Source organism: Theropithecus gelada, chromosome 1, assembly GCF_003255815.1.
Source record: "Theropithecus gelada isolate Dixy chromosome 1, Tgel_1.0, whole genome shotgun sequence".
Taxonomy (NCBI): Eukaryota; Metazoa; Chordata; class Mammalia; order Primates; family Cercopithecidae; genus Theropithecus; species Theropithecus gelada.
In genome coordinates, this window is record NC_037668.1 from 120352174 (window position 1) to 120640531 (window position 288358).

At 39.4% G+C, this 288358-nt stretch overlaps 4 protein-coding genes across 5 annotated transcripts; 3 read left to right on the forward strand and 1 right to left on the reverse strand.

Moving 5' to 3' along the window:
* The first annotated feature begins 3112 nt into the window (after positions 1-3112).
* KIAA1107 (KIAA1107 ortholog) lies at positions 3113-21396 on the forward strand. Its single transcript, XM_025369460.1, has 9 exons — positions 3113-3287; positions 3900-4037; positions 4904-5033; positions 7458-7519; positions 13511-14225; positions 14493-14580; positions 14989-15128; positions 16914-19244; positions 20531-21396. The coding sequence occupies exons 1-9, from the start codon at positions 3132-3134 to the stop codon at positions 20998-21000; spliced, it is 4230 nt and encodes a 1409-aa protein (XP_025225245.1). The 5' UTR covers positions 3113-3131; the 3' UTR covers positions 21001-21396.
* Positions 21397-58087: 36691 nt separating this feature from the next.
* C1H1orf146 (chromosome 1 C1orf146 homolog) lies at positions 58088-81763 on the forward strand. Its single transcript, XM_025354320.1, has 6 exons — positions 58088-58196; positions 72768-72876; positions 77990-78083; positions 80233-80401; positions 80796-80874; positions 81559-81763. The coding sequence occupies exons 2-6, from the start codon at positions 72811-72813 to the stop codon at positions 81691-81693; spliced, it is 543 nt and encodes a 180-aa protein (XP_025210105.1). The 5' UTR covers positions 58088-58196; positions 72768-72810; the 3' UTR covers positions 81694-81763.
* Positions 81764-82447: 684 nt separating this feature from the next.
* On the reverse strand, positions 82448-141716 carry GLMN (glomulin, FKBP associated protein). Of its 2 annotated transcripts, XM_025405813.1 has the most exons (19): positions 141643-141716; positions 140691-140759; positions 140145-140270; positions 128191-128310; positions 126832-126940; positions 125553-125790; positions 122814-122916; positions 108175-108362; positions 106432-106485; positions 104815-104845; positions 104623-104712; positions 103392-103433; positions 103107-103180; positions 101255-101339; positions 100329-100438; positions 99559-99622; positions 83922-84033; positions 83113-83195; positions 82448-82705 (listed from the first exon to the last, which is right to left on the reverse strand). In XM_025405813.1, exons 2-19 carry the CDS (start codon positions 140727-140729, stop codon positions 82589-82591), a joined length of 1785 nt encoding a protein of 594 aa, XP_025261598.1. In that variant the 5' UTR covers positions 140730-140759; positions 141643-141716; the 3' UTR covers positions 82448-82588. The 2 variants fall into 2 exon arrangements, with proteins under 2 accessions (XP_025261598.1, XP_025261608.1); XM_025405823.1 differs by lacking the exon at positions 103392-103433.
* On the forward strand, positions 141683-230994 carry RPAP2 (RNA polymerase II associated protein 2). The gene is made up of 13 exons (XM_025405802.1): positions 141683-141884; positions 142929-142974; positions 144476-144590; positions 146952-147050; positions 147259-147324; positions 150211-150299; positions 164200-164235; positions 167028-167958; positions 177120-177202; positions 180088-180168; positions 190223-190291; positions 225690-225839; positions 229827-230994. Coding segments are annotated over exons 1-13 (1839 nt in total). The 5' UTR covers positions 141683-141811; the 3' UTR covers positions 229828-230994.
* Positions 230995-288358: the final 57364 nt, after the last annotated feature.

Here is a 288358-nt window from a genome sequence, read left to right on the forward strand (position 1 = left end):
GTCCATATAGTAGTTTTCCAAGCTAAATTATGACGGTTATACTCTATATCTGTGGTTTTTTTAAAAATGCTACTGTCAGAGCACATCACATTATGTATATAGTAAGCACTTTGTAGATACCTGCCAAATTTATTTAAATACCTTACATTTGACTTCCTTACCAGAGCAGTGCCTGCAGTAGAACTGATTGAGCTTATTGTCTAAAACTTAGTAATTGCACAGTTACTCAGGAAGTCACTGGAAGAGGAAACGACAATGGTTCTAAAAATGAGACGAATTATAGCAAAGTATGACTTTTTTTTCTTTTACTCAAAGCAGTGGAAGAATATAATACATTTTTTAAGGATTATTGGCTGGGTGCAGTGGCTCACACTTATAATCCCAGCACTTTAGGAGGCTGAGGTGGGAGGATCACTTGAAGCCAAGAGTTCAAGACCAGCCTGGACAGCATGGCAAGACTCCAGCCCTACAAAAATTTTTTTAGAGCTGGGCATGGTAGCTCACACCTGTAATCCCAGCATTTTGGGAGGCTGAGGCGGGTGGATCACTTGAAGCCAGGAGTTTCAGACCAACCTGACCAATGTGGTGAAACCCCGTCTCTACTAAAAATACAAAAAATTAGCTGGACATGGTGGCATGCACCTGTAATCCAAGCTATTCACATGACTGAGGCACAAAAATTGCTTGAACTGGGGAGGTGGAGGTTGCAGTGAGCTGCGATCGCACCACTGCACTCCAGCCTGGGTGACACAGCAAGACCTCGTTGCAGTGAGCCGAGATCGCACTACTGCATTCCAGCTGCGGGGTCTCGCTCTGTCGCCCAGGCTGGAGTGTAGTGGTGCAATATCGGTTCACTGCAAGCTCTGCCTCCCAGGTTCACGCCATTCTTCTCCCTCAGCCTCCCAAGTAGCTGGGACTACAGGTGCTTGCCACCACACCCAGCTAATTTTTTTTGTATTTTTAGTAAGGATACCAATGTTAGCCAGGATGGTCACAATCTCCTGACCTCGTCATCTGCCCGCCTCGGCCTCCCAAAGTGCTGGAGTTACAGGTGTGAGCCACCGCGCCTGGCCAATACTTTTTTAAAAAATAAACATGCACCTATGGTTTCAGCTACTTGAAAGGCTGAGGCAGGAGGATCACTTGATCTCAGGAGTTTGAGGCTGCAGTGAGCCATGTTCAAGCCACTACATTCCAACCTGGGTGACAGAGCAAGACTTGTGTCAAAGAAAAAAAAGAATTATTAATAAATGGTTAAAATTTTTAGTTTTGAAGTTGAAAGATTAAACTTGTTATCTTAGAGATTGATTGATAGACTCTGTCTCCAATCACGTTAAAAGATCAGCAAATAAATTTTAGTCTCTACTATAACCCAGTTTTATACTAGGCCCTGAGGATACATTGGTGAGCTAAAACAGAGGTAGTTTTACACTCATTGAACATACAGCCTAGTGAGGGAGACAGACATTAATCATATAGTAATGTTCATGTTTGATTAATTACAAATGAACTAAGTGCTCTAACAGAAAACGACAGATTTTCTTATAGTGTGTATAAAAGGAATCTGATGTAGATGTATGGTATCAGGGAAGACGTAGTGCTTCTGGACCTAAAAAAAAAAAAAAAAAAAACAGAAGCTGTGTAAAGTCCACATCATGCTGTCTGTGTTAGGTATTTCAGTCATTTCCAGATTTATCAATGATAATCTATTGCTGTGTAACAAACCACGCCCGAACTAAGCGGCTTGAAAAGACTTCTCACAATTCTGTGAGTTCACTGGGTGATTCTTCTGCTGGTCTTGTCTATGGCGGCTGCATTCAGCTGGGGACTGAGCTGGGGGTCTGGTCCTCCTGCACCAAATGTTCTTCCTTACCAGGCTTCTTTTGGCATTCTCAGAAGGTAAAGACTGAAGCTGCAAGCCTTCTTGAGGCCTACGCTCTAGAACTTGCACATCAACCCTGTTGGTTAAGGCAAGTGAAAAGGCTAGTAGTCTAGATTCAAGACTGAGGAAATAGATTCCACCTCTTGGTGGATGGAATTTGTGGCCATGTTTTTCAATTACCAGTCTATCAAGTAACTAATTAATAAATAGTTATTTACTAAGTATTGCTTTAAGAACTGGAAATAAAACATGAATAAGATACAGTAATCTATAAGTTGCCTTTTTTTCCTTTTCCTTGGAGTACATGGTATTTGTGCATTGTCATTCCACTTTCCATAGAGATCAATATTTGTGAATGTTTTTTTCCATGGTATAATAATGAATCATGAAATGAATAAAATATAAACAGCAGAGTCTTACCTAATTAGAGAAGAGGAGGAAAATCCCTGGGAATTATAAGTAATTTTTAACCTTTCCAAATTTGCGTAAAGAACACATATTTTGTAGTCAGAAAAGAGTGAATGCTATGCTGGTGGAGCCATGCAGTTATGAATGGTATCTGTAAGCACAGAAATTACCTTAGTAGTGATAATCTTAGGGAACTCAAATTTTTCTTTCTAGTTATTATCACTTTGCTGTCAGGTTTATTTTAGCTACTTTTTTTTTCTTTCTTTCTTTTTTTTTTTTTTTTCTTTTTTTTTTGAGGCAGAGTCTTGCTCTGTCACCCAGGCCAGAGTGCAGTGGTCTGATCTCGGCTCACTGCAACCTCTGCCTCCCGGGTTCAAGCAACTCTCCTGCCTCAGCCTCCTGAGTAGCTGGGATTACAGCTGTGCACCACCATGCCTGGCTAATTTTTGTATTTTTAGTAGAAGTGGGGTTTCACCATGTTGGCCAGGCTGATCTTGAACTCCTGACCTCAAGTGATCCACCCTCCTCAGCCTCCCAAAGTTCTGGGATTATAGGAATGAGCCACCGTGCCCCACCTGTTTTAGCTACCTTTTAAAGCTGGTTTCTTCCTAGCCCAAACTTTACCCTTTTGAATAATTCTGAATGATGAGTAAATAAACATTATATGTAAAACTAATGACAAAGACATTAGCTACCTGGAATTTTGTTTTTGCAGGAAACATCCCACAACAACAAAAGTATTTGATTTGCTTAGAGAGTTACTTTATGAGCAGTAATACCATCTAACTTTTTCAATTTTTTTTTAAAATCTAAGAATGATAAGAATGCTGCTTTTCTTCTGATGGAAAGTGACAGGCTAATCATCAGTTTACCCAGAGTGAAGTGGACAGAAGTGGCACTGACCATGGCGTCTCAGCTTCAAGAAAAATGTATTGCATTTATTGTAGAAAACTTCTCCAAGATTATTCAGAGTGAAAATTTTGCTCTTCTCTTACAGGTACTATGTCTAAAATTATATCCTATATTTAGTTCCATCTTTGTGTTCTGATTTCAATTATATAAGAGCTTTTAAATGCAGGTTGCTTTTGATTAAATTAATGTGATTTAAATAAACTCCATGGCAGATGGCATGTTTACATAGGATTTAAGGCAGTGATGGACAGGATTTTTGGCTCACAAGATGAGAAAGGCGAGAGGGACAGGTTTGAGTGCCCTGGCAAGGCACAGTGTAATTCTGGCCAAGTCTAGCCCTCCCTCAGCAAGCCACGTTTTAGAAACCAAAGTCATAAAGATACTGTTTTGGCCAGTAATACAATTATGGTCCATGCAGAATTCTCTGTCTTATTGGGAAGCTACTTTCTCTAAAATTATTCACGGAATAAATAACTCCTATTGTTTATTTCTAGATTCTGTATTTAGGGCTATGTTGGCTTTTAAAAACTGTGTGTATATGCATATATGTGGATTTTTTAACAAAAGAAAGGGAAAAGACAAATATTTCTGGTTGACTTCATACAGCTAGTTATAATGATCTGTTAACGCCAGACTTTCACATTTCTTATGCATTTTATATGTATTCCTCTTAAATATTAATTTATGTGTTTTATAGTCACAAGCAATGAGTAGCACAGCTGATCTGTTGGACACAATTTTCAAAGCAATTGAAGAAAATATCACCACTGAAAATAGTTGCTCTCTTCTTATGGCTCTGGACACATTGCTGAACTCTGACAGTACAAAGGAAATGGTACTGAATGTAATGAAATTTATTAAAATAATGCAATATTTGAACTAAGATTTTTAAATGAATGTGCAGTTTAAATGTTGCATGGGTCATTGAAGCCAGGCAGTGGATACCTAGGGGTGGATTAAGATCTCTACTTTTGTATATGTTTGGAATTTTTTATAATACTAAATTTTAAAAATTCCATTTGTCTCCAAATGGACTTTTTATAAAAGTTTAGAAATTGGCACTTTGGCTGGGTAATTTTAAATGTAGTGTGACACTTAGCAATATTATTTGGCACAGCATAACTCTAGTATTTCTCCCTGGTCCTACAGTAAATTTTTTAGATATAAAATGTGTATTTTAGAGTTTTTAATCATCAGTGTCTTTTATTTTTATAATCTTAATTTTTCTTTTCAAAAAATCATATTTTAAAATTAGGCGGTGAAGCAAAATTAAAATATTTATTTTTAAGTACAATTAATCAGTGGCCATTAATTAGGTAATTACAAATTATTGGCATTCTGTATTTGTTCAACAAAAATGGTTTTTAAAATATATCATATTTATTACTATTCCATAGAGCATTTGACCTTGTAATGTCATAGTTGATATGAAAAGGCTGCAGAAGGTGTTCATATCAAGGGCATTGGTGTTTTAAAATAACGTTTGGTTGAAAAGATGAGATTTTTTAGCTTTGTGTTCATTTATAAAATTTTGTTATTAATGAGTAAGCCTTCATAAATAACATGTACCCAACGATCTTAAAAATCTAAATGATGACATCATTGATCTAGCTTAGGAGTAAGTAGATTCTGAAAGGAATAATGACTGGTTGCTATGACAATGTGGCTCTCACCAGCTGCTGATTTGTTGCTTGAACACAGGGTTTTACGTGCAAGATCCAGGCTCTGCGTGATAAGCTGTGGATCTTCCTGGTTCAGTCTTTCTATGCTGTTCGTCACACAGAAAGCTGGAAGCTGATGAGCACAGATGATCAACAGAAAATCCAAGCAGGTACGTTAGCCTTGAGATATTTCAATTCTTATGTAATGATTGTTGTGACAGCAGATATTTTGAGGGCATTCTGATAAGTGGAAAGGTTAACATTTGTGTGCTTCTGTTGGATAATAGGATGCTAACTGAAACTGGTGCTCATATGTTTAGGCAGTTTTAATAAATCATGCTTTTTAGCTGTTCTTAGAAAATGAAACTAATTTCCTTTACATATATATATATATATCAATTTTTAATCTTCCTATACATTAGCAACAATGTTCTAGGCAAATTTGCTTGCAAGCATTCTTGTGAAGAGATTAAAAGTGTAAGAAAATGTAGCCCACATAGAACAGAGTATCAAACATACTTTTTCCTCCTTTTTAAATATGTTTTGTCATAAAGCTTTTCCATCTTTTTCGTAAGACACGCTTTCTTGTGGTTTTGCTTGGAATAGATGGCTTTATTTCACAACTGATTGGTTCAGTGATGTGCAGTGTGCTATTGCGGACTGTCCCTCAGGAGCTGCACAGTGGTCCGTGACATTTAATAGGTATCATCTGAAACATTAGCATTAAACAAAAGATGTATATTTTTCAGAACATGTGTTTAAAAATATATATCGAAATAAAAATTCGAGGGTGTGGAACTAAAAATGGCTTCATGAGTATTTTTGGGTTAAAGCAGGTGCCTTAGAAAAAATATTGACATATCCAGTGTGTACAGTTTTTACAACGTTTTAAGAGACTAAATTTTATGAAGCAAACATTTTAGTACTGTAAAAAATGGAAGCCATATCTGTTAAAATATATTTTGAGAATGCATAAATATGTTAAATTCTTTAGTGGTATCATCAGCATAGGATCTGCTTTTACATTATAAGCATTACATGATAGTGTAGCTAGATGTGATATGAAGAGCACTTTTCAAAAAAATTCCATTATTTTAAACAAAAATTATGAGAAGAAGGTCTTAGAAATTGGACATTTTTTTCCTTGTGACTCTTTCTCTGCTGATTTTTAAATGTTTTATTTTTACAAAATGTATGTAATGTGAAGTAACAAGATAAGATCAGCATTCCTTCAGTAGGTGTCTTTCAGCGCTCTCCTGATTAGTAGGAAACTTTGTTTTTCTCTATTTTAGAGGATTTCATAGTTAAGTTGAGCTTCAGTGTTCTTTAATTCTTCAAAGTGCTAATTAAAAATACATGTAAATACCCATATTTAAATAAAATGTTATTGGTAATCCAACTATCCAGCTAATCCAACAATCCTTTTTGAATTGTCAAAAAGGACTTTTCATTCTATTACGTTGAGTCAGTGTAATAATAATGTTTTAATCTTAAATAAGTTGAATTATGAGTCCTGACTTATGCATAACTACTTCCTCGGGAAACCCAGATAAAGGAGTGGTTCTGGGTTGTCTGTTACTACATTTCGTATGTCATAGTTGAGTTACTGACTTTGGGGTGAAATTTTTTATTTTAATTTCTTCCTGTGTATTATTGTGCAGAGTCATTTGCTTACTGCAAATCAGTCCTATAGTGCCATTTTCAGGATCCTGCTTTGTCTTATAGCACATATCCTATAGAATAGAGATCATGGAAGATGCATGGTAGTTACAGATAATTTAATGTATTTTTTATTAGCTGATTTAATAAAAATCAAATAATTTTTGGAGATTACATATATTTCTTCAAAATAATCTTAAAGCCCAGTAACCGTTAAAAGAAAGAAATACATTTGCTAAACTATATTTGTAGCTCTCATATCATTATTTCAGCCTACATATTTTCCTGACATCTTTCAAATTCTTATTTGAATAGCATAGACATGAGTTCTGCAATAAATTCCCATATAAACCTAACTTATAAAATGAATTTTTATTTAATTATAAAAAGAATGATATTTTGAAGATTGTTTCTTGTTTTATTTTCAGTAGAACCTTATTTTTTCTTTTCTCTTTCCTCCTTCCTCATTATATATATCTGCAAAACCAGAAAATATTTTTAACTTCAGAGTATTTTTACATTTAGTATAAACATTTTCTCATATTTAATAGCTTATAGAATGTTACATTTGCCATAATCTGTAATTTTTTGTAATTTGGAAAACTAAATGAAACCAATTATCTAAAATGTCATGGTTTGAGAAAATTCTCGTGTTTTTGTAAATGTATGAATCTTCTCTGTGAGATTGTACAGTTCTTATTTATTAATTTTAATAACATAAAACCTAGGGGCCAGAGAGTCAGATAGAAAATGAGGTTCTTTTAAAAAAAATCTAAAATATAATAGGGAGTTGTTTTGTATACTAGATTGGTTTCAGGTTTATTAAGTTATTTCCATTAAAATATGACTTTTTTTCTGCTGACATACTATTTTTCCTTTACTTCTAAGGTATAATAATGTTCCCTATAAAAATAAATTGCTGTTTCTTTCTACAGCTGCATTTGACAAAGGTGATGATCGAAGACTTGGCAAAAAGCCTATATTCAGTAGCTCACAGGTAAACTTTCTAAATTTTATAGGTACAAATGAAAAACATAACAAATTATTTGAAGTTTATTTTATATTTCAGAAAAAGTTTTAAAAATCTGTTCATTAATTGAAGCTATTTCTTAATGGAAAATTTTTCTTTTTCTAAATCAAGTGAACATTTAATAAATGTTTTAAAGTGAATTTTTTATATCCAACTGGCATTGGAAGTATCTACCTTTTTCATTTCCTTGAAAACCTTTTTGGCAGCTAACAGAGCTATTTCAGTCTATTGGCAGTTGTTTAGAACTATAGACCTAATTCAATGTCTATTTTTCTAATTAGCCTACTTCTTAAAAAAGAAGATTTTAGGCCAGGCGTGGTTGCTCACGCCTGTAATTCCAACACTTTGGGAGGCCAAGGCGGGTAGATCACCTGAGGTCAGGAGGTCGAGACCAGCCTGGCCAACATGGTGAAACCCCATCTCTACTAAATATACAAAACTTAGCTGGGCATGGCGGCGCACACCTGTAATCTCAGCTGCTCAGGAGGCCGAGGAAGGAGAATCGCTTGAACCTGGGAGGCAGAGGTTGCAGTGAGCCGATATTGTGCCATTGCACTCCAGCCTGAGTGACGAGCAAAACTCCGTCTCGAAAATAAAGTTTTTAATTCACATAATGTATTTTTGGTGTTTTTGAAAAAAGCAATTAGTACTAAGAGTACAACTGTGTTTTACTTTAAAAGTTACTTGTTATATGAGGTATCTAAAGTAGTTGAACTCTTAGAAGGTAGTATTGTGGTTGCTGAAAACTAGGGGGAGGGAGAAAGGGGGAGTTGTTCAATGAGTACAGAGTTTCCATTTTGCAAGTTGAAAAGTTATCTGTTGTGCAACAAAGTGCATGCAGCTAACATTACTACACTGTTACTGAAGTGTTTTAAAGAGTACTTAAGTATGTTAAATGGTTAAGATGGTAGATGTCATGTTTTATGTGTTTTTTGTTTGTTTGTTTTACCATCCACAAAGTTATTTGTTGTTTTCCTTATAACCTGAAATAAATTTTTCTTCCCAAAAATGTTATTAATGATGGTTAGGGTTCCAAACTAACTTACAGATGTTCACTTAAACAATAATATATTCAAAGTACAAAATTATTCTAACCTTCTCTGTGTGGTACAATGATAGACATACATTGAGAGTTCCAGTTTGGAATGCAATGAACATATTGCCCTAGCAGAGTGGAATAGGAAATCCTTTTTTCTTCCTCATCAGCCAGTTGATAGGAACTAATGCAGCTCCAAGCCACAACCGAGAGTTCTCATGGCTTGAGGAAGAAGTCAAGCTCCAAATGTCTTGAGTGAGAAACCAGGAAACTGGGTTTTTGCCAGTTAACCTCTTAGGATTGTTTCCAAAGTGCATTTCACAAGATATGAGCTCCATCTAGCATCAACTATAAGTTGGAGAGTTGCTACACACACCATAGTTCCTCTTTTTTTTTTTTTTTGAGACAGAGTTTTGCTCTTGTTGCCCAGGCTGGAGTGCAATGGCACGTTCTTGGCTCACCGCAGCCTCAGCCTCCTGGGTTCAAGCAGCTCTCCTCCCTCAGCCTTCTGAGTAGCTGGGATTACAGGCATGTGCCACCACACCAGGCTAATTTTGTATTTTTAGTAGAGACGGGGTTTCTCCATATTGGTCAGGCTGGTCTCGAACACCCGACCTCAGGTGATCTGCCCGTCTTGGCCTCCCAAAGTTCTGGGATTACAGGCGTGAGCCACCACGCCCAGCCCCATAGCTCCTCTTATAGACTGATGATGCATATTACACCTTGAAAGTGCTGAGAAACACTAAAGAACTACTTTTGAATTATTGCATCCAAAATTTCCCCCAATGTTATAGCTATGGAATAAGACTAGGGTTCCCTCATCCCTTTTTTTTTTTTTTTTTTTTGGAGACAGTCTCGCTCTGTCACCCAGGCTGAAGTGCAGTGGCGTGATCTCGGCTCACTGCAAGCTCCACTTCCCGGGTTCGTGCCATTCTCCTGCCTCAGCCTCCCGAGCAGCTGGGACTACAGGCACCCCCCACGACGCCTGGCTAATTTTTTGTATTTTTAGTAGAGATGGGGTTTCACCGTATTAGCCAGGATGGTTTTGATTTCCTAACCTTGTGATCCACCAGCCTCAGCCTCCTAAAGTGCTGGGATTACAGGTGTAAGCCACTGCGCCCAGCCCCCTCAACCCTTTTAAAACATATTATATGATTCCACAGAACATACTCTAGGAAATGGTGCACTAGGACATTTTTTTCTGTGTTCCCTATTATCCCCGTGTTTTTTAAAGGCCCCGAGGAATTAACCTACTTGCCTTCCTTTCCCCTGCTACCAACCAGGCTTTTCCTCCTTCCTTGCCTTGTTGCAAAATAGAACAAGGTTTCATTATTTTTCCTCATCCTCCTGACTTTGTGGTTGTCTAAGTCTTTTTTCTGTTAAGAACAGTTGGAAGGAAACAGTTTCTTTCCCAATGGGAAGGAAGTAAGTTTCCCCCAGAAAGACAGTGATATGCTGAAATGGATGCTGGACATAAAATAAAGAGTTCAAATTTTGGCTTTACATTTATTATGTGTCATCTGTGAGTCTCAGTTTGCTTATTTATAAAATGGAGTAATAAAACCTCACAGGATTATTGTGAAAATTACGTGAAATAATTTATGTGCAATTACCTGGTATGTAGTAAGTGCTCAATAAATGTGGAGCAAATAAATGTGTTTTCCAAACAGGGATGAGCTATCTAGGAGGTGGGAGAAAGTTTATCAGATAAGGCAGGGAAGAGGTTTTTTATTTGTTTTGTTGTGGTGGTGGTTGTTGCCTGCTTCATTTTTCCATCATAGAGCAATTTAAGAAGAATGCTTAGTACCAAAGTACTTAAGAATAAAATATATGATATCTGGGATTTGCTTGAAAATAAAATAGGAGTAAATGTGTATGAAACAAAATGGGAATTAATAATTAATAATTTTTAGAGCTGGCTATTAGGTATGTGAGGATTCATTATACTCTCCTGTCTTCTTTTGATTATGTTTAATTTTTCCCATTTTTTGAGACAGGGTCTCACTCTGTCACCCAGGCTGGAGTGGTCATGGCATAATCACGGCTCACTGCAGCCTTGACCTTCTGGGCTCAAGGGATCCTTCCACCTCAGCTTCCTTAATAGCTGGCATAGGCCCAAATTACCATGCCTGGCTAATGTTTGTGTTTTTTTTTGTAGAGGCAGAGTTTTGCCATGTTGCCTAGGCTGGTCTCAGACTCCTGGGCTCAAGCAATCCACACCTGGCCTATTGTGAAATTTTTCAAGGCATACAGCTATACCGTATACTATATAGATTTCACCCATAGCATAATACTTCAAGATGCATAAATTCAAGGATAGAATAAATTAAGTAGAGTTAGTGTTAAGGGTGGGAAGGAGTTCTAAAAGCAGAAGTCAGCCTGGCTTTAGGTATTAAAAATAGAGAAATGTTATGTTTTGAGCTAAGATTTGAGCAAGAAAACAAAAAATGACGACTAAGTCTATTTGAACTTTTTAATGGAATCCTGGAAGACTGCTGTGAATAGGACCAGTCTCTGCCTTGTGAATAGGACCAGTCTCTGCCTTGTGGACAGGCATAAGCTGAGACCCAAAGCTGTTAATAATTTCTGAAATGTCCCAGGTTGGTTAGAGGCAAAACTAGGACAAGAATCTAGTGTTTGCTTTATCACCATGCTTTCCTTTTTTCTAAATTTAACCAAGTTATTTATTATATATTTTTGTGTGTGCACACACATTCACATATGTTATTTTATCTTTGACAACTTTTAATGTAATTGGAAGCTTTTCGTATTTAAAAATAGACCTTAAACTGCATATCAAAATATACAATATATGCCCAGTGTTAACATGACGTTTTTTTTGTTTGTTTGTTTGTTTGTTTGAGTATCCAATATGTGATATGGTGCTGAGGGATATGAAAGATGAAGAGAGCACAGGCTCTGCCTCAGACCTCTACAATCTCATACAGCTTCCAAAGGGAAAAAAAAAACCATTTGCATACTTACATAAAGAATGACAATAGGACGGGCACGGTGGCTCATGCCTATAATCCCAGCACTTTGGGAGGCCCAGGTGGGCGGATCACGAGGTCAAGAGATCAAGACCATCCTGGCCAACATGGTGAAACCCCGTCTATACTAAAAATACAAAAATTAACTGGGCGTGGTGGCGCATGCCTGTAGTCTCAGCTACTCGGGAGGCTGAGGCAGGAGAATTGCTTGAACCTGGGAAGCGGAGGTTGCAGTGAGCCAAGATCACGCCACTGTACTCCAGCCTGGTGACAGAGCAAGACTCCATCTCAAAAAAAAAAGAATGACAATATTGGCTGGGCACAGTGGCTCATACCTGTAATCCTAGCACTTTGGGAGGCCAAGGCAGGCGGATTGCCTGAGCTCAGGTGTTCAAGATCAGCCTGGGCAACACGGTGAAACCCTATCTCTACTGAAATACAAAAAAAATTAGCCGAGTGTGGCGGCGTAGTCCCAGCTACTCGGGAGGCTGAGGCAGGAGAATTGCTTGAACCTGGGAGGCGGAGGTTGCAGTGAGCTGAGATTGGGCCACTGCACTCCAGCCTGGGTGACAGAGCAAGACTCTGTCTCAAAGAAAAAAAAAAAAAAGAATGACAATATGAACTTAAAATATTATTCTAGAATTTCTACCAACTTAAAAATTTTCTTTGTTCCCTTTCATATCAAGGTTGGGTCTAAGGAAAATGATGAAATAGGTACATTTATCTTCAGTGCCATTTTATTTGTCCCTTTTTAGGCTATTTCAACTATTTTTAGGATCCCTTTTCCTTCACTTCCTATAGCCAGCCAGTGCTGTACTAGTATCTTATTTGTCCAAAAACCAAGCTTTGCAGATGTAGTGTATTGATGTGCTGTGCTTCCTAGGAGCTTTAAAAAAATTTTTTTTTTTTTAAATAAGGACTCCAAGAAGTAAAGTATTCTTCCCACAGAGGATTAAGTCTTTTTTTTTTTTTTTTTTTTTTTTTTTTGAGACGGAGTCTCGCTCTGTCTCCCGGGCTGGAGTTGCAGTGGCCGGATCTCAGCTCACTGCAAGCTCCGCCTCCCGGGTTCACGCCATTCTCCTGCCTCAGCCTCCCGAGTAGCTGGGACTACAGGCGCCGCCACCTCACCCAGCTAGTTTTTTGTATTTTTTAGTAGAGACGGGGTTTCACCATGTTCACCAGGATGGTCTCGATCTCCTGACCTCGTGATCCACCCGTCTCGGCCTCCCAAAGTGCTGGGATTACAGGCTTGAGCCACCGCGCCCGGCCGGATTAAGTCTTTAATGATAAAATTTCTGGCACTTGGGATAAGGTTGAAGAGAGAATTTTTATTGAAAATCTTTATAATGTTCCCTCAAATTATGCCATATAGATGACTTCGGTGTGAGGTTAAATCATGAGTTCAAGTCCTGGTTCTATCCCTCACCAACCTGAGACCTGGGGTAAATCACATTCCTACTTTAATCCTCAATTTATTGTCTAAGAAATAGAAACAGCCACAGGAGCTATTTCATGGGACTGTTGTGAGGTTTAAGTGGGATGATGTATACAAAAGATGTAGTATAAAACATGGGAGTAAGTCTTCTAAAAATCTTGGATATTATCATTCCTCAAGGCATCCTGAATCTTTATAGACATTAATTTATACCAAAACTTCATACATTAAAAAGGCATTCCTGTTATTTATTTATTTAATTTAATAGACTAGCATGCCTTTAAAATAAACACTTATGCTGTATTTCAGATTTGATTAAGGTAGTCTGAGACAAAGTTTTGATCCAAATGATCAAAGACAGTTCAAGCTTTGACCTTAAATCAAAAATTGAACTTTTCTATTTCTTTCTTCTTTGAAAGACTGGTTTTTGGAAACACATAATATTATATGTTAAAGATTTCAGTCAAATTACAAAGTATTTTTTTTCTTCTTTATAGCAAAGGAAACAAGTTTCTGACTCTGGTGATATAAAAATCAAATCTTGGAGGGAAAATAACAAGAAAGAGTGTTGGAGTTATCTCTCTACTAATAAAAAGATGAAATCCGATGGATTAGGAGCATCTGGACATTCATCAAGTACCAATAGAAATAGTATAAATAAAACTCTGAAGCAAGATGATGTAAAGGAAAAAGATGGTACAAAAATAGCATCTAAAATTACAAAACAACTAAAAACTGGGGGAAAAAATGTTTCTGGAAAGCCCAAAACTATAATAAAATCCAAAACAGGAAATGGTGATAATGCACGGTTGGAAAACATGTCACCTAGACAAGTTGTAGAAAGATCAGCAACAGCAGCAGCAGCAACTGGACAGAAGAATTTACTAAATGGAAAAGGAGTGAGAAATCAGGAAGGGCAAATTACAGGTGCCAGACCCAAGGTACTCACAGGAAACTTAAATGTGCAAGCCAAAGCAAAGCCTTTGAAGAAAGCGACAGGGAAGGATTCTCCATGCCTCAGCATCGCAGGACCCTCCAGCAGATCCACAGATTCAAGTATGGAATTCTCAATTTCCACTGAATGTCTGGATGAACCAAAAGAAAATGGATCAATAGGAGAAGAAAAGCCTTCTGGACATAAACTATCCTTTTGTGATTCTCCAGCACAGATGGTGAAAAACAGTGTAGATAGTGTCAAAAATTCCACTGTAGGTGGGTTTTAGCACTGTAATTTTTAATATCTCCTGACAGTTAAAGTTCCTTAAAAAAACAAAAACCTAAACCTGTATTTGGGCTTTTATTTAGTTTCAAATGCCAACAGAATACTTATTTATATGTACTTATGCAAACTGAGAAAAAATGTAGTCCTTCCCACTTTAATATTTCATTTTGTTTATAGTGTCTAACCAGTAAACTTATACATATTTGTTACATATTTAATGTATTCTATCTTATGACTCACTTTTTCTTAATTTTTAGCCATAAAATCTCGACCTGTTTCAAAAGTTACCAATGGAACTTCCAATAAAAAAAGTATTCATGAACAAGACACTAATATAAATAACAGGTAGGTCTTCATTCAGTGTTTTAACCTATCTGTTAGCTTTCTCTCAAAGTTAATTATATACTAACTGCTAGCTAAATATTTTTAAAATATCTTTTATTTTTTGTTAAAAAATTTAGTGTATTTACATAATGTAACACAGTTTATTAAAAGAAATTAGTATATGCAAAATGAGGCACAATATTTAAAAGAATATCTTAATGTGTACTATGGTATATGATTATGCATTGCTTTATTATACTTGATCTACAGTTTTACAAACTTAAGGACTTATGAGCATATGATTTTTCTATTTTCAGGAGAGATGTATTTTTTATTTCTTGAAAAAAAAACTGTTTCAGGTATCGGTCTTTTAAAAAGTTCATGTTTTGGAATCTCAGTGTAATACTGAATGCAAATAATTTTTCTTAGTGTACTAAAGAAGGTCAGTGGCAAAGGATATAGTGAGCCAGTACCACAGGCAATTTTGAAGAAAAGAGGAACTAGCAATGGATATGGCGCAGCTCAGCAGAGGACAAAGAGTACCCCATCTAATCTTACTAAAACTCAAGGTAAAGCTGAAATAGTACTGGATATCTTGAAATTATTTCCTTGTGTAAACTGGATAAGCCAAACTCTGATTTGGAACTTCAGGAGCAAATAAGCAAAATATGGTTTTACTCATTTTGTGTTTGTTTCACACCATAGAGATGAGATTGTATACTTTTCAGACAGGTGTTTTGGGATGTAGGTTTGGTTTTGATGTTTTGTTGTTGTTATTGTTGAGACAGGGTCTTGCTCTGTCACCCAGGCTGGAGTACAGTGGCATGATCACACTGCAATCCTCCTTTGTCTGCCTCCCAAAGTGTTGGGATTACAGGCATGAGTCAACACACCTGGCCTGTTTGGTTTTATTGTCTCTTGTGAGAGAAATAATTAAGGGAGTCACTAGTTTAGCTGCATTTCTGGTCCTTTTAAATATTATGCCCATGTTTCTTGAAAGTTCCATTGTTAATTATAGGAATTTCATTTGTAAAACTGGCACTGAAGAACTCTTTAAAAAGTAATAGTGTAGGCTGGGTGCAGTGGCTCACGCTTGTAATCCAAGCACTCTGGGAGGCCAAGGCAGGTGGATCACCTGAGGTCAGGAGTTCAAGACCAGCCTGACCAATATAGTGAAACCCCATCTCTACTAAAAACACAAAAATTAGCCAGGTGTGATGGTGTGTGCCTGTTGTCCCAGCTACTTGGGAGTCTGAGACAGGAGAATTGCTTGAACCTAGGAGGCGGAGGTTGCAGGGAGCCGAGATCGTGCCTCTGCATTCCAGGCTGGGTGACAGAGCGACACTCTTATCTCAAAAAAAAAGATAATAATAATGCAGTCTAAACAACTATGATACATAAGGAGGAAGAATTTCCCTTCCAGAATCTGTGTGAGTCCATTGGTTTTCAGTGTTCTGAAAAGGAAAAGAGTACTGATCAGATTGCATAATTTTCTAACATAATAACTGATTTTCAAAATTGCTTTTATGTATCAAGCATTCACATATGTAAAAGCAGTTTGTAAAATCCTAAAAACAGTTTTGATTTGGATTATGAATTATTACTGAAAATCAATTAAAAATAAGGCAGAGAAAATATTTTCATATCCTAGTAATAGCTAAATATTAAACATTTAAAAATATTTGATAATTCTGTTTGACAGATTTGAATGTCCAAAATATCATCTCTAAGACTTTCACCAGTGTAAACAAATGGATTCCCCAAATTAATCCCCTTCTTTCCAGTCAGCAGTTCTAGTTTCCACTGGAGATCTAAGTTGTTAACCCTAATGAGCTACAGTAGTAATAATCTGGTTATGACAAGTAAATTGGTTTTATTCATGTTTGAAGAAAACAACTGTAACAATTTTAACAGTTCTATTTATTTTATATTTAGCTTGATTCTGCTTTTCAGCTATGTAGAACACACTTTTTTTTCTCTGAAAACTTCAAAGGGAAGACCTTTCTTGCTCCTTTGATAAAAGAAAATCTGATTTTTTTACCCTCATACATTTTTGCAAATCCAGTTTTGGCATAAAAATCAAGTCTCTTTACTTGAGGAAGAGAGATCCTATTTTAGTAATTTTTACTGGGACCCTGGAGTAGTCCCTCTATATTTCTTACTGAAATTTTTTTTAAATTTTATCATGTAACTGATTCCTAATCTGTGCTTGTCCATTTGATCATAGATATGTTACCCTTCCATTGTGGTCTTGATTTTATTTTTTCTGAAGTAATTTTAAAACAAATACTAAATTTTACTCACAAATTGGAGGCGATAATACATTTCTGAATATACCCTCTTACTTTTCTTAGGATCCCAAGGAGAGTCACCAAACTCAGTAAAATCTTCAGTCTCTTCAAGGCAGTCTGATGAAAATGTGGCAAAGTTGGACCATAATATGCCTACAGAGAAACAAGCACCTAAGAGAAAAATCGTCAAGCAAGTACACACAGCTTTGCCTAAGGTTAATGCAAAAATAGTGGCAATGCCTAAAAATCTAAATCAGTCAAAGAAAGGTGAAACTTTGAATAATAAAGATTCAAAACAGAAAATGCTTCCTGGACAGGTTATGTCAAAAACTCATCCTTCCTCCCAAAGACCTTTAAAAAGTGAAACATCTATTGTCCAAAAAAGTATGTTTCATGATGTGCGTGAAAATAACAACAAGGACAGTGTTTCTGAACAGAAGCCTCACAAACCTCTCGTTAATCTTGCATCTGAAATCAGTGATGCAGAAGCACTCCAGTCATCCTGCAGGCTTGACCCACAAAAGCCATTACATGATCAAGAAAAAGAGAAGTTGGTGTTAGAATGCCAAAATATTTCAAAGCTGGATAAATCATTAAAACACAAACTGGAATCCAAACAGATTTGTTTAGATAAAAGTGAAACAAAATTTCCCAATCACAAAGAAACAGATCATTGCAATGCAGCTAACATATGTTGTCATTCTGATGGGAGTGATAATGTAAATTCAAAACTGTATAGCATCACAGCCCTAAAATACATGGTTCCAAATCCAAATGAAAATTCCTTGAACTCTAATCCAGTTTGTGATTTAGACTCAACAAGTGCAGGGCAAATCCATTTGATATCAGATAGGGAGAACCAAGTAGGGAGAAAAGATACAAACAAACAATCAAGTATTAAATGTGTGGAAGATGTTTCACTGTGTATTCCTGAAAGGGCAAATGGTACCTTAAATTCTGCTCAAGAAGACAAAAAATTGAAAGTTCCTTTGGAAGGACTGACAATTTCTAGTAAGTTGTCTGATGCCTCTGCTATGGATGAAGACAAACATGCTACAGCAGACTCAGATGTTTCCTCCAAGTGTTTTTCAGGACAGCTGTCAGAAAAAAATTCTCCTAAAAATATGGAAACATCAGAATCTCCAGAGAGCCGTGAAACTCCAGAAACTCCATTTGTGGGTCACTGGAATTTGAGTACTGGTGTTCTGCATCAGAGAGAGAGTCCTGAATCTGATACTGGCAGTGCTACCACATCCTCCGATGACATAAAGCCCAGATCTGAAGACTATGATGCCGGAGGGTCTCAGGATGATGATGGGTCAAATGACAGAGGTATCTCTAAATGTGGCACTATGCTGTGCCATGATTTTCTTGGAAGAAGTAGCAGTGATACCAGTACTCCTGAAGAATTAAAAATTTATGATAGTAATTTAAGAATTGAAGTAAAAATGAAAAAGCAAAGTAGTAATGATCTTTTCCAAGTTAATTCAACAAGTGATGATGAAATCCCTAGGAAAAGGCCAGAAATTTGGTCTCGATCTACAATAGTTCACCCTAGGGAAAAAGAAAATATTCCACGAGGCAGTGTCCAGTTTGCTCAGGAAATAGATCAAGTATCTTCTTCAGCAGATGAAACAGAGGATGAAAGATCTGAAGCTGAAAATGTTGCAGAAAATTTCTCTGTATCTAACCCAGCTCCTCAGCAGTTTCAGGGAATAATTAATTTAGCTTTTGAAGATGCAACTGAAAATGAAAGTCGTGAATTTTCTGCAAATAAAAAGTTTAAAAGGTCAGTTTTACTTTCAGTTGATGAATGTGAAGAGCTGGGATCAGATGAAGGAGAAGTCCATACTCCCTTTCAGCCTTCTGTAGATTCTTTTTCACCTTCTGATGTTTTTGATGGCATTTCTCATGAACATCATGGAAGGACCTGCTATTCCAGATTCTCACGAGAAAGTGAAAATAATATTTTAGAATGTAAACAAAATAAAGGCAATGGTGTATGTAAAAATGAAAGCACTCTCTTGGATCTTAGTAGCATTGACTGTTCAAGAAAAAATAAACAGAGTGTTTCAGCCGCAGGAAAAAAGAACACAATAGATGTCCTATCCAGTAGAGGCAGACAGCTTCTTCCAGAAGATAAAACAGTAAACAATGGAAGCAGTGTAGATAATGACATTCGGCAACGCAGCAAATTCTTGGATAGTGATGTAAAATCTCAAGAAAGACCATGTCACTTGGAGCTTCATCAAAGAGAACCCAATTCTGACATACCAAAGAACAGCTCTACAAAATCTCTAGACTCCTTTCGGAGTCAAGTTCTGCCTCAGGAAGGTCCAGTGAAAGAGAGCCATTCTACAGCTACTGAAAAAGCTAATATTGCTTTATCTGCAGGTAATGTACAGAAATAGAAATGCTAAATGTATAAGAAAATAAGTTTATAAAATTTTAAAGTTGTATGAAGCCCTGAATGTTATATTTTAGTCAGATAGAATAATTACTTAAGCAACAGATTAAAATTTTAAATGAAAACTTTCTTAATATGAAAATTAGCTAGTTACTCATTCTTTATTGTTCACTTAAAATCCTAATGAAGAAGTAATATATAGTAAACATTTTGATTGTTATATAGAGCTAACCTACTAAGAGATTTTACATGAAAGAATAAATAGAAAACCTTAGTTTGCTGCTATTTAGTTATTTATGTATAATTTAACACAAGAATTCTTGACTCTTAGAAATTTTATTATACATTGGATATGATTTATAGACTTGATAGTATATTAAAGGCCTGTGCAATAACTCTAGTAATATGTAACTAAAAGCACTGAACTATTTTGACAACTAGATTGATTTACAATTTATATACATTTTACAGAGATTAAAATTTTCAGGATCTCTCTATTCTAAAATTTTCAAATAAAAAGATAAATTTCCTAAAAGAGATTATATTTAGAAGCAATGATAATATATGAAAAAAGCCCAGGCTTATTTCATATTGTTTAGATGATTTTCTGTCTAATTGTTTTGTGTTTTTTGTCTTCCTTATTATAGTAATTCAGACTAATGACCCACATTTAAAATACGCAATAGTGGCTAACTGAGTAGCTATTGTGTATTATAACTAAGAAAAATACTGATCAGTAGTTTCCTGTTCAGCAAAATCGGAAGAATAAGGAGGTCTTTGAAGTTGTACTCTTTTGTTTGTTTGTCTTTGCTTGCATCTTCCTTTGCATGTGCAATATACAAATAAGCCTTTAGGTGAAATGTATTTATCCCCCCCCGCTTTTGCAACGGACTTACCCTAAGTCATCATCAAAACACTATGTCTTTTTTTTTCTCTTTTTCTATTGTAGTGAATTAGATATATGTGCACATTCTATGTTTATGTTTAAATAATTTGTTTTCTGTATCACAAGTTTTCAAATTAAACTATGGAGAATTATTGTTAGTTGCCTATGTTGATTTTGCTTCTAAACATTACCCTTGAATTTTTAACACAGAAAAATGCCTCAAAAATCTTGTCAATTTTGTATAGATGTTATTTTTCCCATTGTGGTGGTGTTTTTTTTGTTTTTTTTTTTTGGACTATCACTGTTATATTGTGTTAATATTCTACAAAACTCTGAAGGGTACCAACATGCAATTTTTACATTGTGTAGTATTATGAATTATTTCAGGAGACATAGATGATTGTGACACACTGGCACTAACCTGCATGTATGACCATCGGCCTTCAAAAACCCTGTCTCCAATATATGAGATGGATGTAATAGAAGCATTTGAGCAGAAAGTGGAATCAGAAACACATGTTACAGATATGGATTTTGAAGATGACCAACATTTTGCAAAACAAGATTGGACACTACTAAAGCAACTGCTCTCTGAACAGGATTCAAACTTAGATGTTACAAATTCCGTTCCCGAAGACTTAAATTTAGCACAGTATCTAATCAATCAGACACTACTTTTAGCGCGAGATAGCTCAAAACCTCAGGGTATAGCACATATTGACACTTTGAACAGATGGAGTGAACTAACATCTCCACTTGATGATTCCTCAGCGAGCATCACCATGGCTAGTTTTTCCTCTGAAGATTGTTCGCCTCAAGGGGAGTGGACAATTCTGGAACTGGAAACTCAGCATTAAGTGTTAACATTTTGGAAAAATGTATGCCACTCCTTTATTTTTTGATGCCTATATTATATCCAAATGATAATTGCATTAGCCAGATATAAACTTTCCTTAATATTGAGTCTTTCCAATTTAATGAGGTAAACATAGTTTATTTATTAATATATCACATACAGAAAAATGTTTTTCTAAAGTTTTTGAGCATGTTTTCTATAATTATTAGAAAAATTAGAAGACTTGTAAGGAAACCCTTGCTTCAGTTTTCCTTTCCTAACTGATCATTTGTTCACTTGTTCATTATTCAAGAATTTAAAATGTGAATGCACAAGTAGATCAGTCCCTTTACTTTTTGCTCTGCATATGGTAACATAGTAATTTAACAATAAAAAACTTACTGTGCTTGTGTCCATTCATGTAGAGTTTTCTGTGAATAACATTCAAACTCACATTTAGGTGATTGAGGCTGATAGCTGAGTGTTGGGGAAAATCTTAGCTTTCCCAACAATTCAGGCCCAGGAAATTCTGAAGCAAGTACATCTCAAATTTCAACCACATCATTGCTAAAACAAGAGAAATGGAATTTCCTGTCTCTCTCTTTTGGGGATATATCCAGAGAAGAGAATCTGCCCTTGTTCAAAAGCATAAACTTCCTTTACAGGTAGTCGCTCATTCTCCATTTTCTATTCCATGTTAGGGATATGTTGGAACTGCACCTGCAATAAGCCAGCACTAAATATAAACTTGAAAATGAGTATATGAGGCAACTGAGTTATGGAGTTTAAATTGTGTGTATGTGTATGTATGTGCACACACACACTCATGTTTGCTTTCTTGGTGTGTCAGTATACGCCAGTTCCTTATTTCCTCAGTCAGATTGTCTTTCAGTCTGTAATTCTGGTAGTAAGTCAAAGATAAAAACCTTTGCTACAAAATGCTTCCTGTTAGCGAGTACTTGGGTATTCCTGATATTGGAATTTTGATATTGCCTGTAAGATTATGGGATTTCATAAATAAGCCTCTCTCAAAGCTTTGTGACTCATAATTCTCTGAAATATGTCAGAAGTAAGGAAATAGTTTAGAATCCCTTTTCTAAATTAGTGAAGTCTTCAAAAAATAATATGATCTATAACTGTATTGAATACCAAGTCATTAATGCACAATTATTTGTTCTAATAACATAGTTATGTTAGGGTTAGCTGCTCATCTATTATACCATAAATTTACTATGCCTTTTTTAAAACTAGCCCTGTGAAGAGGAGCACTTGTTCAAGAAACAGTTACTAACTCATTCATTCAAAGTCAAGAAACAGGCTCTGGATTTAGGCACTTGGGTATAAAGAAAGTAAGACTTGATTCCTGCCCTAAAAATAAATAAATAAATAAATAAATAAATAAATAAATAAATAAATAAATAAAAAGTTTCTAATAAGGGGACATGGGAGGAATAAGAGAAAGCTCAAAATATGGTATTACAAAAACTTTGTACCTTAGAGCTGGATGGGAATTTAGAGATTATTTCGTCTTATCTCTTCAAATTCCAAAGAAGGGCTCTGATGCCCAGAGGAATGAAGAGCTTGCCCAAGATCCCACAGCTAATTTGTGGGCTAGGATTCAATATCTGTAGCCCACAATAATACCACTTTGTTATTGTTTCTACCACACAACACACTTTATTTTTCTCACAAACCTGAGATCAAATACACTTACAGGTAGTTTGCAGTACAAATAGTTTGCAGTGTAAAGAAGTATTATATGATAGAGTCTAAAGACAGCACAAATTCCCAAGACACTGTTTTCTTTTTCTTCAAATGTGAAACTTTTAAGGGTTATTTTCAGTAAACTTCCTCAGAAGTTCACAAATTTATAATTGAAAATTTCTTTTCCCAGTTTTAAGGTCTTAAAATCTTCTTAAACTGCTAAACATTAAAATCTACTGAGTTTTGCATCACATCTACAAGTAGATAACTGACTAGGAAGGCATTTTGCTTATGTAGTAACCACCCAGAGAATTTCAGGACATACTGTGTTTTCATAGCATGCTCTTTGTGAACCACACAACATGTTAGATTCTATGCTAAGTGCTTTAAATATGCATTAACACATCTAATTCTATGAGATATGTCTTCTTATCTTTATTTTACACATGAGGAAACTAGTGCAGAATACTTACCCTGGATGAACTACCATTGTGGAAGAAACCAAAGGAGAAAATAACATACTATACTATTGTTTGTATGGGAGTCCAGAAGGACAGCTTGTCAGGAAGAGGTTAGAGAAAACTTTTTAGGGCAAGTAATAGTCTGTGACTGCTTCAGAATTTCTACGGCAGAGTTTTATTAGCTGCAGTCTAGTTGGAAGTTAAGCCAAGGGACTTGGCTTGAAGAAGCACTTGTATAGCGAGTACTTTGCTTTTACTTAGATAGTATGCAGATAATAAAAATATAAATCTTTTTAAAGATGCTTTTTGTACATAGTTTACATGAGATTGCAAAACACTAATCATCCATATGAAATTTTTTTTTTATTTTGATTTGGGTTGCTTAGGGAGGAATGATGAGGTTTATGGAAAGGGTTTAAAGCCCCCAGTATACCATTTTTTGGTGAAACCAGGTAACATCTGATGCTGGCCCAAGGATGAGTAGGAATTTGGTGGCACGGAAGTCTAGATAGGGCACTACATTAAGGAATAGTGACCAGGGTGGGTATTGAGTATAGGGAGGAAGAATAGTAGGAGATAGGGCTAAAGAGTTGAGCTGGTGGGCCGGGCGCGGTGGCTCACGCCTGTAATCCCAGCACTGTGGGAGGCCTAGGTGGGCGGATCACAAGGTCAGAAAATCGAGACCATCGTGGCTAAGACGGTGAAACCCCGTCTCTACTAAAAATATAAAAGATTAGCTGGGCATGGTGGCATGCGCCTGTAGTCCCAGCTACTTGGAAGGCTGAGGTAGGAGAATCGCTTGAACCTGGGAGGCAGAGGTTGCTGTGAGCCGAGATTTCGCCACTGCACTCCAGCCTGGCGACAGAGCAAGACTCTATCTCAAAAAAACAAAAAAGGAAAATAATAATAATAATAAAAACAGTTGAGCTAGTGCTGGGTTCCCAAAGTTGTTGTTATAAATGCAGTCTTCAAAGTGTTTAAGCCTTGGATTTGGTGGGTATTATGTCTCCTTTATTATGCATTCATTTATTTAGTTTAACACAATGTATTTCCATGTTCTTGGGAAATAACCACCTACAACTCACAATGAGTAATGACCAAAGTTGTTTTTTAAGTAGTTAGGTAACATAACCAGGTGTGTTTTAGAAAGATAACCAGCAGTAATGAAGATGGCCAAGTATGGAGAAGTGCCCAAACCTGTCAGGATGCAATTATGATAGTTTTGTTGACCTTAGAAATAGGGAATTGAGAAGGATTTGGTAATAGAGACATTAGGTGAGTTGAGACTTATAGAACTTGGTGAATGATTACATAGTGTCAGAAGATGGAAAGAAATTTTTAAATTGTTGTCAGAGGCTGGACACGGTGGCTCACACCTGTAATCCCAGCACTGTGGGAGGCTAAGGCAGACTGATTGCTTTGAGCCCAGGAGTTCAAGACCAACCTGGGCAACATGACAAAACCCCATCTTTAAAACACATTTTTTTGGCCAGGCGCGGTGGCTCAAGCCTGTAATCCCAGCACTTTGGGAGGCCGAGGCGGGTGGATCACAAGGTCAGGAGATCAAGACTATCCTGGCTAACATGGTGAAACCCCGTCTCTACTAAAAATACAAAAAAAAAAACTAGCCGGGCGCAGTAGCGGGCGCCTATAGTCCCAGCTACTTGGGAGGCTGAGGCGGGAGAATGGCGTGAACCTGGGGGGCGGAGATTGCAGTGAGCCGAGATCGCGCCACTGCACTCCAGCCTGGGAGACACAGTGAGACTCCGTCTCAAAAAAAAAAAAAAAAAAAAAAAAAAACAAATTTTTTTTTTTAACTAGCTGGCCATGGTAACACGCATCTATAGTCCTAGCTACTCAGGAGGCTAAGGCAGGAGGATCACTTGAGCCCAGGAGTTAGAGACTGCAGTGAGCTGTGATTGCACCACTGCACTCCAACCTGAACAATAGAGTGAGACCCCATCTCAAAGAAATAAATTGCTATCAGAAATAACATTCATTCCACATACCGAGGGCCTACTATGTTCCCAAAACTTTGCTAGTGCTGGGAATGAAAAGATGAATGACATAGCCTTGAGCATCTCCATCTAGTAAGGGAGATTGTTAAATAAAAATTGCAAAATTGCAATGTTAAGTGTTATAATAAAGCTGAGTATAAGTGTAATTTGGAGTGCTTGGATGGGCTGCTTTGCTCTCTAAGGATTAGTAGGAATTCATAAGGCAAAAAGCCACACTCTTGGCAGAAAAAGTTCAAAGGCAGTGGGGAATTCTGTTGTTTCGTATGGCTAGAGAGAGAAGGAAATGGATGGGAAGGGCAGGGGATGAAGTTGGACAGGAAAGTAGAATCCAGAGATTAACAGGATCAGGTTTGCATTTTAGATGACTCTGGTAGCAGGATGTCGGATGGAATGGAGCAGGGTGACAAGGCCAGGAGACTAATGAGTCCGTTGCAATAATAAAAGCTTGAATAGGGCAGTGGCAGTGGAGACAGAGGAGTGGACATGTTTGAGGGATTTAAGAGGTGGAATTGAAAACTTTAGTGAGTCTTTGGATGTGGGAAATGAGAGATGGGAATCATCTTAAAAGACTCAGTTTTCTGACTAGGGTGCCTGGGTGGTTGATGATGTCATTAACCAAAAACAGGAGCAAGTGTAGGAGTGAAGATCAGTTTAATTTGGGACACACTGAGTTTGAGATGCCTAGGGGGACATTAAAGAGGCTGAGGACAAAATGCTGTGGAATAGTCAGAAAAGCATGAGACAGACACTGAACTGGTGCATTCAGAAGTAGAAGTAGGAGACCAAGGTGAGGAGAGATTAATGTTTTGTTTGTTTTGTTTTGTCGAAACAGGGTCTCACTCTGTCCCCCAGGCTGGAGTGCAGTGGCACAATCATCACTGCAGCCTCAACCTCTCAGGCTCAGGTGATCCCCCCACCTCGGCCTCCTGAGTAGCTGGGCCTACAGACATGACAGGCTAATTTTTGTATTTTTTGTAGAGACAGAGTTTCGCCATGTTGCCCAGGCTGGTCTCAAATTTGTGGGCTCAAGTGATCCTCCCATCTCAGCCTCTCAAAGTGGTGGGATTACAGAAGGTTTTTTTTTTTTTCGTTTTTGTTTTTGTTTTTGTTTTTGCTTTTTTAAAAAATTCAATGTTAGCAAGAGAATGATAAGTTTGGGAGCCTCATATGATGCTTTAGAAGTGTAAATTGCCTTTCTGATAAGCAACTAGGCAAGCTATATCAGAAATGTAGTGTTTTCTTTTTTCTTTTTCTTTTTCTTTTTTTTTTTTTTGAGATGGTCTTGCATTGTTGCTCAGGCTTTGAGTGCAGTGGCATGATCATGGCTCACTACAGCCTCAACCTCCCTGGCTCAAGCAATCCTCCCACCTCAGCCTCCCAGGTAGCTGGGACAACAGGCACGCACCACTCCGCTTGGCTAATTTTTTATTTTTTATTTTTGTAGAGACAGGGTCTCCCTGTGTTGCCCAGGCCAGTCTCTGAACTCCTGGGCTCAAGCGATCCTCCTGCCTTGGCCACCCAAAGTGCTGGGATTATGGGTGTGAGCCACCATGCCAGGCCTATAGCTTTGTATCTTCAAGCCCTTTCTCCTCTTGGGATCTACCATTAAGGAACAAGGCCTGTTTACTGCCATACCACCCTGAACACATCCGATCTCTTGTGATCTTGAAAGAAATAAGGCCAGACATGGTGTTTCATACCTATAATCCCAGCCTCCCAAGTAGCTGGGACTACAAGGCGCCTACTGCTGCACTTAGCTTTATCTTTTAACTCATATTTTTAATGTCTTCTACAAGGCACAGAAAAATAGTTGTGTTCATTTTTAAGTAAATAGTAGTAAACAGTTTCAAATGCTGATTAAGGCATACACTTAGACTAGTCCATTTGATTTGAAAATTAGGATTTTATTTGTGCTTTTTGTTAATTACTGGCTTTTAAAAGATCAGTAGTAGGGGCAGAAACTAGTGGGTTGAAGGGTGAACAGGAAATAAGTAATACTTATTCTTTCAAGGAGCTTGACTGAAAAGGAGACAGTGGTAGTTTGAAGATACTGCTGTTTTTAAGATAAAAATGATTTCAGCACTTTGAAAATAAGTTGGAAATGATCAATGAATCAAGGATCATCAAGAAAGAGGCAAGAAGAGGTAAGATTAAGCACAAAGAGTATCAACTGATATGTGGCATTTCAAGGAACTTCAGGTGTTGAATATAACTAAAGCACCAAATGCGTGTGGACAGCAGTGAAGATAAAGCTGGAAATGCGCCGGCAGACCAACACATGATGAGCCCTGTAGACGGTGGACAAAGACTATGAGCAAGCCATTTAGGCAAACATCTGAAGAACTTAAAAATCAAACGCAAACACACAGGACTGTTTCATTAAGATCACTTGCATTCTAACAGGTTATGGTGAATGGAAAGCTGATGGTTCCTGGTGGGAAAAAAGATAATTTTGAATTTGGACATGTCACATTTGAGATGCAGTTGACACACCCAAGATACATAATATATTGTCTTTCAAAATTCAGAAACCTAATAAACCATGATCTTAATATCCCCCACTCCATCTCCTGCTAGTTTTGGCGGGGGGTGGGGTACTTTATTTGGCTCGGTTTTGAGCTATTGCAAGGCGCCATTTTGGAGTTCTGATTATATATTCTTCTCCAGTTGTATTTATATACTTTTTATTTTGTAAATTCAAATATCAAGACTTTTGAATCTGGCTTAGCTAGATATGAGAAGTGTACATTTCTATCATGTTAATATTGTACAGATTTTAGTGTTTAGTGTTTGTGATTCACCTCTCATACAGTGGTTTCTTAATTACTTCCAAACTTAACCAATATTAGTATAAGAATTTTCTAATTTTGAGAATTTCAATTCTACTCTGATGCTGTATTTTTAGTTTTTTATTTTTATTTTTATTTTTGAGACACGGACTTGCCCTGTTGCCCAGGCTGGAGTGCAGTGGCACAATCACAGCTCACTGCAGCCTTTATCTCCTGGGCTCAAGAAATCCTCCCACCTTAGCCTCCTTGTAGCTAGGACAGCAGGCATGCACCACCATGCCTGGCTTTTTTTTTTTTTTTTTTTTTAGAGATGGGTTCTCGTCCTCATACCTCAGCTTCCCAGAGTGCTGGGATCACAGGTGTGGCCCAGCCTTGCCCAGCCCCTGATGCTGTATTTTCATAACACCATCCCAATCCATTAAACATTGAATTTCCAAATCAGGAATACATTAGGAAAAACAATCTTTTTATTCAGAGACATAACATTTTTCCAGATGAGGGCTGTCATGAATATAAAGTATACTGAAGTTTACCTCTTTTCTTTCAATTCCATGCTTAATTTTAGCCTGGCAAATGAGCTTAATTTTAAAAATGCAACTGAAATACACCTGCTTTTAAACAATTACATGCTTAGGAAAGAAAATGTCTAATACTCCACAAAATTGTTCTTTTACATCCATGCAGCTCTGAAAAATATAACCTAGTCAACTGGAGAGATGAAATATATACATACATACATATGTGTGTATATATACATGCACAATCTACTTTGTTAAATAATCAGGAGACCATTGGCCTGAGGTTGTCTCCATAATTTGAGTTTCTACTTAAGGAACTGCAACTTAACTTAGTACATAACGCACTGAAAACTAATTTAAGAGTATAATATACAACTGAGTCTCAGCCAATCCTAAACAACTGAGCTTCTGCTATCACAGGCTACCAAATGATCAGACCATGTCTAAATAAGGCAAACTCACAGCTGTAACCAGTCAAGCTATTTCTGTACAATGGTACCTTGGTATTTCCCCGGGATTGATTCCAGAACCCCTACAGATACCAAAATCTTCAAGGTCATTTTATAAAATGGTGTATGGCCGGGCATGGTAGCTCATGCCTGTAATCCTAGCACTTTGGGAGACTGAGGCGAGCAGATCACTTGAGGTCAGGAGTTGAGACCAAAGGGGAGAGTTGCTTGATTCCCCTTGCAGGAGGCAGGATGTGCGAGAGGGGTGTGGCTTCCTTGAGAAAGGGGTAGCATGCAGATGGGCAGGTGCAGAGGTGGGGCCAGTACTTCGGGCTCCAGCTCCACGGTAGTGTCTAGGGGTGGGTGCCTGCAACCCTAGTGTTACGAAGCTCTTTCAGCTTTGCATCTGCAGATGGCTTGAGTGTTAATAGCTCAGTGGACCCTCTGCCTTATCACAAGGGCAGAGGGCCAGCGTGACAGCTTTCTGTATCCCGAGATCATGCCCAGTGTCCTGGAAGAATCGGATCACACTCGTGTTTGAAGGATGGATGCAAGGTTTTGTTGAGTGGTGGAGGCGGCTCTCAGCAAGATGGATGGGGAACCAGAAAGAGAGATGGAGTGAGAAGGTGATCTTCCCCTGAAGCCAGGCTGCCCAGCCGCCAGATTTTTCTTGGACCACCCCCATCTGAATTCCTTTTGACATCCAGACTTCCTCTTCTTCTCTCTTTCTCCTCCACGTTGTTTCACTATCTGTCTGCTTGCCTCCTCGTCTCCTCACTTGCTAATCTGCTCTGGAGTTTGAGGTTCAGGGGATTATATGGGGACAGGATAGGGGCGTGGTGGGCCAAAAGGCAAAACAGGGTGCAAAAACAGAAATGCCTGTTCTTATTTAGGGCTGTGCAGGTATCTGGGCTTAAAGGTGGGGATTTTGCCGGGGAACCACCCTCTTCTACCCAGTATTTCCCTGTCTCCTGTTCATATCAACAGCCTGGCTAACATGGCAAAACCCCATCTCTATTAAAAATACAAAAAATTTAGCTGGGTGTGGTGGCAGGCACCTGTAGTCCCAGCTACTCAAGAGGCTGAGACAGGAGAATCACTTGAACCTGGGAGGCAGAGGTTGCAGTGAGCCGAGATCCTGCCCCTGCACTCCAGCCTGGGCAACAAAGTGAGACTCCGTCTCAAAAAAAAAAAAAGGCCAGGCATGGCAGCTCACACCTGTAATCCCAGCACTTTGGGAGGCTGAGGCAGGTGGATCACCTGAGGTCAGGAGTTTGAAACCAGGCTGGCCAACACAATGAAACCCCATCTCTATGAAAAATCCAAAAATTAGCCAGGCATGGTGGCACGTGCCTGTAATCCTAGCTACTTGGGAGGCTGAGGCAGGAGAATCGCTTGAGCACGGGAGGCAGAGGTTGCAGTGAGCCGAGATCATACCACTGCACTCTAGCTTGGGCAGCAGAGTGAGCCTCCGTAGCCACCCCCGACCAAAAAAAGAATAAATTTAACCAAGGAAGTAAAAAATACGTACACTGGAGACTATAAAACATTGGTGAAATAAATTGAGGACAAGTAAATAGAAAGATATTCTGTGTTTATGGATTCGAAAAATTAATACTGTTAAAATGTCCATTCTATCCAAGGCAATCAACAGATTCAATGTAATCCCTATGAAAATTCCAATGATATTTTTCACAGATATAGAAAAAAAATTCTAAAAATTTTTAATTATATATATATATATTTTGAGATAGAGTCTCCCTCTGCCACCCAGGCTGGAGTGCAGTGGTGTGATCTCGGCTCACTGCAACCTCCACCACCCTGGGTTCAAGTGATTCTCCTGCCTCAGCCTCTCGAGTAACTGGGACTACAGGCGGCCACCACCATACCTGGCTAATTTTTTGTATTTTTAGTAGAGACAGGTTTTTGCCATGTTGCCCAGGCTGGTTTTGAACTCTTGAGCTCAGGCAATCCACCCGCCTCGGCCTCCCAAAGTACTGGGATTACAGGAGTGAGCCACCACACCCAGCCAGTTTTATTTTTTAATAAAAATAAAATTTTTATTTTAAAAACTAAAAAAAATAAATGAAATGATGTAGTATTTGCATAACATCTATGCACAATCCTCCTACTTTAAATAATCTCTAGATTACTTATAATACCTAATACAATCTAAGTGCTATATAAATAGTTGTTAGACTGTATTTTTTACTTGTATAATAATATTCTTTATTGATATTCTTATTGGGTTTAAAAAAATTTTTTTTTTGGTTGGACCTGGTGGCTTATGCCTGTAATCCCAGCACTTTGGGAGGCCGAGGTGGGAGGATCACTTGAGGTCAGGAGCTCAAGACCAGCCTGGTGAACATGGTAAAACCCTGTCTCTACTAAAAATACAAAACTTAGCCAGGCGTGGTGGCGCATGCCTGTAATCCTAGCTGAGGGCGAGGCTGAGGCAGGAGAATCGCTTGAACCTGGGAGACGGAGGTTGCAGTGAGCCGAGACTGTGCTACTGCCCTCCAGCCTGGGTGACAGAGTGAGACAACATCTCAAAAAAAAACAAGACAAAACAAAACCGACAACAACAACAACAACAAAATATATATATGTGTATTTCATGGTTAGTTAAATCTCTGGATACAGAAGTCACACACACAGAGGGCCAACTGTACTTCCCATTTCTGTCTATAAATATTCACTGCCCAAGTTGCAGATTGGAGCTCTCTGAGCCATTTCTGCTTCTGAGTACTGCCCAATTCATGAATCATTTTTTGCTCAAATAAACTGTGCTAAATTTAAATTGTCCAAAATTGTTCCTTTGACAACTTTTAAGAAAGTAAATATCTTTCTACAGTTTTCTGATTTAGAGTAAATTATAGAGAAAATTCAAGAAATTTAGAAAATTCTAAATTCAAGAAATCAGAAAATAACATCAAATGGAATCAAATAGAAGAAAGGAATTATTATAGAACTTAGTGGAACTTAATTAGAAATCAGAAAAAGTAGAACTAATAAATCTGAAAGCTGTTTTTTGTTTTGTTTTGTTTTGTTTTTTGGTAGAGACAGAGGTAACCAGGCAGCTCTCAAATTCCTGACCTTAAGGGATCCTCCTGCCTTGGCCTCTCAGAGTACTGGGATTACAGGTATGAGCCATTGCACCCCACCTAAGTGTTGATTCTTTTTTTTTTTTTTTTTTTGAGAAAGAGTCTTGCTCTGTCACCCAGGCTGGAATGCAGTGGCACGATCTCAGCTCACTGCAATCTCTGCCTCCCAGGTTCAAGTGATTCTCCTGCCTCAGCCTCCCCAGTAGCTGGGATTACAGGCACCTGCCACCATACCCGGGTATTTTTTTTGTATTTTTAGTAGAGATGGAGTTTTGCCATGTTGGCCAGGCTAGTCTCCTGACCTGGTGATCTGCCTGCCTTGGCCTCCCAAAGTGCTGAGATTACAGGCATGAGCCACCATGCCTGGCCAAGAGCTGATTCTTAAAACAATCCACACACTAGCTTAATGGAGAGAAAAGCCTAAGTATACAATATTAGAGAGTATGTATGGAAATTAAGGAAATAAGTATTTGGCACAGCTACATACAAATATAGTTGAAAACCTGATTGAAATGGATGACTTCTAGGGAAATACGTATTACCAAAATGGAGTAAAGAGAAAACTTAACACAGATTATTAACCTTGGAAGAAACTGAGAAAGTGTTCAAGACCTAACCCTCAAAATAGTGCTAACTAGTGTCACTATTTAAGTCATTTTAGAATATGGAGAAAGAAGAAAAGCCAACAGATGCGATTTAAGAAGCTATCATAATATGATCAGCACAATCTGACTAAAGATAGCATAAAAGAGAAATTTATAGAGTAATATCATGTATGTCAACAAATGCAAAATTCCTAAAAGATAAAGCGGCATATTAAAATAATAATACATGGCAATTTATTTAAGAAAAGCAAGGTAATTTTATAGGAAAACTACTCATATAGTACACCCATATTAATAGGTCAAATAAGAAAAATATCTCAATATATGACAAAATTGAACTTGAAACAACAAAATTAACAGAGTACTATAAGAAAACAGCAGTGGTATTTTAATATAATCTTTCAGTGAGAATGCACATGAAACCCAGAAAAACACATGAAACTCAAATCATAAAATAGAAGATTGAAATTTGGCTGTTTAAAATTTAGAACTAAGATATGACTAAAATATCATAAACAGAATGAAAAGACAAAAGATAAATTGAGAAATTTTTGCTTTTTAACAAAAATTAAAATGCATGTAGTTGGAAACAAATAAAAGATTTTAAACCAGACTCATAATTTAAAAAGCATTAGAAAAAGACCCATACAAGAAAAACTTTTAGGCATGGTGCAGTGGCTCACGCCTGTAATCCCAGCACTTTGAGAGGCCAAGGCAGGTGGAGTGCTTGATCCTAGGAGTTCAAGACCAGCCTGGGCAGCATGGCAAAACCCTGCCTTTATTAAAGGAAAAAAAAAAAAAACCCATGTTTGAAAATAAAAATAGATTCAATAAACAATAATAAATTTGATAAGTGGGGATATTATAGGTAAATAAGTGAATATGTACTAGCCCTTTTTTTTTGAGATGGATCTCCCTACATTGCCCAGCTGGAGCGCAGTGGCACCATCTCAACTCACTGCAAGCTCCGCCTCCCGGGTTCACGCCATTCTCCTGCCTCAGTCTCTCGAGTAGCTGGGACTACAGGCGCCCGCAACCACTCCCGGCTTATTTTTTCGTATTTTTAGCAGAGACGGGGTTTCACCATGTTAGCCAGGATAGTCTCAATCTCCTGTCCTCGTGATCTTTCTGCCTCGGCCTCCCAAACTGCTGGGATTACAGGCGTGAGCCACCGCGCCTGGCAACTAGCCCATTTTTTCACTTAGGAATTACAAATGAAAACAAGTTGGTTGCTTTGCTGACAATATAAAAAATTATTGGAGATAATCACAGACTCACCACCAATTTGAAGGAAGTAGAAAAACAGTTCCAAGTACTGTTACACTGTACAAGTTTAATTATTGGTCAAGTCAGATAACTTGCTTAGAATTCAGTTTCACTTCTAATTTTCAATATCAAGCTAAAATTCTGTGCAGATTACATTAAAACTCAATGCAAGAACTGTGTGTGGGATGATTGTGCTTTTCATAGTAAATGAGATAACATCTAAAAATTACCAAGGAGAAAAGGAAAACACGCTGGGGTGTCATATGTGGCACAAATGGCTGAGTCCATTTAAATTACCACAAGGATTTATTTACAGCACATCAGCGTCATGCAGCTATTACTGCCATCACAGATTTAACACCCTTTTCTGCTGCTTTTTAATTTTTTTATTTCCTTAGAAGTAGGAAAGAATTCATAAGATCATTGTTTAGTTGATTCTCCCATAAATTTTTTCTTAAAAAATTGTTGATCAGCGACTGGGAGTGGTGGCTCACGCCTGTAATCCCAGCACTTTGGGAGGCTGAGGCGGGCAGATCTCGAGGTTAGGAGATCGAGACCATCCTGGCTGACATGGTGAAACCCCGTCACTACTAAAAATGCAAAAAATTAGCTGGGCGTGGTGGCGGGCGCCTGTAGTCCCAGCTACTCGGGAGGCTGAGGCAGGAGAACAGCGTGAACCCGGGAGGCGGAGCTTGCAGTGAGCCAAGATTGCACCACTGCACTTCAGCCTGGGCGACAGAGCAAGACTCCGTCTCAAAAAAAAAAAAAAATTATTGATCATCTTAAAATTCAAACACAGTATTAACATCTTCTAGGCTGGACGAGGTGGCTCATGCCTGTATTCCCAGCACTTTGGGAGGCCAAAGCAGGAGGATCTCTTAAGGACAGGAGTTCAAGACCAGCCTGGGCAACATGGTGAAACCCAATCTCTACTAAAAATACAAAAGTTAGTCGGCTGTGGCTGAATGCGCCTGTAATCCCAGCTACTCGGTAAACTGAGGCGCAAGAATCTCATGGGAGGCAGAGGTTGCAGTGAGCCAAGATTGCGCCATTGCACTCCAGCCTGGGCAACAGAGTGAGACTCTGTCTCAAAAAATAAAATAAAAAACAAACCAAAAAAGAGGAAATGAAATCTTCTTGGAAATGACAATTCAATCAATAGATTTTTAAGTTGGTGATACTACTAAGGGAAGAAAACATTACATACGTAAGAATTTTTAGAAAAAAAAATTGAGTTTTCCCAAGTACTTTTTTTGGAAAGATATAACTGGTTACCTGAGTCATCCATTGGAATGATGTTTATCTATGAAAATAGTCTCATTTTCGTGTTTCAGTTCCCTTTATTTTTGTTACCAGTAATATATCTTCATTAATTTTCATTGCCGTAGTGAAAAGTTGAAGAGTGTATAGTTTCTTTGAATGATTTACATACTAAAAACTTTGTAATAAGAAAAAAGGCCAGGCACCAGTAGCTCATGCCTGTAATTCCAGCACTTTGTGAGGCCAAGGCAGGCAAATCACTTGAGGTCAGGAGTTCAAGACCAGCCTGGGCAACATGGTGAAACATGGTGAAACTAAAAATACAAAAATTATCCAGACATGGTGGCACACTCCTGTAGTCCCAGCTACTTTGGAGGCTGAGGTGGGAGAATCATTTGAACCTGGAATGCAGAGGTTGTGGTGAGCCAAGATCGTACCACTGCATTCCAGCCAGGGCAATAGAGCGACACTACATCTCAAAAAAATAAAAAATAATAAAATAAAAGAGAAAAAGTAGGAAAGCAAATTAAGAATATTATTTGCAAAAAAGGAGAGAAAGATTTATATTCTTAATATGTAAATATCTCATATATCAATCAGAAGAATGCTAACAGCCTAACAGAAAAACTAGGCAAAAAATAACAAGAGAAGAAATAGAAATGGTCAATAAAAACACAGCGAATGATAAAATTGTTTATATACTAGTTAATAAAGAAGTACAAAACAAAACATGTTTGTCTATTTAATTGATAAGAAACAAAATTATAAAACCTAATGTTGGATGGAGTACAGCAAGATTGGCATTGAATTCATATATTATTAATGTAATAAATACATTGTCAGTTGGTACAAACTTTCAGGAAAGCACTTTAACAATAGGAATAAGGGACTTAAAAATAAATTATGATTGTTAACTCGATAATCTCATTTTTAGAAATTTAATGAATAATCTGAAATTGCTAAGATGTATACATATATGTATATATAACATTGTAAATGTTTTGGAATGTGGAAATTATTAAATATTACTTTATTTTGATATGTTGGGATATTAAGCTACTTTGATAAATATTATGTTTAATGAGAATATGTGATGGTATTGGGACTGCCCACAATCAAGTGAAGAAGTCTGATGCCAATGTATATGTGTCGCATAATCTATGAGAAAGACTGCTGTTGTAGTCTTACGTGTCAACTTGGCTAAGCTAAAGTACCCAAGGATTTAATCAAACACTAATCTAGGTGTTACTGTGAAGGTATTTTGTAGATGTGTTAAACCTAGACAATCATTTGACTTTCAGTAAAAGAGATTCTCCTCAAGAATATAGGTGGGCCTCGTCCAATCAGTTGAAGGCCTTAAGAGCAAAAACTGAGGTTTCCTGGATATGAGGAAAACCTACTTCAAGACCAAAGCATCAACTCCTGCCTGACTTTCCAGCCTGCTGGCCTGCTCTACAAACTTTAGACTTGCCAGCACTCACAATCGTATGAGCCAATTCCTTAAACTTTTTTTTTTTTTTTTTTTTTTTTTTGAGACTAGCTCTGTTGCCCAGGCTGGAGTGCAATGGCATGATCATGGCTCACTGCAGCCTTGACCTCCCTGGGCTCAAGTGATCTCCCACCTCAGCCTCCTGAGTAGCTGAGACTACAGGCCTGTACCACCACATGCGGCTAATTTTTGTATTTTTTTGTAGAGACCAGATTTCACCACGTTGCCCAGGCTGGTCTCAAATTCTTGGGCTCAAGTGATCTTCCCACCTCAACCTCCCAAAGTGCAGGGATTACAGGCATGAGCCACTGAGCCTGGCCTAAGTCACTTTCTTTCTTTCTTACTTTTTTTTTTTTTTTTTGAGACAGGGTCTTGCTTTGTTGCCCTGGCTAGATGGAGTACAGTGTTGCAATCTTGCCTCACTGCAATCTCCACCTCCTGGGTTCAAGCGATCTCCTGCCTCAGCCTCCCAAGTAGCTGGGATTACAGGTATATACCACACCGCCTGGCTAATTTATGTATTTTTAGTAGGGACAAAAAAAGTTATATTTTTATACCAATTTATAATGTATTTATTACATTAATAATATATGAGTTCAATGCCAATTTTACTGCACTCCATCCAACATTAGGTTTTATAATTTTGTTTCTTATCAATGAAATAGATGAACATGTTTTATTTTGTACTTCTTTATGTCATGGGGTTTCACCATGTGGGCCAGGCTGGTCTCGAACTCCTGGCCTCAAGTGATGCACCCGCTTCAGCCTCCCCAAGTGCGTAAGGCACTGTGGCCTGGCCCTGGCTTAAATTTCTTAATATGTATAAAGAAAAGTAGAGTGGTACTTCCTAAAATTTCCTTAAAGACATCTCATCTTTCCTCTATCGAGTTCCCTGGAGCACAGACATGATGATAGCTGGAGCTCTGTCAGTGTTCGTGAGGGTGACAGCCAGACCCCAGGGATGGTGGAGTAGAAAGCTGAGAGGAGGCTAGGTCCCTGAATACCTCATGAAACTACTACTATAGCAACTCTAGATACCCATGTCTGGACTGCTATTACATGAGGGAACAGAACTTTGTGTGTTTAAATGACTATCGATTTGGATTTTCTCTTACATGTAGCCAAACCTAGTCCTAATTGATAAAGTATATACAAATATATTACTATCAAGAGTTAGTTCTGGGTTTTGGGAGCCAATCTTGTTATACTATTCTTTCTAAGAGTTTTTCTTTTAACAATAAACATGGCCGGGCGCGGTGGCTCAAGCCTGTAATCCCAGCACTTTGGGAGGCCGAGATGGGCGGATCACGAGGTCAGGAGATCGAGACCATCCTGGCTAACATAATGAAACCCCGTCTCTACTAAAAATACAAAAAAATTAGCCGGGCGTGGTGGCGGCGCCTGTAGTCCCAGCTACTTGGGAGGCTGAGGCAGGAGAATGGCGCGAACCCGGGAGGCGGAGCTTGCAGTGAGCCGAGATCGGGCCACTGCACTCCAGCCTGGGCCACAGAGCGAGACTCCGCCTCAAAAAAAACAAACAAACAAAAAAAAAAACAATAAACATGTAGTCATTACTCATAATAAAAACTTAATAAAAATTACTTAAAACAATGGGGTTATTTCTCCTGACAACTTTTATTATAATTGTAAATATTGTAATTGGAACACAAAGGGTGGATCTCATTGTGTCTTCAAAAGACACATGATAACTTTTACAATTAACATTAAATTTTGTAGCACACCAAGCAAGTTAAGTGGGTTTATTATTGTTATTATTTATAGACAGGGTCTCTCTCTGTTGCCCAGGCTGGAATGTAGTGGTGCTATCATAGCTCACTGCAGCCTCCACCTTCTGGGCTTAAGCCATCACCCTGCCTCAGCCTCACAAGTAGCTGAGACTACAGGCATGTGTCTCAGCATCTGGCTAAAAATGAGTTTAAACTAAAGAATTAGCTAGAAAAAAGACCCATTAGTTTTAGTTTTTATTTTCATCAAAGTTATATGTAAATATAGAATCAGGCCATGTGCAGTGGCTTATGCCTATAATCCCAGCACTTTTGGAGGCCGAGCCAGGGGGTCACTTGAGGTCAGGAGTTCGAGACAAGCCTAGACAATGTGGTGAAACCCTGTCTTTACAAAAATACAAAAATTAGCCGGTGTGGTAGCACATGCCTATAATCCAAGCTACTCAGGAGGCTGATACACGAGAATCACTTGAACCTAGGAGGCGGAGGTTGCAGTGTACCGAGACTGCGCCACTGCACTCCAGCCTGGGTGACAGAGCGAGACTCTATCTCAAAAAAAAAGTAAATAAATTAATTTAATTTAATTTTAAAAAGTATCAAATCACTCTGCAAGTCTTACTGAAAAAGCGGACAAAAATCAGTCCCCTGTCTGGCTCCATCCATCCCCAAATCCCACTTTCTACAACAACCACTTTCAAGCCTTCCAGCTATTTCTTCTTTGTTGCCATTTCTCTAAATAACATGAACTCCCTGTGACAGAATCTGTCACGACATGCTTTTCAGTTTTAGGCATTACATATTGTCATCTCACTTTGGAGGAGGAGAATTTGGTTTTCATTTCCTCACCTCCATGACCCAGCATACTTGTATCATAATTTTAGTTACTCCGGAATTTAGAATTTACATTTTTATAGTTATGAAAACTGCTAAGCCAGTAAGTAACAATGATTGCTTTTTCTTCCTTTCTTCTCTTTGGAGTTAGTAACTGTTCTTTTTGCCTGCTTTCTTAGCTTTCTATGTAAACATCATTTATTCACACCTAAACTCTTCCTCAGTTATCTAAATATGATCCAGTATGTTCAAACATACCAGGTATGCATTTCAATTTCTCTTACTGGAACTCTCTCTCCTGGAGCCTCCGAACCTGTTTCAATCTGAATAGTTTATTCTTCAGGAGTACTGCAGTGCTGTCTTCCTGGATCTCCCTTCACTTTCAACATGAAGATTACTTCACCTCTCTCCTTATTAAGCTCCCTGTGTCCTGTCTCACATCTTCCTCTTTGCTTTATATCTTGTTTTGTTGGAGTGCTTCCTGCAACAGCATTCTGAGGAGTGCATGGGTGGTACAATCCTTGAGAACTTGAAACTCAGAAAAGGCTGAGTACACTGGCTCATGCCTATAATCCTGGCACTTTGGGAGTTCAAGGCGGGAGGATGGCTTGAGCTCAGGAGTTCGACGCCAGCCTGGGCAATATAGTAAGACCTCTCTCTCTAAAAAAAAAATTAAAAAAAAAAAGAAAATCAGAAAACCTATTTAACCCATACATATACAGAAGAGCTTAACCATATATAAAATTCTTAATCAGAAATAACTTGATTCTTTGTAAGTCGTCTGGAGAATGTTAGGATTTTCTCTTTGGCCTTAATGTTGTAAGGCAGTATAATCATGTGCCTTAATGTAGGTATATTTTCATCCATTGTGCTAAGCACTTGCTGGATCTTGTTAATCTAGAAACTCATGTCCTTCAGTTCTAGAAAATTCTCTTAAATATTCCTTTGAGGATTTCTTCCCCCTCTATTTTCTCTGATCTGTCTTTTTGAAACTCCTGCTATTTAGGTATAGGACTGCTAATACCTTTTCTCTCCTATTAGTCTCTTTGTCTTTGTACTTTACTCCTTGAGACATTTCCTCAAATTTATCTCTCAGCCCTTCCATTCAAGTTCTCATTTTCATTACTGCTATTGTATTTTTAAATTTTAAGAGCTGTTGATTTTGTTCTTTGAAATTTTCCTTCTTAAGAGTATCTTGTTCTTGTTCCTTGGATGCAATGTTTTCCTTATCTATCTGAAGATAGAGGGTTTTTTTTTTAAGTTTTAAACTTTCTGCACACTGTATTTCCTCCAATTTGCTTTTTTCTATATGTTTGTTTCAGTCTGTTTTAAATTACAGGCATTCCTTGGCTGTTTGCTCATATTTGAGGGACTCAGTCTATTAAAATTCAGCTTGGATTAAGCTCTCAGTCACATCTGCTTGAACTGCAGCTATTTCAAACTGCAGGGAAAAATCTATGACTGTAATCAAGCTGAGAAGTCTATCAACCATGGCTCCTCAGTTTCACCTCACCGAAGAATCCCTTCTAGTGTCAAAACTCACATTTCTGAAACTATGGACTGATTGTATCTATTCTCTATTACTCACACCAGAGCAGAAAGCACACATTAGGGCAAAATGAAACTTTACAAATATAATGAGATTGTTTCATATATTCACATCTTTCAATTCAGAGAAATCACATTGAAGTAAAACCTTACAAATGTAATGGGTGTAGCAAAGCCTTTAGTTTGTGTTCAAGCCTTCTAGTCACCACAGAATTCATACTTAAGAGAAACCTTACAAATGCAATGAGTGTGGCAAACCCTTCATCAAGAGTTCAAGCCTTAGTTGACATCAGAAAGACCATTCTAAAGGGAAATCATATAACTGTAACATATGTGGGAGAGGCTTTTTCCAGGTGTCAGAACTCACTCACCAGCCATCAAAATATATGTCTTTGGTGAAACCACACAAATGTAATGTACATGCTAAAGTTTTGACCCATGGATCAAAACTATGGATCATGAGAGGATTTATACTGGAGAGAAACCTCACAAATGTAATGAATGTATAAGGTTTTGGGTCAAACATTCATGATTTTGGTGTCATGAGAGGGTTTATATTGGAGGGAAATCAGACAAATACAGTATAGGCAGAAAAATCTTTAATCAAAGATATCTTCTCAGGATTTACAAAAAAAATCACATTGAAAAGAACACTTACAAATGATATGATAAATGTTTTAAGCAATTCTCACAATATACTCTACAGAACTAGGTCTCCAGTTCTCCAAGCTTAACCTTAGATTTTATACACTGCAGAATACTTACAAGTGAAAAATAAGTTAAAACATGTGACATGATGGCCGGGCGCGGTGGCTCAAGCCTGTAATCCCAGCACTTTGGGAGGCCGAGATGGGCGGATCACGAGGTCAGGAGATCGAGACCATCCTGGCTAACACGGTGAAACCCTGTCTCTACTAAAAAATACAAAAAAACTAGCCGGGTGAGGTGGCGAGTGCCTGTAGTCCCAGCTGCTCGGGAGGCTGAGGCAGGAGAATGGCGTGAACCCGGGAGGCGGAGCTTGCAGTGAGCTGAGATCCGGCCACTGCACTCCAGCCTGGGCGACAGAGCAAGACTCTGTCTCAAAAAAAAAAAAAAAAACAAAAACAAAAACATGTGACATGATATATATCAAAGGCAGAAGGATGTCTAAAAACGGCCAGTTACCTTCAAGTTATAAAATATTTTATTCAATTATTTGAGGTTTCTTGAAAAGGCTACTTTACTATCTATAACTTTCCATCTGAACTTTGAAGTCTGTTGATATGCCTTTCTTAGAGGCCTTTTACGGTATCTCTGGGAAATAATCAATAGGATAAAAGGTGATGTCATTAGGTAATGTTTATTTCAATCCATGTTCTGGGAAGAACAAGGAAACTGCCTTTTGAAATTAAATATTGTCTGAATTCGCATTTGTGAGGGGCAGAGAGTAATGTAAAACTGTGTTAGTCATCATGCTGATTGCATTCTGGGGACCCTTCTCCAGACAGAGGGCCACTGTGGGATACAGGAAAGGAATGCTTTACCAACTAACTGTGAAATAGAGCAGACCAGGACCTTAGGAGACTGGGATTTTTATGGGAGGAGAGTAATACATTACTATGGACTGATTATGGTAGAAATAATGTGGGAAAAATGGTGGCTACCCTCTCCAGTCAATGGTGATAGCTGTTGTATAGCAAAGATTGACCAAAAAAAAAAAAAAAAAAAAAAAAAAAATTCTTGAAATTGAGGACAGAACAGGTATCAAAAAGGAGGTTTTAATCAAAAGAACCAGAACGGCATGTCTTGAATAGGAATCAAATTTAACTGCTGGTGTTAAATTTTGCTTCTGTTTTATTCAGAATGTATCACAGTTCTCATGTTTTAATTAATAAAATTGAATATTTTTCGATAACTATGAATGAATTCCATTCCTTTTACCAACAAGGTCTTATCTCACCCCAGTAGGATACTTCATAATAGACACTAACAAAGCACTATTAGGCTCTTAAGATCGAAGGATCTATTTACTATAACAATTTTTTTATTGTAGAATCAAACAACATACAATTTTGGGAACAGATAATCGTGCTTTGCACTGGAGTTATTCTCTCTGCACTCTGCCCTAAGATACTTACGTAGGTATAATGAAAATCCCATAGAAGTGGATTTTCAGACTGACACCCTAAAACATGTATCACAGTTGATGAATAGGCACCATATTGTATTTCCACATGCCTTTTTCTTTTGCGCTATATGAGACCCACGGCATGCACCTTGATTTACAAAAAGTTAAAATCAAATATATTAGGAATATGAAAAAGACTATGAAATGAAAGAAAATTTGCAAATAAAAAAATAAATGTCTCTTCTTTATGCTTGTAGAGCTCTGTGAAATAATTTGAAAACATCAATGTTGATGAATTTCCTCTTAAGAATGAACACATACAATATTTTGTTTGTTTGTTGTGGTAGGTAACTAGAAACTTTATATATTCACCCAAAGCATTTTTGTTAATTTGTACTTACAACCACTCCACTGGAACTGGAGTTGAACTCCACTTAAAGTTCGGTTTGGATGTTAAGAATGACGATGTCATACACTGGAGTGTTTTGAGAATGCTTATTGTAGAGTAGGGAAAGGTAACTGGCTTAGGATATTATGCTGGTTACTGGGTGGGGCTGGTGTGAGGGTACTTAGACAAGGTTTAAACTTCCAGCTGGTACCAAGGAAGAAAACACTCAGGCTTTATTATCAGCTTTCTCAGATGGGCAGAATAGGAAGAGGGAGTGATGAGGTATGTAAGGTGTTAGCAGTCAAACATCAAAAAATGGAGTCAGACTCTTTAGTACACCCTGAATTACTGCTTTTGAAACTCCTTACTTTTGGGTTGGGAAAGACTCCAATTTTCTGTATGACAATCGCTTACTGCATTCCTTTCCCTGCTGCACACATAGGTCCCATTGCACAATATGATTGTGAATATGTTTGTGAAATACTGTTTACAGAAAATGTCTAAGATATCTTTACACTAGTTCAATGAAAGTTGATCTGTGGAAATGTTTTTTAGATAATACATATATATGATTAAACAAAATTTTAAAAGACATTCTAACAGGTATAAGGTGAGCTCATTGTGGTTTTGATTAGCATTCCACTGGTAATTAGTGATGTTGAGCACCTTTTCATATACCTGTTAACCATTTGTATGTCTTCTTTTCAGAAATGTCTCTTCAGGATCTTTGCCATTTTTCAATCAAATTATTTGTTTTCTTGCTATTGAGTTATGCTCCTTATAGATCTTGACTATTAACCCCTTATCTGACGTATGGTTTACAAATATTTTCCCCAATTCCATATGTGTCTCATTGCTGTGTTGACTGTTTCTCTTGCTGTGCAGAAGCTTTTTACTTTGATAAAATCCCATTTGTCTATTTATGCTTTTGTTGCCTGTGTTTGTGGGACTAAGGCCATAAAATCATCACCCAGATCAATGTCAAGAAGCTTTTTCCCTATATTTTCTTCTAGGAGTTTTACAGTTTCAGTCTCATGTTATAGTCCTTAATCCATTTTGACTTGATTTTTGTACTTGAGATAAGGGTCTAATTTCATTCCTCTGCATGTGGATATCATTTTCCTGGTACCATTTATTGAAGAGACTGCCTTTTCTCCATTGTGTGTTCTTGGCACCTTTGTCAAAGATCAGTTGACCATAAATGTATTTATTCTGTGCCATTTCGTTCCACTGGTCTTTATGTCATTTTTTTGTTGATACCATGCTGTTTTGGTTACCATAGCTTTGTAGTATATTTTTGAGATCAGGTAGCGTGATGCTTCTAGCCTGTTCCTTTTGCTCAAGATTGCGTTGGCTATTCAGGGTCTTTTGAGGTTCCACACAAATTTTAGAATTTTGTTTCTATTTCTGTGAAAAATGTCATTGGAATTTTGATAGGGATTATATTGAATCTGTTGATTGCTTTGAGTGGTATGGACATTTTAACAATATTAATTATTCCAGTTTATAAACACAGAATGTCTTTCTGTTTACATATGTCTTTAATTTATTTCACCAATATTTTATAGTTGTCAGTGTACATATCTTTTACCTCATTGGTTAAATTTATTCTTAAGTATTGTTGATACTATTGTAAATGAGATTATGTTCTTGACTTCTTTTTGGACATTCTGTTGTTAGTGTATAGAAATGCTACTGATTTTTTATGTTATTTTTGTTACTATAAATTTACTGAATTCATTTATTAGTTCTAACAGTTTTTTGGTAGCATTTTTCAGGTTTTCTGTATAATAAGGTCAGGTCATCTATAAATAGAGACAAAAAGACATTTGGATAGCTTTTATTTCTTTTTCTTGGCTAATTGCTCTGGCTAGAGCTTTCAGTCCTATTTTGAATAGAAGTGGTGAGAGTGGGGATTCTTGTCTTGTTCCTGATGTTAAATTAAAGGAAAAGCTTTCAGTTTTCCACCATTGAGTATAATGCTAGCTGTGGGTTTCTGATATACAGCCTTTATTATGTTGAAGTAATTTACTTCTATTTTAAGTTTGTTGAGTTTTTTTTTTTTTTAATTGGGAAAGGATGTTGAATTTTGTCAAATGCTTTTACTGGATCTTTAAAGATGATCATAAGGCTTTTGTTCTTCATTCTTTTAATGTGGTGTATTACATTTCCTGATTTGTGTATGTTGAATTATCCTTGCATCCCAGAGATAAATCTCACTTGGTCATGGTAAATGATATTGTTGAATTCAGTTTACTAATATTTTGTTGAGGACTTTTGCATCTATATTCATCAGGGACATTGGCCTATAATTGTCTTTCTTTGTAGTGTCCTTGTCTGGCTTTGGTGTCAAAGTAATGCTGGCCTCATAAAATGAGTTTAGAGGTATTCCCTCCTCTTCAGTTTTTTGGATGAATTTGAGGATTGGTATTAATTCTTTGTTTGCTATAATTCAGTAGTGAAGCCATCAGTTCCTTTGATGAGAGACTTTTTATTACCAATCTAATCTTCCTGTTCATCATTGGTCTGTTCAAATTTTCTATTTCTTCATGATTTAGCTTTGGTAGGTTGTATGTGTCTAGAAATTCATCCATTTCTTCAAGGTTATCCAGTGTATTGGTGTATAGTTGTTCATAGTAGTCTTTTATGATGTTTTATATTTCTGTAGTATCAATTGTAATGCTTTCTCTTTCACTTCTGATTCCTTTCTTTTCTGAGATAGGATCTCACCCTGTCACTTAGGTTGGAGTGCAGTGACATGATCATAGCTCATTGCAGCCTTGAACCCTTGGGTTCAAGTGATCCTCCTGCCTCAGCCTCCCCAGTATCTGGGAATACAGATGCATGCCACTATGCTGGGTTAATTTTATTCATTTATTTATTTTTTGTAGAGACAGGATCTTACTATATTGTCCAGGCTAGTCTCAAACTCCTGGTATGAAGTAATTCTCCTGCCTTGGACTCCCAAAATGCTGGAATTACACGAGTGAGCCACTACACCTGGCCCACTTCTGACTTTATTAATTTGAGTCTTCTCTTCTTTTTTTTTAAGTCTAGCTAAAGGCTTGTCAATTTTGTTTATATTTTCAAAAAACCAACTCTTAATTTCATTGCTCTTTTCTTTTTTTTCTTTCTTTTTTTGGGGGCAGAGTCTCACTCAGTCACCCAGGGTGGAGTGCAGTAGTGCAATCTGGGCTCACTGCAACCTCTGCCTCTGCCTGGGTTCAAGTAATTCTTGTGCCTCAGCCTCCCAAGTAACTAGGATTACAGGCACCCACCACCATACCTGGCTAATTTTTGTATTTTTAGTAGAGACGGGATTTCACCATATTGGCCAGGCTGGTCTCGAGCTCCTGACTTCAAGTGATCTAGCTGCCTCGGCCTCCCAAAATGCTGGGATTACAGGCATGAGCTACCGAACTTGGCCTCATTGCTGTTTCCAGTTGTTTTATTGGTTTGTATTACATTTATTTCTGCTCTGATCTTTATTATTTCCTTCCTTCTACTAACTTTGGGTTTAGTTTGCTCTTCCTTGAGATGTTAATGTTAGGTTGTTTATTTGAGATCTTACTGTTTTTTATGTGTTTATTGCTATAAACTTCCATTGTACAACTGCTTTTGCTGATGTCCTATAAATTTTGGTATGTTGTGTTTCCATTTTTGTTTGTATGTGTGTTCTCTTTTGTGAGTCATTTTGACTTTTGTTTTAGCCTGGTTCCCCAGAAAACAGAGCCCACGGCCAAGTTTGTGGAAGTAATGCTTTATTGGAGGGTTCACACCCAGGGAAGCAACAATGAGGGGAAAGTAACATAAAATGGAGAAGGAGGGAAGCAAATACAAGGTTCGTTGCCCTCAGCTCCACTATAAATAGCTGGTTGCTTGGCCACACAGGATATCTCTGGAGATGCCAATGGAACCTTTGAATCTCGGAACAGTCTCTCAGAAAGGGGAATGGTAAAAAATTTATCTGTTCGCTCTTCCTTATGTGCATTTTCTCATTATTCAAAATTTTGTCCCACAGAAGTTAACTTTCCCACATTTCCAGAGTGTGGCATGGGCCACTTTATGGCAGCTGCTGGAGAATCTAGGGCCTCCATGGATCCCACTGGACCATGGTATTTCCCACTGTAGCATGTATGATGGAGGCCATGCCAAAGGCTCATGCTTTAACACCCACCTGGAAAGGCTGAGCCTGCTGGTGGTGTCAGGAGGTAAAATAGCAATTGAGGCAGGAATTATTATTGCAGGAATGGCATGAGCCTTTGATAGGGCTACTTAGGCTGGGAAGCAGAGCAAGTGCTTAGACTAGGGGGATGAGGGATCAACAGGATATGAAGAGATGCATAAATAAATGCAGTATACTTGAACTTGGCTTTGTAGCCATATTTATACTTTAGATTTATGTCTTTGATTAACTTGTTTTAGTGCTCACTGCCAGTTCCTTTTTTCTCTTAGTTACTGAAAAAATAGCTTTGAATAATTATCTCCTGTAATTTAATGTGGCAGCAAAGAGGTCCAAGACTGACATGATGTTTTTGTTCTTTCTAGGTAACATATTTTATTTCCTTCTTGGATGTTTGTAAGTCATCTTCCATAGCCTTGTAATCTAAAAACATTGTCAGGCCACATCTAGATGTAGGTCTTCATCATTTATTTTGCAGGAAAAATGGTTATTCCTTTCTACTTCCATCTATGGGCCAATTTTTTTTTTTTTTTTTTTTTTTGCTCATCAAGAAACTGTTCTTCCCATCACATATTTGATTTTTTTCCATTTGTTTTGGTCTCTTCTTCATGAACACCAATTACCTTTTTTCTCTTTTTTTACCTTTATCTCGACCACATACCTCTGATCTTTCTCTCACCATTCTGGAGTGCTCAAATAGTCCTCATTACTGATTCAATATTCTCCTAGAATCAAGTCTTTATTGCCATTATAGTTGTGTTCTTGTATTATTTCAGTCCTTCCTTATTTCGTTCATAACATTGTATTGGCTTTCCATTTCAACCTCTTTCTTCTTCCACTTTATAGATGCATGTTTGTAGAACATGCATAGCTTTTTGAGCTCTATTGCAGATGCAAGTAGTCTCTTGAGGATTTTTTTTTTTTTTTTGGTCTTGCAGTAGATCATTTTTATGCTTTTCCTTTGGTTCTTTATGTGGTTATTTCCTTTCCCTTGTTCTGAGGTATTTTTTTCACAGGCTCCATGTTGGCTTTTTTGTCATTGTTGTTCTTTTACTTATCTTTACATAAATAAGAGTCTTCAAACTTAGTGTTTATCAACAGATAAAATGTGTATATCTCTCTTGGTCCTGCTACTTATCCACTTGTATCTATGCCAGTTCTCATTTCAATTTCCACGTCTACTAGGCATTCACCTATTGTGGTTTCCCTCTACTGGCTTTTCCCACCCCATTGTCTGATCATTTGTAACTCTAAAATGATAGAACACACAAAAAACTACAGTTCCCATCTTGCACTGTTGTTAGGTTCATCCTCTCTCTGCCCCTAACTGTGGTGCTGTATATTGGGGCACTACATTTCTCAACATGTCATCTGCTCCTTACTTCCTGCTCAGCTGTTTCCTCTGAGCTCTTCTCTCTATGGATGTAGAACAACAGGAGAGGTTTCATGGAGGTAGAGGGAGGAAGAGAAAAAGAGGTGATTCATCCATCTCTGGCTGTCTCAAAACCGCAGTGCCTACCAGGTAAAGTGATAACGACGAAGTTCCTAGCTGGTGTAGACCCCCGATCTGAGGCAGGTGGCAAATAGGTAATTATGTACCTCTATCCTTTTTCAGACAGTGTCTGATTCATATGATAAAACCTGACTAGCTTTGAAGAGAAGCCTAGGTAGGCCTTTCTTTATGTAGCTCAATAAGCTTTAAATTTAGGAATTTTTATTCTTAGATTTAGTTGTTTTTTGGTGCATTGAGTTTTCATCTTAGTTGTTTTTACAGTATGACGGAGGACTGTTGGCAGTTCCTCTTGCTAAAACCAAGAATCTGTCAAAATGTCTAAACTTTCAGGAATTCACCACTGAATCATAGCTATGCCCAGTAGTCACATTACACCAACAGCAGCTGAAGCACAAGGCATTATCATGAGAGTCAGCTAAGAAGGGGGTGGGGGGGGGGTAGGGATTTAGTCAAAGAGGGTGAATGGAACCAGTGACGTGGGAAAGTGCAATCTAGAAAACTAAACATGTTTTGCTTTGATTATCTGAGCCATATACATACATATTTGAACCTATTTGAAAATAGTAAAACATTTTGAAGCCAAAAAACCAGTTTTGTTTTGTTTTTTTTTTGGAGACGGAGTCTCGCTGTCACCCAGGCTGGAGTGCAGTGAGGTGATCTCGGCTCACTGCAACCTCCACCTCCCGGGTTCAAGTGATTCTCGTGCTCAGCCTCTTGAGTACCCAGGACTACAGGCATGCGCCACCACACCCAGCTAATTTTTTTTTTTTTGAGACTGAGTCTCGCTCTGTCGCCCAGGCTGGAGTGCAGTGGCGCGATCTCGGCTCACTGCAAGCTCCGCTTCCCGGGTTCACGCCATTCTCCTGCCTCAGCCTCCTGAGTAGCTGGGACTACAGGCGCCCGCCACCTCGCCCGGCTAATTTTTTGTATTTTTAGTAGAGACAGGGTTTCACCGTGTTAGCCAGGATGGTCTCGATTTCCTGACCTTGTGATCCGCCCGTCTCGGCCTCCCAAAGTGCTGGGATTACAGGCGTGAGCCACCGTGCCCGGCCTACACCCAGCTAATTTTTTATATTTTTAGCAGAGACAGAGTTTCACTATGTTGGCCAGTCTGGTCAGGAACTCCTGACCTCAGGTAATCCACCCGCTTCCGCCTCCCCAAGTGCTGGGATTACATGCGTGAACCACCACACCCAGCCTATTATTATTATTATTATTATTATTATTATTATGACAGAGTCTTGCTCTGTCATCAAGGCCGGAGTGCAGCGGCACAATCTTGACTCACTGCAACTTCTGCCTCCTGGGTTCAAGCAATTCTCCTGCCTCAGCCACCCAAATATCTGGGATTACAGGTGTGCACCACCACACCTGGCTAATTTTTGTATTTCTAGTAGAGACAGTGTTTCACCATGTTGTCCAGGCTGGTCTTGAATTCCTGACCTCAAGTGATCTGCTCACCTCGGCCTCCCAAAATGCTGGGATTATAGGCACGAGGCACCGCGCTTGGCCAAACCAGCTATTTTAAAAATAACTTATGGTTTAATTGAACTAAGCTTGTTGTTTTCAAAATAATAAATTGTTTAAATCCAACCATTTGAAAATAAGAATTTATATACATAGGATCTAAGGATATAGTATTGTGTCCATTTCCCATATCAAAGAAAACTGGTGAAGGGCTAGCCTTGAAAACAGCTACTTCTCTTTCATCAGATTTCCTCTAAAATTCCCTTATTCTCTCTCTCTCTCTCTCTCTCTCTCTCTCTGTGTGTGTGTGTGTGTATGTGTTTGACAGGTTACAACGTCAAGGTCAAAAACATCAAAGATGAAACAGAAAACGAAAACAGAGGTAGTGGAGTCTCAAAAGAAAATTCTTGTTAATGTTTGCTATTGACTAAAAGGGAAAATACTGAAGTTCATTCATTATCATAGATACATGCATTCAGACTAGGAAGATTAGAGAGCTTGCTGCTGCTTGTGAAACTGAGGCATCTCACACAGAAAACTAAGCTATTCTTTGCACGGTCTCCTAACAGCTTGTCATTTTGCAACTAATGTGGAAATATGGCATTGCAAGGTTTATGAAATATATATTTTTTATTGATTCTACGCTTTCAAGTTGAGGTATACATTTTCAATCCAAGAATCAATAATTTATGGAGTTAATTTTTCATTATAACTTTCTTGCAGCTGTTGAATTAGGAATGTTCTGACTGTAAGCAGGAATGTAAATTGAACATATTCCTGTGCAGAAATTCTAGGGAGTAGTGAATCAGGGAGTTGCGCTGTTGTAGAGTTGCCAAATATATTTGTGTATTCAATTTCAGTATATTTGGACTTGAATCGCGTAGGCACCTTTGAAAGTACAACTCAAACAGCTTTATTTGTTCTAGTAACAAATGATTAGTAGTAATACATGAGCTCCTGAATGAAAACTTGTTAGCAAACTTAGCTGCGAAACTTCTATTTCTAGCAAATACTTCTCAGACAAACTAATTAGCTTGGACCCAGAAAACCAAAGCTTGAAATAAATTAGTTCAAGCCTAAAAGTAATAAGGCTAAGAATTTTAATCAAAATAGAAGCCCCCATTGGTACAATGTATCTTATGGCGGATAACATTCAATGAAGTCTGATTATGTTATCACTAAGACATAAGCCAGAAGGGGCTTTATAGATGAGGATGAACGACACTTCAATGTTTGTCTGTATTTATTAGTGCTTAATAGGTACTAGACACCGTTCTGTAATAGGTGCTAAAGATTCATCAGTGAACCAAACAGACAAAAATCTCTGCTCTTGCGGACTTCACATTGGTAGTGAGAAGAGAAAGGCCATGAACAATAGAAATAATAAATATGTAAATTAGATAGTACATTAGAAGGTGAGAAGTGCTATGAAAAAAGGATGGAAGAGCCTGGGCTACATTGCGAAACCTTGTCTTTACAAAAGATACAAAAATCAGTTGGGCATGGTGGCGTGCACCTGTAGTCTCAGCTACTCGGAAGACTAAGGTAGGAGGATCATCTGAGGATGGGTAGCTCAAGGACACCACTGCACTCCAGCCTGGGTGACAGAGTAAGACCCTGTCTCAAAAACAAAAAGCATAGAGGAGACTAAGAGGGATCAGGAGTGATTCCAATTTTGTTTTTAAATTTTATTTATTATTTCATTTTATTTACTTATTTATTTTTGAGACAGAGTCTCACTCTGTTGCCCATGCTGGAAAGCAGTGGTGTGATCTCCGCTCACTGCAAACTTTGCCTCCCAGGTTCAATCGATTCTCCTGCCTCAGCCTGCTGAGTAGCTGGGACTACAGGTGTGCACCACCACGGCCAACTAATTTTTGTATTTTAGTAGAGATGGGGTTTCACCATGTTGGCCAGGCTGGTCTTGAACTCCTGGCCTCAAGTGATCCACTCACCTCAGCCTCCTAAAGTGCTGGGATTACAGGCATAAGCCACTTTGCCTGGCATTAGGAGTGGTTCCAATTTTAAATTAGAAAGTCAGGTTAGGCTTTATTTTGAAAGATGATAGTTGAGCTAAGATTTGAAGGAGGAGAGATAGCTATGAAGATATTGGGGAGAGAGAGTATGTCAGACATAAAAGCTGGTGCAAAAAGTCAGTATGTCAGACATAAAAGCATGCACCCTGAAGCAGGTGCATGCCTGACAGGTAAAAGAAGCAAGGAGGGAGCTAATGGGCCTGAAACAGAGGATGCAAGTGGGAGAGATAGTAGTAGATGAGGCCAGATGGGTAATGGGATGATATGGTTTGGCTGTGTCCCCACGCAAATCTCATCTTGAATTGTAATTCCCATAATTCCCACATGTTGAGGACAGAACAGGTGGAGATAGTTGAATCATGGGGGTGGTTTCTGCCATGCTGTTCTCGTGATGGTGAGTGAATGCTCACGAGATCTGATGGTTTTATAAGGGGTTTTTGCCCTTCACTCAGCACTCACTCCTTCCTGTCCCCCCGTTGGGGAGGTGTCTGCTTCTCTTTTGCCTTCTGCCATGATTTTAAGTTTCCTGAGTCCTCCCAAGCCATGTGGAACTGTGAGTCAATTAAACCTTTTTCCTTTATAAGTTCTCCTGTCTCAGGTATTGCTTCACAGAAATGTGAGAATGGACCAATACATGGGAGAATTGGACCATGCTGGCTATCATAAGGATTTTAGCTTTAATTCTGAGAGGTTTGAGAGCCATTAGATGGTGTATGTTTGTTTGTTTTGTTTTGAGACGTAGTGTCACTCTTATTGCCCAGGCTGGAGTGCAATGGTGTGATCTCGGCTCACCGCAACCTCCGCCTCCTGGGTTCAAGCAATTCTCCCGCCTCAGCCTCCTGAGTAGCTGGGATTACAGGCATCCACCATCATGCCTGGCTAATTTTGTATTGTTAGTAGAGATGGGGTTTCTCCATGTTGGTCAGACTGGTCTTGAACTCCCGACCTCAGGTGATCCCCCCACCTTGGGCTCCCAAAGTGCTGGGATTATAAGTGTGAGCCACTGCGCCCAGCCTGTTTTTTTATTATCTCTTTGAGAGCAATTATATAGTTTTAAGCAAAGGAAAGACACAATCTGACTTCTGTTTCAAAGGATTACCTTAGTTGCTATGCTGAAAAAGGACTTTAGGGGCAAGGTGAAAACAGGGAAACATGTTAGGAGTCTATTGCAATAATCCAGGTGAAAGTTGATGGTGGCTCAAGCCAGAAAGGTGGTCAGACTCTGGATATATTTTGAAAGTAGAGGCAACAAGACTTCCTGATGGATGAGAAGGGTATGTAAGAGAGTCAAACTATTTACATAAAATGTGTGTAATATTTAATTGAGATAGGGAAGACTATGGATGGTGCAGCATTGGGAGGGGAAATCAGAAGTTCAGTTTTGGACATGTGAAATTTGAAATGTCTATTACTGGAAATATTAAACGGCAATTGGTTATACCAGTTTGGAGTTCAGGGGAAAGGCCAGGGCTGTAGATAGATATTTGGAATTTGTCAGCACATGGATGATATCTAACACTATGAGTTAAGGAGGACACCAAAGTAACAAATACACCCAGAGAAGAAAAGAGGCCCAAGGACTGAACTTGTGGCACTCCAAGCAAGATTAAAAGGTTGGGTTTTGAGAAAGAACCAATAAGGATGCTGATAAATGACCAGTGAGGTTGGAGGGAAACCATGAGAGCGTGGTACGGGGAAGCCAAGGAGAGAAAGTTTTTCCAGGAGGAGGAAATGATCAACTGTAACAAGTACTGCTGATTGGCCAAGTAAAATTAGTATTGACAACAGTTTGCTGGATTTACCAATGACTTTGACATGGGCAATTTCTGTGGTATGGTGGAAATGAAAAGTTTGATCGGAATACATTTGATAAAGAATGGGAAAAAAGGGCATTAGCAACAGAAATTATAGACAATCCTTTTGAGTTTTTCTGTAAAGAGAGCAGAGAAATGGGTTGTTAGCTGGAGTGGGAGAGGAGATCAAGATATTTTAAGATGAGATAAATAATGGCGTATTTATTTGCTATTGAGAATATACAATAGAGAGGAGAAACCTGAAGATTGTAAGAGTCAGGAAAGAATTGGTGGATACACACATACACACACACACACACACACACACACATATATATATACACACACACACACACACTTTTTTTTTTTTTTTGAGACAGTTTTGCTCTGTCACCTAGGCTGGAGTGCAGTGGCATGATCTTGGCTCACTGCAACCTCTGCCTCCCAGGTTCAAGCAATTCTCCTGCCTCAGCCTCCTGAGTAGCTGGGACTACAGGTGTGCACCACCACGCCTAGCTAATTTTTTGTATTTTTAGTAGAGACGAGGTTTAGCCATGTTGTCCAGGCTGATCTTGATCTCCTGATCTTGTGATTCTCCTGCCTCAGCCTCCCAAAGTGCTGGGATTACAGGTGTGAGCCACCGCGCCTGGCCAGTGGAGCTATGTTCTTGGGTAAGCAAGAAGAGATGGGCTCTGTTGTCCATTTGAGGGTTGGTCTTACATAGGATTATAAACAATTCACCTACTATAGTTGGAAGGAAAGAAGAATCTGTGCATATAGATGTTGGTAGATTGGTAGGTGGACATCTGTAGAACTTCACTTCTGGAAGCTTTTATTTATCCCATTTAAATAGTATTTAATATTAAATACTATTAAAATTAAATCATAAATATTTATGAAATATTAGCAGTAAGTATTTCACTTCGGCTGAAAGTGAAGATGAGGAATAGTTCTACAGATTTGAAGAAAGGAGGAATTGTCTTAGTCCATTATGGCCACGATAAAATACCTTAGACCAGGTAATTTATAAACAATAGAGGCCAGGTACAGTGGCTCATGCCTATAATCCCAGCATTTTGGGAGGCTGAGATGGGCGGATCACGAGGTCAGGAGTTTGAGACCAGCCTGGCCAACATGGTGAAACCCCGTCTCTACTAAAAATACAAAAATTAGCCGGGTGTGGTGGCACACACCTGTAGTCCCAGCTACTCAGGAGGTTGAGGGAGGCTGAGGCAGAAGAATCACTCAAACCCGGGAGGCAGAGGTTGCAGTGAGCTGAGATCCTGCTATTGCACTCCAGCCTGGGTGACACAGCAAGACTCCATCTCAAACAAACAAACAAACAAACAAAAACAATAGAAATGTGTTGCTCACAGCTTTGGAGACAGGGAAGTTCAAGATCAAGGAGCATCTAGTGAGGGCCCATTCCTCAAAAATGGTGCCTTCTAGTTGTGTCTTCACATGGCAGAATGAAGGAACAAGCTTCCTTAGGGTTCTTTTATTAAGGGCACTAATCCCATTCATGAGGATGGAGCCCTCAAGACTTAATCACCCCCCAAAGGCTCCACTTCTGAATACTGTCACACTAAGGGTTAAGTTTCAACATACAGATTTTGGAGGGACACAAATAAATCACAGCAGAAGGCATTAAACAGTGGTTTAGCAGTATGGAGGAATGAATGGACTGGGCAGATACAGTTCAATTGCCAGGTAACATTAAGAGCTCATTTCAATAATAATAGCAGGTAAACATATTGGGTTCTTATTATATCCTAAGCATTGTTCTAAAAGGCTTACATGTATCAACTTATGAGCTGGCAATTACCCTTAGGATAAGAAAACAGACATTGTCACTTGTTTGCATCCACATAGGTAAGTGGTGGAGGCAGGAGATGAAGCCAGGCTGCTTGACTACAGAGTGTATAGGCTCTTTCCGCTACACTACCAAATATTTGTGAATGACTGAGGGAAGGAAGGATAAATTAAGGAAGAACAAACAATCAATGCTCTCTCCATAATCTGTGGCTTTTTGTTAAGTCATTTCTGCCACTCATATATCCTAAATGGTTGCCCCAGATCTTATAAAGGGGACCATGTGTGGAGGAGGAGCTATAGAGGTACAATGTGGCCTAAATATCTGGTAATTCAGGCTTGAATCCCAGCTCTTTTCTCACAAGCTATGTTACCCTAGCCAAGTAACTTAATATTTCTGAGTCTCAGTTTCCTTATCTTTAAAATGAGAAAAACATATGCCTTATAGCATTTGTAAAGAAAATTAATAAAATCATGAGCCAGGCACAGTGGCTCATATCTATCTGTAATCCCAGCACTCTGGGAGGCTGAGGCAGAAGGATTGCTTGAGCTCAGGAGTTTGAGGCTGCAGTAAGTTGTGATTGCACCACTGTACTCAAGCTTGGGCAACAGAGTGAGACCTTGTGTAAAAAAGCAAAAACAAAAATCATATATGTAAGCATGTAAACTGCCTGGTACAAAGTAAGATCTCAAGAAAGTTAGTTTTTCTCTTCCTCCAGTGAGTTGCCCAGGACTTCAGTACCCAACCCAGAACAGACCCTCCTTTGCACTTGCCGGTTTTACTGCCAGGACTGGCATATCTGCTGTCAACCCAGTTAAGTCTCCTGGTTCTATCACAGGTGGAGAGGGAACCCCCTCTTGTACTCTACCCTTTGAAACCCTGTGCTACTTAATCTTTTCTGTCTCCCATACCCCTTTGCTGTTAGACTTCCTTAGATATGAGGACCTTCCAGAGAGGGTCCTATGGCAACACCAAACCTCCCCTGCCCACATCGGCGCTGAATCAACTCCTGGGGTTCCCAAACCCAGATGGTGGCCGCAGCTGAGTCTTGCCTCTTCTGATGTGTCCTGTCCTGCCTTAACAAACTGTCCAAAAGAGGCAGCAAGAGTGCACCTAATTTTAATATCACTTATACAAAATGCCAGACATACGAAATTGTTATCGCAGGGAAAAATTAACAGCATATCACAAGTGTACTCCAAAGGATTTTTCCTGGAGCACCTTTTTCCAGGAATACCTGTTTTACAAAGTAAGGCACATCGTTTTGTATCCTAACCATTAGGCTCAAGGCAAGTAGTGGTCTTTCTTTGCCTTTTTACATTTTTATGATTGTGACACTTAATAAATTGCTGAGCTTCAATTAGGTCTGAACATAATGGGTTCCTAAAAAGCAAACACACGGGTCCCCTGTATGTCCTTTTGATAGCCGCTCATGAAAATCTACTTTTCTCATAATTTGGATAAACTGAAGGCCACTTTGATTTTATATTGCAAATGATAGTAATCCAAGAATTGAGCCTGAATTTTAGAAAACTGTGAAAATCAATTCCGGACAATTGAGTCTAACACGCAAACAAATCTTGTATTTTCTTTTTTCTCCCTTTTTTTTTTTTTTTTTTTTGAGAAGTAGTCTTGCCCTGTTGCCTAGGCTGGAGTGCAGTGGCGCGATCTCGGCTCACTGCAACCTCCGCCTCCCGGGTTCAACCGATTCTCCTGCCCCAGTCTCCCGCGTAGCTGGGATTACAGGCACGCGCCTCCATGCCCAGCTGATTTTTGCATTTTCAGTAGAGATGGGGTTTCACCATGTTGGTCAGGCTGGTCTCGAACTTCTGACCTCGTGATCCGCCCGCCTCAGCCTCCCAAAGTGCTGGGATTACAGGCGTGAGCCACCGCACCCGGCCTACAAATCTTGTTTTTACTTAACCACTTCCGGCTTCCTGCAAACCAGAAGCAGGAGCCAGAAGCGCGGGAAAGGTTTGCGGGGTCTGCGGTTGCGCAGAAGCCCAGCGGCTGCTGAACCCTGCCCCAGGCACCCTGGGTGCCCCGCCCCGCCGGCGGTGCGTCTTTCTGCTCGCAGAACGTTCTGGAAGTTTGGTAAACCCTGAGCAGTCTCTGAGGGCCTGGTGAGCAGGTGGGTTTGCAGCGCTGGGGGATGAGGCCTCAGCAGACCTGTCTCTTCACGTTTTTCTTTGTTCTTCTCCGGCATAGTGCGCTCTGACTTGCCGAGCTCAGAGCTTTACCTCAGGGCTTTGGCAGACGAGGGGAGGAGATCCTGCCCACCCTATTTTCTCCTGGAAAATCCGGTGTGGAAAGGGGTCCCTCGGGGTTTTCCCTGTCAGAAGCCCTGTCACCCACCTGCGAGTAAATTTTATTTGCTTTAGGCTTTGTTGGTCACTCCGAAAAGTAAACAATGGTAGAGACCTTGAAGATCCTTGTCGGACAGCCCCTCACTGGACCCGTGAGGAGACTGAGTAGGGAAAGTGACTTGCTGGAGATGGTAGGGCATTGTGAAACATAAATTTACAAACACTCTAGAGCTTGGAAAAAACAAAACAGTAACAACAAAAGCCCAGAATACCAGGGCCTTGGAACTGGCAAAGGTTTAAGAGGCCATTGGGTCCAAGCTTTTTGTTTTTATTTTTAGTTTAACTTTTATTTTAGGTTTAGGAGTCCGTGTGCAGGTGTGTTACATAGGTAAACTCGTGTCACGGGGGCTTGTTGTCCAGATTCTGTCGTCCCCCAGGTGCCCATTAGTGATCGTCCCTCCTCCACCCTCGGGCCTCCCGGACCCCCGCCCCGCGCCTGCCGCTCCCCTCTGTCCCTGCGAGCTCAGCCTTCAGCTCCAGTTTAGAAGCCTTTTGTTTTCAGGTGAGGACGCCGCCCAACCAGAGGTGACGTGATTTGCCCAAAGCCACACAGTCCCTGCTTGGCTGCTGGTCGAGGAGCTTTTCCCCAGAAATACTGAGGAGGCGCTGCCCCAGTCCCAGGTTTCTGATTCATTCCTCGCCTTTAACAGGGACTTGGGCCACGACTGACCCCAACTCCTTTCTCACTTATTTGTGCACGTGATTACTTTACTTCTCTTAGCTTTAGTTGTTTAAATTGTTTTTAAAACCTATGTATAAGGGTGTGAAGATTTAAATGAATATTTACATATTACTAGATTTAAATGAATATTTATAGATTACTGATAGACGCATACATATCTACATATATACCAGTAACTACTTCAAAAAGTTCTTGTAACCTTTGCATACATGTATTAATAGCTATATGAGTGTATTAGTAATTGTGTGTAGAGGGGAGTTATAGAAGTTGAAGCCCTTCCCCCAGCCAACTTACCATTTACTTATTCACAAATCTTTGAGTGTCTACTGAGTGCCAGGTGCTGAGTAAGGTAAAATAGAATCAGAATGTGTCCCTGCTCTCATGGAGCTAGTTAACTTGTCATTCATTCATTCATGCAATAAATGAGGAAATTAGAGAGCAGCTGGTTTCCACTCACCAGGAAGAACTTTCTAATTATTAAAGTTGTTGAAAAGTATAATGAAATCACCTTGGGAGATATTAACTTACCAATCACTGAAAGTGACTTTCTCGCTTTCTTTTTTTTTTTTCTTTTCTTTTTTTTTTTTTTAGACAGAGTCTCGCTCTGTCACCCAGGCTGGAGTGCAGTGATGGGATCTCAGGTCACTGCAACCTCCACCTCCTGGGTTCAAGTGATTCTCCTGCCTCAGCCTCCCGAGTTGCTGGGATTACAGGTGCACACCACCACACCTGGCTGACTTTTGTATTTTTAGTGGAGATGGGGTTTCACCATGTTAGCCAGGCTGATCTCGAATTCCTGGCTTCAAGAGATCCACCTGCCTCGGCCTCCCAAAGTGTTGGGATAAGGGTGTGAGCCACCACACCCATCCTGAAAGTGACTTTCATTTGGGTTAGTTGGTTTCTCAATTTTGCTTTGAACTGCTTTTGCATTATTAGTAACATGGATAATATAAACTTGGTCGACATTAAGACATTTATGATTTAGTAAGGACAATGAAATACATTTATAAACAACTGTATTGGGCAAAATATGGTTTAAGTGATCAGTAAAGGTATGATTACAGGTGTGAGCCACCGCACCTGACTTTCATTTGGATTAGTTGGTTTCTCAATTTTGCTTTGAACTGCTTTTGCATTAGTAGTAACATGGATAATATAAACTTGGTTGACGTTAAGAAATTTATGATTTAGTAAGGACAATGAAATACGTTTATAAACAACTATATTGGGCAAAATGTGGCTTATGTGATCAATAAAGGTGTAAGGCACATTCTAAATAAGGAGAAGTCTCAGTTTGAGGAGATCAGGGATGGTTTCTGGAGGAGGCAGAATTCTAATGGGCCTTGAAGTAGGACTTTTAAAATAGACTTCATTTTTTACAACCATTTTAGATTTACAGAAAAAAATGAGAAAATACTGCAGAGTATTCCCACATACCCTATATCCAATTTCCCCCATTGTTAACATCTTACACCCATTGCCCTGTGTTATTAAAATATTAGTATGGTACATTTGTTACAATTAATGAACCAGTATTGCTATGTTACTGTTAGCTGAAGTCCGTAGTTTATTCAGATTCCCTTAGTTTTTAACCTTGGTTTTTACCTTAGGCTTTTCTTGTGTTCCAGGATCCCAATGAAGATAACACATTACGTTTAGTTGTAATGTTTCCTTAGGCTCCTCTTGGCTGTGACAGTTCTTCAGACTTACTTGATCTTGGTGACCTTGAAGGCTTTGAGAATTACTGGTCTGATAATTTGTAGATGCCCTACTAATGGAATTTGTTTGAAGTTTTTCTCATGATAGGACCGGGTTATGGGTTAGTGAAAGGAAGACTACATCATATCAAAAGTACATGCTATCAACATGATTTATTACTGTTGATGTAGACTTTGACCACTTGGCTGAAGTAGTGTTTGTCAGGCTTCTCTAATGCGAAGCTACTTCCCACTCACCCACTTTGTGTACTGTATGTACTCTTTGTAAGGAAGTCATATGTGCAGCCACACCTAAGGAATGGGGAGTTATATTCTCCCCCCACCGCACTGTTTAATATTTTTAGAGACAGGGTCTTGCTGTGTTGCCCAGGCTGGAATACAGTGGTTATTCACAGGTGCAAACATAATGCACTGCAGCCTCAAACTCTTGGCCTTAAGCAGTCTTCCTGCTTCAGTCTCCTGAGTAGCTTGGATTATAGGTGTGTGCCAGTGTGCCCAGCTCTGTGTTCCTGTTGTTGATGTTGGAGTATATATACATAAATTATTTGGAATTATTCTGCACAGATTTGTCTCTTCTCCATTTATTGGTTTGTTCAAACATTTATACCAGTGTAGACTCATGGATATTCATTTTATACTTTGGATTATAATGCTATTTTGCTCAAATTGTTACAGCTTTAGCCATTGGGAGCTCTTTCAGTTGGTTCCTCTGCTCTTATGACATACCCCATCAATGCCATCTGTGTGGGGGTTTTTTGTTTGTGTGGTTTTTTTTGTTTGTTTGTTTTTTCTTGAGATGGAGTCTCCCTCTGTTGCCCAGGCTGGAGTGCAGTGGCGCGATCTCGGCTCACTGCACGCTCCACCTCCTGCTTTCACACCATTCTCCTGCCTCAGCCTCCCGAGTAGCTGGCACTACAGGCGCCTGCCACCACGCCTGGCTAAATTTTTTGATTTTTTAGTAGAGATGGGGTTTCATCGTGTTAGCCAGGATGGTCTCCATCTCCTGACCTCATGATCCGCCCACCTCAGCTTCCCAAAGTGCTGGGATTACAGGCATGAGCCACCGTGCCCAGCCTGTTTTTGTTTTTAAGTACTTTCTTACTTTTTGGCATTGTAAAATTCTCTGGACTCATCTTGTATGTTTCCTGTCCCAGTCCTAGAATCAGCCATTTCTCCAAGGAGCCCTGCTTCCTTTTTTGGAGAATGCTATTTAGAAACCCAAATCTGAGGCCGGGCGCGGTGGCTCAAGCCTATAATCCCAGCACTTTGGGAGGCCGAGACGGGCGGATCACGAGGTCAGGAGATCGAGACCATCCTGGCTAACACGGTGAAACCCCGTCTCTACTAAAAATTACAAAAAACTAGCCGGGCGAGATGGCAGGCGCCTGTAGTCCCAGCTACTCGGGAGGCTGAGGCAGGAGAATGACGTAAACCCGGGAGGCGGAGCTTGCAGTGAGCTGAGATCCGGCCACTGCACCCCAGCCTGGGCGGCAGAGCGAGACTCCGTCTCAAAAAAAAAGAAACCCAAATCTGGGTGTGTCATTTGTTTTTAGGCCCTTTCAGCCAACAGAGTAAAGAAATATGTGTGTATACTAATCTGGGTATATACACATACAGTCATGCATTGCTTAATGATGGGGATGTGTTCTGAGAAATGCATCATTAGGTGATTTTGTCATTGTGAGAACATCATAGAGTGTAATTACACAAACTTAGATGGGGTAGCCTACTAGACATCTAGACTATATGGTATAGCCTGTTGCTCCTGGGCTACAAATGTGTATAACATGTTAATGTACTGAATACTGTAGGCAACCTGCATATCTAAACATATCTGTAAAAAAAGTAAAATACAGTATTGTCATCTTGTGGCACCACTAGTCATATATGAAGTCCATTGTTGACTGAACAGTCAATATGCAGAACATGACAGTATCTATAAAATATTTCTGTGTATATTCATCTGTATCTATATTAAGTTAACAATGAGTTCATACTGTGACCTCCAATTCTAACTATGGACCATTCTAGCCTTGACAGGTAGGATTAAAAAGAAACCTTAAAAGTATGAAGAATGAAGTTTTAAAAAATGCTGTTATGAGCATTCTTATGTAAGTCTCTTAGTACAGATCACACACATTTCTGTTGAGTATACATTTAGAGGTGGAGTCGCTGAGTTACAGGTTACGAGTATCTTCAACCTTAGTAGATAATGCCTGCCAAGAACTGTGAAAAGTCTGAGATTTTATCCTACTTGCAAGCTAACAAGCTAGCCTGTTACTGTTTTATAGATGCTTGCAGAATATATAAGATGCCTCAAAGACAAAGGATATTTTTAATTCATGGCAAAAGCAGGAATTAAATTAAATCATGGCTTGGATAAAGAAAATGTAGTACATATACATCATGGAATACTATGCAGCCATAAAAAGAAGGAAATCATGTCCTTTACAGCAACACGGATGCAGCTGGAGGGCATTATCCTCAGTGAATTAGTGCATAAACAGAAAACCAAATATCACATGCTCTCACTTATAAGTGGGAGCTGACCATTGAGTACATATGGAAATAAAGATACGAATAATAGACAATGAGGAGAGGGAGGAAGGAGGATAAGGGCTGAAAAACTGCATTTTGGGTACTGTGCTCACGACCTGGGTGATGGGATCATTTGTACCCCAAACCTCAACATCACACAATATACCCATGAAACCTGCACGTGTACCCCCTGAATCTAAAATAAAAGTTGAAATTAAAAAATAAATTTTACCACTGAAACAACATGCTGTAAGAGCAAAGATGGTATTTTTCTAGCTTTGTAAGCAGTGAAGATTATTTTATCTAAAAGTTGAAGATATTTTTCCTTTTGGAAAATAATTGGGATGTAACTTCTGGGACGTTTTTCAGTGAATATCAAAGTGTTTCAAAGAGGTTATTTTTCACTATGCATAACAATTTGTTTTGCTTTCTTTGCTTGATTTCAACTGCCTGGCATTAATTTTAGTTTCCATAGCAGCAATAGTAAGCAATTGGCATCGGAGTAGCCAGATTTGCTGCAGATATCAGAATCTCACCATAAGAAATATTTTAAGTAGCCCTGGTGTTGGACTCCTGTACTTCTCTTCTGACACAACAGAATTTGCTAATTTTAAAATGACACACTTAACATTATTAAACATTTTCAGAGCTATTTAAAAACCTGTAAGATGGCTGCGCATGGCGACTCACACCTGTAATCCCAGCACTTTGGGAGTCTAAGTCAGGCAGATCACCTAAGGTCAGGAGTGACCATCCTAGCCAACATGGTGAAATCCCATCTTTACTAAAAATACAAAAAAATCAGCCAGGCGTGGTGGTGCACACCTGTGGTCCCAGCTACTCAGGAGGCTGAGGCACGAGAATTGCTTGCACCTGGGTGGAGGAGGCTTCAGTGAGCCAAGATCACGCCACTGCACTCCAGCCATAGTGACAGAGTGAGAGTCTGCCTCAAAAAATAAATAAAAATAAAACCTGTACGAGTCAGGCATGTGTGCGTGTCTATATTGTATAATTTATATGCAATAAATTACACTGTATGCTGTGATGTTTTGACACATGTATACAGCTGTGAAACAATTACTACAATCAATATAGTGAATATACTCATCCCAAAGGTTTCCTCCTGCCTTTTCTGTAATCCCACTTTTCTCCCCATTATCCCTTGTTCTGTTTAATTTTTTGTCACTATAGTTTGTATTTCTTATATAAAAGAAACTACAATATGTGCTGTGCTTTTGGGTTGGCATCTTTCCTTCATAAATTTTTAGAGTGACTCTGGTTGTTGTGTGTATCAATAGTTGAGTCCTTTTTGTGGCTGAGTAATATGCCATTGTATGAATGTATTACAGTGTCCACCTGTTGAGGGGCATTTGGGTTGTTTCTAATTTTTGGCTACTACAAATCATTTGTGTAAATCCTTGTATAGATGTATGCTTTCTATTTTCTTTGATAAATTTCCTAGAAGTAAAATGACTGGATGTCATGGTAGGTATATGATTAACTTTTTAAGAAAATGTCAAACTGTTTTCCAATTGGTTGTACCATATACTTGCCAATTAGTAGTGTATGAGAGTTCTAGTTCCTCACATCCTCATCAACACTTGGTACTGTTAGTTTGTTAAATTTTAGCCATTATAATAGGTATGTAGTAGTATCTTGTAGCTTTAATTTGCATTTCCCTAATAATGTTGAGTATCTTTTTATGTCCTTATTTGCCACTTACATGTCTTCTTTGGTGAATAACCTGCTTAAATCTTTTGCCTATTTTTTAATTGGGTTGTTTGGTTTTTTTACTATTGAGCCTTGAGTGTCTTTTTTTGTTTTGTTTTTGTTTTTTTGTTTTGTTTTATGAGACAGTCTTGCTCTGTTGCCCAGGCTGGAGTGCAGTGGCACGATCTCAGGTCACCGCAACCTCTGCCTTCTGGGCTCCGATGATTCTCCTGCCTCAGCCTCCTGAGTAGCTGTGACTACAGGTGCGCACCACCACGCCCGGCTAATTTTTTGTATTTTTAGTAGAGATGGTTTTTCACCATGTTGTCCTGGATGGTCTCAAACTCCTAGCCTTAAGTGATCCGCCTGCCTCAGCCTCCCAAAGTGCTGGGATTACAGGCGTGAGCCACCTTGCCCAGCCCAAGCCTTGAGAGTCTTTAAAAATATATTCAGGATACAAGTCATTTACCAGATGTTTGCTTTGCAGTTATTTTCTTCCAGTCTCTAGCTTGTCTTTTTATTCCCCTTAAGAGTGTCTTTTTAAACATTTTTATAAATTTAAGTGGTACAAGTGCAGTTTTGATACAAAAGCATCTTTGGAAAGAGGAAGTTTTTTGGTTTTTTTTGGTTTTTTTTTGAGACGGAGTCTCACTGTGTTGCCCAGGCTGGAGTGCAGTGGCACGATCTCGGCTCACTGCAAGCTCCGCCTCCTGGGTTCACGCCATTCTCCTGCCTCAGCCTCCCAAGTAGCTGGGACTACAGGCACCCACCACCATGCCTGGCTAATTTTTTGTATTTTTAGTGGAGATGGGGTTTCACTGTTAGCCAGGATGGTCTTGATCTCCTGACCTCATGATCTGCTTGCCTCAGCCTCCCAAAGTGCTGGATTAGAGGCATGAGCCACTGCGCCCAGCCAGACATAAGTTTTTAACTTAGATGAAGTCCAGTTTATCAATTTGTTTTCTTTTATGGATTGTGTTTTTGGTGTCATACTAAAAATTATTTACCTAACTCAAGGTCACAATTATTGTGTCCTATTTTCATCTAGAAGATTTATAGTTTTATGTTTTACATGTAGGCCTGTGATTCATTCTGAGTTAAATTTTGGGTATGGTATATGGAATGGATCCGAGTTCATTTTCTTTTTTTTTTTTTTTTTTTTTTTTTTGAGACGGAGTCTCGCTCTGTCGCCCAGGCTGGAGTGCAGTGGCCGGATCTCAGCTCACTGCAAGCTCCGCCTCCCGGGTTTACGCCATTCTCCGGCCTCAGCCTCCCGAGTAGCTGGGACTACAGGCGCCCGCCATCTCGCCCGGCTATTTTTTGTATTTCTTAGTAGAGATGGGGTTTCACTGTGTTCGCCAGGATGGTCTCGATCTCCTGACCTCGTGATCCGCCCGTCTCGGCCTCCCAAAGTGCTGGGATTACAGGCTTGAGCCACCGCGCCCGGCCCCGAGTTCATTTTCTAAAACATACTGATATTGAATTGTTCCAGCACTGTTTGTTGTAAAGACAGTCTAGCTCAATGTTTGTCAATGTTGTTGATCTTTTCAAAGAACTGTTTATTTTCTTTATTCTATTTTTATTCTATTGATTTCTGCTTTAATCTTTATTACTTCCTTTTTTTTCCCATTGCTTTGGGTTTAATTTATTCTTTTTTTTTTTTTTTTTTGAGACTGAGTCTTGCTCTGCCGCCAGGCTGGCATGCAGTGGCACGATCTAGGCTCACTGCAACCTCTGCCTCCTGGATTCAGGCAATTCTCCTACCTCAGCCTCTCGAGTACCTGGGACTACAGGCGCGTGCCACCACACCCAGCTGATTTTGGTATTTTTGGTGGAGACGGGGTTTCACCATGTTGGCCAGGATGGTCTTCTGGGAGACAGTTTTTCTAGATACAGCTGTGACTCTCCAGATTGTCTGATAGAAAGCGGGTCCCTTGACCTCATGATCTGCCCACCTCGGCCTCCCAAAGTGCTGGTATTACAGGCATGAGCCACTGTGCCCGGCCTCTTCCTCTTTTAATATAAGATGGAATAAGGTATTAATTTGACATAATTCTTCTTTTCCAGTTTAGCCTCTTATTTTTTTTTTTTTCCCTTGAGACAGGGTCTCACTCTGTCACCCAGGCTGGCTAGTGTGCAGTGGAGCAGTCATCTCAACCTCCCCAGGCTCAGGTGATCCTCCCTCCTCAGCCTCCCGAGTAGTTGCAACTAGAGTCGTGTGCCACCATACCCAACTGATTTTTGTATTTTTTGTAGAGACGAAGTTTTGCCATGTTGCCCGGGCTGGGCACAAACTCCTGGGCTCCAGCAATCCACTGGCCTTGGGTCCCCAAAGTGTTAGGATTACAGGTGTGAGCCACTGCACCCCGCCTAATTTAGTCTTTTAAAGCTATATGTTTCCCTCTAAGTATTCCTTTAGCTACATTTCATAAATTTTTATGTTTTGTTTGTTTTCACTCATTTCAAAACATTGCCTAACATCCATTATGATTTATTCTTTGATCTATGGGTTACTTAGAAGTGTGTGTTTGATTTCCAGGTATTTGTGGCTTTTCCCCCAGTTTTTAATTGATATTAATTTTTAATTCTATTGAGGTTTGTATGACTTTAGTTTCATGTATTTTGGAGCTCTGTTAGATGAATATACAATATATAAGGAATGTATATATTGACCTTTTTATCATTATAATACATCTTTCTTTGTCTCAATTTATATTTATCTTAAAGTCTATTTTGTTTTTTTGTCAATATAGCCACTCCAGCTCTCTTATGGTTACTGTTTGCATGATGTATCTTTTTCCATTCTTTTACTTTCAACCTATTTGTATCCTTGAATCTGAAGACAACATACAGTTGGATTTTGGTTTGACTGTAACATTTTATCCATTCACATTTTAATGTAATTACTCAGTATGGCTGACTGCTATTTAAAAATTTTTAAAATTGAGATATAAGTCATGTGACATTAAATACATTTTAAAATGTACAAGTCAGTGATTTTTAGTATATCCACTAATGAGGTACAGCCATCACCACTATTAAGTCTGTCATTTTGCTATTTAGTTTCTAGATGTCTCATGTCTTTTTTGTTCCTCTGTTCCTTCTTGACTACCTTTTTTATGTTATATGAATATTTTGTAGTAAACCACTTTGATTCCTCTGACTTTTAAATTTTTTCTGTTATTTTTCTTAGTGCCTTCTCTGGATACTATAATATGCATCTTAATTTATTATTTCAAATTAACACTAATTTAATTATGGAAAAATAGAGAAACTTTGCACCAATATAGCTCCATTTCCTCCCAATATACTCACATGCACACATACGTGCATGCATGCACACACATACACACACACACACACTTGACCCAATAATATAATTACTGCTTTATATATTCATCTTTTAGAGAAATTAAGAGGAGAACTGAGGAAAATACATACTTATTTAGTCTTACATTTATGCATCTATTTACCACTTATACAGTTCTCTTCATTCTTAATGTGGATGCAAGTTAACATATGGTAGCAACTTTCTTTTGGTTAATGGTTGTGTGGTATATGTTTTCCCATCCTTTTACTTTCACCCTTTTTATATCCTAGTAGTTAAAGTGTTTTTATTGTAAGCAGCATATGGTTTTTCCCTGTCATTTGGGGCAATCTTTTCTTTTAGTTGTAGAATTTAGTCTTACTTGTAGATACTAATGTATTTGGGTTTAATATGCCATGTCACTATTTGTTTTCTATTTGTCCCTCAAGTTATAGTTCTTTTTTCTCTCTTTCTTGCTTTTAGACTTCTGAAGTGTTTTTGTTTGTTTGCTTGCTTTAAATCTGTTTTTCTCTTACCTTGTTGAGTTTTTTTTAACCATAATTTGCTGATTAACTCAGAAATTACAAAATGCATGATTGACTTATCAAGATCCAGTATAAGTGAGTACTTCTACCACTTCAAGGACCTAAAGCACCTTAGGTACAGTTACCATCATGTCTCCTTTTTTTTTTTTTTTTTTTTTTTGCTATTGTTGTATATTTTAATTGAACATCTATTTTATACTTCATTATATATTATTGTTCTTATTTGTAGTCATTCTTGATTTAGAGTTACCCACGTATTTACATTTCTCCTTTCCATTAGTCTTCATTTACTCTGGCATCTTTGTGCTTCCATGTGGGATCATTTGCCTTGTGCCTGAAGAACTTCTCCTGGTATCTCCTTTAAGTGTGGGCCAACTGATGATGAAGTCTCTGGTTTATTTTTGTCATAAAATTTTTTTTTATTTCTCCTTCATTTTAAAAACATATTAATCTCAGCTATGAAATCCTATGTTGACAATTATTTTCTTTCAGTACTTAAAAGTTATTATTCAGTTGCCTCCTAGCTACCATGTTTCTTTTGAGAAGTCAGTTTTCAGTTTACTGTTTCCCTTTAAAAATAATACACCTTTTCTTCACTGGCTCCTTTGAAGATTTTTTGTTTGTTTGTTTGTTTTCAGTTTTACCTTGTTAATCTGTTGCTTAGTTTAATCTGTTCAGATTTATTATTGCTCTTGAACCTACAACTTGATGTCTTTAGTCAATTTTGGAAAATTGACTTGGCCACTCTATTTTTATGTATTGGTCCTGCTCCATTCTCTTTTCTCTTTCTCAAACTTCAGTTATCTCTGTGTTAGACCATTTCACAAGCCTAATAATGCCTTGTATGTGTATTATGCTTTTCTCTGTGTTCTTTATCCTTTTGCTTAACCTACCTCAGTCTGGATATTTTCCTCTGACCTACATTCCACACTTGTGTGTAATATGCTCTTTAGCCTATCCATTGAATTGTTTCCAATTTTGATATTTTTTCATTTCCAGAATTTCCATTTTATTTACTTTTGCAGTTTCAAATTTTCTGCCAAAATGCTCCAATTGTCATATATTGCTTTGAACAAATTAATCAGTTATAGTCTGGATATGACAATGCCAGTACTTCAGTCTCCCCTTGGTCTCTTCTTTACAGTCAGCTTTTCCTCCTTGGTTTTCAGTCTGTTCTTAACTCTTTGTATGCCTGAGGACTTTTTTATTGTGTGCTGGATGTTATGATTGCAAAATTATAACACTAATTTGCAACCTGAGGCTCTGGATGGTATCTTCCTCCATACGGAATTTACTTTTGCTTCTGGCAGTTTTTCTAGATACAGTTGTGACTCTCCAGATTGTCTGATTGAAAGGACAGAAACAACTGGTTCAGGAGCCCTTGCCAGCCTCTAGAGAAATCCCAGAACACTCAGTCCTGACACATTAATACCCTGCACAGATCGGAGACTGCTGGCCATGCAGACTCACCAAGCCACAGACTTGTCTTCCACAAGCATGTTCTTACGTCAGCTACGAAGTGACCAAGCCACATGTACTAAGGGTTGAAATCAAAGATATGTACAGGGTATTAAACAAATACCAAGGGGAACAGTTGACTTGAATACAAGGTCAAAATCAGCCACAAGTTCTACGATCCAGTGCTGATATCAGATACTAGCTTCAAGGACAGTTTCTTTTCAAAGGCTTATTCCAGATTTGTGATATATGCATTTGCCAGGGACAAATTTATACTTCTGAATTAACCAATGCAGCAAAAGCTTTGCATCTGCTCACAGTCTATTTAGAAGCATTTGTGGTGAACAATGGAGGGGCCCAATTTGTCATATTCCTGCTTGCTAATCCACATCTGCTGGAAGGTGGACAGTGAGGCCAGGATGGAGCCGCCGATCCACACTGAGTACTTTCAGTACTTTCGCTCTCAGGGCGCAATGATCTTGATCTTCATGGTGCCAGGGCAGTGATTGCCTTCTGCATCCTGTTGGCGATGTGCGGGTACATGGTGGTGCCGCTGGACAGCACTGTGTTGGCGTACAGGTCTTTGAAGATGTCCACATCACACTTCATGACGCAGTTGAACGTGGTCTTGTGGATTCCGCAGGATTCCATGCCCAGGAAGGAAGGCTGGAACAGCACCTCCGGACACCGGAACCGCTAGTTGCCGATGGTGATGACCTGGCCGTCGGGCAGCTTGGAGCTCTTCTCCAGCTTTTTGTCATCAGCTGTAGCTGTTCTTTGTACCGTCTTCTTTCTGTGAGCCATACCCTTGCCGCCAGTCTGGACCTGATCCAGAAGTTTGGCTAACTTTTCTTGATTTATGCTGTTGGTTAATCTGAAGCAGAGAAGGTCCTCCAATTTCAGTGTGCAGCAAGAGCAAGATGGCTGCCCAGGAAGATTTCTTAAATAAGAAACAAAACCCACTAACCATAAATGAAAAAATTGATAAATTCGACTACATTGGAAATAATAATTTGTGTGTATCAAGAATTACCCTAAAGAAGGAGGGGAGACAAGTCACAAACAGGTAGAAAATACATAGCTGACAAAGGACTGATATCTATAATATATAAAGAAATCCTACAAATGTATAAGAAAAAGAAAAAACTAAAGGAAAATGGGCAGAAGACAAGTGGAAACATGACTTCAGGGTTTTCAGTCTCAATGAAATTAGAAAAGTAGCAAATTTAGAGCACAGTGAGATTCCATTTTATGCTACTAAGTTTATGGTGATTTTCTTTCTTCTCACCTCAGATACGTATACTATAAACTTTAGCATGCTGAACTTAAATGCAATTTTATTTTATTGTGTACCTGGTTGCCACTGTATGATGCATTGTTGTTGCTGTTCTGCAGAATACTTTTCCTTCTCTTAGTGCAGTGGTTCTTAAAGTGTGGTCCCCAGACCAGAATCATCATCATCACCTGTGTACCTCTTAGCACATATTGGTCAGGTGCAGTGGCTCATGCTTGTAATCCTAACACTTCAGGAGGTTGCAGGTCGCTTGAAGCCAGGAGTTCAAGACCGGCTTGGCCAACATAGGGAGACCCCCCCCCCTCCGCCGCCATCTCCACAACAAGTTTAAAAAAAAAAATTAGCCAGGCATGGTGGTGCATACCTGTAGTCCTAGCTACTTGGGAAGCTGAGGCAGGAGGATTGCTTGAGCCTAGGAGTTTGAGGCTAGGATTGCACCACTGTACTCCAGCCTGTGGGTCAAAGAGTGAGACCCTGTTTAAAAAAAAAAAAAAAGATGCAAATATTTAGGTCCCACCTCACATATTCCCTATTTGAGATATAGTATTTCTCGCCATAGTAGAAGGCAGGTTTGCTTACAAGAGATTGAGGTTTCCTAAGCTCTGGGTTTCTTTCCTATAATGCAACCCACTGTGTATGCACATGTCACCTGGCCTTTGTCCCATCACCCTGTGGGAATTGGGCTTGAGGAACTAGTGCAAGAAAATGATACTGTGGCTATACTGCTGTTGCTCTGAGTAAAAAACTGTCCTTTGTCTCTGAGTCTGTCTTTTGTCTGTATAAGTGAAACTCTGGCAGGCTAACTTTTTAGCTTGCAGGTAGGATAAAAACCTCAGACATGTTCTTGATGCAAGTCCTCTTTCTTTAGTGTGCTGAAATGGGAATCATTGATTTGATACTTGTTAATGGGAAGCATAGTATTGAATAAGCTAAATGTATAACAAGACAGATACTTTTTCTGTTGTCAAAGTTTGATGTTCAAATATTCTTTAAAATGTCTCCAGTACCCTAGTTTTAGTTCCATCTTTAATTTACTTATTCATCAGATAGTTCTTTGTATTCTTTTTGTTCTTAATTTTCTCAGATTGTTGCACCATTAGAAGCTAGGGTGCTCTACAGACAGACAGATGGCTGAAAGTGGAAAAGAAAAAATAAAATGGACAACCACCATTATTATTAGCTCATCTCTTAAGGTAAAGGGGCATTTGGGCCACTGATCTTTAACTTAAAAAAATTAAAAGCAGCTTTCATATGGAACAATATTTTAAAAGTTTCTTAGCTTGATTGTCCACAATTAGTTGTGGGGAGCAGGAAGTGCATAAGCTACATGTATTTTAAAGATAAATAAATAGACTTTTTGCGTTCATTTTCAACATCCTACTTCCTTAATTCTTTGAAGGTTGGAGATTTTCTAAAGTTCTTTTTTTTTCTTTCTGTAAGCACTCTAATGGAGATGTTAAGGAATTCCAGAAACAGTAAAGATATGCAGATATATATTAGTTAAGGCTTTTTGAGAGCTAAAGAACCAGAAACTGATATTCTAGCCTTGGCAGCATTGGAATGAGACTGTCTCCTTACAGTTTGGAGAGGGAGAGATGGAAAGTTGAATGCCTGAGAGTAGGTGGTCAGCTCACAACCCTCAGCTCACAAGACTTCTCCATTGCCCTAATATTTATCTTATGGACACCAGCTGATGTCTGGAGTGAAGGGGCAAGAAATGATTGTTCCATAGTAAGGTGTGGTTTTATGGTTTTTGTTGTATTTTGTTTTATACTTTATTGTGAGTCTATTTTCATAAATTATATTTTTACAAACATTTACCCATTTTATAGAGGCTTTTAAATGTATTAAGTTGAACTTTATGAAATTTACATTTCTGTGATGAAAAGTTTCATATTGTCATTCTTTAAATTTTCTAATAAACTGCCATTAAGTGCCTCTTTTCATTCCTGTTTTTACTTACATTTTCTTTCTTATGAGTGATGTGCTAGACATATTAGTTTTTGTTTTTTTGTTTTTTTGAGATGGAGCTTTGCTCTGTCGCCCAGGCTGGAGTAGTGGCACAATCTTGGCTCACTGCAACCTCTGCCTCTCAGGCTCAAGTGATTCTCCTGCCTCAGCCTCCCAAGTAGCTGGGATCACAGGTGCCTGCCACCACGCCGGCTAATTTTTGTATTTTTAATAGCGATGGGGTTTCACCATGTTGGCCAGGCTGGTCTCGAACTCCGATCCCCGCCCCCACCCCAACCTGCACAATGGCTTCCCAAAGTGCTGGGATTACAGGCGTGAGCCACTGCACCTGGCTGACATAATACTAGTTTTAAAGATTATTAATAGATGTTACATATGCAGGAAGGAGTATTGTATGGATTTTATTTTGGATGCTGCTATAAACAAAGTTAAACAAGTGTTTTTTGTTTTGTTTTGGTTAGGTTTTCTTTTTACTGCACTATTATTCAGAGACTTTAATAGTTCAAATGCATTATAAAACCCCCAAAAGAGATGAAATAATATTCAGCATTCCCCAGTCTTATTTCAGGCAGGAGCATCTTTTAATATCTAATAGGACTAATATTCTATGAAATGTATTTTGAAAAATCTATACTTAGCTTCCTGGTCATTTTGATGAATCAGCTCTTGGACTTACCTATTGTTTTCTCAATTCAATACGTTCTAATTTTACCTTCATTATTTTTTTTAGCATTCCATTATTTTATTCTTTTAGTTGGTTCCTCCTGATAATAGGATATTATTGAAATTCATTGGCATGATATATATGGGTGCTCATGATCTGCCAGCAATTATTCCTAACATTGTACCCAAATTATCTGACTTGTATATACCTTACCCACTCACTGTATAAGAACCATACCTTTAGGTCTGAATGCCTTTACCTTTGTTACTCTTTCTGTTCATACTCTTCTCATATTTGTCTTCTTCCTTCACTTGTCTGCCTAATACACTGCTTTTTATTTTAAAGATTTGACTCAGATTTTTTTATTATATTATGTGTTTGTTTTTTAATTAGATAGGGTCTCACAACATTGCCCAGGCCAGTCTTGAACTCCTGAGCTCAAGCAGTACATTGCCTTGGCCTCCCAAAGTGCTGGGATTACAGGCCTGAGCCACTGTGCCTGGCCCTGTTTGAATCAAATTTTAGGGAGCTTTCTTAACTCATGTTTTTTACATTTTTAAACATATCTTCCAGTTCTTTGCCAAAATTCTTAAGCTATGTTTTATCTCCTTGATCATAATAAACAGGCTGTTTTAAGGTGTGTATTTGATAGCTTCACTACATGCATCCCCTGTGGGCCTGTTTCTGTTCTCTATTGTTTCTGATAGTTTTCTTTCATGGAATTGTGTCCCTTTGTATGTCTGATTATTTTTTATTGTATGTTGGAATTTGTATTTGAAAAATTGTAGAAATAATTTGAAGCCTAGAATAATGCTATCTTCCCCTTGAGAGGTTTTAATTCTGTAAGAAAATTAAATTCCTGATGCCCTAAGTAGGGTTGCCAGATAAAATACAGGACACTCAAGTTTGAATTTCCGGCCAGGTGCGGTGGCTCACGCCTATAATCCCAGCACTCTGGAAGGCCAAGGTGGGTGGATCACTTGAGGTCAGGAGTTTTGAGACCAGCCTGGCCAACATGGTGAAACTCTGTCTCTACTAAAAATACAAAAATTAGCCAGGCATGGTGGTGTGTGCCTGTAATTCCAGCTACTTGGGAGGCTGAGGTAGGAGAATCATTTGAACCCAGGAAGCAGAGGTTGCAGTGGTCCAAGATTATGCCATTGCACTCCAGCCTGGGTGACAGTGTAAGACCCTGCCTCAAAAAAAATAAAAAATAAAAATAAAAAATAAAAAGTTTGAATTTTAGATAAACAGTGAATTTACTATAATTATGTCCCAAATATTACGTGGGACATACTTATACTGAAAATTGCATTGTTTGTCACGCATTCACATTTAACTGAGTGTTGTGTTGTTTTTATTTGCTAAATCTGACAACCCAACTCCTAAGGCATCTCTTTTATATGATGAATTAAGTTGTATCCTGTACATCCAGAGTGTTGAATTAAATTGTCTCCTGTACATCTAGCTATGGGAGAATTGACACAATAGTCACTTAGATCATTTTCTTTGTTCCGTAATTCAGATGAGGAGACCTGATTGAGAAAGGTTGCTCTAGAGAGTGTTTCTACAAGGTGCTGGGAAGCACTGGTAATTCAGTTATCACCTTAATACAATTTCAGGGATTGAAATGGTTTGAAGCTGGGCTATAGTCCCTGTGAGAACTGTTCTATTTTCGTCAAAAGATCTGTTCAGCCTCTCTTCTGCCTCTTTCTGAGCTGGCAGATGCCCTCAGGGAAAAAAGTGGCCTAAATGCTTGCTCATATATTTGAATTTCTGTATAGATGTTGACCTTATCATTTTTTACTATCCTGTTAGCTCTCTGGTGTATTCAAGCAGATTTTAGAAGATTGTCCAGCTTTTCTAGTTGCCTTCAGTAGGCGGGTTGGCCTAAATTACTTAATCTGCCGTTGCTGGAAGCATTATATAATTTTAAAACAGCAGAGGAAAAGAGCCACAGTTAAACTGTAGGTCAGGATCTGTCTGAGTGACACAAAATACTCTTTAGAAAAGAAAGGAAGCATGCATTTTACACATAATTTCAGCCTGTGTGCTTAAAATATACATGTTCTGAGGCAAAATAGAAAATAAAATTAATCTACCTAAGAGATTTTTATCTGTCTGGAAACTATCAAGTTTGAGTTTTATTTATTATTTTTATCTATTTTTTAATTTTTGGTAGAAACAAGGTCATGCTACATTGCCCAGGCTGGTCTCAAACTCCTGGGCTCAAGTGATTCACCTCAGCCTCCCAAAGTGCTAGGATTACAGGTGTGAGCCATTGTGCCTGGCCAAATTTAAGTTTTATCTTATCAGGAAAAACTATTAATCCTAGATTTTAGTATTGTGGGAAATATGATTTAATTGCCTGGGTGGAATAGGAAATGAGGTGATATTTGAAATGGTTAGTATTAAAACCAAGAGTCCTATAGCTGTTTTCTTACATGTTTTCTGACTCACCTAAGGCTTAAAACATTTTAAAAGTATACTAAAGTAACTGTAATGTAAATTGATGAATTGTAAAATTGGTTGTCTTCTGTGATGGTATTGTATATGTCTGGCACTATGTGGTTCTGTCAATTATTTAAGAAATAGACAACCACCTATTTTCCATAGTTATACATTAATGCATGTCAGAATCTTATCTCCAAGTTGTTTATTATTATTATTATTATTATTATTATTATTGGGACAGGGTCTCTGTCACCCAGGCTGGAGTGCAGTGGTGCAGTCATGGCTCACTGCAGCCTTAACCTCCCAGGCTCAAGTGATTCTCTCACCTCAGCTTGTGAGTAGCTGGGACTACAGGCATGTGCCACCACGCCCAGCTAATTTTTTGTATTTTTTGTAGAGAAAGTTTTGCCATGTTGCCCAGGCTGGTCTTGAACTTCTGGACTCAAATGATCCACCAGCCTTGGCCTCCAAGGTCTCCGTGGTCACCATGCCTAGCCTCCAAGTTGTTTGTTTGTTTTTTGAGGTAGTCTTGCTCTGTCACCTGGGCTGGAGTGCAGCGGCACAATCTCGGCTCACTACAACCTCCACCTCCCAAGTTCAAGTGATTCTCCTACCTCAGCCTCCCAAGTAACTGGGACTACATGCATGCCTCACCACGCCCAGCAAATTTTGGGCTTTTACCATGTTGGTCAGGCTGGTCTCAAATTCCTGACTTCAAATGACCCGCCCACCTTGGCCTCCCAAAGTGCTGGGATTTCAGGTGTGAGCCACTGCCCAGGTTGTTTTTTAAAATGAAGTTTGCAGCTGGGTGTGGTGGCTTACACCTGTAGTCCCAGCTACTTTGGGAGGATTGCATGAGCTCAGGAATCTGAAGTCAGCCTGGGCAACAAAATGAGACTTCATCTGTCTCTAAAAAAGAAAAAGTTTACATTTGCTCTGGTTTATACAGTTTTTTAATGCTGTCTTTTCTGTTCCTAAGTAACATAACTGTAGTACATAACTCACTCCCTAACTTGAAATAAATGTTTTAGTAGAACTAAATGTTTTTGCATTTTTTAAAGCTTTTTCTCCATGGAAAGCATATTTATTTCTCTTTTGATGATCATATCTTTAAGTGGTAGTTATAAAATAACCTATTAAACTTTTAATGTTTTCTTTAGCTTTAATAAAATTGTAAGCATGCTTTAAATTTGTATTTCTGAATTTTTTTAAAAAAGAGTTATGAAGTTGCAACTGCCCTAGAAAATCGAAGCCACAAAGTTCGATATTCAGATTCAGTGGAAAATGGATCAATTATATTTTCTCTTTCTGGTACAGTATATTTGCTCATTGTCTTAAGTTTCTTATGAAATATGTTGGTATAAATTCTAATGCCTTTATAGTTCCATAACCATATAATAAGCTTAAGGTGTTATCTTTTGGGAGGGGTAACTGTGTAAAACTTAGTTACTACAAAGTCAGTGCATATGGCCAATTCCAAAATATATTACCTTTTAGATTACAATTGTTAAAATAAAGCTGAACTAGTGGAGTCTGGTAGAAGATGGGAAAAAACTACTTGCTTTGGAACTGAGTGAAAATAGAAAAAGCCACTTACCCAACAATCTATACTTACATGAAAGTTTATTACTTATATTAACAGAGGCCACAACATTTGTCAAAACTGATATACAAAAAAAAAAAAAAAATGTTTTTCATCAATTTGTATTGATTTGTTTGTATTGATTTGTTTGCTGGATATAATATAAATATTAACTAAAAGAATCATGGGGACAAATAAATGTTCATGAAATGACAACTGGTACAACTGTTAGTCATGGACAAAAGTCCAGTAAGGAATTAGATTAGGATAAGAGAAGGCTCGGGAGATGGGAAGGGGGAAGCTCTACCTTTGCTTGAGAAATGACAGAAGTGATCTTTAAAAAGGTAGAGGTAAAGGATTTTATCTGGAGGGTTGCAAATAGACTTCTCTTCTAGCAGTTTTGAAGACAAGCACTTTCAAAAAAGCTCCTAGATCTCCAGGCTGAAAGTGGTATAGCCTCAAACTCATTCTTCTGGTTAAATACAGAACCCTCCAGGGAGAAATAAAATACTTGGTGAATATTTGCCTTGGCTACTTTATATACATGATCTAATTTAATTCTTCTGACAAATCTAACAAGAAATTTACTCCCATGTTACAGAAGAGGAAACTTATGTTCAGATAGGTTATGTAAGTTGCCCAAGTTTACTCAATTAGTATATAATCACAGTCACTTTCCTCAGACTGTCTCCCACATCGTTTGAAGAGCTATAATCAAGTTTCCCTTTAGGACCATTCTTAATGGCACAGACACTCTTTCAGAGATTGCAGATATCTGCTGAGTGTATTAATTTATATAATTCTTTTTTAAAATTTTTTATTTTTTGAGACGGAGTCTTGCTTTGTCGCCCAGGCTAGAGTGCAGTGGCGCGATCTCTGCTCACTGCAAGCTCCGCTTCCCGGGTTCACGCCATTCTCCTGCCTCAGCCTCCCGAGCAGCTGGGACTACAGGTGCCCACCACCACACCCGGCTAGTTTTTATATAGTTCTTTATGTTCTGGTAGAAAGGTTCCCCCAACAAGAAATCACTGAGGCTTTTTTTTTTTTTTTTTTTTGAGATGGAGTCATGCTCTGTCGCCCAGGCTGGAGTGCAATGGTGTGATCTCAGCTCACTGCAACCTCTGCCTCCCGAGTTCAAGCGATTCTCCTGCCTCAGCCTCCTGGGTAGCTGTGATTATAGGCACACGCCACCACACCTGGCTAATTTTTGTATTTTTAGTAGAGACAGGGTTTCACCACGTTGGTCAGGCTGGTCTCGAACTCCTGACCTTGTGATCTGCCTGCCTTGGCCTCCCAAAGTGCTGGGATTACAGGCGTGAGCCACCGCACCCAGCCGAAGGCTTGCTTAAGACTCTATTTAGCTGATTTCCAGCTTTTAAAAATAATTATAGGAGATTCTTGGTTGCTGAACACATGCAGGTGTCTGGAGGGTGGCAGGCCCAGAGAAGGCATTGAAGCTCCATGTCCGTTCCCACATACCTAGCCCTATGCATATCTTCATCTGTATCCTTTATAATACACTAGTACATATTTTAAAAGTATAACATGAAAAATTAACTTTTTAAATGTAATTCATCTTAACGAAAAACTACCCAGTATCTTCATGTGGACAATGCCTTCATCTAGGAAAAAAAAAGTAGTTACTGATCCAAAAATGTTTTTCTCTTATTTAGCACAAGTCATTCTTTTATACAGAGCACTTCAAAGAACTACCTAAATTCTGTTGTATAGGAATTTCATTATAGTAATTTCTACTCCTTATGAGTTTAGGGCTTGGACACATGGTATACTTACAGCTATTCTGATTGATTCTGAGTTTATAACAAAATTTGATCTCTGTGACAAAGTGACGTTTTATATTCAATTTACCTTTCCTAGGAGTTGCATTTTTATTAATGGATACTAAGGAATGTATTCTGTCAACCGAAGAAACATTGCTAGCCAAAATTGAGAAATTTATTAACATTCACCAAAATAGTTTTTTGGTTTTGTCTGCTGCCCTCCATGGGCCTGAAGAATGGAAACTGATGTTCAGAATTCAGCAGAGGTATGGAAGAATAGCATTATAGATGTATTTTTCTTATATTGTATTTATTTCAGTTCTTAATTCTTTTAGGTGAGTTTTGTTTTGCTAGATGATGAACACTGTGATGTTAACCTATCAAATTTAATGAAACATGGGCCAAAAAGGTATTCTATGAATCGAGTTGACAGGGTTCATGATGCTTCCCAGGCTTCTCCAAGACCAGGCCAAAAGTGAACAGGCTTTTAGTCAGTGATGTTCTGGCTATAAAGCCATCTCAGATCCTCTGTGGAGTAAGGCAGTGCATGAATTGCATAGACAAATAACAAACAATAGAGATTTGTCTCTTCTTTCCACTTTCTTGAGAGAACACATGTCAGTAAGTTATATGATCTGTATATCATGAATTGTTTTTCAGATTCCTGGGTCGTAACTTACGAATACTTCCAGTACACAACACAGTAAATGCTATTAATCTTATGTGCACTATAGCAAAGGTGAGTCACCTGGGGAATATGACACATACACATATACATTTTAAGGTTTTTAACTTCCAGTTGTCACCCTTTTGAGCAAGACTGGCAAATATCTTGCTTCTGTTCCCCTGAGGGAGTTGCTGTTTCAGCATGCAACTTTTTCCCAAGCCTGAACTAAGTCTCTCAAGTCTTCTCAATTTACTTCCAGTAGCCACTACCATTTAAGACTCATTTGGGGCCAAAAGAGCATTTGGTTGGTCCTATTGGTTACTTATATCTTCATTCAAATTCTAAAGTTAAAGAGTTGGTCAGATTGCAGTCATGAACTGTCAGAGTGCAAGCATACTATCTCATGGAATGTCATCTACCAATTGTCCGCTTTCTTTTCATGCTTTTTGTCCTCTGCAAAGTGTGCCCAGACACCTGAAACCCCCTAGGCAGACTTAAGTCTTCCTTACTTTTATACTTGGAACATATCCCCATTAAAGCAATTTTCATAGTATTCTACTTTTTGGCTTGCATGTTTGAAATTCCTTGGATAGAAACTAAGTATTTTCCTGTTGACTACTCTAGTAACTCACACATAGTGTTTAGCACAAAGATGATCAGGAGATTTGCTGAAAGAATGAAAGTTATTTTTAAATGTGACCTTGTAAAAATATCTTATTTCTGTAAATAATGCTGCATCTTTGTATCTTCTTCCAGACTACCTCCAAACCATACATAGATAGCATTTGCTACAGAATGATAACAGCTAAAGCTTACATCATTGAGCAAAGTCCTGTTTGGAAAACACTTCAGAAGATACAACTGAATAGTGATTCAGTTAACCCAAATTAGAGTACCAACTTAATGCTCTTCTCAAAGAATGTGAAAATAATTAGAACTGTTAAATTATAATCAAATATCTAAAGACATATTAATTTGAAATAATATGTATACAATTAAAAGTGATTTTGAAATAATATGTATACAATTAAAAGTGATTTTATTTTAGGAGTTTCGCTGTGAGATTTCTTTAACGCTGTTTAGCAAAGGATTGGTACATACATATATCATAAAACTCAGGTGTAGCTTCTTAGATGGACAAGTATTTAGTAGGAAATAAAAACACAGAATTTTCTAATCAGTTTCTTAAAGTCATATGTAGTTTTTTTTCCATAAAGGTAGCAAGTATTTCTAAAACTAATCTTTGCAGATGTTTTCCTATTATAACTTCTGCTGGAGAGGTGGTGATGGGACTCTGCTCCCAAAGACTCCACCTAAGCCAGGAAAAGAGAAGCTAAGAAAAAAGTCAACTGGCCTGAATTCAAAACTTTCTACTCATTTACACTGGTGTGATAGCCAACTTGACACTAGGAGTTCCGAAATGTTACATAGCATCTAACTTCAGCAGAAAATGTATCAGTATTTTTATAAGCTCACTAAAACTGTAGGAATGAATATAGACAATTCAACTACATTTTATGAAGTTACAAAATTATTAGTTTGTATTGGATTTTCAAAAATAGTATTTAGGACATATGTGGGCATTATTTACCATTAGATAACTTTAAAACAACAAAAAAACTTCTATAGTATATCATTATAGAAATTGATAAATGAGAGAAGCTACATTTATTTTTCAAGCAGTAAATTTTTACAGAAAAATTTTTATAATGGTATTAAATAAATCATAATGGAAAATATTCTATTTTATTAGTTTTTACTCTATTTTATTAAGGAAGTGAAACTTTCACTTTATCCCAATATTTTCTTCAGAGGTAGACTTTGTTTTTATTTCAATGAGTTCTTCCACTCGAGCTAGAACACTTTCAATCAAATCAAATGTGAAAAGAGCTGAATGTAGGACCTGCAATGCCAAGAAAAAGTAATGTTATTAATGCTGTCTTTAAAGCCAAACAAAGCAAAACATAGAAAAGATTTCAGCTGGAGGTAGCTCAGGAATATTTAAGACCAGGTAGAGTGGTTCACACCTGTAATTTCTGTGCTTTGGGAGGCTGAGGAGAGAGGATTACTAGAGGCCAGGAGTGGGAGACCAGCCTGAGCAACATAGTCAGACCCTATCTCTACTAAAAATTAGGCAGGCATGGTGGTGTGCACCTGTTGTCCTGGCTAATCGGGAGTCTGAGGTGGGAGGATCACTTGAGCCCAGGGAGTTGAAGCTGCAGTGAGCCACAATCATGCCACTGCACTCCAGCTTGGGCAAGACAGCAAGATCCTGTTTCTAAAGAAAAAGGAAAGAAAATTTCAGATCACCTTAAGCTGCATTTCAGGAGGCATATTAGGGATCTCTTCTCCACCTACAGTTATAGAACAAAGATCTTTAGATTTCTGGGCCTCTGTAAGAAAAGAAAAAAATCATGTGTGACACTTAAAAAACTCTCATATCAATAACAAATGTATAAGCTACTTTCATCATTCATTAACTTAAAACGTGTCAGTTATTTGTAAAAATTAAGTCCACTGTTTAACAGCTCAGGGTATACTTAAGCTATAAGCAAATAGAATGAACTATCAAAATTCTGCAACATGTGAATTAATACTTCTTTAGATAAACAGCATTATTTTGGCATGTATAGGATTCATGAAACTATTTTCTTTAGTATATAATCAATTACAGCCGTTATACTAAAAAAGACAAAATTTCTGGAAATGCCTATAAAAGCACCACCACAGATATAGGGAAGAGATCACATGATTGTTATAGAATTGTTGACTTAAAAAATTCTGGATCTAAGATTTTTTTCATAATTTGTATGGATTTACTTGAGGGTGAAATGCAATACCAAAGGAATGCTACCCAAATGGAAAAGCTGTAATCCAGATTCTTAGAGCTTGAGGCTTTAAAATATATGCTTTAATTTGGTTTAAGTCTTCATTAACCTGACTTTAGGTAAATTAGCTTATAGATCTGCTAAGAATTTTAACTATAAATAAAATGGCTTAGCTGTTATGGTCTCTAAACAAGTATAAGATTTTTAAAAAGTTCTTAAATTTGAATATGACAGTTGCAAAATTGGACTACTTTTTATACCTAACTGAAAACAAAATTGCACATTACCAACCTTGGCTATTTTTAATTTCTGCTTCATAATGTGCTTTTGACATATTAAGTCCTATATGAAGTGGCTTTAAGAAATTATTCTCAATATTTCCAAGTTCTGTCCATAATCCAGTCTGTTAAGAATAAAAGAATGAGTTATTTAGTTCAACAGTGATTGACTGCCTACTACTATTAAACGTGTTAAAAGCTCGCAAAATAAAAATAAATGAAACATGGCCCTTTTCACAATGGACTTCACTATTTACTAATTACATTTATTACTGTATCTAGTTATGTGAATACCAATGAAAAGAAAAATGTACTTGGGGCACTACGCTTATCACTGCACCACTTGGATAGCTCCTGGGTTTGAGATCTGTTAACTTGTTAAGATTTATGAGAAAATTATTTGAAGATAAATTCACAGACATCTCTTCCTCTATGAGCCATCCCCACAATGACTCTACCTTATTTATGCCTTCATCCCATGTATGTCCTTTCAATTGATATCCTCACCACGGATCTAGTTCTAGAGGATGCTTTCCCTTTCCTACTGATGGAAACTTTTCTAATACCCAGCTAATTTGAACCTCCTTGGTGACCAAAGTAGGTGAAGATTTTATCTGTTGAGGACAGCTTATTTTGTCATGTATCTTAGAGGTTTTTATTCCAAGAGCATTTTCTCTTACAGTACTTAAAGGAGAGGAGTCATGAAGTCTTAATTTTATTTTAAAAAATAGAGAAAAGAAAATCCATTGGTACTTCTGAGTGTCCAGGTACTCTTTACAAAGGAAAATGTCTTAGATAAAAAAGGGAAACTTAAGGACCCAATTTATCCTTAACTAGAATAATGAACTACTTGAGAACCTATTTTGTAATGAGCTTATTTTGAACCAAGTAGTATATAACATGTTACTTGTAGCATTCCAAATAAAATCTACACATGTCTATGAATAACTGATAATGTCTCACATATATACTTTTCATTTCAGTGATCTTTTCTTATTTCTCCTATACTAACAGGAAAAGTAGAATTCTAGAGAGGATCTGAAACCCTCAAAAATATGCATACCTTTTCACTCAGCATCTACAAACTTATCTTGGGGAAATAAAGATGGATGTTATAATTCTACTGCAGATGTTTTAAAAAATGTTTAGTGAAACATTAGAATAACTCACGACAGGAGATTCATAGTAAATTGACACATTAACATAATGGAAAAACTATACAGCCATTAAAATATTGTTTTCCAGTACATATTGGTGAATGGGAAAAAAGGTTATAAAACAGTGTGATTCTTTTAGTATGATCTCATTTTCTTTTTAAAAAAGAAAAAATGTAGAGATGCATTAACACAAAACCTAGAAGGGAATACAGTATATCAACAATGGTGTAATTTTGATTACTATTCTTTTTTTAATCTTGATTTTTAAATAATGGATGTTTTAGTTGTATATTTTTTAAATTGTTAAGTGGAAAGTTTTCTTAACCTCTCATGGCAAATTTGGGTTATATGCAGCAGGAATTTCCTTAACCAGTGTAGTCACACAGTATAACAAGCATATTACTCTTACATGCACCGACTGCTCTCATTTCTCCTATTTTTACCTCTATCCTTTTTCTGTTACCGATACATGATATTTTACATATTTATGGGTACATGTATTTGTTACATGCATAATATATATAATAATAAAGTCAGTATTTGGGGTATCCATCCTCTTGAGTATTCATCATTTCTATACATTTCATGTCCTCTCTTCTAGCTACACTGAAATATACAATATATTGTTGCTAATTATAGTCACTCTAATGTGCTATCAAGCAATACAGCTTGTCTTTTATCTAACTCTGTTTGTGCCCATTCACCAGCTTCTCTACATTTTCCCCTCCCATGCTCACAACTCTGGTATCATTCTATATTCTGTATCCACGACATCAAGTTTGTCAGCTCACACATGTGAGAATATGTGATACTGTCTTTCTGGGCCTGGCATATTTCAACATAATGACATGTAGGTCCATCCACATTGCTGCAAATCAGCTTTTATTCCTTTTTACGTCCAGCCTTTTCTTCACCATTTTGTATTCCCTGCACCCCAACTTTTTTTTTACTTTTTACTTTGCATTCACCTCTGGGTTTATAGGCAGAACTCACTGCAACCAATGGCTTTCAAGACTAGGTTACTGATGACTCTCTTACCCACTAAAGCACATTTGAACATAAAGAGTATGGAGAAAACACCTAGCTTTGACAAAAGGAAACATTTTATTATATTTACTTTTAAAAAATGAATAAAATACTAGATATGGCTGGAATCCCCTTTATTCAAGAGGCAGCCATTAGCTAAAACTTGAATGTTTTGCATTCCTAATGTATCACTTAATTTTTCATGTTTAAAAGCATATAAATGATATCATACTGTATATAACATGCTTCAGCTTCCTTTTTCTTTGTCAATCTTAAATTTTTGAGAGTTATTTATGTTGTAGCTCTAATTTCATTTTAATTGCCACATACACATTCCATTATATGGAATTTATCCGGTTACTAAGTTTTTAGTATTTCAAAATAATGCAGCATTTACATTGCTGTATGTTTTCCTATTCACACAGGGTAAAAGTGTTTCTAGGATACTGTTTTTCAAATTATTTTTGCCATGACTCTCAGTAAAAAATAGGTTTTACATCACAACTCAACACACATTTATTTCTATAGCTGAAATAAAAGTTTTCCCTCAAATCCTTTCCACATAACACATTTAATCTTAATACTTTAATGTAGAAAAATGGAGAATAAGCGATTCAAAAATAAACATCAGAAAGATTTTTATATAATAAATGAGTGTGCTTGACTGCTCATGATGTAATTTCAGTCTAATTCACTATTGAGCCTGGTTCTTTTTATTTTTCAAAGTCAGGTCTCTGTTGTGGTATTGATTATATACAGTAAAATATAACCTTCTAGCTATACAGTTCTGAGCTTTGACAAAGATATATAGTGATATAAAGTCAAGTAACCACTGCTGCTGTAAAGACATTCCCATGACCCAGAAATTTTTGTGCCCCTTTGTAGTCAGTTTCCTCCCACCTCCAGCAACCAGCAATCTGATTTTTGTTAATGTAATTTTTGCCTTTTCCAGAATGCCATAAGTGGAATTAAAACCCTTCGTGGCAGAAATTGACAAAATTCTAAAATTTATACAGAAAAGGTAAAGGATTTAAAAATAGCCAATACAATTTTGAAAAAGAAGAACAAAGTTGGCAGACTCACATTACTTGAGTTTAAGACTTCCTAAAAAGGAATAAAACAGAATAATTTCTTCCTATAAAGGAATCCAGACAATGTGGTATTGGTAAAAGAATATATATAGGTAAATGGAATACAGTCCAAAAATAGACCCATACTTATAAAATGATTTTTGACAAAGTTGCCAAGATAATTCAGTAAATTAAGGATAACCTTTTCTACAAATAGTGTTGAGGTCAAAATAAAAGAAGAAAAATCTCTCAACCCATATCTCACATCACATAAAAAGTTTACTTGAAATGGGTCATTGACCTAAGTGTAAAACCTAAAACTATACAATTGCTACAAGAAATTATCTTTGTGGGGGGCGTGCCCAAGATGCCTGAATAGGAACAGCTCCAGCCTCCAGCTCCCAGTGTGAGCAACACAGAAGATGGGTGATTTCTACATTTTCAACTGAGCCTCCACTGCTGATACCCAGCCAAACAGGGTCTGGAGTGGACCTCAAGCAAACTCCAAGAGACCTACAGTTGAGGGTCCTGACTGTTAGAAGGAAAACAAACAGAAAGGACACCCACACCAAAACCCCATCGGTACGTCACTATCATCAAAGACCAAAGGCAGATAAAACCACAAAGATGGGGAAAAAGCAGTGCAGAAAAGCTGGAAATTCGAAACATCAGAGCGCATCTCCCCCTGCAAAGGAACGCAGCTCATCGCCAGCAACGGATCAAAGCTAGACCGAGAATGACTTTGACGAGTTGAGAGAAGAAGGCTTCAGTCGATCAAACTTCTCAGAGCTAAAGGAGGAACTATGTAACCAGCGCAAATAAACTAAAAACCTTGAGAAAAGATTTGACGAATGGCTAACTAGAATAACCAATGTAGAGAAGTCCTTAAAAGAACTGATAGAGATGAAAACCATAACACGAGAACTACGTGACAAATGCACAAGCTTCAGTAACCAACTCGATCATCTGGAAGAAAGAGTATCAGCGACTGAAGATCAAATGAATGAAATGAAGCGAGAAGAGAAGTGTAGAGAAAAAAGAGTAAAAAGAAATGAACAAAGCCTCCAAGAAATATGGGATTATGTGAAAAGACCAAATCTACGTCTGACTGGTGTGCCTGAAAGTGATGGGGAAAATGGAACCAAGTTGGAAAACACTCTGCAGGATATCACCCAGGAGAACTTCCCCAATCTAGGAAGGCAGGCCAACGTTCAAATTTAGAAAATACAGAGAATGCCACAAATCCTCGAGAAGAGCAACTCCAAGACACTTAATTGTCAGATTCACCAAAGTTGAAATGAAGGAAAAAATGTTAAGGGCAGCCAGAGAGAAAAGTCGGGTTACACACAAAGGGAAGCCCATCAGACTAACAGCAGATCTCTCGGCAGAAACTCTCCAAGCCAGAAGAGAGTGGGGGCCAATATTTAACATTCTTAAAGAAAAGAATTTTCAACCCAGAATTTCATATCCAGCCAAACTAAGTTTCATAAGTGAAGGAGAAATAAAATCCTTTACAGACAAGCAAATGTTTAGAGATTTTGTCACCACCAGGCCTGCCCTACAAGAGATCCTAAAGGAAGCACTAAACATGGAAAGGAACAACCGGTACCAGCCATTGCAAAAACATGTCAAAATGTAAAGTCCATCGATGCTAGGAAGAAACTGCATCAACTAGCGAACAAAATAACCAGCTAATAGCATAATGACAGGATCAAGTTCACACATAACAACATTAATCTTAAATGTAAATGGACTAAGTGGTCCAATTAAAAGACACACACTGGCAAATTGGATAGAGTCAAGACCCATCAGTTTGCTGTATTCAGGAGACCCATCTCACATGCAGACACACATAGGCTCAAAATAAAGGGATGGAGGAAGATCTACCAAGCAAATGGAAAACAAAAAAAAGCAGGGGTTGCAATCCTAGTCTCTGATAAAACAGACTTTAAACCATCAAAGATCAAAAGAGACAAAGAAAGCCATTACATAATGGTAAAGGTATCAATTCATCAGGAAGAGTTAACTATCCTAAATATATATGCATCCAATACAGGAGCACGCAGATTCATAAAGTAAGTCTTTAAGAGACTTACAAAGAGACTTAGACTTCCATACAATAATAATGGGTGACTTTAACACCCCACTGTCAACATTAGACAGATCAATGAGACAGAAAGTCAACAAGGATATCCAAGAATTGAACTCAACTCTGCACCAAGCGGACCTAATAGATATCTACAGAACTCTCCACCCCAAATCAACAGAATATACATTCTTCTCAGCACCACACTGCACTTATTCCAAAATTGACCACATAGTTGGAAGTAAAGCACTCCTCACCAAATGTAAAAGAACAGAAATTATAACAAACTGTCTCTCAGACCACAGTGCAATCAAACTAGAACTCAGGACTAAGAAACTCAATCAAAACCGCTCAACTACATGGAAACTGAACAACCTGCTCCTGAATGACTACTGGGTACATAATGAAATGAAGGCAGAAATAAAGATGTTCTTTGAAACCAATGAGAACAAAGATACAACATACCAGAATCTCTGGGACACATTTAAAGCAGTGTGTAGAGGGAAATTTATAGCACTAAATGCCCACAAGAGAAAGCTGGAAAGATCTAAAATTGACACCCTAGCATCACAATTAAAAGAACTAGAGGAGCAAGAGCAAACACATAAGCTAGCACAAGGCAAGAAATAACTAAGATCAGAGCAGAACTGAAGGAGACAGAGACACAAAAAACCCTCCAAAAAAATCAATGAATCCAGGAGCTGGTTTTTTGAAAAGATCAACAAAATTGATAGACCGCTAGCAAGACTAAAGAAGAAAAGAGAGACGAATCAAATAGACGCAATAAAAAATGATAAAGGGGATATCACCACCGACCCCACAGAAATACAAACCACCATCAGAGAATACTATAAACACCTCTACGCAAATAAACTAGAAAACCTAGAAGAAATGGATAATTTCCTGGACGCTTACACTCTCCCAAAACTAAACCAGGAAGAAGTTGAATCCCTGAATAGAGCAATAGCAGGCTCTAAAATTGGGGCAATAAATTAATAGCCTACCAACCAAAAAAAGTCCAGGACCAGACAGATTCACAGCCGAATTCTACCCGAGGTACAAGGAGGAGTTGGTACCATTCCTTCTGAAACTATTCCAATCAATAGAAAAAGAGGGAATCCTTCCTAACTCATTTTACAAGGCCAACATCATCCTGATACCAAAGCCTGACAGAGATACAACAAAAAAAGAATTTTAGACCAATATCCGTAATGAACATCGATGCAAAAATCCTCAATAAAATACTGGCAAACCAAATCCAGCAGCACATCAAAAAGCTTATCCACCATGATCAAGTAGGCTTCATCCCTGGGATGCAAGGCTGGTTCAACATACACAAATCAATAAATGTAATCCAGCATATAAACAGAAACAAAGACAAAAACTACATGATTATCTCAGTAGATGCAGAAAAGACCTTTGACAAAATTCAACAGCCCTCTCATGCTAAAAACTCTCAATAAATTCGGTATTGATGGAACGTATCTCAAAATCATAAGAGCTATTTATGACAAATCCACAGCTAATATCATACTGAATGGGCAAAAACTGGAAGCATTCCCTTTGAAAACTGGCACAAGACAGGGATGCCCTCTCTCACCACTCCTATTCAACATAGTGTTGGAAGTTCTGGCCAGGCAATCAGGCAAGAGAAAGAAATCAAGGGTATTCAGTTAGGAAAAGAAGAAGCCAAATTGTCCCTGTTTGCAGATGACATGATTATATATTTAGAAAACCCCACTGTCTCAGCCCAAAATCTCCTTAAGCTGATAAGCAACTTCAGCAAAGTCTCAAGATACAAAATCAATGGGCAAAAATCACAAGCATTCTTATACACCAGTAACAAACAAACAGAGAGCCAAATCATGAATGAACTTCCATTCACAATAGCTTCAAAGAGAATAAAATACCTAGGAATCCAACTTACAAGGGATGTAAAGGACCTCTTCAAGGAGAACTACAAACCACTGCTCAGTGAAATAAAAGACACAAACAAATGGAAGAACATATCATGCTCATGAATAGGAAGAATAAATTTATGAAAATGGCCATATTGCCCAAGGTAATTTATAGATTCAATGCCATCCCCATCAAGCTACCAATGACTTTCTTCACAGAATTGGAAAAAACTGCTTTAAAGTTCATATGGAACCAAAAAAGACCCCACATTGCCAAGACAATCCTAAGCCAAAAGAACAAAGCTGGAGGCATCACATTACCTGACTTCAAACTATACTACAAGGCTACAGTAACCAAAACAGCATGGTACTGGTACCAAAACAGAGATACAGACCAATGGAACAGAACAGAGCCCTCAGAAATAATACCACACATCTACAGCCATCTGATCTTTGACAAACCTGACAAAAACAAGAAATGGGTAAAGGATTTCCTATTTAATAAATGGTGCTGGGAAAATTGGTTAGCCATAAGTAGAAAGCCGAAACTGGATCCTTTCCTTACTCCTTATACGTAAATTAATTCAAGATGGGTTAGAGACTTAAATGTCAGACCTAAAACCATAAAAACCCTAGAAGAAAACCTAGGTAATACCATTCAGGACATAGGCATGGGCAAGGACTTCATGTCTAAAACACCAAAAGCAATGGCCACAAAAGCCAAAATTGACAAATGAGATCTAATTAAACTAAAGAGCTTCTGCACAGCAAAAGAAACTACCATCAGAGTGAACAGGCAACCTACAGAATGGGAGAAAATGTTTGCAATCTACTCATCTGACAAAGGGCTAATATCCAGAACCTATAAAGAACTCAATCAAATTTACAAGAAAAAAACAACCCCATCAAAAAGTGGGCAAAGCATATGAACAGACACTTCTCAAAAGAAGATATCCATACAGCCAACAGACACATGAAAAAATGCTCATCACCTGCCATCAGAGAAATGCAAATCAAAACCAAAATGAGATACCATCTCACACCAATTAGAATGGCAATCATTAAAAAATTAGGAAACAACAGGTGCTGGAGAGAATGTGGAGAAATAGGAACACTTTTACACTGTTGGTGGGACTATAAACTAGTTCAACCATTGTGGAAAACAGTGTGGCGATTCCTCAAGGATCTAGAACTAGAAATACCATTCGACCCAGCCATCCCATTACTGGGTATATACCCAAAGGATTATAAGTCATGCTGCTATAAAGACACATGCACACGTATGTTTATTGCGGCACTATTCACAATAGGAAAGACTTGGAATCAACCCAAAGGTCCATCAGTGACAGACTGGATTAAGAAAATGTGGCACATATACACCATGGAATACTATACAGCCATAAAAAAGGATGAGTTCGTGTCCTTTGTAGGGACATGGATGCAGCTGGAAACCATCATTCTCAGCAAACTATTGCAAGAACAGAAAACCAAATACCACATGTTCTCATAGGTGGGAATTGAACAATGAGATCACTTGGACACAGGAAGGGGAACATCACACACCGGGTCCTATTGTAGGGGGGGAGGGGGGAGGGATAGCATTAGGAGATATACCTAATGTAAATGACGAGTTAATGGGTGCAGCACACCAACATGGCTCATGTATACATATGTAACGAACCTGCACGTTGTGCACATGTACCCTAGAACTTCAAGTATAATAAAAATAAATAAATAAATAAAAAGAAATTATCTTTGTGATCCAGGTTAAAGATTTCTTAGAACCCATAAATAATGAATCATAAAAGAATAAAATTGATAAGTTGGACTCCATAAATATTAAAATTTCTGTTCTTTGAAAAATACTATTAAAACACAAGCCACAGACTGGAATATTTGCAAAAATATAACCGAAAAGTTGGTATCCATGAAAAACTTTCCTTTTATAAAAGTTGTTCTAAGTTGAAAATTATTTTCTTTCATCCTTTCAGTTTTACTTAGTAATGGAAATTCTTTTAAATCTGATTCCCAAAATGATGGGTTTTTTTTTTGTTTTTTTTTTTTGAAGGTGTCTTGCTCTGTTGCCCAGGCTGGAGTGCAGAGGCACGATCTGAGCTCACTGCAACCTCCACCTCCCGGGTTCAAGCAATTCTCCTGCCTCAGCCTCCAGAGTAGCTGGGATTACAAGCGCCTGCTACCCTACCCAGCTAATTTTTTTCTATTTTTAGTAGAGATGGGGTTTCGCCATGTTGGACTGGCTGGTCTCAAACTCCTAACCTCAGGTGATCTGCCCGCCTCGGCCTCCCAAAGTGCTGGGATTACAATGGTCAAGTTTTATAATCATTCATTGGTAAGGAATCTAGAGCTTAAGATTTTTTTTCAATTTCCATTTCTATTTAAGATTCAGGGATGCAGGTTTGTTACAGGGGCATATTGCGTAAGTTGTTCATTTCTCTAAGATAAAACATATCCATGAAATATTTGCAGAGCCGGATGACTTCTATACGAATGAGAAGAAAGGAGAAACCCGGGTCTTGTTCGTGTCTTTTTATTTCTTCATTACCATCATTGACTGTATTCTTTGCAGGGTTCCTAACTGTTCTGGCAGTAAATTTCACTTTAGCGTAGAACTGCCTAGTCTTCCTTTTGTGAGATATGCTACAGTGAATTTTGAAATGTATAGTTTTAAGCCTTAGAACTGGAAAGATTTCAGAACTGTTACATCACTGAGCCTCCTTGAGTATGAAATTAAAAGCAGGTATTTGTGAACATTACAAATGCTTAATTATTACAACTATTTTAAAACTCTTAATTTACTTTTTCTAGACATTGAAAGATTTTAAGAAATCTTAAAATGTGATTTCTTTGTAGTATTTATTATTTCTTTAAAAAAGATCTGGTAACCTTAACATGAGAAAGAGAAAAAATATTCTCACAGCTTCTTCACTCCTACATGCTTCTAAAAATATTACAGTTTATCATCTGAAAAATTTGTGGAATTATGCCAAACAGAATATGTAAAAAATTTCTTTAGCCTACTTTTGGCATGTGTTTTTATTACCCGAAGTTTTATGATTATGGGCTGTTGCCATTGAAAACAGCTAAAGTTTTAACATTTAAAGATCTAGATTCATCAAAGATCAAAAAAGACAAAGAAGGGCATTACATAATGTTAACGGGATCAATGCAACAAGAAGAGCTAACTATCCTAAATATATAGGCACCCAATACAGGAACACCCAGATTCATAAAGCAAGTTCTTAGAGACCTACAGAGACTTAGACAAATCTGACAAAAACAAGCAATGGGGAAAGGACTCCCTATTTAATAAACGGTGTTGGGAAAACTGGCTAGCCATATGCAGAAAACTGAAACTGGACCCCTTCCTTACACCCTATACAAAATTTAACTTGAGATGGATTAAAGACTTAAATGTAAAACCTAAAACCATAAAAACCCTAGAAGAAAACCCAGGTAATACTATTCAGGACATAGACATGGGCAAAGACTTCATGACTAAAACACCAAAAGAAATGGCAAAAAAGCCAAAACAGACAAATGGGATCTAATTAAACTAAAGAGCTTCTGCACAACAAAAGAAACTATCATCAGAGTGAACAGGCAACCTACAGAATGGGAGAAAATTTTTGCAATCTATCCGTCAGACAAAGGGCTAATATCCAGAATCTACAAGGAACGTAAACAAATTTATAAGAAAAAAAAACCCATCAAAAAGTGGGCAAAGGATATGAACAGACACTTCTCAAAAGAAGATATTTATGTGGCCAACAAACATGAAAAAAAAGCTCATTATCACTGCTCATTAGAGAAATGCAAATCAAAACCACAATGAGATACCATCTCACACCAGTTAGAATAGCGATCATTAAAAAGTCAGGAAACAACAGCTGCTGGAGAGGATATGGAGAAATAGGAACGCTTTTACACTGTTGGTGGGATTGTAAACTAGTTCAAGCATTGTGGAAGTCAGTGTGGCGATTCCTCAAGGATCTAGAACCAGAAGTACCATTTGACCCAGCAATCCCATTACTGGGTATATACCCAAAGGATTATAAATCATTCTACTATAAAGACACATGCACATGTATGTTTACTGTAGCACTATTCACAATAGCAAAGACTTGGAACCAACCCAAATGCCCATCGATGATAGACTGGATTAAGAAAATGTGGCACATATACACCATGGAATACTATGCAGCCATAAAAAAGGATGAGTTCATGTCCTTTGCAGGGACATAGATGAAGCTGGAAACCATCATTCTCAGCAAACTAACACAGGAACAGAAAATCAACCACCACATGTTCTCACTCATAAGTGGGAGTTGAACAATGAGAACACAGGGTGGGGAACATCACACACTGGGGCCTGTCAGGGCTCGGGGGATAGGGGAGGGATAGCATTAGGAGAAATACCTAACATAGATGACGAGATGATGGGTGCAGCAAACCATCATGGCACGTGTATACCTATGTAACAAACCTGCACGTTCTGCACGTGTATCCCAGAACTTAAAGTATTAAAAAAAAACCAAAACTTAAATGAGCACCCAAAATATGAATTATATAGAATTTTCTGTATGTGTATTTATTATACAACATATAGTTTTTTTTCCTAAATGAAAAGCACACACACACACATTAAACAATTTTAAAATTCCTGATACTTACCTGTGGACTTTGCCATCTCATTGTTTCTCTTGTCCCAGCTTTCATTCTACATATTATAATTACCAACTTTTTAGAAAAAAAGATGAGTGAACAGATGGATGGGAAAGGATATGAGTATATAGGACAGAAGGTAAGGGATAACATGATTATGAGATATGTATTAGAATAAATTATTATAATTCAAAACAACTAATAATTATTTAAAGATACTCACCAAATAGATAATATTTGGTATAAAAACTAAGTTGGTTTTACTAGTAAAGATGGGAGCATGTTTGTACTATGATATTCAAGAAAAGTTATGTGAAATTCAAGAGTAAGAGAAGGTGCCTGAAACTTGAGCAAGGAGATACAAGAGGCATGAAATAGTAGGGTGAGGAGGGATGGCTTCTGAAGAGAGTAAGTCAGTTGACAGTAACCCAAAATAGCAAGAAAAGAAATGGATTATTATTCAATTATGAATCACTTTGTTGTCTTTGTATTTGAATGTGATTCTCTCAAATCTTCCTGTTCATATTTCTGTGTGTCTGCTTTTCATCTAATTACCCTCTTAGCACACTTAAGTGCTCAAAAATAGGTACTGGTAGGAGTCCTTTTGAATAAAATGCCCCATATTTCAGCATCACCAGACCATCATTTTGTTTTTTTGTTTTTTTTGAGACGGAGTCTTGCTCTGTCGCCTGGGGGGAGTGGGGTGGCGTGATCTCGGTTCACTGCAAGCTCCACCTCCCGGTTCATGCCATTCTCCTGCTTTAGCCTCCCGCCTGAGTTTTTTTTGTATTTTTAGTAGAGAAGGGGTTTCACCGTGTTAGCCAGGATGGTCTCGATCTCCTGACCCCGTGATCCACCCATCTCGGCTTCTCAAAGTGCTGGGATTACAGGCGTGAGCCACCATGCCCGGCCCATTTTGTTTTTTCTTTAACCAAATCTTCCAAAAACTCAGAAACTGTCATTCATTTTTTATTAACCACAGTAGACATATTTGCCTCTCAATTATACACACGACCTATTGTCATTGCACTTGGGAGAAATGTTTCCAAGATAGATAGGCTCTTAAGAGCCTAAAAGATGTCAGGTTGTCACCTTCAACTGGGTTTTTGCTAATTTCCCTGGTATAATTCTTATGGTAACTTCTAAAGCAATAATTTGGAATATTTGATCCCTTAGAAAAATTGTTAAAAACCATTAAATAAGAGATGCCTGTTGGCTGGGCGTGGTGGCGCACACCTGTAATGCCAGCACTTTGGGAGGCTGAGGAGGGAGAATCACTTGAGGTCAAAAGTTTGAGACCAGCCTGGGCAACATGATGAAACCCAATCTCTAGTAAAAATACAAAAATCAGCTGGTGTGGTGGTGCCTGGCTGTAGTCCCACCTACTCGGGAGGCTGAGGCAGGAGAATCGTTTGAACCCAGGAGGTGGACGTTGCAGTGAGCAAAGATTGTGCCACTGCACTCCAGCCTGGGCGACAGAGTGAGACTCCGTCTCAAAAAAGAAAAAAAAGAAGTGCCTGTAATCCCAGCACTTTGGGAGGCTGATGTGGGAGGATTGTTTAAGCTGGGGAGTTTGAGGCTGTAGTGAGCCGTGACTGTGCCACTGTACTCCAGCCTGGGCAATACAGTGACACACTGTCTCTTTGAGAAAAAAAAAAAAAAAGCAGTCCTACAGGCTGGCTGTATCCTTTTCCTTACCAGAAAATGTACATGCCAAACAAAAGTGAGGAATCATCTATGGATAGTACAGCAGACACTGCACAATGCTAAACTGCTCTCAAGTCTTCCCTCTCTAGGCAGAGACCAATCTGCTGCCTTTGTATGACTCTGTGTTCCATATCTAACACATCTATCAATCCTAATCAGCAAGATTCCTTTTGTTTTTGTCAGGCAAGTCAGATAATCTCTCAAGTATGTATAGCCTTTCTTGATTACTAAAAAAATTAAAACTTATACCCTACCCTAAGGCCACCTTCCTGAAGTCTCAGGGCCTCTACTGCTGCTGAATTTTATATTGTAGCTTTTCAATTTTTATCACAAGCTCCTTCAGGAATCAGGATTTAGTTTGTGATTTAGAAAGTTCTGGCCACTGCCTGGGGTCATAGCTATTTCTACCACTTTCCAGATGTTTGCCCTTGTGCAAGTTAATGATCTTTTTTCACCTACATTATCTATGAAAAGTAAAAAATAAAGAGTCCTTTTCTTGGCTGTTCATGGTGGCTCATGCCTGGAAGTTACCCCAGCACTTTGGGAGACCGAGGTGGGAGGATCTCTTGAGCCCAGGAGGTCAAAGCTGCAGTGAGCCATGATTATACTACTGTAATCCAGCCTGGGCAAGAGAACGAGACCCTCTCTGAAGAATAAATGATATGTAGCACTTGGGCAGAATAGTGGTTGTCCCTGACAGGGGTGAGTGGCGCAATGAAGTCAGAATTAACTGGGAAGGGGCATGAGGAACCTCTTGTGATGTTGGAAATGTTCTATATTGATATGGGTTTTAGTAATATAGATCTATGCATTAGTTGAAATTCAGTGAATATACACTTAAAATTTGAACATTTCATTACGTAAATTTTACCTCAAAGAAAAACTACAGACAAATACTTAATTTAATGAAATACATGCTGAAATATTTAGGAGAAAGTATGCTGATGTCTGCAGTTTACTTTGAAATACATCAAAAAACAAGATAGACGGATGGAGTGATAGAGGGTGGAGTGATAGATACATGATGAAGTCAGTATAGCAGAATCATAGACTCTAGGTGGTGGGTAAACCAATGACCACTATAAAATTCTTTCAACTTTGCTGTACATTTGAAAGTTTTCACAACAAAATGTTAAAAAAAAAAAAAAAAATAGCACCTGACACAGAGTAAGCACTAGTCAATGATGGCAAATAGCTATTTTCAGCTGCAGAGGGATGAACAGGGGGTCAAATCACTGAATCTACTGTAGATCTGTCAGGAAGGAAAGAGACTGCTACTTTTCCCATAAACTTTCATCCCAAATCACAATTTACCTAATTAAAAAAAAAAGTTTTTCTTTGGCATCTTTATATAAAAATCAATTACTAAAAAAAAAAAAACCAATTAACAACACATGATTCAGGCAGTTCTAGCTAATAGAGGTGACACATATAGGGAAAGCAATTATCAGAACAGGGTAGAAAGAGAAGATAAAAAGCAAATATAATTTTACTGTATGACAAATCTCCCTCAAATAGTTTTCTATTTATTGAATACTTCTAATGATGTGCTATTTTTAAAAAATCCAACTTCCTAAACATTACTTAAAAAGTGCTATTAAATTCTGTTTTAGTGCTGAAAATGCCTCAATTTGTCATGTCTGATGAGGCAATATTAAAATATCAGATGATTTTATATAGCTCATGAGCTAGAGGTGGAGGAAACTGAACAAGACACCCATATGTACATTGAGCTCCACAAGGTTAGTTGACTTAGGACCTGCAACTTATCTACCCAACAGAACGAAGTGCTTTCAGCAAGAAAACAGACATACAATAGGAAATGGAAAGGGAAAGGAAAGCTGGATGTGGGGTGGTAAATGCTCCTGGGAATTAACTTCAGGTTTCAGATTAATTGTTGGAACTCTTCCTGGCCTTTATAGCTGGGTAAGGTATTAAATATTGGCTTTAGGTACTGAATATCTGAAACATTCTTTATGCCTTTTGAATATACTCACAGTTTCTTTTCAAATACTCCACTTACTTGATTGTCATTTTCATTATCTTTGATAACCAAATACCTCAATAAATTTAATGAAGCCATAATCCTGTTAATTGAAAATACATGTTACTTACAGTATGGTTTTACATAGTCAACAGAAATCTCAATTAATAAGCTAAAACTTTGGGCATATTTTTATAATTAGGTTTGCCAATAGAAACTATTTCCATTAATATCTTTTTGAGTAGTAATAACTTATCACTCTTGTTTTCCATTGAAGTTCAAATCATACAATTGTGAAAATTATTATCCTTGTTTTAAAAAAGTGTTATCTTTAGTATTTGAGAGCATCATCTCTTGCTTTCTGAATTTTAAGATTCCTTTTTAAATGCTTTTAACCATTTCTCAATATCCATTCCAGTATACTGAAACTGAAATTATATGTTCTATATGAAAAAAAAAAAGACCTGGAAAACAATAAAACAACAAAATATAAACACATAAATTACATACATACACAGATTTTTAGTTTTAAGTCACAAATGCTGTCATTGCAAATTTCTGTGGAACGCTGGGTACATAAAAGCTATCAAATCCTGGTGTTGGTCATTCACCTAGAAAGAGGAGCTTTTTATTTTGTTTCTACACATTATCAAATCACTTATATATGAAAAATCTTTATGTAACTTAATGAATTAGCCATAAATCATAAAATCACAGGAAAAGACATTTTATTACTTTAGGTTCCCTAAGCAGATGTTTCCCATTTTATTCTGAATTCACTATGTGAACTTCAGTAATGGTCACCTCACCTATCTGAGTTTTGCAGTAAATCTGTTTCCGCACCCTCTGGAAGAAAAAGTACCAAATCAAGAAGGGAAACCAACTGTGGTCCTGTAAACCATTTGTTGTTATGTGTTCTCTGAAAAACAACGAAAAATTGAGAAAGGCTTTAAATAATAGCTTGACAATTCATGTGTTTTTCTAATACCTTGACACTACGAAAATAAAGAATTGCACATTTAAAATATATTTTTTAACTTTAATTTCCATACTTTCATTCACTTCCCAGACACCAGGAACAAACCCTGCCAGTTTGAGAACACTGGTCACTCTGTTTTCCATGTAGAATTACTGAGTACTCACAAACAGAAGAGACTTAAGTTTCCATTCATTTTTCAGAAGCATATAACAAAACAAAAAGAAGCCACAGTATCAGCTAAAAGAGGCCCAGAGTGATGACTCACACCTGTAATCCCAGCATTTTGGGAGGCCAAGGCAGGTGGATCACTTGAGCTCAGGAGTTCAAGACAAGCCTGGGCAACACGGTGAAACTCCATCTCTACAAAGTCAAAATTCAGCCAGGTGCAGTGGTGGGCACCTGCAGTCCCAATTACTCGGGAGGCTGATTTGGGAGGACTGCTTGAGCCCAGGAGGTGGAGGTTGCAGTGAGCCGAGATCGTGCCACTGCACCCAACCTGGGTGACAGGAGTGAAACCCTGTATCAAAAAAAAAAAAAAAAAAAAAAGCTCAAAGAATACAATTTAAACTTACAGTTAACAAAATTTCCAAATTCAGAGTTTTCATAGTAGAAATAGGGGGAAAAAATGCCTTAATAGTTAAGTAATAGTAATTAATACTAGAGATAGAGCAATAACTCACATTAAATGTATTCTACATATGAATAAATATACCCTACAAAATAAATTGGCAATTGACACTTTGGCTATGTTCTTACCTTTAATGACATGTCAATTTGATTTTTGATATTTTGAATAATAAAAGCCTCCACACCAGAGTGATTACTTGTATTCAATAAGCACCTTGAAAGCAAAAATTACAATACATGTGAAATTATCCTGGATGGCATTAGAATTAAATGGTGATAAAAGTCTTACAAATTCAAAGAGGCCATGTGTTACTTCTAGGAATAAAAACCCCACAGTAATGGTAATTAGCAAGGTGATCAACCAATTATGAAGCCACCTGTAATAGTTATTGTTCTCACTAAATGGTAACTTTTTTTTTTTTTTTTAATTTTTTTTAGACAGAGTCTCACCCTGTTGCCCAGGCTGGAGTGCAATGGCACGATTTCGGCTCACTATAACCCCTGCCTCCCGGTTCAAGTGATTCTCCTGCCTCAGCCTCCCGAGTAGCTGGGATTTCAGGTGCCAGTCACCATGTCTGGCTAATTTTTTATATTTTTAGTAGAACGGGGTTTCACCACGTTGGCCAGGCTTGTCTCAAACTCCTGACCTCGTGATCCGCCCGCCTCAGCCTCCCAAAGTCCCGAGATTATAGGTATGAGCCACCGCACCTGGCCCATAAATTCTTATTTATAACTGGATCTTCCAACAAGCCATTTCTATCAAACCAAATTTGAATATTTTTATGCCCATAGTTACAGTAATTTAACATGGCAAGAAAGGACACTAACATAATAGTCTAAAAAATCCCCAAATTCTTTCCTATGAAAGTAGTCTAGTGCTAGAGTAGCTTAACTGCCAAAAAAAAAACAAAACTAGGTATGACTAGCTTAAGAAAAAAAGGGGATTTATTGGTAGAGCTACAGATAGAATAGAATAGGAAAGCTAGTATAATACCTACGAATTGAGATTTCATAAACTTGCTCTTACTGTCAATAGAACAACAAGAAAAGATAGGATCAAGAGTGTTGGCTGGGCATGGTGGCTCATGTATGTCATCTCAACACTTTGAGAGGCTGAGGTAGGTGTGAATCGCTTGAGCCCAGGAGTTTGAGACCAGCCTGGGTAACATGGAAAAATCTTGTCCCCACAAAAAAATTAGTTGGGCATGATGGCATGCACCTGTAGTCCCAGCTACCTGGGAGGCTGAGGTGGGAGGATCACCTGAAGCTGGGAGGTCAAGGGTCAAGGCTGCAGTGAGCCATGATCACACTGCTGCACCCCCACAAAAACAACAGTGCTAATACTGGCCAATCCCAAGTAAGACATTTTAGCAAATCCAGCCTGCTGCCCAATTTTATCAATAAAGTTTTACTGGAACACACCCATCCCCAATACAAAGTCAACATTGAGCAGTTGCAACAGAGACTGTATAGCCCATAAAACCTATATTTACCATTTGGCTCTTCACAGAAAATTAGCAAGTTTACCAATCTTTAGAGAGTTGCTAGAATCTTATCCACCTCAAAGAGCACTATTAGTAAGCTCTTACTATTAACATAGTGCACAGCCTATCAAAGTTGTAATTCCAAAGCCATCAATTTCAACTGTGAGTAATGGAGATTAGTGACATACATAAAGTTCTAGCAGGAGCATCATCCCAGTTTAATTATTTTTAGGTCTATTTCAAATTTAGAGTATTCCAATTGATTGAACTGCAATATATACTATTAGTCATACAAAATATAGACATATATAGTATGTATCTGAAATATTTGATTAACCCTTTCTCTAGCCATCACTGAGAATGTATAATATGGCTTCCAACCAGAGTTGAATTACATGTAAAACATACCGACACACTACGCCCTAAAACAATTACATGGCATTAACATCATTTTTAATCAACCACACACTTAGCAATTAGCCATGCTTGATACATACCTAAATAATGTATATTTGCCTTGTGAATCCAACTTGTTAATATACAGCTGAAGCATAGCTAAACTCTTTTTCCTCTAAAATGGAACAAACAATATTATTATATCAAATGAATAAAGACTGCCCAGACTTCATCACTATCCATTTCATGCATGTAATAAATCCACACTTGTACCTCCTAAATACATAAAAATTTTACAAATTAAAAATTTTAAAAAGAAGATTAAATTATTTGTCAAATTTTCTCATTGTAACTCATTATTCTTTAGTCTCCAAACATTTACATACCAGTGTCTCAATGGGGCAAAGTGTCATTACTTTCACTAAGCCCTGGAAATAAAAAAATGTAAAATTCAGATGTAAACAGATTATACTGACTGCAAACAAACAACTACAATACATCAATAGGTTACTAAAAATTCAGAGAAGTGAGGGTAGCAGATTTAAAAGTGAAGTAAATTAATTTTTCCCTAAGCCTTCCATTCCAGAAAGCTAACTACAATTGATTTTTTAAGTGATATTGAGTAGAGTGTCACAAAGCGTACTTTTAAAAGCAAATGATAATTTTCAATTATGTCTGCAGTGGCAAGAAAATGAAATCAAACCCACAGAAATATAATTAATTAAAAACAATCAAACAATATGTTAACAAAAACCATGTTTTTCTATTTAAATATCAGGAAAACCAGTTCCCACACTGAAATCTAAGGATGTCCTTGGATATCATAACAAAGAGTACTGGGCAAAATAAACCATAGGAGGGAAAAACAAAATGTATATTAGTCTTTATGGTAATGAGTCAGTGGATGCCTTGGATGGAGTCCTGAGAACTTGAGTTATGAGAAACATAAAGGAGCTTCATTTTCCAAGATCCCTGTAGAAATAAAGTACTGAAAGAAGAAAGTTATGCTTTTCTACTGGACGCTGTGCTATCTATAATGGTGGCCTCTAATAGCTATCCATGTTTAAACAAATTAAAATTTAAATTTAAAACTCAGTTCCAGCTGGGCGCAGTGGCTCACGCCTGTAATCCCAGCACTTTGGGAGGCGGGCGGATCACAAGGTCAGGAGATCGAGACCATCCTGGCTAACACGGTGAAACTCAATCTCTACTATAAATACAAAAATATTAGCCGGGCGTGGTGGCGGGCGCCTGTAGTCCCAGCTACTCGGGAGGCTGAGGCAGGAGAATGGTGTGAACCCGGGAGGTGGAGGTTGCAGTGAGCCGAGATAGTGTCACCGCACTCCAGCCTGGGTGACAGAGTGAGACTCCGTCTCAAAAAAAAAAAAATAACACACATACACACACACACACAAAACAACTTAGTTCCTTAGTCACATTTCAAGTGTTCAGTTTGGTTAGTGGCTTTCATATTGTCAAAGTTCTACTGGACAGCATTACACCAGAGTTTTCAAAGGTTGCAGAGAAGAGAGTGGGAAAGGAATCAGAAAAGACCTTACTTTAAGTTCAGAACAGGCAAAGGGCTATTTTCAATATTAGAATACATATTTTATTTACCTGAGGTACTGTAAGAAAACTCTTGATTTCTAAGTACTGGTAAAGTAGACTACTGTCTTCTATTCTCAATAAACTATTCTCCAGCAGCTCCTACAGATTAAAATATATGCAGATACATATATAGTGAAGTCAACAGCTGTTATTTGTTGACAAGACTATGTATTTAAGTTATAATGGGAACAAACATCTTACCAATCCTTTGGAGATAACAGACTCTTCTGTTCTGAAAAATAATATTACAATTTATCATGAATTTGTAAACTATTTTAGAAGGATACTTCATCTGATGAAAAATACAGCAAAACTTGAAATTTTAACACTTTTAAAATGCGTATCATTAAGGAGAAATTCTGTTGAAGAACTTGATCAAAAGTTTTAATCCATCTTTGATCTGTCTTTTGGTTTGGCTAAGACCGCTAAATCTGACCAAAATAAATCTATTCAGGGATTATTTCCTAACTTCAAAACAACAGATCTCCAACAGCAAGCGCTAAGAAACTAACTATACCTGATATAACCAATGCTATATATTCCAGTTGATTGTTTTGTAAAATCTTTCCAATTCTTTTTATTCAAAAAAAGATTCAATGACTATGCAGTTTGGAAATCTCAAGAATATAGGACTTAGATTCAAAACAATACATACCATCACTGTATGAATAACAGAAACTAAATGTAATGGATATAAAATCATTAACACATACAAAATACAGCAAATTTACAGAGTTAGTAACTACTTGTGCCAGGAGACCCTTGGAAATTCCTGCCTTGTGTGCTGAAGATTTGCACATTGCCATGTTACAAATCTTCCTTCACCTGGTAAGAGATGGGATTGATAAACTGTCACTAGTGTTCCAGGAGGATAATTGCAAAGCCCTAACTGATCTCAGGGGATAATTTAAACATGTTACATGTTATAGTGAAAGAAAACAAAGCATACAGTTTTGCGAAATTCTTTAATTTCTGTCTAGAAATTATGTATACTTGTTACTCTGTAATTTCCTTTTTTTTTTCTTTTGAGACAGGGTCTTATTCTGTTGCCCAGGCTGGACTGCAGTGGCATGATCTCTGCTCACTGCAGCCTAGACCTCCGCGGTACAGGCAATTCTTTCACCTCAGCCTCCCAAGTAGCTGGGACAACGGGCATGCGCCACCACACCTGGCTAATTTTTCAGATTTTTTGTAGAGAGAGAGACTGGCCTCGAACTCCTGGGGTAAAGCAATCCTCTTGCCTTGGTCTCCCAAGGTGCTGGGATTACAGGCGTGAGCCACCATGCCTGGCCTTTTTTTTTTTTTTTTTTTTTTTTTAAATAGAACGTCCTGCTGCTTAGCACCTCAAACGAGAAAAGTTGTAATTAAATGATATCACTGTCAATAATCTCAATTATAAAAAGTGGAAGTCAAGACACCTCCTTCCTTTTGATGCAATTCACAGACTGTGTCCATGAAGGAAAAATACGGATGAATGTCTTTTATTGACTGCCCTTCCTTAAGATGGAGGAGGATGCAGTAGGGTAGGGGTGTTTTAATTACCAACTTTTGGAATAAGGGAAGAAACCTTAGAAAGAGATGACTGGAAAAGCCCTTAAGACAAAATCTTAATACTGTCTTAGGTTTAAAATAAAAGAGACTTTGGTGTAAAACCTCTTTGACTCATTTCTGTCTCTCTCGTGAATTATTTGCCAAGCTGTTCTATAAAATAACCAATTAATTAATTAGAGCCTAGCAAAGAGAAGGCAGTCTCTGCTGATCTTAACAAGGACTATTTTAACACTATTTCATTTTGAGATACCATCTAAATGATCTTACCTTTGCAAAAAGACTTCAATATGCCCCATATTAAACTGCAAAAGGTACAATGGGCTAAAATAGAAACAAAACAAATATATATATAATACACACACAGAGATGTACGCACATACATACTGTTATGGGTTGGATTGTATCTCCCCCAAAAAACATATGTTAGAGTCCATACCTCCAGTACCTCAGAATCTGACCTTATTTGGAGATAGGGGTTTTTATGGAGGGAATCAATTTAAAGTGAGATTATTAGGGTGGGCCCTAATCCAATATGACTGTTGTCCTTATAAAAAAGGAAAGTTTGGAGACAGACACAAGCACACAGGGAGAACAGCATATGAACATGAAGGCAGAGAACAGGATAATGCATCTACAAGCCAAAGACCATCAAAGATTGCGAGCAAATCACCAGAAGCCAGGGGAGAGGAATGGAGAAGATTCTCCTTCACAACCCTCAGAAGGAGCCTCCAGAACTATGAGACAAACTATTTCTGTTATTTTAACCATCCAGTTGGTAGCACTTTTTTACAGGAGCCCTAGCAAATCAATACACATATGCTGTATAAGTTATTTTGGTGATAGACTGTGATGCTTAAGAGTACAGGCTCTGGGGTCAGACAGAGCTGTCTGAATCCCACCTTATGCCACAAAGTAGTTAGATCTTCGGTGGTATATTAACCTGTCTAAGCCTGTTATTTTCATCTGTAAAATGAAAGAATGCTCTATTTCACAGGCTTATTGTAAGGATGAGATAATGCATATAAAGTTATTAGCATAATGTTTCATACATGGTGCACATGCAAATGATAGCCATTATCGCAACATTTACATACAAATATACTCCTAGGTATATTCATAAATATACAAACTCACACAAACACCCAATGCTTAGAGACAAAAACACAATCCTTATTATCACAGAACTCAAAGTCCAGAAGATATTACATTATAAAATTATATATTTTAAAAATAATTTTAACGAACATTGTGGGAAAAGAAGACAAGGTCAAGGTAATTATAATGGAAGGATTCAACCTAAATTGGGTGGTGAGTGAAGGCTTTGCTCAGAAAGTGACATTTAAGGATAAAGATAATTTTAAGCATATACAAAGGCCAAATAGCTGGAAAACGCATAACATTTAAACAAGAAACAAAAGAAGGTCTGTGTCACTGGCGCATAGCAAACAAGAGGAAAGGTGGTAGGAGATGAATCAGGTCAATCAAGCAGGGAACAGACCAAGCATAAGTTTGTCTCAGAAGTTATGCAAAGGCATTAAGACATTATTCTTAAAGCAATACGAAGCCACTGGAGGGTTTTCAGTAAGGGACTTCTTTTAAGGCTTCACTTTCTGGTATGTTGAGAATGTGTTAAATTAAAAGGCAGTCGAAGTGGATATATTAATATCCACTTAGGATTACAGCAGTAATCCAGTGAAAAGATGATGATACCCCTGGGTACCTGGCTAGTTCCAGGGTGGTCTCAAAAGCTTCAAAACCAAGCCCAGTTTATCATCTTCTGATTCTTGTCCCCACCATTCCCTTACACCTATTTCAACACCCCCGACTTTCATTACTTGTCTACTGCTATCTTTAACAGATTATAGCTGGGACCATTCTTATTAAAAATAGCCTTTATTATTTATTTAAAATGTATTAGTGTGTTAATATGCATATATTGGACATTAGATAGATGAGAATTTTATGAAACTCCTTTTGGAATACATGAATAAACCAAACACTAACTCTTACCTTAAGACCATTGGAAGCTGATCAATACGGATGCCCTGTACAAATACTAGATATGCCAGAGAAGCCATTGAGTCTGCTAACTGTTTATCTTCTTCTTCTTCAAATTCAAGGTAATTCCAAGTTCTCTTTTTCCTTCCATGATTAAAAATCATTTTGGGGAAAGGGTGTCCAATTGCTGATAAAAAACCCTATGAAATAGATAAAAAAGGAAATCGTAGCACACAGACTCTAAGATGCCCCCTGCCCCGTTTTCAGACTCCATATTCTCACCAAGGGGAGTGTAATCACTCCCTTTGAGCATAAGTGGGACCTACGAGACTTGCTTTCAACCAACAGAATATGCCAAGATATCACTCCCATGATTAGATTATAAGACAAAAGTGAAGGGGTTTCTACAGAAGTAATTAAGGTCCCAAATCAGTTGATTTTGAGTTATTCAGAAAGGAAACCATCCTGGGTGGCCCTAACTTAATCAGGTAGATTTTTAAAGGGGGTCCAGGCCTTCCCTGAGAGTCAGAAACTCTCCCTTGCTGGCTTTAAAGAACTAAGCTGCCATGTTATGAGAAGGCTCATAGTCAGAACTACATGGCAAGGGACCAACTACAGGCAGATCCTAGAAGCTAAATGTGGTCCCTCGCTGACAGCCAGCAAGAAAATGGGCACCTCAGTCCTACAGCTTGGAGGAAATGAATTCTGCCAACAGCGGAAACCTGGAAGTGGATCTTTCCCAGTTAAGCTTCTGATAAAGACCACAGGCCCAGTCAACAACTGGCCTGTAGCCCAATAAGACCCTGAGCAGAGGACCCAATTAAGCTGTGGCTGGACTCCTGATCCACAGAAACTGTGAGATAACAAAGGTACGCTGTTTTAAACTGCTAAGTTTATAGGAATTTGTTATACAGCAGTGAAAAACTAATACAGAAGCCAACAGCAAAATCGTATTTTACATAGCATTTTATACATCAGAAGTATTCTAAATTCAGAATCATAGTTTAAAAAAAGTTTAAAATGATGAATTTTATGTATATTTTACCACAATTTTTTTTTAAAAGTGCTTCACAGATATTTGAACGCAATCTAAAATGTGAGACACACAAATATATGAAGCAAGGGTAAAGCAACTAAAATGAAGAATACTCCAGGAACAACGTTCCACTGACACTGTCTGCCTGTAGAGAGCAGGCTGCAGGAACGCTGGGCAGGGCAGCGTTGAGGAGACACTGTTGATCTCTCAAGTCATCTGGGCTCTCATGTCAGATGAGAAAGAAGCATCCTTGCATGAGTGGGTAGGACAACAGGGCTAAATAAAGCTTTATGCTCAGGAAACAGGATCAACCCTATGCCTCTTATACTGGTCCTAATTCTAGTGTACCGCAAAGCACCTGACCTTCAGAATCCACTGAAATTGATTTTGAGCTTTGGCTCTGCCACTCACTAGCTATGTGACACTGGATGAGCCATAAAACGGCATAATACCTATGTCAAATATTTATTGAGCAGCTCCACAAAAAAAGCATAAGAAAGTTAAAGTCACAACAAACTACCATATAGGAGTTAAAAGGGAATGAATGACAAAAACAGCTAAAGCAGAATGAATAACTTCCACACAAGTCACTCTTTTATTCAATAAACACTTAAGTGCAAAGCGCCGGGCCTGACTTTGTGGGGAATTATAAAGCCAAGTAAGTCTTTTCCAGCCTTCAGGGAGTTAAAATCTGCTGATCCCAGATGGTTCCATTAGTCATTTCAGAATACAAAAAGGAACCATGGAAAATCATCCTCAGTCACAAGAGACTGCTATTCAGCAACCAGATGCTAAATATATACTGCTGCAGTGATTTTCAAAGCCATGCATTCTTGTTATAGCTACAAGACAAAAAGTTTATTGCACTGATTCCAAATGTCCTTCATCATGAAGCTTCATTTCTTTATTCAGCCAATGCTACATGTGTTTCTTCCAGAGTAAGGTAGCCCTGTTTTGTTTGTTTGTTTGGTTTTTTTTTTTTGGCGACAAGGTCTCACTCTGTCACTCAGGCTGGAGTGTAGTGGCATGATCATGGCTCACTGCAGCCTTGACTTCCCCAGGCTCAAGCAATCCACCTTCCTCAGTCTCCTGAGTAGCTGGGACTACAGGTACATGCCACCACGCCCACTATTTTATTTTACTTTTATTTTTAATTTTTTTATAGAGATGGGGTTTCGCCATGGTAGCCCAGGCTGGTCTTGAACTCCTGGGCTTAAGTGATCTGCCGCCTTGGCCTCCCAAAGGCCTGGGCAGGCGTGAGCTACCGTGCCCAGCCTAGGATACCCTTTTAAAAACATCATTATATGCAACTAGATTCTACAGTGCTGCTCTGGATATCTGAGGTCCAATCTGTTCCCAAATCTGGGCCTTCACTATCTACCCACACACCATCCAGCAGTCTTGCTCAGACCCAGGCTGTACCTGCCACCATACAATTTCTCAAAATTCATGGCAGCTTTTGTCCTTTCAGGAATGTTCCTGTACTACAGCCTTTGGGACATTCTAGTGGTTCTGTACCAAAATAACTTGTACCAAAGTAAGGATGGCTGAGGCCAGTGAATCCCAAACACACCACACTTACCAGTACTTCTCCAGCACAGAACAGAAAACATCTCCTCATTTCATCTCCTAGCTGGTCTCACCTCTACTTCTAGACTGCTCTGTGCATCCTCACTGCTGGCTCTTTGTACTTGCAATGTTCCTTCTACTGAGATTTTAGAACCACTCACCTACATCCTCAGTCTCTTCATAGGATGCTTGTTCTGCCTCACTGCCTTAACTAAACCCGTCTGATTTCTGGTGGGAGATGCTCATTCTCACACCTTTTATACCGGGTCCGGAAGGCAGCTGTTGGCTGGGGAGTACAGGTAGGGGCCTAGCATAGTTTTGTAGTATTGGCTTTTTCTGTACTTTTCAACAAAAGCACATTTTCCTTTGATGCAGATAACATACTGTCCTTTTCTCTGTCATATGCTGACTTCCTGGTAATTTCCTGACATTCACTGAAGACTCTGGCACCTTCTCATAATCTTTTTCTCTACCCAACTCCTGCTATGATCCTGGGAAAATTGAATGTTCATGCAGATAAACCCTATAACAGGCTAGTCTCATGGTCCTTTATTATTATTGTTTTTCAATCAAGCAGCAAGTCACTGCATCTACTCTCATGGTTCTCAATTTCTAAATTCTAGTGACATTTAGTTCTAATCCATTTTAGTACCTAATCCCATGCCAGATCTCTGAACATCTGGAACTATTCTGCATTTGATACTTTAAACTCCAATACCCCATTTTCTGACCAAAATCTCTCACCCTCCCTCTCCTAGCAATCTGCTTTTCTACTTCTGACTTCTCCAGTCCTGTGATTCCTTCATTTCGACCTACCTAGGCATCCCCTCCTAACCCCTTCTTTACCTATCCAACCTGGATCATGGATTATTGACCAGTTGAACTATCTGCACCCTGTATTTCCTTCAGCAGTATCTACCCAGTAAAATACCAGCCTTGGAAAAATAACTACAGTCTACCTTCTCTACTTCTACACACAGGGAGCTGAGTATTGCTGGATAAAAAAATATAGACTGTTACCACTACAGTTGTGGTCTCCAAGCACCACTGAGTGCTCAGTACTGCTGACTCATGCTTCCATGGCCTTCCACCATCTCTTTCCTTTCCCCTCAGTATTCTAAACCTTTACCAGTTTCCTTAAGCCCTTTTACTCAATGCCCATTTCTACCTCCTCATTATTAAGACATCATCTCTCCTTCACCTAGAAATTCAAGGCCAGTGGGTTTGATTCCTCTCAATTGTAAGTTCCCATTCCTGCTACATATTTCTCAACATGTTTTCTTACCTTGATACCCATTAGTTCTTCCTCTCTAGGACCTTCCTTACTTCCTTGACACTATGTCCAGCCATCTGCTCATAAGCCACATTATTTCAGTTATCTCATAAACACTTGTATTTTTCTCTCAACAGTTTGCACCCCAACAGCTATAAACATGCTCAAGTCTTCCGATCTCCATTACCTTCCTACCCTTAGCTCATGTCTTCTAGCTATTACCTCCTTCCTTATTCACCTAACTCTTTCAAAGAATAGCTTACACTAGTCATCACCTTTTTCTCATCTGTCATTCATTCTTCTATCAACTCCATTCTGATTTGTCTCCAGCACTATACTTAAACTTTTCTTGCTAAGATTAACAATGCCAATGGATGCTTTTCAGCGTACCTCTATGTTGCATGTAACAGTACTGATCACATCTATCCTTCTGAAACTCTACTACACCAGTTTCTGTGTATTTCTACCACTTCTGACTTCTTTCTTGGGCTCATTTTAAGTGCCGGTACTCTCTAGAGTTCACTCCTGAGCCCTTTTCTCTTGCCACCTCTTTAGGTAATCTCAACCCATCTTATTCAAAGTATCTCCTGGCCAGGTATGGTGGCTCAGACCTGTAATTCCAGCACTTTGGGAAGCCAAGGTGGGAGGATCACTTGAGCCCAGGAGTTCAAGACCAGTCTGTACAGCACAGTAAGACTTCACCTCTACAAAACAAAATTTTAAATTAGCCAGGCATGCTAGCGCATGCCTGTAAGTCCCAGCTACTCAGGAGGCTGAGGTGGAAGGATCAATTGAGCCTGGGAGGTTGAGGCTGCAGTGAGCTATGGTTGTGCCATTGCACTCCAGCCTAGGCCACAGAGTGAGACCCTAACTCAAAAAGTATATATACACGCAGTTACATATAATTCTATATTAAATATACATATATTTTGCATATTAAAATATATTTTAAATTCCTTAAAAACCTACTCTCTCTCTGGTTATTAGATACACATTAAAAAATTATTGTTAATCTTGTTAGGTATTAGGCCGGGAATAGTGGCTCTCGCCTGTAATCCCAGCACTTTGGGAAGCCAAAGGCAGCCAGATCGCTTGAGCCCAGGAGTTCGAGACCAGCCTGGGTAACATGGTAAAACCCCGTCTCTACCAAAAATACAAAAATTGGCCAGGTGGGACTATGTGTGCCTGCAGTGAGGCTGAGGCAGGAGAATTGCTTGAGCCCGGGAGGCAGAGGTTTCAGTGAGCCGAGATCATGCCACTTCCTTCAGCTTAGGCAATGGGAGTGAAACCCTGTCTCAAAAAATTTTAACAAAAGGTAATAAAATCTTGTTAGGTGTCATGATAACATGGTGGTTATTTGTTTTTTAAAAAAAGCCCTTATCATTAGGGAAGCATCCTTAAAGACTTACAGATGAATTATGTTTAGGACTTGTTATACCACAGCAAGAAAAGGAGGAGGATAGATAAAACAAAACTGGCAAAATGTTCATAATTATTGAAGCTGGGTGATGGGTACATGGGCATGTGCTATATTATTTTTAGTACTTTTCTGAATGTTTTTAAATTTTTATAATACATTTTATTTAAAAGCTCAAGACCCCCAGATTCTTGCTCTGTATTCTCTATCTCAAGTATTGGCACCTTCATCTGCCCAGTTATGCAAGCAAAAACCCTCATCCATGTTCTATTCAAAATCCAATCAATGACCAAATTTTGCCAGTTTTACCTACTATGAAGTTCTCAAATCTGCCCTTTCTTCATCTTTAACTTAATAACAGAATGTACCCTAAATTTAGTCAATTAAAAAAAGGAAACAAACAAAAACTATATCCATACATCTATACTCTTGTCCCATCATTTCTTACTTAACTCCTAAGGCTTCCCTACTTCCAATTTTATCCCCGTTAGTCATCTTCCTTTAAAGTGATGAATCCTAAACACAGTTTGATTACATCACTCCCAGATTTAACATCTGTGATACTGTGAAATATATATTTGCTCTTTGTTCCCACTTCCTGGGATATAACTCCTAAAATCCTTGGAATCTCCAAAGTGATAAGTGTCTTTATGCTGTTGAGTTGACTGATGGCTGGGTCTCCTGGATAGCCTCAGGATGGGAGCTGGTTGCCAAGGGAACCAACCCTGTGATTAGAAGGTTGGACCTTTCAGTCCCACAGCCCCACCCCCATCCCACCTCAGTAAAGGAGAGGGGCTGAAGATTAAGTTGATTACCAATGGTCAATGATGTAATTAATCATTCCTACATAATGAAGCCTCCATAAAAACCCAAAATGATCGGATTCAGAAAGCTTCTGGAAGCTGAACACACGAAGTTTCCAGTAGGGTGGTGCATCCAGGAAGGGTATGGAAACTTGGTACCTCCTCCCCTATACCTAAGCCCTATGCATCTCTTCATCTGTATCCTTGGTAATATTCTTTACAGTAAACCACTAAATGTAAGTAAGCAGTTCCCTGAGTTCTGTAAGCCTATCTAGCAAATTAATCAAACCCAAGAAGGGGTCCTGGGAATCTTGATTTATAGCCAGTCAGTCAGAGCACAGGTAAAACATCCTGCGGCTTGAGACTGGCATTGGAAGTGGGGGCAGTCTTGAGGGATTCAGTCCTCAACCTGTGAAATCTGACACTGTCTCCAGGTAGGTAATGTTGGAATTGAATTAGAGGACACCCAATTGGTGTCCACGGTAAAACTGCTTGCTTGCTTGCTGTGAAGTGCAGGGGGCAGGGCAGGGGAACTCCATACATCTGGTGTCAGAAACTTGTTATGACTATAGTAGGAGAAACTGAGTTTGGTTTTTCTGCATCACCAGATTTCCTCTAATAGTTTCCAACTTTCATAGTTGTCTTCTCAAAATACGCATCATAGGTGATGGTGCTTATACCACCTCCAGGAGATGGCACTGTACTCTAGCACTGGCAACAATGAAGAGCCCCCAGACTTTTGTGTGCTCCAGAGAAAACCCTTCACCTCTCCTTCTTCATCCCTCACAGCCTCTTCACTATTATCGTGACCATCAGCATGAACCTAATTATGTATTCCTAATTATATCAGTCACCAAGTCATCTCTCATCTTCAGAATTTATTCCCATAAACTTCTAGCATCCCTTCATATTACCCCTTTTTCCATCTCTCCTAAATGAAAATTGGCTCTCATCTGAAAACAACTGCTTTCTCTGCAACCCTTCAAAAGACTGCTATATTTTTCATCTATACCCATTGTACCACTGAGCCTGGGAATACATCTGTTCTCCTTGCTGCTTCTACACCATTCTCTCCCCATCCTCTCTAAAACTCCCTCAACTCTGAAACTCATTTTTTATGACTTTACCATTTCTACCCCTCCTTGTTGCAGTCAGTAGACCCCAAGGTCACCCCATCACGTGGCTTTCCAACATTATCATTCTGTGGGATTTAAACGTACAACCAAAGAAATCTCAGAAATCTATTTTCTCTAGTCCAATGACCTTGGCCTCTACTCTCTCCTTTAGAACACCCTCTCATGTTCACACCCCAGACATTGATGCTAGTAACTATAATCTTTCCATAATACTATTTTCAAGCATCCTATTCTTTACACCTATTTTTTCAGTTCACCCCTTTTAGTAACCTAACTCCAAACATTTGTCACCCACATCAGGTTCTACAACCTAATGATCCAATCACCTTTTCACTGTCTCTTGCATTTAGTATGTCCTAACTTCACTCCTTACCCAGCTTAAATTCTATGTCCATCATTAAAGTCACTTTGTACATTAAAATCACCTTGTGGCAGGGTGCAGCGGCTCACACCTGTAATTCCTGACTTTGGGAGGCTGAGGCGGGTGGATCACCTGAGGTCAGGAGTTTGAGACCAGCTTGGCCAACATGGCGAAACTCCATCTCTACTAAAAATACAAAAAATTAGCCAGGCGTGGTGGCGGGTGCCTGTAATCCCAGCTACTTGGGAGGCTAAGGCAGGAGAATTGCTTGAACCTAGGAGGTGGAGATTGCAGAGAACTGAGATCGTGCCATTGAACCACAGCCCGGGTGACACAGCAAGACTCTGTCTCAAAAAAAAAAAAAGGAGTCACTTCCAAGATGGCTGAATAGAAACAGCTCCAGTCTGCAGCTCCCAGCGAGACTGATGCAGAAGATGGGTGATTTCTGCATTTCCAACTGAGGTACCTGGTTCATCTCATTGGGACTGGCTGGACAGTGGGTACAGCCCACGGAGGGCAAGTTGAAGCAGGGTGGGGCATCGCCTCACCCGGGAAGCACGAGGGGTCAGCGCATTTCCCTTTCCTAGCCAAGGGAAGCCATGACAGACCGTATCTGGAGCAACGGTATACTCCTGACCAAATATTGTGCTATTCCCACAGTCTTAGTAACCGGCAGACCAGGAGATACCCTCCCGTGCCTGGCTTGGTGGATCCCACACCCACGGAGCCTTGCTCACTGCTAGCACAGCAGTCTGAGATTGACCTGTGAGGCTGCAGCTGGACAGGGGAAGGGGCGTCCGCCACTACTGAGGTTTGAGTAGCTCACAGTGTAAACAAAGAGGCCTGGAAGCACGAACTGGGCGGAGCCCACCACAACTCAGCAAGGCCTACTGCCTGTATAGATTCCACCTCTGGGGACAGGGCAAAAGGTGGCAGACAGCTTCTGCAGACTTAAACGTCCCTGTCTGACAGCTCTGAAGAGAGCAGTGGTTCTCTCAGTATGGCCGTTGAGCTCCGATAATGGACAGACTGCCTCCTCAAGTAGGTCCCTGACCCCCATGTAGCCTGACTGGGAGACACCTTCCAGTAGGGGGCCGACAGACACCTCAAACAGGCGGGTGCCCCTCTGGGACAAAGCTTCCAGAGGAGGGTTCAGGCAGGAATATTTGCTGTTCTGCAGTCTCCACTGGTGATACCCAGGCAAACAGAGTCTGGAGTGGACCTCTAGCAAACTCCAACAGACCTGCAGCTGAGGGGTCTGACTGTTAGAAGGAAAACTAACAAACAGAAAGGAATAGCATCATCATCAATAAAAAGGACATCTACACCAAAACCCCATCTGTAGGTCACCATCATCAAAGATCAAAGGTAGATAAAACCACAAAGATGGGGAGAAACCAGAGCAAAAAACCTGAAATTTCCAAAGAACAGAACGCCTCTGCTCCTCCAAAGGATCACAGCTCTTGGCCAACAAGGGAACAAAACTGGACAGAGAATGAGTTTCACAAGTAGTTGACAGAAGTAGGCTTCAGAAGGTCAGTAATAACAAACTTCTCCGAGCTAAAGGAGCATGTTCTAACCTGTCACAAGGAAGCTAAAAACCTTGAAAAAAGGTTAGACGAATAGCTAACTAGAATAAACAGTGTAGAGAAGACCTTAAGTGACCTGATGGAGCTGAAAACCATGGCACGAGAACTACGTGATGCATGCACAAGCTTCAGTAGCATACAGAGACCACCACAAAGATACTCCTCGAGAAGAGCAACTCCAAGACACATAATTGTCAGATTCACCAAGGTGGAAGTGAACGGAAAACTTTTAAGGGCAGCCAGAGAGAAAGGTTGGGTTACCCACAAAGGGAAGCCCATCACACTAAGCGAATCCCTCGGCAGAAACCCTACAAGTCAGAAGAGAGTGGGGGCCAGTATTCAACATTCTTAAAGAAAAGAATTTTCAACCCAGAATTTCATATCCAGCCAAACTAAGGTGCATAAGTGAAGGAGAAATAAAATCCTTTACAGACAAGCAAATGCTGAGAGATTCTGTCACTACCAGGCCTGCCCTACAAGAGCTTCTGAAGGAAGCACTAAACATGAATAGGATCGACCGGTACCAGCCGCTGCAAAAACATGCAAAATGGTAAAAACCAGTAACGCTATGAAGAAACCACATCAATTAATGGGAAAAATAACCAGCTAACATCATAATGACAGGATCAAATTCAATCATAACAATACTAACCTTAAATGTAAATGGGCTAAATGCCCCAAATAAAAAATACAGACTGGCAAATTGGATAGAGTCAAGACTCATCAGTTTGCTGTATTCAGGAGACCCATCTCACGTGCAAAGATGCACATAGACTCAAAATAAAGGGATGGAGGAAGATCTACCAAGCGAATGGAAAACAAAACAAAACAAAAAAGCAAGGGTTGCAATCCTAGTCTCTGATAAAACAGACTTTAAACCAACAAAGACCAAAAGAGACAAAGAAGGCCATTACATAATGGTAAAGGGATAACTTTAGCAAGAAGAGCTAACTATCCTAAATATATATGCATCCAATACAGGAGCACCCAGATTCATAAAGCAAGTCCTCAGAGACCTACAAAGAGACTTAGACTCCCACACAATAATGATGGGAGATTTTAACACCCCACTGTCAATATTACACAGATCAATGAGACAGAAGGTTAACAAGGATATCCAGAACTTGAACTCAGCTCTGGACCAAGTGGACCTAATAGACATCTACAGACCTCTCCACCCCAAATCAACAGAATATACATTCTTCTCAGCACCACATCATACTTATTCTAAAACTGACCACATAATTGGTAGTAAAATACTACTCAGCAAATGTAAAAGAACAGAAATCACAACAAACTGTCTCTCAGACCACAGTGCAATCAAATTAGAACTCAGGATTAATAAACTCACTCAAAACGGCACAACTACATGGAAACTGAACAACCTGCTCCTGAATGACTACTGGGTAAATAACGAAATGAAGGCAGAAATAAAGATGTTCTTTGAAAACAATGAGAACAAAGACACGTTTCAGAATCTCTGGGACACTTTTAAAGCAGTAAGTAGAGGGAAATTTGTAGCAGTAAATGACCACAAAAGAAAGCAGGAAGGAGCTAAAATGACATCCTAACATCACAATGAAAAGAACTAGAGAAGCAAGAGCAAACAAATTTAAAAGCCAGCAGAAGGCAAGAAATAACTAAGATGAGAGTAGAACTGAAGAAGATAGAGACACAAAAAACCCTTCAAAAAAAAAAAATCAGTGAATCCAGGAGCTGGTTTTTTGAAAAGATCAGCAAAATACATAGACCTCTAGCAAGACTAATAAAGAAGAAGAGAAGAATCAAATAGACACAATAAAAAATGATAAAGGTGATATCACCACTGATCTCACAGAAATACAAACTACCATCAGAGAATAGTATAAACACCTCTATGCAAATAAACTAGAAAATCTAGAAGAAATGGATAAATTCCTGGACACATACACCCTCCCAAGACTAAATCAAAAAGAAGTTGAATCTCTGAATAGACCAATAACAGGTTCTGAAATTGAGGCAATAATAGCCTACCAACCAAAAAAAGTTCAGAACCAGACAGATTCACAGCTGAATTCTACCACAGGTACAAAAAGGAGATGGTACCATTCCTTCTGAAACTATTCCAATCAATAGAAAAAGAGGGAATCCTCCCTAACTCATTTTATGAGGCCAGGATCATCCTGATACCAAAGCCTGGTAGAGACACAACAAAAAGAGAATTTTAGGGCAATATCCCTGATAAACATCGATGCGAAAGTCCTCAATAAAATACTGAATCCAGCAGCACATCAAAAATCTCATCCGCCACAATCAAGTCGGCTTCATCCCTGGGATGCAAGGCTGGTTCAACATATGCAAATCAATAAATGTAATCCACCACATAAACAGAACCAATGACCAAAAACCACATGATTATCTCAATAGATGCAGAAAAGGCCTTTGACAAAATTCAACAGTCCTTCATGCTAAAAACTCTCAATAAACTAGGTACTGATGGAACGTATCTCAAAATAATAAGCGCTTTTTTGACAAACCCACAGCCTGAACGGGCAAAAAATTGGAAGCATTCCCTTTGAAAGCCAGCACAAGACAAGGATGCCCTTTCTCACGACTCCTGTTCAACAAAGTGTTGGAGTTCCGGCTAGGGCAATCAGGCAAGAGAAAGCAATAAAGGTATTTGATTAAGAAAAGAGGAAGTCAAATTGTCTCTGTTTGCAGATGACATGATTGTATATTTAGAAAACCCCATTGTCTCAGACCAAAATCTCTTTAAGCTGATAAGCAACTTCAGCAAAGTCTCGGAATACAAAATCAATGTGCAAAAATCACAAGTGTTCCTATACACCAATAATAGACAAAAAGACAGCCAAATCATGAGTGAACTCCCATTCACAATTACTACAAAGAGAATAAAATAGCTAGGAATCCAATATACCAGAGATTGAAGGACCTCTTCAAGGAGAACTACAAACCACTGCTCAACGAAATAAAAGACGACACAAACAAATGGAAGAACATTCCATGCTCATGGATAGGAAGAATCAGTATCGTGAAAATGGCCATACTGCCCAAAGTAATTTACAGATTCAATGCTATCCCCATCAAGCTACCAATGACTTTCTTCACAGAGTTGGAAAAAACTACTTTAAAGTTCATATGGAACCAAAAAAGAGCCCGTACAGCCAAGACAATCCTAAGCAAAAAGAACAAAGCTGGAGGCATCATGCTACCTGACTTCAAACTACACTACAAGGCTACAGTAACCAAAACAGTATGGTACTGGTACCAAAACAGATACACAGACCAATGCAACAGAACAGAGGACTCTGAAATAACACTACACATCTACAACCATCTGATCTTTGACAAACCTGACAAAAACAAGCAATGGAGAAAGGATTCCCTATTTAATAAACGGTGCTGGGAAAACTGGCTAGCCATATGTAGAAAGCTGAAACTGGATGCCTTCCTTACACCTTATACAAAAATTAACTCGAGATGGATTAAAGACTTAAATGTAAGACCTAACACCATAAAAACCCTAAAAGAAAACCTAGGTAATACCATTCAGAACATAGGCATGGGCAAAGACTTCATGACTAAAACACCAAAAGCAATGGCAACAAAAGCCCAAATAGACAAATGGTATCTAATTAAACTAAAGAGCTTCTGCACAGCAAAAGAAACTATCATCAGAGTGAACAGACAACGTACAAAATGGGAGAAAATTTGTGCAATCTATCCATCTGACAAAGGGCTAATATCCAGAATCTACAAGGAACTTAAATTTATAAGAAAAAAACAAACAGCCCCCATCAAAAAGTGGGCAAAGGATATGAATAGACACTTCTCAAAAGAAGACATTTATGCAGCCAACAGACATAAAAAAATGCTCATCATCACTGGTCATTGGAGAAACACAAATGAAAACCACAATGAGATACCATCTCATGCCAGTTAGAATGGCAATCATTAAAAAGTCACGAAACAACAGGTGCTGGAGAGGATGTGGAGAAATAAGAATGCTTTTACACTGTTGGTGGGAGTGTAAATTAGTTCAACCATTGTGGAAGACAGTGTGGCGATTCCTCAAGGATCCAGAACTAGAAATACCATTTGACCCAGCGATCCCAATACTGGGCATATACCCAAAGGATTATAAATCATTCTACGATAAAGACACATGCTCATGTGTTTCTTGTGGCACTATTCACAATAGCAAAGACTTGGAACCAACCCAAATGTCCATCAATGATAGACTGGATTAAGAAAATGTGGCACATACACACAATGAAATACTATGCAGCCATAAAAAAGGATGAGTTCATGTCCTTTGCAGGGACATGGATGAAGCTGGAAACCATCATTCTAAGCAAACTATCACAGGAACAGAAAACCAAACACCGCATGTTCTTACTCATAGGTAGGACAGAACACATGGACACAGGGTGGGGAACATCACACACCAGGGCCAGTCGGGACATGGGGGCCTGGGGGAGGGATAGCATTAGGAGAAATACCTAATGTAAACGATGAGTTGATGGGTACAGCAAACAAACATGGCACATGTATACCTATGTAACAAACCTGCACGTTGTGCACATGTAACTTAGAACTTACATAATTGAAAAAAAAAAATCACCTTACATACATGCTCAATCCCTTGCCCCCTTCTTGCTCTCTACAAGAGGTTTTGAGAACCTCACCCTAATTAAACCAAATGTTACTCCTATGCTGTACCTGCACTCATGTAGCTGAACATGGCTGAAGAAAACTACACGGCCACATGGACTGCTCTTTTGAAATTCATAAACATCAACTTAAAATACATTTTTTAATATTTCAGATTATTTCTCTAATACAGAATCTGAGTACATTTTAAAATACTATTGATGCATACAGCCAAACTGCTTTTAAAATAAAATTTACTTATATATGGAGCTATTTTGAAAATATTTATCATGGGGCATGGAATTTCCACTCTAGGAATTTTAAGGAAATAATTTTAGAAGTATACAAAAATTTAGTTACTAGGTTACTTATAATAGACTTAACAGTTAAAAAAAAGAAAATTGGAGTTGTCCTACAATAATGAAAAATTAGTAACAATCCAAATGTTGAACTATATGGCATAGGTGAAATACACTATGCTAAGTCCATACCATAGGACGCTATTAAGCCAATGGAAAAATATTCATAATATACTGTTGAAGAGGAAAAACGTAGATTATAAGAATACATATATAATCTTTGAAAATTTTATATATATGTATTATTATAAATAAGTATATAAGAAAAAAGCCTGGAGGATATCAATATTTATCTTTGGATAATAAAATTATTGCTGTTTTATTTTCCATCTTTTATGTGTTCTACAAAAAATACATATTTCTTTATTAATGAATGTATCAATTTACATGTGCAGTACTGAGAATATAGTGGGATAACATTTGAGATTATAGCAGATTAAATTAGCTGTACTTACTATTATTTCTGATGCAAAATACCTGAAAGGATCATTTCCACCTTCTTCAGACTGTTCAAGGAATTGTGCTGTCAGCAAAGGGCATTTCAAGCTTTTGAAACAACTAAGACGTAAGAAATAGGTAACTATGAAATCAACACTTCCAAGTATAAAATCCCTAGTTCTTCAAATCTAAGTTAATTTTACTTGAAAAATAACATAAGCACTGCTATGGTTTGAATGACTCTCCTCTCCAAAACTCATGTTGAAATTTAACTGCCATAAAGAGGTGGAAATTAGGCCAAGGGGGCTCCACTCTCATGCATGAGATTAATGCTCTTGTAAAAGGGCAAGTTCAGCCCACTTTTGCCTTTTGCCCTTTTACCTTCAGCCACATTATGACACAGCTAGAAGGCCCTTGCCAGATGCCAGCGCCTTAACTGTAGACTTCCCAGCCTCCAGAACTGTGAACCAATGAATTTCGTTCATTATAAATCACCCAGTCTTAGGTAGTCTGTTATATCAGCACAAGTGGATTAAGACAAGCATCAATAACTTAATGTTCTATAAAACTGTTGATGTAACGTCGTTCGTACTAGTAATAGGGAGAACATGAGAACACCTTGGGAGACTCAACATGCTAAGACTGACTTCTACATCTGAACTATTCCATTGAATTCTGAATGTTTGAGGGCCAGTGCTAGTCTATGATGTTGTTTTCATTAGTTCAAAGAAAAAATCAGGAAATAGTCATTTTTTCACACAGCTCTATTTGTTTTATTTAGAAAATGAAACTTTATTCTGTGATTAAGCCTTTCCTATTTCTTTAGTTAAAATATCTTTTCTTTTATGAGATAATGGATTTTATAAATGGTAAAAAACTTTTTTTTGAGACAGGGTCTCTGTCACCCAGGCTGGAATGCAGTGGCACAATAATAGCGCACTGTAACCTCAAACTCCTGGGCCCAAAGGATCCTCCTGCCGCAGCCTGCCAAGTAGCTTGGACTACAGGCACACAACACTGTGCCCAGCTAACTTTTTTATTTTTTGTAGAGACAGGGTCTCACTCTGTTGCCCAGGCTGGTCTCAAACTCCTGACCTCAAGCAATCTCCCACCTTGGCCTCCCAAAGTGTTAGGATTACAGACGTGAGCCACCACATCTGGCTGTTAATTTTTTTTAAATGTCCTGACAAGTAGGAAGCTAAAAATAGTATGTCTCCAAAATTAAAATATTATTTTATATTCTATTTTTTAGAGATGAGGTCTTGCTGTGTTGCCTAAGTTGGTCTTGAACTCCTGGCCTCAAGTGATCCTCCTGCCTCAGCCTCCAAGTAGCCAAAATTTAAAAATTACTGGTCCATGTAATTAAATAATCTAGTCTATCACTGTCCAATAGAAATATAACATAGCCCTACATATAAGATCTTTTAGTAGACATATGAAAAAAGTAGTAAGAATGGGAGAGATGATTTTAATAATTTATCTTAACCCAATATATCTGAAATATTGTCATTTCAACATGTTATCAATATAAAAATTATTGAGGTATTTTACTGTGTGTTTTGTTTTTTTTTTTAAATAACAAGTCTTCAAAATCCAGGGGATATTTTATACTTAAAGTACATCTGAATTTTGACCAGCCATATGTCACATGCTACAGCCATATTGAACAGTACATGTTTAGTCTATAGCACCCATGGAGGGAATGCTGTTGGGTGGATACTCTACTACTATTTTTGTAGTCAAGTTGGATGTTCTGTCTGGTGGTCCTTCTGCTGCTTTCTTTGAAAGAGTAAAACACAATTTCTCCACAGAGCTACATATATCTATTTCCCACACTCACCCTGAGCTACATGTATCTATTTCCCCCACTTTCATTATTCACTTACTATGATGAATAAAGGCAATACAAAGAAGAATATAAAGTAAATGAATGGATTTTGGTTTTATAATTATTTTATTAATTGTTTTTTTTTTTTTTTTTTTTGAGACAGAGTCTCGCTTAGTCGCCCAGGCTGGAGTGCAGTGGCCCGATCTCGGCTCACTGCAAGCTCCGCCTCCAGGGTTCACGCCATTCTCCTGCCTCAGCCTCCCGAGTAGCTGGGACTACAGGCGCCCGCCGCCTCGCCCGGCTAATTTTTTTTTTTGCATTTTTAGTAGAGACGGGGTTTCACCGTGTTAGCCAGGATGGTCTCGATCTCCTGACCTCGTGATCCACCCGCCTCGGCCTCCCAAAGTGCTGGGATTACAGGCGTGAGCCACCGCGCCCCGCCTATCAATTAGTTTTTTAAAGACAGGGTCTTGCTCTGTTGCCCAGGCTGGAGTACAGTGGCCGATCATCATTCACTGCAGCCTCACACTCCTGGATTCAACCCATCCTCTAGCCTCAGCCTCCCAAGTAGTAGCACTACAGGTATATGCCACTACATCCAGCTAATTTTTAAATTTTTTTTTGTAGAGATGGGGGTCTCGCTATGTTGCCAAGGCTGGTCTCAAACTCCTGGCCCCAAACAATCCTCTCATGTCAGTCTCCCAAAGTAATGGGATTACATGTGTGAGCCACTACACCCGGCCTATAATTTTTTTAAATATAAATGTCTCAAGTCCCCATGCTGTATCAGTTGAACCCTACATTCTTCTGAAATTCAAAATGTGAAACGAGATTTCTATTTACATGTCAAACAAGGTGAAGAAACATAAAATAACTGAACTATCAATTACTTAAGTCCATTGTGAGATGTTCTTAAAATTATACTTACAATTTCAGTAATTCATCCTTCAACTTTTCATTTTCCAGTGAGTTTTCTTTGTTATCAATGACTTCTTCCACAAAAGGCTTAGTGAACTCTATTAAGGCCTTGCAACACTGACAAAGGCCATAGTCATCCATTTGTATTTGTTCTTTTGAGTATGGAACAGGAAGAAGAGATAGCTGATTCCAAAGGGTAGACAATGCTAATCCAATTGAATATGCCTTGTTATGAAGTTTCTGAATCACTAGAACAAAGATCAAGTTGTCGCTCATCAAGTATGCTAAACACGGGACAAGAAATTCGGCAAATGTGGAATTACAAGATACCTCCTCCTTCCATATTTTAACAGCTCTTGAAATCAAGATGACACATCACAGTCTAACTGGCAGTGTTTTTTTCTTCTTAGTTGTGCATAAAATAACACAGCATCTTGCCATGAAATGCTGTTTAGGTTATGTTTATAACCGACTATGTGTAACAGGCTATGTACTTAAGACAGAAACATGTTCTTTCCATGTTTTTTGTGTTATAAGCACAAAATATGGGAGTGTATTGTAAACTGCAAAGCACCATACAAATAGGAAGTGGTATTATTAGATTTTTTTCCCCTAGAAGACAGAATATTATAGGTGGTATGAAGCTGGTAGGCATTCATATTTAAAACAAATATAATTTCTGATTCCAGGTCCCTCTATCAGACTGTGAGATAAATGAATTTCCTAAAATGAAAAATAACCTCTTCCCATGGATACTGTCTGCCTCGGTTGCCAAGACCCATTACCTACCAATATTGTTACTGCACTCAGCCATGGAGCCTTATCATGCCATATCTCCTCGTTTCATTCTTCAGCAGTACCTTTGCTATGCCCAATCCACCTCCCAAAGCAGAGGCTGAGCAATGCCCTGCCTGATACTCTTCTGGACTACTATAATGCTATCAGATTTAGTACTGCAGACACCACAGAGGTAATCCTTGAAATATGTTTCGGGAGAAAATTCTAGATTTAAGCAGCAGATAGGAAGGTTAGGCAAAAAGGTATAGGTTTCAATACAGTACATGAAAAATAGTATGACATTCAACAGAATATTTACTGGGTACCCACTCTGACCAGATACTATAATCTTTCCATGAGCAGCAGAATTCACATTGGCATTGCTATTATTCGTTTAAGCAGAGTACTCACTAATTAGCTGCAAACTTTGGTGTAGTATTGACATTTTGGGGTAACCATCAAGGCACTTAAAGATACAACAAGAAGTACTCTGATATCAAAATTCTCATTACCTGTTTGTAATGGCTGAAGCAAAAGAAGAATACTTTGGGATATCTGTTTTCCAGAGGGCTCTTCAATCAGTTCAAGCAAACCCAACAATAATTCCTTTGGATTGCATAACTATAAAAATATTCACAATTGAACCTGTTTAATACAAGTTGTATTTAAAGCCACATTATTACTATTTTTAAGAAGACATATATTGACAAAAAATATTATACAATTATGTTTTTGCTTAACATTAAAATTATTTATACAATTGTTAAAAAAATATGCACTAGCAAAACACAGAATCTGTGGTCAAGTAACTATAAAACTAAAAAGCAGCAAGAAGTCAATGGATCTTTAAGCTCAGGTTTCCTTTGGGCTTCACCTGTCTACTCTGAAATTGCCTTAATAAATTCCCAGGGGCTCCAGCAGGTGGGACCTTTCAATCCCACGCTGCAAGCCTATTTAGGCTAGTCTGGAATCGCTTCTGTATTTTTTAAACAGGTGAAACTTTGCATTGCTTTCTGACTGGCAGTATTTTATCATCTCACTTGACTGTTTTTTTAAAAAGCTCCCAGCTCCCTTAGTCAATAACTCATACAGACGGAGCTCTCCTTCCAAATATATATTTGGGTATATTTACACTGATCACTAAGCAGTTTCTTTTTTTTTTTTTTTTTCTTTTTTTTTGAGACGGAGTCTTGCTCTGTGCCCCAGATCTCGATCTCCTGACCTCGTGATCCACCTGTCTCGGCCTCCCAAAGTGCTGGGATTACAGGCTTGAGCCACCGCGCCCGGCCTAGCAGTTTCTTATAACATCCTTTTTCTCAGAATTTTTCTATCTTAGCCATCAAATATTGCCTTTAAACTCTACTAGCCTTTTACCAACGGTCTCTTTCTAAGGTTGTTAGTCACAACTGATCTGTGTTCTACCCCTATTCCTACTTTCATTTTAATCACTTGTATTCTAGGCTTTCGATTCTCTTTTAAGGAACGTACCACAAAGAAAGAGGACTGAGATTTTAATTCTAGTTCTAATGTTGCCAAAAGATAAATGTGACCTTGAACTACCTCTCTAAACCTTGTATTCCACATCTATACAAAAAGTTGTTAAAATATAGCTTCCCAGGTCTCTCCCTGGAGATGCTGAATCAATGGGTCTGATATGAAGTTAATGAGGTTAGAAAATTTTTTATCCAGAGAATTTGGGAAATCCTGAAATGTAACTGCCTATCCAATCAATAAGACTGGGTCTTTTCTCCAACAAGTTCCTTTCTGCATGTACTTTCATGAACTGAAAGCTTTCTTACCAAACAATAAACATTAAAGGGAATTATAAAATACTGCTGTGTGTTATGACAAAGAGAACCTTGTTAACTTACCTTTACTAATAAATCAAAGATCAAAAAGCAAACTTTTCTTTTAGCATCCTCTTTATCTTTACACAAAAGGCATCGAACAACAGGACCAATGAGATTCCAGCCCATATTCTTGATGATGACCTGTAAAGACATTTTCAGAGTAAAGCAAACACTGCCACCTACAGGACTCTCGCAGTGTGCTTTCCTATCTCGGATGAGCTCAGAATTGTCTCTGAAACAGGAAGATGGGAGAAGTGAGGCCTATGACATTTCACCACAGACTTTCCAGGGTGGGCTGCTGACAGATATCAACATTTTTAAGTAGATAGTTTTTAATATGTTCACTGAGGAAAGGCAAAAGGGTCTTTACTTTTTATCAGGCAAGCTGATGTTTCCCAAGATTTAAATAGTGCCTCTATTTCCAAAAAGAGTTAATTTGCTGAATACAGGTACTTAACTTCCACAGAGAATTTTTCTCCCCTTATTCATCAAGAAATCCAGCCAATGCTCCTGTACCTTTTAAAGTTCCTTGGAGTCTCTAAATATAATCATTGCAATTTATATAAAAAGAAGGAATACGACTTCATTAACTATCTCTCCTACATACAAGTGGCTTCCATGTTCAAAGATATTTCAGAATACTTACCACACAAGTGAAAGTTTATCTTTATAATTACTAATTCACATTCATTATCAAAACCACTGATTTTCAAAAGTATCAACTGTCAGGCCTCTGAGCCAAAGCTAAGCCATCATATCCCCTGTGACCTGCACGTACACATCCAGATGGCCGGTTCCTGCCTTAACCGATGACATTCCACCACAAAAGAAGTGAAAATGGCCAGTCCTTGCCTTAGGCGATGACATTATCTTGTGAAATTCCTTTTCCTGGCACATCCTGCCTCAAAAGCTCCCCCACTGAGCACCTTGTGACCCCTACCCCTGCCTGCCAGAGCACCCCCTTTGACTGTAATTTTTTCTTCTACCTACCCAAATCCTATAAAACGGCCCCACCCCATCTCCCTTCGCTGACTCTTTTCGGACTCAGCCCCGCCTGCACCCAGGTGATTAAAAAGCTTTATTGCTCACACAAAGCCTGTTTGGTGGTCTCTTCACATGGATGCCAGTGACATTTTGGTGCCATGACTCGGATCGGGGGACCTCCTTCGGGAGATCAATCCCCTGTCCTCTTGCTCTTTGCTCTGCGAGAAAGATCCACCTACGACCTCAGGTCCTCAGACAGACCAGCCCAAGGAACAACTCACCAATTTTAAATCTGGTAAGCGGCCTCTTTTTACTCTCTTCTCCAATCTCTCTCACTATCCCTCAACCTCTTTCTCCTTTCAACCTTGGCGTCACACTTCAATCTTTCCCTTCTCTTAATTTCAGTTCCTTTCCATTTCTGGTAGAGACAGAGGAGACGCGTTTTATCTGTGGATCCAAAACTCCGGCACTGGTCACGGACTCGGGAAGACAGTCTTCCCTTGGTGTTTACTCACCCGGGGATGGCTGCCTGATTATTCGCCCACACTTCAGAGATGTCTGACCACACAGGACGCCTGCCTTGGTCCTTCACCCTTAGCAGCAACTACTGCTTTTCTGGGGGGCAAGAACCCCCCGACCCCTTCTCTCCATGTCTCTACCCCTTCTCCGCTTTTCTGGGGGGCAAGAACCCCCCGACCCCTTCTCTCCGTGTCTCTATTCCTCCACTTTTCTGGGGGGCAAGCACCCCCCACTCCTTCTCTCCATGTCTCTACTCTCTTTTCTCTGGGCTTGCCTCCTTCACTATGGGCAACCTTCCACCCTCCGTTCCTCCTCCTTCTCCCTTAGCCTGTGTTCTCAAGAACTTAAAACCTCTTCAACTCACACCTGACCTAAACCTAAACACCTTATTTTCTTCTACAATGCCACCTGACCCCAATACAAACTCGACAGTGGTTCCCAGTAGCCAGAAAATGGCACTTTCGATTTTTCCATCCTACAAGATCTATATAATTCTTGTCGTAAAATGGGCAAACAGTCTGAGGTGCCTGACGCCAAGGCATTCTTTTACACATCGGTCCCTCCCTAGTCTCTGTTCCCAATGCGACTCGTCCCAAATCTTCCATCTTTCCCTCCCGCCTCTTCCCTCAGTCCCAACCCCAAGCATCGCTGAGTCTTTCTAATCTTCCTTTTCTACAGACCCATCTGACTTCTCCCCTCCTCACCAGGCCGAGCTAGGTCCCAAATTTTCCTCAGCCTCCGCTCCCCACCCTATAATCCTTTTATCACCTCCCCTCCTCACACCTGGTCTGGCTTAGTTTTGTTCCACGACTAGCCCTCCCCACCTGCCCAGCTATTTCCTCTTAAAAAGGTGACTGGAGCTAAAGACATAGTCAAGGTTAATGTTCCTTTTTCTTTATCCAACCTCTCCCAAATCAGTTAGCGTTTAGGCTCTTTTTCATCAAATATGAAAAACCCAGCCCAGTTCATGGCTTGTTTGGCAGCAACCCTGAGATGCTTTACAGCCCTAGACCCTAAAATGTCGAAAGGCCGTCTTATTCTCAATATACATTTTATTATCCAATCCGCTCCCGACATTAAATAAAACTCTAAAAATTAGATTCTGGCCCTCAAACCCCAAAACAGGACTTAATTCGCCTTCAAGGTGTATAATAATAAAGGCAGCCAAGTAGCAACGTATTTCTGAGTTGCAATTCCTTGCCTCCACTGTGAGACAAACCCCAACCACATCTCCAGCACACAAGAACTTCCAAACGCCTGAATTGCAGCAGCCAGTCATTCCTCCAGGACCGCCTCCCCCAGAAGCTTGCTACAAGTGCTGGAAATCTGGCCACTGGGCCAAGCAATGTCCGCAGCCCAGAATTCCTCCTAAGCCGTGTCCCATCTATGGGAACCCACAGAAAATTGGAGTGTTCGACTCGCCTGGGAGCCACTCCCAGAGCCCCTAGAACTCTGGCCCAAGGCTCTCTGACTCCTTCCCAGTTCTTCTTGGCTTAGCGGCTAAAGACTGACGCTGCCCAATCACCTCGGAAGCCTCCTGGACCATCGCAGACGCTTTAGGTAACTCTCACAGTGGAGGGTAAGTCCGTCCCCTTCTTAATCAATATGAAGGCTACCCACTCCACATTACCTTCTTTTCAAAGGCCTGTTTCCTTTGCCTCCATAAGTGTTGTGGGTATTGACGGCCAGGTTTGTAAACCTCTTAAAACTCCCCAACTCTGGTGCCAACTTAGACAACATTCTTTTATGCACTCCTTTTTAGTTATCCCCACCTGCCCAGCTCCCTTATTAGGTCGAGACATTTTAACTAAATTATCTGCTTCCCTGACTGTTCCTGGACTACAGCCACACCTCAGTGACGCTGTTTTCCCCAGTCCAAAGCCTCCTTTGCATCCTCCTCTCGTATCCCCCCACCTTAACCCACAAGTATAGGATGCCTCTACTCCCTCCTTGGCGACTGATCATGCACCCCTTACCATCCCATTAAAACCTAATCACCCTTACCCCGCTCAATGCCAATATCCCATCCCACAGTACGCTTTAAAAGAATTAAAGCCTGTTATCACTCAACTGTTAGAGCACGGCCTTTTAAAGCCTATAAACTCTTCTTACAATTCCCCCATTTTACCTGTCCTAGATCCAGACAAGACTTACAGGTTAGTTCAGGATCCGCACCTTATCAACCAAATTGTCTTGCCTGTCCACCCCATAGTGCAAAACCCATATACTCTCCTATCCTCAATACCTCCCTCCACAACCCAGTATTCTGTTCTGGATCTCAAACATGCTTTCTTTATATTCCTTTGTACCCTTCATCCCAGCCTCTCTTCACTTTCACCTGGACTGACCCTGACACCCATCAGGCTCAGCAAATTACCTGGACTGTACTGCTGCAAGGCTTCACAGACAGCCCCCATTACTTCAGTCAAGCCTAAATTTCTTCCTCATCTGTTACCTATCTCGGCATAATTCTCATAAAAACACACGTGCTCTCTCCGCTGATCATGTCTGGCTAATCTCCCAAACCCCAATCCCTTCTACAAAACAACTCCTTTCCTTCCTAGGCATGGTTAGTGTGCTCAGAATTCTTACACAAGAGCCAGGACTGTGTCCTGTAGCCTTTCTGTCCAAACAACTTGACCTTACTGTTTTAGCCTAGGTCTCATGTCTGCGTGCAGTGGCTGCCGCTGCTTTAATACTTTTAGAGGCCCTAAAAATCACAAACTGTGCTCAACTCACTCTCTACAGTTCTCATAACTTCCAAAATCTATTTTCTTCCTCCCACCTGACACTGCTCCCTGGCTCCTTCAGCTATACTCACTCTTTGTTGAGTCTCCCACAATTACGATTGTTTCTGGCCTGGACTTCAATCCGGCCTCCCACATTATTCCTGATACCACACCTGACCCCCATGACTGTATCTCTCTGATCCATCTGACATTTACCCCATTTCCCCATATTCTTTCCTGTTCCTCACCCTTAACATACTTGGTTTATTGATGGCAGTTCCACCAGGCCTAATCGCCACTCACCAGCAAACGCAGGCTATGCTATAGTATCTTCCACATCTATCATTGAGACTACCACTCTGCCTCCCTCCACTACCTCTCAGCAAGCCGAACTAGTTGCCTTAACTTGGGCCCTCACTCTTGCAAAAGGACTACGCGTCAATATTTATACTGACTCTAAATATGCCTTCCACATCCTGCACCACCATGCTGTTATACGGGCTGAAAGAGGTTTCCTCACTACGTAAGGGTCCTCCATCATTAATGCCTCTTTAATGAAAACGCTTCTCAAAGCCACTTTACTTCCAAAGGAAGCTGGAGTCATTCACTGCAAGGGCCATCGAAAGGCATCAGATCCCATTGCTCAAGACAATGCTTATGTTAATAAGTTAGCTAAAAAAGCAGTTAGTGTTCCAACTTCTGTCCCTCACGGTCAGTTTTTCTCCTTCACATTGGTCATTCCCACCTACTCCCCCGCTGAAACTTCCACCTATCAATCTCTTCCCACACAAGGCAAATGGTTCTTAGACCAAGGAAAATATCTCCTTCCAGCCTCACAGGCCCATTCTATTCTGTCATTTCCTAACCTCTTCCATGTAGGTTACAAGCCGCTAGCCTGCCTCTTAGAACCTCTCATTTCCTTTCCATCATGGAAATCTATCCTCAAGGACATCACTTCTCAGTGATCCATCTGCTATTCTACTACCCTTCAGGGATTGTTCAGGCCCCCTCCCTTTCCTACACATCAAGCTTAGGGATTTGCCCCCACCCAGGACTGGCAAATTGACTTTACTCACATGCCTGGAGTCAGGAAATTAAAATACCTCTTGGTCTGGGTAGACACTTTCACTGGATAGGTAGAGGCCTTTCCCACAGGGTCTGAAAAGGCCACCGTGGTCATTTCTTCCCTTCTGTCAGACATAATTCCTCGGTTTAGCCTTCCCACCTCTATACAGTCTGATAATGGACCGGCCTTTACTAGTCAAATCACCCAAGCGGTTTCTCAGGCTCTTGGTATTCAGTGAGATCTTCATACCCCTCACAGTCTTCAATCTTCAAGAAAGGTAGAACGGACTAACGGTCTTTTAAAAACACACCTCACCAAGCTCAGCCACCAACTTAAAAAGGACTGGACAATACTTTTACCACTTGCCTTCTCAGAATTCAGGCCTGTCCTTGGAATGCTACCGGGTACAGCCCATTGACGCTCCTGTATAGATGCTCTTTTTTATTAGGCTCCAGTCTCATTCCAGACACCAGACCAACTTGCACTGCGCCCCAAAAAACTTGTCATCCCTACTATCTTCTGTCTAGTCATACTCCTATCCACCGTTCTCAACTACTCCTAAATGCCCGGCTCTTGTTTACATTGCCCATTTACACTGTTTCTCCAAGCCAACACAGCTGGTATCTCCTGCTGCTATCCCCCACTCTTAACTGCCTCTTAAAGTAAAGAAATAATCTTTGCTGGCAGGGCTATGCTGAACCTCCTTGGGCACTCTCTAATTGGATGTCCTGGGTCCTCCCAATTCTTAGTCCTTTAATACCTGTTTTTCTCCTTCTCTTATTCGGACCTTTTGTCTTCTGTTTAGTTTTTCAATTCATACAAAACCGCATCCAGGCCATCACCAATCATTCCATACGACAAATCCTCCTTCTAACAACCCCACAATATTGCCTCTTACCACAAAATCTTCCTTCAGCTTAATCTCTGCCACTCTGGGTTCCCATGCCGCCCCAATCCCACTTGAAGCAGCCCTGAGAAACATCACCCATTATCTCTCCATACCACCCCACAAAAATTTTCACCGCCCCAACACTTCAACACTATTTTGTTTTATTTTTCTTATTAATATAAGAAGACAGGAATGTCAGGCCTCTGAGCCAAAGCTAAGCCACCACATACACATCCATATAGCTGGTTCCTGCATTAACTGAAGACATTCCACCACAAAAGAAGTGAAAATGGCCTGTTCCTGCCTTAACTGATGACATTACCTTGTGAAATTCCTTTTCCTGGCACATCCTGCCTCAAAAGCTCCCCCACTGAGCACCTTGTGACCCCCACCCCTGCCTGCCAGAGAACAACCCCCTTTGACTGTAATTTTCCTTTACCTACTCAAATCCTATAAAACGGCCCCACCCTTATCTCCCTTCGCTGACTCTCTTTTCGGACTCAGCCCGCCTGCACCCAGGTGATTAAAAAGCTTTATTGCTCACACAAAGCCTGTTTGGTGGTCTCTTCACAGGGACGTGAGTGACATCAACAATGTATTCCACTTCTCTGGCCTGCTTTGTACAACTCATCAGTATTTACCAAGCCTACACTATAATATTCTAGGGATTAGAAATAAAGTGAGGAACACACTGGATAAGATCACTCCTAGAGTTTACATTCTGGAGTCCTTCTTTAAAAGCACGGTGGCTGGCTGGGTGCAGTGGCTCATGCTGCTAATCCCAGCACCTTGGGAGGCTGAGGCAGGAGGATCACTTGAGCCCAGGAGTTTGAGACCAGCCTGGGCAACCTAGTGAGACCCTGTCTCTATTTTTTAAAGTTAATTATTTATTTTGAGACTGAGTCTTGCTCTATTGCCCAGGCTGGAGTGCAGTGGCACTATCTCAGCTCACTGCAAGCTCTGCCTCCTGGGTTCACATTATTCTCCTGCCTCAGCCTCCTGAGTAGCTGGGACTACAGGTGCCCACCACCAGGCCCAACTAATTTTTTGTATTTTTTTTTTCAGTAGAGATGGGGTTTCACCGTGCTAGCCAGGATGGTCTGGATCTCCTGACTGCATGATCCACCTCCCTCGGCCTCCCAAAGTGCTGGGATTACAGGCGTGAGCCACTGTGCCCAGTCTTTGTTTTTTGTTTTTTTTTAAAGCATGGTGGCTCATGCCTGTAATCCCAACATTTTGGGAGGCTGAGGTGGGCGGATCACTTGAGCAGCCTGGGCAACATGGCCAAACCCTGTGTCTACAAAATATAAAAATTAGCTGGGCCTGGTGGCACACGTTTGAAGTCCCAACTACTTGGGAGGATGAGTGGGAGGATGGCCTGAGCCTGGGAGGCAGAGGTAACAGTGAGCTGTGATCACACCTCTGCAAACCAGCCTGGGTGACAAGAGACAGACCCTATCTCAAAACAATATATAAATAAAGAAAAAGCAGATTTAACCCATCTGACAACGGATGAATAACCAGAATAGAAAAGGAGCTCAAACACCACTAAGGGAAAAAATCTAATAATCCAATAAAAAAATTGGCAAAAGATTTGAATAGACATTTCCCAAAAGAAGGCATACAAATTGCAAACAAGCATATGAAAAGTTGTGCATCATGATCATCAGAGAAATGCAAATCAAAACTACAATGGGATATCATCTCACCCCAGTTAAAATGGCTTATATCCAAAAGACAGTCAATAACAAATGCTGGCAAGGATGTGGAGAAAAGGAAACCTTCATATATTGTTGGTGGGAATGTGAATTAGTACAACCATTAATGAGAACAGTTTGGCAGTTCCTCAAAAAATACAAAAATAGAGCTACCATATGATCCAGCAATCCCACTGCTGGGTATATACCCAAAAGAAAGGAAATCACTATATTGAAGAGACATTTGCACTCCCATGTTCATTGCAGCACTGTTTATCTCAGATTTGGAAGCAACCTAAGTGTCCATCAACAAATGAATGGATAAAGAAAATGTGGTACGTATACACAATGCAGTACTATTCAGCCATAAAAAAGAATGACAACTTGTCATTTGCAATAACATGGATGGGACTGTAGACCATTATGTTAAGTGAAAGAAGTCAGGCACAGAAAAACAATGAATGTTCTCACCTTTTTGTGGGATGTGAAAAAACCATACAACTGAACACATGGACACAGAGAGTAGAAGGATGGTTACTAGAGGCTGAAAAGAGTAGTGGGAGGCAGGGAAGATGGCTAATGAGTACCAAAAAAAAAAAAAATAGTTATAAGTAATGAATAAGACCTACTATTTGAGAGCACAACAGGGTGACTATAGTTAATAACTAACTGTACAGTTTAAAGTAACTAAATGAGTATAATTGAATTATTTGTAACACAAAGGATAAATGCTTGAGGGGATGGATACCCCATTCTCCATGATGTGCTTATTACACATTGCATGTCTGTATCAAAACATCTCATGTACCCATCAATATATATGCCTTCTATGTACCCACAAAAATTAGAATTTTTTTTTAAAAAAGCTGATCTAGGAAGACAAAATGACACCTGTAATACCTCATATTGACCCCAGTCTTGTAAGATAATAAAAATAGAGCTTAGGATACAGTAGTCTCCCCACTTATCTGCAGAGAGTACATTCCAAGACCCCCAGTGGATGCCTGAAACCATGAACAGTACCAAACGCTATATATAAATACTATACATGCATATCTGTAACAAAGTTTAATTTATAAATTGAGATTAACAATAACTACAACAATTACAATATACTGTAATAAATAGTATGTGAATAGTCTCTTACAAAGCAGTAAATAGCAAATATTTTTATTTTTTGTTTAATTCACTTTTTAAAAAATATTTAGTGGACTTATTAAAGTTCTAGGGTACATGTGCACAACGTGCAGGTTTGTTACATATATGTGCCATGTTGGTGTGCTGCACCCAATTCACTCTTACAGTTGAAAATAATAGTAAATCTTGGTCAATTTTGATAGTCTCACCTGGCAAGAAAATTAAATTGTAGTCGGTTTTTTTTGTTGTTGTTGTTGAGATGGGTCTCACTCTGTTTCCCGGGCCGGAGTGCAGTGGTACAATCTTGGCTTACTGCAGCCTCCGCCTCCCAGGTTCAAGCAATTCTCCTATCTCAGTCTCCTGAGTGGCTGGGATTACAGGGGCGCGCCATCACACCCGACTAATTCTTGCATTTTTAGTGGAGACAGGGTTTCACCATGTTGGCCAGGCTGGTCTCAAACTCCTGACCTCGCTGGTCTCAAACTCCTGACCTCAGGTGATCCACCCACCTCGGCCTCCCAAAGTGCTGGAATTATAGGCGTGAACCACTATGCCTGGCCTGTAGTCAGTTTTGAACATTGTCTTATCAGTATCTAAACCTTTGCATTTAGCTGATCACATATTGCGAAGGTGATTCTCAAACTATTAAGACTAAGCCTCACAATGTTTAAATCTATCCCATTAGCTATTCAGAAGCATGCTAAAAATAAAACACTGAGGCATGCAATGCCTGAAAAATACTTTGTTTATACTTCCCTTTTCCTTCTGCCTCATAGATGTGGTGCTGATCCTCATCTCCTTGGCAGGCCTCTTCTCTCTGTTTCTTAAATTCCTCAAGATGGGATCTTGGGCCTCTTCTCTTCAGCCTCTTTTCTGTGAACTCAGGTAAATTCTTGTTTTTTTTTTCACCCCTCAATGCTTCAATTACCCAATCTTTACATAATTAAAGTCTCACAGATATGTGTCTCAGAGATCTACATCTTAATTCCTGTATCTACTGAGCTCAAAACCCTATTTTCCAATTGACTGCTGTACTTAAACTCAAAATTTCTAAAAGTCAAATCACTTGTTCCTTCAGTAAACTTTTCCCTCTACTTAGGCTGCCTTTTTCTGTTTGATACCATATATTATCCTTTTAGAGGCTAGAAACCCCGTCATTTTTGATGCCTCACCCTCTCAATCAATCCCCTGTATTCTACCCTAAAACCATATGCCATATAGCACTAACCAGCGGTAGAGCAGAGTAGTTAGGAGCTCCAAAACCATGCTACACAGGTCTGAATCTTGGATGTTACATAAAAGCTGACTTACTTTTGGGCAAGTCATTTAACCTTTCAGTCAAAATGAATACCTACTTTCTGAGATTTTGGAGAGACTAAGTTAATAAATGTAAAGGACTAAAGACAGCATCTGGTACATGTAAATACTCAATAAATATTAGTTATTAATTTTTTTATTATTAGCTAAAAGCTAAGTACTTTCGAAGGTTATCCTCTGAGAACGCAATTAGAAAAAAATCAAGAGTTTAAAAAACATAAAATTTATTATATTGAGGGTTACAAAGTTATAAATATGTATTAAAAACAATAAAATCTCCTAATTATTTTAATAAAAAATAAGAAGGGTATAAGCCATTTGAACTAAGAGATGCTATAATAATGAATGATTAAAAAGTTTTAGGAATCCCCCAAATCCAATCAAGATGCCCTGGAGAGAAACACAGGTCAACACGACTACACTGTGATATCGAGAAAGAAACTTCTAATAAATAAGTAGCACTGCAAATGAAGAAAGACTGTGTACCTAGAAAGAAGATGGTCTTTGTATTAGTCTGTTCTCATGCTGCTTCTATGAAAAAATACCTAAGCCTGGGTAATTTAGAAAGAAAAGAGGTTTAATTGACATGCAGTTCCACATGGCTAGGGAGGCCCCAGGAAACTTACAACCATGGCGGAAGGCACCTCTTCACAGGGCAGCAGGAGAGGGGCTGAGTGCCAACAGGGGAAATGCCAGATGGTTATAAAACCATCAGACCTCGTGAGAACTCACTCACTGTGATGAGAAGTATGTGGGAAACCACCCCCTTGATTCAATCACCTCCACCTGGTCCCACCCTCGACACACAGGGATTATTACAATTCAAGGTGAGATCTGGGTGGGGACACAGAACCAAACCATAGCAGTCTTCCTTATAAGGAGTATCCAAAGACACAAAATTTGGCAGGGTGTTGCCAAGACAGTGTCCCAGGAAAAAGTTATTCCTGATTCACAAATAAGATCCTTTTCTATTGTAGAGGACTTCTCAAACTATTGTAACTGGATGATACTGGCTAGCATAATGACATATAGCTTTCCTCCTGTTCTGATTCTAAGCACATAAAATACTGTTTTAATTAAAATTTGGTTTTCCATACACATTTGGCTGGAAAATGGACTGATCACCCAAAATGAATATTTAGCCTGCTTGATATGTATATTTTTCAATGTAAATTAATAACCCGAACACCATTTTTGGACTCCCTAAACCAGAAGTAATTCTGTTTCTTCTAAAAACTCTTTACTTCAACTATAGCACTTATTTTATTTATTTTGCCTCATTATTGTTAGTTGTTTACATGTTTATCTGTTTGACCAGATTGTAAGTACCTTCAAGTATATGACTGTTTCTTTTCTTTTCTTTTTTTCTGAGACAGGGCCTTACTCTGTTGCCCGGGCTAGTCTCAAACTCCTGGGCTCAAGTGATCTGCCTGCTTCGGCCTCCCACAGTGCTGGGATTACAAGCGTGAGCCACTACGCCCCACCTGAATATTTCTAATTCTTTTTTTGTCTTCAATTCCCTACTGTGAAAATTTAAGTAGATTCTTAAATGTTTGATGGATAAATGACTGGATGAATAGCATCATGTGATTATTCTCTTCCCAAGACTGAAAAGTAAACACCAAGATTGTACGTACCTTATTCTTTTCATTTTGAATAATTTCTAATAGCTGGTCTATGTGCCCTTCTTCTATGCATCTTTGCCCAGCTAACTGAAATAGGCCAAAATCCTCTTCTTTAAAGTCTTGCTCTTCTAGGATTTGCTGGCAAAAAGCCCCCAAAAAACAAAAGAACAAATGTGTATGTAAATAAAAATTAAATACAGTAACTTCTTATCTATGAAAAAAGGAAATCTGTTTAAATTCTAGGTAAATGTAACGTAAATAACACATGTATCAAAATTAGGACTACCCTAATAAATACTTTAATAAATGACCTTGAAATCTACTGTACCAGTGAAACCTATGAAAAGGATCAGGATTAAAATGTAAAAGGTTATTTAGATAAGTATGTCACCTGGAGAAATAATCCAATCTGCCTCCCCCACTCACGTTCTTTACAGGTCAAAAAAAGCAAGGATTAAAGAAGATAAACAATTTGAGTGACCACAAATATAATTAAAAACCATCTGTGCCCTTCCCATATTTTGAAAGGTATTTAATTTTACAAAAAAAAATACTTACACATCTCTTTATTATAGACTGAAATTCCTCTACAGCCATTCCTATTTCTCCCAGTTTCGACGCTAAAATCTACAAATACAAAACACACTGTTAAATATCCGTGATATTACATTTAAGTATTCAAAAGTTATGTTTCAGTGTGATAAATTATTAGTAAATACAATAAAGAAAATGGAAAGTTTTTGTTGTTGTGTTTTTTGGTCCAATAGCATGCTAGGAGAAAATGTAAAGTTCTAAGGTTGAAATGTTATTACTGAATCTTAGTATGTTTGTCTAAGAAAATAAAGTGTTTTTTTAGAAGCCCTTATTGCATCTTTTAAGTTTTCTAGGAGCACAGTTTTGAAAGCTATTTTGAAGGAAAAAAAGAAAAAACTCTCGAGTACTCCCAAGAGGCGAGGCAAATACGAACTAAAGGGCTTTTAAAAAGCAAAGTACTTCTTTTATGAAAAAAAAATTCCAAAAGGTGGACCTGAAATCAAAATTCTAATCATTAGGGGATTTTTTAATGTCTCACCTCACAAAAATTGGGGTGCAACACAAGTTTATCTATAGGGGGTGAAGATTCAGATGCCCTCCATCCCATTTCTCTCTAGGAGTTGCAGTACCCAAAGTGATCAATGCAGCTAGTGAAATCACTGTATCACACGGAGACAAGGCAACGGCGGCCTTCAGGAGGAGACCATCGCTTCTCCCGGAGGCAAGGCTCAGCCCCAAACCCTCAGTAGTGGCGCGGGTCAGCCCGGTTCTCAGCGCAGCGCGCTATAAGGCGAACAACACCCCAGCGCGCGTGCGGGCGGCATCAGAGGAAGCCATGTCTTCCGATTCCTGCTCGCCTAGGTGTGCAGGCTCCACCACCTCGCGTGGCCTAGTAGGCCCGCGGCACCAAGTCCGCCGCGGCTCACGGCCAACCGCGAGCCCTGGCCACCCCGAACCTCTCCACTACTCCACTTACCGGCCAGATCTCTCGCCTCTCCCAGCCGCCGCCACCTCCTCCGGCCACTTAGCCCGCTCTTCTGGCCCCGCCCCACGCCAGCGGGGTCCGCCTCGCGCTACGCGTAGGAAGGCGGGGCCTCGGGGCGAGACGCCGGAGCTAGTCCCGGTTCCGCAGACTACTCTCCCCGATGGCGGACTGTACTGGGCCGGGTTCTGCCGGCCGCAAGGCCGGGGCTCCTCGCCGCTCTCGAAAAGCCGCAGGTAGGAGCAAGGATGTCTTCTCACTTTGGGACCCTGAAAGCTGGACCCCGATCTCGAGTTCTAAACCGAAGCGCACGGGCGCTCCTGAAAGGCTGCTTCAGGGGAGGGGTCCTCCCAGGTAGAGAAGGCCGAAAGCTTCCCACCGCCGTCCGCTGCCCCTGGGAAAGATCTCCTGGCCGGCCCTCACCCCTTTACGCCAGTGTTGCAAGATTTCCCTCACGCGGGCCATGGCCCCAGCCTCTGAGAGAAAGTACAGTGGAGGCGCCGGGAACCCAGGCCTAGGGTCCCCGGGGTTCGCGGCAAGTGACTAGGGCAGCGTTGGCAGCTGGTCTTGAACCTAGGACCGGTCCTCCTTTCCAGATTGCTTGGGTGCTAGGTTCTTTGAGGTGCCGGACTCCCCTCTTCTCCCAAAGAGGACGTTTGGCAGACGGAGAGAGAGGTTTCCCTAAAAAGTACCCAGATCTCAGATTTTCAGGAATGATTAATTAAGCAACTGTGATACAGAAGAAAATTCAATCCCCAAAGAGATACATTTTAACCAAGAAAAATTAGACAGTAATCAATTTGCAAAAACAAATTGCTTGCCCTTCCTATTTCATTTTGATTTACACACGATTGGACATAAAATAGGTGGAAAAGAAGAAAAATTGGTCTAGTTTGTTATTTGTGTAGGAATCTATCTTGTACCTAATGTGTTTGTGTAGGCCTGACCTACTGCCACCATGTGTAGCTTAACTGCGGGGATGCATTTTGAGAAATGCGTTGTTAAGCGATTTCATCCTTGTGTGACCATCATAGAGTGCACTTACACAAACTTGGATTGTATAGCCTACTTACACACTAGGCTATATGGTACAGCCTATTGTTCCCAGGCTGCAAACCTGCACAGCATGTTACTGTACTAAGTACTGTAGGCAATTGTATATCTAAACATAGAAAAGGTACGGTAAAAATACAGTATTTTAGTCTTATGAGACCGCTGTCTATGCTGTCCGTCGTTTACGAAATGTCATTATGTGGCACATGACTGTATTTTTGTTGTAGGTACTAAACAGACAACTACTTTGAAACAAGAAGATGCTTCTAAAAGGTATGACAGCTACATGGACAACTACAATGGCATATCTACTTATATTACTTGTACCAATTTTAAAACTTTTTTTATTTTTAGAGAAAATTATCATAAGAGGGAAGGGAAAGATCTGGGAAGGCCTATAAATTCTCACATAGACTGTTAATATTCCTCTACTCCAGGCTTTAAGAAAACCAAACTAAGCACTCAGACTGCTAGTGAAGGCGTGAGTGTCTGTAGAAGGTGTTTGTTTTTCACCACTTCATGTACACTCCCCTTTTATTGCTTTATATGCCATAGACTCACTCTCCAAGTTTCTCTGTCACTCCAAGAAACCTTTTCTGTTCTTTGTTACATCAAGTCCAGATTTTCATCAAAAAGCTGTCCTGGCCGGGCACGGTGGCTCACGTCTGTAATCCCAGCACTTTGGGAGGCCGAGGCGGGTGGATTACGAGGTCAGGAGATCGAGACCATCCTGGCTAACACGATGAAACCCCATCTCTACTAAAAATACAAAAAATTAGCCGGGCATAGTGGCGGGCGTCTGTGGTCCCAGCTACTCGGTAGGCTGAGGCAGGAGAATGGTGTGAACCCGGGAGGTGGAGCTTGTGGTGAGCTGAGATCTGGCCACTGCACTCCAGCCTGGGCAACAGAGTGAGACTCTGTCTTAAAAAGAGAAAAAAAGCTATCTTGTACGAGTTCTGGTTCTCAAAAGGCAAGATATTACCACATATCACACAAAGTTTTAGAAGAGGAATAGAATGTGAAGGGTATTAAAAGTATATGTAGCTATGATTTTCATTTTGTGAAGACTTATTAATCTTATATTGACTTTGGTCTTAATTTACTCATTCTTTCAAAAATTATTTACTGAGTATAAGATATGCCAGACCTGTGTTAGGCTCTGAAGATATGGTGAACAGAATAGACACAATTCTTGTCTAGTGGAACAGAGGAATAAATAATAATTAGTTAATTAACATAAACACATAATTACAAATTGTGATAAGCACTATGAAGGAAAAGGCTGTGATGTTACGAGAAAGAATAATCAAGTCTAATTTAGTTGGAAGTGGGTGGCAAGGAGGTTAGTTGTGAGTTTTCAGGGAAAGCCTTATGCTGAGACCTGCATGCTAAGTAGACATTAACCAGACAAAGAGTATATAAAGATTTCTGTATGTGCAGTGCAAAAAGTAGCTTGTTTCCTTTTTGAAAAGTATTGGATCAAAAGTAACAGCATTAGAAAATAGAAATTTGGCCGGATATGGTGGCTTATGCCGGTGATCCCAGCTGAGGTGGGAGTATTACTTGAGGCCAGGAGCTTGAGACCCGTCTAAGCAGCATAGTGAGACCTTGTCTCTACAACTAAAAAGAAATAAATATTTTTATTCAAAAAAATTTTTTAAATATGTTTAAATTTAAGTGGCAAAATAGTGAGTTAGGTTAGTGTTGTATTTTAACAAACGGAATATTGGACATGAAGCTTATAAGTAGATTAACTTTCTCTTTCAAATTTTAGGAAAGCAGAACTAGAAGCAGCTGTGAGAAAGAAGATTGAATTTGAAAGAAAAGCTCTACATATTGTTGAACAGCTTTTAGAAGAGAATATTACAGAAGAGTTCCTAATGGAGTGTGTATGTGTTAAGTTGACAAATTATTAGTTTTGTAGTATAACATCTTTAAATCTGTGCAACATGAAACTTCTTTGCATTATTAAAATCTTTGAATTTGTTCTCAGTCATTAGATGCAGATAACAATCTATATAATTCGTGCATTTTAAAATAAACAACTATCATGCATTCCTTGTATAATGACTTTAAAATGCACTAATGAAAAATAACAAGTACATAACAAGGTGATGACAGGTAATGTATATTTCAAAATTAATAAGAGTGGATTTCAAATATTCTCACCATAAAGGATAAATATGTGAGGTGATGGATATGTTAATTAGCCTGATTTGGTCAACATATACATGTGTTAAAACATCACATACTACCCCACAAATATATACAATTATTATTGTCAATTAAAAAGCAAAAAGAGGCCAGGCACAATGGTTCATGCCTGTAATCCCAGCACTTTGGGAGGCCAAGGTGGTTGGATCACTTGAGGTCAGGAGTTTGGGACCAGCCTAGCCAACATGGTGAAACCCTGTTTCTACTAAAAATACAAAATTAGGCAAGTGTGGCTCATGCCTGTAATCCCAGCTGCTCGGGAGGCTGAGGTATGAGAATCACCTGAACTCAGGAGGCAGAGGTTGCAGTGAGCTGAGATCACGCCACTGCACTCCAGCCTGGGCAACAAGAGCTAGAATCTGTCTCAAAACAAATAAATAAATAATAAATGGAAAAAAAGAAAAATGAGGATGGGGGAGAAAAAAAAAAAGAAAAAGCAAGTATATTTTGCCCTTAGTCGTAGTTCTTTTAACCAGCCTGCTAATATCACTTGATTTTCTTCAGTTTGTTCTATGATTGCAATTCCAGTTTTCTATATTCTGTGTTGTATTATTTTAAGTAACAGAAGAATATTATTTTTGTCAATGTAATTTCATCAATTTTCATATTTCAAAAACCTGAAATACAGATCATTTATGACTATAAAACAGGAGAATTAAGTTCCACATTAAATTTTTTTTTTTTTTTTGAGATGGAATCTGTTGCCCAGTCTGCAGTGCAGTGGTGCAGTCTCGGCTCTGCAAGCTCTGCCTCCCAGGTTCATGCCATTCTCCTACTTCAGCCTCCCGAGTAGCTGGACCTACAGGAACCCACCATCAGGCCCGGCTAATTTTTTTGTATTTTTGGTAGAGATGGGGTTTCACCGTGTTAGCCAGGATGGTCTCGATCTCCTGATCTCGTGATCCGTCCGCCTCGGCTTCCCAGAGTGCTGGGCTTACAGGCATGAGCCACCACACCCGGCCCACATTAAATTTTTTTAGGCCAAGCAGGATGGCTCAAACCTGTAATCCCAGCACTTTGGGAAGCCAAGGCAGTAGGAGTGCTTGAGCCCAGGAGTTTGAGACCAGTCTGGACAACACAGTGAGACCCTGTCTAAATAAAAATTTGAGAATAAAAAAATTTTTAAACAGCTTCACTACATTAAAATTTTGAATGGAAATTTCTTTTATATTCTCGTAATCCTTAAGAGGGCAAATGAAAACTCAAAGCTTCTATTACAAAAACACTTCTTAGTATAGTTCATAGATCTTTTTCTACAACAGGAATATGAACATGACAAGTCATATTTTTATTGACACAGGTAACTGCATCAGTATCTGCATATATGATGACACCAGAAAAGACAAAAGCAAATATGCTTCATTTGAAACATAAAACTTATATCACTCTCAATAAAAAGTATTTCAGTCCCTGTGAAAACAGAAAAATTTGTTAAAAGATCTCAAAGAACAAGAATCAAGATTATTTGAACATGAAGATGTCAAAGGAAACTATTTGATGTTAGCTTATAACCATCACCTCACCACTCTGTACAGATTTTTCAGAAGTGGGAAAATTTTGCACAGACTGTTCAGGAGTCACAATGACACTTTTGAAATACATTGTTGTTAAAGATTATGCTTTAAAAAATAGGTAAAATTATATTTTATTACTTTGTTATTTAGTTAATTTTTTAAATTTTTTTTAAAAATAAAAGATACTGTTGTCATTTAGCTTGTGTATAGCTATAGCATCACTTCTTCCTCATGCCTCAGAATTATTTCACTTAACTATATAATCTACAAAGATGCAGAGACTACTGTGGCAGACTTTTTTTGAATAACAACTTTTTTTCGAATGCTTACTATATGTTGAGCACTTCTCTAAGTGATTTTGCTTTATTTTCTTCTCTAATTCTAACCTCTAACTTATCTAACTTATGAGGGAGGTACTATTGCTATCCCTGTGTTTTCAGGTAAGATCGATGAGGCTTACAGAGCTGATAAATGAACTTTTCTATTAAACTAGGAGGAAATAACCCTCTCATTTCATTTTAGGGGAAGTTCATTACACCTGCTCACTACAGCGATGTCGTGGATGAACGTTCTATTGTCAAACTCTGTGGTTATCCTTTATGTCAGAAGAAGCTGGGAATTGTAAGTAACTCATTTTTTTTCTTAAATATAGGCTTTTATTATTTTCATTTAGCAAAATACTTTGTTGTAAGAATAAAATGAAACCTAAGGTCATGAACTAAAGGCATGGATTGGCCAATGATATGATATGTAGATTACTTAATCTTGTAACATAAATTTGATGTTTATTATTTGGATTCTTTTGTAAGTTGTACTTTCTTTTCTTTAGGTACCAAAACAGAAATATAAAATTTCTACCAAGACCAATAAAGTCTATGATATTACTGAAAGAAAGGTGAGTTTAAAGGCTTTCATCGTGGCAATTAATTGTTTTTCTTTACTAACTACTATCCTAACAAGGAATGGCAATTAATTTTTGATGATATTAAATAGGATTCTAAAAGAAACTGTTTAAAATCTTACTGGTTAGAAAATAGTGGTGTTAAAAGTTTGGTTTTATTTGTAAATATTTCAGTCAAGGTATTAAAAATTGTTTTGCTTAAGCTTCAATTAAGACTTTAACATTTAAAAGTTAAAAGTGCATAGTGGCACAAATCTAGGCAAATAAATCATGGAACAGAATAGAGAGTCAGTAACAGACTAAACACATATGTAGACACTTGATATATGACAGCAGGAGTATTGTAGATCAGTAGAGAAAGGATGGATTTTTCAATAAATTATACTGGCACAATTAGTTATGCAAGTAGAAAAAAATGAAAATTGATGCCTATCTCAGTCTGTATACACAGATCAATTTTAGGTAGATTAAAGACATAAATGTAAAAGGTAGATTCTTTTTGAAGACACTATGGGAGAGGCCGGGCATGGTGGCTCACACCTGTAATCCTAGCACTTTGGGAGGCCAAGGTGGGCAGATTACCCGAGCTCAAAGAGTTGGAGGCCAGCCTGGGCAATGGTGAAACCCTGTCTCTACAAAGTAAAGTACAAAAATCAGCCAAATGTGGTGGTACGCATCTGTAGTCCCAGCTACTTAGGAAGCTGAGACACATGAATCGCTTGAACCTGGGAGGCAGAGGTTACAGTGAGCCAAGATCATGCCACTGCACTCCAGCCTGGGCAACAGAGCGAGGCACTGTCTTCAAAAAAAAAAAAAAAAGACAATAGGCCGGTGCCGTGGCTCAAGCCTGTAATCCTAGCACTTTGGGAGGCTGAGGCGGGCGGATCATGAGGTCAGGAGATCGAGACCATCCTGGGTAACATGGTGAAACCCCATCTGTACTAAAAAATACAAAAAATTAGCCAGGCGTGGTGGCGGGCTCCTGTAGTCCCAGCTACTCAGGAGGCTGAGGCAGGAGAATGGCATGAGCCTGGGAGGCAGAGCTTGCAGTGAGCCGAGATCGCACCACTGCACTCTGGCCTGGGCGACAGAGCGAGACTTCATCTCAAAAAAAAAAAAAAGAAAGAAAGAAAAAAAAAAAATATGGGAAGATATAAACTTGGGGTAGAGAGACTTTATAAAATAAGATGGAAAATTTTAGGCCAAAGAGGAGAAACTGATAAACATTTCTATATTAAAATGTTAAATTTTTGTTCGTCAGAAGTTTCAAAAAAAAGAATGAAAAGAGAAGCCACAAAGCAAAATGTTATTATTTCATGTAACTGACCATAGAATCATATCTAGAATATATGATCATAAGAAAAAGACACACAAACTAATAGAAAAATTTACACAAGGAACTTGAATGGCTAATAAACATATGAAAAGATGCTCAATATTATCAGTAATCAGAGAAATAGCAAATAAAAGCACATTGAGTTATGTTTTCACAGCCCACAAAACGGCCAATATTAGGAAATCTTTTTGCAACTAGTGGGAATCAAAATTGGTGCAACCTTTTTGAGAAATGGTTTGGCACTTGTCTGGTGAAGTCTTTGCACATTCTCTGTAATTAAGCCTTTCTATTCCTTGGTATAAACCCTAATAAAATTATTACACATATGCACCAGCATGTATATATAAAAATGTTTATAGCTGGATAAACAATGTGGTATATACACACAATGGAATATTAGCCTTAAAAAAAGGAAAGAAATTCTGACACATGCTACAAGGTGGATGAACCTTGAAAATAATATGCTAAGTGAAATAAGCCAGCACAAAAGGACAAATACTATATGCTTTCACTTACATGAGGTACCTAGAGAAGTCAAATTACTAGAGACAGAAAGTAGAATGATCATTAAGAGAGGTGGGAATGGGAAGTTAGTGTATAGGGTTTCAGTTTTGTAAGATAAAAAGAGTTCTAAAGATGAATGGTGGTAATAGTTACACAACAGTGTGAAGGCACTTAATGCCACTGTGCTGACTTAAAAATGGTTATGATGATAAATTTTATATGATGTATATTTTACCACAATTTTAAACATTTTTTAATTGCAAAAAAGGTTTATAGTAACATTGTAGTGATAGCAAAAACATTGAAAACAACTCAATTGTCTATAAATGGTAAAGTGTAATACACTAACACAATGGAATGTAGTACACAGTGAAAATTTGTAAGCTACAACTACTTGAATGAATCTGAAAAACATAATTTTAAACAAAAGAAGTAGCAAGGTACGGTGGCTCACACCTATAATTCTAGCACTTTAGGAGGCCAGGGAGAGAAGATTGAGACCAGCCTGGGCAACAAATCGAGACCCCATCTCCACAAAAAAATAAAATAGCCGAGTGTGGTGGCACGCCTGTAGTCCAAGCTACTCAAGAGGCTGAGACTAGAGGATTGTTTGAGCCCACGAGTTTGAGGCTACAGTGAATCAGACACTGTCCCTAAAAAAAAAAAAAATTTAATAAGTGAATGAAGTAAGATAAGAATGTATAACAGTATTATTCCATTCAAAAAAATGTTTAAAAATAGGAAAAACTGAATATTTTTAATAGGGTTATGTACACAGGTGCTAAAACTGAAGGGAAATGAGGAAATGATTAACATCAAATATATGATAGTGCTTACTTCTGGGGAACGTGGAGGGCGATGCAGTTGCGAAGGCACATAGAGGCCTTCAGAGGTTCAGTATGTTATGTCTTACTTTGGGTGGTAGATCTATAGGTTTCCATTTTATTCTTTGAACTATACATTTATGTTTTATACTCTCAACTGTATGTAGGTAATGTTTCACAATAAGAAAAAAACTGGATTTATAATGTTCTTTTCAGTCTTTTTGCAGCAATTTTTGTTATCAAGCATCTAAGTTTTTTGAAGCACAAATTCCCAAAACTCCAGTATGGGTTCGAGAAGAAGAGAGGTAATTTAAGTCATTGTGTATACACATTTGTTCATATATTCTATTCTAATAATTTGTTTCTGCTTTTTGAGATTAGCTAAGAGTAGGTCTAGTTTTCTGTAAAAAGTGACCATTTTATACACTTTAATTATGGGGAAATGGTTGTAATTTAAGCATAGCTATTAAGGATTTTACACTTAAAATCAGAAAATGCATACATACAAATGTTATTTGTTTGTTGTTTTAGCTTTAATTGCTAAATCAGAACTTTAACTCTGGTGCCCTGTGATGCTAGTTATGTCTGTGAATCCTGTTAATATGATAATCCTGGAGGAAGAATGTTACATTTTTTAAGAAGTTACTGGGTCTTAGGATCCAAGTGAACTCTGCTGTGAGGAAGGTTAAAAAGTTCAGGTTCATTTACTCTTTATAAAAATCAATACACTATTTTATCAATTTAAAGACAGACAATTAAAAAGTAATTTTTTTTTTTTTTTTGGTACAAAAAGTTTATGAGCAATGCTGGAGTTTAGCCTCTTGGGAAATGATTTAAATACTTGCAATGTTTTACCAGGTGCTAAAGTCAAGAAAATTTTATTATTGAGGGTGAAATGGCATGATAATATAAAGGTAACAAGTTATTGTTACGACTGCATTGCCTAGAAATTCCAATCAAAGGCTTAATGAGATAATGCCCAAAATAAATTCATGTTTGAAAGAGTGTATCATAACAACACAAGGCAGTGTTACTTGTCGTAAGATAGGAACTATGCTAAATAAACTAATGGCCTAAACATAATGAGATGCAGGTTAACTAAAAAGCTCTGACTCAAAAAAAAAAAAAAGCCGAAAACCTTGAAGTCTTTTCTGATGCGTAAGGCGATATAACACCACTCTCAATTCAAATAACATCATTTATGCTGATGACAGCACGTGTGATGGCAGACACCTCTGCCTGCCAATCCAATCCTGTGTGGTTTAGGATATGGAAAATGTGACACTGTGGTGCCCTTGATAATTGGGTTAAACGTAATGAAGACTAAATTGTTCATCATTTCACCACCAGCCTGTCAGCCTTCTTGTTGGGAAAATAAAAGATTGGCATTGTTCAACATGACTGGGAAGCTAAGAGTATTTTTTACTTATTCTTTTTCTCCTTTCTTAATATTTCTGTCACTAGAGCTGCCCATTACTTCCCCAGTCCTCTGAGAGCAACATATTTTATTCCCCACTGAAACCAGTGTTTCCTCAAGTTATCCTTAACTTTGCTTCCAAAGAGATTTTCTCTACATCTTAAATTTAACCCTTTGTGCCATCCTCATTATCTACCTCAACTGTTTCAAAACCATTTACCAAACTACCTTTCCTGCCATCTCTGTTTTCTTCAAGCATAGGTATTGGTACTTCCTTTAGCTAATTTAAAACAAGTCTTCCAGCCTGGTGTAGTGGTTCATGCCTGTAATCTCAACACTTTGGGAGGCCAAGGTGGGCGGATCACTTGAGCTTAGGAGTTTGAGACCAGCCTGGCCAATATGGTGATACCCCGTCTCTACTAAAAATACAAAATTTAATTGAGTGTGGTGGTGGGCATTTGTAATCCCAGCTACTTGGGAGGCTGAGGCAGGAGAATCACTTGAACCTGGGAGGCGGAGGTTGCAGTGAGCCAAGATCATATTGCTGAACTCTAGCCTGGGCCACAGAGTGAGACTCTCAAAAATTAAATAAATAAATAAAATGAAGTAAAACAGGTCTTCCTCTAACCTTTTCCTAAAATCTTACCGTCCTATATTCAGAATGCTCACTTTTCCCCAAAACTTGAAGCCCTTTCACTTTATATTTGCAGTTCTTGAAATTCTACCTTAGCTATATACCCTTCACTACCTCACTAAAAAAGAAAGATGAAAATGCCCTTTGTGCCAGGCACGGTGGCTCATGCCTGTAATCCCAGCACTTTGGGAGGCTGAGGCGGGCAGAACACGAGGTCAAGAGATCGAAACCATCCTGGCCAACATGGTGAAACCCGTCTCTACTAAAAATACAAAAATTAGCTGGGCTTGGTGACACGTGCCGGTAGTCCCAGCTACTCAGGAGGTTGAGGTAGGAGAATTGCTTGAACCTGGGAGGCAGAGGTTGCAGTGAGCCGAGATCCTGCCACTGCACTCCAGCCTGGTGACAGAGCCAGACTCTGTCTCAAAAAACAAAAACAAACAAACAAAAAAGCCTTTGTTTCCCTAATCTAAATGAATCAACTTAATTTACATTCAAATTGTGCAGTAAGTGCTTAGTACCTGGCAAGCTACACACATACACATACACATATACAAGTATAAAACCCAGCCTGTGAATTTAACAATCACTGGATGGCAGAACATGAATTAAACACATTTGTGTTGACTTTAATGGGGACCTGGCCTATAAATGAGCAAGGTTAGGACATTGCATAATGAGAAACTGTGAGCAAAAGTGAGAAAATAAACTTGTGGGAATGGGTTGGGATATTGAACATTGGCTGACTTGAAATTCGGGAAACGAGAAGGTAACAATAGATAAATAACAAAGGGCCAGACTGAGTGTGGTAAACCCTCAAGTACTGGGGAGCCATCAAATGTTTTTGAGCAGAATTTAATCTGATATTGGTGTACAAAATGAATTAAAGAAGAAAGAATCATAATTAAAGAGCTAAAAGGGTTCTTAGAGAGATTTAATCCAACCCGTTCATTAAGTGTATTTCTTAAACTAGTGATCTGTATGAGACCAGGATTCTATTTGTTATATTCCACTTGATTAGAAGGAAACAGTGAATAATCTATATATATGCATCTGCCTCATTGTATAGCATAACTATAGCTCTTAATTACATATAACACTTGTCAGTGTATAACCGTATCAGTATCTTTTATATCTGGATGCATTTGTGTTACCTTAATTTCCAAATTCTTAGGGGCAGGGATTATGTCCGTGCTATTTAATTAATCCACTAGAGGTCACTGTTTTTTCAGAGACATCTTTTTACCTGTGCTAAGGATCAGAATTCTAGAATTTGATGTTTTTAAAAGCTTGTCTGGCTATTGCACATTTAAGCTCTACAGAAATGTGATATTTTAAAGAAAGTCTGTTCACATGTGGTATGGGATACAACATCCTGAGCCAGTCTTCCTTTAGGGAGGAAAAAATTGCTTCTTGTAAATGGTGGCATATAATATTTGATGCAGAGATATTTTTATTAGCTTACAGTGAGTCATGATAAATAATAAATTGCATCATAATAGTAATTTTAATCATAATTTTAAAATAATAATAAATTTTTATGGCCAGGTGTGGTGACTCAAGCCCGTAATTCTAGCACTTTGGGAGGCTGAGACTGGTGGATCACCTGAGGTCAGGAGTTCAAGATCAGCCTGGCCAACATGACAAAACCCCATCTCTACTAAAAATACAAAAATTAGACAGGAGTGCTGGAACACGCCTGTAGCCCCAGCTACTTGGGAGGCTGAGTAAGGAGAATCGCTTGAACCCAGGAGGCAGAGGTTGCATTGAGCCAAGATCACACCATTGCACTCTAGCCTGGGCGACAGAATGAGACTAAGAATAAATTGTTAAATTCACCCAAAAGATTAGATATCTTACTGCAATGACTTCCAAACTTTCGACCACTATAATAAATGCGTTTTACATTATGATCTCATATATGCATATAACTAAAACTAAAACAAAACTTCTGTGAAACAATATTATCCTTACTACATGAAATGCCTCTGATATTTTCTACTCTGTTGCTTTTTTAAAACATTAGCAGTGGCCGGGCGCGGTGGCTCAAGCCTGTAATCCCAGCACTTTGGGAGGCCGAGACGGGCGGATCACAAGGTCAGGAGATCGAGACCATCCTGGTTAACACGGTGAAACCCCGTCTCTACTAAAAAATACAAAAAACTAGCCGGGCGAGGTGGCAGGCGCCTGTAGTCCCAGCGGGAGGCTGAGCCAGGAGAATGGTGTAAACCCGGGAGGCGGAGCTTGCAGTGAGCTGAGATCTGGCCACTGCACTCCAGCCTGGGCGACAGAGCTAGACTCCGTCTCAAAAAAAAAACAAAAAAAAAAAACAAAAACAAACAAACAAAAAAAACATTAGCAGCAACCTACTTAATTGATTGGTCCTGATCTGCAGTTTGAAGAGCACTGTTTTGTTGGATGTAGCTCAGGTTTTTGGTTGTTTTACTGTAGGAAACCCGCTTCTCAACACTGAGTCTCAGTTTCCTCATTTGTAAAAGGGAAAGGTTGCATTTAACTTCCAAGTTCCCTTTGGTTCTAATGATTTACAGTTCTAAGCCAATTGTGTCATTAGTCACTGCTACTGTAAAGAAAGTTTTCTACATAAGGAAATATTTATTAAAATGATGAAAATTAAAATTATCTGCTTAAGACTAGAGAAACTTATACTACCTTGTAGAAAGGTCTGTCTTAAGAATTTTGAATAAAGTTACTGACTTTAATAATTTGATCTCTTTAGTCTGTAAAAGTGAAGGCTGATAAAATACAGATCAAAGCTTTTAAATTATGAAGAAAAACCAGGGATGTTTTAGAGCATGTCCTGAACAATTTGAACTTGGCATCACTGAGGATGCCATGACCTTACACACCGTTTGGAAACAGAATATTGAATTTGACCTAATTTGGTCTTTCTTACATTATTGTGAAAGCCAGTAAGTACAGGCATATCTTGGAGATATTGCAGGTTTGGTTCCAGACCACCACTATACTAAAGCAATAAAGCAATTGTGAATTTTGTTTCCCAGTGTCTGCAAAAGTTATGTTTCCACTATACTGTAGTCTTTTAAATGTGCAGTAGCATTATATGTTTAAAAAATAATGTACATACCTTAATTTTAAAATATTTTATTGCTTAAAGATGCTACTGATCATCCGAGCCTTCAGCGAGTATTAGTCTTTTTGCTGATGAGGGTCCTGTTTTGATGTGGATGGCCGCTGACTGATCAGGGTGGTGGTGCCTATAGGTTGGGGTAGCTGTGGCAATTTGTTGAAATAAGACACCAATGAAGTTTGCTGCATTGATCGACTTCCTTTCACTAAAGATTTCTCTGTAGCATTAGATGCTGTCTGATAGCATTTTGCCCACAGTAGAACATCTTTCAAAATTGGAGTCAGGCCAAGAGTGGTGACTCATGCCTGTAATCCCAACATGGTTTGGGGGCAAGGCAGGAGGATCCACTTGAAGCAAGACATTTGAGACCAGCCTGGGCAACACAGCGGGACCCATCTCTACAAAACGTTTAAAAAATAAAAAATTAGCTGGGTGTGGTGGCACACAACTGTAGTCCTTGTAGCTACTTGGGATGCTGAGACTAGAAGATCACTTGAGCATAGGAATTCATGGTTGCAGTGAGTTAGATCAAACCACTGCACTCCAGCCTTGGCAACAGAGCAAGACGCTGTCTCAAAAACAAAAAACAAGAAAAAAAGTTGAAGTCAGTCCTCTCAAACTTTATTGCTGCTTATCAACTAAGTTTATGGAATATTCTAAATCTTGTGTTACCATTTCAACGATGTTGACATCACCTTCATCAGGAGTAGATTCCATCTCAAGAAACCACTTTCTTTGCCCATCCATAAGAAGCAGCTGCATATCCATTCAAGTTGGATTATGATATTGATGCAATTCAGTCACATCCTCAGGCTCCACTTCTAATTCTTATCTTGCTATTTCCACCATATCCATAGTGACTACCTCTACTGAAGTCTTGAACCACTCAAAGTCATCCATTAGGGTTAGAATCAGCTTCTTCCAAAAACCTGTTAATGTTGATATTTTGGCCTCCCATGAATCCCAAATGTTCTTTTTTTTTTTTTCTTTTTTTTCAGACAGAGTCTCACTCTGTCACCCAGGCTGGAGTGCAGTGGCGCAATCTTGGCTAACTACAACCTCTGCCTCCCCGGTTCAGTGGCGAAATCTCAGCTCACTGCAACCTCTACCTCCTAGGCTCAAATGATTCTCGTGCCTCAGCCTCCCAAGTAGCTGAGACCACAGGCATGCGCCACCACACCTGACTTATTTTTGCATTTTTAGTAGAGATGGGGTTTCGCCATGTTGGCCAGGCTGGTCTCAAACTCCTGGCCTCAAGTAATCCACCCACCTCGGCTTCCCAAAGTGTTGGGATTACGGGCATGAGCCACTGCGCCCAGCCCCAAATGTTCTTAATGACATCTAGAATGGTGAATCCTTTCCCCGAAGGATTTCTATTTACTTTGCCGGAATCCATCAGAGGAATCACTATGGCAACTATAGCCTTAGGAAACGTATGTCCTAAGACTTGAAATTACTCTTTGACCAGTGGGCTACAGAATGAATATTATGTTAGCAGGCATGAAAACACTAATCTTGTACATTTGCATCAGAGTTCTTGGGTGACTAGGTACGTTGTTAATAATCAGTAATATTTGGAAAGGAATTTTTTTTTTTTTTTTTGAGCAGTAGGTTTCAACAGTTGGCTTAAAATATTCAGTAAGCCATGCTGTAAACAGATGTACTGTCATTTAGGCTTTGCTTTTCCATTTATGGAGCACAAGCAGAGTAGATTTCGCATAAGTCTTAGGGGCCCTAGGATTTTCAGAATAATAAATAAGCCTTGGCTTCAACTCAAAGTTACCAGGTACATTAGCCCCTAACAAGAGAGTCATCCTGTCCTTTGAAGCATTGATGCCACATATTTACTTCTCCTCTATAGTTATGAAATCCCTAGATGGCATCTTCCTCCAATATAAGGCTGATTTGTCTACAATGAAAATTTGTTTAGTGTAGCTATCTTCATCAGTGCTCCTAGCTAGATCTGCTGGATAACTTGCTGTACCTTCTACATCAGCACTTGTGGCTTCACCTTGCACTTTTATGTTATGGAGATGGCTTCTTTCCTTGAATCTCATGAACCAAACTTTGCTATCTTCTACCTTTTCTTCTGCAGCTTCCTCACCTCTCTCAGCCTTCACAGAATTGAGGAGAGTTAGAACTTTGCTCTGGATTAGGCTTTTGCTTAAGGGAATGTTGTAGCTGGTTTAACCTATCCAGACCACTAAAACTTTCTCTATACCAGCAATAAGGCTGTTTTGCTTTTTTGTGTTCACTGGACTAGCATTTTAAATTTCCTTTAAGAACTTTTCTTTCGCATTCACAACTTGTGTACTGGCAAAATAGGCCTAGCTTTTGGCCAGTCTCAGCTTTTGACATGCCTTCCTCACTAAGCTTAATCATTTCTAGCTTTTGATTTAAAGTGAGAGATGTGTGACTCTTCCTTTTACTTGAACACTCAGAGGCCATTGTAAGGGTTTTGTTGTTGTTGCTGCTGTTGTTTTTTGAGGCTTTTTTTTTTTTTTTTTTGCATTTAGTAATGAGTTTTATTTATTCTAGGTTGCATATATTTTTACATTTTTAACACCTGTGCTATTGAAATGGCTCTCACAACTGATAGAATCTTAGATTACAGCTGGACGCAGAGGCTCACACCAGTAATCCAGCACTTTGGGAGGCCAAGGCCGGTGGACCACTTGAGGTCAGGAGTTCAAGACCAGCCTGGCCAACATGGTGAAACCCCGTCTCTACTAAAAATACAAAAATTAGGTGGTGGCATGCACCTGTAATCCCAGCTACTTGGGAGGCTAAGGCAGGAGAATCGCTTGAGTCCAGGAGGTAGAGGTTGCAGTGAGCCGAGATGGTACCACTGCACTATAGCCTGAGCAACAGAGTGAGATTCCATCTCAATAAATTAAAAAAAAAAAAATGGGGGGGGGCTGGGTGTGGTGGCTCACACCTGTAATCCCAGCCATTTGGGAGGCCAAGGCAGGTGGATCACCCGAGGTCAGGAGTTTGAGACCAGCCTGGCCAACATGGCAAAACCCCGTCTCTACTAAAAATACAAAAATTAGGTGGGCATGGTGGCTCACGCCTGTAATCCCAGCTACTCGGGAGGCTGAGGTGCGAGAATCTCTTGAACTCGGAATGTGGAGGTTGCAGTGAACCGAGATCGTGCCACTGCACTCCAGCCTGGGTGAAGAGCGAAACTCCATCTCAAAATAATACATAGATAAATAAATAAAAATTAGCTTTTCAGAGAGACAGAGGTCTTATCTTGTTGCAATCTCAAAAAAAAAAAAAAAATTTAAGGAAAAGCAGTATTCAATGTCAGTGAGTCTTCCATTGTAAAGTTACTAATTGGCCTGATTTCAATATTGTTGTGTCTCAAGGAATAGGGAGGCCTGAGAAGAGGAAGAGAGATGGGTGAACAGCTGGTTGGTGGATCAGTCAGAACACACATATTTATCAATTAAGTTTGACATTTTATGTGGGCTTGATTCATGGTACCCCAAAGCAATTACAACAGTAACATCAAAAATTACCATATATTGCTATAACAGATAATAATGAAGTTTGAAATATGATGATTACCAAACTGTGACACAGAGAACACATTTTGTTGAAAAAATGGTGCTGATAGCCTGGCAGACACAGTTACCACAAACATTCAATTTGTAAAAAATGCAGTATCTGCAAAGCGCAATAAAGGAAAGCACAGTTAAACAAGGTATGCTTGTATAAATTTATTTACCAGATTTTATAATACCAAAACCAAACAATGTCCCTTAACATTTATAAGAATAGTATCTTTATATCACAGTAAGCTCACTACCTCATTGGTACAGATATTTAAATAAATTTAAGATTTAGACAAATTCACAAATTCCACCTCCATACTTTTATCAAGGTTTTGGAGTCAGAAAGGGCCTTGGAGGTTTTCTAGCTCCTCATCTTTAAGGTATGTAAAATATCTGGAGTATATCCGTAATGTCATGGAGACTAACAGTGGTTCTCACAGAATGTCTCTTGATACCCTGTTAGAGACAAAACATTGACCTAGAATGGTCTGGGTCGTGACGCACTATGATCCTTCTCATCTTGTGAGTTAGAAATTTTTTACCCACTTGGTGGCCAGAAACAGACCACACTGAGTTTTGATCCTCTGAGACAGTGTGCTCATATAGGTAATTATATAGTTGCAGTTATAAATCCTGTTTGGCTAAATGTAGGCTCTGATAAGCCTTTGAAGGTGAGAAGTCTCCTGAATTGTAACCTAAACTCTTAAATCTAAGGAAAAGAGGACAAATATTGAAAATCAAATTATGATTTTAAAGATCAAATTGGGGTGAATGGTTAATGCTGACAGAGCTAAAAGCGCCATCATCTGGTCCAGAGTAGGGGATTTCACACGTTGCTTCTTGGCAGTAAACAGTAGAATCTCAGAGGTGCGGAAGCCAAAAACCTCTGCAGAACAACTACAACCTCTTCCTGAACAGCCACCTCTGTTGCTTGATATGCAGAATAAAAGCTTTCTGAAACAGGGTTTAACATGTCTCAAAATAGATTTGACAAGTTCTCACCATACCTGCTGCTTCTGCTGGTTTATATATAACATACATACTCTAAGTGATATATATGCACATATATATAAATATGTACGTATATCCACTAAGTTCTTTGGCATAAGTTATTTCTAGTTTTAGATTTACTTTGCTAAAATGAAAACCAGTCATCTAATTTATACCTTAGTGAAAGTAAGATGAAAATGTTTATGAAGAAACAGCTTACAAGCGTTCTTTAACTAGAATGGTTACATATTTTTGTTTTTTAAACTGAGCTTTCATAACTGTCTTCAGGACAACAAAAATTGTGGGAAGAGAATAGAAAATACTTAGCTGGAAGAGAAATGGCACTTTCTCTTCAAACAAAAGGAATTTGGATTTCATCTAAGAAAGGATAGAAAAGAAAGAGCAATGTAACTTGGTGCTTCATTCTTTCTAAAACAACACATAACAAAAACAAACTGGAATTTTATATTGACTCTTTAGTTTATTTCAGTGTCAGGTACCATTCTTTATAAACTGGGGATCAGGGAAGGTATTTAAGGTTCCTTTAAGATAGTTAACATCTAGAAACAATGTTGAGTTTAGTTCTCAGAAGAATTACACAAAGGAGAAGAAAATAGTTTGTAAAGTATATTGAGTTCCTGTGAAAGGGATTAAGCAAAGGTGGTATCCTTACAACTTTTTTTGGGTCTTTTTCTAACACTAAATAGAGGCAACAGGATATAGAAAGAGCTTGGCCTAATTTGAATCCTAGATTTACTACTTGTTAGCTATGCGATCTCAGGAAGTCATTTAACCTCTCAAAACTTGTTTCCTCATCTGTAAAAATAGAGTTGAAGGCTGGGTACGGTGGCTCACACCTGTAATCCCAGCATTTTGGGAGGCCGAGGCGGGCGAATCATGAGGTCAGGAGTTTGAGACCAGCCTGCCAACATGGCGAAACCCTGTCTCTACTAAAAATACAAAAAATTAGCTGGGCATAGTGGCGGGCACCTGTAATCCCAGCTACTCAGAGGCTGAGGCAGGAGAATTGCTTGAACCTGGGAGGCGGAGGTTGTAGTGAGCCAAGTTTGCGCCACTGCACTCCAGCCCAGGCAACAGAGTGAGACTCTGTCTCAAAATAAAAATAAAAATAAAAATAGAGTTGTAAATTGTGTGAGGATTAAATGAAATAATGTATAAAACCACCTAGCAGTTTGGGAAGATGAAAAAGTGCTGGAGATGCATGGTGGTGACAGTTGCACAACAGCGTAAATGTTCTTCATGCTACTGAACTGTGTACCTAAAAATGTATTAAACAGTAAATTTTACCACAATTTAAAAAATACACCTCGCATATGGTAAGTAATGCTGATTTTTCCTTTGCCTTCTTTAAAGATGTAATTTTCTTTTAATTCTCAAAAAATAACAGGTTGTATATAGCAGGAGATGTTGCATAAAGCTGTCTGAAATTGCATTCATAATTTACAGTAATGTTTATACATTTTGATTACCATTTGATTCAGCTACACTTGGACCTCATTCTTGTTTGGAACTATTCTGCCTTCAAGATCTTGAAATAAGAGCTTCCCGTCTCTGACCACAACCTCTATCTCAATCTGCAGCTATCACTCCCAAGTCTGCTTTGTGACCTCATTTTGACCTCCTATCTCTAGCCTAGCTCTATTCTTCTGAGTTAGCAGACCCTCTTACTTTTGTTTTCTTGAACTCTACAGTCAGCGATTACAGTGTCCTCTTAAACAATTGTAGATTCTTTCTCCCTTAACCTTCTGCTATGTCCACCTTCCCAACCTCCAGTCATACTTTTTTCCTATTTAGCTGCTGAACATTTTGGGGAAAGTTCTCAAATAAGACCATTAGCACTTTAGATAAGCGATCTCATTTAATTCAGTCCTCTTAGCATCCCTGGGGAAATATTATGTTACTCACTTTATGAATGGTGGAACTGAGGCTCAGAGTGGTATGGTGACGCACCCAAGGACACTTAATTATATATAGATTTGGGATTTAAACCCAGGTCTGTCTGATATCCAAGCCTACATTCTTTGTATTCCTTTGGCCCTGTTCTCTCTACTATATTTTTCCCACCTTTTTTTTTCTTTCTTACTGACTTTAGAATAGACCTTTTCTACTCTCAAACTTTGAACCAACCATAGTAGATAGTTTAACCCACTTTACTGAACCAATTGAGGGCATCCAGCAGAATCTCCTTCAACATCATTTTCTTCGTATGGGCTCTCATTTCTCTGCCTCATTGCTGATAAAGTACCCTCCTTTATCTTGCTGATTCCACTTTCTATACTGGGCCTTGCTTTATGATTTATTTGTATTCTGCCTCCTTTGAGATATCCTTTCATATTGATTATTTTCCCTCTACCTTAAAAAAACCTGAAAAATATCTATTAGCCGTCTTATAGTAATTGGTGATCTCAGCAAGAGCCATTTCAGGGGAGTAATGAGTACAGATTCCAGAAGGCAGAACGTTGATAACTGAGTAGGAAATATGGAAGTTGAAAATGACAAGGGCAGACTTCTTTAATAAAGGCTTACGACGAAATGAGGAGGGGCTGTGTGATCGAAGGACTTTTTTTTTTTTTTTTTTTTTTTTTTTGAGACGGAGTCTCGCGCTGTGTCGCCCAGGCTGGAGTGCAGTGGCGCGATCTCGGCTCACTGCAAGCTCCGCCTCCCAGGTTCAGGCCATTCTCCTGCCTCAGCCTCCGAGTAGCTGGGACTACAGGCGCCCGCCACCACGCCCGTCTAGTTTTTTGTATTTTTAGTAGAGACGGGGTTTCACCATGTTAGCCAGGATGGTCTCGATCTCCTGACCTCGTGATCCGCCCGCCTCGGCCTCCCAAAGTGCTGGGATTACAGGCGTGAGCCACCGCGCCCGGCCCAGGACTTTTTTTTAAAAAAGAGATTGGGTAGATTTAAACATGATTACATGCTTTTAAAAAAGAGAAAAAGGGAGAGGTTTGTAGAGTAAATACCCCAGAGTGAGATTCATGGGATTAGCCTCAAATGCCTTTATATATAGGCTGTATCCATCTTTATAAGCCCTGCTGAAATGACACCTCTCTGAAACTCCTTTTGATTGACTCAGGAGGAAGTGTTTCTTCTCTGATTTCCTGTAGCAGCTTCTACATCTCTCATGGCATTTAACACATAACTGTCTTGAATAACAGTGTAGTTATTATGAGCTTTACTGTCTGGGTTTGATTCCTGGCTTCACCACTTACTAGCTGTGTGATTTTGGGCAAATTGCATATTCTCTCTGTACTCAGTTTCCTTATCTATAACAAGGGGATAATATTAGTAGCTACCTCATTGTTATGAGGATCAATATCTGTAAAGCTCTTAGAACATGCATTTTTCTTCTACTGAATTGTAAGGTCTGGCTGGATGTGGTGGCTCACACTTGGTAATCCCAGCACTGTGGAAGGCTGAGGTGAGGGCAGGGGGGTTGCTACTACTCCAGTGTAGCTGCTTTCTCAGAAATTAAGGCAAAAAGTCTTACTGACCATGTAAAGGAAATCCAACAGAATTATAAACAGTCTCTGCCTTTAAGGAGCTTGTAAGTCTAGTTAAGAAACCAGACTTAAACATACGAAAAGTTAAACATTGGCCAGGCACAGTGGCTCATGCCTGTATTCACAGCACTTTGGGAGGCCAAGGTGGGCGGATCACCTGAGGTCAGGAGTTCGAGACCAGCCTGACCAACATGGAGAAACCCCATCTCTACTAAAAATACAAAACTAGCCAGGCTTGGTGGTGCATGCCTGTCATCCCAGCTACTGGGGAGGCTGAGGCAGGAGAATCACTTGAACCCGGGAGGTGGAGGTTGCAGTGAGCTGAGATCACACCATTGCACTCTAGCCTGAGCAACAAGAACAAAACTCCATCTCAAAAAAAAAAAAAGAAAAAGAAAAGTTAAACGTTTAGGTAATGGTTCTAGTAGTAGGCCATAAAGGAGTTCATGATTAATTGTGTTAATTGTACAGACAATGATGACTCTGGAATTTAGGGAAGGGATTTACTTTAGTCCAAGTTAGTCAAGGAAAACTTTATTGGGCTAGTGGAATTTGAACTTAACCCTGAAAAGTGAGTGAAGTTTGAGTAAGAGAGAGACTAATCCAGATTTCTTGTTGATGAGTTTGAGAGTACTTTGTCCTTTAATTTTTTTTTTTTTTTTTAAGATGGGAGTCTCGCTCTGTCGCCAGGCTGGAGTGCAGTGGCACAATCTTGGCTCACTGCAACCTCTGCCCCCCCGGTTCAAGCGATTCTTCTGCCTCAGCCTCCTGAGTAGCTGGGACTACAGGCGCACACCACCATGTCCAGCTAATTTTTGTATTTTTAGTAGAGATGGGGTTTTATCATGTTGGCCAGGATGGTCTCGATCTCCTGACCTCGTGATCTGCCTGCCCAGCCTCCCAAAGCCCTGGGGTTACAGGCATGAGCCACCGCACCCAGCCTAATTTTTATTTCTGTGTTCTTGTTACAGGCATCCCGATTTTCAACTGCTAAAGGAAGAACAGAGGTATGGTTGAATCAGTATCATTTACCATTTATATATTTATGTTAATAGAAACATTAGGAGTGAACCAGGTGATAGGAGCTCTTGGACTTCCTGTGCTGATGCATTATGTAAATGTCCCATTCTAGCCCACACAAAGAAATATTTGACCTGTTCAGCTTTTTCTTTTGTGATGGTAAGATGATGTGTTTGATCTGTATGATTTATTGTACAGCTGTTCCTCCCGATGAAATCTAATTTAACCTGTTGAAATAGGACATAAACACAGCCTCCATCTCAGATACCGTGCTTCTTTGCCAACTAGATTGTGCCTGTTACATTTGTTGAAAGGTTTTTATAGTCCTATAGGATTTCAAAACCAATAATGTACCAGTTACTTAATTATTTGAAAGAACATCTAAAGCATTAATATAAATTCCAAGTTGTGATTTTCTTTCTAAACTTTCCTCATGGTATTGTTTGCCTGGTATGGCCATCTCTCAAAACACATCCCTTAACTCTCAGAATAAATGTTCCTGGTTAATAGTCACTACCTTAGTCACCAGGGCATTGAGCACAAATAAGAGATATTTATTTGTTGATGTATATCTTTATAGCTTCAGAGTAGTATAAAAACATATAATTGCCTTAAAACTCCAAGAGAAAGTATAAAATACATGAAAGTTAAATTGTTCTAATTTTTTGAGCTTACACCTATTTTTACTTCTGATGCAAGAGACAGCCCCATGGCTATATTGGCTAGATTCTAACTAAAAGATGGTATCTAAGACTAAACTAACTTTTCGTCTTTTTTCTTCATTCCCATCTATGACCTTGCTTTCAACTTTTATGTATATATATATTTTTTCCTTTACATTTTCCCACAGCTTACATCTTGACCCAGAGTCTTTTTCATCCTGATCTTTTAAAGTTTTGATATGTGTCTGTGCTTGAGAGCGTCCTTCTTTGTTTCAAGTTTGTATTGGCAAAGCTACTCTTGCCTTCTGTCTTTCATAATTCTTTATCTTATTCAAATCTAATCTGAAAATTGAAGAACATTGTCAGGGACAACTTTTGTCTTTTATTGTTAGCATGCTGTTGTAACTCTGGATTTTAAAATTTAAATATCTTTTATTGAAAAATGTTGATTTGCTAACTTGTTCTGCTATGCCTTTCCTGTGATTTTCATTCTGTAGAATTTTCTGTACAACAGTCAACCAGAATTAGAAAATGTTTACCCATTTATTTTTATCATTTTATCTTTTCAAACCTAAACACAATTCCTGTAATTTTTTTTTTATTTAAGAAACCGATAATCACATTTTCTTTCTTTTTTTTTTTTTTGAGACAGAGTCTCACTCTAAATCACCCAGGCTGGAGTACAGTGGCGCAATCTCGGCTCACTGCAACCTCCGCCACCTGGGTTCAAGCAATTCTCCTGCCTCAGCCTCCTGAGTAACTGGAACTGCAGGCATGCACCACCGCTCCTGGCTAATTTTTGTATTTTTAGTAGAGACAGGGTTTCACTATGTTGGCTAGGCTGGTCTCGAACTCCTGACCTCAGGTGACCCACCTGCCTTGGCCTCCCAAAGTGCTGGGATTACAGATATGAGTCACCACACTTAGCCAAAATTTTCAAAAGAAAAACTTTTTTAAAAAAGGTCAGCCAGTAATCTCAGTACTTTGGGAGGCCAAGGCAGGTGGATCACTTGAGGTCAGGAGTTTGAGACCAGCCTGGCCAACATGACGAAACCCCATCTCTACTAAAATACAAAAATTAGAGGGGCATGGTGGTGTGCATCTGTAATCCCAGCTACTTGGGAGGCTGAGGCAGGAGAATCACTTAGAACCCAGGAAGTGGAGGTTGCAGTGAACCAAGATCTTGCCACTGTGCTCCAGCCTGGGTGACAGAGCAAGACTCCATCTCAAATAAATAAAAATAAAATAAAATAAAAAAATAAAAAATAAAAAGGTCAGCCGGGCATGGTGGCTCATGCCTGTAATCCCAGCACTTTGGGAGGCCAAGGTGGGCAAATCACTTGAGGCCAAGAGTTTGTGACCAGCCTGGCCAACATGGCAAAATGTCATCTCTACTAAAAAAAATACAAAAATTAGCCAGGCTTGGTGGTGCCCACCTGTAATCCCAGCTACTTGGGAGGCTGAGGTGGGAGAATTGCTTGAACCCAGGAGGCAGAGGTTGCAGTGAGCTTAGTTTACACCATTGCAATCCAGCCTGGGCAACACAGTGAGACTCTATCTTAAAAATATATATTTATTTTTATATTATTTTTCATATTATATATTTTTTAAACTACATATCTATTTTATATATTATATATAGTATACATTATGTAATATATAAGTGTATGTTACATATGTAAATATAAATATATACTTTATATTTTATATATTTATATATTATATACACTTTATATTTATATAGGTACTTTATATATATTTATATATACATATGTTTGCAACAACAGGCAAATCCAAATAGTGCAGTGGGACAGCATTATCAAGTTTTTAAAAAAGTTTTGCTGTACTCCTGTAACAATTTTAAAATAATTGGAGGAAAAAGATGAAGGAAGAAGACAGAAGAACTGTATCAAAAAATATATTATTAATAGGTGTACTGAAATTATAGGCTTCTTCTGAAACTAATATATCAGAACCTAGATATAAGGTTTTGCCTAGGGAATAAAAATTTCTACCTTGAAAGTTATAATGTATAAACACTATGAGGTACTTTCCTATTGTTTCGGGTTTTATTGCTATTTGTTATTTAGTTATTTTATTTCTCTTTCATTCTACAGTGGCCATTCTGGAGAAGAAGTACAGTTATGCAGTAAAGCCATTAAAACATCAGATATCGACAATCCTAGCCACTTTGAAAAGCAATATGAATCTTGTTCTTCTAGCACTCACAGTGATAGTAGCAGTGACAATGAGCAAGACTTTGTTTCCTCTATTCTACCAGGAAACAGACCAAATTCAACAAGTATTAGACCACAGCTGCACCAAAAAAGCATAATGAAAAAGAAAGCTGGTCACAAAGCTGACTCCAAACACAAAGACAAAGAACAGACAGTAGTAGATGTCACTGAGCAGTTAGGCAATTGCAACTTAGACAGTCAGGACAAAGATGCTACATGTGAACTTCCTTTACAGAAAGTAAATACTCAGAGTTCTTCAAATAGCACTTTGCCTCAAAGATTAAAAGCTTCAGAAAATTCTGAAAGTGAATACAGTAGGTCGGAAATAACTTTGGTAGGCATAAGTAAGAAAAGTGCAGAGCATTTTAAGAGAAAATTTGCCAAATCAAACCAAGTGTCTAGGTCAGTCTCTAGTTCAGTGCAGGTGTGTCCTGAAGTTGGAAAGAGGAACTTACTTAAAGTTTTGAAGGAGACTTTGATTGAGTGGAAGACAGAAGAAACTTTGAGGTTTTTGTATGGCCAGAATTATGCTTCTGTGTGTCTGAAACCTGAAGCCTGTCTGGTTAAAGAAGAACTTGATGAAGATGACATAATCTCAGATCCAGATAGTCATTCCCCTGCCTGGAGGGAATCTCAGAACAGCTTGGATGAGTCTTTACCTTTTAGGGGCTCAGATACAGCCATTAAACCACTGCCGAGTTACGAGAATTTGAAAAAAGAAACTGAAAAGTTAAATCTGAGGATCAGGGAGTTTTATAGAGGACGATATGTTTTGGATGAAGAAACCACCAAATCACAAGACTCAGAAGAGGTATGTCTTACAGACATTGAGTTTTTCCAGGTCGTTAACATTTGGAAAACTCACCACAGCAAATCTTGGAGCAGGAAGGGTATTGAAGAGATAATTGTTAAGTTTTCAAATAGTTTCTTTAGTCATTCTGCCTTTTGGTTTACAGTGCCATCTCCACTGTTGGCATTACTATTTTACAAATAAGTTGACATTTATCCCCAGTAAATTTTCATCAGTGTGCAATATTTTTTTCTAATGTAAAAATAGCCTAAAATAGTGGGACAAAGTTTTCCCTAATTCTTCATATAATAAATGAAGCCTCTGAAGAGGCTTGCTTTTTCTTCTTCGGCATGTATTCTTTCAGATTTATACATGGGGTCTGTGTGTGTGTGTTTAATGGAAGTATATGCCATGGAATAGACTTGCTAGTTACATTGAAAAATATTTAGCAAGCATGTCCATTTAAAATATTATAGATGAAAATAATTTGTAAAACAGACTTATTGGGAAATAATGGACAAAGAGAATGGAAAGCACATTCAGATAGACCTAGATTTGAACATCTGTTTTGTCATTTACTAGCCGTATGAAAAATTAGTTTCCTGGTCTGTTTGCTCATCTGTAAATGGGACTATTAATAGCTTCTCTTGCTCAATTGTTATTCGTTTTAAAGATAATGTGTGTAAAGCATTTATCGCAGTACATGACATGTAATTGGTACTCAGTAAATAGTACCCATAAGTAGAGATTGAAAATGTGCCACTGAGATTTAGAGAGCATCTTTTAATATTTCTACAACGCATCTTTGATTCATGTGTACTCCCTGGAAAATGAAGTCATTTAACATGAAGAGGAATGGGTAATAACCTTGTTTTTACCACAAAACTTTGTTCTCGAATATTCCCAAGTAAATGTGGCTCTAAATTTAAAAGCACATTGGAGATTTGGAAAGAGGGTAGAAGCAGAAATGTAAAAAATTTAGAAATATATTTCTATAGAGTGTTGCTTGGCCCAGCACCCTACTTCAAATCATTTCAAGTATGTTATTAGATATCATCCAAAACTTATATTAAGCTGGGAGAAACATTGATTTGTGTCACTAAGCTGCATAAACCTACCATAGAACATCACTTATTTTATCATTTTGTGCTTTTTAGCCTTAATAATCCCTGAAATTTGACTATTTAAAATTTGTAACATTTTCCAAAAATGTTACATAACACATTAAAACATTTCCATTGAAGTACAACATAAGTAGTAATTATATGATTTCTTGAGTATTCACATGTTAATGTCCTGATGTAATCACTACCCAAGCCAGGAAATAGATCATTATAAGTAAACTAGAAGCCCCATATATATCCCCTCCTAATCAGCACCTCTTTCCAAAATTAATATTATATTAGCACAGATTAGTTGTCATTTTTTTTTTTACAGTATATATTCTTGGTGTCCAATTTATTTCATGCAGTATTATACTTTTGAATCATTTGTGTTGTTGCATATAGCTGTAGTTCTTATTGCTGCATAATATTCCATTATATAAATATACCATTTATTTATGCTAATGGACATTTAAACTATTTCCAATTTGGGGCTATTATGAACAATATTCTTATGAATTTTCTTGTATTTATCTCTGTGCTAATATGCATATGTATTTCTGAAGTATCTAGGACTGGGAATGCTGGGTTATCATATATGCATGCATGTAACTATACTAGATGATGCCAAACAGTTTTCCAAAGTGGTTGTACCAGTTTACAGTTCCACTACTACTATATGGGAGTTTCCTTGACTCCACATCCTCCCTAGTACTTGATATTGTTAGTTTTAGCCATTCTGGTAGTATTGCTTTATGATTATATTTATGTGATGATTAATAAATTCAGCACTATTTTATTTGCTTATTGATCACTTGGATAATCTCTTAGGTCAGGTCTGCAGATCTCTCAGCCGTGGATACCAGCACCTGCTCTGGTGGAGATGGCAGGGGGTGAAATGGATTCTGTGAGGATCCTTAGTTTTGGTTGTTTAATGCACTATTTTTGTGCTGGTTAGCCTCCTGCCAGAAGGTGGCACTTTTGAGAGAGCATCAGTTTTGGTAGTATAGGGAGAATCAGGCTGTGGGTAGGGCACTAGAACTCCCAAGAGTATATGCCCTTTGTCTTCAGCTATCAGAGTGGGTAGGGAAGGACCATCATGGAGATAGGCCTATATGTGTCTGAGCTCAAGACTCCTTGGGCAGGGCTTGCTGTGGCTGCTGTGGTGGATGGGAGTGTGGTTCCCAGGTCAGTGGAGCTGTTCCAGGAAGATTATGGCTGCCTCTCCTGTGTCATGCAGGTTGTCAGGGAAGTGGGGGAAAGCCGGCAGTTACAGGCCTCACCCAGCTCCCATGCAACCCAGATGACCAGTCTCACTCCCACCATGCCCCTCCAAACAGCACCAAGTTTGTTTACTTGGCAGGGGGTGGGAAGGGCTGAGAACTTGCCCCAGGCTACCAGCCTCCCACCTGTGAGAACAAGTAGGACTTTCACATCTCCCAGCCTGTGGAGTCTGCACACCAGATTCACACCCTCCCTTGAGTTCTGGCCAGGAGACTTCCTGTTCAGTTGGAATTGTTAAAAAATTCAGCTGACCTATCATATGGTCTGTCTTGGAGACTGTTCCATGTGCTGATGAATAGAATGTATTTTCTGCTATTGTTGGGTAGGATGTTCTGTAAATACCTGTTAAATCCATTTGTTCTAGGGTATAATCAAAATTATATCAAATATTCTCTCAGGCCACAGTGGAATTTTTTAATTTCTACTTTGATTTCATTGTTGACTGAATGATCATTCAGGAACAAGTCTTGATGACCTGTCTAGTGCTGTCAGTGGAGTACTGAAATCCACCACTATTATTGTGTTTCTTTCTATCTCATTTCTTAGGTCTCATAGTAACTGTTTTATAAATTTGGGAACTCCAGGTTTAGGTGCATATATATTTAGAATTGTGATATTTTCCTATTGGACTAGTCCTTTTATCATTGTATAATGTCCCTCTTTGTCTTTTTAAACTGCTGTTGCTTTAAAGTTTGTTTTGTCTGATATAAGAATAGCTACTTCTGCTCACTTTTGGTGTCCATTTGCATGGAATATGTTTTTCCACCCTTTACCTTAAGTTTATGTGAATCCTTATGTGTCAGGTGAGTCCCTTGAAGACAGCAGATACTTGGTTGGTGAATTCTTATTAAGTTTGCCATTCTGTATCTTTTAAGTGGAGCCTTTAGGCCATTTACATTCAATGTTAGTATTTGAGGTACTATTCTATTCATCGTGCTGTTTGTTGCCTGGACAGCTTTTTTTTTTTTTTTCATTGTTGTATTGTTTTATAAATCCTGTGAGATTTATGCTTTAAAGAGATTCTATTTTGGTGTTATTTCCAGGATTTATTTCAAGATTTATCACTCCTGTAGCAGTTCTTGTAGTGCTGACTTGGTAGTGGTGAATTCTCTCAGAATTTGTTTGTCTGAAAAAGGCTATCTTTCTTTTATTTATAAACCTTAGTTTTGCTGGATACAAAATTCTTGGCTGATAGTTGTTTTGTTTAAAGAGGCTAAAGATAGGACTCCAATGTCTTCTAGCTTATAGGGTTTCTGCTGAGAAATCTGCTGTTAATCTGATAGGCTTTCCTTTATAAGTTATCTGATGCTTTTGCCTCACTGCTCTTAAGATTCTTTCCTTCATCTTGACTTTTGATAACCTGATGACTATGTGCTGGGGCAATGATCTTTTTATGATGAATTTCCCAGGTGTTCTTTGAGCTTCTTGTATTTGGATGTGTAGGTCTCTAGCAAGGCCAGAGAAGTTTTCTTTGATTATTCCCTCAAATATGTTTTTCAGACTTTTAGATTTCTCTTCTTTCTCAGGAACAGCAATTATTCTTATATTTGTTTGTTTAACATAATCCCAAACTTCTTGGAGCCTTTGTTCATTAAAAAAAATTTTTTTTTCTTTGTCTTTGTTGGACTGGGTTAATTCAAAAGCCTTGTCTTGAAGCTCTGAAGTTGTTTCTTCTACTTGCTCAATTCTATTGCTGAGACTTTCCAGTGCATTTGCATTTCTCTAAGTGTGTCCTTCATTTCCCAAAGTTGTGATAGTTTTTTATTTATGCTATCTATGTCACTGGAGATTTTTCCATTCATATCCTGTATCTTTTTTTTTATTTCTTTAAGTTGGGCCTCACCTTTCTCTGGTGCCTCCTTGGTTAGCTTAATAATCAACCTTCTGAATTCTTTTTCTGGCAATTCTGAGATTTTGTCTTGGTTTGGATCCATTGCTGGTGAGCTAGTGTGATGTTTTGGGGTTGCTAAAGAACCTTGTTTTGTCATATTACTAGAATTGTTTTTTTGGTTCCTTCTCATTTGGGTAGACTGTGAGAAGGAAGATCTGGGACTCAAGGGCTGCTGTTCAGATTCTTTTGTCTCACAGGGTGCTCCCTTGATTTGGTGCTCTCCTCCTTCCCCTAGGGATGGGGCTTCCTGAGAGCCAAACTGCAGTGATTGTTATTGCTCTTCTGGGTCTAGCCACCCAGCAGAGCTACCAGGCTTCTGGCTGGTACTAGGGAGTGTCTGCAAAGGGTCCTGTGATGTGATCCATCTTCAGCTGTGGATACCAGCACCTGCTCTGGTGGAGGTAACAGGGGAGTGAAGTGGACTCTGTGAGGGTCCTTAATTGTATTTTTTTTAAGTGCACTGGTTTTGTGTTGGTTGGCCTCTAGCCAGGAGGTGGCGCTTTCAAGAGTGTATCAGCTGCAGTAGTATAGGGAGGATACAAGCTTGCTCTGGGGTCAGGCAGTAGGCAGGGCCATAGAGCTCCCAAGAGATTAAGTCCTTTGTCTTCGGCTACCAGGGTCAGTAGAGAAAGACCATCAGGTGGGGGTACCATTGTGTAAGTCCCAGGCCAATTCCCAGGGGGATTATAGCTGACTGCTACGTCACACAGGTCACTAGGGAAGTGGGAGAAAGCTGGCAACCACAAGCCTCACCCAGCTTCCACACAGCCTGTAGCCTAAAAGGCCAGACTCACTCCCACCGTGCCCCCACAAAAGCACCAAGTTTATTTCCAGGCAGCTGATGAGCAGGGCTGAGAACTTGCCCCAGGCTACAGGCCTCACAGCGGAGAAAGCAAGCTGACTCATAGTTCCTCGCCTTTTCTGGTATGCTTCTGCGGTAGTTCTTGGAGCAAAAGTTCATGATGTGAGTCTCCACATGCCGCTCTGTCCAACCAAGTGGGAACTGCAAGTTAGTCCTGCCTTCTATCTGCCATTTTTTCCCAGACCTAACATTTATTTTTAATATTAAACCAACTTTGCATTCTTATAATAAACTCAATTTGATTGAGCTATAGTAGCCTTTTTATATAATACTGAATTTGGTCCTCCTAATATTTGCCTTAGAATTTTTGCACATATTTTCAGAATGAGTGACATTAGCGTATGAATTGCTCATGGTCTCATCATAAATCACATGGTACAAATTGAGTAATCTGAGGAAAGTTTAATTATGGGACTGTTTTCCAAAGTGTGCAAATGTGGTCAGAGTGAAGGAAACTAAAGGAATAATACACTAATCGTAGTTTGAGAGCCCTCACCACCCCCAGACCTCAAGGGAAAAGGTAGGAGTGGACCATGAGGTTTTATACAAGGAAGTGCAACATGTAGTGGACCAAGCAGGAATGACTCTCCTGCACCATCCAGTTTCTTATTCTTCATTGGCAAAACTGAGATAAAAGCCAGAGACTGAGGAAGCCCATTGATGCAGCCTGTACAGATCAGCCTTCTGAAATACAAAGACAGTGGAAAAGGGTGAAAATTGTTCAGAATGGTGATACCTGGCACTGCCTATAATTTTCCTTTCTTGTAATATCTTTATCAGGTTTTGGTTGTAATCATTTGGTAAAACAAATTGGGAAATGTTCCCTCCATTTCTGGAAGAATCTGTCTAAAATTAATGTTAGTTCTTTAAATGCTTAGAATATCACCCATTGAGCTATCTTTTCCTCTGATTTTCTTTGTGGGTTGTCAATTTTTTTTTTTTTTTTTTTTTTTTTTTTTTTTTTTTTTTTTTTTGGGTTTTTTTTGTTCCCCCAAAAACCGGCGGGGGCCTTTGTCGGGGTTAAAACCTTTTTTCTGATGAACGAATCTTGTGCATTCCTTAAGAGCTTGTNTTTTTTTTTTTTTTTTTTTTTTGAGATGGAGTCTCCTCTGTCACCCAGTCTGCAGTGCAATGGTGCCATCTTGGCCCACTGCAACTTCCACCTCCTGGGTTTGAGCTATTTTCCTGCCTCAGCCTCCCAAGTAGCTGGGATTACAGGCATCCATTGCCATGCCTGGCTAACTTTTGTATTTTCAGTAGAAACGGGGTTTCACCATGTTGGCCAGGCTAGGTTGGTCTCGAACTTGTGACCTCAAGTGATCTGCCCACCTCAGCCTCCCAAAGTGCTGGGATTATAGGTGTGAGCCACCACACCTGGCCTGTGGGTAGTCAATTTTTAAAAACTTTTTGTTAGGGAAATTTTCAGAAACACAAAGATAGAGTAAATACAGTGCTTACTATACAATGTGTGGTCCATGGAACCAGCAGCATCAGCATCATCTAGAAGCTTGTTAGAAATTCAGACTGTCATCCCCACCCCATATCTACTGAATGAGAATTACTTTTTAACAAGATCCCCAGAAGATGGGCATGCACATTAACATTTGAGAAGCACTGTTGGGGTGTGGTGGTTTGGGTTTTGGTTTTGGTCTGCTCATTCCATCAGTCACTGAGAAAGATGAGTTAAAATCTCTCACCTTAATTGTGGATTGATTATTTCTCCTTTTAGTTCTGCAAATTTTACTTTTTGAGACCATGTTATTGGATATAAATGTAAAATTGTTACGTCTTCCTGGTAAATTGAAACTCCTATCACTATGGAGCAATCTTTCTGTTTTTTTTCTTTACAGTCTACTTTGCTGACATTAACATTCTTGTATTAATGTGGTCAAGGACAATCTGTCTAGATTGATCATCTTTGTCCTTCATGTGGAGAATTTATTTGCATTTCATGTCACAATTGGTATACAGTATTTGGGTTTAAATCTACCATCTCACTCCTCTTTCTGTGTGTCCCACTTATTCTGTCTTCCTTTTCTCTCTTGCTTTCTTTTGCATTGAATCATTATTCCATTTTTTAGCCTCTGTTAAATTGTTTTTATATACTGTTTTATTGATCATTAAATGGTTACCCTAAGTGTTAAAACCTGAATCTTTGTCTTATTAAAGTCTAATGTAAGTTAATATTTTCATTGCTTCCTGGACAATTAGCACCTTAGAATGATTTAACTCCATCTATCCCTCTTGATCCCTCTCGACTTATGTTCTATTATTGGATATTTTTATTTTCTCTAAATTTCAAATATATTGCAAGATTATTTATAGCCAACACCCAGCTGGATTTATCCAATTAATTACTCTTTCATTGTTTTTAATTCCTCCTTCTATCCCCATTCTTCCATCTGGGATTATTTGCCTTGTGCCTGAAGAATATACTTCTCTTAGTATCAGTTGATAATGAATTTTCTCAGTTTTTTTTTGTCAGAAAATTCTTTATTTTACTTTTACTTTTGAAAGATATTTTTCTGTATTGAATTTTAGATGAGCAGTTATTTCCTTTCAGCCCATTGAAAATATCATTCCCTTGTCTTTTGGCTTCCATTTGTATCTCTTATTGCTACTCCTTTGAAAGTATTGTGTCTTCTTCTTCTAGCTTCTTTTAAGACTTTTTTTGTAAGTTTTGGAATGTTCCCAGTTATCTCCTAGATATTGCTTCTATTCCATTCTGCCTCTTCTCTTTAGTCTTTTTTTTTTACTGTATCTTGTAGGTCTCTTAATCTCCTTTGTGCTTTACATTATGTTTTTGGGGAGTGGTGACTGTGCTTCATTCTGGATATTTTCCTATTCAGCATTCTCTCTTCAGTCATTTCTACTATGCTTTTATGTCTACCCATTAGTTCTTACTTTTAAATACTGTATTTTTGTGTTCTAGGGTCTTCATTTTGTTACTTTATGTAGTTTCCAGTTCTCTGTCAAAAATTTTCAACCTTGTCATTTTTCTTTGAATACATTAAACATTTATTTAAATAATGCTGATAACTTCATTATTTAGATTCCCTCAGGATTGATCTCTGTAGGCTGTTTCAGATTGTTATCATATTGTCTTATTTTATTACATGCCCAAAGAGGGCAAATACATGCCAAACATTGTATATTAAAATTTAGAGAGATAACTGGAGACTCAGGATGATGTTATCTTCCTCTAGAATAGATTTATATTTGCTTCTGACATGATTTGTAGCTGTTCCATATCACTGTAATGTAATCAGAGATTAAGATGATTTCAAGGTGGGATTCACCTCCTGAAAGAACTAGTCTATTTCCTATTCTTTTTCTTATTCCTAGAGTACGGTCTTTCCAAGTCCTGGTCTTATATTTGGGGAGGGTTGCCCATACCCCTCCCTTCTTGAAGGATACCCTAAACTGTTTTTATTAGAAAAACTGCTCCGTTTCTCAATATCTAAATGGAAAATTAGTGCTCTATCTGTAATTACCTTCTCCAGGATCTCAGACTGTAATTCTTTATAGCCTCGTTAGCTCTCTGATGCTAACAAATGTGTTTCAAACAAATGTGGATTTTTTTCCTCCAACTTTTTTCAGTTCTCAGAGAGAGAGTTGGTTTGAATTATCTTGTGTGCCATTTCTAGAATGATTAGGGGTCAAATGACATAATGACAGAACTCCTCATAATATATTTATAGTATTTGCTAATTTTAATATTTTAATCCACTACATTTGTACAGCATTTAGCAGTTTACAAAATCTTTTTGTATACATTTTATCATTTAATAAAGGAGGTATTAATATCTCAATTACAAAGATGAGAAAACTAACTAACCAAAGAGGGCAAATGACTCAAGCAAGTTCACAACAGCCTAACAACTGAGTTGATACTCAAATTTAAATCTAATTCTCAAGTCTAGTTATTTTCCTACTATGCCACAGATATAAACTTTTGTGTTTTAATGTTTATTGTTCTACTTATCAAAGAAAGAATGTAAACTTATGATTCTGTTTTGCTTTGTTTAAAAATGTGATTCAGCATGATTCCACCTTTCCACTGATAGACTCAAGTTCCCAGAACCAGATTAGAAAACGCATCGTACTTGAAAAGTTGAGTAAAGTGTAAGTATATAATTGCCATTCCAGCTTTGTAGTAGTTTTAAATTAGCTTGACATTTATGAGCTCATAATGTGTAAGTATTATCCTCAAATTTTGAACATTTTGAAAAATAATGTGAAAAGTTTCCATGGATTTCTTCACTTGAGAAATTTGGATTTTTAAGATATTTTATCCAAGAAATACAGATTTTTGTGTAGAGGACACAGAGGCACATCATAAAAAGGAAGGTTGAGATTGTGGATTTAGAAGACCAAACTACGTTACTCCCACCTAATCAGTAAAGTCAGGGAAAAAAAATCTCACAGCTAGACCCATTTAAATACTGATTTGTGGTAAATGTGTCACAGCAGTTTCAGATGTGAATAAGATGTTATTATAAAGTTTTAAGGGTCTGTTAACTCACTCTGCATGCATATCCTTAGAACCATTTCACATTCAGCAACTTGAGTTTTTGTTCAGCTCAACGTTGCACTTTTAGCTTTAAACTTCCCGTGGTGGAAAGTATTGTTCTTGTAATTAGCCCAGTCATAAATGACATTTAAAAATTGCTATCTTGGTTTTTCTTTCAAAAAGAACTTGAAGTTTTTTCCTGAGGTGTGAGGGCTGTGTTGAACTTTTCAATCTGCATTTTCTTATTTTAGCAGAAAACATGGAAAAGTGTGTCAGTCATTATTTAAGGGTTGTGAATATGAAGTTTTATTTTGTAGCAGTTTGAAAATACGGAAAACATTTCACATTAACCAAGGCATAAAGAAGAGTGAAGACAAAACTAATTATGTTATAGGAATTTTTTGTTGTTTGTTTATAAAAGAGTTTTCTTCTCATTATCAAAGTTAGACCTTTTTTGGTTTTTTATTTGAACCAACCAATTGTAAAAAGTGTTTAATTCAGAGTATCAGAGGAAATTAAATATGTTGGATATTAGATGACACTCAGGAATTGTTAATTTGGATGGTTATGATCATTTTATTGTGATTATATAAGAAAGTGCCTTTGTATTTAGAGATAAAAATGGAAACAGGTCAAATGACATGACGACAGGTATTTACTTTAAAATATTACTACAAAATAAGAAAAAAATGGCCAGGTGTGGTGGCTCATGCCTGTAATACCAGAACTTTGGGAGGCTGAGGCAGGGGGTCACCTGAAGCCAGGAGTTCAAGACCAGCCTGGGCAACATAGTAAGACCCCATCTCTACAAAAATAAAAATAAAAATTAGGCCGGGTGCGGTGGCTCACGCCTGTAATCCCAGCACTTTGGGAGATTGAGGCAGGCAGATCACGAGGTCAAGAGATCGAGACCATCCTGTCTAATACGGTGAAACCCTGTCTCTACTAAAAATACAAAAAAAAAATTAGCCGGGCGTGGTGGCGGGCGCCTGTAGTCCCAGCTACTCAGGAGGCTGAGGCAGGAGAATGGCCCGAACCTGGGAGGCGGAGCTTGCAGTGAGCCGAGATCCCATCACTGCACTCCAGCCTGGGGGACAGAGTGAGACTTCATCTCAAAAAAATAAAATAAATAAAAATAAAAATTAATCGGGTGTTGTGGGGTTACTACTCAGGAGGCTGAAGTGGAGGATTGCTTGAGCCCAAGAGTTTGAGTCTGCAGCGAGCTATGATTATGCTCGTGATTAAACTGTTCTCCATAGTGGGTGTACTAATTTCCATTGCCACCAACACTGTATGAGGGTTCCCTTGTCTCCACATTTCTCACTAGCGTTTGTTATTGCCTGACGTTTGGATTATGCCACTGCACTCCAGCCTGGGTGCTGAAGGGAATGAGAAATGAAGCAAATGTAACAAAAATTAAGAAACTGAATCTGGAAATAGATATATGGGATTATTACTGTTCTTTCTATTTTGGAATATGTGTGAAACTTCCATAGTAAGAAGCTTTTTGTATTATCACACTGGTCTTAAAAAGAATCTTTAAAAAAATAAAGTAACACATACTTTAGCAAATGAGGCAATACAGAATGGTTTAAAGAAGGAAGTAAAAATTACCCGTAATCCCACCACTCAACACTAACTACTATTAATATTTTGATGTGTATCCCCGACATGTATATGGCATATGTATATTCATTCTATTTGGTTCTCTCTATGGATAAATCTAGAAGGGATGAAATATGCTTGACATGTAATATATATGAAGTACAATGGTATTATATAATATGTTTTTATAAAAATAGGATGATACTATGTACATTTTTCACTTCACATCTATCATGAATATCTTTTTATATTAAAAAATAGATTCACATTATTTTAAATGTCTTATTCTATGAAATTGGTGTATCATAATTTATCTAACCAATCACCTATTGATACACATTTGTTTCCAATTTTTCACTACTAAAACTATTTCCGCAACAAGCATATTTTTTATGTTTATCTGATTATTTCCTTAGATTAAATTTTTTTCATAGTAAAACTGTTGGGTCAAACACATTTAAACTGTTAATATATATTGTCAGATTGCTTCATAAAAGGGTACTAATTTTTACTCCCACCATGAGGATTTAGTAAGGAAAAATATACCGCACTCTCAGATTGGACCATTTTGGGGGCAGTTGTGTTCTTTCCATCTTGGTCTAATGTTTGAAAATAAACAGGTAAGTAAAACTAGGGACAAGAATGTAAATAGCTGCCAAAATGATTTTGCATTTCAGTGCTTCACACTCAGTAACAGACTACAAAGTGGAGTGTGGGATAATGTTTCCTTATGAGTTCTCACCAGTCATAACCTAGGTTAACCTTTAAATCATGACTGCTTCTACCTAAATGCCATTATTACCTATGGAAAATTCAGATCTAGGCATGACCCAAAAAAAGTTTCCATATAATTAAGGTTGTTTTAAAATAAATGTAATTTTTTAATTTTCAGATTGCCTGGGCTTCTCTGTCCTCTTCAGATTACATTGGGAGATATTTACACACAACTTAAAAATCTTGTTCGAACTTTCAGGTTAGTATTTATATTACAATTATCCTTCTCAATTATTTTGACTTTATTTATTGCCTTGCAGAATCCAAAGGCACAGAGAAAGTAAGTGACTTACCTTTCAATGTCACAGATCTAAATACGGTATTCTATTTTTCTCCTCCACTAAACAACGTTATTTTTCTCTTCTTTTTAATGCAACCTTTATTTGCTCAAGCCACTATATAGTTCACTTTGGATAGTTTATTTATGGAATAGCCTAAAATTGAGAAGGAAAATTATATGTCTGACACAAAGCCAGTAATACTATGGGTTTAAGTGAAATAGTAAATATATATTGGATGACCCACACTGTGCCAGGCACTATGGGTAATGTAAAAGAAACATAATGCCACCCTAAAGGAAGAACTCTCCTGTGTGAAGATCATGTGAGTACAGTGAACAGTACAAGACAGTGGGTAATTTAATATTGAATTACACAGAACAGACTAAAGTGCTAAGAACTTTAAAGGAAGGGAGAATAGAGAATTGATATCAATTGTGAGTGAAACTGTTGTGATTTTTCCTAAAACTATCAAGATAAAAGTATTCAATCAGGCTAAGACTAGGTTCTCTCTACCAAGAAGCATAGCAATAAGCCTCTAAATGCCTTATTAGTAGAATTGTACCAAATGCACATTTCAGCCAAATGCCAGTGACCAAATGTTAAAATTAACATTTGCCTGTGGCTAATGTTGCACTGACACAGAATAAACTCCTAGGGTAGAAGAATTAATTTATCCAAGACATTTATCATATGTATTTATTATTGTAGTTTATTATTGTCAATAATAGCAGTCAGATTTTAGAAGTGTAAAATTACAGTACAGGAACAATTTCTTGGCACTGTCAGCTGTTAGATTTCTCTTGCAGTAACATACTGTACATCAGTAACACCTAATAGACAATCATTTTAAACTGGCACATTTAAAAACATCACTAACCTTTTTGTGTGCCAGAAGTAATTCAGGAAAAGGTTTTTCGGTAAGGATTTTACTAGAAAGAGTTTTGTATCTAGAATTCAAAGTTTAAGGCAAACCTCAAAAATTATTTGTCTTCAAAGACTTGTCTTCAGCTGCTGAAAAGGATAATTTGTAATAATTTACATTAAACTATCAAACCTTCATAGATTCAAAACTATAGATGTCTTAAAACATTATTCTAGAGTCTTCTATAGTGAACTTTGACTAAACAAAATGTGCTTGGGATATCTCAGTTTTCTCTAAGTTTTATCTTAACACTTTGTTATATCATGATTAGATATTATATTTGGATTATTATATATCTGTTGTTTATATAATTTAGGAATTTTTCCAACTCATGATAGTTTGAGGGGACATTGATTTTCATTCATCATCAATTCCCCAACAGAAATTTAAATACAGGTCTTCAAGGTTATTTTCTTTAATGTTGTGACTACTAGTAGGTAATGCATTTCTGCAAAGTTTGAGTTATTGTAAAATCTAATGTCTATTACTCTGTTTTAGATTATTTAAATTTTTATTAACCTATTCCCAAGATACATTCTTGAGAAAGTAATCTAGTGTATTCAATATTTGTATTAACTATCAATCTTATTTTCCTAAATAATTGAAAGTTGTTACTGATTGTTTTGTACTTAAAATTAAGTTTCACAGACATCATTAATTATTGTGGTATTTTACTCTTCAGTTGGCTGATAAAACAAGCACATAAAGACATTTTCACTTCATTTTATCTAGGATGTTTATATTTGAAGCTGAATGTTTAGGTAATGATAAACTGAATGATATGATTGTTCTAATTACTAAGATTTTTACCCTCACTAGGTGTCATGAAAACTATGCAATTTGAAGATTATTGATTACTCACAAGTTCAGGGATGTCAATCCTCAGATTGACCTTGGACTTTGCCAAAAGAGGGTTTGAGCAAAATAACAAGTCCAAAGCTGAACTTGTCTGCATGCTGTGTGCCCTGTTAGTAATGATGAGAGACATTTTTTAGGTATCCTGTCTTATACCTGTCACAGAACCATGCATCCAAAAGGAGATAAAAAGTATTTAAAAACTGTCTACACTGATGATAAAGTTTAAATATATGTACACAGTATGGAAACACTGAAGTTTAGGATTTGTTCAGGATTTATCAGGGAATGAATATCATCATACTAACATAAAGTCGAGTGAGGGAAGATGAAGATCAGATCAGGCAGAGGCTGATCACTGATTTTTTTTTTTTTTTTTTAAAGACAGGGTCTTGCTCAGTTGCCCAGGCTGGAGTTAGTGATGCGATCATGGTTCACTGCAGCCTTAACTTCTGGGCTCAAGCATCAGCCTGGCTAATTTTTTTTTAAGTTTTCTGTAGAGATAGGGGGCAGTCTCACTATGTTGCCCAGGCTGGTCTTGAACTCCTGCCCTTAAAAGATCCTGCTGTCTCTCAAAGTGCTGGGATTAGAGGCACAGGCAGGAGCCACAGTTCCTGATCATTTCATTGATTTTCAAAGGACTTGCCATTCACCTTCCTGCAGACAACACATATTTAATCACCATTCTGAGCAAACTGATAAAAGTTATGCTGTACATATCAGAAAACATTAGAATAAACCCTATGGTCTCCAACTACACATTTTTTATCTGGCTTATGTAGAATAGATTAACTAGCAATTTAATTTACTTTGTTTATATTTTTTAGAACAATATTTTTCTATAGATCTAATTTGGTGTCTCTTTTTAAAAAAACTATTCTGAGGTTCTCAAAAGTTACTAGAAACTTTAGGGAAAAAAAGTTAGGCTACCCCAGATATTTCTTTTTTTTTTTTTTTTTTTGAGACGGAGTCTCGCGCTGTGTCACCCAGGCTGGAGTGCAGTGGCGCGATCTCGGCTCACTGCAAGCTCCGCCTCCCAGGTTCAGGCCATTCTCCTGCCTCAGCCTCCGAGTAGCTGGGACTACAGGCGCCCGCCACCACGCCCGGCTAGTTTTTTGTATTTTTAGTAGAGACGGGGTTTCACCATGTTAGCCAGGATGGTCTCGATCTCCTGACCTCGTGATCCGCCCGCCTCGGCCTCCCAAAGTGCTGGGATTACAGGCTTGAGCCACCGCGCCCGGCCAATTTCTAATCAGTGAGATTTGCTCAAATTTGGAAGCTTATTGGAATCACCTAGGGAGCCTTAAAAAATTACCACCTGTGTCCTACTCCCCCATCCAACCCCCACTCCCCCAAGGATTCTGATTTAACTGGTTTGGCATATGGCATTCAAGGGACAGGATTTTAATGCTCTCCAGGTGATTTTAATGGATAGTCAAAGCTGAGAACCTACTGCTCTAGGGCATAATGCAAAAAATAATAATAATAATTTTGGGACTAATACCTCACTGACCTTCCCAGTCCCTTGGTTTTCCTGCCTGCTCCCTTCTGGCAGCCAGTCAATAATTTTAGAACTTACTGAATGGAGACTGGTAATAGTGACATTTTTATTGTAGTGATTCTTCACAGTTGTTTTTTTTCTCCTACGTCTAAGGACCTCTTTATTTTTCCACCTTAGAATTGTTAAGTAGTGACTAATTTGTGTTTTTTAAAATATTATTATTATTAATGAAAAATACAGCCAGGCACAGTGGCTCAAGTCTGTAATCCCAGCACTGCAGATATGAGGAGACATTCAAATGCCCTTTTCCTCTTATAAACTATTATTTTTTTCTGTCATTCCTATTTTCTGGCTCTAAGTCCCTTCTAGTTACTTTCTGCATTATTTAAAGACTTGATTATATGACATCTGAGATTTGCTTCAAAATTATCTAGATTAGCAGTAGTGTTGAATATGGGGTTGTTATAGAAGAAACGTGATTAGCTGGGAGTTGGTAATTGTCAAAGTTGTGATGTGTATATAGGAATTTATTTTATATTATCTCTACTTTTATATATCTTGAAATTTAATAAAAAGCATTGGGAAAATAAGCCCAAAAACATATGCTTTATTTTGGTAGGAGGTGTTATAAAATTCTGTTCCAAAAACCTTGGTGTTAATTATTTTTGAAAATCTTTACTCTTTAATAACTATAAGTCAAAGTCTGTAGCTTTGATAAAAAATTGCTTAAATTGGCTTCACTGTCCTTCAGAAAAGTGTCAGTTGCTTAGAATACAGAATGACCTCTGATAAGATAGCTGATTTGAAGTCTTCAGATTCCAGATTCTGGACAACGTTGGCAGGTCTGTGACAGTTTGTAGGCTAGGGCTGCCAGGCGAAGCTTCTGGAAAAATGCCATATTGATGACAGTAACTATTGTTGAGAAGTCCTTTCAATCAATACTGATAATGGGAAAGAGTTGACATAAATAACCACATCCTTCTCTCTGAAATGGCAATCAATAATAGGAACTTGTAGAACAGTGATTCTCAAGCCAGTTGTGCATCAGAATTACCTGGGGAGCTTTTAACAACTATAGATATCCGGCTTCCACCCTAGAGATTGAGTTTCATTCAGCTAGGGTTGGCCTCAGTCATTAGTATTTTCTAAAAGCGCCCCCCCTAGATAATTCTAATATGTAGCCAGGGTTGAGAGCCTATTTTGGGACCTAAACATAAAGCAGCTTTTTCGGCTCTATGAGAATTTCCCCAGTGAATAGAACTGTCCTTTCCACTGAATTGCATTACAAATCTGCTATCTAGAATGTTACTTTGGTTTACCTGTCATAGCGTAAAGCAGGTTCCATCAGAATCTGCTTGATAATGATTCACTATCATCAGTGTTGAATCTAGGTATTTTTCTAAATTAGATTTGAATTAAAATTATATTTTGACACGAAAGTCCATTTTAAATTTAATCAGTGATGATTCAAGGTATTTCAATCTGTATGAATTTCAAATTATGTTTTGAAAATCTGTTTTTTTTTTTTTTTTTTTTTTTTTTTGAGATGGAGTCTCGCTCTGTTGCCCGGACTGGAGTGCAGTGGCCGGATCTCAGCTCACTGCAAGCTCCGCCTCCCGGGTTTACACCATTCTCCTACCTCAGCCTCCCGAGTAGCTGGGACTACAGGCACCCACCGCCTCGCCTGGCTAGCTTTTTGTATTTTTTTAGTAGAGACAGGGTTTCACCGTGTTAGCCAGGATGGTCTCGATCTCCTGACCTTGTGATCCGCCCGTCTCAGCCTCCCAAAGTGCTGGGATTACAGGCTTGAGCCACCGCGCCTGGCCTGCTTTTTGTTTATTTTTATTTTTGAGACAGAGTCTTACTCTGTCACCCAGGCTGGACTGCAGTGCTGTGATCTCAACTCACTGCAACCTCTGCCTCCCAGGCTCAAGCAATCCTCCCACCTTAGCCTCCTGAGTAGCTGGGATTACAGGCACACACCACCATGCCCTGCCAATTTTTGTATTTTTTGTAGAGAGGAGGTTTCACCATGTTGCCCAGGCTGCTCTCGAACTCCTGAGCTCAAGCAATCTGCCTGCCTCCCAAAATGCTGGTATTACAGGCATGAGCCACCATACCTGGCCTGAAAAATCTGCTTTTTAAATGTTTTCTGTCAAATATTACTGTTTCCCTTTTAAATTGTCACTCAAACAATAGTAAATACATTCGTTTAGCATCTGTACTGGAAATTATTTTGGCTCAACAATAGGAAAAATATGAAAACAGTGAAATTTCGCTAGTTTGCTACTAGAAGTACTTTGAAATGAAAGCAAAACCTCTTATTTGTGTTCTCTCCAGTGCCTGGAACAGTGGTAATACAGCAGACACTCTAAATACGTTTTTGGTGAATGTATAAGTGAATTATGAAATCTTAAATCTGTCTTAACTCTACAAGATTTGAGTATAATAGAAAAGGAAATACTTTTTTGAGTTGTAGTCTTGCTCTGTCGCCCAGGCTGGAGTGCAGTGACGCAATCTTGGCTCACTGCAACCTCCACCTCCCGGGTTCCAACGATTCTCCCGCCTCAGGCTCCCAAGTATCTGGGATTACAGGCATGCACCAACACACCCAGCTAATTTTTGTATTGTTAGTAGAGACGGGGTTTCATGATGTTGGCCAAGCTGGTCTTGAACTCATGACCTCATGATCTGCCTGCCTCAGCCTCCCAAAGTGCTGGGATTACAGACATGAGCCACCACACCTGGCCAGGAAAGGAAATTCTGTTCTGTCATTTTATTCCTATATGCTTATCCTTATTTGACCTAGCTCCTTTGGCTATATGCTAGATATTGTTTGATTTGCTACAAGTACATCAGTGAAAACAGACAAATCCCTTCACTCATGGAACTTACTTCTAATAGATGGAGTACAAAAATATGCCCTTTTCCTTTTCTTTGTCCATTCTTCTCCTTCTCACCCCAGAAGCAGGGAAATCAGATAGTAATGAGGAGGGAGAAAGTTGCACTTTTTAATAGGCTGATTAGGGAAGACCTCATTGAGAAGACACTGTTTGTGTAAAGACCCGAAAGGAGGTAAGGGAGCAAGCTGTGTTGCTGTCTGTGAAACTATAGCAGACAGGGAAGAGCAGGTGCAAAGACTCTAAAGCAGGAACAGGCCTGGTGTATTCACAGAATATTTAGGTTGCTGATGAGGTTAGAGAAATGAGCAGAGGCAAGAGTAGAGAGATACGTGGTCAGAGAAGTATGGGATTGGGGTTGGGTGTAGTACAGATTGTATAGGCTTTGTAGCTATGATCATTCTTTGACCTTCACTCTGAGTGAGATGGAGGGTAATTGGTAGGTCCTGAACAGAGGAATGACATGATCTAACATATGTTTTTTAACAGCATCATTTTGGCTCCCAAGTTGATAATTACAACAGATGAGCAGAGGCAGAGAGACCAATACAGCTAGAAATAGCCAGGGCTATTTTGGTAATCTAGGTAAGAAATGGTGTGGCTGAAGAGAAAGCGGTGGAGGTAATAAGAAGTGATTAGATCCTATTTTGAAGGTGGAATCATTAGAATTGGTGACTGGCTGGACATGGGATGTGAGAGAGTCAAGTTTAACCATAAGATTTGTGGCCTGAGCAACTGGATTCTGGAAGGATAGGGTAAGCCATTTACTGAGATAGGAGTGTCACACCATCCTTAGTTTTGGGGGCAGGATGAAGAGCCCAGTTTTGGCGCTACCAAATTTTGAGATGCCTGTTAGACATCCAAGTAGAAGTGTCAAGTGGACCATTAGATATAGAAATCTGGAATTCAAGGAGGAGGTCCAGGCTAGAGGTAATACATTTGGGAGTTGTCAGCATATAGTTTCTAATATTTAAAGTCATAAGATTGGATGACATCACCAAGGGAAAGAGTGTTTGTTTATACAGGAGAGAAGAGACCTAAGGCCAGAGGCCCTGGGACACTCCAGTATTAAAATGTTCAAGGAGGGTGCTCATGAGAGGTAGGGGAACCAGGCAAGTGAAAACTTGGTGAAGAAAATGTTTCCTGGAGAAGGGAGTGATTGTCAAGTGCTGGACAGATTAAGATGAGAGTTGTGAAATGTCTGTTGGATTTGGCAGTATGGCTGTCTCTTATACAGTTAATCCTCACAAGAACCCTATGAGGTGGTTGATATTATTGTCCTTATTTTACCAAATTAAGTTTCACAGCCATCAAACAATGTGTCCAAAATAAAACACTACTGAGGACATATCTGGGTATTAAACCCTTATCTTTCAGACTCTAACCATTATATACTGTACTTCCTTTTTCTATCATGTAGGCTTTTTTAAATTTTGGGAAATGATGGGAAAATTCAGATTAACAAAATATATCCTCCACTCAGAATTAATAGATTTTAATATTTTCTAAAATTTGATTCAGATATATATTTTAAATAAAATGTTATAATTATTCAAAAAATATTAATTGAATGCTTACTGACTGCCAGCCACTTGTTCTGGAAACTTAGAATAAATAGTGAAGTACACAAAGACTCTTGCCCTCTGAGAAGAAAAAACAGACAATAAACAACAATTATATATTAGAAGGCAATAAGTTGTATGGAAAAAAAAGAAAAACATAGCAGAATAAGGAGGTCAGGAGTATTGGGTTTGGGAGGTAGAGGGCAAGTTGTACTTTTTAATACTGTGGTCCAGATAGGCCTTATTGCAAAGATGACATAAGGAAACTTACCTGAAGAAGATAGTTTCAGATGGACGGAATAGCTGGTGCAAAGGAGGAGGGCATGAAGTCAGTCCCCTTTGTTCCCTTTCCCAATCCATTCTTTGTTCCTCCCCAGAAGCAACTGGTACTGTGAAGTAGATGTGTATCCTTCTAGTCTTTGTTTTTATGTTTACTGCCATAAACAATATTTAGTATTTAGTCTGTTCTTGATTTATATAAATAATGCTATATCAGCCGGGCACTGTAGCTCATTCCTGTAATCCCAGCACTTTGGGAGGCCGAGGCAGGTGGATCACTTGAGGCCAGGAGTTTGAGACCAGCCTGGGCAACATAGTGAAACCCCACCTCTACAAAAATACAAAAATTAGGCATGGTGGCACATGCCTGTAATCCCAGCTACTTGGGAGGCTGAGACAGAAGAATTGCTTAAACTCGGGAGGTGGAGGTTGCAGTGAGCCGAGAGCATGGCACTGCACTCCAGCCTGGGTGACAGAGCAAGACTCTGTCTAAAAAAAAGAAAAAAAAAAAAAAAATGCCATGCCATTTGCTTTCTTTCATTCAAAATTATGATGAGCAAAATATGTAAATCTGGTTTATTCATTTTAACCGCTATTTAATATTTTATAAATATGCCACAGTTTATTTTTCTATTACAAGCAGAGTTACATTAACAACCTTCACACACGTTTTTTTATGTATAAGTGAGAGTATTTTTAGGCTTTATATCTAGAAGTATGTAAATAGCTGGGCTGTTTATATGCATTTTCAACTTTATTAGATATTGCCAGATTGTCATTCAATTGCTCACATCAACAGTGTGTTGCACTATTTCTTCCCATCCTCACCAACCTTGGTATTGCCAGTCTTTCATTTTTCCAGGTGGATGGAGTGAATTATTGTCTTTATATTAATTTCTCAAATTATTAGTGAGATTGAGCTCCTTTTCAAATTTTTATTGTCCATTTCAAATTCCTTTATAAATTCCCTGTTCATATCCTTTACCATTTATTTATTGGCTGATATTTTCTTATTGATTTATATCATTTTTAAATTTAGAGTGATCTTTCTAAATGCTTTCTGAGAAACTAAGATGACTACAGAGTTTTTTGTTGCCATTAATGGCTTAGTGATAAAATTTACTTCTGATTTTTTTAAAAACTTAAGTTTTCTTTAATAAAGACCTATTCTTATAATTTATTAAGCCACTCTTATTTCTGTAAATTATGGATTATAACATCCCTTAATTGCCTGCTACCAACCTAGCACCAGATGGAAAGGTACAGAAGATGAAGTAAAATTACAATCAGAAATTGCTTACCTTAAGCCAGACACAGCAGCATGTACCTGTCATCCCAGCTACTCAAGAGGCTGAGTCAGGAGGATCTCTTGAGCCCAGGAATTCAAGGCTACAGTGTACCATGATCATGTCTGTGAAGAGCCACTGCACCGCAGCCCAGGCAACATAGCAAGATCCCATTTCTTTAAAAAAAAAAAAAGAAAAAGAAAAGAAGGAGAGAGAAGAAAGAAAGAGAGAAGAGAAGAGGAGGAGGAAGAGGAAGAGAAGAGAAGACAGAGGAGGGGAGGGGAGATGAGGGGAAGGGAGGAGAGGAATTGCTTGGTTAGGGGAAAGCATAGAGAATATTATGAGTATGTGTGTTGGGGGTGTGTGTGTTTTAATCAAGCGATTTAGTTTCCCACATTGTTCCTATATGTTTATCTTGTCTAGTAGTAATATTATTAAAAACATTAAAAAGTGGGGCTGGAACACTTCCTTTTGAGATGGCCATTATCAGATAGTGACTATTGAGCCGCATTATTATACTATTGACTCTGTCCTGTCAAATATAACAAGTATTTTTTAAAAAATAGTGCTTCTGTGGCACATTATTATAAATCTGATGTTCTCTAGAAAGAAATAGAAAGTTTACTTAAAGGTAACACTCCTTGGATAAATTTTATCTGTCTTTCAGGTTAACAAATAGAAATATTATACACAAACCTGCGGAATGGACTTTAATTGCTATGGTGTTGCTGTCATTGTAAGTACTCTCTCAGATTTTAACTCTAAATACTAAGTGTGAAGCATATTAATTAGGGAAAAACAAAGTGATCCACTGATTTTGTAAACTGCCTTGGAAAATATCATACCTCTATTTTGTGCCTTGTTTTCCTTTCCTATGTAATAAAACAACTTTTATATAAAGTGATATGTAATTATTCTCTATATTTTTTTTACCATCTTTTCTTCTGTATACCTTATTCTTTACAAATACTATTTGTTATCATCTCTTTTTTTTTTTTTTTTTTTTCAGACAGGGTCTTGCTCTGTCGCCCAGGCTGGAGTACATTGGCGTGATCTCGGCTCACTGCCACCTCTGCCTCCCAGGCTCAAGCAGTTCTCCCACCTCAGCCTCTCTAGTGGCTGGGACTACAGCCACACACCACCATGCCTGACTAATTTTTATGTTTTTTGTAGAGACAGTGTCTTGCTATATTGCCCAGGCTGGTCTCGAACTCCTGGACTCAAGAGATCCACCTGCCTCTACCTTCCAAAGTGCTAGGATTATAGGCATGAGCCACCACACCCAGCCTGTTATCATCTTTGAAAGAGACAAACATCCTCATGTGGAGTATATGCAGAATAGTCTTTTAGTTTCATTTTTAGTAGTCCATTGTATTAACATTGAATGGGCTTCATTATTTTACATCTGTATTTTTACATATGTAATATTATTTTGTTTTTCAACATACTTTATTAGCATCAAAAAAGTTTTTTAAATTAATGTACAATTTTAAAATCTGACAGGTTTAAAGGAACTAAACCAGATGCTTACTACAAAAGCATATATAAAACATTTAATACTCATTCAGCTTTTAAGAAACCACTAGTGGTTTCTAAGGCTATTTATCAGTAGGGTTACAACTATTTAATAAGTGTAGTGTTTTTCAGCTTGAATTGTAAAATTCTTCTTTTGAGGATCATTCATTATTGCATTACTGTTGCTGCTTGGTGCTTGTTAGAGGTCATTGAAGCCCATAGGACATGGAAAACTTACCAGACACTCACAGGTCAAAAAGTGTTATGAATCAATCTCATAGCCTCTCCAGCCCTGCTTTCTTTTTCTTTGATATTACCTCAGTCTGACATGTTATTCTGGCTTTACTGTCCCTAGGAAGGCTGTGCTGAGAAGCATTAGAGTAGGCTTCAGTGAGCCAGAATCTGTGTCACCCAACCAGATACAACTCACATGATTCATTAAATCAGAACATAGAAAATAACTTTACTTGAATGCCCTGATATAAATTTTTTATCAACCATAAGAACAAATCTTTTGTCATTTCTACTATTCAGTGTTCCAGCTGAATTGGTAATTTGTGAACTGATCTTATGAATTTTTTAGAAAGTTTTTTCCATTTTATGAAATTTGTAAATATTTTGGTCACTGGCAAAGGAAATATCAGTATCTCTGCTCACCCACCAGATCATATGCCTGCTAATAAACCCTTATAGACAACTGTTTAACTGTACTTCTGCAATTCATTATACTAAAGGGAGAAGTAACTTTTTTGGTTGACAAGTCAGAGGCCTAGGCTCAGCACTAATCTCAGAATCTTGCTTTCTCAGCCACTTACTGAAGGTATTATCGTCATGAGCACTGCTTACTGAAGACACATTAAGTCCTACTGTTTTTGGATTAAATTTTTGCCGTATCTTATCTAAAATATATAGCAAAGAACTGAAAAAGTATGGAAAATGAAATAATAAAGGCTACCATTAAAATTTCATATGATTATTCCATACAAAAGTAAACCTCTCTAGTGTTTGATTTTAATAGAGGCATCCATGTGGCACAAAATACTGAAAGCTTTGCTAGTCCTTTTATGCACTGTTTGACTTCTTTAACTTTGGATATAATGTAGGGAACCTCTTATTTCAAGAGTCAGTGACCCATAAAAATAGTGCCTTAATTGAATTCACGGAACAAATTGCACACATTTTAGTGTAGTGTATCGCGTGTTTCATATTGGACAATTTTTTTTTGAGATGGAGTCTCGCTCTGTTGCCCAGGCTGGAGTGCAATGGCGCAATCTCGGCTCACTGCAACCTCTGCCTCCCGGGTTCAAGTGATTCTCCTGCCTCAGCCTCCTGAGTAGCTGGGATTACAGGCACCTGCCACCATGCCCAGTAGAGTTGGGGTTTCACCATGTTGGTCAGGCTGGTCTCGAACTCTTGACCTTGTGATCCGCCTGCCTTGGCCTCCCAAAGTGCTGTGATTACAGGCGTGATGAGCCACTGCATCCGGCCTAGTGCAATCAATCTTGAAATTGTAGCAGTAAACACTATTTGCTTTTGTCATTCACCTTGCATCCCTCCTCTCTTTCATTATGCCCTATTCCCTACCGCTAGATCTAACCTTCCTCCTCCTAGTCCTTGGTCAACTGGACAACTAAAATCTTCCCCAGTTAGGGGAAACCCTTTTGGCTTCTTTAAAAATCTTTGGTCACTATAGACACCAAGACAGGTGGTGTTTCCTAGGTTTTTGCCTTTGAAATCTTGTTTTCTGTTAATTCTAACTTTTGCTCTTGGCCTTCCTTGCAGATTCTTTTCATTCTGCATTTTCACATTCTGTATCTTCACTAGCTGAATCTCCCTATTCTTTTGATTATCAGCTTCTAAGACTTCTGTCTCCTGCGCTGTATTATTTTCTTATTTCCTCTTTTCTCAGAAATTCCCCTTTAGCTTTTCATATTTCTGCCCCCACTGGAAATCTGTGGCTCAACTGATAGACTTTTTTTTATCTCTGGCTCTGTCCATTTGTCACCTTTTTATTGCAATTACTGCTGTACAAGTTAGGGATAAAATAAAATACATATTCATCATGTGAAAACTCCATTGACTTCTATAAAGTATAATTATACTTTAATGTGTATATCCACCCCTTTTCTCCCCTTTAGAGTTTCACAATTACTTTTTAGAGAAGGCATTTTGTCATTGGGGAAAGCAAAAGCAGGCATGGGGGCCAGCATTGGATAAATGCCCTTACAGTGAAAAATATGGAGACTTTAGACACCCAGAGACATGCACATATAAAGAGAAAGGAGGAAACACACGCATACATATTTGTGGAGAAGTAACCCCACCTTTCAGCCTTTTAGCTTATTGCCAGTAACATTGACTGTAGGCATGCATGGGAGTATATCTTTTTAAAAAATAATTATCCTATAATTCAGAAAATCTTCACATCTACTCTCAAATTTCCAATGGAATTTTTAAGTCACAACTTGTAGATATTTCTGGAATTCATGTTTTAGAGCAAACTGCTTATAAGTCTTTATAGCTAGGCAAAAGATTCTAAATGGCAATTGTTACTTAAGATGAATATAAGATAATATGTTCAGTAGTACTGTTCTTTATATATGAACATTGCTAAGTTTTATTATTACTATAATAGCATTTGTTTAATCCATGAAAGCTGTTTTCAGAATTCCTCATGTGAACTCTTAGAAGAGGATACATACATACACCTATATATAATTGTATTAATATGTTGCTATAATGCCACAAGTGTAACTCTTGTTAAAGGGGGAAAAAATCAACATTTTGACCAAAACGTGATAGTCCAGGACAACATAAATAAAACTGAGTCTTGAATTTTCACACCTTTATTCTTAAAGGAAATAAGGAGTTTTGGTAGCAAGCCATCTTCTCCTGGTGACTTTCATTGCTCTTTCACAGATGTATTAACATTTTTAAAATCTGTGCCAGGTGCAGTGGTTCATGCCTATAATCCCGGCATTTTGGGAGGCTGAGGCAGAAGGATTGCTTGAGCCTAGGAGTTGAAGACCAGCCTGAGCAACATAGTGAGACTCTGTCTCTACAAAAAATAAAAACATTAGCCAGGCATGGTGGCATATATGTCTGTAGTCCTAGCGACTAGAGAAGCTGTGGTGGGAGGATCGCTTCAGCCCAGGAGATAAGGCTGCAGTGAGCCATAATCGTACCATTGCACTCAAGCATGGGTAACAGAGCAATACCCTATCTCAAATAAGAATAATAATTTGGACCATAACATGTAATTTATCAGTGTATACTGATGGAAATTGTATTTGCGTATCTCAGAAAAAAATCTGATCAAACAGAGTTGGTACAGTTGATCATTGCACACTCAATGAAATGCATCCCATATGAAAATACATCATGACCTATTCCTACTTCATTTTGGTTTCTCACTGATTCCATGGAACTTGAATTACTATTGTGATTGCAACATTTATTGATATTTATACTATGAATTCAGACCCTACGTGGTTACCCAAGAGCACATGGAAAGACCTTTTAAAGCAGAGCTTAAGCACTATACATTTATGAAGGAATTAATGTTTCTTTAATTCCTTTAAAAATGTCCTCTCGTTCTTATTTAATAAATGTTATAAAGACGCTGAAACACTCCTTATACAAAGAAGAACATATATAATAGTGATAATTGACTTTTTTTTTTAAAGAACTCATTAGAAATGCAATAAAATAACCTGATAATTGCTCAGATTTATTGCTTAAGTACTTGGTTGTAATTTTGCATCTTAGTTGAAGTTTATCAGACTTTACTCTTAGATCTGATTTTGTTCCTGTAAAAGGTACTATATAGTGAAATAATATAGAGTTGAACCTGATTTTCTTAACTAAATATGCACTATTGAGATGTTAGGCTTTCTCCACAATCTTTGATGCATGACTTTTAATAAAAATGTATGTAAATATATATAGATAGTCTTGTATAGGCCAGGTGCAGTGGCTCACGCCTGTAATCCCAGCACTTTGGGAGGCCAAGGCAGGCAGATCAGTTGAGGTCAGGAGTTTGTGACCAGCCTGGCCAACATGGTGAAACCTCATCTCTACTAAATATACAAAAATTAGCCAGGCATGGTGGGGCATGCCTGTAGTTCCAGCTACTCCGGAGGCTGAGGCAGGAGAATCACTTGAACCCAGGAGACAAAGGTTACAGTGAGCTGAGATGGCGCCACTGCACTCCAGCCTGGGCGACAGAGTGAGACTGTCTCAAAATAAAAGATAGTCTTCCATAAATATTTAGTACCTATATACTCTACTGTGTAAAGCTTATTAATGAATTTATATATTTTGAAGTTAGAAAGGACAGTAGGCCGGGTACAGTGTCTCATGCCTGTGAGCACTTTGGGAAGCTAAGGCGGGTAGATCACAAAGTCAGGAGATTGAGACCATCCTGGCCAACATGGTGAAACCCCATCTCTACTAAAAATATAAAAATTAGCTGGGCGTGGCATGCCTGTAATCCTAGATACTCGGGAGGCTGAGGCAGGAAAACCGCTTGAACCAGAGAGTCAGAGGTTGCAGTAAACCAAGATTGCACCACTGCACTCCAGCCTGGTGATAGAGCGAGACTCTGTCTCAAAGAAAAAAGAAAGAACCATAATGAATTGCATAAAATTATGTTTTATGATGTGGTATTTTGATATGATTTAGGTATATCATATTTGTTTTTATATTCCTCATAATTCCATGTTACCCACAATATAAGAAACCAGAAAGTAAAGAATCGCTTTTAATCATGGTCACAGTATTCAGAATAGCTTTTTTGAAAAGATTTAACTGGTATTTTGAGAAGATTTTCTAGCCATAGGACACATCGCTCAGCTTCTGTCCCATTTACTCCTTCCCTCTTCCCTTTGCTCTTGGTCTTCCCCAGTCTTCTGTGACCTCTGTCAGTATACTTCAGCATGTAACACAAGAGCAGACTGTGCTGATGGTGACCTAAAACTGAGAAATACAGGGAAACGTCCAGACCAAAACTGGCAGCCAAAGAGAAGACATATAGAAGGCTATCGAGAAGCAGCTTAACTGGCCTGAGTTCCTTTATGTGCAGCCTATGTGCAGAAATGGGAATTAGGTTTCTTCAAGAGTGCTTATACTTAAAATGTAACTTTTCCACCCAAGTTTAATATAAAAACTTTGTAAATAAGCCACTACTTAGTTTTCTGATGGTCTATGGTTAATTGTATCATAGGAGTCAAATGTCTCTTGGTGACCAGGGAGAGAGGTATGTGTTGTGTTCTGTGTGAATTATTTGGTTATCCAATGAAGGAGATGAATATTTTGTATTACTCAGAAAGGATAGAGGATAAAGTGACGTGTGGTAGTCTAACATGGATACATGCTCTTCCTAGTTCTATGCCCTTGATGTTCTCTAATGGAAAGCTTTCAAGACCATCTCCAAAAATGTCTGCTTTCATTTTATTTATCTGAACTGGCTGTTTCCAGTGAACTGTGGCCCGCTTCCTAGGCAGAGACCATACAATAGTTTATTCTCTCTAAAAGCTTTGAGTATTCCTGTCGTTCAGGGAGTAGCATGTAAGTCCTGGGAAATGGTATTTAAACAGCTCAACTTGACCATGATCGCTAAACAAAAGCCATCACTGGACATGGGCAGCCACTTTAGGTAACCATCATACAGATAGATACTCTGGAGAGTCACTTCCCTAGGGCTACCAGGCCTGAATGGAAGATGTGACCAAGGCTTTTGCCTCAGCAGGCTGTTTTTTTAAAGCCTGCCTATCACTAATTTCCTCAGAAAAATCTGTGAACATACCAGGAAAAACAAAGAGATGGTTCCTTAGAAATCTATTGGTTACAAGTATTCCCAGCTCTTTCCCTTAGCAGTCCAAATTTAGTTTTAGGTATTTGAGACCATATTTGAAGATCATTGAAATTACTTTTTTATATTTCCTTACAATTATGGAATTTTTATATTTAACTGAGCTGTTTAAAGTTGAAATAAAATTCATATACAATTCACCATTTGTATATTTTAAAATATACAAAATACACAGTTCACTGGTTTTTAGTATATTCACTATGTTGTACAACCGTCACCACTAATTCCGGAACATTTCTATCACCCAAAAAAGAAACCTCCTATCTATTAGTTCAGTCCCAATTTCCCTTCCTCCAGTCCTCTGGCAACCATAAATCCATTCTCTATTTGACGGATTTATCTATTTCTGAACTTTTCATATAAATGGAATCATATATGACCTTTTATGTCTGGCTTCTTTCACTTAATGTGTTTTCAAGATTCATCCATTTTGTAGCATGTAACAGTACTTCATTCCTTTTTATGGCCAAATAATATTCTATTGTATGGATATACCACATTTGTTTATTCATCAGTTGACAAACATTTGGGTTATTTCCATTTTTTGCTATTTGATGGATAACAGTGCTATAAACATTCATGTACAGATGTTTTGTGTGAGCATATGTTTTATGTTCTCTTAGGTATATACCTAGGAGTAGAATTGCTGGGTCATATGATAACTCTGTTTAACCTTTTAAAGAACTGCCAAAGTGTTTTCTACAGTGGTTGTATCATTTTACATTTCCACTAGCAATGTATGAGGGCTGCAAAGATTGAACTTTACAAATTATCTCATCTTGCTTCACACCCAGTAGTCATTTTAAAGGCTTATATATGCAGTTTCCCCAAAAGTTAAATATGCCTAATCTAATTGATTTTAGGCTTTCATGGACATGTAACATCAATTTCTTATGTTTTAGGAATTTCTACTATAAACGCAAAATGAGTACTTTCAAGCTAAAAACAAAGGTTACGGTGTTCATAGTGTTCAATTTGAAACCATATAAATGTCTGAACAGTAGCTACTGGTATTCTTTTGGATTCCTCAGTATCCATAAAATTCAGTTTTTGTTTCTTCCTTATATAAATCTTGAATTTGTTTATCTTATGATATTTACTATCCTATCATCTTTGTCATTGTGAAGTTTAAATATTTACCTGTTTACTGAGGATTGAACAATAATTATTTCTATACATTCCCACACTTATTGCTGAGAGTTTATGTAAGAAAAACATGTTTTTAAACTGAAATAACTTTACCCTCAGCCAACAGAGCTATATGGGAATCTAGATAGTTCCTAAAGAAATAATACTTGTTTAAATTTTTAATCAAAGCCGACTTTCTACAATAATTCCCCCCACAGAATTCCCTATATCTTTGGCAGTTTTATAATGCTACTCTTTTTTTTTATTCGTAAGTAGTTGAGTATCTCCAACTTCAGGCCATACTCCACATTAAAAGTCATCAAGGATCCTGAGCAAAAAGATGTGCACTCCAGCTGCCCTGTCCCAAGCAGCAGCAGTGGTGGATGACAGCAGTTAGCAGCAGTTGGCCCTTGCAAATCACAGCCTTGATTTTAGGAGCCAGTCCCTCTATCTGCTAGTGCCATCATCACATCCTGACTGAGCTCCCTGAGAGCTAGGAAGCATGAAGCTTGAGGGAATTGTTACCCCCAGCATCAGGGTCTGCCACTATAAGGGTGTGATAATCATTGTGTGTGGAAGCCATAGTTGACTACATTTCAATCTTAGAGTATTGAAAAAAAGTTGGAGACACTATTCTGAGAGAATTGTTACATGGTGACAATGATGAAGAAAAGCTTTTCCAGTATTCATCTGCCAAGTTGTTCTGTAGATCTGTCACAAACAGGAATTAGATATAAAGTTGTAAAGTCACTGTAACCCAGCCCTTTAAACAAACCTATGTGTAATATATCACCACAAAGTGAGTTACAAAGAACTTTTTTCTTTTGAATTAGAAATATCAGTGGAAAGCATCCCTGCTTCCTTATTAATGGGTAAACCTAAAGCATTAAATGCAAACATTAACAGGACATAAACCATCTGTTATAAGAAAAACATTTTATTTTATTTGGCTATCATAGCTTCTTATAATCAGAGTTTTTATCTCTGTTTTCTAGATAGTAGTTCTGAAATGGAAAGTTCATAGTGACATACTTCTTAATAGCATATTCTTCTTGTCTACTTTTTTTGTTTCTCTCAGAAGTCCTTTAATGGTACTAACCTCACATGCCTCCTGGTTTTTCAAATTTGGGGACATTAGCTTTGTGCCTAAGATTAAATGCAATTTTAATTTATATAATTAATTCATTATTATTATTTTGAGACAGGTTCTCTGTTACCTAGGCTGGAGTGCAGTGGCATGATCTCGGCTCACTGCAATCTCTGCCTCCCAGGCTCAAGCAATCCTCCTAACTCAACCTCCCAAGTAGCTGGGACTATGGGTGCATGCTACCATGCCCAGCTAATTTTTTTTTGTAGAGATAGGGTTCGACCACATTGCCTAGGCTGGTCTTGAGCTCAAGCAATCCTCCTACCTTGTCCTTATGTCATTAATTTTATTTAACATTATGTTTTTTAAATATAATTATTCTACCCCATAGACTACCTTTAACTATACAAGGGTCTCTCGAAACCCTAAACTCAGTCTCATTCTGGATTATATCCTATTTTTGTTCCTAACTAGCAGGGTAGCCTTGTACAAGTTACTTAACTTCATTGACTATTATTGTTGGCAGGATGAAGGATTGGACTAAATCCAGGTTAAATCAACTTGGTAGTGCTAATTCAAGTATGAGGTATAAAAAGTAAGAAACTGTTTTCATGCAATGTATCAAAGGCTTCTGAAAGAGATAAAGATGAGTATATTTAGCATAGGAAACAATTTAATTTTGCAGGTGGAGTTCAGTGGTGACACTGTCCAAGTGTTATACTTTGTTACATATCTCCATCATAAGCTTGGCAGGGAAATACTAGTCAGTCACTCTTTCTATGGAAAGATTTCAGAGTACTCATTTAAGTAAATGAGAGGAACACCCCGAAGAGGCCTTCTCTTTCTAGTGCAGACTTTAGTTGACATTATACAGGTTAAGTATTAGAAATCCAAAATCCAAAATGCTCCAAAATCTGAAACTTTTTCAGCACCAACATGATGCTCAAAGGAAATACTCGTTGGAGTGTTTCAGATTTCGGATTTTTGGATTAGGGATGTTCAACCAGTAAGTATAATGCAAGTATTCCAAAATTCTAAAATATCCGAACTCCAAAACAGTTCTGGTCCCAAGCATTTTAGATAAGGGATACTCAACCTATATTGCTCTTCATATCAAAGATGTGGAACTTTTCCTCAAATGCAAAAGGAGAACGTGGAGTGGTTTAGCACCTGCACATTATAATAAGGGTGGTAAAGAGCAAAATGAAACGTGTAAATTAATTTTGTGAATGTTAAAATATGTTTTAAAACTGTTTTACTTACAGAATCCTCACTCCAACTGTGGGCCTTTTTTTCCTCATCCAATTTATTCTTTACATTTTTATTTATTTATTTTTTAAATTTTTTTAGTAGAGATGAGGTTTCACTATGTTGGCCAGGCTGGTCTCGAACTCCTGGTTTCAAGTGATCCACCTGCCTCAGCCTCCCAAAGTGATGGGATTATAGGTGTGAGCCACCATGCCCAGCCTATTCTTTATATTTTATTCTGGGAATAAGTATCATCAATGAATAGAAAAGTTTAGAAAGTTATTTTATGTGAGTGTTTCTGATTTTTCAAATCACATTTAAGGACTTTTTAAAAAAATAGCTCTGGAATAACATTTTCCTTTTTTTAACTTTTATTTTTTGAGACAGAATCTCTGTCACCCAGGCTGCAGTACAGGTGACCTGATCTCAGCTTACTGCAACCTTCGCCTCCTGGGTTCAAGCAATCCTCCTCCCTCAGGCTCCCAAGTAGCTGGGATTACAGGTGTGTGTCACCACTCCGGGCTAATTTTTTTTTTTTTTTTTTTTTTTTGATTTTTAGTAGAGATGGGGTTTTGCCATGTTGGCCAGGCTGGTCTCGAACTCCTGGCCTCAAGTGATCTGCCCACCTCAGCCTCCCAAAGTGCTGGGGTTACAGGCATGAGCCACCACACCTGGCCCATTGTCCTTTTTTATTCTCTACTTTTTTTCTCTCATTAAAAAATGGGCCAGGCGCAGTGGCTCACACCTATAATCCCAGCACTTTGGGAGGCCAAGGCAGGTGGATCACCTGAGGTCAGGAGTTCAAGACCAACCTGGCCAACATGGTGAAACAACGTCTCTCCTAAAAATACAAAAATTAGCCTGGCGTGATGGTGGGAACCTCCTGTAATCTCAGCTACTTGGGATGCTGAGACAGGAGAATCGCTTGAACCCTTGAAGCAGAGGTTTCAGTGAGCTGAGATTGCGCCACTGCACTCCAGCCTGGGTGACAGAGCAAGACTCCATCTCAAAAAGAAAAAAAAAATAGAATTGCATATATAACACACACACACACACAACAGATGTTTATTGAGCAATGCTATGAGTAAGACTATGTCTTAGACCCTGTAGGGAATACAAAGATTAAACAAATCCCTTTCACTCAAACACTTTACAGCCTACTGGAGGTTGAGGAAAGGGAGAAATCAATAATGTGCTGCACAAGTAGCTACAATAAAAAATTGAATGTGTTAAATGCCGGGAAAAAAAAAGGCACAAAATATTGTTGGGATTCAAAGAAGTAAAAGACTTCAATTGGGAGGTTATAATAGAAGTAAAAGATCTGTTTGGGGGAGCATACAAAGGTGATGGGTTCAAAAGACAGAAAGGATTTCAAGAAATAGAACAGATGAGAGGATTCTAGGAAGTACCTATGTATAGCATGAAAAAAGCAAGATAAGGCTGATAACTAGAAGGAAAGGTTGGGTCTATTGTAGAGATAGATTTTTGTTGTTGTTGTTTTGAGATAGAGTCTCTGTTGCCCAGGCTGGAGTGCAGTGACATGGTCTTGGCTCACTGCAACCTCTGCCTCCCGGGTTCAAGTGATTCTTGTGCCTCATCCTCACGAGTAGCTGGGACTACAGGTGTGCACCACTAATTTTTGTATTTTTAATAGAGACAGGGTTTTGCCATGTTGGCCAGGCTGGTCTCAAACTCTTGGCCTCAAGTGATCTGCCTGCCTTGGCCTCCCAAAGTGTTGGGATTACAGGCGTAAGCCACCATACCCTGCCCCTGAGATAAATCCTTTAATGGCAGATAAACTTAATTCAGTGGGTAATGAAAGTCATTTAAATTTTTTGTTTTTGTTTTTTGTGGAGTTTTGTTTGTTTGCTTGTTTGTTTTAGACACAGGATCTTGCCCTGTTGCCCAGGCTGCAGTCAATGGCGTGATCATAGCCTACTGTAACCTCAGACTCCTGGGTTCAAGTGATCCTCCCTTCATTTAAGTTTTGAGTAGAATAATATCATAAAATCTGTGTTTTAGGAAGGTTAGTCTTGCAGAGATCTGGAGTCAGATCTGATCCTATCTTCCACCTTGCGTCAGCCTTTCAAAGACTTTCAATTGCTGTTAAAGAAAAACTTTTTATTGTGGCCTACATACCCCTGTGATCTAGCCTTTCTTTCTTCTCCAGCCTCATCTCACACCATCCTGCCTTGTTCTCCCATTCCTGTCACTCTGACCTTCTTTCATATCTTTCTCATCATAATCTTTACCACTGTAGGACACAGGTCCGAAATGTTCTCTCCCCTCTTCCCTTGGTTAATTCCTCTTCTTCTTTCAGAACTTGAGGAAGTGTTTCCTCCTCAAGAAGTTTTCCCTGACCTCCCTGGCTAGATCAAACAGGCCCTCACAACACTATATACTTTTCTTTCTTAGCACTTACCCTATTTTCAGTTTTATATTTAATTGTATGATTACTTGATTAATGTATGCTTGTCTCACTGTACTTAAAATTTTTAGGGGCTGGCTCATCTTTATTTGTTTTCCTTTGAGACATGGTCTCACTCTGTCACCCAGGCTAAAGTGCAGTGGCACAGTCACAGCTCACTAAAGCCTTAACCTCCTGAGTTCAAGTGATCTCCTGCCTCAGCCTCCCATGTAGCTGGGACCATAGGCATGCATCACCATGCTCAGCTTTAAAAAAAATTTTTTTTTGTAGAGATGGGTCTCACCTTGTTGCCCAGGCTGGTCTCGAACTCCTAAACTCAAGTGATCCCCCACCTCGGTCTCCCAAAGTGCTGGGATTACAGGCGTGAGCCACTATGCCCAGCCTATTCATCTTTAAATTTTAAAAAAAGAAAACAGGAAAGACAAATACACCTATCCTTTTTTCTTGACCTCAGGCTATCAAACATCTTGAAGAGCTTGTCTGCTCTCAGTGATTCCAGTGCTTCTCATTAATCCTTTGCATTCTGGATCTTGCCCCCACCTTTTATGGAATTGATTTTCTCAAAGCCTCTACTAGTAACAGCCTAGTTAAACGAAGAGCAGTGAGGCAATGAAATGTAAAGGAAGAGACAAATTATGAGAAACACTATAGCTCTAGAATCTATAGGATTTTGCAAAGTTGGGGAAAGTCAAACATAATATTAAGATATTAAGACAGGTGGCTGTGAAGATACTGGTGCCTTCTGAGAAGTAGGTAGGAAGAACTAATTGAAAGAGGTGATGCATTTATTTTTATTTTATTTATATTTTTATTTATTTATGAGATGGAGTTATGCTCTTGTTGCCCAAGCTGGAGTGCAATGGCACAATCTCGGCTCACCGCAACCCCCACCTCCCAGGTTCAAGCAATTCTCCGGCCTCATCCTCCCAAGTAGCTGGGATTACAGGTGTGCGCCACCATGCCCAGCTAATTTTTGTATTTTTAGTAGAGATAGGATTTTGCCATTTTGGCCACACTGGTCTTGACTCCTGACCTCAGATGATTCACCCGCCTTGGCCTCCCAAAGTGCTGGGATTACAGGCATGAGCCATCATGCCTAGCGATGCACTTGGTTTTATACCTGTTTTGCAAGTGCTGAGACTTCCTGTTCAATTTAAGATTTAGGCAGATTATCAGTTAGATGGCTCCCTGACAGGAGTTGAAAATGTGGAACTAGAGCTGAAGAATGGTGATGAAAATCAGAGACCTAGATTTTGGTGTCAGCATTGGGATGGATGAGATGGCAGAGGTAGAGGATGTTAAATGCACAGTCAAGATGGGACAAAACTTTGTGGGACAGCTGGATCAAGGCCAAGAATGCCTGAAGAATACAGAGAAAGCAGAAAAGGGGAGAGAGGGGAAACAGACACTTTGAGCACCAACTAAATGCAAACACCGTGCTAGACTCTACATTATTTCGTTTGATTCTCACAATTCAGTCTCGTCAGTGGTGTTCCACTCACCAATGGAAGAAATAGGCTTTGTAAAGACATACACTTTGCCCAAGGTCAGAGCTGAGATTCAGACTCAGACCCTATCTGACTTCAAAACATGTACTTTGCCCTGCAGTGTGCCTCAGACAGGTATGTAATCAACCAGAACACTGTTAAAGAGTCTTACTTAAGTTTAAGTTTCAAGAAAAATGTAGTAACTACCTTTCTAGAGATGAAGTAGTTGCTCTGTGCTGAATGAGAATGAGAATAAGTACTAAGGGCTGTGGTCCTGGCAATTAGGTGGTGTGGGTAACCTTCAAGAAAGCAGTTTCTACAGAATGATGAGTGGAGACCAGATTGTAAAGGCTGCTATAGTATTACATGTGGTGTTGAGGCACTAGACGGAGTAAATGCCAGCTACTCTTTTCATATGGTTGGCAAAAGCAGAAAGGAGAAGGGGTTTATCATCCAATATGATATGATAAATCATCAGAAGATTCTCAAGATAGTGGAAGTTTGAGCGTTTTGGTAGCAGAGGGGAAGGAGACATTAGACAGGCAAGGCTGGAAGAACTAGAGGGTAATTGCTGGAATGTGGCCCATGAAGAGACTGGGAATGACATCAAAGGTGTATTTGCCTCTTTTTCTTTCCTAACTCCTTTCACCCACTTTCCTACTTATCTGCCACATATTTCTCTCTCCTTGCTTTAAATGTCAGTGTTATTTGGTAACATTTTGCCTCCTGCTCTTAATTTCAAAAGCACAGGAACCAAACCTTGTATATTTCAGCTCCCAAAAACCCATATTATTAATTTTCATTACTGTTACATTCATTACTGTATTATTAGTTTCATTCTGGCTCTGATTGATTGTTACCCTCCTTTCTCCACAGGTCAATGATACCCCTAGGAGAATTAATTTAGGCATTTCTGAGCTTGAGTTATACAGCCACTATGTTTAATTATGGTGACTAACCTTTATTTTCTCATATTCATGACTTTTACCTTCCCCTGCCTTCTCACGTTCCATGACCCACAAGTTGGTTTTGGGAACATAAACATATAATTTACCAAAAAAAAAAAAGCATATATATATATGTATATATATGTACATATATACATATGCGCACACATGTAAGTTTCTACATGAGAATAAGAGAATTTCTATTTATCCAATATTGTGTTTGGACAATATGTAAACAGTGCTAAGCCAGGAAAGATATCTGTAGTAAGTGAGGTGAATTTGAAGCAGTTTTCTTACCAAAACATAATCTCCATACAGTCAAAGACATTGTCTGGATTACTTTTGTCTTCCTAGTGCCAAGCACTTACTCTAGCACTTAGTAAGCATTCAGTGAATATTTGTTGATACATCAAAAGAATGAATGGGATGGGAAAAAGTTGGATAAATTATTGTTGATATTATGGACTTACGGCATAGATTTGGTAACAGTGGTAAAATTGCATTGCACGTGAAAAAACAAAGAGTTGCTTACTATTGTGACTGAAGAAAAGACTTTCATTATAGAGATATAATCTCTATAATGATTCATATTTTCCCACATGAATACAGTCTGATAAAGATGTGACTATTTAGCCTTAAAAGAATTGCTAATTTTAACCAAATCCAGCATTGCCTTTTTGCAAATACAATTTTTATAAAATCTTTAATAAAATTAACAAAAAACAAAGTTAGATATAAATGTGAGATTATCTTTTAATTCATTAGTTATAAAATTAGTACACTTTAACTTTTTTAAAATGTTTCTTTGATTCAAAACTTTATTCCAAATATTGCTTTTATCTTCCATGGATTTAACTGTTTTCTCTTCTGTGGACTGACAAAATAGAAGAATTGGTTATAGAGCAGTTAGTTACCAGGTCGATAGAGGTGGCACTATGTCTTGTAGTTATTTATCTGATGCATCACAGACACAATTCTGAAGAATTCTTTAAATGTTTTACAGGTTGATATTTGTTCGTTGAATTGGAAGCATTTATCAAATATTAATGGGTCCTAATGGAAATTTTTTACTCAAGAGGCAAACTCTTCCTTTAACTAGTTTTACTGAATGTATTTTAAAAAATAGCCTTGCAAACTTGAATGAAAGTTACAAGGAGAAAAAAATTATTCCCAAGTGTATTAAGAGTGCTCGTGAAATTCAAGATCCCGGTCACCGATTGTATTTTCTTCTCTGTTGTTAAACACTTCCATTTAGATTATGTATTATAGAGACTCAACAGCTTTTAAATATTCTTCCTGCCTCTGACTTTTCTCATTCTGATAATTCCAGTTAACAAATAAAGTCATGTGGTGTTTGGAAGCAAAATTCAAATGCTTCCATTTTATTTATTCCTTGTTTAAATATTTTTACAAAGTTGTAAAGCAGATTTTACGAGCCAAAATGGTGAAAAAGAGCCTGGAATTTTCTGGTTCTCACTATTGGCTGTTTGTGTTGTCCCACCATTCACTTTGAATGAGTTTGGGATTTGGCTGTTTGTCATTTTAGTACAACTCAAGTATAATCTGCCTTAAAAGACAGGAACATATCACAATACACAAGGCTTAACATTGAAAATTCCGAGTGCAGCAAAAGCACTTCAGAAACTGTTCCAAACTCTTGGTGAACACCTGCAGTTTCTGTGGTGGTGAAAAGACATTACAGTAATTGAATCTCCAGGACTATTTCCATTTTATTTATTTACTGATTTTCTTTTCAGTGAGTTTTGAAGCCCCACATTATAATGTTTTTTGTCACTCAGAGATTTTTCATTGCAAGGAGTGACAAATCTGCTGCACTGCAAAAATGTTTCATGAGAATAAAGCAATTGCCAGGTTATAACTAGTATTATTCTGGTATCAGTGCAGAGAAAAATGTTGCTCTAAAACACTAAGACTTACACAACTTTTATATGCTCCAAAATCAAGTTCCCAAAGATATAAAATTAAGTGCCACTAGCCAATTCTTTGCAGCCAAGGTTATACACTGAGACAGAAGGTTATATATTGAAAGTAGGAGTAAAATCTATACTCCTTCCTCAGGGGGAAAAAAAGGCACATTTGAAAAAATAGAAGCCCTTTTTATAATTTGAAGAAGTATATGAACCCCTGCATCTCAAGTTAAGATAAGAAAGTGGAGTCCATAAATGTTGGCTTCTCTTTTGAGGAACCTGATGATAAGGGTAGGAAAGAGATTGAACAGTAACCATTTGTTTTGGATAAAAACAGACTTAACCATACAATATGGAGAAGGAGCCAATAAAGAAAAATAATTTGAAGTTGCGGGCAAGGTAGATACACATGATGGAACAGGGCATGTCTCAGGAGGCAAAAGGAAATGTGATCATGGCACAGGCAGATGGAATAGTGTGAACGGGAGAGAAATACTACATCTTCTGAGACAAGGAGAAAATAAGTGAAGAGCAGCATGACTGCAGATACGTTTATAGGTAGAAGGGAGAGATTTTTATATCATGCCTAACAACTTCATTTTTCAATGAAGTAGGGTATGAGGTTCTCTTCTAAGAGTAAAGAAGTTACGGTTGTATAAAGAGTGAAAAAACAATTGACCCTTGAACAACATGGGTTTATGGGTTTTAATTGTGCAAGTCCACTTATATGTGGATATTGTTCTGCCTCTGCCACACTTAAGATAGCAAGACCAACCCCACTTCCCTTCCTCCTCCTCCTCCTCAGCCTACTCAGTGTGAATACAAGGATAAAAACCTTTATGATGATCTACTTCCACTTAATGAATAGTAAATATATTTACTCTTCTTTATGATTTTCTTTTTTTCCTTCCTTTTTTTATTGTTATACTTTAAGTTCTAGGGTACATGTGCACAACGTGCAGGTTTGTTACATATGTATACATGTGCCATGTTGGTTTGCTGCACCCATTAACTCGTCATTTACATTAGGTATATCTCCTAATGCTATCCCTCCCCCTCCCCTCTCCCCACAATAGGCCCCGGTGTGTGATGTTCCCCTTCCTGTGTCCAAGTGATCTCATTGTTCAGTTCCCACCTATGAGTGAGAACATATGGTGTTTGGTTTTCTGTTCTTGCGATAGTTTGTGGAGAATGATGGTTTCCAGCTGCATCCATGTCCCTACAAAGGACATGAACTCATCCTTTTTTATGGCCACATAGTATTCCATGGTGTATATGTGCCACATTATTTTCTTAACATTTTCTTTCCTCTAGCTTACTTTATTGTAAGGATCTGATACATATCCTTATATAATGCATTATGTAATATTTATTATAAGCATATAGCATAAAATATGTGTTAATCGACTTTATGTTGTCTGTAAGGCTTCTGGTCAACAGTGAGCTATTTATAGTTAAGTTTTGAGGAGTCAAAAGTTATATACAGATTTTCAACTGCATGGGGGAGGGGGTCAGTGTCCCTAATGCCTGCATTGCTCAGGGGTCAACTGTAATGATAGTGGAGTAGTCATTGAGAGGATTCAGAAAAGGAGCTAATTCAGGGTGAGAGAAAATTGACAAGTGACATTAAGTATCCAGATGAGGCTACAGATCATGGATTTGTACTGGTACCAACCTTCAGGGTTCCCTTCTTCCCCATATACCCATGCCACCAGTAGTTTCCAGCCATCTATTATAGGTGTGGAGAAAGCAGATTGCAACATTTATCACAGGGTGTAGGTTTTGCTAGGTAAAAAAGCTAAGGCAAGGATGCAAGAGGTTTGGAAGAGTACTAATGAGATATTAGTTCAAAAAATCAAGGCAAATATAATAAGGAAGAAAAGTAGAGTTACCTTAGAAAGAAAATTGGTCATCCTAATCAAATAATTCTTGTGTTTCTCCCCACAAAATGGTATCTTCAGCTCTGACATCTCTCCTAAATTGTAGACCGAAATTTTTTTCTTTTTTGCTGGGCACCTTCATTTGGATATCTCCTAAGCATTTCAAACTCTCAAATTTGAGATGAAGTCATTTTGCCTTTCAGATGGCCCGTTTCTTTTGGTGGTATTGGTATCCTCCTAATTACCCAGAACTGTGCTTCTCTTTATTTCTCATAGCTAATCAATTGCTAAGTCCTTTTAGTTCCATATACAGTTGTCTTTCTCCATTCCCACTGCTACTAACCCACATCAGGCCTTCATTACTTGCCTAGACTGCTGCGATTATAGCCCTCCCAAGCAGGTCTCCTTGCCGTGTGTCTCTTCATTCAACTAGTCCATCCTTCCCTCTAGCTTTAAAAATCGTATCACTGAAGCTTAACTCTGATCAAGGCAGGCCTTTGTTCAGAAACTTAGTGACTTCCCAGCTCCTACCACATAATTTTGCATGATTTCAAGGCCCTTCACAAGTGGCCCCAACTTACCTTATTCTCTTTTATGTCTTTACATTATGTCCTTATTTCTCTTTTATGTCTTTACATTATGTCCACTGACTGTTTCCCCCACAACCATCTTTAATAGGACTTGACCTATGCTTGAAATTTATTTTCTTTTCTTATCTGCCTATTGTAGCCTTCAAGATCCAGTTCCAATGTTACCAATTCCTTAGAAGCCTTCCTTAACACCCCACAGGCAGAAATAATACCTCCCTTGTATAAACCTCCTTGAGTAAGACCTCTCATTGGGACCTTCTGCTTTGTTACACATTTATATAAAAATCTCATTTTCTTTACTATCCAATTTCTTCCAAAAGTGTAGTGAATAAGTATAACAAATAAACAGAACTACACAAACTTATTCAATCTGGAAATTTAACAGAGCTTCACATCCATGGTTTTCAGCACTGGCTATATATTAGAATTACATGGGGAGGCTTTAAAAAAATACTAATGATTGATTCAAAGATTTTGATTCATTTGTCTTGGGTGGGGCATGGGCATAAGAATTTTTTAAGTTCCCCAAGTGATGCTAATTTGTGCAGGCAGAATTGAGAACCACTGTCTTAATTCTAGTGCACATTGGTGTGCTAAGTAGAGAAGTGCTAAATCAGTTGACTTAGCTGTGTATACCAGGGTTTGCTTGGTTAGAGGTACTTAGCTTTCTTCTAAAATCATTAATAGTGTTGAAAGGTTCCTCTTGACTATCACAAAGGAAGGATGAATTAGAAACAGCAGAATTGTTGGTTTTCATTTGCATGCTTTATTTGGTTATGACAGATTTCAAAAATTATTTGAAGAGTATATCCAAGTGGGTCTTTGAAAATTGTAAGATCTACTCATTTCTTAAAATGAATCAGACATGTGAACTAGTGTGGTCTAGCGGTTAGAAGTGTAGACTAGTGGGAGTACTTCTGGGGTTATTTGTTCATCTTTTACTGACTTACATGACCTTAAGAAAGTCACTTGAGCCCCAACACTTCCTGCAACTTCACAGGAAGGTTGAAGACCAACAAGTCAGTCTTATAAAAAAAAAAATTAACAAACTTGGAAATCACGATAGCTTCTTAGGTTTGACTGAGTTGTTGAAATCTTTCCTGCCACAAAGGGAACAACTAGGAAAGAACTGGCATTCAGGAAAAACTCTCCATCTCCAATTTAGAAAGTTTCCCACCATCCATTTTAAAGTATCTGAATGTTTTAGCTGGACGTGGTGGTGCTTGCCTGTAGTCTCAGCTATTTGGGAGGCTGAGGTAGGAGGATTGTTTGAGCCTAGGAGTTCAAGGCTGCAGTGAGCTGTGATCGCACCACACTGCATCTCAGCCTGGGTGACAGAGCCAGGCCATGTCCCTTAGAAAAGGGAATTTTAAATTTAGCCCTGACCTCCTGGCATTTATTTCCTTGTCAGTTATAAAATCATGTTTACTGAAAAACATATCAATAACAGCAGTTTAGCAAAGTACCACGAAGTAGTTACCTATGCATGTGGCCCAGTCCATGTTATTTTATGGAAAAAGAAGAACTCTTCAACAGGGTGACAGGTTCTTTCTGTGTGCCCTAGTAGCTATTGTGTTACTTTGGGGAGGAAGCCAAGGGCCACAGATGAGACAGATGTGTTCAGAGTCTCACTAATGGAGTTGAATCTTCTGCCTTTTCCTCGATAAGAAACAAGCAAGGTAGATAAAGAGTTAATATTAAACATGAAATTGTGATTACTTTCATGCTAAGAAGCATGCAGTGTATATTGTATATTTTATCTAACATACAGATAAAATTCCTTTTGAAAGTATATATCAGAATTTTTTTTCAATATCTGAGAGAGGCATTTTGCAAAATGTCTGGGGTTTGTATGGAGCCCTGCAATTTCTGAAAATAGATGACATTTTGACCCTTTGTGTTGCCGGTCACAGCTCTTCATTTCAGTTTTGATTGTATGGGTGTGCAAACAGGTATTTTGGTTTAATCCTTTATCATTTACCACTTGTTCACGTAGAAAAGGGAAAAATCTCAAGTGTTAGAAGAAGATAAAATATGGGTAAAGTGACAGTTGTTACTGCCATGCAGGAAGAAAGTATTGGGGCCTGATAGATAAGCAAATAGACAAAATACCTTTGTGATAAAGGTCTCCACTTTTCGTACTCTTCTTAGCCAGTATGACCCTGGATAATTCCTTTACCCTCTCCAAAGCCTCAGGAACTTCAGCTTTCAAAAGGAAACTGACTGGATAGGTTGTACCTAAAACACATTTGTGAAAATTAAGTGTGATTTCCTCAAATATAACCATATAGCCTCCTAAAATAAAACTATGCTGTTAAACCTCATCTTTTAGATTCTTTACTTACCCAACCCATTATTAATTAGTGCCTCGTCTTTCCCAGAAGGCTTTTGCTTTTGTTTGATTGTAAGCCTTCAAAGTATCAGGTATTATAATACCCATTTGTTTTAATTGGTTAAAGTGATAAACATAGTGCCTGTGCATGTACACATTGAAGGTATGGCAGTTTGACAGAAATAGTCTTCCTACCTTCTCCTTCCCAGCCCTAACTTCTTGAAGGGTGAAAGAGTGAGTGTTTAAAAAAATTTCTTTTAAGCCCAGTGTTATCTTTTAGCAGTCTTTACATCTTCATCACCTATATGCATGGTAATCAGCAGAACAGGCTTCCCTACTGCAGCAGAACTCTGCATGAACCCAGTAATTTCTCAAATCTGTTAGGTACAGAAAAGTATGTGGCCTTTCACTTCCTGTCCCTTCCTCCAACCCCAAACCATAGAGAAGCATGCTTTCTGGTGACATTTTATTCACATAGACATTCTCACAGCTCTTTATTCTGTAAGATTATGTTGAGTATGAGGAGTGTTATCCCGTGTCATTTTACAACAGCCTACTCGTTTGATTTTGCAAATTTGGAAATAAATTATGAACACTTAGGAAAATCTTTCTATGAAAGAGTTATTACTTCTGCCCAGTTTTGAAAGTCAGGTTTGGAGATACCTGTGCTATATCATATTAGGCAGGTGCCTGATGTGATCTTCACACATATCACCTAGGATTATTCAGGAAAGGATAATTCAGATTGTGGAGCTACAGTATGGAGTTTCCAGTGGTTCAGTATGAGTGTAGTAAGCAAGACAGTAGGGACCAGAATGGGGAAGGCCACTTAAAAATCCAAGTTCATGGCTGGCTACAGTGGCTCACACCTGTAATCCCAGCACTTTGGGAGGCTGAGGTGGGTGGATCACAAGGTCAGGAGTTCAAGACCAGCCTGACCAACATGCTGAAACCCCATCTCTAATAAAAATACAAAAATTAGCCAGGCGCAGTGGTGGGCACCTGTAATGCCAGCTACTTGGGAGGCTGAGGCAGGAGAACCGCTTGAACCTGGGAGGTAGAGGTTGCAGTGAGCCGAGATCGTGCCACTGCGCTCTAGCCTGGGCGACAGCGCAAGACTCCGTCTCAGAAAAAGAAAAAATCCAAGTTCATTACTGACTTTTATTGTACTCCACGAAATAAATAGCATAGAGATTCATCAGTTTAGCTCCACTTGCTCAATAAACCACAACTTTAACTCTTTATATGTATTTTTCTGTTGACAGAATACAAACTGGTGACTTCCAAAATTATGGATAACTTCTGAGGCTTAGTCAAGAGTTTGTACAGCTCTAAATCCTTGGATAGAAGGTTTTAATAAAAATGCCAACTTTTAATTAAAAATCCCTCTCTTGATTCAGTTATCTTGCCCAAACTTTGAAACTCTTCTTACTACTGTATATAATAATTCCTGTTAACCAGATGTTGTTTGATAGCTCAGTAATAACAAATGGAGGGTACTTGTCCTAACCTGATTTACGTTCTTTCCTTTTGATGTGTAGCATATGTGGAGCAGTCAGCTAAATAAAGGTCTTATCAATAAGATGCAGTTTGACACTTGGCTTTTTGCTTTTGTTGTTACGCCACTTACCATATGGTAAAGAATTGTTACAGAAGGATATCTGTCTTTTCAGAAGTGAGGTTTGAATCGGTGGAGGTTTCATGAGCAGTTTCCTCTTGTTTGTGATTTATACATTGCAAGTTTTTATTATGTAAGTTGTTTTCAAATTAAATAGCCTGTGTTAAGCCATCTTAAGTGTCACCTTTTGAGGTTTTTATTCATACTTAAATCACTTGAATAACTTTCAGCAGAAATCTTTTGTTTTTACTTATAGCCAATCACATTCTCTGCTGGTTATTTTTAAAGTATTTCCTGCATAAACCACATTAAATATCAGCTGTAGTATACATTACTGTTTTTTATTTATGTAGAAGTTATTTGGGCCCACCATGTTATTATGGGGTTTTGTTTCTTTGTTTTGTTTTGTTTTAGAGACAAAGTCTGTCTTACTGTTTCACCCAGGTTGGAGTACAGTGACATGATCATAGCTCACTGTAAACTTGAACTCCTGGGGTCGAGTTTACAAGTTGTGGGAACCGATCCTCCCGCCTCAGCCTCTTGTTGGGACTTCAGGCGTGCACCTCCACACTCAGCTAATTTTTTTATTTTTGGTAGAGATGGGATCTTGCTCTGTTGCCCAGACTGGTCTCAAGTTCCAGGCCTCAAACAATCTTCCCACCTCAGCCTCCCAATGCACTGGGAATGCAGGTATAAGTCACCACTCCCATGCTGGTTTTATTTGATATTCACTATTAGAAGTTGCAAGATTGGAATAGAGGCTTGACTCCCTTTCAGTGTATAATGGGGTAGGAGTTGTTCATTAATGAAAAAATTAAACAGGTAAGTAATTAGCATATCATAATTTATACTGCACAGAAAAAGGAATAAAGAATAAGGAGAAAAGAGGAGCCTGGGGAGTCAATTTAACAAAAAAAAAAAAAAAAAGAGGAAGCAGGTGTTTGGTAAGATCTTGCAATTGTACTTCAAAGATAACCCGAAAGTAAACATTTTTATTTTATATGTTTATCTTTTTGTGAGACAAGAGTCTCGCTCTGTCACCCAGGCTGGAGTGCAGTGGCACAATATCGGCTCACTGCAACCCCTGCCTCCAGGGTTCAAGTGATTCTTGTGCCTCAGCCTCCCAAGTAGCTGGGACTACAGGCATGTGCCACTATGCCCAGCTAATTTTTGTATTTTTAGTAGAGATGGGGTTTCACCATGTTGGCCAGGCTTGTCTTGAACTCCTGGCCACAAGTGATCCGCCCAGGTCATTCCTCCCAAAGTACTGAGATTACAGGCATGAGCCACTGTGCCCGGTCTATTTTATGATATATTTCTGTGGGGTTTGACATGTTTTGTTTTATATTTTGAAGTACTGAATTTGGACAGTTTGGACAATATTTATATTATGTGGCACTACATTTTAGAAAAATGATAAGCTAGAAGTGAGTATAGGAAAGAACACCACTGCAAACACCAATCCCAATAGGGAGTAGTCAGATGGCATCTATAAGGAAAGATTAAAAAGACTTGGAATTAACTGAGAACCATTTTCAAGAATATGAAGGAATAACTTTAAGAGCTTGCATACCCCCCGACCAAAAACACCCACAAAAGTTCAATGAAGAAGAAAATAAAACTCTGCAAGAGACATTTAGATTATATATGAGAAACAATGTCTAGAATTTAAGGTTTATTAACCATTGCAGCATGCTACATGTAGAAGTGTAGCATCTCCATCCTTCAGAATCATGAAGGTAGTTTATTAGCAGTTTTGTGAAAAGAGACCAAATCATTATATTAAGAAAAGGGTCTATTCTGCTTACTTTGGCGAGACTTTACAAAAAAACACAGGGATGGGGCCTTTGGGTCTCATTTAATTTTTTTTTTTTTTTGAAACAGGGTCTCGCTCTGTCGCCCAGGCTGGAGTGCAGTGGCCGGATCTCAGCTCACTGCAAGCTCCGCCTCCCAGGTTCACGCCATTCTCCTGCCTCAGCCTCCCGTGTAGCTGGGACTACAGGTGCCCACCACCTCACCCAGTTAGTTTTTTGTATTTTTTAATAGAGACGGGCTTTCACCTTGTTAGCCAGGATGGTCTCGATCTCCTGACCTCGTGATCCGCTCGTCGCAGCCTCCCAAAGTGCTGGGATTACAGGCTTGAGCCACCGTGCCCGGCCTCATTTAATTCTTAATAGAAGGAGACTGAAAGGGAGTATAAATCCCCCAAAACAGTTGAGTCTTCATTTTGCTTATAGTTTCTGCTATTCTCATTTACCTAAAAAAAATAAAAATATACCCCATGCAAGAAGAGTGATAGCCAGAATTACACAGAAATAAAGATCTATAGATAACAAGCATTGGTGAAGATACCTGGGAGAGGGAACTCTTGCACATTGTCAGTGGGAGTGTAAATTAGTTCAGCCATTATGGAGAACAATGTGGAGGTTCCTCAAGACATTAAAAATAGGCCAGGCACCGTGGCTCACACCTGTAATCCCAGCACTTTGGGAGGCTGAGGTGGGTGGATCCACGAGGTCAGGAGTTCCAGCCTGGCCAACGTGGTGAAACCCCATCTCTATTAAAAATAGAAAAATTAGCCAGGCATGGTGGTGTGTACCTATAATCCCAGCTACTCAGGAGGCTGAGGCAGGAGAATCGCTTGGACCTGGAAGGCAGAGGTTGCAGTGAGCTGAGATCGTGCCACTGCACTCCAGCCTGGGCAATAGAGTGAGTCTCTGTCTCAAAAAAAAAAACCAAAATAGCCCTACAGTATAATCCAGCAATCCCACTGAAGGGTGGGTGGGTAGGTAGGTAGGTAGATAAATAAGACAAAACGATAGATAGATAAGATAGATCCACAGGAAATGAAATCAGTGTGTCAGAGAGACATCTGCACTCCCATTTTCATTGCAGCATTGTTCACAATAGCCAAGATACGGAATCAGCCAAAGTGTCCATCAACAGATACATGAATAAAGAAAATATGGTATATATATTTTATATATATATATAAACAGTGGCATATATTCAGCTTTAAAAAGACGGAAATCCTGTTATTTGTGACAACATGGGTGAATCTGGAGGACATTAGGTTAAGTGAAATAAGCCAGGCACAAATACAAATACCATACAATCTCACTTATATGTGGAATCTTAAAAAAAACTTGGGCCAGGTGCAGTGGTTCATGCCTGTAATCCCAGCACTTTAGGAGGCTGAGTTGGAAGGATTGCTTGAGGCCAGGAGATTGGGGCTGCAGTGAGCTCTGATTGCACCACTGCACTCCACCCTGGGTGACAGAGTGAGACCCTGTCTCAAAAAAAAAAAAAAAAAAAAAAACAGAAAAACAAAACAAAACAAAAAGAAGTATCTGACACCTAGAAAGCAATAAATATTAGTCATTATTATCATCATCAAAACAGATTTAAGTGTTCTTACCACATAAAAATAAGTATATGAGGTAATGCATATGTTAATTAGCTCGATGCAGTCATTCCACAATGTACACGTATTTCAAAATGTCATATTGTACTCCATAAATATATGCAATTTTTATTTGCCAATTAAAAATAACTTTACGTAGATATCCTAAATTGCTTCTTCCCTTGGCCAAGTAAATCTCATGTCATTTAGAATGAAAAGAATTTCCTCTCCTTTCATATTTCACCTATAAGGCTTAATTAAGTACTTTTGTTCCTGAGAAAGGGACCAAGCAACCCCTCTAGGCCCAGCCCCTTGCTCCACAGTTTCCTCTGTAGTTCTGGAAGTGAATTAAAGCTAACGCCCAAGCCTGCTCAGTGGCACATTGCACTATTCACGCTTAGCCAGTCTTAGTGCTTCCCAGATAACACTGAATTCCAGGACAAATGGAAGCGAGGAAGAGAATTTCAGTAACAAGTGGTAAGTCATGATTTAATGCCTGATGAATTTGAAGCTCATCTCACACCTCACTGATGGATGTTCTGAAATATTCTGGCAGGAAGATGCAGAATGTGTGGCCTGGGGGAGGGGGAATGAAGAAAATGTTTCCTCCATTCTTCTAAAAATGAAAGGAGGGGAGCCTAGCACAGTGGCTCACACCTATAATCCCAGTCTCTCAGGAGGATGAGGTAGGAGGATTGCTTGACGCCAGGAGTTCAAGACCAGCCTGGGCAATATAGCAAGACAGTAAAAAAAAATTTTTTTTAAGTAGCTGGGTATGGTGGCACATGCCTGTAGTCCCAGCTGTTAATACTTTGGAGGCTGAGGCAGGAGGATTACTTGAGCCCAGGAGTTCGAGGCTTCGGTGAGCTATGATTGCACCACTGCAGTACAGCCTGAGGGACATAGCAAGGCCTCGTCTCCTCTCAATCAAATGAGAGGAGGAAAATTTTGTGAAGAAGAAAAACATTTCAGTAATCACAATAAATAGTTGTCCTCTTAAACTAGTTCTTCCTTCAACAAGTAATTATTGATGATCTACAGTGTAACAGGCATGAAGGATACAGTGAACACAATAGATGAAGTCATTGTCCTCATGACATTCACATATTTTTGGATGGAGATAGACAAGCAAACAAATAGACGATTATTAAGGATGATGGAGAAAAAGCAAAGAAAGGAAGTAGAGAGGTGAGACTGAGGTTGGATTTTAGAGGGAAAGGTGACATTAAACAAAACTGAATCACATGAAGGATCCTACCATGCAGAGAACTGAGGGGGAATATCCCCAAGCAAGCCTCTAAAGTGGGGAGAACTTAACCTCAGCACAAATTGAGATATGGTTGGCCAGTATGATTGGAATGGAATGAGCCAGGGAAAATACTCTCTCCAGCTGGAAACTTTATGAGATAGTTTTGGTTACTAAGCATCCTCTATCCACAAGTGGTCCAGTATGCGAGAGATTTTTCATAGACCAGCCCCTGAATATCCTAGAGCCAAATGGTTCCTTTAGATTTCTCATCTCCTGTTGTAATTGCTCAAATCATCAGAGTGATAGTATATAAAGCATTATATTAATGACTGAGTTATTCATTTTAAATTAAAACTGTAAGGCCGGGCGCGGTGGCTTACACCTGTAATCCCAGCACTTTGGGAAGCCAAGGTGGGCGGATCATCTGAGGTCAGGAGTTCGAGAGCAGCCTGGCCAACATGGTGAAACCTCATCTCTACTAAAAATACAAAAAAAAAAAAAGTAGCTGGGCATGCTGTGGCGCACCTGTAATCCCAGCTACTCGGGACTCTGAGGGCTGAAGAATTGCTTGAACCCAGGAGGCAGAGGTTGCAGTGAGCAGAGATCATGCCATTGCACTCCAGTCTGAGCGACAAGAGCAAAACTTGGTCTCAAAAAATAATTAAAGCTGTATATAATTAGTACAGGAGTTGGCAAACTTTGGTAAAGGTCTAGATCGTAAATGTGTTTGTCTTTGCTGGCACTACAGTTGCAACTACTTGATTCTGCTGTTGCAGCATGAAAGCAACTATAGAATATGTAAATAAATGGTTATGGCCATATTTGAAATAAATGGGAAGCCCAATTTGGCCTGTGGACCATGGGTTGTCCATGGACCTATTATATTACATTGAGAGGCCAACAAGAGAGATTATAAAGAATCAGGGGTAGGAGAAGAACCATGACTAAGAGGGGGAGAATTCTAGGAAGGGAGGAAGTGATCAGAAACATCCAATACTTCAGTTAACTAGGAAGAGAACACAGAAGAGTCTTTCAGAAGTGGAAGTTAGGAGACCATTACTGACCATGAAAAGAACAGTTCCCGTATTAAGTCTGTTCATTTTTCACTGGGCCTGTTTCTATGCACATATAGGGACTGTGTTGCTCAGTGCTTTGTGGTTTACAAAGTTCTCTTGCATGGTCACTACTAACAAAAGCACACTCCGAATAGAACCTTGTCTCCAAGCTCAGTGCTTGGACCTCTACATCAGATAGGTCCTCAAACTCGAGTTAGTCCAATGATACCTATCATTAGGGCAGTATGTGCCCTAAAAAGAATCCCAGTAGTTAGTAGCATCTTTGGCAATAGCTACAACCAATTCTTATAGTTGATCAAAACCATAGTAGGCGGATAAAATGTTATGATCTCACTTCTGATTCATCTATGCAAGGAGACACGGAGTCTCTTGCTACAGAGATAACATGGAATTCAGAAAATGCCCAGTAAGCAGCCAGACTGGAAAAGCTTGCAGGTAGTTAATTGCTATTAAGTGATAAAACATTAAAGTTGATGGGTGAGAGGGGGTGAGGGATTTAAAAAACTGCACATTGGATACAGTGTATACTGCTCGGGTGACGGGTGCACCAGAATCTCAGAAATCACCTCTAAAGATCTTATCTATGTGAGCAAAAACCACCTGCTCCCCCAAAACCACTGAAATAAAATAAAATTTAATAAATAAATTAAAATAGATGGGGCAAGGAATCTGTGCTATTAAATAATAAAGCATTATTCAATTTTGAATGTAAATTACTTTGGAAATAAAAGCAAATCATAATACTCTTGAATGAATCATTCATAAAATTATACATTAGATGTTCAGGGTTCAGCATCTTAAAAATAATACAAGTTTTACATGACTCCAGAAGTAGTCCAACTGGATTAATATTTAGAGATACACAGGAACTGTTCCAACTGGATTAATATTTAGAGATACACAGGAACTATTATAGTATTTATTCATTTATACATCACCTAATTCCAAAAATAATTTGTCAACTTATAACTCTTAGAAAGCTAATACAGTTGGTTCTTTGTACACAGGGGTTCTGCAACTGTGGATTCAGTGAACCACAGATCAGAAATATTCAGGGAAAGGGCCAGTGCAGTGGCTTACGCCTGTAATCTTAGCACTTTGGGAGGCTGAGGCAGGTGGATTGCCTGAGCTCAGGAGTTTAAGACCAGCCTGGGCAACATGGTGAAAGCCTGTCTCTACTAAAAATACAAAAAATTGCACAGGCGTGGTGGCTCAAGCCCGTAATCCCAGCACTTTGAGAGGCTTAGGCGGGCGGATCATTTGAGGTCAGGAGTTGAAGACCAGTCTGGCCAACATGGTGAAATCCCGTCTCTAGTAAAAATACAAAAATTAGCTGGGTGTGGTGGTGGACACCTACAATCCCAGCTACTCAGGAGGCTGAGGTAGGAGAATCACTTGAACCCAAGAGGCGGAGGTTGCAGTGAGCCAAGATAGAGCCACTGCACTCCAGCCTGGGCAACAGGGTGAGACTCTGTCTCAAATAAATAAATAAATAAATAATTGGATGGGCGTGGTGGCGTGCACCTGTAGTCCCAGCTACTCAGGAGGCAGAGGCCTGAAAATCACTTGAACCCAGGAGGCGGAGGTTGCACTGAGCCAAGATAGCACCATTGCACTCCACCGTGGGTGACAGAGTGAGACTCTATCTCAAAAAAAAAAAAAAATTAAAATATTCAGGGAAAGAAAAAACTGCATCTGCTTTGAATACATATGGACATTTGTTCTTGTCATTTTTCCCTTAAAAATACAGTATAACTATTTACATAACACTTACATAGTATTAGATGTTATAAGTAATGTAGAAATGATTTAAAGTATATGGGAGGGTGTGCATAGGTTATATGCAAATACTATGCTATTTTATATCAAGGACCTGAATGAACACCCTCAGAATTTGATTTCCATGGGAGGTCCTGGAGCCAATCCCCAACAGATACTGAGAGATGATTATATTATATAGATCTATAATCATTTATATTCCATTAGGGACTGATGGGGGAGGAGTCTTTTCAGTTAAAGATTAAAAGGGAAATACAAGGGAATAAATAAGATTAAAGGAAATCTTATTTCCTTACTGGCTAAACTTTCCAAGAGTATAATTATGCAGCAACAGTTAGGGCTCACGTGTTAAGAATAGTCAGGAAATCCTGTCTCCAGATGCCTGAGGATTGCTATCTATCTGTTTGATGACTTGCTGTAGAAATCTCTAGGCCCCAAGTTGATATTCTTGTCTCCACCAGACACCAGACTTTGTGTGATTTCTCTATCAGCACTTCCTTCTGCCTCCCAACTACTTGCCATTTTTGTATCTGTAGTTCTGTAGTTCTCTAAAGCAAATTTAAATCATTCTGTTCCTTCTGCATGTTCATTGAGGGCTCAGTACACATAAGTCAGGCAAGTAACAATTTATAGCACTTTATAGTCTACAAAGAATGAAAGCTAGCATATTAGCTAAGAGTTTGGGCTTTTTGAGATAAATTGTTTAGGTTCAAAGCCCCAACCTGCTACTTACTATCTTTGTGACCTTGGGGAAGATACTTCTATTTTTTAGGCCTTTATTTCCTTGTCTGTTAAATGGAGGTGATAACTACATCCCTTAGGATCTCTATACAGTTAAAGGAGATAATCCATGTTTAGAACATAGTACATGGTAAGTACTCATAAGTAGCACATGGTAAATGTTAGTTGATAATATAACCAATACTATACTTGATAAAAAGAGCTATTCCTCTACAGTATCCCATTTGAATTTTTCAATAATCTTTTAAGGTATTTTAGTATTATCAGCCCCATTTTATAGATTGACCCTAAGGCTTTGAGATGCAACTTGCCCCAAGTCATACAAGCATTCCTGGCAGGGCTAGGATTAGAATTGGGTTGTGTAGGCCAGGCGAGGTGGCTCATGCCTGTAATCTCAGCACTTTGGGAGGCTGAGGCGGGTGGATCACGAGGTCGAGAGATCGATTCCATCCTGGCCAATATGATGAAACCCCTTCTGTACTAAAAATACAAACATTAGCTGGGCGTGGTGGCACATGCCTGTAGTCCAGCTACTCAGGAGACTGAGGCAGGAGAATCTCTTGAACCCGGGAGGCAAAGGTTGCAGTGAGCCAAGATCATGCCACTGCACTCCAGCCTGATGACAGAGCGAGACTTTGTCTCAAAAAATAATAATAATTGGGTTGTGTACATAGTTCCTCTAGGGCTTGTAGTTAGACTGGGAGGGAATAGGTTTCATCTCAAAAGCCAGCCCTAAACAGTTGAAATGGTTGTTTGGAGTCCTGTTTTGAGAATTCTCAAAGCAGGTCCTAGCTCATTAAGAAAAGAATGCCTGATGGATGAGCAGTATTTGCCATGGGCTCAGAAACATGTAGTGGGATTGTGTCCTTGCTTTCCTTTTGTGTGTGTTTGTTTTCTCCTAGCTAAAGTTTCTCGTTAATCCAAGGATTTCTTTGTAAACAGAAATTTTAGTAATTTTTGATTTTAGTGATTTATAGAATCATTTTAGCCTTACAGGTTGTCTAGAGAATTGTTATTATTTCTAAAATAGTTTGTAACTAAGGCAGTTGATAGAGGGGCAGCTCTTACAAGCTGTTTCTCTGTAATAACTCTTCACATTTGCTATTCTCATATAGGCACACAGATTGAGAAATCTAGTAGTCACCATTTATTTCTAAATTAAGTTTGGACACTTGTTTTAAGTACTAATTGCAGTTTGAGAAAGAATTGAGAAAACCTTATTTTCACATATGAGCCAAATACTAATCTCCTTGAAAGTCAGAGAAGTTGTTTTGGATATGTCAAATAAATATCACTTTATTTATTTATTCATCCATTCATTCATTTATTTTTGAGATGGAGTCTCACTCTGTTGCCCAGGCTGGAATGCAGCAGTGTGATCTCTGCTCACTGCAACCTCTGCCTCCTGGGTTCAAGCGATTCTCCTGCCTCAGCCTCCCAAGTAGCTGGGATTAGAGGTGCCCACCACCACGCCGGGCTATTTTTTTTTTTTTTTTTTTTTGTACTTTTTAGTAGAGATGGGGTTTCACCATGTTGGCCAGGCTGGTTTTGAACTCCTGACCTCAAATGACCTGCACACCTCGGCCTCCCAAAGTGCTGGGATTACAGGCATGAGCCATCACACCCAGCCAGTACCACTTTAGATATACACAAAAACTAGGTTTCTATGGAGTTGGCATATTTGATTCACCCAACTTGGACTTCCTGGTTTTATTTTAGCCAGTGTTATCCCATCCCTTATTCTTGGTCTTATTATGGGGAAGTAGCAACTTATATTTTAAATGTTGACATCACTTAAGTACTGGAAAAGCTAGAGTTAGCTTCTGGGTTCCACCTTCTCTACGGGAAAATGCCTCAGAAAAAAAGCTGGCCAGAACTCTACGTTTATCTCTATACCCAGCTCGGGCTTGGCATTGGAATACTTGGGTAGTCCTATTTCTCAGTATGAACTACCTTTGGGGAATATGTGCAGACAAAGCTCATGAAGTCTGAGAACTTGGTACTCCATCCCCTAGCTGCAAAGAAATACAGGAGAGATGGTAAAGGAATGCACAATAGCAATTTTCCCAGTTATAATTCTGTGGATTTCATTGGACCATTGCAGTCATCTCATCTCCAGTTCTTGTGAAAATACTTCAGGGATATAGAGAATTTCCCACCTCCTCTGGAAGTCCTGGCCATCTTTAGACAATTCTGACAAATTTTCCCTTTTACTTCTACTTCCAGTATAGGATGGCTAAGCAAGAAAGAAAATCTGCCTCTCAGAAAACACTTATATTCCACACTGACTACTGTGGAACTGATCTGCTTTGATTTCTTGAGCTTTATTGATTTAAATTTGAGGGTTATTTTATTTTTATTAAATATGCCCAGGCAAATAACCAAGGTTAAATAAATATCTGAAAGAGCTTTGTGGGAAGTATAAAACTATTTGGGGAGAAAAGAATTTTCTCCCAAAAAGCTTTCTAGGAATGTAACTTGTAAGAACTCTGAGACGCATACTCTCTAGAGAAAAAAATATATATATTTATGAGAAGTCAAGGTCTTTAATCTTTGTAATTAGAATAGATATTTCTCAGTTTTTAAAAATCATGTACTGATCACATTTCAGTTTAAATTACTTTTAAAATTCCATTGTGCAGAGTCAATCTTTAGGAGTACTTACTGCAAATGGTTAGAGAAAAAAAGCATAGTTTCTTACAGAATTAGTATGAAGTGCCTTACGAGACGTAATTCATTTATTTAGTGTTTTAAAAAGAAAAATTTTAGCCAGGTGCGGTGGCTCACACTTGTAATCCCAGCACTTTGGGAGGCCAAGGCGGGTATATTGCTTCAGGTCAGGAGTTCAAGACCAGCCTGGCCAACATGATGAAACCCCATCTCTACTAAAAATACAAAAATTAGCCAGGCGTGGTGGCACACACTTGTAGTCCCAGCTACTCAGGAGGCTGAGGCAGGAGAATTGCTTGAACCTGGGAGGTTGCTGTGAGCTGAGATTGTACCACTGCATTCCAGCCTAGGTGACAGAGCAAGACTCTCTCTCAAAAAATAAAAAATAAATAATAATAATAATAAATAAATATAAAAATGTCGACCAGGCACGGTGGCTCACGCCTGTAATCCTAACACTTTGGGAGGCTGAGGCTGGTGGATCGCCTGAGGCCAGGAGTTCAAAACCAGCCTGGCCAACATGGTGAAACCATGTCTCTACCAAAAAAACAAAAATTAGCCGGGCATGGTGTCGAGCACCTGTAATCCCAACTACTCGGGAGGCTGAAGCAGGAGAATCGCTTGAACCCAGGAGGTGGAGGTTGCAGTGAGCCGAGATTGTGCCACTGCACTCCAGCCTGGACGACAGAAGCGAGACTCTGCCTCAAAAAAAATAAAATAAAATAAAATAAAATTTCATTCAAAAGATAATCTTGTTTCGTTTATTATTGTCTTATTAGGTGATATAATCCAAACATCTAATATAAGTATGTTTTTCAAGCAGTTCTCAGCTCTAAACTCCTTTTGTAACCTCCCTTTCCCAAATGGAAAGAGTTCATTTTCTGAGCAGAATTTTAGTAGTTTTTGCCGGAATGAAGAACAACAAACATATTATAGATTTAGGCTTTTATACCTCTTTCATACTTAATGTTTGATCTTTCAGTCTTTTCCTGAGACTTCACTTCTGCCTTTGTTAGTAAAGCCTTCTCTCTGGGAGTTTTGTTAAATCAAAGATACCTTATTATTCTCATAAAATTTTATCTGCCATGTTGAAGATAGGAGTCCCTTTGCCCTTATCATTTCATGGATATGCATTTAGTATTTTTGGTTGTTTCAGACTGACCCCAATTCTTGGCATTCAGAAACATTCTCGGGAAGGTATGGTGTTTACACGGTTTCTAGACACCCTGCTTGAAGAATTACATCTAAAGAATGAAGACCTTGAAAGTTTAACCATCATATTTAGAACCAGCTGTTTACCAGAGTGGTAAGTTGGATTGTGTTTTATTCTGTTTTTTATTCGTCATTTGTTGCCTACGTGGATTGGCTTTTTTTTTTTTTTTTTTTTCAATTGGAAATTGTAAAAACCAAGTACAGACCTCAAGATGCCCTCAGTTTGCTAAGGAAGGACATGGTATCCCTTAGTTCTCAGCTGCCTCAGTCACTTCCTGTCTACTTACTTTGTGCCCCATATTTGTTGCATTCCTCTCTTGTAGGCTACAACAGTTCTGTTTTTTGCAGTCCAGGAAACGCCACATTATCAGTTTCATACTCAAGCATAGGCTATCCCACATGTCCCATCTGATAAGTTTCTTCCCAGGAAGTAGCAGTTTACTTCAACCCAGCTACTGCAGTGATCCATTGGGAACATCCTGATCCTACTGCCCCTTTCAGTGAAATCACCCCTTACCCAGCCAATACCTTAGTCATTTCATGTACAGATAAGCAGGTGAATTTACAAGTCTGACTTTGTTGAATCCTAACTCTGTTCTGAGATACACAGCCCTCTCCTACTATCCCAAACCCTTTCCTCTTTCAGAACTGCCAATCGGAATATTCCCTTCCATGTCCTGGCTTAATCATAACTTTCCATCTATTCCTTCCTTCCTTCTCATTTCACACAATTCCAAAGTGCATGCTCAGATAGGTACTGATTTAATGTTATAATTGAGGGAATTCATCCTAAACTACCAATGAGATTCTCTCAGGGAGCATTTTCTTTTTTCTTCTTCTTCTTTTTTTTTTTTTAAACATTTTTTAAATTATAAAAGCAATACAAAATGTTGTAAAATAAAAATTAAGCAATACAGATTGCATTAAAAGGAACATTCCCCCTCCACCTCTGCCTCTAATCCCATCTCTTTCCCAGAAGCATACTTGATGTCTGTCATTTAATATTTCTTTTTATTTTTTGAATTTTTATAAAACAATCTTTTTTTTTTTTTGAGACAGAGTCTCACTTTGTCACCAGGCTGGAGTGCAGTGGCGCCATCTCAGCTCACTGCAACACCTGCCTCCCGGTTCAAGCGATTCTCCTGCCTCAGCCTCCCTAGTAACTGGGACTACAGGTGTGCACCACCATGCCCAGCTAATTTTTGTATTTTTAGTAGAGATGGGGTTTCACCATGTTGGCCAGGATGGTCTTGATCTCTTGACCTCATGATCTACCCGCATTGGCCTCCCAAAGTGCTGGGATTACAAGCGTGAGCCACCGCACCCAGCCTATAAAACAATCTTTAACCAAATCTCTAAATATACAGGAAGGATATTTGAAAGAGGTGATTTTGGTGATTAAGAAAGAATACCGGACCGGGTGCGCAGTGGCTAATGCCTGTAATCCCAGCACTTTGGGAGGCTGAGGCAGGCGGATCACCTGAGGTCAGGATTTCAAGACCAGCCTGGCCAACATGGTGAAACCCTGTCTCTGCTAAAAATACAAAAATTAGCTGGGCGTGGTGGCAGATGCCTGTAATCCCAGCTACTTGGGAGGCTGAGGCAGGAGAACCACTTGAACTCAGGAGGTGGAGGTCGCAGTGAGCCAAGATTGTGCCACTGCACTCCAGCCTGGGTGACAGTGCAAAACTCCATCTCAAAAAAAAAAAAAAAGGAATTAGCACTGTAATTGCCCCTCAACTTATACCCAATGGTCTTTTCAAGTGATCCTGCTACTCTGAGGACACTATATAGCAAAGGCTTTTACTGAAGGCGTGAACTTGGGTTGGTTTGTATAAGCATAGCATTCAAAGGCCCTTAAAGAATACAGAGAGGTTGGAGGTTAAACCAATCATACTCCTCAGTCCATGACATCTTTTGTACATTGGTTGAAAGGTTTCTTGGCTGGGTGCAGTAGCTCATGCCTAAAATTCCAGCACTTTGGGAGGCCAAGGTGGGAGGATCACTTGAGCCCAGAAGTTCAAGACCAGTCTGAGCAACAAAGTTGCCCAGTTTTGTAGAGATCCTGTCTCTACAAAAAATAAAAAAATTAGCAGATATGGTTGCCTACAGGTGGCACCTGCCTGTAATCCCAGCTACTCGAGAGGCTGAGGCAGGAGGATTTCTTGAGCCCAGGAGTTTGAGGCTGCAGTGAGCCATGATCACACCACTGCACTCCAGCCTGGGCACCAGAGCAAGACCCTGTCTCAAAAAAAAAAAGAGGTTTCTATTTCAGACTGAGAGCAAACAGTGCCTAGCCAGAAGTCCTTCTAAACCTGCTGTAATGAATAGATATCAATTAAAAATCATTTTAACTAGCATATTTTAAACTTGTACATAAACAGATGGTGTTAAAGTAGTTTTAAGGACTTTCAACAGTAGATGTTTTAAGTGGACTTAATAGTTCCCCTATGATCATTATTTATTTACATTGTTCATTTGCTTAAGTAATCAAAGGTAAATCTTGGCCCAGATTACTTTGTCAGTATTATAAAGGATTACGAATGAATAACCCTTATTACATAATTTTCCATGTGAGAAATGAAGATGGTTGTGAGTGGAAGGATAGAAGGTTTTTTTGTTTGCATGATTTTGGTATGCCATGGTAAATTCATTTGAGTCTAGAGATTTTAATATCTAGTAACCTTTTCAAGATTACTACCTAGTATATTAATATGCTTTCAGCTGTGAATAACAGGAAAAAAATCCATTTCCAATTACCTGTTGTTAATGTGGTATATTAGTTAACTTCTGCTACTAACAAATTTTTCCAAAAAAAAAAAAAAAGATGTTTGTGGCTTAAAGCAACAAACATTTTTTATGTCACAGTTTCTATGAGTCAGGAATCTAGGTGCAGTTGAACTGGGAGCCTCTGGTTCAGGGTCTTTCCTGATGTTACAGTTAAGCTATCATCCAGTGCTATGACGTCACCTGAAGGCTAGAATGGAAGATCTCCTTTCAAGCTCATTCAGGTGGTTGTTGGCAGGAATTGTTGGCAGGATCGCACTCCTTATAGACTGTTGAACTCAGGGTCTCAGTTTCTCACTGTTGTCTAGAAACCTCCCCTAATCCCTTGCCCATAGGCCTCTCTAGAGTGCACCTCACAGCGTGGCATGTGGCTTCCCTCGGAGTGAGCCAGTGAGAGAGGATACCCATGATGGAAGCCACAGTCTTTTTGTATTAATAACTAATCTCAGAAGTGACATCCCATCACTTTTGCTGCGTTCTGTTAGAAACTAGTCAGTAGGTCTAGCCCATACTCAAGGTGAGAGAGAGGATTATACAAGGGCATGAATACCAGGAGACAGCAGCCATTGGGGGATATCTTAGAAGCTGTCTACCAGAGGGGCAAAAATGTTCAGTAGGCTCCAGTTTTATATACAGCATACCACACTGTCTTGGTGAGAGTCTTGAACTCCATGCTGATTGAGGACACCCCTGAATCAATTCATGGGGTCATGGGAATGCTGTGACGAAATCATTCTGGCAAAGGATGAGGGAAGGAGCTAATGAAATCATTCTGGTCAAGGATGAAGGAAAGAGAAGGGCTTTTCCAGTTGACCTAGATCAGTCAAAACTTAGCCCTCAAGTTGAATATGAAGCTCAGTCTATTCCACCCAAACTGTTGTTGGGTAGAATATACATAATGCGGAAAAAATGGAATGAATATTGACAAGACATACAGTGTCTACAACAGCTAGTAAAATACTTTACATATTTTTTGTCGTTTTGTTTTTTGGGTTTTTTTTGAGATGGAGTCTTGCACTCACCTGGACTGGAGTGCAATGGTGCAATCTCGGCTCACTGCAATCTCTGCCTCCCGGGTTCAAGCAATTCTCCTGCCTCAGCCCCCCAAGTAGATGGGACTACAGGTGCATGCCACCGTGCCTGGCTAAATTTTTTTTTTTTTTTTTTGTATTTTTAGTAGAGATGGGGGTTTCACCATGCTGGCCAGGTTGGTCTCAAACTCCTGACCTCGTGATCTGCCTGCCTTGGCCTCCCAATACATGTTTTATTCAAAGTGTCCTTTTTTGCTTCACAGATATATTCCATGAAGACAAAATAGAAGATGAACTTCTATTCACCGTTTCTGGAATTCTAGCCACCATGATGGTCTGGTGGTGACTGATAACTAGCTTTATTCCAAGACAGACCTTTACCTCTTTAAGTTTCAACCTCCCATCTCCCAGTCCCTCAGTCTCCAACTGCAGAGGATGGCCTCCCCAGATAGAGGAGAGTCATTACTCCAACAAGGATAACCAAGTCTTTCATCCCTAGCTACAAGGCATAGTATTTTTATTTGAAAATGAATGTTTAAGTATTAAATTGAAACTTGAATGAATATTCAAGAAAATATAATGATGTCTACTTTTTCTGGATGATTCCAGCCATCATATCAGTTTGCCAAAAAAATTGAGAAAATTATGATTTTGACCTCCCAATCTAAATTCTAAATTCTAAAGATCAGTAAACAATTAGGTCAATAAATGCAATTTAAGATGAAGCCATTTGGAAGTCTAGTCCAAAACAGGAAAATCCCAGAACTTTCTGGACTCACTGAAATGTTTTAAATGGAATCTGTAGTTTGTTTGCAGGAGAGACAATTTCTAGAATTTAGATTGCTTTTCAAAATGTGTATCAAGTAGGCAAGTTAATAGTTGAGGGGGGCCGCAGACAACTTGGGGAGCGTTACTGGAATGCCAAGGAAATACTCTTGGACACTGGAGGAAATGACAGCTGCTGAAGCCCAATCATGGAAAAGGACCAGAAAGCAGCCCACTGGAATGGGGAGCTTAGTGGGCAAGGAAGTAGGGATATAATTTCTCTTCTTGGCTCCACCAGTAATTAGCTCTGTGGCCCAGTCACCTAAACCTTCTGGACTTCAGGTTGTATGGCAGTAGGCCAGAGAACTGGCAGTCGGCCATAGAATTGGCATATAATCTTTATGGAGAAGGACTGCAAAAACTAAACTTTATCTCTGTGTGGACAAAGGCTACTGTCATCCTGTTGTTGCTCTGGGGTCACTTTGACAATTTTTTTTAAGCTCATTTGATTGTGTAAGGGTCTAACCACAACAAAAAATCATAGTATAATAGAATTAATCAAGTTCAGCAAGGTCACAGGCTACAATAATCAATATACAGAAGATCAATTGTGTTTTCTATTCAGAAAAGTCCAAAAATGAAATAAAGAAAATTGTCTTCACAATAGCACCGAAGAGAATTAAATACTTAGGAATAAATTTAACAAAAGAAGTACAAGACTTGTATAATGAAAACTATAAAACATTCGAGAGGGCTGGGCATGGTGGCTCATGCCTTTAGTTCTAGCACTTTGGAGGCAGTGGCAGGAGGACTGCTTGAGCCCAGGAATTCAAGACCAGACTGGGCAACAAAGTGAGACCCTGTCTCCACAAAAAATAAAAATTTAAAAAAAAATTGAAGATGGCTAAACAGGAACAGCTCTAGTCTACAGCTCCCAGCAGGATGGACACAAAAGATGGGTGATTTCTGCATTTCCAACTGAAGTACCTAGTTCGTCTCACTGGGACTGGTTGGACAGTGGGTGCAGCCCACAGAGGGTGAGCTGAAGCAAGGTGGGGCATCGCCTCACCTGGGAAGCACCAAGGGGTCGGGGGATTTCCCTTTCCTAGCCAAGGGAAGCTCTAAGTGACTATACCTGGAGGAGGGGTACACTCCTGCCCAAATACTGCTCTTTTCCCATGGTCTTCGCAACAGGCAGACCAGGAGATCCCTCTCATGCCTGGTTCAGTGGGTCCCACGCCCACAGAGCCTTGCTCGCTACTAGCGCCAGCACTCTGAGATCGATCTGCGACATGGGAGCTTGGCGGGGTGGGGCGTCCCCCATTGCTGACACTTGAGTAGGTGGTTCTATGCTCACAGTATAAACAAAGTGGCAGGGAAGCTCAAACTGTGTGGAGGCCACCACAGCTCAGCAAGGCCTACAGCCTCTCTAGATTCCACCTCTGGGGGCAGGGCATATCTGAACAAAAGGCAGCAGACAGCTTCTCCAGACTTAAACATCCCTGCCTGAAAGCTCTGAAGAAAGCAGTGGTTCTCCCAGCATGGCGTTCGAGCTCCAATAATGAACAGACCTCAAGTGGGTCCCTGACCCCCATATAGCCTGACTGGGAGACATCTCCCAGTAGGGGCCAACAGTCACCTCATACAGGTGGATGCCCCTCTGGGACAAAGCTTCACAGGAAGAATCAGGCAGTATTATTTGCTGTTCTGCAGCCTCCGCTGGTGATACCCAGGCAAACGGTCTGGAGTGGACCTCCAGCAAACTCCAACAGACCTGCAGCTAAGGGGCCTCTCTGTTAGAAGGAAAACTAACAGAAAGGAATAGCATCAACATCAACAAAAATGACATCCACACCAAAACCCCATCCGTAGGACACCAACATCAAAGACCAAAGGTAGATAAAACAACAAAGATGGGGAGAAACCAGAGCAGAAAGGCTGAAAATTCCAAAAACCAGAACGCCTCTTCTCCTCCAAAGGAACACAACTCCTTGCTAGCAAGGGAACAAAAGTGGACAGAGAATGAGTTTGATGAGTTGACAGAAGTAGGCTTCAGAAGGTCGGTAATAACAAACTTCTCTGAGCTAAAGGAGCGTGTTCTAATGCATTGCAAGGAAGCTAAAAACCTTGAAAAAAGGTTAGACGAATGGCTAACTAGAATAACCAGTGTAGAGAAGAGCTTAAATGACCTGATGGAGCTGAAAACCACAGTACGAGAACTTCGTGAAATATACACAAGCTTCAGTAGCCAATTCGATCAAGCAGAAGAAAGGATATCAGTGATTGAAGATCAAATTAATGAAATAAAGTGAGAGGACAAGATTAGAGAAAAAAAGAGTGAAAAGAAACGAACAAAGCCTCCAAGAAATATGGGACTATATGAAAAGACCAAATCTATGTTTGATTGGTGTACCCGAAAGTGATGGGGAGAATGGAACCAAGTTAGAAAACACTCTTCAGGATATTATCCAGGAAAGCTTCCCCAACCTAGCAAGGCAGGCCAACATTCAAATTCAGAAAATACAGAGAACACCACAAAGATACTCCTCGAGAAGAGCAACCCCAAGACACACAATTGTCAGATTCACCAAGGTTGAAATGAAGGAAAAAATGTTAAGGGCAGCCAGAGAGAAAGGTCAGGTTACCCACAAAGGGAAGCCTATCAGATTAACAGAGGACCTCTCGGCAGAAACCCTACAAGTCAGAAGAGAATGGGGGCCAATATTCAACATTCTTAAAGAAAAGAATTTTCAACCCAGAATTTCATATCCAGCCAAACTAGGCTTCATAAGTGAGGGAGAAATAAAATCCTTTACAGACAAGCAAATGCTGAGAGATTTTGTCACCACCAGGCCTGCCTTACAAGAGACCCTGAAGGAAGCACTAAACATGGAAAGGAGCAACCAGTACCAGCCACTGTAAAAACATGCCAAATTGTAAAGATCATCAATGCTAGGAAGAAGCTGCATCAATTAACAGATGAAATAACCAGCTAGCATCATAATGACAGGATCAAATTCACACATAACAATATTAACCTTAAATGTAAATGGGATAAACGCCCCAATTAAAAGACACAGACTGGCAAATTGGATAAAGAGTCAAGACCCATCGGTGTGCTATATTCAGGAGACTCATCTTACGTGCAAAGACACACATAGGCTCAAAGGATGTAGGAAGATCTACCAAGCAAATGGAAAGCAAAAAAAAAAGCAGGGGTTGCAATCCTAGTCTCTGATAAAACAGAGTTTAAACCAACAAAGATCAAAAGAGACAAAAAAAGCCGTTACATAATGGTAAAGGGATCAATTCAACAAGAAGAGCTAACTATCCTAAATATATATGCACCCAATACAGGAGCACCCAGATTCATAAAGCAGGTTCTTAGACACCTACAAAGAGACTTAGATTCCCACACGATATTAATGGGGGACTTTAACACTCCATTGTCAATATTAGATCAACGAGACAGAAAATTAACAAAGATATCCAGGACTTGAACTCAGCTGTGGACCAAGCGGACCTAATAGACATCTACAGAACTCTCTACCCCAAATCAACAGAATATACATTCTTCTCAGTGCCACATCACACTTATTCCAAAATTGACCACATAACTGGAAGTAAAGCACTCCTCAGCAAATGTAAAAGAACAGAAATCACAAAAAACTGTCTCTCAGACCACAGTGCAATCAAATTAGAACTCAGGATTAAGAATCTCACTCAAAACCACACAACTACATGGAAACTGAACAACCTGCTCCTGAATGACGGCTGGGTAAATAACGAAATGAAGGCAGAAATAAAGATGTTTTTTGAAACCAATGAAAACAAAAATACAATGTACCAGAATATCTGGGACATATTTAAAGCAATATGTAGAGGGAAAATTATAGCACTAAATGCCCACAAGTGAAAGCTGGAGAGATCTAAAATCAACACCGTAACATCACAATTAAAAGAACTAGAGAAGCAAGACCAAACACATTCAAAAGCTAGCAGAAGGCAAGAAATAACTAAGATCAGAGCAGAACTAAAGGAGGCGGAGACTCAAAACACCCTTCAAAAAATCAGTGAATCCAGGAGCTGTTTGTTTGAAAAGATCAGCAAAAATGATAGACCATTAGCAAGGCTAATGAAGAAGAGAGAGAAGAATCAAATAGAGGCAATAAAAAATGATAAAGGGAATATCACCACCAATCCCACAGAAATACAAACTACCATCGGAGAGTACTATAAACACCTCTACACAAATAAACTAGAAAATCTACAAGAAATGGATAAATTCCTGGACACATACACCCTCCCAAGACTAAACCAGGAAGAAGTTGAATCTCTGAATTAACCAATAACAGGTTCTGAAATTGAGCCAATAATTAATAGCCTACCAACCAAAAAAAATCCAGGACCAGATGAATTCACAGCCGAATTCTACCAGAGGTACAAAGACAAGCTGGTATCATTCCTTCTGAAACTATTCCAGTCAATAGAAAAAGAGGGAATCCTCCCTAACTCATTTTATGAGGCCAGCATCATCCCAATGCTGGCAGAGACACAACAAAAAGAATTTTAGGACAATATCCCTGATGAACATCAATGAGAAAATCCTCAATAAAATACTGGCAAACCAAATCCAACAGCACATCAAAAAGCTTATCCACCACGATCAAGTTGGCTTCCTCGCTGGGATGCAAGGCTGGTTAAACATACGCAAATCAATAAACATAGTCCATCACATAAACAGAACCAGCAACAAAAACCACATGATTATCTCAATAGAAACAAAAAAGGCCTTCAAGAAAATTCAACAGCCTTTCATGCTAAAAACCTTCAGTAAACTAGGTATTGATGGAACATATCTCAACATAATAAGGGCTACTTATGACAAACCCACAGCCAATAGCATACTGAATGGGCAAAAATTGGAAGCATTTCCTTTGAAAACCAGCACAAGACAAGGATGCCCTCTCTCACCACTCCTATTCAACATAGTTTTGGAAGTTCTGGCGAGGGAAGTCAGGCAAGAGAAAGCAATAAAGGGTATTCAGATAGGAAGAGAGGAAGTCAAATTGTCTCTGTTTGCAGATTACATGATTGTATATTTAAAAAACCCCATTGTCTTAGCCCAAAATCTCCTTAAGCTGATAAGCAACTTCATTCAGCAAAGTCTTAGGATACAAAAATCAATGTGCAAAAATCACAAGTATTCCTATACACCAATAATAGATAAACAGCCAAATCATGAGTGAACTCCCATTCACAATTGCTACTAAGAGAATAAAATACCTAGGAGTCCAACTTACAAGGGATGTGAAGGACCTCTTCAAGGAGAGCTACAAACCACTGCTCAAGGAAATAAGAGAGGACACAAACAAATGGAAAAACATTCCATGCTTATGGATAGGAAGAATCAATATCGTGACAATGGCCTTACTGCCCAAACTAATTTATAGATTAAATGCTATCCCCATCAAGCTACCACTAACTTTCTTCACGAATTGGAAAAAACTAAAGTTCATATGGGACCAAAAAAGAGACTGCATAGCCAAGACAATCCTGGGCAAGAAGAACAAAGCTGGAGGCATCACGCTACCTGACTTCAAACTTTACTACAAGCCTACAGTAACCAAAACAGCATGGCACTGGTACAAAAACAGATATATAGATGAATGGAACAGAATGGAGGCCTCAGAAATAACCACACATCTACCACCATCTGATCTTTGATAAGCCTGACACACACAAGGAATGGGGAAAAGATTCCCTATTTAATAAATGATGTTGGGAAAACTGGCTAGCCATATGCAGAAAACAAACTTGACCCTTTCCTTACACCTTATACAAAAATCAACTCAAGATGGAACAAAGACTTAAACTTAAGACCTAGGACCATAAAAATCCTAGAAGAAAACGTGGGCAATACCATTCAAGACATAGGCATGGGCAAAGACTTCATGTCTAAAACACCAAAAGCAATGGCAACAAAAGCTGAAATTGACAAACGGGTCCTAATTAAACTAAAGAGCTTCTGCACAGCGAAATAAACTATCATCAGAGCGAACAGGCAACCTACAGAATGGGAGAAAATTTGTGCAATCTATCCATCTGACAAAGGGCTAATCTCCAGAAGCTACATAGAATTTAAACAAATTCACAAGAAAAAAGCAAACAACCCCATCCAAAAATGGGCAAAGGATAGGAACAGACACTTCTCAAAAGAAGACATTTATGCAGCCAACAGACATGAAAAAATGCTCATCATCACTAGTCATTAGAGAAATGAAAATCAAAACCACAATGAGATACCATCTCACACCAGTTATAATGGCCATCATTAAAAATCAGGAAACAATAGATGCTGGAGAGGTTGTAGAAAAATGGGAATGCTTTTACACTGTTGGTGGGAGTGTAAATTAGTTCAACCATCGTGGAAGTCAGTGTGGCGATTCCTCAAGGATCTAGAACTGGAAATGCCATTTGATCCAGCAATCCCATTACTGGGCATATAACCAAAGGATTATAAATCATTCTACAATAAAGACTCATGCACACGTATGTTTATTGTGGCACTGTTCACAATAGCAAAGACTTGGAACCAACCCAAATGCCCATCAGTGATAGATTGGATTAAGAAAAGGTGGTACATATACACCATGGAATACTATGCAGCCATAAAAAGGATGAGTTCATGTCCTTTGCAGGGACATGGATGAAGCTGGAAACCATCATTCTCAGCAAACGATCACAAGATTAGAAAACCAAACAACACATGTTCTCGCTCATAAGTGGGAGCTGAACAATGAGAACACATGGACACAGGGAAGGGAACATCACACACCAGGGCCTGTGTGGGGTGGGGGGCTAGGGGAGGGATAACATTAGGAGAAATACCTAATGTAGATGACAGGTTGATGGGTGCAGCAAACCACCATGGTACATGTATACCTATGTAACAAAACTGCATGTTCTGCACATGTAACCCAGAACTTAAAGTATAATAAAAAATAATAATTTTAAAAACATCAACCAGGCATGATGCTGCACACCTGTAGTCCCAGCTACTTGAGAGGCTAAATTGGGAGGATTACCTGAGCTTGGGAGGTTGAGGCTGCAGTGAGCTGTGACTATGCCAGTGTACTCCACCCTGAGCAACAGAGCAAGACCCTGTCCCAAAAAAAGAAAACTTCAGAGAGATTAAAGAAGGTATCAAGAAATGTAGATACAATCCATGTTCATGAATTGGAAGATCAAATGTTGATAGCAGTTCTCTCCAAATTAATCTACAGTGCAATCCCTATCAAAATCACAGCAGGCTTTTTTGAAAAATTGACAAGCCAATCTTAAAATTTGTATGAAAACACAAAGGATTCAGAATAGCCAAAATAATTCTGAAAATGAAGAAATAATTCTGATCCAGAACTTACTACAAAGCTACATTAATCAAGACAGTGTGGTACTGATATAAAGTACAGATCAGTGGAACAGTCCAGGAATAAACCTTCACATTTATGATCAGTTGAGTTTTGACAAAAATCCCAATGAAATTATGTAGAAAAGATGGTCTTTTCAACAGATGGTGCTAGGATATTTGGATATCAAATGCAAAATAAATTAATGTAGATTCTTACTTCCTACCATATGCAAAAATAAACTCAGAATTGATCACAGACCGACATGTGAGAGCTAAAACTATAAAACATGTAGAAGAAAACATGGGAGAAAACCTAGATGACCTTGGTTTAGGAAGAATTCTTAAGACACTAAGCACAATTCATAAAAGAAAATATTAATAAATTGGACTTCATTAAAATGTAAAATTTTGTTTCAAAGAACACTATTAAGAAAATTAATTGGCCTGGGGAGGTGGTTCACATCTGAAACCCCTGCACTTTGGGAGGCCAAGGAGGGTGGACCACTTGAACTCAGGAGTTTGAGACCAGCTTGTACAACAGAGCAAAATGCCATCTCCACAAAAAATACAAAAATTAACTAGGCATGATGGCGTGCTCCTGTAGTCCTGGCTACTCAGAAGGCTGAGGTGGGAGGATCTCTTGACCCTGGGAGGCAGAAGTTGCATGCAGTGAGCCGAGATCACACCACTGCACTCCAGCCTGGATGACAGAGTGAGACCCTGTTTTTTAAAAAAAAAAAAAAGAAAAGAAAAGAAAAAAATAATTGAAAAATCACAGACTGGGAGAAAATATTTTCAAATCATAAAAAGTATCTGATAGAGGACTTGCATCTAGACTATGTAAAGAATTCTTAAAACTCAAAAATAAGGCAGACAACTTAAAAATGGACAAAATGTTTGAGTAGATATTTCAGCAAAGAAGATATACAAATTGCTTAGCATATGAAGAGCTGTGTACTATCACTAGTCACTAGGAAAATACAAGTTAAAACCAAAATGAGACACCATTTTGGACCCACTAAAATGACTATAATAAAAAAGACAGACAAAGATAATTATTGGTGATGATGTGGAGAAACTGGAGCCCTAATGCATTGCTGGCGGGAATGTAAAATGGTGCAGCCACTTTGGAAAACAGTTTGGCAGTTTCTTAAAAAGATAAACATAAGTTTACCATATGATCCAGCTATTCCATGAGAAGAGAAGTGGAAATGTGTTCACATCAACACTTGTAGGCAAATGTTCATAGCATTGTCATTCATATTATTCAAAAAGTAGAAACCAAATGACCATGAACTACTGGAATTTTTTTTTTTTTTTTTTTTTTTTTTTTAAGAGATGAGGCCTCACTATGTTGCTTACTGTGAAGTCAAACTTCTGGGCTCAAACAATCCTGCCTCAACCTCCTCAGTAACTGGGACTGCAGGCAGGCACCAACATACCCAGCTTATTTCTTTTTCTTTTTCTTTTTTTTTTTACTGGTGGATTTCTTTAAATGACATATCTATACAATGGAGTAGTGATATATGCTACAATATGGATGCATCTCAAAAACGGTATGCTTAGCGAAAGAACTCTGATGCAATATCCCACATATGGTACGTTTCCCTTTACAGTCCAGAAAAGGCATATACTAAATTAGCAGTTGCATGGGTCTGATGTGAAAACATGGATTGCCTGCAGATGGGCACAAGGGATCTTTTTGGGGTGACAAAATGTTCCAAAACTAAGCTGTAATTTTTGCATAACTTTGTGTGTGTGTGTGTGTGTGTATGTGTGATGGAGTTTCCCTCTTGTTGCCCAGGCTGGAGTGCAATGGCACGATCTCGGCTCACCACAACCTCCGCCTCCTGAGTTCAAGCATTTCTCCTGCCTCAACCTCCTGAGTAGCTGGGATTACAGGCATGCGCCACTATGCCTGGCTTTGTATTTTTAGTAGAGACAGGTTTTCTCCAGGTTGGTCAGGCTGGTCTCAAACTCCCGACCTCAGGTGATCCGCGTACCTTGGCCTCCCAAAGTGCTGGGATTACAGGCATGAGCCACCACGCCCGGCCATTTTTGCACAACTTTATAAACTTTAAAAATAATTTATTTGTGCACTTAAAACAGGTAAAGTTTATGTGTATAAATTATACCCTAATAAAGCTATTAAAAATCAAAGATGATGACAGGGCCTCTCTCTCTCTGACCTAGTGACACCCACCAGGGTAAAGAGAAAGAGAAGCTGGCCAGGCAGAGGGACTCACACCTGTAATCCCAATACTTTGGGAGGCCAAGATGGGCTGATTGCTTGAGTCCAGGAGTTTGAGACCAACCTGGGCAACATAGCAAAACCCTGTCTCCACCAAAAATAAAAAGTTAGCCAGGCATGGTGGCATATGCCTGTAGTCCCAGCTACTCAGGAGTCAGAGGGGAGAGGATCTCTTGAGCCCAGGAGGCAGAGGTTGTAGGGAGCCAACATTACACCACTGCACTCCAGCCTGGGTGACAGAGCAAGACACTGCCTCAAAAATTAAAAATTAAAAAATGAGGGAAGCTGCTGTATCTCCACTTCTTCCCTCTCTGTGCCCAGAGATACCTCTTCAGTTATCTCCCATGCCCTACAGGTCTAGAGACCTTAGGTGAGGAGCCAGTAGCTCAGTATAGAAACGAAGGATCCAAGTGGACAACTGCCACCAAGTCACCACAGGGCCAGCTGCTTTGGGTGGGTGCTGCATCTGCCTCCCACACACTCCTGCCAAGTTTATGTTACTTTGGGAGGATTGAAGCAGAATTCAGTTCAAAGTACTTTGCTGGATTTTGGTTTCTAAATATTTTCCAATAAAAAAGAACCCAGGCTTCTTGGGAAAATGGCTAGGTTCTAAGGCTAGAGCCAAGAAAATGCAAGATAAGCCTGGAGCATCTTGTAGTACCAGAAAGTAAGCAGGTGCTCAAAAACAAAAGGATAGAAGCATGTCAGACAGACACAGGAGCCAATCTGAAAGAGCTCCCTGGCCGCGCATGGTGGCTCATGCCTGTAATGCCAGCACTTTGGGAGACTGAGGTGGGAGGATCACTTGAGCCCAGGAGTTTGAGACCAGCCTGGACAACAGAGGGAGACCCCCTCTCTACCAAAAAGTAAACAATTAGCCAGGCATGGTGGCACACACCTATAGTCCCAGCTACTCAGGAGGGTGAGGATCACTTGAGCCTGGGCAGTCACGGCTTCAGTGAGCCACGATTGTGGCACTGCACTCCAGCATAGGCAACGGAGTGAGACTGTCTCAAAAAATAAATAAAATTGCTAAATAACTGAAGAGTGTAAGTGGATTGTTTGTAACACAAAGGGTAAGTGCTTGAGGTGATGGAAACCCTATTTACCCTGATGTGATTATTATACATTGCATGCCTGTACCAAAATATTTCATGTAACCCATAAATAATATACATCTACTATGTACCCACAAAAATTAAAAAATGTTTACAGGAGTGAACCACCGCACCTGGCCAGTGGAGTCTTTTTAAGGTATTATTTAGCATCTTCTGCTTATAGTCATGTCCAAAAACCAGCTGATCTTCCTACTCATTAGGGGACAAGATCAAATCTCTAAAAAATTAACCTAGCCCAAGGTAAGTGGTACTATTCTGAACTTTGAAAATCTCTAGTAGCCTCACATTATAAGCCCTTCGTAGAAAAAGAAAAGTAAGCATTTCTAGAAGCGCATTTTTGTTGGACTGAAGGTGGGGCAAGGAGCAGGGGTGGCTTTCATCTGAAATGTACCTAGAGAGGCCAGAGTCTGAGTTGGGACTGGCTCCTCGGACTTCGCCATCCAGGCCAAGAAGCATGCTCCAGTGTGCATGCACTCTCATCAAAGCCCTAGTCAGGAATCCCAGCCACTCCTCTCCTGTGCAGCACAAGCTGGAGGATAAGGTATGGGGCAGTGACTGTGTGGGGCTGCCTGTGTGATTCCTGATGAAGAAATGCCTTGATGAAATTTATTGTTCCCCAATAAAGCTCATTTTCTGTAAGAATTCATGTGTCCTTTTCCAAATTAAACTAGCAAAATATGAACTTTTGTAAAATGTCATTTTGTAAAAAGCCAGCTAGTTTTCTACTCTCTAAATTTTCAGGCCTTTGCCTGTCCTTCCCTCAGCAAAAATACTGTGTTTTGGAAAACATTACCAGTAAAGGAGCTGGGAGGTGGAATTGGATCAAAATACCTTTAGATGAAAGCAGCAGCACAGCCATTCCCTTTAAATGAGCTGGCCTCACCTCTGGGGCCTATGAAGAAAAGCCTGCTTCAAGGTGATAGTTTTCATTTTGCTTCCCAGCACCTCTGTAGTCATAACCAAAGTGAAGGACAATATTGCATGACTTCAGAAGAAAGCCATCCAGCCGCCCTGCAACATGTTCAGGAAATTCTGAACTCCCTTGGGGCCTGCAAAACTCCCTATGTCTTACAGACCAAAAGCAAGTTCTCAGTCACCTAGCTCTAGTTTGCATAATTAAAGAAAGTGGAAGCTGGTTATTTTCTGGGTGACCCTTCACCCAACCAAGCTCATAAGGACTTGTGACAGAAATAAGATAGCGATAAAATGAAGTTTTAACAACAGTGAAAACTTATCATTTAGATGAGCAGGAAAAGCCAGTCCCCTGGATGCCCACCTGACCCCTACCTTACTGGGGTCATACAGCCAAGGCAGTGTCCACTTCAGGTACTGTAATGTTTTGGAAGTTGACACACATATAATTTAATGTAATTTCATGTCATTAATTTATAAGACTTTTCAGAGAAGCAATTTAGTAATATCTTCTGTAATACCCATCTTCATTTTTTCATAGCCTATGATCTGTCACCTTGCTCACTCCCAAATCCTTACCTCTTATCCTTCTCACATCGTCCCATTAACACATTATCCATCTTTGGGGGAAAAAAATAAAGACACCAAATTTTAGACAGAGTCACTTTCACTATGGCCACAATGGGAGAAAAGACAGTCCACCTTCAAAGTCAACCAGAATGGCTGTAACCTCTCTTGTCTGGGTTGGGCATCCAGATAAGATTTTCTTCGTACAAAGAGTCTTGCTACTAGGAAAAAGAGTTTGAAAATCACTAGTCTGTCTAAATCTCTCACTTTAAAAAAAGCACAAACTAAGACTCAATAAGGCTTATCTTCCACAAGATCAGCCAGTTTTAGCAGAGCAGTTGCCAAAACCCAGGTCTCAAACTCCTTGTCTATGGCTAATCTAAGCAACAAAAAGCCCAGTGAGCTCTGGAGAGAGGGAGCTAAAACAGGACTCAATCAAAACCCACTTGGGATTAGGGAGACCACCCTGTGTGAGTGAGCTAAACTGAGATTCCCTCCCCTTCACCCCGGCTTCCTTTGAAGAACAAGGGTCACCGCCAGAGGGAGAGCTGAGTTTGCGGAGGGGATCCTGGTTGGCGTCAGAGTACACCTTGGTTTTGTTTTGTGGCGTTTTTTGAGACAGGGTCTCACTGTCACCCAGGCTGGAGCATGGTGGCAGTCATAGCTCACTATAGCCTCAAACTCCTGGCCTCAAGCAATCCTCCCACCTCAACCTCCAGAGTATCTGGGACTACAGGCCCGCACCACCATACCCAGCTAATTTTTTTTTTAATTTTATATTTTGTAGAGACAGGGTCTCACTCAGTTACCCAGGTCTCAAGCACTATGTTACTCCTTGCCTCAAGCAGTCCTCTCACCTTTGCCTCCCAAAGTGCTGAGCTTACCACTGTGGCCAGCCACAAGTTGGTTTTAAGGTCCAGAATTTTTTTTGTTTGGAGCCTTCACACTTAGTTTTAGTTTGAGAGACCGTGAACCCACCAAGCAGCCCTTTAGCTCAGCGTTTGGAAAAAGAACTCTGTTGCTTTAGGAGTTTCTCTGGGAAATCCTCTAGGGCAGAGAAGGAAAATTTACCAAATGGGAGAGTGTATTAGTCTGTTCTTACATTGCTATAAGGAAATACCCCAGACTGGGTAATTTATAAAGGAAAGAGTTTTAATTGACTCACAGTTCCACATGGCTGGGAAAGCCTCAGGAAACTTACAATCATAGCAGGAGGCAAAGGAAAGAAAGGCACCTTCTTCACAGGGCGGCAGGAAGGAGAAGTGCAGAGCAAAGTGGGGCAAAGTCCCTATAAAGCCAACAGGTCTCATGAGAACTCACTATCACGAGAACAGCATGGGAGAACCACCCCCATGATCCAGTCACCTCCCACGAGGTCCCTCCCCCAACACGTGGGGATCACAATTCAGATTACAATTCAAGATGAGATTTGTGTGGGGACACAGAACCAGACCATATCAGAGAGAAAGCTATTACTGAAGACCTTTCTAACTCACTTCTGTAAAGATCAATTCAATAAAACCAGCAAACACGCATACTTTGCTCTCCTTGTGATTAACACCTTGACTTTTTTGTGGAAAGTAACACCCCAAGAAAGCCAGCTACTCATGTTGGCAATAAAGGTAAAAATATCTATGGAATAAGGACCATTTTTAGAAAGACAATACTTTCCCTACTACTTAGTTCTAGTACCTTTTTTGTAGAATTCTTAGGACTTTCTATATACACGATCGTCATCAGCAAATAAAGATTATTGTACTTGTTCTTTGCCAACCTAAATATCTTGCCTTACTGCCCTGGTTAGGACCTTCAGAACAATATTGGATATAAGTGGTGAAAGCACACATCCTCCCCTTGTTCTTAATTTTAGAGGGAAAGTACTCAGTCTTTCGCCATTAAGTACAATGTCAGCTCTAAGTTTTCCTAGAGACCCTTTCTCAGGTTGAAGATGTTCCCTGGTATTCATAGTTTGCTAAAAGGTTTTTGTCATTTTAAATCATAAATGAGTGTTGAATTTTGCCAAAGGCTTCTAATGCATCTATAGAGATGATCCAAGTGTTTTTTCCTCCTTATTTCTGCTAAGGTTGTATAATTATACTCATTGGTATTTTAAATGTTAAATTAACCTTGCATTCCTGGGATAAGACCCACTGATCATGATGGATTTTCCTCTTTGTAAATTGCTGTTATTTATGTTTAGTCTGTTCAGGATTTTGCCTATGTTTGAAGGATATTGGTTTGTAATTTTTCCTGTAATGTCTTTGTCTGGTTTTGAAATTAAAGTAATACTGGCCTAATAAAATGAGTTGGAAAGTGTACTGCCCAATTATATTTTCTGAAATTTCTGCATGGATGAAGGATTCTATTATTTCTTCCTTAGATGTTTGATACAATTCACCAGTGACATCATCTTGGCCTGTGAATTCCCCTTATGAGACAAATTGTAATTATGACTTTAAATATTTTCATTAAAATATGTATATTTAGGAATATTTTTTTCTTGAGTCATTGTTGGAAACATGTTTCTTCCAATGAATTCTTCCATTTCATCTATGTTTTCAAATGTATTTGCATAGTCATTCATAATATCCTCTTACTATCCCCTTAATTAATGTAGAATCTTAGTAGTGTTTTCTCTTTTTTTTTTTTTTTAAGAGACGGGGTCTCACTGTGTTGCCCAGGTTGGAGTGCAGTGACTATTCACAGGCACAATCCCACTGCTAACTAGCACAGGAGTTTTTACCTGCTTCATTTCCAGCCTGGGATAGTTCACCCCTCCTTAGGCAACCTGGTGGTCCCACGCTCCCAGGAGGTCACTATACTGATGCCAAACATAGTGCAGACACCTGACTGGCATGCATATTACAGCCAAGAACTCCTGGGCTAAGCAGTGCTCCCACCTCAGCCTCCTGGATAGCTGGGACTATAGGCATGCACCACCACATCTGGCAGTGTTATCTCTTTTCCCAGATACTGGTAATTCACGTCTTCTTTTCTCTTGATCAGTCTCAAAAGAAAAGAGCCAGGTGTGGTAGCTCATGCCTGTAATCCCAGCACTTTGGGGGGCCAAGATGGGTGGATCACTTGAGGTTGAGTTCAAGACCAGTCTGGCCAACGTGGTGAAATCCCATCTCTACTAAAAATACAAAAATTAGCCAGGCATGGTGGTGGGTGCCTGTGATCCCAGCTACTCGGGAGGCTAAGGCAGGATAATTGCTTGAACCTGGGAGGCAGAGGTTGCAGTGAGCCAAGATCATGCCATTGCACTCCAGCCTGGGCAACAGATTCTGTCTAAAAAAAGAAAAAGAAAAAAAAGACTTTATTTTGCCTTCATTTTTGAAGGATATTTTCACTTGTTTTCAAATTGTCCTTTTTTTTTTTTTTTTTTTTTTTTTTATCCTTTTGGCACTTCAAAGATACCATTCCATTGTCTTCTGGCTTGCATAGCTTTAGACAATGAGTGTGCAGTAATTCTTATCTTGGTTTCTCTGTATATATTGTATCTTTTCTTCCTCTGGCTGCTTTTAAAATTTTTCTCTTTATCAGTTGTTTTTCAGCAAATTGATTATATGCTTTGGTGTGAGTTTGTATGTGTGTAGGTTTATCCTGCGTGGGGTTCATTGAGTTTCTTGAATTTTTGCATTAGCATTCTCATCAAATTTAGAAAATTTTTCACCAGCATGTCTTAGTATTATTTTTTTTCTTTTTCTTTTTTTGAGACAGGGTTTTACCCTGTTGCCCAGGGTAGAGTGCAGTGGCATGATCTTGGCTTACTGCAACATCTGCCTCCTGGGTTCAGGTGATCCTCCCACCTCAGCCTCCCAAGTAGCTGGGACTACAGGTGTGTGCCACCATCTCTGAGTTATTTTTTGTAGTTTTTGGAGAGATGGGGTCTTGCTATGTTGCCCAGGCTGGTCTTGAACTCCTGGGATCCAGTGAGTCACCTACCTCAGCCTCCCAAAGTGCTGGGATTACAGGCATGAGCCACCGTGCCCAGCCAGTATTATTTCTTAACATTCAGAAAATGCTTAACAAGGTCGAGCATGGTGGCTCACAACTCTAATCCTAGCACTTTGTGGGGCTGAGGTGGGCAGATCACAAGGCCAGGAGTTCTAGACCAGCCTGGCCAGCATAGTGAAATGCCATCTCTGCTAAAAATACAAAAATTGTCTAGGCATGGTGGTGGGCACCTGTAATCCCAACTACTTGGGAGGCTGAGGCAGGAGAATTGCTTGAACCTGGGGGGCAGAGATAGCAGTGAGCTGAGATGACACCACTGCACATCAGTCTGGGTGACAGAGTGAGACTCCATCTCAAAAAAAAAAAAAAAAAATTTTAATGAGACCCCAGTGCAGATTTCTGGAGCACTCCTGCATAACACCCCCTTATCTGAATTTCTTCCCAACTTTCAGCTGCCTCACCCTCCCTGAACTATTCCAATATCTCTGTCTCTCTCTCTCTCTGCCTCTCTCTCTCTCTCAGTCTCTCTCTCTTCAACTCAGTGAGAGGATTTTGCTCTGCTTAGGATCTCTCTCCTTGCTCCATGGTCTGAAATGTGCCTCCAGGTAAAAACCTAGATGATAATAGAGCTCACTTGATTTGTTTCTCCTTTCTCAAGAATCACAATCCTGTGCTACCTCTAATTCAATATCAGAAAACAGCTGTTTCATACATCTTGCCCAGTTTCTTCTTGTTTACATTGACAGGATAAATATTGTCCCTAATACTTCATCATGGATTAAAGACAAAAGTCATTTATGCTTTTTAAAAACTTATTTACTTTGGCAGGCTGAGGTGGGTGGATCACTTGAGGTCAGGAATTCAAGACCAGCCTGGCCAACATGGCAAAACCTCAACTCTACTAAAAATACAAAAATTAGCTGGGCCTGGTGGCATGTGTCTGTGGTCCCAGCTATTCAGGAGGCTGAGGCACAATTGCTTGAACCCAGGAGGCAGAGGTTATAATAAGTCAAAATCACCCCACTGCACTCCAGCCTGGGTGACAGAATGAGATTCCATCTCAAAAAAAAAAAAATTACCAACAAATTTTGGGAGGTAGTATGGAGCAAACATATGTGTTAAATCTACCACATATAAAGGGAAATCTACTTCTTTTTTTTTTTTTTTTTGAGACAGGGTCTTACTCTGTCACCAAATTGGAATGCAATGATGCAATCACAGCTCACTGCAGCCTCAACTTCCCAGGGCTCAAGCCATCCTCCCAGTTCAGCCTACTGAGTAGCTGGTACTACAGGTATGCACCACCAGGCCTGGCTAATTTTTTGTATTTCTTGTAGAGATAGGGTCTCACTTTTTTGCCCAGGCTGAGCAGGCTGAGGAGGCTGAGGCAGGAGAATGGCCTGAACCTGGGAGGCGGAGCTTGCAGTGAGCCGAGATCGCGCCACTGCACTCCAGCCTGGGTGACACAGCGCGAGACTCCGTCTCAAAAAAAAAAAAAAAAAAAAAAAAGAAACAATATCCTTACGGACCATTCATAACCCAATAAAGTCCAATTTTCAGATATTCAGCACTGTATTTCCTATTTGAACTCTTTTTCAGCTACTGTGCAAAATCAACACTCCTGCTGATTATGTTGTCCTAGCTCATAAAGATTCATGGTGTATATTCATAGTGTAACCCTATTAAGTATTTACATTACAACATTATTCTCTATTGCACTATTGACAACATTATTCTTCATCATTAATTTTACTCTTTGATGAACTACTTTTGAATCATGAGAAATAATGCAACACAATAGTAACAACAAAAATGTAGACTTTGTCTGGGTGCAGTGGCTCACGCTTGTAATCCCAGCACTTTCGGAGGCTGAGGCAGGAGGATCACTTGAGTCCAGGAGTTTGAGACCAGCCTAGGCAACATAGCAAGAGCCCATCTCCACACACACAAAAAAATTTTTAATTAGCCAGCCAGCTGGGTGCAGTAGCTCACGCCTGTAATCCCAGCACTTAGGGAGGCCAAGGCAGGTGGATCACCTGCGGTCAGGAGTTTGAGACCAGTCTGACCAACATGGCAAAATCCCGTCTCTACTAAAAATACAAAAAATTAGCCAGGCGTAGTGGCAGGCGCCTGTAATCCCAGCTACTTGGGAGGCTGGGGCAGGAGAATTGCTTGAACCCAGGAGGCGGAGGTTGCAGTTAGTGGAGATTGCGCCATTGCACTCCAGCCTGGGCCACAAGAGCAAGACTCTGTCTCAAAAAAAAAAAAAAAAAATTAGCCAGGCATGGTGGCTCATGCCTGTGGCCCCAGCTATTCAGGACACTGAGGATTACTTGAGCCTGGGAAGTTGAGGCTACAGTGAGCCATGATCATATCACTGCATACTCACCTGGGTGACAGATAGAGACCCTCTCTCAAAAAAATAGATTTTTATGACTAATATTTTAATACTCATAATGTGAAGCATATTCAAAATAAACTATAATTGATAACTGAAATTAGCTATGATGAACTAGCCAATACAGTCCTTGCAGTAAATATCATGAAACAATTATTAATAAAATAATAAAAGTTCTATGATAGTTGTAATCTTTTTCTCTTTATCTTCTTTTAATGAGACAGAATCTTGCTCTGTCAACCAGGCTGGAGTACAGTGGCATAATCTCAGCTCACTGTAACCTCCACCTCCTGGGTTCAAGCAATTCTCCTGCCTCAGCCTCCCGAGTACCTGGGACTACAGGCATGCACCACCATCCCTGGCTAATTTTTCTAGTTTAGTAGAGACAAGGTTTTACCATGTTGGCCAGGCTGGTCTTGTACTCCTGATCTCAAGTGATCTGCCTGCCTAGGCCTCCCAAAGTGCTGGGATTACAGGCGTGAGCCACCGCACCCAACCAGAAAATCTTAATCTTATATTTTTATTTTATTTATTTATTTATTTATTTATTTATTGAGACAGAGTCTTGCTCTGTTGCCCAGGCTGGAGTGCAGTGGCATGATCTCAGCTCACTGCAACTGTGCCTCCTGGGTTCAAGCAATTCTCCTGCCTTAGCCTCCTGAGTAGCTGGGACTACAGGTGTGCACCAACACACTCGGCTAATTTTTGTATTTTTAGTAGAGACGGGGTTTCACCATGTTGGCCAGGCTGGTCTCAAACTTCTGACCTCAGGTGATCCACTGCCTCAGCCTCCCAAAGTGCTGGGATTACAGGCGTGAGCCACTGCACCTAGTCCTTAATCTTATATTTTAAACAGTTAAGTGTATATGAACAAAACTGTTTCACTGGTCTTTACTCTGAAACTATCAAACCAGTTGCAAACTCCTTGACAGACCACCAGAGTTTTGTGGACAACCTTTGAGAAACCATGTTCCAGGATAGGCATTTGTATCTCTAATCAGTTGTAGTAATTACTGATTTTCAGGGCTCCACACATAGAAGGCATTTAATAACCATTTAACAAATGATTAGTCAATATTTATTGATTTTGTTCATATGTTAAGCACTATTCTAAACTCTGAGGATATAGCAGTGAAAAGACATTGTTTATGTCTGGAGGTGCTTCCTCTCTAGTGGTGAAAAGCACACAATACAAGGAACTACAAGTTCAAAAAATATTATTGATATAAAGTTCTATGGTTGAATGTCCCTTTGAAAACTCATGTTGAGCCCCAGTGCAGTGGCTTATACCTGTAATCCCGGCACTGTGAGAGGCCAAGGTGGGGGCATCACTTGAGCTCAGTTGTTTGAGACCAGCCTGGCCACCATGGTGAAACCCCCATCTCTACTAAAAATACAAAATTAGTTGGGCATGATGGCACACACCTGTAGTCCCAGCCACTCAGAAGGCTGAGGCAGGAGAATCACTTGAACCCAGAGGTGGAGGTCGTAGTGAGCCAAGATTGAGCCACTGCACTCCAGTCTGAGTGACAGCGCAAGACTCTGTCAAAAAAAAAAAAAAAAAACAAGCAAAACCAAAACTCATGTTGAAACTTAATTGCCATTATGTCGGCATTGAGAGGTGAGACCTTTAAGAAATGATGGCATTATGAGGGCTCTGCCTTCATGAATGGATTAATGCCATTATCACAGAAGAGGTTATCATGGGAGCTTGGCCCCTTTTTCCTCTCTGTCTCAAACACTGGTTTGCCCTTCTCCCTTCCACCATGGAATAACATAGCATGAAGGCCCTCATCAGATGCCAGCACCTTGATATTGGATTTCCCAGCCTCCAGAATGGTGAGAAATAAATTTCTTTTTTTTTTTCTTTTTATAAATCATAGTCTGTCTTGTTCTGTTATAGCAACACAAAACAGACTAAGACATAAAAGGAAATAGTATAATGATATAAGATGTGACTTGAAGAGGGCAAGAGCTACTTTAGATGGATGCTCAAGGAAAACCTTCTGATGAGGTGACATTTGAGAGCAGAGAGCAGAGTGATGAGGAGAAGGCAAACATTGAGGAGCTGAGACCATTCTAGGTAGAAGGTCCGTACGTGCAAAAGCCCTAAGGCAATAGTAATGGTCTGACCTTTTGGAAGAACTGAGAGAAAGCTGAGGTACCTGAAGCAGAATAAGCAAGAGGAATGATAGAATGAGAAGAGGCTGGGAATACAGCCAAGTGCTAGATTAGCAGAGACTTGTGGGCTGTGGTGAGGACTTTGGGAGGCTACTAGATGACTGTAAGCAGGGGAGTGACAGGAGCTAATTTACCTTCATAAAAGACCGCTGGATAGTGCATGGAGTATGCAGGGGTTGGAGACAGGCAAAGTGAGGGTAGAGAGACCAGCTACAAGGGTTTTTAATAATCCAAGCAAGAGGTGTCTAGGGTGGAAGCAGTGAGGATGGAGAGAAGTGGATACATTTTGGAAGCATTTTTTCATATAGAACAGGTAAGGCTTGCCATGTATTGACTGAATTAATCAAGGAGTCCATTAATGAATCATTACTAAAATGGGGTGATCCAGAGAAGAAAGGTCAGTGTGTGCTGTGGAAGTTAAGGAATGCTTTCTGGGGGAGGCAGAATGAGAGCTGGGCTTGAGAGATGAGCTAACTATAGCTGAAGAAAAGTGAAACAGTAGGGATCTGATCTTAAACATCAATGAGGTAGGAATGAGCTTCCATGTGTTTGAGGGATCTTGAGAACCTGCCTGCTAGCTTGGTGTGAGTATTGGTTGCTGAGCAAGATGATAGGATAGGGTGAGATGGGAAGAGCCTGGATGTAGTAGATCTGGAAAGCCCAGATGAGAGAACCTTGTACCTACCCTCTACTTAATCCCCAGAGAGGTGTATCATAGGCTTCCTATCAAGCTGACTGGCATAGAGCCCTTTCTCCAAGTTTTATTCCTGGACCCAGACATTCACTTTATTACCTCCCAGGAGAGGTTCAGTGTGATCACTGACCTGCTCAATGTCAAGGTGACTGGTGAGTCAGTGGGCTTGGAACTGGAACAGGTCCTTGTCACATTTACCATCCCTGGCAGATATGGCAACACCTAACAGTCTATAAATGCCTCAGTTAACAAGTAAAGTATCCCATAAACTCTGAGCTATGGAGGCATCAGTTTGTCTCTGCCAAAGGTGGTGAGTTTTTGCCAACACCAGATGGGAAGCACCTCCAGGGCTGCCTGTCCAACCACCCACCCCCAAAGCAGCAGCAGCAGCTCCTCCTCCTCCTCCTCCTCTTCCTTGCCCCCACCCCACCCCTCGCCCAGCAGGCTGGCAGCCCAGCCTTTCCTGTCTCCACCAAGGAAGGTGTGTGTCCCACAATTCCATGAAAGGGCCCCTGTTACACCTGGAGAGGAGGCTTGGATTTTAAAATGCGAGACTCTCTAAGAGACCCTATTTAGGTGGTCAAGCTTACATTTCCAGGCCCTGTCACCTCTGTGACTATAACAGATACTTCCCTGCCATGTGGTTCCAGCTCAACTGTGAGCTCTACAAAGGCAAGGATGATGCTATCTCATACCTGCTTGTCCCCAGCAGCTGACATAGTGAGTGTTTAGAATGCATTCACTGAACAAATGATTGCCCATGATGTGGACTTAGGGATGGGACACAAAAACTGCTCAATGCCTATGCAGCTCCTCTGGAGGTCTGCTCACCACCTCCATGGAGTAACAGCTGGCTTTTACTCAGTTGTACATTATGGTGGTAGGCACATTTCCCACATTAGTTCATTTAATATTCACAACATTCACCTTTTATGGGGAGCATTCTTATCTGCATTTTACTGATGAACAAACTGAAGGTAAGATGAGTTAAGGTCACACTGCTAGCAAGAAGCAGAGCCAGGACTCCCACCCAAGGTTGACTGACCCCAAAGCCCTCATCCTTTCAGTTTGAAGGCCTAGAGTGCTTCTGTGAGCAAAGTCACTGGAGTCTTCCACCTGCCACTGGGATGGCAATACAGCAACCCTTTAGCTCCCCCTCCCACCTTGGCAGGAAGCGGTTTATCAGATTAACAACCTGCCTGCTCCCACAGTAGCGACCAGTGCTCTAAGGAAACAGAGTTGGGCTGGGCTCAGTCTTCTGTGGGGGCCAAGGACACAGGGATGCCCCAGGCCTTGGAACTGGGGTGCTACCTTGTGATTTTCCCCTTCCCAGTGGGAGATCCTAATGTATCCTTTAACATCAATGTCAGTATGAAGTAATAGGAACTACACAGAATTTGGAGACAGACAGACATGGGTTTGAGTCCTGACAGGCTTTGTGCCCTTGGACAAGTAGCATAGCCTCTCAATTCTCAGTTCCTTCAGCCAAAGAATGGTTTCATGACATCCTGGGAGTTATCTTCAGTATTACATGAGATGGCATGTTTAAGGAGCTCACTCCACAACTGGCACCTAACGGTGCTTTTAAACAAGAGTTTTCCTTTCCTCTCAGCTGGATAGGGCAACCATTATTGGTCCCACTTGTCAAATGCGCAAACAGGTGCCAATAGGTTGAGTGGCCTACAGCTAGAAGAAGGGTGCCATCCCCTAACTCACAAACCAAGGCTCTTTCTGCTGCTTTTTATCTGGCTCCTCAAAGCCAAAACAGTTTGTTCTCCCCAAAACTGCTGATTTTGCCTTGAATACGTAGCGGTCTGGGTCCTCTTCCTTTTCTCCTTGCTCCCTTTCCCCATATTCTTATTTTACCAGTCTCTTTGCTCACAAATCAGACTTATCAGCATAAAGCAATAGAAAGGGCCATGGGCAGAATGGGAGGTAAATACAGTCCTCTCCACAAGGAAGACAAGCCCTATCTATTGGTGCACAGTCATGACTCACCCCAGGCCTTTTATGAGGGCCAGATGCTGAGCATGTCTGAATTGCTTCAAATTACTTCTTCTTCAGTGTGTGCTGGTGGTGGGGAGGGGAACAACCAACATCTATATATATTTATACATTTACCAGGAAATGTGTTTATATTGTTTTCCAATCAGGTTTTACCACAAGCTGGGAGTTCCACACCTAATGAGTAGGCCAAACCCAGCCCATTGTCAACAGAGAAAAGTACATCTCAAACATGAAAGATTTCAAATCAAAATGGATATTAGAAGAGCATGATTCTTGGCATTGTTGAGCAGCCGGAGTTGTCTCCAGCAACTGACAGAGTGAGTAGTAGTTGTTTCGAGGCTGTCTTCATCCTGGATACCTTAGGAGCAAGGCAATGAAGGCTTCTAAGGAAGGAAAGCATCTCTTTATGGCCTGCAACTACTATACATTCAGACCTTTGTAAATCCCTAGTGTGGCTGCTTACCACTGAGAGCCCATCCCTGAGTTGGCCCACAAGGCAACAGCCCCACCTCAACCTGTCTGTTGCTCTGGGGCCACAGCTTGGGTCTTCTCTAAGACAACTTGAACCTAGAGATCTGTATAGACCCCTCATATCCAGATGTTACTTGTTACTTTCTTTTTTTCTTTCTTTTTTCTTTTACCTTTTTTTTTTTTTTTTTTTTGAGACGATCTTTCTATGTCACCCAGGCTGGGGTCTAGTAGCACAATCATAGCTCACTGAAACCTTGAACTTCTGGGCTCAAGCAATCCTCCTGCCCCAGCCTCCCAAGTAGCTGAGACTACAGGCGCGCACTACCGTGCCCAGCTGATTTTTAAATTTTCTGTAGACAGGGTTTCACCATGTTGCCCAGGCTGGCTCGAACTTCTCGTCTCAAGAGATCCTCCCGCCTCGGCCTCCCAAAGTTCTGGGATTACAGGCATGAGCCACTGTGCCCAGCCCAGACATTACATTTTGTAGTCTTCAGTGTCCAAAATATATGCCTTCTCATTTGTTCTTTCTCACATTCTCATCACCACACTGTTCTGTGTCCTCTCCCAAACACCAGCTGCTCCCTTTCCCTTTCCTTGCAAGGCTTTCCTCTGTGCACACTGGATCCTCATTCTGTGGCAAATCAATCCCCTTCGTCCTTCATCTTCTCACAGAATGTTATCTCCTCATCTTGGCCTCCCTAAGGCCAGGTCATCCCGAGTCACAGGTGTGACTATCAGCTGTTTTCAGTGATGGTTTTTTTATTCTGCTACACCTGTGTATCTACCTGGGTCAGTACATTGTGCCCACAGGTAGGGTCAGTGTTCTCATATTCCTGTGCTCCTCTAGACCATTACTCTCCTCCCCCAGGGAACTACCTTGGGGATCACACCATCCGGCTACACCAGCTTCCCTGTATTTTGTGTCTCCTGCCATATTCCTGCAGTCCAGTGTGTAGTGGGAGGACCCTCCCAGGCCATGCCTTACCCTTCTCATATTGAGTGACCCTCATCTCCCTTCCATATCCATCACCCACTGCCATACTCACACTATCTGGTTTTTAATCCCTCTGAGATCACTAGTCCCTTTATCCCTCCTCCTTCTCCCAGCCTATCATCCCCCAAACAGCATTCTCTCCTTTCCAACATAGCTTAAACTATTCTCTCATCCACACCCTCCATGCCTGGTACTGATACTCTGCTGCCCCCCAACCTCCTGCACCATGTCCTGTTTGCCTTCTCCTTTCTGTACTGGTAGCTAAGAAGAGCTACAGAAGAAAATCACATGCCTCTACCACCCCACAAATGTGCCTGCACAGAGGCTGCTGACTACCAACCCTAATATGTCTATTACCACCACCTTAGGATCTTGATTTGGAATAAAAATATTTCCCAGCATCCCTTAGAGCAAAACATGGCCACATCACTCAGCTCTGGTCAGTAGCATGTGAGTAAAATTATTATGTGGCAGCTTTTAGGACATTTCTTTAAAATACACCCGGAATGTACCCTTCATCTCATCTTCCTCTCTTCCATTCTTCTTGGAACATGGATATGATGGCTGGAATTCATCCTGGACCATAAGGATAAGGGTCACACCTGACAGATGGCAGAATGGAAAGCTAGAAGCAGTCTGGGTCCCGCAGAACTGTAGAACCTGGATTGCCTACAATAGGCTTTCTTTTATAAGAGAAAGAAAGAAATGTCATTCTGTTTAATCTACCGTTTTTAGGTCACTGTTACTCACAGCTCCTCACAATGGAACTGACTTCTACTAACACAATGCCCCACACACACAGTTAATTCTTCTGCTTTTCCTTGGTCTGCTTCCTTTCCTGACCTACTCAGGCTCTAGGGCAAGACAGTGTCTCACAGTTTTCAACACACTCAACTGCCACCCCTTAAATAATCTCACCAAGTGACCTTCCAGTCTTTAGTTAGGTGGCTAGATACAAGATAAACATTTTAAAATTCATAACCTTTCTCTATTCTACCAGCAAGCACTAGCAAAGGAAATGGGGAAAGTATTACACTTAGGCAGCCACAATTATAACACATTTAGAGATCTGTTTCATACAAAGACACTGAAACCTAAAGGAAGAAAATGTATTAGAAGATATAAAACAATATCTGGGTAATAGAAAGCTATGCCATTTTCTTGGAGAAAACCTACTAACTTAAAAAATGTCAATTTTGGCCAGGCATGGTGCCTCATGCCTGTAATCCCAGCACCTTGGAAGGCTGAGGCAGGCAGATTGGTTGAGTCCAGGAGTTCAAGACTAGCCTGGGCAACATGGTGAAACCTCACCTCTACGAAAAGTATAAAAATTAGCTGGGTGTGGTGGCGTGCACCTGTAGTCCCAGCAACTCAAGAGGCTGAGGTGAGATGATCACTTCAGCCTGGGAGGTTGAGTTGTGATCACGCCACTGCACTCCAATCTAGGCACCAGAGTGAGACCCTGTCTCAAAAAAAAACGTCAGTTTCCTAAAAATGTGTGTGTCTGTGTGTGTGTGTGTGTGTATGATTAGTTCCAATTAGAATCCCAACAATGTTTTTAATAGAATTTTATAAAGATCCCTGAAAAGAATAAATGACTGAAAATACTAAGAAAATTATTTAAAAAGAACAGCAAAGGGGATTTGCCTTACCAGAACATATTATAAAGTCAAACGGAAATAGAGAAATAGATCAGTAACAAAATAGAAAATCTACAATCAACAGATGTATTTATGAAAAGTTACCACGATGCATGTGAAAGTCTAATTTGGTAGGAAAGGAAGTTTACTTTTTTAATGGTGTACAATGTGATATTTTGATACCTGTATACATTGTGAGATGGCAAAATCAAGCTAATTAACATACCCATCACTTCACATACTTATCATTTGTTTTTGTAATAAGAACATTAAAATATACACTCTTAGTAATTTTCACGAATATAGGCCATGGCTGAGTGCAGTGGCTCACACCTGTAATCCCAGCACTTTGGGAGGCCGAGTCAGGAGGATTGCTTGAGTCAAGGTGTTAGAGACCAGCCTGGGCAACTCAGCAAGACCCTGTCTCTAGTTAAAATAAAATTTAAATTTAAAAAAGACACTATGGCCAGGCGCAGTGGCTCACGCCTATAATCCCAGCACTTTGGGAGGCTGAGGCGGGTGGATCACCTGAGGTCAGGAGTTCAAGACCAGCCTGCTCAATATGGTGAAACCCCATCTCTACTAAAAATACAAAAATTAGCTGGGTGTGGTGGCAGGCACCTGTAGTCCCAGCTACTCTGGAGGCTGAGACAGGAGAATTACTTGAACCCGGGAGGCAGAGGTTACAGTGAACTGAGATTGTACCATTGCACTCCAGCCTGGGTGACAGAGCGAGACTCCATTTCAAAAAAAAAAAAAAAGACTCTTATCATTCAGAAAATAAGAAAAAAAAAAGAATACAGGCCAGGCTTAGTGGCTCATGCCTATAATCCCAACACTTTGAGAAGCCGAGGTGAAAGGGTCACTTGAGCCCAAGAGTTTGAGACCAGCCTACACAATATAGTGACACTGTCTTTACTAAAAATGAAAAGAAATAGCCAGGTGTGGTGGCACATACCTGTGGTCCCAGCTACTTGGGAGGCTGAGATGGGAAGATCATTTGAGCCCAGGAGGTCAAGGCTGCAATGAGCTGTGTTCATGTCACTGCACTCCAGCCTGGGTGCCAGAGCAAAACCCTGTCTTCAAAAAAAAATGCAAAAAGAATACAATACATTCTTGGAAGGCTGAGTCAGGAAGATCACTTGAACCCAGGAATTTTAAGACTGCAGTGAGCAACCATATCATGCCACTGCACTCTAGCCCAAGCAACTAAGCAAGACCCCATTTCAAAAAAAAAAAGTATAATCCAATAAGTATATTAGCCTGACCCCAAAACTGTGTGTGTGTGTGTGTGTGTGTGTGTGTGTGTGTGTGTGTGTGTTAGGGCTTGAAGAAGTCTTCCATGAATAAGTAGCACCCTTCTTCCTTGCCCAAGGGTCTCAAAAAGTTGAGAGTAAACAATGAATAAATACAGGGCCAAAATATCCTTTTTTCTTTTTCTTTCTTTTTTTTTTTTTTTTGAGATGGGGGTCTCACTATGTTGCACAGGCTGGTCTCAAACTTTTGAGCTCAAGTGACCCTTCCAGCTTGGCGCCCCAAAGTGCTAGGATTATAGGTGTGAGCCACCATGCCTGGCCTTTTAACATTTTATTTATTTATTTATTTATTTTTGAGACAGATTTTTGCTTTGCCACCCAGGTTGCAGTGTTGTGATCATGGCTCACTGCATCCTCAAGCCCCCACAGGCTCAAGTGATCCTCAGCCTCAGCTTCCCAAGTAGCTGGGACTATGGGTACATGACACCATGCCCGGCTAATTTAATTTTTTTTTTTTTTTGTAGAGATGGGTGTCTCACTTTGTTGCCCAGGATGTTCTCAAACTGGTGGGCTCAGTGATCCTCCCATCTTGGCCTCCTAAAGTGCTGGGATTACAGGTGTAAGCCATCGCACCTGGCCCAAAATATCCATTTTAATGATGTGGCTCATTCTCCTACCAGCAGACTGTCACTCCTTAAACCCCTCCTCTGTTAAATTCTGGATTGCCCATAGCCAGTCCAAATATCTACATCCCAACAAGATGACTCTTTGGGTAACTAACTCTCAAAATCTGTAGTTTTTCCTCATTTGAGTAGTTGTGAGTATACCTCTGTCCCTGAACTGATCACCGTGACAGGCAGAATGGGAGATGTTGATTGGCTTAAACAATCAGAGCCCTGCCTGGAGCTTCGGCAGGAAAATCAGTCGTACCAATGAGGGGGTGGAGTGAATTTCCCAAATGAGACTCCAAGAACTGCCCTCAAGAGAAGAAGGGAAATAAGCCCAGGCGAGGTGGCTCATGCCTGTAATCCCAGCACTTTGGGAGGCCGAGGTGGGCAGATCACCTGAGGTCAGGAGTTTGAGACCAGCCTGGCCAACATGGTGAAACCCTGTCCATGCTAAAAATACACAAATTAGCTGGGCATAGTGGCAGTCATCTTTAATCTCAGCTACTCTGGAGGCTGAGGAAGGAAAATCACTTAAACCCGGGAGGCGGAGGTCGCAGTGAGCTGACATCATGCCATTGCACTCCAGCCTGGGTGACAAGAGCGAAACTTCATCTCGAAAAAAGAAAAAAAAAAGAGAGAGAGAGAAGAAGGGAAATAGAATTGGGGAGCTAACCAGCAAATGCCCCCTACACACGGGTGTGAAGTACCCAGAACTGGAGAGCCAGGTCACAGTCAAGCTGAGACCTGAAAGAGAGAAAGGAGTTAACAGGAAAAGAGGGATAGAAGACATTCTGGGCAGAGGGAACAAAGGTACAAAGCTTGGAGGTAAGAGATAATATAATGCATGCAAGAACTGCTAGTATTTCAGTATGCCTAGTGCACAGAGTGGTAAGAGATGACAAGAGAACATGCTGAATGGGTGAGCAGAGAGCAGACAAGGATTGTGAGCTCTTTGGTGATGGGATGGAATTTATATCTCCTAGGCAGTTTAGCACAGGCTTCAGATAAACAGACCTGGGACGGAGTTCAAATCCCAACACTGTCCTTCAATGATTTTGGACAACCTCTCTGAGCTTCAGTTTTTTTAATGTCTAATTTTATAATCTATAAAACACAGCTATTAATAGCTCTTTTTCAGAGTTGTTGAAGGGTTATACAACAGGATATATGTATGGCCTCTGACATATAGATAGTCTAGATAAAAAGTAACTGTTATTATTACTATCACTGCTTCTCTCAGGCCTGGCATCTCTACCTCAAAAACCAAACAATACCTAAGTAAACATTTGTAGACTGAAGGGCTGGCATCCCCTGTGAATCAGCCTTGCCCCTGTACCTAGCTCCATATTCTAGCAACCCTTTAGCCCCTGATCCCAGTTCTGCAGTGTCCTCCTCAATCTCACGGTGCTCACAACTGCCAAGCAAAACCCAAAGCACAGGTATCAAAAGACTGGGACCCCAAGCTGTTGGGCCTGCAGAGATGATGGACTCTGCCCCATATGTGTACTCTGACTGGCAGGTCCTGAAATGACACAGCAACCAGGGCTCAGGAGGGACCAAGAGACCAAGGAGGACACAGCTGCCTGAGGAAGATTAGAAAAAGCTTGTCTGAGTGAGATATACCAAAGGTGGTTTTCGTTGGCCTCCTCCAGAGCCTAGGAGACTAACTCTTACTGGTATATATTCTGGGATCTTAGCACCCCTTTCAGGGCATTTGGAAGTGAAAAGGATCACCATGTATGAAGATCTGGATGTCAAATCTGTCACTATCTATCTCCCCAGAGGCTGAAGGCCTTTAGGTGTCTCTATTCAGAAGCTGCTGGACACAGACCTGTTTCAGACATCCCTAAAGGGTCTAGGGAATTGGTAGGTGTTGACCACATTATACCTGCCTGATCATCAGTGTGCACAGTGCATAAGAACTTGTACATGGAGGCCAGGTGCGGTGGCTCACACCTATAATCCCAGCACTTTGGGAGGCCAAGCAGGGCGGATCACTTGAGGTCAGGAGTTCAAGACCAGCCTGGCCAACATGGTGAAACCCTATCTCTACTAAAAATACAAAAATTAGCCAGGCAGGCCGGGCGCGGTGGCTCAAGCCTGTAATCCCAGCACTTTGGGAGGCTGAGACGGGCAGATCACGAGGTCAGGAGATCAAGACCATCCTGGCTAACCCGGTGAAATCTCGTCTCTACTAAAAAATACAAAAAACTAGCCGGGCGAGGTGGTGGGCACCTGTAGTCCCAGCTACTCGGGAGGCTGAGGCAGGAGAATGGCGTAAACCCAGGAGGCGAAGCTTACAGTGAGCTGAGATCCGGCCACTGCACTCCAGCCTGGGCGACAGAGCGAGACTCTGTCTCAAAAAAAAAAAAAAAAAAAATTAGCCAGGCATAGTGGCATGTATCTGTAATCCCAACTACTCGGGAGGCTGAGGCAGAAGAATCACTTGAACCCAGGAAGCGGAGGTTTCAGTGAGCCGAGATCATGGGCCACTGCACTCCAGCCCAGGCAACAGAGCAAGATTCCACCTAAAAAAAAAAAATATATATATATATATATGCAAAGTGCTAAATATGAACATCCTTCCTAAATATTAGTTCCTTTCCTTCCTTTGATGCTATCAGGTTTTTTTCCTTACTGTTGGGTTCTTTTCCCTATTCTTCAGCACCCATCCATCTTGTCTCCTATTCTTGCTGTGTACTGACTGTCAGGAAGCTTCATAGTGCTGTCCTCTTGGATTAACTTCCTCCCAACCCAAGGCACTTGCACTTCAGAAGACTTGGCAAGTAAAAAGAGCCATAATCATTCAGTCATGCAAACTGAGCACTCCATGCTAGGTCTTACGCTAAGTGAAGGAAATACCAAGGAGAATAAGGCAGTCTGTTCCTCATGAAGCTCCACCCCAGTGAGAGACACCAGCACAAAAGAGCTCATAATAACGCTGTGTGAGAATGCAGTGACTTTGGCAAAGAAGGACCTACCTATTGGGTGTGGGAGCCTCTAGGAGGAAGTAACACACCAGATGAGTCTTAAACGATGAGTAGATACTGGCTAGAGGCGGGAAGGTGAGGGGAAGCATGAGCAAAATCAAGGAGGAGACCTAGAGCGCGGCATGTGCAAAGAAACATGGGCAGTTCTGCATTGCTGGAAAATAAAGTGACACATAGCCTACAGTAGATGGCCAATTAATATTTGTTTGGGTAAGCATAGAAAGAGACTGATGGACAATACATCAAACTGTTCAATAAAATGAAGTTGAGAACAGGAGGCAAGAAAATCCTTCAGTTTTCACATTATACACTACCATGTTGTTTGAAATTGTTACAAGCATGTATCAATTTTATAATTTAAAAATACACTTTTGGCCTGGTGCGGTGGCTCATGCCTGTAATCCCAGCACTTTGGGAGGCCAAGGCAGGCAGATCACCTAAGGTCAGGAGTTCAAGACCAGCCTGGCCAACATGGTGAAACCCCGTCTCTACTAAAAAATACAACAGATAGCCGGGTGTGGTGACAGGTGCCTGTAATCCCAGCTACTCAGGAGGCTGAGGCAGGAGAATTGCTTGAACCCAGGAGGCAGAGGTTGCAGAGAGCCAAGATCGCACCATTGCACTCTAGACTGGGTGATAGAGTGAGACTCCATCTCAAAAAAATATATATATATTTTTTTGAAAATAATAAAAAGTTAATTTTGGCTGCAATGTGTAGAACAAGTTGGAGTTGGGGTAAGTCTGGAAGCAGGGCAGATGATGGTTTGTTTTTTTGGGGGGTTTGGTTTTTTTTTTTTTTTTGGTATTTTTAGTAGAGATGGGGTTTCACCACGTTGGCCAGGCTGGTCTCAAACTCCTGAACTCGTGATCCGCCCCCCTCAGTCTCCCAAAGTGCTGGGATTACAGGCATGAGCCACCATACCTGGTTGATGAAGGAGTCTTAAACCAGAGAAGTGGCTATAGGTGTCAGGAGAAGGAAAAGTCAAAAGCTTCAAGATTGTACAGCTGTGTGGGTGGTGGTACCTTTACTGAGACAGAGACCATGAGGGAAAAACAGGTCTGGGTTAGGAGGGCAGGAGAGGTAGAGACAATGAGAGCAGTTTTGTCCATGTGGGAGCTGAGGTGCTCATGGGATACCCAGCTGGTAACTTGACTATATGAGTCTGATGTTTAAAAAGAGACAAGAGGGGCTGGGCACGGTGGCTCACTCCTGTAATCCCAGCACTTTGGGAAGCTGAGGCGGGCGGATCACGAGGTCAGGAGATGGAGACCATCCTGGCTAACATGGTGAAACCCCGTCTGTACTAAAAATACAAAATTAGCTGGGCATGGTGGCACATGCCTGTAATCCCAGCTACTCGAAAGGCTGAGACAGGAGGTCGCTTGAACCTGGGAGATGGAAGTTGCAGTGAGCCGAGATCGTGCCATTGCACTCCAGCCTGGGTAACAGAGCAAGACTCTGTATTCACAATAGCAAAGACTTGGAATCAACCCAAATGTCCATCAGTGACAGACTGGATTAAGAAAATGTGGCACATATACACCATGGAATACTATGCAGCCATAAAAAAGGATGAGTTTGTGTCCTTTGCAGGGACATGGATGCAGCTGGAAACCATCATTCTCAGCAAACTATCTCAAGAACAGAAAACCAAACACCGCATGTTCTCACTCATAGGTGGGAACTGAACAATGAGATCACTTGGACTCAGGAAGGGGAACATCACACACCAGGGCCTATCACGGGGAAGGGGGAAGGGGGAGGGGGGAGGGGGGAGGGATTGCATTGGGAGTTATACCTGATGTAAATGACGAGTTGATGGGTGCTGATGAGTTGATGGGTACAGCACACCAACATGGCACAAGTATACATATGTAACAAACCTGCACGTTATGCACATGTACTCTAGAACTTAAAGTATAATAATAATAAAAAAAAAATTTAGCTGGGCATGGTGGTACACGCCTGTAGTCCCAGCTACTTGGGAGGCTGAGGCAGGAGAATTGCTTGAACCCGGGAAGCTGAGGTTGCAGTGAGCTGAGATGGCGCTACTGCACTCCAACCTGGGCGACAGAGCCAGACTCCGTCTCAAAAAAAAAAAAAAAAGAGAGAGACAAGAAGAAAATGTAAATTTGAGACATTCCAGCATGTAACTCATTAAAACCAAGAGGATAGGTGATATTGCACAGGAAAAATATAGCAAAGAAGAAAAAGAGTGGGTCTCAGATGGACACCAGCCTTTAAAATCAGGCGGAAGAGGCCAGGCAAGGTGGTTCATGCCTGTAATCCCAGCACTTTGGGAGGTCAAGGCGAGTGGATCACCTGAGGTCAGGAGTTCTGGACCAGCCTGACCCCATGTTGAAACCCTGTCTCTACTAAAAATACAGAAATTAGCTGGGCGTGGTGGTGTGCACCTGTAGTCCCAGCTACTCGGGAGGCTGAGGCAGGAGAATTGCTTGAACCCAGGAGGCGGAGGTTGCAGTGAGCCAAGATCACACCACTGCACTCCAGCCTGGGTGACAGAGTGAGACTCTGTCTCAAAAACAAAAAAAAAAAAGAAAAATCAGGCGGAAGAAGAATCCATGGTGACAAAGGAAGAACAGCCAGAGGAGTAGGAAGAAAACCAAGAGGTTATGCTTCCTTGGAGGAAAAATGGTTTGGAAGAGGGAATAGATACCAGTGTCAAATACTTCTAAGAAGTCAAGGAAAATGAGGCCCCAAAGTGACCTTGACATGTCCATCAAGACCTCTGGGTTTCCTGGGAGTGTCACTCAGAATAATCCTAGGTAGGAAGGACAGATACTGGAGCTTCCATCCTGCTAATGGCTGTATGTGTGAGCTGACTTTTGCCTTTTCCTTTCTTATCCCAATACTGCAGGACCCAAACCTTATCACTACACTTAGTCTGGCCTTGTACATTCTGAGTTCTAGAAAGTCTCAAATGGAAAAGGCTGCGAACCACACTTGGGCATCCTGAAAAAGGCGCCAATCCTGGAACATCCCTAACTTTCTTTTTGACCCTGAGTAAGCCATAGTTCCTCTGTTGGCCTCAGTTTTCCCATTAGTAATTAAGAGGGTCAGAGGGAATCATCTTTAAGGGCCCCCTCCCAAACCTCATATTCCCAATCCTCATATTCCATGATCCAAGAAACCCCATGAAGAGACAGCCTAGCTTTTTCTGAGCAGGGAGCATTTGGCTTTGGCCAGGTGCGGTGGCTCACTCCTGTAATCCCAGCACTTTGGGAGTCTGAGGCTGGCAGATCACGAGGTCACATGGACACCATCCTGGCCAACATGATGAAACCCCATCTCTACTAAAACACAAAAAGTTAGCCAGGCGTGGTGGTGCACGTCTGTAGTCCCAGGTACTCAGGAGGCTGAGGCAGGGGAATCGTTTGAACCCGGGAGGTAGAGATTGTAGTGAGCCGAGATCATGCCACTGTACTCCAGCCTGTACTCCATCTCAAAAAAAAAAAAAAAAAAAAAAGATCTGGCTTCCTGGCTGGATGACATGGCTGACGCCTATAATCCCAACACTTCGGGAGGCTGAGGCAGGAGAATTGCTTGAGCCCAAGGAGATTGAGGCTGGACAACATAGTGAGACCCTGTTCAAGATCGGCCTGGACAACATAGTGAGACCCTGTCTCTACAAAAATAAAATTTAAAACTTAGCTGTGCATGGTGGCACATGCTTGTAGTCCCAGCTACTCGGGAGGCTGAGGCAGAATTGCTTGAGCCCAGGAGATTGAGGCTGCAGTGAGACATGATGGCCCCACTGTACTCAAGCCTGGGTGACACAGTGAGAAGCTGTCTCAAAAAAATAAATTAAAATTAAAATTAAATTAAATAGTAAAAATCTGGCTTTCTGATGTAAAAGCTCACTCAGAGATCACAGGCTGTGGTTTCCTTTTTTTTTTTTTTTTTTTTTTGAGATGGAGTTTCGTTCTTGTTGCCCAGGCTGGAGTGCAATGGTGCAATCTTGGCTCACTGCAACCTCTGCCTCCCAGGTTCAAGCAATTCTCCTGCCTCAGCCTCCTGAGTAGCTGGGATTACAGGCATGCGCCACCACCCAGCTAATTTTGTATTTTTAGTAGAGACAGGGTTTCTCCATATTGGTCAGGCTGGGCTCAAACTCCTGACCTCAAGCAATCTGCCTGCCTCAAGCCTCCCAAAGTGCTGGGATTATAGGCGTGAGCCACCGCACCAGGTCACAGGCTGTGTGTTACTTAGCCATGGGCAACAAAGCACAAGGCTTTGAGTGGCTACCTAACTCTCCAGCCAGGTGCAGAGCAGTTACCTAGATTTCAAACACAATGATGAAAGGGTATCACCTGAATAGGTATTTGACTTCAGAGAACACCCTACCCTTTAAGTCTCTTTTTGGTGCCCCTGTACAATGAGAGATAGCATAGGATTGGTGGTTAAGTACAGCTTCAAATCCCCACTTATGAGCTGTGTGAGTTCAGGCAAGTTACCTAGCCTTCCTGTGTTTTGCTTTTCTCTATCAAAAAATTTAAAAAATAATACCTACTTCATAAGATTATGACTAAATGAATTAATATTTATAAAGTACTTAGAACAGCACCTGGCACATAAGAAACATAACACATGATTGTTAAATGAAATACTGTACACATACAAGCATGCACATGCTGTTTCACCTGTATTTCTGCCCTGTCTTCTGGGATATCAGCTTCATTTTCCACACACAGTTCTCAGGCAGCTCCATGCACCACCCTCATGCTAGCAAAATAGACAAACACTATCTTTGTACTATATCACATAGGGAAAGAGAGACATATCTCTTTTTTTTTTGATTTGGAGTCTCGCTCTGTCACCCAGGCTGGAGTGCAGTGGCGGGATCTTGGCTCACTGCAACCTCTGCCTCCTGGGTTCAAGTGATTCTCCTGCCTCAGCCTCCCAAGTAGCTAGGATTATAGGCGCAAACCACCACGCCTGACTAATTTTTGTGTTTTTAGTAGAGACAGGGTTTCACCATGTTGGCCAGGCTTTTCTTGAACTCCTGACCTCAAGTGATCCGCCCACCTCGGCCTCCCAAACTGCTGGGATTATAGGCATGAGCCACCGTGCCCAGCCAAAAGCACGTCTCTTCTAATTGCTGCCACAGAACAGAAAGGAAGCTTTTCTTTCCAAAAAACTGTTTATTCTCCAGTTGCCTAAGGAGAAACAGAGCAGGTCAAAACGGAACAGGTCAAAATTCCCATGCTAATCAGTAGTGGGATTTCGCCTATGAATGGGCACTGCACTCCAGCCTGGGCAGCACAGCAAGAACCTGTTTAGAAATGTTTTTTTTGTTTTGTTTTTGTGTTTTTTTCATTAAAAAAGATTTAGTATGTTTTCTTCTCACTTGCTATAATTGGAGGAACCTATTCCTGGAGGTAGGATGAGGTCAGTCCCATCCAAACCTATGGCTCAACAGAAGACAGTGGACAGGTCCCCAGAGGAAGATCAGGATATAATTTGACAGAAGGGTGGAAGATGTTTACTACAAGTCTTTGCTAGACACCAAGCACCATGCTACATTCTGGAGACATAATGTTCAAAGATACAATTCCTGCCTTCCAGGAGTTCACAGGAGAACAGTGATGAGGAAACAGTTATAACACAGCACAAGGAGAAAAGCATGAACCTGAGAACACATAGGAGCTCATCCTGCTCAGCCACTCCAAGGGGTGAAGGGTCATAAAAGAGTGAAAGTGGGGGGTTGTCATGGAACTCCCCAAAAGAGGTAAATCTTTTAAACTTTTTTTACGTTATTTTTTACATACAGCCTCCCATAGGAGAAGGGAGTGAAATCTTGAAGGATAAGTAAAGCTTTATCAAGTGTAGATGGAAGAAGGGATTTCTAAGCACAGAGCACCACATCAACAAAAGCATAAAAATTTCAAGAAAATGGGAGTAGCTGAGAATGACTGGACCATAAAGTACATGTAAGAGCCAAGGAGAAGAGGAAGCAGTCAGGAGAGAGTGGTGACACACGAGGCTGGAGAGGTGGGCAGACCCCAAAATCAGGCCGTGCTGACATTTATGCCAAGATTTAAGTGGCACTGACATAAACTCAACAGTTGAGATCTGGGTAGGTGTAAAGCATGAGGAAAAGGTCAGGCAAAAAAAAAAGGAACCAGAAAAAAAGCCTGAAAATGTGTTACCATAGAGGTGGAAGGACCAAGTAAAACAGAAGAAAAAACATTTAAAAGGGAAAGATAGGAAGTGGCAGTTGCTGCAAAGAGATTAGGGAGGCTAATTCCTGAGAAGATTGTGATTAGTAATTAATATTGAGCTTGACCTCTGATAGAACAGTTTCAGTGATAGTGAAAGGGTCAGGAATTCCAAATTGCTTGGAATTTAGTGAATGGGATTTAAAGTTGAAGTGATGACGGTAGGCTACTCTTTCAAAATATTTATGTTTGCAAAAGCTGTGTATCCAAATACTTAAAATATGCATTCAGTAATTCCCCTTCAGAAATTTATATTAAAGAAATAGTCAGAAATATGTGCAAAGATGTATCACAAAGGCTGCACTTTATTAATTATAGCAAATAATTGAGAATAACCTTGTGGTTATGGTTTAAAATGGCTAAATAAATCATAATGCATCCATATAATGAAAAGTTTAATGCAATGATTAAAAAATGATGTTGTAGAATACTTACTGGTACAGCAAAAGTGTCAGATTACAAAATACAACATCCAGAATGCTCTCAATATTGAAATAAATGAATATTATATATGCATAGAAATAAGATTTGAAGGATATAAACCAGAATGTGAACCTCAGTAGTTACCCCCAGAAGTATCATTACAAGTGTTTGAAACATGTGTAGTTATTTGTACTTTCTATTTTCTACTATAAATATATATTACTTTTGTAATGAAAAATACTAAGAGCTTGACAATAGAGAAAGGAGGAAGGGATTAGCTTTGAGGGAAACATGGTAGAGGCTTCTATAGTTCAAGGAAGATTTGAGCTTGTTTCAAATCAAGAGAAAAGAGGGGAGAAGAGAAAAGAGGGGAGAAATTGAAGCTATATGAGAGGAAATAATAGGAGAAGCTCTGCCCTGGGCAGAGAAGAGGGGACCTGGGGACGAGGGCCCTGGGGCGATGAGGTGAGGATGGCAAAGAACCCAAAGGCAGCAGGAAAGATAACTGTTCACGGATGCATGATCACCTGCCACTGTGTTGAGAGCAGGGAGGGGATTAAGGAGATGGAGAAGAGTGGAAAAGGTTTATAACAGCTGCTGTGAAGAATTAGGAAGTCAATTAGCAATAAAAAATAAAAGGCTCCAAGGGAGGGCCCAGCTGTCACTGAGGCGCAGGACTTGATTCCATTGCCAGTTAATTTACTAACTGCAGCTAAAGAGGAGATATGTGGCCTGGATCCATCCAATGAATGTCCAAAAAATATCCAGAAAATGTGACCCAGAATAACTACAATCACTAAGGACTATACTAACATATTAACTAATTTAAGTGCTGCTTCCTTCTTCCAGTTTGGTCCCAGGCACTTGTACATCTTCACTATAATTATTATTTTTAAAAATAAGTAAGGGAGGTGAGCAAAGTTAGTAAAATGAAAAAGAATTTAAGAAAATGACATTTTATCAGCCAAAATGAAGAAGTGTCAAAATACCACTAACACTTTCAACCAAAAGACAAAGCTGTTTTCAGGGCTGCTGGTGCTTGTTCACATCTAGATGAATGTTTGTAGAAGCTTTCCTAGTGTCTGATAGTAAACATTTGCTTTGCTTTGGCCTTACAGGTAGGTGATTACAAGGGATTCTAGTCACATAAATAAATGATACCAGATTTTTCCAATCTGGCCAGTATAATCATTATAATTCACCTGGAAGGAAAAGTATGAAGAAACTCAAGATTGCTAGCAACCAAGCAGAATCCTCTTATAATGTAGTATGTGCTTAAGGAAATAATTTCCTGGACTGAAGGAAAAGAGCTACCATCTGTTAAGCACCTACTATGTGCATGTTCTTTGTTAAGCCCTTTATGTTCGCTATTTGTATGTAATCCTCACAACAGTTCTGCAAGGTAGATATAATTTTCCTCATTTTACAAATGACAGAAGAAGCTCAGAGGTGGTAAATGGTAAAAATGATAGTACCTGCCTCATAAAATTGTGTATTAAATGAGGTAACATCTGTAAAGCATTTAACACATAGCACTTAGCATAAGCATTAGTTGCAATAATGATTTAGCCATAATAATATACCAGCATTTATGCTATTGTTTGACAAAATAAGATGGATCTTCTTATCACCATCTTTACTTCACAACAAATGAAACTGGTTTACCCAAGGTTCCAGTAAGCTCTCTATAGTCAATATTTCAGTAATCACTTTCACTAGGATCTACTGGGCCTTCATGCTTCCACACTGGATTTGAATTTACGTTTTCTCTGTGTTCCCAGTCAAATAACCTTGCAATCCCTTGAGCACACATCACTGGGGAGGAGGACAACCCACAGAAGCAGCTTAGTTAGGTTCCAGTCAAAATAAATTTGGCATCAAAAAAGTGCTGCACATAGGGAAAGGAAAATCTTTTCAGCAAATGGTGTCAGGGAAACTAGATGTCCCCAACCACAAGAATGACGTTGGACTCTTACATTATATCATATACAAAAGTTAAATCAAAATGGATCAAATACCTAAATATGAGACTGAAAACTATAAAACTCTTAGAAGAACGTGGAGGGAAAAAGTTTCATGACATTGGATTTGGCAGAGTATACTTAGATACCAAAAGCACAATGAAAGAAGAAATGGACTGCACCAAAATTAAACACTTTTCTGCATCAAAGGGCACTATCAACAGAGAAAAGGCAACCCACAAAATGGGGAAAAATATTTGCAAATCATTTATCTGATAAAGGATTAATACCTGGAATATATAAAGAACTCCTATAACTCATGAACATAAAAACCAAATAGCCCAATTAAAAAATGAGCCACAGTCTCGAATAGATATTTCTCCAAAGAAGATATGCAAAGAGTTAATATGCACATGAAAAAGTGCTTAACATCACTAATCACTAGGGAAATGCAAATCAAAACCACAATGAGGTCCGGGTGCGGTGGCTCACACCTGTAATCCCAGCCCTTTGGGAGACCTAGGTGGGTGGATCACGAGGTCAGAAGTTCAAGACGAGCCTGGCCAACATAGTGAAACCCCATCTCTACTAAAAATACAAAAATTAGCCAGGCGTGGTGGCATGTACCTGTAGTCCCAGCTACTCAGGAGGCTGAGGTGTTTGAACCCAGAAGGCGGAGGTTGCAGTGAGCCAAGACCGCGCCATTGTACTCCAGCCTGGGTGACAGAGTGAGTCTCCATCTCAAAAAAAAACAAACAAAAACAAATAAACAAACAAAAAACTCACAATGAGATACCACTTCACATCCATTAGGTTAGCAATTATCAAAAATTGAAAATAGGCAGGACACAGTGGATCAAGTCTATAATCACAGCACTTTGGGAGGCTGAGGTGGGAGGACTGCTTGAGTCCAGGAGTTTGAGACCAGCCAGGGCAACATAGCAAGACCCCTGTTTCAATTCTTTAAAAAAAAAAAAAAAAGGAAATAACAAGTAGATGTGAGAAATTGGAGCCCTTGTGCACTGCTGACAAAAATGTAAAATGGTGCAGTTACTATGGAAAACAGTATGGTGGTTCTTCAAAATATTAACCATTGAATTAGCACATGATTCAGCTATTCCACTCTGGGTATTTTCAAAACAGAATTGAAATTAGGGACACAAACAGATATTTGTACACCAATGCTCATAGCAGCATTATTCACAACAGCCAAAAGGTAGAGATAACCCAAATGTCCGACAGATGAATGAATAAACAAAATGTAGTATATACATACAATGGAATATTATTCAACCTTAAAAAGGAAGGAGATTCTGGTACATGTTACAACATGAATGAACCTTAACAACATAATGCTAAGTAAAATAAGGAAGACACGGCCGGACGCAGTGGCTCATACCTGTAATCTCAGCACTTTGGGAGGCCAAGGCAGGCAGATCACTTGAGGTCAGGGGTTCAAGACCGGCCTGGCCAACATGATGAAACCCTATGTCTACTAAAAAACACAAAAAATTAGCTGAGTGTGGTGGCGGGTGCCTGTAATCACAGCTACTCAGGAGGCTGAGGCAGGAGAATCACTTGAACCCAGGAGGCAGAGGTTGCAGTGAGCTAAGTTTGCACCATTGCACTCCAGCCTGGGCAACAAGAGCGAGACTCTGTCTCAAAAAAAAAAAAAAAAAAAAAAAAACATAAAATAGGCAAGACACAAAAGGACAAATATTGTATGATTTCACTTATATGCGGTACTTAGAGACATAAGGTCAAATTCATAGAGACAGAAAGTAGAAGAGTGGTTGCCAGGGGCTGGCGGAGGGAATAATGGACAGTTATTGTTTATGGACATAAGGTTTCAGTTTGGGATGTTGAAAAGTTCTGGAGATGGATAGCCATGCCGGTTGCACCACAGTGTGAATGTACTTAATGCCACTGAATTGTACACTTAGAAATAATTAAAATGTCCAGGCGTGGCGGCTCACACCTGTAATCCCAGAACTTTGGGAGGCTGAGGCAGCAGACCACCTGATGTCGGGAGTTCGAGACGAGCCTGACCAATATGGAGAAAAAAACCTGTCTCTACTAAAAATACAAAATTACCTGGGCATGGTGGTGCATGCCTGCAATCCCAGCTACTCGGAAGGCTGAGGCAGGAGAACTGCTTGAACCCGGAAGGTGGAGGTTGTGGTGAGCCTAGATCACGCCATTGCATTGTGGTTGCCTGGGTAACAAGAGCAAAACTCTGTCTCAAAAAAAATAAATAAATAAAAAATTAAAACAGTAAATTTTGCATTTTATGTTTGTGTATATATGTATATGCGTATATACATATATTTTTTGTGTGTGTGATTCTCCTGCCTCAGCCTCCAAAGTAGCTGGGACTACAGGCACGTGCCACCACACCCAGCTACTTTTGGTACTAATATTTTTAGTAGAGATGAGGTTTTGTCATGTTGGCTAGGCTGGTCTCGAACTCCTGACCTCAAGTGATGCACCCACCTCAGCCTCCTAAGGTGTCGGGATTACAGGTATGAGCCACAACACCCAGCTGGTGCATTGTGTATATTTTATCACAATTTAAAAATGTAGTTAAAAAAAGTGCTGCAGATTAAGAAAAAAAAAAAAAAAAAGACAAGAAAGGAGTTCATTTAAAGCTTCACAGCGACTATCTTTGGAGTGTGGATTACAGGCAACTTTGATTTCTTCTTTATATTTTTTCTTATTTTCTACATTTTCTTCGATGAGTTTTTAAAATGAGGGGGAAAAGTTTTGGGTTTTTAAAATATCAGTTATATTTATTTGATTGCACAGCTCCCTCTTTCCTACTTCACCCCTCTTAAAAGTAGATTGTGTATAAGCTATTTTAAAAGTAGATATGTATAAGCCATTTTACACACACACACATACACACACAAACTTATTTTTAGAGCAGTTTTAGGATCACATCAAAACTGAGCAGAAAGCAGACAGATTTCTCATGTCCCCTGCCCCACATGTGCACAGCCTCCAAGTTTTGGGTTTTTTTAACTGCTGTCTCTCCACTGGGATGACAATGGAAATAATGTCATCAAGCACCAATTTTTAAAATGCCAACAGTGATTTTCTCCAGAACAAATATGGAGTTTATCTTAATATTATGCGTTAAAACAGTTAAAAGTATTCTGAAGACCAGACAAGCAATTTTGATACTTTAGGGAAGACTGATTGGGAATTTTTTTTAAAGATGATTGTTCACTTAAAGCAATAAACTTTAAATTACATAATACATACTGAAGACATGATCCAGTCTCTCTTAATCAATTTAACAGACATTAGTTGAGCACCCAGGATGTGTCAGCCTCAGTGCCCAGAAAACCCTTACCCTTTGTGCCTAAAATGTAAGGGGGTGGATCTTGACTGCTGAAAGTTGTCTCACTCTTCTATCACCACTTCCACCCCAGGGGTAACTATTATAAATAAACTGAAGTATACGCTTCCAAATCACTTTGCAATGCACACCACATAAAAATACTCTTTTTACAAATATAGTTACAAAAATTACTTTTTATGTTTTTAAATTTTTATTTTTATTTATTTTTTATCAGTTATTTTTATTTTTATTATTTTTAATTTTTTTCTTATACTTTAAGTTCTAGGGTACATGTGCACAACGTGGAGGTTTGTTACATATGTATACATGTGCCATGTTGGTGTGCTGCACCCATGAACTCATCATTTACATTAGGTGTATCTCCTAATGCTATCCCACCCCATGACAGGCCTCAGTGTGTGACATTCCCCATGCTGTGTCCAAGTGTCCTCATTGTTCAGTTCCCACCTATGAGTGAGAACATGGGGTGTTTGGTTTTCTGTCCTTGTGATAGTTTGCTCAGAATGATGGTTTCCAGCTTCATCCATGACCCTACAAAGAACATGAACTCATCCTTTTTTATGGCTGCATAGTATTCCATGGTGTATATGTGCCACATTTTCTTAATCCAGTCTATATTGATGGACATTTGGATTGGTTCCAAGTCTTTGCTACTGTGAATAGTGTCACAATAAACATATGTGTGCATGTGTCTTTATTGTAGCATGATTTATAATCCTTTGGGTATATACCCAGTAATGGGATTGCTGGGTCAAATAGTATTTCTAGTTCTAGATCCTTGAGGAATTGCCACACTGTCTTCCACAATGGTTGAACTAGTTTACAGTCCCACCAACAGTGTAAAAGCGTTCCTATTTCTCCACATCCTCTCCAGCACCTGTTGTTTCCTGACTTTTTAATGATTGCCACTCTAACTGGTGTGAGATGGTATCTCATTGTGGTTTTGATCTGCATTTCTCTGATGGCCAGTGATGATAAGCATTTTTTCATGTGTCTGTTGGCTGCATAAATGTCTTCTTTTGAGAAGTGTCTGTTCATATCCTTTGCCCACTTTTTGATGGGGTTGTTTGTTTTTTCTCTTGTAAGTTTAAGTTCTTTGTAGATATTAGCCCTTTGTCAGATGGGTAGATTGTAAAAATTTTCTCCCATTCTGTAGGTTGCCTGTTCACTCTGATGGTAGTTTCTTTTGTTGTGCAAAAGCTTTTTAGTTTAATTAGATCCCATTTGTCAATTTTGGCTTTTATTGCCATTGTTTTTGGTGTTTTGGTCATGAAGTCCTTGCCCATGCCTATGTCCTGAATGGTATTGCCTAGGTTTTCTTCTAGGGTTTTTATGGTTTTAGGTCTAACATTTAAGTCTTTAATCCATCTTGAATTAATTTTTGTATAAGGTGTAAGGAAGGGATCCAGTTTCACCTTTCTACATATGGTTAGCCAGTTTTCCCAGCACCATTTATTAAATAGGGAATCCTTTCCCAATTTCTTGTTTTTGTCAGGTTTGTCAAAGATCAGATGGCTGTAGATGTGTGGTATTATTTCTGAGGGCTCTGTTCTGTTCCATTGGTCTGTATCTCTGTTTTGGTAACAGTACCATACTGTTCTGGTTACTGTAGCCTTGTAGTATAGTTTGAAGTCAGGTAGTGTGATGCCTCCAGCTTTGTTCTTTTGGCTTAGGATTGTCTTGGCAATGCGGGCTCTTTTTTGGTTCCATATGAACTTTAAAGTAATTTTTTCCAATTCTGTGAAGAAAGTCAGTGGTATCTTGATGGGGATGGCATTGAATCCATAAATTACCTTGGGCAGTATGGCCATTTTCACGATACTGATTCTTCCTATCCATGAGCATGGAATGTTCTTCCATTTGTTTGTGTCTTCTTTTATTTCGTTGAGCAGTGGTTTGTAGTTCTCCTTGAAGAGGTCCTTCACATCCCTTGTAAGTTGGATTCCTAGGTATTTTATTCTCTTTGTAGCAATTGTGAATAGGAGTTCATTCATGATTTGGCTCTCTGTTTGTCTATTACTGGTGTATAGGAATGCTTGTGATTTTTCCACATTAATTTTTGTATTCTGAGACTGCTGAAGTTGCTTATCAGCTTAAGGAGATTTTGGGCTGAGACAATGGGATTTTCTAAATACACAATCATGTCATCTGCAAACAGGGACAATTTGACTTCCTCATACCCTTTATTTCTTTCTCCTGCCTGATTGCCCTGGCCGGAACTTCCAACACTATGTTGAATAGGAGTGGTGAGAGAGGGCATCCCTGTCTTGTGCCAGTTTTCAAAGGGAATGCTTCCAGTTTTTGCCCATTCAGTATGATATTGGCTGTGGGTTTGTCATAAATAGCTCTTATTATTTTGAGATACATCCAAGCAATACCGAGTTTATTGGGAGTTTTTAGCATGAAGGGCTGCTGAATTTTGTTGAAGGCCTATTCTGCATCTATTGAGATAATTATGTGGTTTTTGTCTTTGGTTCTGTTTATATGACGGATTACATTCATTGATTTGCATATATTGAATAAGCCTTGCATCCCAGGGATGAAGCCCACTTGATCGTGGTGGATAAGCTTTTTGATGTGCTGCTGGATTCGGTTTGCCAAGTATTTTATTGAGGATTTTTGCATCGATGTTCATCAGGGATATTGGTCTAAAATTCTCTTTTCTTGTTGTGTCTCTGCCAGGCTTTGGTATCAGGATGATGCTGGCCTCGTAAAATGAGTTAGGGAGGATTCCCTCTTTTTCTATTGATTGGAATAATTTCAGAAGGAATGGTACCAGATCCTCTTTGCACCTCTGTAAATCTGTCTGGTCCTGGACTTTTTTTGGTTGGTAGGCTATTAATTATTGCCTCAATTTCAGAGCCTGTTATTGATCTATGCAGGGATTCAACTTCTTCCTGGTTTAGTCTTGGCAGGGTGTATGTGTCCAGGAATTTATCCATTTCTTCTAGACCTTCTAGTTTATTTGGGTAGAGGTGTTTACAGTATTCTCTGATGGTAGTTTGTATTTCTGTGGGATCGGTGGTGATATCCCCTTTATCATTTTTTATTGCATCTATTTGATTCTTCTCTCTTTTCTTCTTTACTAATCCTGCTTGAGTCTAATCTATTTGAATCTTGCTTGAGTCTATCAATTTTGTTGATCTTTTCAAAAAACCAACTCCTGGATTCATTGATTTTTTTGAAGCGTTTTTTGTGTCTCTATCTCCTTCAGTTCTGCTCTGATCTAAGTTATTTATTGCCTTCTGCCAGCTTTTGATCGTGTTTGCTCTTGCTTCTCTAGTTCTTTTCATTGTGATGTTAGGGTGTCAGTTTTAAATCTTTCCTGCTTTCTCTTGTGGGCATTTAGTGCCATAAATTTCCCTCTACACACTGCTTTAAATGTGTCCCAGAGATTCTGGTATGTTGTGTCTTTGTTCTCATTGGTTTCAAAGAACATCGTTATTTCTGCCTTCATTTTGTTATGTACCCAGTAGTCATTCAGGAGCGGGTTGTTCAGTTTCCATGTAGCTGAGTGGTTTTGAGTGAGATTCTTAATATTGAGTTCTAGTTTGATTGCACTGTGGTCTGAGAGACAGTTTGTTATAACTTCTGTTCTTTCACATTTGCTGAGGAGTGCTTTCCTTCCAACTATGTGGTCAATTTTGGAATAAGTGCAATGTGGTGCTGAGAAGAATGTATATTCTGTTGATTTGGGGTGGAGAGCTCTGTAGATGTCTATGACGTCTGCTTGGTGCAGAGCTGAGTTCAATTCCTGGATATCCTTGTTAACTTTCTGTCTCATTGATCTGTCTACTGTTAACAGTGGGGTGTTAAAGTCTCCCATTATTATTGTGTGGGAGTCTAACTCTCTTTGTAGGTCTCTAAGGACTTGCTTTATGAATCTGGGTGCTCCTGTGTTGGGTGCATATATATTTAGGTTAGCTCTTCTTGTTGAATTGACTCCTTTACCATTATGTAATGGCCTTGTCTCTTTTGATCTTTGTTGGTTTAAAGTCTGTTTTTTCAGAGACGAGGATTGCAACCCCTGCTTTTTGTTTTGTTTTGTTTTTCCATTTGCTTGGTAGATCTTCCGCCATCCCTTTATTTTGAGCCTATGTGTGTCTCTGCATGTGAGATGGGTCTCCTGAATATAGCACACTGATGGGTCTTGACTCTTTATCCAATTTGCCAGTCTGTGTCTTTTAATTGGAGCATTTAGCTCATTTACATTTAAGGTGAATATTGTTATGTGTGAATTTGGTCCTGTCATTATGATGTTAGTTGGTTATTTTGCTCATTAGTTGATGCAGTTTCTTCCTAGCATTGATGGTCTTTACAATTTGGTATGCTTTTGCAGTGGTTGGTACTGGTTGTTCCTTTCCATGTTTAGTGCTTCCTTCAGGAGCTCTTGTAAGGCAGGCCTGGTGGTGACAAAATCTCTCAGCATTTGCTTGTCTGCAAAGGATTTTATTTCTCCTTCACTTACACAGCTTAGTTTGACTGGATATGAAATTCTGGGTTGAAACTTCTTTTCTTTAAGAATGTTGAATACTGGCCCCCATTCTCTTCTTTCTGGCTTGTAGAGTTTCTGCCAAGAGATCAGCTGTTAGTCTGATGGGCTTCCCTTTGTAGGTAACCCGACCTTTCTCTCTGGCTGCCCTTAACATTTTTCCTTCATTTCAACTTTTTTTTTTTTTTTTTTAATTTATTTATTATTATTATACTTTAAGTTGTAGGGTACATGAGCATAACGTGCAGGTTTGTTACATATGTATACTTGTGCCATGTTGGTCTACTGCACCCATCAACTCGTCATTTACATCAGGTATAACTCCCAATGCAATCCCTCCCCCCTCCCCCCTCCCCATGATAGGCCCCGGTGTGTGATGTTCCCCTTCCTGAGTCCAACCTATGAGTGAGAACATGCGGTGTTTGGTTTTCTGTTCTTGTGATAGTTTGCTAAGAATGATGGTTTCCAGCTGCATCCATGTCCCTACAAAGGACGCAAACTCATCCTTTTTTATGGCTGCATAGTATTCCATGGTGTATATGTGCCACATTTTCTTAATCCAATCTGTCACTGATGGACATTTGGGTTGATTCCAAGTCTTTGCTATTGTGAATAGTGCTGCAATAAACATACGTGTGCATGTGTCTTTATAGCAGCATAATTTATAATCCTTTGGGTATATCCCCAGTAATGGGATGGCTGGGTCATATGGTACATCTAGTTCTAGATCCTTGAGGAATCGCCATACTGTTTTCCATAATGGTTGAACTAGTTTACAATCCCACCAACAGTGTAAAAGTGTTCCTATTTCTCCACATCCTCTCCAGCACCTGTTGTTTCCTGACCTTCATTTCAACTTTAATGAATCTGACAATTATGTGTCTTGGAGTTGCTCTTCTCGAGGAGTATTTTTGTGGCATTCTCTGTATTTCCGGAATTTGAATGTTGGCCTGCCTTGCTAGGTTGGGGATGTTCTCCTGGATAATATCCTGAAGAGTGTTTTCCAACTTGGTTCCATTCTCCCCATCACTTTCAGGTACACCAATCAGATGTAGATTTGGTCTTTTCACATATTTCCATATTTCTTGGAGGCTTTGTTCATTTCTTTCTACTCTTTTTTCTCTAAATTTCTCTTCGCACTTCATTTCATTCATCTCATCTTCATTTACTGATAACCCTTTCATCCACTTGATCGAATCGGCTACTGAAGCTTGTGTATGTGTCATGTAGTTCTTGTGCCATGGTTTTCAGTTCCATCAGGTCATGTAAGGTCTTCTCGACACTGTTTATTCTAGTTAGCCATTCGTCTAATCTTTTTTCAAGATTTTTAGCTTCTTTGTGGTGGGATTGAACATCCTCCTTTAGCTCGGGGAAGTTTGTTATTACCAATCATCTGAAGCCTTCTTCTCTTCTCTCAACTCATCAAAGCCTATCCAGCTTTGTTCCACTGCTGACGAGGAGCTGTGTTCCTTTGGAGGAGAAGAGGCGCTCTGATTTTCAGAATTTTCAGTTTTTCTTCTCTGGTTTCTCCCCATCTTTGTGGTTTTATCTACCTTTGGTCTTTGATGATGGTGATGTACAAATGGGGTTTTGGTGTGGATGTCCTTTCTGTTTGTTCGTTTTCCTTCTAAGAGTCAGGGCCCTCAGCTGCAGGTCTGTTGGAGTTTGCTGGAGGTCCACTCCAGACTCTGTTTGCCTGGGTATCACCAGCAGAGGCTGCAGAACAGCAAATATTGCAGAACGGTAAATGTTGCTGCCTGATCCTTCCTCTGAAAGCTTTGTCTCAAAGGGGCACCCAGCTGTATGAGGTGTCGATTGACCCCTACTGGGAGGTGTCTCCCAGTTAGGCTACTCGGGGGTCAGAGACCCACTTGAGAAGGCAGTCTGTCCATTCCCAGATCTCAAACTTCATGCTGAGAGAACCATTACTCTCTTCAAAGCTGTCAAACAGAGACATTTAAGTCTGCAGAAGTTTTTGCTGCCTTTTGTTCAGCTATGCCCTGCGCCCAGAGGTGGAGTCTACAGAGGCAGGCAGGCCTCCTTGAGCTGTGGTGGGCTTGACCCAGTTTGAGCTTCCCGGCTGCTTAGTTTACCTACTCAAGCCTCAGCAATGGCAGACACCCCTCCCCCAGCCTCGCTGCCACCTTGCAGTTCGATCTCATACTGCTGTGTAGCAGTGAGTGAGGCTCCGTGGGCATGGGACCCTTCAAGCCAGGCGCGGGATGTAATCTCCCACTGTGCCACTTGCTAAGACCTTTGGAAAAGCACAGTATTAGGGTGGGAGTTTTCCAATTTTCCAGGTACTGTCATGGCTTTCCTTGGCTAGGAAAGGGAATTCCCCAACCCCTTGCACTTCCCGGGTGAGGTGATGCCCCACCCTGCTTCGGCTCACACTCCATTCAGCCATCTTCAGTTTTTATTTATTTCTTAGAAACAGGATCTTGCTCTTTCACCCAGGCTGGAATGCAGTAGTGTGATCATAGCTCACTGTAGCCTCAAACTCCTGGGTTCAAGGAATCCTCTTGACTCAACTTCCTGAGTGGCTAGGACTACAGGCAAGCACCACCAGGACAGGCTTTTTTTTTTTTTTTTAGAAACAAGATCTTGCTATGTTGCCCAGGGTGGTTTCAAACTCCTGGCCTCAATCGATCCCCCCCGCCTCAGCCACCCAAAGTTCTGGGATTACAGGCATGAACCACTGCACCTGGCTCAAAAAATACTTTTTAAATTCCACATTATGTTACTGACATCTTTCTATGTTACTACATAAAGACCTACCTTTTTGTTTTAACAGTTACAGAGCATTTCAAAGTGAAGGTATTCCATTATTATTTATTATTTAGTTAGGCATGTCCTTATTGATGGACATTTAAATTGACTATAATATACAATAAAAGCATTTGAATATTTATCCTTGTAAGCACCTATGACTTTTTATTATTATTATTATTTTTAAATTTTTTATTTTAGAGACAGGGTCTTTCTCTGTCTCCCAGGCTAACATGCAGTGGTGTGATCATGGCTCCCTGTAGCCTCAATCTTCCACCTCAGCCTCTCAAGTAGAGCCATGCACTACAGCCATGCACCATCATACCTGGCTAATTTTTTGATTTTTATAGAGATGAGGTCTCACTGTGTTGCCCAGGTTGGCCTCTCGCACTTGGCCTCAAGTGACTCTCCTGCCTTGGCCTCTCAAAGTACTGGGATTACAGGTGTGAGCTAATGCAGACAGCCTTCTATGACCATTTCTGAAGGACAAATATCTAGATGTGAAGTTGCTGGATCATGTCATACACTTTTAATTTATACTATTTAATTGTTTTTATAATCTATGTAGGCCACCTTAATCCATCTTATAACATGGTGTAAACACACAGAGTGAGAACTTTACTTTCAAAAGACACAAGACAAAGAGGGAACTTTGTGTCTTTTCAGGAAGCCCACAGAACTGGAGGTGGGTCAGGAATGTTTAGTGAAGGCAGAGCAGATTAAGGGATTTTATTTTTTGTGGTCATCAATCTTCTTTGTACCTCTTTCTTGTTTAGATAACAGGAAACCATTTTGGACAACTGTCTACGGCTTGAACCAACAAATAAAGGGAAGACATTCTAACTGATGAAGCTGCTCAACAACAGAACCAGGAATCTTCTAAGACAGTGAGCTTCCCATCACTGGAATGGTTCAAGCTGAAGCCAAATGGCTTACAAGAGAGGCCACACAGTGTGTTGATTAAAAGCACAGACCCTGGAGCCAGGATGCCTGGATTTGAATCCTAATTCTGATATATAGCTGGGAACCCTGGGCAAGTTTACTTGACATTTTTTGTGCCTCAGTTTATTTATTTATTTTTTTCCAAGACGGAGTCTTGCTCTGTCGCCAAGAGCTGGAGTGTAGTGGTGCAATCTCAGCTCCCTGCAACCTCCACCTCTCAGGTTCAAGTGATTTTCCTGCCTCAACCTCCTGGGTAGCTGGGATTACAGGTGCAAACTACCACACCTGGCTAATTTTTGTATTTTTAGTAGAGACGGGGTTTCACCATGTTGGCCAAACTGGTCTCGAACTCCTGACCTCGTGATCCACCCACCTCGGCCTCTCAAAGTGTGGGATTACAGGCGTGAGCTACTGTGCCCAGCCGTGCCACAGTTTCTTCATCAGAAAATAGGAATTATATACCTTGTAACAGTTTTTTTGTTTTGTTTTTAAATCCCCATAAAAGTTAAATCACCCAAAATGAAGTTAGGAGAGGGAAGACCCTGAGAATAAAAAACTGATCAGGAACTTTGGCTCTGAATCCCTCAGGCCTAGGTCCATTCCAGAGTTGTTAGGGGAGTAGCATCATCATAAGGAAACTAACAAAACAAAAATGTATTTAAATACTTCTAGGAAATTCTCTGCAGGGAAGTTGGAGGTCAAGTATCGTATCTCATCATGGTGAAGTGAAAAGAACACTGGATGGGAGTCACAGACTAGGGTTTTAGTTCTAAATCTGTCACTGTGCCACCTTGGTCAAGTGACTTCACCTGACTCTCATTTTCCTTAAAATAAAATCATCTCCATGCACTTTACACCCACTGGCTCCCCAAATCTTTGATTTTAACAATTAGTTACTCAAGTTCAGAAGATAGCTGTTGGTCAAGCCCCTCACACTACGGAAAATTAAGGGCTGTCGTATGTACGTAAAACCCCTCCATCAAGGAAGCAAATAAAGGGAATCCCAGAGGGCTGAAAAGTGGAATCGTGTGTTTATTAAGGATTCTGTTCTCTGGAGAACAGTTTGATGTAGATGTTTCTTTCTAACGATAGACTGTCAAAACTGGAAAGTACCCACTCTTACCCTCTCATTCTGCAGGTTCGCAAAAGTTAACTAACCTGGCTGAGGTCATCCACCCAGGAAGTAGCAGAGATGGGACTAGACCTCATGTCTCCTGACAGATCAGAGTTTTGCCACTACCCTTGTTATTTGGAAGTGTGGGGCTCAGGGCCTAGCACACAGCAAGTGATCAGTTACATTTGGTTTTTAGTAAAATAGCATCCTGGACACAAGCTGGGCTGGGACTACAGTGAGGCACCTGGGTCAAGTACAACAAAATTTAAAAAGGGCAGGCAGCAAAATGCTCAGTATTCAAAACAAATAATATTTTACAAGTTGAGTATCTCTGATCTGAAATGCTTGGTATTAGGAGTATTTTGGATTTCAGTACGGGTTTTGTATTTTTGGGTTTTTTTGTTTTTGTTTTTTTTGCATATACATAACTAGTTATTTAGGGGATGGGACCCAAGTTTAAACACGAAATTCATTTATGTTTTCATATATACTTTATACACATAGTCTGAAGGTAATTTTATACAATTTTTTTGTTTGTTTTTGAGACGAAGTCTCACTCTGTCGCCCAAACTGGGGTGCAGTGGCACGATCTCGGCTCACTGCAACCTCCCCCTCCCAGGTTCAAGTGATTCTTCCGCCTCAGCCTCCTGAGTAGCTGGGATTACAGGTGCTCACCACCACAACCGGCTAATTTTTTGTGTTTTTATTAGAGATGGGATTTCACCATGTTGGCCAGGCTGGTCTCAAACTCCTGGCCTCAGGTGATCTGCCCGCATCAGCCTCCCAAAGTGCTGGGATTACAGGAGCGAGCCACTGCACCTGGCCCACAATATTTTTTTAAAATGTGCATGAAACCAAGTTTGGGTACACGGAACCATCAGAAAGCAAAGGTGTCACTATCTCAGGTCCCATGTAGACAATCTGTGGTTGTTTGGCATCACTGTCACTCCCTTGGGGATGCTAAACAAACTGTGTGTTGTGCACCTGCGTTTTGACCGTGACCTGCGTTTTAATGTTTTGACCTGCGTTTTTGACCATTTGATCACGAGATCGATTGTGGAATTTTCCACTTGTGGTGTCATGTCAGCACTCAAAAAGTTTTGGGGCATTTTGGATTTTGAATTTTCCGATTAGGGATACTCAACCTATAGTGCACTTTTTTTTTTTTTTAATCCATGATGAACAAAATACAAAATATAAAAATTTAATCAAAGACAGGATCTGACCCTGCACTTGGACAATCCTGTCTCACCCATCTCACCATACTCCCTAGTTCCAATAAAAGGTTGTTGACAAAAAAAGTTTGCAGATATGATTGTTTAAAATGCTACACTAAAATATTATCCATTTTGGCCCGGCAGGGTGGCTCATGCCTGTAATCCCAGCACTTTGGGAGGCCGAGACGGGCACATCACTTGAGGTCAGGAGTTCGAGAGCAGCCTGGCTAACTTGGTGAAACCCCGTCTCTACTAAAAATACAAAGATTAGACAGGTGTGGTGGTGCGTGCCTTTAATCCCAGCTACTCAGGAGGCTTAGGCAGGAGAATCACTTGAACCTGGGAGGTGAGACTGCAGTGAACCGAGACTGCACCACAGCACTCAAGTCTAGGTGACAGAGTGAGACTCTGTCTCAAATAAACAAATATTATCCATCTTGATTTCCATACTTTTGTATGGCTCCTTAAATTGTGTGTCCAACGCATAATTTGGACTCTCAACCTAGTCCTATCTCTGGGCACAAGAAATTCTGGGTCCTCAGGCCCAGGTCATTGGGGCATGTGTACCTAGAATCCGAGGTTTCCTAACCTGGGGTCCATTCTCTACCCTGCCATGGGAGTCTGTAGGTGGGTTCCTCTGATTACAGGCAAAATACTGTGTTGATATTTCTCTTCCCAGGGAAATGGCTCTTAGTTTTCACCTAAATCTCAAAAACACCCCAAAAAGGTTAATAAACGCTGCCACAGAATGAGACATTGTTTGCTTCTAATATCCTCAACCTATCCCCCTTTACCAATCCCCCAAAATTTTCCTGTGTCCCCATTAAAACATACCACCCTGCACGTTTTTAGGCAGGGAATGGGGGACATAGGAAAATTTAAGGAATAGGCTAAGATATGCATTCCCACTGAAATGCAAATGACTTTATAAGACACAAAGCCCAGAGCACTGTTTGTTTACCGCAGCTCAAAAGCCTTGGTCCAGTGGAAAGTCTCATAAGGTAGCAATTAAAGCAATGGACACAGGCCTTTCCCCTCAAATCACACCGGTCACCATGCGTCCTTGGAAGCCTCCTAACCCTTCCCTGGTGTGTCACAACACCTCCAGATGGCCACAATCAACACCCTTTCAACAGGTCGTGGGGCGTGAGCAAAGACAACACCTGCCTGAAAAGGTTATCTCCGCGAAGCCAGCAACTCAGCCAGGACACTGCCTCCCTTCTCAGGCATTCTGAAAAGCGCAGGCCTCGAGGCCGGAAGCGTGGGGGCGGTGCCTGCGCGGGGGCTCACGGGAAAGGGGCGGGGCCGGGACGCCGGAGCAGCTGCGCCGGTCCGGATTGAAAGTTGATAAGTGCCTCCCTGTTTCAAGCTACCAATGTTACTGCAATCGAACTGGCAAATATTTGCCTTGGGATTAGAGTGACTGAAAATATTTGGTTGGAGCCAGATGTGTCGCGTGTCTGTCCCTGAAATATTAGCTAAAGGAGTGATTTAGCAAAATAAAATGGTGGGTGGGGCCCCTGCCTGGCGGAGCTGTTTACTCGGAGTGGAGCTTCTAACAATCCCGGAGGGAAGGCGAACAGCTGGGAAGCAGGCCAGACCCAGAGGGAGAAAGGGTCTGTTTTGGTTTGGGGCGGATAGTCTTACATAAATCAGAGATGTGGGAATACACATCTTCCTTAAAAAGTTCTTTGTAACATTCTCAAAACAAATGGCTCGCTGGAGACAATCTGTGAAGTGGTTTTGTTATATATAATTGTAGAGCTCATCTGAAATAAAGGCGCTTGTTACTGTGGAACCAACAGCACCACTCAGAAATGCTGCTATTCTCTGAGCGGCTTGTCTGTTCCTGAGGTGTGGGTGAGCCAAGTCATACAGCCTAGTGTTATCCAACATGCCTACTGCTTCGTACCTAGCAATGTGGTCACCTCGGTTGGCGCATTGTCTAGCAGTCTCACAGCCAGCACAAACCCAAGATGCGTTATCATTAGCTCCATTTTGTAGATGAGAATCAGTTTCTGAGCCACAGCAAGATATGCCCAAGATCTCACAACTCGTAAGTGGCAGAGCTGGGATTGGAACCCAGACTCTCTCTGGACCCCTTGAGAGTCCAGGTGATTGTGTGATAGGTCCTGTAATTCTATACATGAGGGCACTGGGACTCAATCTGCTGATTGGGACACTTTGTGTGTCTGTGGCCAAAGGTAACCTCTTTCGCTGATCCTTGTTGCTAACTATGCAGTGCTGGGAGACGCTGTTTATGAGGAAAATAAAACTAAAAATAAAACAAATGCAACTACAATAAGCTGCTAGCAAAGAACTCAGAAGAAGTGGGCCGGGTGTGATTGCTCACGCCTGTAATCACAGCACTTTGGGAGGCCCAGGCGGGCGGATCACCTGAGGCCAGGAGTTTGAGACCAACCTGGCCAACATGGTGAAGCCCCTTCTCTAATAAAAATACAAAAATTAGGCAGGCGTGGTGGTGGGCGCCTGTAATCCCAGCTACTCAGGAGGCTGAGGCAGGAGAATCACTCGAACCCAGGAGGCAGAGGTTGGAGTGAGCCGAGATCACGCCACTGCACTCCAGCCTGGGCAACAGAGGGAGGCTCTGTCTCCCACCCCTCACCAAAAGAGAAAGTGAATATTTTATTTATTTATTTTTCTTTTCAAATGTAAAGGAAATACAAAGTTTGTAGGGGCATGGACTCGATAGAAATTTTATTTCCTAAGGGCAGACAAAGATTCAGAGGAGGCAGGCTGGGTGTGGTGGCTCACGCCTGTAATCCCAACACTTCGGGAGGCCGAGGTGGGCGGATCACGAGGTCAGGAGTTCGAGACCAGCCTGGCCAATATGGTGAAACCCTGTCTCTACTAAAAATACAAAAATTAGCTGGGCATGGTGGCGGTTGCCTGTAGTTCCAGCTATTCAGGAGGCTGAGGCAGGAGAATCACTTGAACCCAGGAGGGGGAGTTTGCAGTGAGCCGAGATTACACCACTGCACTGAAGTTTGGGCAACAGAGCGAGACCCTGTCTCAAAACAAAAAACAAACAAACAAAAAAAAAAACAGAGGAGGCAAATCACCTATAACAGAATGTGTCCACTTTCTCTAACCCTAGTGTGCTTTTTAAAACTATAATCTGTGTCTAAAGACATAACTTTTGTTTTAAGAGGTTACTTTCCAATCAAATAGTTACTTGGTAACAACCGATTGCCTTTAAACAAATAATTTTTCTAGAACTGACTATTTACACAAGCCATGTAATATGAAATTACAGTTACCAAAATGTAATTTCCAGCTTCCCAATCACTTGGCCTAGAAACCTTGAAATTAGCTTCTGCCCCACCTTTGCCACTCACATCCTGCTCAGAACTTTTAGTGGCTTCCGTCTGTGATGAGACAACTGCCTAACTCTAGCCTGGCATTCAAGACACTCCTTGGTCTGTCCCAACCTAACTGAAAGCTCAAGCTGGGAGCCAGGAGAGTTTGAGGTCCAATTCCTTCCCCACCACTGAATAACTGAGAGGACCCCTGTCTCTGTGAGCCTTAGTGCCTTCATCTGTCAAATGAATGTGTTGGGATAAATGATTCTCTGCCCTTTATAACTGGAACATTCCTGGCATCTGCTCTTCTAGCCTTCTTTCCTGTGTCTTCCCTTCATGTACCACATGCTCTGGCCGCTGTACACCCAGGACACTTCACATGCTCTGAACATTCCCACTTCTGACTTCCTGCCTTTATTTAGAATGCTCCTTCTCCTTCTTCTCCAGATGACCAGATCCTTCAAAGACTCAAAGATACTGCCAACCCCCCAGGAAGTTTCCTCAGTTTCCTTGATAGGAAGTCATTTATTCAGCTGAGGAATTGCATAGCCTGGTATCTGACATCAGCACCACCACCCCCTTTTGAGCACACAGCCGTATGTGGATTATTTACATACTATCAGGGTCTAGGTCATCTTTGTGTCTTCCCCAATGCCAGGTTAAAAGA

Bases quoted from the DNA above. Each gene is read 5' to 3' on its own strand.
- RPAP2 (XM_025405802.1), top strand. From the start codon at position 141,812: ATGGCGGACTGTACTGGGCCGGGTTCTGCCGGCCGCAAGGCCGGGGCT. The intron at 144,591-146,951 runs GTATGTGTTAAG...ATTTCATTTTAG, and splicing joins AAGAGTTCCTAATGGAGTGT to GGGAAGTTCATTACACCTGC. The intron at 190,292-225,689 runs GTAAGTACTCTC...TGGTTGTTTCAG, and splicing joins GCTATGGTGTTGCTGTCATT to ACTGACCCCAATTCTTGGCA.
- GLMN (XM_025405813.1), bottom strand. From the start codon at position 140,729: ATGGCTGTAGAGGAATTTCAGTCTATAATAAAGAGATGT. The intron at 126,941-128,190 runs GTAAGTTAACAA...ATATTTTTATAG, and splicing joins TCTTTGATTTATTAGTAAAG to TTATGCAATCCAAAGGAATT. The intron at 122,917-125,552 runs GTAAGTATAATT...CTTACGTCTTAG, and splicing joins AAGGATGAATTACTGAAATT to TTGTTTCAAAAGCTTGAAAT.
- C1H1orf146 (XM_025354320.1), top strand. From the start codon at position 72,811: ATGGCTGAAAGTGGAAAAGAAAAAATAAAATGGACAACCACCATTATT. The intron at 78,084-80,232 runs GTACAGTATATT...TACCTTTCCTAG, and splicing joins AATTATATTTTCTCTTTCTG to GAGTTGCATTTTTATTAATG. The intron at 80,402-80,795 runs GTATGGAAGAAT...ATTGTTTTTCAG, and splicing joins ATGTTCAGAATTCAGCAGAG to ATTCCTGGGTCGTAACTTAC.
- KIAA1107 (XM_025369460.1), top strand. From the start codon at position 3,132: ATGGAAAGTGACAGGCTAATCATCAGTTTACCCAGAGTGAAGTGGACA. The intron at 3,288-3,899 runs GTACTATGTCTA...TGTGTTTTATAG, and splicing joins ATTTTGCTCTTCTCTTACAG to TCACAAGCAATGAGTAGCAC. The intron at 4,038-4,903 runs GTACTGAATGTA...GCTTGAACACAG, and splicing joins CTGACAGTACAAAGGAAATG to GGTTTTACGTGCAAGATCCA.